The following is a 288358-nucleotide window of genomic DNA, read 5'->3' on the forward strand; positions in this document are numbered from 1 at the left end:
CAACAAAGTGAATGACAAAGTAGAGGTGCAGCAAAATGACTGTAGGAATTCCAAATTATCATGCTTTCTTTTGTTCAAACTAGTGTCTGTGCAATCACAGGGAAAAATTCATGAAGATCTATAGGTGTTTCCATCTGGCAAACATGGCTGGGTTCTTGACCACACCTGTAACAAGCCAGTGAGCTTACAGCAGCCTAGGGGACAGTCCACAGAATAATTCAGAATAATTCATCTGAAAATGAGCTGTTCTGGGACTTCCTCCAAGTTCTGCAATAGGAATGTTCATTTTTAGGTAAAAAGGGATCTTTCCACACAATGTCTTCCCTGAACAGGTGAGTTCCTCTTCCCTGGGAATGAGATGCTGTTGTTGCTCCATGGTAAATTGGTGTCACTCATTGCTCTGGCAGTGCTGCCAGCTGGACTAAAGGGGCTGCTGACCTGGGGAGTATCAGCCTCACCACCCACACCTGCAGTGACTCCAGAGAGACCAGATTGAAGGGCCTGGAGTACCCTGAGAAATCCCTGGGATCAGAGGGAGGGCAGTGCCAGAATGGAAGAGGGAATGGAGGTTGAAAGGGAGAGGAGAGAGAAGACAGGTCCAGAGCAAAGCAGGGGAACAAAGCCAAGCTAGAACAAGATGGGGACAAGCCAAGTGCAGCAAAAGCCAAGGAGCTCTGAGAAGCCATTGAGCTGCAGCCAGGACCAGCTGAAGCCCTCCAAAGGAGGCTTTGCTCCCAGAAAGCCTGAGTGCTCTGCCATGGATAGGGACTGCTGCCCCTTGCCACCCCCTGGGAGGGGAGCTGCAGGTGAGGCTGGCACTGACTGGCTTTGCCAAGCAGCCCAAAATGAGCAGTGCCAGTGCTCCCATGCTGTGTGAATGGACTTAGTGAGAAACACAGCACAGCTGCTCCCTGAGGGGATTTGGAAAAACAACAGCAGAATCCTCTCTCCCATTCACACTGGGCTTCTGTGCTGGCCTGTGTCCTGGTCACACACAGAAGGGCATGCTGTGCTTCTCAGTGCACAGGGATTGGTTTTCCCAGCTCTGGAAGGTTTTGGAAGGCACTCAGGGCCCTGTGGTGCTCCCCCAGCTGCTGTTACCATTCCTGCAGCTGCAGGGGCAGAGCAGGAGTTGTGTTTCCTCTCCCATCCACTTCCAGCAAAGTCACAGCTATTTATTTATGTCAGTACACCCACAGGCAGGAACTTGCTTCCAAATTCAGCTGAAGGGATTTTTACCTTCAGATGTCCCATCCCCTTCCCAAGCCAGGTCTCAATGCTGGAATCATTTGAGACAGCCCTAAAGGACAGCAGAACTCCAAGCACCTCCTCATCACAGTGCTCAGCCTATTTCAGACTTGTGAGTGGACACAGAATCTTACAATAAAGGGGGAGAGGTGAGGATGAAACAATCCCAGCTTTCAGGTACAAAGGTCTTTCTTCTTGCCTGAAACAGAAGGAGCAGTTTTCAAAGGCAGCTACCAGAGAAAACCAAAACATTTGGAGTAGAGGCCACCACGGGATGGACCAAATATGTGTGACCTAATCCCTGTGTTTCACTTGAAGCAAAATAAGGCACAGACTCATGAAGAAACTTCTTGGCACTGCACAGAGCTGTCCTTCAGTGTGATGCTGAGCAGTTGCTGGTGGCAGCATTTGGCACAGCTGGAACTGGCCAGGCTGCCTAATCATACCCTGAGTCTCCTTTTCACTCTGTCCATTTGACCTGCTAAAATAAAACTACTCAGAAATTCACTAGGGCAAGAACAGGGTGTTCAGGGAAGGAGGGGAAGAAACCAAACATTTTAATTAAAAGAAAATAGTACTCTTCTGCAGGACAGCAGATGGCTCAGCACTGAGATATAAACTGCTTTGGTCCAAGAACAGCAGATGTGTAACTCCTCATGACACACACCCCATTACAGCTGACAGAACTACGACATGCCTGAAGGTGGGCACAGCACAGACAACAAACAGAAAGGACTTCATCATCTTTAATACACAGGCAAAGCCTACAGAGACTACAGTGGCATGTCTCAATGTAACTGGGTAAGCTGCCACAGACATATGTTCATATTAAAGACAAAAAACAGCTGCACGTGTCTCTAGGGCACTGTCCTCCAAAATTATCGGGGGGGGGGGGTTACACTTGGCAAATTCTGATTTAAAAATCAAAGCAGGTACATTTCCCCCCCTCCCCACCCTAAAATCAAGTAACAGATTTACTGAATTGAGCCCTTACTGGCAGTCCAGCAGATGTGAAAAGAGGGTACTTTTAAAAAACGATACAGAACAGACAAATACATCAGACACAGGCCCCAGTTTCATCAGCACATTGGGGCATACATGCTTGCCACATGAACTCCATAAAGCTGTATTTTATACAGCTGCATTTTAAAAACTGCTGGACAGGTGAGTCTCCTCAGGGGTCTCCAGGGTTCAGTTCAGCAGATTGGCAGCTATGCAGTCACACAGATTTCTCTTTTCCACCTGAAGAAGCAGAGTTTCTGTCTATAAGAGGGAGGAACAACATCATCAAAAAACAAATGTCAGCATTGTAAAACTAATGAGGTCCCAAAGAAAAGTCCATTTTATTTTTATTCTACAATTTGGAACTAGCGGTATGAGGTGAATTTTGGGGTAAAAATCAGAATTGTTGTTTACTGCTCTACAAAATGATTTTGCTTTTGTGGGATTAATTGGCACACCAACATAGCACTATTTCCTGTGACATGGAGGAAGTTATTTTTCTTTCTTACAATCTTATTTCAACAGCACAAACTGGAGCATAAGCTAAGAAGTTCATTAGAGGCTTAAGCCCCCTCCCCACCCCTCCCAAATCATGTCAGAAACTTTATTTTACTTAAAAACAGACTCTGAACTTTAAATTAAATTGGGACCCACTCTCAGTGAAGAAATTAATTTCTCTAATTTCTCCTGTTTCTCTTTGACTTTCTCCTAATAATACAAAAATTCAGTAGTTACTGATAATAAAACAGACAAGAGGTTTTGAGCTGGCACAGAGCAATCACAATTCAAATACAAGATGAGATTCCTGACTTCTTTAAGGAAAGGGGTCCCAAACTGGTGAAATTGGAAGTCTCTGGGTTGAACAGAGGTTCATCAATATCAGGAGATCTCTGTTGCCCACAGATCCCTGGTTCTGAAGCAATGAGGGTGGATTGGGAACTTCTGAGAGCTGGAGCTGGGCATGGTCTGAAAGGCTGCACCCTCTCAGCCCTCCTGTGTGAGAAAGGGCTGGGGACCAGGGAGGGGACAGCAGGGAAAGGAAATCTGGGAATCCTTCCTCACATACTTGGGTCTTCCTGGCTGTCTGGAGCACTTGCTGCTTCAGTAGAAGCATGATGCAGCAGAGCTGTTTGACATCAACATCATATCTTCACCTCAGTTTGTCTACCATGAGCTGAAGCTGTAGCTAAAAATCAGCCTGATCCAAGAGAAAACTCCCCCCTCACTGCCATGGGACACAGTAGCTGTGGAAGTCCACTCACCAAATTAATCCCTGCTGGTGCCACAGCTACTGTAGCTAGGCACAGGAAAAAAGGCATTATGAGGCCCACCAGCTCTAAATGCCAACCACACCCATCCTTAACCTGCCTGACTTGCAATTCCTGGAAAAGATGGAGTTGCCATGGGATTCAAGGCTGTGTTTTAAAAGCTGTGCTATCCATTGACCCACATCAGCTAAAGGCACTTAGAGCAGAGCTGGGCTGAAGCATCCTGCTCTGCACTTGCCTTCTTAGTGCAGGAAAAGCCATCTGCTGCTCAGGCTGGTTTTTTTCCCAGATGATAAATCTCAGGGAAAAACCACAACCCTGTGGTTTCATATTAAATCAGGTATCACTTTTAGTTCTTTCAGCTGCCCTGCAAAACTGAAAAGATCTGATCAGACTTTGCCAATCATTGAAAAGACCTTCAATCACCACCTTCTCACCACCTCACTGACACCATTTGCCATGGTTTGAGGTTAAGGGAGGTTGACAGCATGCCAACATCTCTGGAGCTGAGTCCCAAGGCTCCTTACCATCTTATATATCTTTAATAACATTTTCAAGCCTTTCTTTTTATTTTCAGGGGCACATCCAGCTTACTGTGCTTTAAACATTCCAAACAACCACAGACAGTTTAGAAAGCAATAAAGAGCAGGGCTTGTGGTGGGAGCAGCTCCCTCCCAGCAGCACAAGACTCCTCTCCCCAGCCCATGACCACGTGTGGCACTTGGGCTGAGTGGTGAACCACAGAAATTCCCAGAAAACACTGCCCACAGTTAATTCTCACTGCCAAAACAACTACTCCAGCCTGCTCTGAGGGACCAGCAGCAACAAAAAAGAGCGGGCAGAGAGGGGTAAACAGATCTGATGTGTAGAAATCAGCCAGCCTGACAATTAGTGAGGGACCATCACACCAGGGTAGGTTACAAAAACCTATTGGGATTGGAAAAGGAAGGAGATCCAGTCTGTGGCCTTCATAAAAGGGTCTGTGACTTATTCCAGAGTCAGTTTGCTTTGAGACACCATGTAAATCAACCCAGGGCCAAATGAAGTGTGAAAGCTCTTGAGCAATATCCTTGTGCAATAAAATGATACACAGACTTCCCCTGTACAGAACTACAGGGTAAGATGTGCAGGAGGAATTAAATGAGAATTTCCTCTCTAAGCTGTTGGGAATCCCTCCCCCTCCAACACAGTTAGAGCTGCTTAGTCATCATCTAACAATCTTGCCTGCAAACAAAGGAGAGTTTTTCAAGGAAATTAATGTCTCCAGTGGGAATATTAACAAAGGGAATTGTATTTTCAGGGACAGGAATATTTACCCCACAAAGCAGCTAAACAGACTAAAATAGTCAAATGTGAAATATATGTGGCTGAGAGCAGTGGTCCCAAAGCCCTCAGTTTGCATTAAATAGTGCCACAGCTGAATAATAAAAGTAAGAATTAAAATACCCTAGAAGACAGTTCCAAGAAATCCTCAACTGTTAAATATTTCCATGTCTTTTGAGGATGTAGGCAGAATTCCTAGCTTAATGACTGGAATAAGCCTGTTCCAGTCATGGGAAACTGAAGGATTTCAATATGAATTTAATTATTTAGATTTTAAAGTGATAAGGAAGTGATAGGTTTGTTTTCATGGGAATATATCACATTTTCAGGCTTGCTGTCAAATCTACAAGTGTGAAAGCCAATAATAGGACATTCATCTCAACTGACTTTTTTCCTATCCTCATGTTATCTCTTTGGCTGTCTTTAATTTTTATTTTTTAAAAACTATTAAAACACAGGGGGTTCTTGATGCTACTTCTACTTTGGATGTCTGTGTTTGATAAAGCTTTTCTCTTGGTCTGCAAGCTGAAGGTTTCATAAAGGTCACTGCCAGACACCCAGAGAAAATCTTAAGAGACTTTGCATCAAGATGAAAAAATTCTGATGAAAAGTTCAAAGGTTTGTAGTAGGAAGAGGTGTGCTAAAACCACTTTACAGCACAATCTGAACATCTTGTTTGGGCTGCATAAAGTGCTCAGCAGATTCATTAGCAAGATTTGTTCATGAAGCCCAGAATATATTTGACCTGTAATTATTGAACAGATTTTGTTTAGCTGTAAATGTGCTACATACCAATCTGGTTCTGCTGGAATGTTTATTTTTTTTCTAGCATGTCACAATTCAAGGCATCTTGGTTCATGCACTTGCATTTTCACCTAAACATCAAGGACCCTGCTTGAAGCAACCTCAAACCATTCCTCAAAGACAACAGCTCACAGGCTTTGACCTGTGAACAGCCTTGACCATAAATCAGAAAAGCAGAAAAGTTTCAGTGCCTTCTGCTGAGCAATGTGTGCAGGAGTGTGTCTATAGCACTCCAGCTAAAGGGTACCCAGGAGTGGGGACAAAGCCACCCTCCTGGGACACACAGCAGCTGGGACACAGATTGCAGGTTGCTGCAGCAAGAGACAGATCCACATCCCCCACAGAAGGGAGGTGCCAGCCCTGGCACATTCTGCACACTCACTGCAAGCCAAACAAGTTTCATTCCCTGTGCTGTTCTACTTTGTGGCATTTTTCACCATTATGAAATTAGAGAAATGGAAAAACTCTCTATGGATGTTTCCTCCCTTAGCTTCTCCCCAGGGATAAAAGCATATGCAGGGGAGTATTTTATTTTAGTAAGCTTTTTGTTTGAGCTGAAAGAGTACATAATTTATATATATTACCCAAAAGGAAAGGCTCTTTCCTTTTGGGTAATATATAGAAATTATACTCCCACCTTACTCCCCCTGACATAAAAACAAAGGTGTGTGCTCAGTATTTGGAGAGAGAAAATCAGCACTAATGGCTCTAATTTGGCAAGAGAAGGACAGTCAGTTCACACTTCCCTACACTTCCTATTGTCCCTGATACCCCAAAGCAGAAGAATTCCACAGATTACTGCACAGAGAGGTGAAATGTAATTAACCAGCCTCACCTTAGAGCACAGGACAGCACAGTTCACCGAGTGTGCAAAATCCATCCACCTTACCTACTTTTATCCACAAAACTTTCTTTTACATTGGGGAAAAAAAAAAAAGACATTTAATGTTTCCTTACCCTTGTGTCTAGATTATATGCTGTCTTCTTTAAATCCTGCAGAGCTCTCTGCATGAACTCAAAGGCATGGCAATCAACACAGGGGCGGCCTAGCAGAGATTCAGGAGAGAATCATGACTGTATGGCATGAAGAATTAACTAGAAGGACTAAACTGTGATTTTGAGTATCAGAAAGTGCTACAGAAAAGAGTCCACAGAGTGAGTACTGATGTTGATACTCCTAAACAACCCAGGTAATTTTAATTGGCTCACTGCGATGGCCCACCCAGTCTCTCAATTATACAAGTATTACTTCAAATTTACATTAATATTTTTCTTCCCACTACACTGCTGTTCCACTTTTCCTTCCACAGCTCATTGTATGGAAACATTAAACTCTTAACTTGAGTCTTTCATTTTGTTCCACTAACCCTGGGTACATTTTCAACATTATCTTCAGATTTTTCAGAAATTATGTCTGAAAACATGAACCTTCTCCCTAGAAAAATCTCATCTCCTGATCTAACAAATGTGAGCTCTAAATAGAAGACTAACAAAATAAAACTGACTACAATATCATAAAGACAGACCACTTCAGCCTCTAACTTTGAATCTGACACAGCTTTGCCCAACCAAATGCCCTGTTATCAGCAGGCAGTGCTGGTAAGCAGAACTGCTGCAATCTGGATTTATTGGAGTGTTTAAGAGAATGTTCCCAGATTGAGACATTCAGACTGAAGGGCACAAGGCTTGCTTTGGCTTGTTCACCACATAACACAGATCTGTGCCCTAACAGACAACAGTACTGAGACAGCAAAGACAGACAGACAAACACCTTGAGCTCATCAGGCTCAGCTGCTCTCATTGGCCTCTCTGTGCCTGTGCCTGGCTGACAACCTCACCAGAAATCCTGAGCCCAGCTTTAGTTTGCTCTTTGGGGTCTGGTGTGAATGAAAGGATGAAATCCAGGCTAATTTGGGAAATGCTGCTGTGCCTGTGTCCTGTCTGTAAGCCCGTTTTGGAAACACGTGATGTTGGACTGTACATGCCTCTGACATGTTGGACAATGAGCTCCCAGCTCACATCTGAGTGCTGACCAGCAGCCAGGAATTCTGCCTGCTGGAGAAAGGGAGCCTGCCAAAGTCTTTAACTGGTGAAGAAATAATAATACTAATTATATATATATATATAAACCCTCCACATTAAATAGTGTTAAAGACCTGCTCCATCATTGTTGTACCATCACCCAACTTCAGTGCTACTGTATTTACACTGGACAAAAGGAGAGGACAGCAGTTTTTCACATCAACAACTTGATGCAAGGACCTGTCATTATGCTTATAAAATAAAATAAACTCAAAACAGATCAGCAAAGGAGAATTAGGTGGTTGAAAGCCCCAAGTGACAAAATGGTTTCTTGGCATCTTCATTGTGAATTTTTTAAATAAAAATCATGACTTTAAAACAGCAAACATTCTCAAGAACAAAATATAATGAACAGACAATGTCAGATGAAAAAGACCAAGTCTCGGTAACGTCTCTGAAAAGCAAACATGGTGATTGCTGGCATAGAAAGGGCTAACACAATGGACCAAAGAAAAGATGCAGAACAGTGGCAGATTTCAGCAAAAAGCAAGAGACAAAGATAAGAGAGTGAGGAGCTTTGGATGCAGGAGCAAAACAGCACTGGTAGATTATCAGGCTGTGGTTTTAAAACAATGTAGGCAAGACATATCCAAAATAGTTTGAATTATTTGGGCAAACTTCAGAGTGCTGCAACATGAGAACTGCAGCAGGGGCTGTAGGAGAGGACTGCAGGGTGGTACTTACTTTCAGCTGGGATGGCTGTTCCTGCTTCCTGGTCAGCTCTGACAGGCTCTGAGACAAGTAGTGCAACCAAAAATACCAGAGGAACTGTAAGGATGGCTCTCCTCAGAAGGCAGGGTGCCAGCATCTTGGGAATGGATGCTTCTCTGCTTGTCAAGAGACATAAACAAGTTAGTGAGGAACACTACAGACACACAAGGGTTCTGTCACAAAGTTAATGTCCCTGATGATGGCTAAAGATTTGTCAGTCTTCCTCTGAAGAGACAAAATATCAGAAGATGTAGAGCATGGAGAGAAGTTCTCTGTACCTTTCCAGAGTGTACATAAAACTCAACTGTGAGAGAACATTCCTACACAAGATAAGAAGTCCTTGGTGTGTTCTTGGTTTCATTTGAAGGCCAGGATGCTTCGCCTGGTCTGTGACTTTTTCCTAACTACACGGACATGAATCTGGGGAGCTGGTTCACTGCTACACTTTGAGATCAAAACTTCAGGATTACAGAGCTGGCTGAAACATAACCTGGAAACAAGGTCTTTGGCCTCTGGCTTCCTTTACTGCATCATCTTTTCACAAGTAAAATAACTAAAGGTAACCATTAGCATTACACAGCATGCTAATTATAAAAACTCCTTTATGAATCTATTTGAAGAAAAAGACTTTTGTTAAACCTCCACAAATTCATAAGTAGAATTTCTAATGGTAAATGCATCAAAACTTGTTGACCTTCTGTTTCCCCTCCTAATCTGGGCTTCAGGCCACTATTTGCAGCCATCCATTTGTTCCTGCCAGGCCACACCTTGCCCAGACCTGGGTACAACCTGGTCCAGCAGCAGTTTTCTTTCACACAGAGGGAAGTTTTTTATAAGTTTCAAATTAAGTGTTTTCTTGACCCAACAGGTAAACTGTTCAGAGCAAAAGGGACTGGCTCAAGTTGCAATTGCTTGTTAGAGATCCCAATCCAAGCCTCAAGGACTCTGGCACACTGCTAGGGAGCTCCTTAGCTCAGCCAAGTTTACCTTTCATTCCTGTACATCAAAATGGAAGAAAGATAGACTAAAATAAGGCTAAGTTATGGCAATACAATAAAACCCACATTAAAAAATCTGTTCAGCTAACTGTGGGAAAGCAGGACAACATTCTGCCTCTTTCTGTTGGTGCTTTTTGAGCAAAAGATGTTGCATAAGAGCATTAGATCTGCATGTACTGAATGCAAGAGCACAGCACTCCCCAGAACAGATTGTATTTCACATTTAGAAAGGCAGTAGAGGGAGGCAGGAAAGGGAAGGGTTTTCCCCATTTTGCCACAAACACAGAACAGAACAAGACTGCTCTTCAATATGTGCAATCCACCTTTTCAGACACAGCTAAAGTGGAGCTGCAAACTCTGCACAAACACTTGCAGCATGTGCAAACCAGCAATTCAGCCAGGGCAGGAGCAGCATTATACACATCCCCTGCCTGTGCACCTCAACCCAAACACAAGAGCAGGGAATGGTTCAGAACCATACCTGTACAAGTAGAGTCACAGATATACTTGAGCCCATGGCAACACAAAGACAGGGTAATATAATTTCTATACCCTCATATTGGGTTTCGTGTCCCACCCACTATTTGGATCTGATGTGATCCTTTTTTTTTTTAATCTCTACAATCCCTAAAATAAAGGGATTAAATCACTACAAGTGGTTTGGGTTTTCTGTTTTAATCAATGGTGATCCGCATCAAAACAAGTACAATCAAAAATAGCAGTCTTTGCAATAGGATGCAGCAGAGTGTCTCCAAGTAATAGTAAATTAGGACAACATCAGCCTCTTTTGGAAGCACCTGATGAAGCAGCCTCCTGGTCAGCAGGAGCAGAGGCTATTCTCAGAGCTGACTATGAGTACTATGAAGGTTCAACAAAACAAAACAGACACACTGTTAAACTTTTTTTGGGGTACCTTACCCATCACCCAGCCCAGAGTCAGCTCAGCTTTGTACGTGAGCCCCACTGCAGGACAACTGCTCCTCTAGGGCAGCAATCATCTTAAATCACACCTGACTCCTGCCTCTTAGTTATTGCATGGGAATTTGCAAGGAATAATCATGACAGGCTTACAAGGGTGGTCTCTCCCTGCAGTGCAGCTGGGAACAGAGACACATCTGTGCATGGACTTCTATGAAAGAGAAAATTCACCCCCTTTAACAAAGGAAAAAATATCAGTACCTGATCTTTCTCTTGTCTTTGTGATGGTTTCTTTGAAATGGCCGCTGCAAACTGCTAAGAGAACAAGTGCAGCATTTCTGAGCATGTGCACTGTCTCTTTTTAACCTTCCCTGAAAGAGGTTATTACTATGGGGAGATTTCTGCCATGGCAACAATGCAGAGCACTGCAGCACGCAGCGCAGATTTAAAGAGGCACAGGCTGTGTAGCCCAGGTCTGGGGAAGGATGATTCTGCTCTGACATGCAAGATCCAGCAGTGACTCACCTGCCCTGGGTAAGGTTTTTAAAGCCAGGCCATTTGATTAATCTCTCTTGAAGTCTGCTGAGTGGTTTTCCTGAAGTCTGAGCAGCTGCATGGGGCACCTGGTTCAAGCAACTTGCTCCCCCAGAGCTTGAAAATCACCACAACAAACTACAGCTGCTTTTTGGGAGATGAGGACAGAGCAGGGATTGCACTGAGGAATTAGGCCAGTGCACTGCCTGCCATTTGAATGGTTCTGACTTACAGGGGGCATTGGCACTCGTGCCCTGCTTTCCCAGGTGTTCCTGTGATTCCAGTCCCAGGGCTGCCAGGAGCAGCTGCAACCACCAAAACTCTGAGAGGGAGTTTGAGCCCAAACTCAGAACCCCTTTTTTCCAGCCTGCACTTCCATCCCCCTTTCAGTGCCCTGTGAGCTGCACTCCAGGACAACACTGACTGCACTTGTCCTGCATGCAATGACACTGTGGAATGAAGATGATAAAAGGGATTTTGTCAAATCAAAGCTAAGTTCAGGGGTTACATCACCCCCCAAAAACCACATTTCCCATCACAAATTAGACACCAGCAGTGCTTGTTTCAAAGAGAATGAGCCCAGCTGAGGGCCCGCACAGCACTGAGGAGCATGCACAGACCTTCAAAGGGACTGTGCACTGTGTTTGCTTTGCCTGGTTCAGAGGAGACTCAACCTTCAATAATTTCATGGTGAAAACTGGGGGCATTCTGTGCCCAGGAAGGTCAGGCACACAATCTTTTTTTCAGGAGCAGAAACTCATTCCCAGAATTATGACTGAATTGCTGGCTAACGTTTTTCTTTTCCACTTGCTCTGTATAACCTGTCTCTCCTGTATAGCCCAAGAGGAAAGGTTTGCTCCCATTAATTCTGGTAAGTAAGTAAGGAGCTAAAATCTCAGCTTGTTCAGTGTGTAACTATGCTGCTGTATGAAGTTACAACATCCATGAGCAGAGTCAAGAGGGGATTAATTGTAGTACTGCCATCCTTACACGTCACAAAAGCACAAATCAGGGGAAAATAATTTTTAGAGACTGTTCTTTTGGGAAAACAAGATTTAGCATTGCAGAGATAACCTTTTGGTCTGATTTAGTATCTGCCTGTACATAAATTACAAATGCAAACCTTTATTCATGATCACTCTCTGCCCTCTAATCTCATACCTTGGCCTGTCTTCCTGATAAATAGCATAGATATTCATATAGACACACACCCACCACCTGCCCCCATCTCTCTATATGCCTTTTCTTAGTCTAATCATTCCCAGTAAATCTGTTCTCCTCAATCCTGTGCTTTCTCTATCACAACAGTAACACAAAGCAGCCAGTCCTGGTACCTTGGGTGTTATCACTGATTCACTCTTCTAGACCCATGCAATGGGCTTCCAATTCTACTAAATAAACTTTTAAAAATCTGCTTCTGCCATTCAGATGCTAAATTGCTTGCTCTTAGCATCCCATATTCCAAATATTCCAATGTCTCTTTTGTAGCCTTGTCTTAGATCTATTTATCCCTCAAGGAACAACTTCCATTTCAGTGTTTTAAAAACATTTCCTCTTTATTCACTTCTCTCCACTCTGCATTCTGTTAAGTTTTTCTCTTCACTGAAGCTAAAATTTTCTCAGAATATCAGTTCACCAAGGAGGAGATCTTCTATATAGGAGGTAGACATTCCATTTCAGCACATTTTTCATAGAATGTCCTGAGTTGAAAGGGACCCACAATGATCATCAAAGTCAAACTCCTGGCCCTGCACAGCCCCATCCCCAGGAGTCACCCCCTGTGCCCCAGAGCATTGTCCAGACACCCCCTGAGCTCTGCCAGGCTGGTGCTGTGACCACTGCCCTGGGGAGCCTGCTCAGTGCCCAGCCACCCTCTGGGGGCAGAACCTTTTCCTGATATCCCACACAAACCTCCCCTGACACAGCTTCAGGCCATTCCCTGGCTCCTGTCCCTGTCACCAGAGAGCAGAGATCAGTGTCTGTCCCTCCTGGTCCCCTCACGAGGAATTTGTAACTGCACTGAGGTCTCCTCTCTGTCCCCTCCAGGCTGAACAGACCAAGTGCCCTCAGCTGCTCCCTGTATGGCCCCTCCAGGCCCTTCACCATCCTCATGGCCTCCTTTGGGCACTCTCTCATAGTTTAATGTCTTTCTTATCTTGTGGCACCTAAAGCTGCCCCCAGCACTCGAGGTGAGGCCGCCCCAGAGCAGAGCAGGACAAGCCCTCCCTTGCCTGGCTGGAGATGCTGGGCCTGATGCCCTCAGGATATGTTTGGCTCTCCTGGCTGCCAGAACACATGGAAAAATTTTGAATTTTTGAAGTTTTGAAATTTTTATTTGGAAAATGTTTTTAAAAAATAATATTTTGACAATTTTCAAATTTTTAGAATTTCTGGCTTTCAGATTCAGAATTATTTGTTCTTTAAAAAGCTTAACACAATAAAAATACATTGCATAGTCTGTTCATGGAATTGCAGAGTAGGAACAGCTCTCATGTTAAAGTTATTGAGGCACAACCCCAACAGAACATTATAACCCCAACAAAACCTTTCCTTCTCTCATGTCCCTGATGCACAAAGCACAGGTCACAGAGGTGCTTGCCCAAGGACACCTGAGAACTGGAAGTACAGAGCAGGACTGGAACCATACAGCACCTGCACTGCACCCTCAGTGCTGATTTCACTGTGGCCAAAGCTGCAGTGGTGCTCATGAGGCACCATGGGCTGAGTGTGAAAAGTGACATTTGTGTGAAAGCTGGAACAACTTGACTCCCCAGCTGCCCTTGGGGAGCATTCATGAGGAAAGCAGAGAGAATTTATAGCTTCTTTTCTATAATGAAGTCTAACACAATGGATTTTTTTTCAAAATCCCCACCAGCTAGGAAACATCAAAGCACTGTTACTGAGATTTCATTTTTTCATCTTGATAGCACATGTCTTGATACTATAAATATTTCTGTGGGATTGGAAGAAAAGCTGGAGCCTTTACCTCTAAGCCTCTTCACTGCTTGGTCTCTCCTTGGCTCTTAAATCTAATATCCTGTCACTACAGAAGACTTTCTCCCTCACTAAAGAAAACAGATTCTGTCATTTCTCCTGGAGACACTTTTATGTTTTCTCATAGCCTGCCCCCTAAATCATGGCCAAAATCTCCCCACAAGGTACCATCCTGTCTTCTATCAACCACACTTTTATGCTTTACCTCTGCCACGAATCCCAGGAAGGAGAGCCTGGGGATGAATCTGGCTGGGGCTGTGGATGCCATGCAAACGTGTTTGTCACACCAGTATGTCCCTGCCCCACACCTCTGGCTGTCACCCCTGCCACCCCTGCCACCCTGGGCTGTGATATCCGCAGGGCAGGGGCTGTGTTTGCTCTTGTTGGGGCAGCACCACAAGGCTGGAGTGTTGATAGAGGGCTCCAGGCACATGTGATATAAAATAAAGTCAAACTACCTAAAGCTGGTCTCATTCTCCCACACTCTGATGTATGAGCTATTCACAGATTCTTTTCCTTCCAATGTCAAGCTCTTGGGATGTGTCAGAGTGACCAAGTTAAGAAGTGAAGCCTGCCTTTGTTCCCTGAACAGGCCTCACCTATCCTGGTAGCAGCAAATAATTGTAATTGTTCCTCCTTCCATTTTCCCCACCAGTAATTTTAGGAACAATTTCCTTGTCAATAAATCCAAATCCCACAGTCCCTATCTGTCAGAGTATGGATTGCCTGGAGTCATTCTAGGATCCAAAAATCTTGAGTTCCAGCACAACCCTAAGGCTGGGCTCACATCCAAGTCTGACTTTTCCACACAGATCTTAGGGAGACTTGCACTGTCAGAACTACTTACTGCTTTGTGGATGAGATGCTAAACTGGGCCTTATCTTCCTGCATCTCTCTGGGAGCTGAGAAGCATCTAAGAATCCCATGGCAATATTCAGGAAGGGTTATCATTAACTGAGACATCCTTGGCTTGCACTCTCCCTGTGCACCCTGCTGCATACACAGCTCTGGGGAATAAAGCTGTGCTGGAGCTATTTCAGGGTACATAAAAGTTGCAGCTTTAACTTGTTTGCAAATTCCACGGGGATGTCTTGAGTACTCTGCAGCAATTAAATATGCAGGCACTTGAATGGGCTTTGGACTAGAGGGGAACAAACCTCTTAATTCTCAAACTTCCCAGTCTGGAGCCAGACCTCAGAGTCCAGGGGCCTCTTCTAGCACTGGAGAGATCTCTCAGCTGACAAACAGGGCACTGTTAGCCAGTTCCCTTGCAAAGGCTGCTTGGAGAAATAGCAATTGAGGAAACTAAAGAAAGAGAGATTGCTAAAATTGGAAGTTTATTGATGATGTTTTTTCCTTCTAAAAGGTGTTCATTATCCAAAGTCTGCACTGGGGCTCTCAAACTACAGAAATCAGAAGACCCACATTCATTCTCTGCTTTATGAATCAGCTCCTTTGCAGCCAGGAGACTAATTCAGGATGATTTTTATGACATCAATACTTGGATCTCATTGAGAATCAATAATTCTGACATTATAATCTCTACGATTTAATAGCTTAAAAATGGATGTACATTCACATATTTGTGTTTGAAAACTGCATCTCTAACTTGAATTCCTATTTACAAGGTATTTGCAAGCTGATGGATGTAGCTTCTCCTTTATGCATTTTTTTTCTCCTTTCTAGAATGACAGTGCTAGAAATTGCAAGAGCTGAATAGTGCAGTACTATACTATCCTGATGTTGCACTAGCTGTGACTGCACAGTTTTCAGCTAAAAGCTTACTCATGTCTGCCTTTAAAATACCTTGTAAATTAATTCCTTATTTGTAATCCTGGGATGTTTTCAGACTGAGGCCAAAGGCAAATAAGCAATAAAATTTCATAAGTATCACTAAAGTGGCCATAGCCTTGGCTGAAATCCAGGAAAACAGACCAGAACCACCACTGTTAAAAGCATGGCTAGTTGGAGTCTAAATAACTGAGTCAAGAACCAGTGATCAGAGCTGGGACAGATTGCCATCCTTAGGAGGTCCAGAACTTGATCGAGGCAGGGATCAAGTTCTAACACACACCCAATAACAGATTAGAATCCCCAAATCCTCAAACTCATCTGGCTGTCATTCTGGAGGGACACACAGTGACCACCAGGGCAGGATGGGTTACTTGTTCCTTGGAGAACTCAGTTTCTGTCCTGGTTTAGGGCAATTTTGGGAGAAATTTTAACTGATGGCAAAAAAATATGTAGGTTTACAACCCTCAAAACAACAGATTATGTTGAGATTATAAATAATCCTATGTCAATTTTGTTTACTAAGCTACAGTTTGTAGTAGCAGCTACTGCCAACCTGTGTAAGTACTCCCAGGGCTGTCCAAATGTCCTGCAGGGCACATCCCACCCAGCAGCTGATGCCCTCCTGTGCTCTGATGTGCAGTCTCAGTTTCTTAGCAATGTGTCCTTTCATTCCTATCACCCAGGGAAGTATCTCAGCCTTCTCAGGCTCTTGGTTTTCTTAATATTGGGTTTCACTGCAGGTGTTGTAGCCCACATAAGTGTATGCAGACAGAGTGGCACTCAAATATCTCATGCCCCAGCAGTATCAAACTCATCTTACAGAACACAATCCTGCAGCTCTGAGATTATGCAGAATGTACTTTAAGAGAGCTGAGGACAAATCAATCTTGTTCAGGACATTTGTCTGCACGAGTAGCTTCAGAAGAAATATGGTGAATGCAGAGTCTGACCAGAATTAGAAAATGCTGCAAAATCTTCCTCTCAATAAAAGCCTTTCAATACTTGGCAACCTCCTGGGAGGTTGAAATGCCGAAATTTTCCACTGAAATGTTTCTTTTCCTCTTGAATTTCTCGTCTTTGCATCTGCCCACTTAAAAAGCAACAAAAGTTCCCACCATGGGGGAAAAAAAAAGTATGTCTTAAGGAGTTGAGGATGCAGAAGGAAAACAAACAAATATGCCATGGTGAGAGGTGTATTAAAAACTCTAAAACAGATGGCATTTCAGTACTTGGAGCGAGTTTACAAGAAAGAGGGGGACAAAATTTTTAGCAGGGCCTGTTATAATAGGACAAGGGGTAATGGTTTAAAATTAAAAAGTGTAGATTTCACATAGATATAAGGAAGAAAAATTCTATGTGGATGGTGAAACACTGGAAAAAGTTATCCAGGGAGGTGGTAGATGCCTCATCCCTGGAAACATTCAAGGTCAGGTTGGACAGAGCTCTGAGCAGACTGATCTAGTGGAAATGTCCCTGCTCATTGCAGGGGTTTGCCCTTTAAAGGTACCTTTCAACCCCTTGATTCTGTGATTCCATGAACTACAAAGTCTTGATCACTTTGTCAGGTCCCATTACCATGATTTCTGTGGATTACTGGTTTTAGAAATTTAGACCTTGGCAAATCAAGAGAAAGGTGATTTTCACTGTTGTGGGGGAACCAGGGCTGTCAGGACGCTGTGAGCAGCTCTGTCTGATAGGTGAATCTGCTGCCAAAGCAGCCAAACACCTCTTCCAAAATTCAGCACTGCCTGCGTGGGAGCTGGACAGGAGCTTATACAATTTTAATAGTTTGAAACAGTGCTTATGCTTAAAATCAGGAATGGGTGATTTACAGTGCAGCCAAATTTCAAGGTGAGAAGGAAGAGAACTCACAGAAGACATTTTACCAGGTGCTCAGAGATGTGCACAGGACAGTGTGGCAGGTGAGAGAAAAGAAAAGCAGTGTCTTTTCTTTTCTTACCTGTCACCGTCATATTTTCTGAAAAATCCCTTTGCCAGGATTTCTTCTCCTGGGAAGCTGAGAAGCCTCAGAGAAAAATGAAAACAATAATTATCTGATTAGCTTCTCCTGTGTTTTGCTGCTTTGCAATGTGGTTTGGACATTGTTTACCAACTGTTCATTGTTTCATTTGTTAGATGTGAATTGTTTTGGCTTAATGACCAACCATAGTCCAGCTGTGTCAGGACTCTGGAGAGAGTCATGTGTTTTCATTGGTATCTTGTTAAACCTTCTGTAAGTATCCTTTCTCTATTCTTTAGTATAGTTTTAGTATAGTATTCTTTAATATAGTATAAAAATATAATATAAAATAATAAATTAGCCTTCTAAGAACATGGAGTCATATTCTCAATTCCTCCTCTGTCCAGGGGATCCCGAAAATACCACACTTACCCTCTGCTCCTTTCATATACTGCTCTTGTCTCTTAGATAACTTCTGCATCTCTGCTTTTAGTTCTTTGTCCTCATTTGACACCTTTTGTCTCTCAGCCTCTGTTATTCTCCAATGCTCAGCTGCAGTGTTTGAACACTGACCCGTGTTTGGGCACTCAGCTCTCTGAGTGCATTTTAGCAACCCTCCAAAGAAATAGTTGTTTCTGCACATCATCCCTGCCTTATCCCTCTGCAAAAATGCTACTGTTCTGTTGGAAGGTGGCTGGAAGAGCACATTGGCTCCTCATCCCCTTAAGTCTGGCACAGGGGACCACAGAGTGTGTTGCAAAGGGCACTGGAGTGTCACTGAATGACCCCTCCCCTGTCCCAGCTGCACCATCAGCTCGGCTGCCTCGCTGCTCCTAACACAGCTACAGCCAAACAGACTGCAAACACACCCAGGTGAATGTACAACAAAGGCAGACTCCTGCTCTTAAAAGTCACACAACCACCCTGAGAAATCCAAACACACCTGGGAACTTCTCAAAACACTGAGCTGGTGAGTGGCACAGGTCCTCTGAGGTCAGTCAGTAATTCAGTTTGGGTGCTGGCCTGTGCTGAGTCATTGTAGATCAGCTACTTAGGTACAGCAAGACACAAACATGCATTTTTTAAAAGAAGAATGTTATAGGCAGGGGAGGGCTGAAAGAAAAAGCTGCCCAATCCATCTCCCAAAAAATAACAGCTGGCTCCAAGGTGAACAGAAGGCTGTAGAAGTGCTGGAAAGGCCCTCTCTAGAGGTTCTCCATCTTTTTCACACTGAATCCCATCTTGCCTTTTCTAGAACTTTCCATTTAATTTTAGGGACATGGGAAAGACAAGGCAGTAACCATCTGGCTATTTCTCTTCATTTCTTCTGGGTGGGGAGTCTGCAATGGGGAAGACCATCCTGTCCCCAGGAATGTGAGCAGTCCACAGTACCCTCCCACATTATTTTAGGTGCTGTTTGAATTTGTGATAATGCACAAGCTACTTCTCATGTCCACATCCCTAAAATGGAAAGAGCAAGGGAGAGCTCTTGGTTGCATAAATAATTTTCTCTTGCCAAGGAATATTTTCTGGGCCAGCATCTGCATTTTTATCCCCGAGAGCAGCATCCTATCCTCAGAAAACAGGTATCTTTATTTCCCACTATGTTCTGGAAATTGCATCAGGAGGAAGAAAAAGGAGATTATGTGAGAGTAAAATTTCAAAGCATAAATTCCTGCAATGTCTGTGCTAACAGTGCCCTTGTGATAGGCTGATGTTGCTAACAGGGGTAGCTGCCTCTCCAGAGTTACTGACCCTGAATCAGTGTGGGGCAATGGGTTCACATCCAGCGAATGGGGCTGTCACATGAGGAGATTTTTTTAACAAGCAATTAGAAATAAATTGTTTCTCAAGATTAAAAAAGAAAAAAAAATCTCACGGATTTGTATAATCTTTACAATATAGTTGAGGAAAAGAAAGGATTTCTGGTAATGTTAGATGAACTATCTTTTTGACAAGAGGTACCAAGGCTTTCTAGAGCGTTTCAAGAAGCTTGCACTAGGCAGACAAATGTGGCTGCAGCATCCTGGGCTGTTAAAGCTGAGTTACAACTTTTATTGTGATCCTCACTTAACCTCTCCAATTGCTATTTTTTTCATACACTGTCCTGGAACAGAAATTAATTCAGAGAAAGCTCTTGAAACAGAATTTATGTACTGGTGTGAGAACAAAACAAGCCTACCATTCCCTGTTGGTTCCAGTGGGTTTTTTGAGCCTGAAATGCTCCCACTTGGCTCAGCTGCTTTTGTATTTAAACTTGAATGGTTTTGAGTCAAAACCAAAGAACATCTGTTTGGCAGTTTTAAAGCTAGAAGTATTTAACATTTTTCCCTTGATGTGCACAATTTGATTCACTGCCCTGTTGCACTGATGCTACTGGAGGGGCTTTATGCGTGGTTTAGAAGACAGATTGGTGGTGTGGGACACCCGTGGCAGCCAAGAGAGCTGCTGGGCTGCAGCAGGGCCAGGAGCCACAGCCCCTTACAGAGGCATTTGTGAGGCTGTCAGCTCCTGGCTTAAACTGAATTCTAAGCTCAGCAAGAGCTGCTGCTTTCCAGAGAGGCAAAGAACCTCCCATCAGCCAACCAGCTGTGGGACCTTGCTTCCTTGGGAGGCAGGATTGCCTGGTTCCAGACAGGTTTCCTTGCTGAGGAGAGAACAATTATTCAGTTCCAGACCAGCAGTACAGCCTTCCTTATCCTGAACCTCAGGAGTGCTTCTCCTCATTATTTTCCTCATTCCCCTCACTTAGACCTGTATCTTGGTGTGGAAAGACAGGTGTCTGCTAAGGAAGGCAGGAGCCTCCCCTGAAATGGAAAATGTAAACCCCCCCCTTCCAAATTGTTATAAATTTTAAATTAAGGGGCTCTCAGGCAAAAATATGGGAGCAGGAATAACAGTTCTTTATTAGGGAAGAAAATAAAAAGATAAAATAAACAATACAGTAAACCAAAACAACCCTGACAGAGTCAGAACACAACCTGACACCCTGTGGGTCAGGGTGTTGGTAGCAGTCCAATTGGAAATGTGGCTGCAGCCCTCCTGCAGTGCCAGGTGTGGTTCTGTTGGACCAGGGATCCTGTAGAAGGGTGTAGTCTTCCTCTGAAGAGTCAGTGGAAGAGGCAGCTGCTGTTCCTCAGGGGAATCCATTGGAGAAACCATGCTGGTGTTCCAGAACTCAAGATTATATCCAGGTAGGAATGCTTGGCTCCTCCCTCTGGGCTCACATCTCCCAATGGAATGCTGTAGTTCTTATCAGTCATGCAGTGACATTCAATAGCTGTTATCAGCAGAGGTCTCCCCTGAGAGAGAATTGGTTGTGGAAGAGGTAAGGAAAACTGCCACTGAACAGAAGACAACTGCCATACAGATGGCAAATAGAATACATCTTGCCTTGCAATCTGGGACAACCTGCCAAGCTGCTTTGCTGCTCCAGGTCTCCTAAAAAGAAAAAAAAAGAAAAAAAAAGAAAAAAAAAGAAAAAAAAAAGAAAAAAAAAAGAAAAAAAAAAAAAGAAAAAAAAAAGAAAAAAAAGAAAGCATGTGCATATTCTGGAATTTTAAAATTCTGAGAGAGAAGAAAATATTTGCTGTTTTGCTATCAATTATTTTGGTATCAATTAGTTGGATTGTTTGTACTTAGTCAACTATTTTATTTATTAGAGAAAATGTCAGATGTATGTTTTTTAAAGGCTTTAATTAAGCACAGTCAGGAGTCATTAGATTATTCAAAAAGCCTGCTGCTTCTCATTAACTAATAGCAACTACCAAAACAAGTGGATTTTTATAGACCAGGTCTAGATATAAGTGAAAAAGTACATAGGAGAGCAGAGGGACATACTGTACTTAGACATCCCATCTTCATGCTATAGAATGCCCTAATTGGCAATTAATTTCTTCCAAGATGGAGTTGAAAATTGCCACCTTCCAAACTGAAATTACCAGAGGATTAAACTGTCACCTTTTCCATAAGAATGGCCTTTGAAGATTGATTATGGCATGAGTCACCTTTTATCTTGAGATCAGCTATTTAAATTTGATGCAGGCTGCACCTTTTTTGTTAGCATTTTCTATCTAGGTGAAAAAGAGGCTGGGTATTGTGGTATGAGATGTTTCTCAACCCATGAATTATGGCTCTTCTAACCAGTGTTAAATTGCAAATGTCATTTGAGAAGAAGAGAAGGGTATAAAGGTAGCAGAAATGGTAACTTTCCAGAATAAAGAAAATACCATTTTAAGACCCCATTTTCTGAGACAGACAAATGTTAAAAAATACCTTTATTGCACCAGCAAAAATTAAAGCCATAAGAAAATGTTTGGACACTGTTCATGTCACACCATACTATGTTGACATTTCCATTTGACATGCAGACTTTTCAGTTTTGATCATAGCTGGGAACTACAGATGTTTTTAAAATACAGGATAGAGGAAAATAGATTCCCATTCAAAATAGAACCTGTGCTGAATGTCTCTTCCAGGTCTAAAAAGGACTGAGATTTAGAGTCATACAGACAATTTTCCAGCTGTGCTAACAAAGAAGGAGAGAGAGAACACAAGGAGGTGCTCTCTGTTCTTTATCTTTCAAGCAGGTTTTGAAACCTCCAAACAGAAATAATTCCTCTGTTTCTAGAGACCAGCTGTTCAACAAGAGGTGGGAAATGAAGGGAGCGCCGGACAAGCAGCTTTGAAATCTGCTCATATTGGCATGGATGAATTTTATTAACATATCACCTGGCTGATAGCATATAAAATATAAGACAATTCACAGAGGATTTTCCCACCTGTGCATTTCTAAGTACATACAAGAATATTAATGATACTATCCTGTCTCTCTGATAGACATAAAACCAAGTGTGACTGGTGGGAGGCATCCTTCATCTGAATAACAGACTTGCAGTGCTGGGCCTCACCACAGAATCACAGAATGGGTTGGGCTGGGCTGGAAGGGACCTTAGAGATTATTTTTTTCCAACCTCCCTGCATGTGTGCCATTTTTATTGGTTATCATCTCTTTCCAGAGCCAATGCTGACATTATGGAAAGGTGGCTGAACTGAGGATTAAATAGGAATTAAATAGGAAGATAAGTTTAAATAGGTTAAATAGGAAGGTAAGTTCCAGGCACTGTCCAACCAGGAGCAGCCGTCACACAGCAGCCAACAACAAGAATTACTGCACATCAAACCACCCACCCAGTGCTGTGCTGTTGAGGAGCACCTGGATACAACAACCACACCAAAATCCACCAGCCTCCCCCAAAGGCATCTCTACTTATGACAGAGCCAGACTACTGCCTGGAAATCCTCCTCCATATGTGCTTTTACGTGGCCTCATTGCTAAGTTTGTTTTAGTACTTTGCATTCATGTGCTGGGCTAACACCACATAAAATTTCATATAAGCATTGTTATTCCTCCTCTACTCTTAGGAGGGAGAATGTGACATTTGGAGAGCTTTCTTAGTTAAATGGATGATGTTTCTGTGTCAGAGACATCAGGCCAAAACCATCTTCCATTTGGAGGAGTGACCCTTAACTTCTGCAAGAGTTGTGTCCTCAGCCTGTGAGCTACTCCCCAAAATGCATCTTCACTGGCAGTTTTGACTGAGACAAAGGAGCCCTTGTTCTCAGCCACCTAAGCAACCACCTGTGCATCTGCATCTTGCTTGTCAGCACCAGCTTCCACATCATTCTCCTCAAACCTACATCCAGCTCTGATCTCCAGTTGTAGGGGGATAGAATATAAGAAAATAAAGATAGTCTAGAAAGTAATCTTACCCTTAAGGAGTTGCAGCTGGGCCAATTATCAAAGATTAGGAGCAGGCCTGACTTTAACAGGCCACAGCTGAAAGCAATGAGAAGAACAGTGCTATAAAAGAGTGGGTTGGGTGGTTGAGAAAGGAACTGGAGTCAGTTAGCTACTTTATGAAGAAGAGTTAGTGCTCTGAGGAGCTACCCAGGAGAAACACCAAGAAGGTATGAAACTTTTGCAATAAGCAGACAACAGTATGGAACCCCTGCAATAAGATGATGACATCTAGTCATGGACAGGAGGAACAATGCCATGTGGGATTGCTGCTTACCACAAGCCACACTTGCCAGCTGCAGCAACCTGATGAGCTAAATGTGTCATATAACTTCAGAAAAGCTCTGGCCTCAGATTGAATGGCTGCTGAGGCTTGTACTCATGGGATTTTCTTTTATAGGCATCTAGAGAGGTGGAGATTGAAAGTGACCCTTAGGTTTTCTGAAATTACCAGAAATTTTCTTATCCTTCCTGCACACCTGTTCTTCAGCTGGGGCTAACAGAAGTTCTAAATCCTCTCAAGCTGAAGGGCTTTGTTTACCCTCGTGGTAAAAAGCTCCCCAGTGCCTCAGGCACTCTTAACTCCACCCAACACCCCAGAGAGTGTCACTTACAGTGCTCAGGCCACAGAGCAGCAGGGAAATAATGACTGAGACCTGGAGTCTGAGCATGGGAAACCAGTGCAGAGAGCAGGAATGAGTCTGACATGCACGTGGATGTTTGAGTTGTTGGGGCACACATGGCAGTGCTCTGTAGCAGCTGTGTTTCCTGAGGACCTGGGGCATTGTGCCAAGTACACAGCACCCCTGTAGATCTGAGAGCAGCTTGTGTTTCAGAATGCTTTCCTCCACCTCTAGATCACTTTACCAGCCAAATGGGAAATGGGTGTCTCTGGGCATCTTTCCAGAACCCTCTGAACTGATACTTTCATGCTGCAAAACTCAACGGGTACATTTGTGTACTTTTCACCTTGGCATTTGCACCACATGAAGTATTTGCCTCACCTCTGGATGCCCACTGGCCCTCTGTGTACTGACCAAAGCAGGAAGTACCTAAGTAGGAACAAAACTGAGTTAAAATCTGACACAGCAATAGTATCTGGCAGATATCAACATGATCTGCCTCAGGCTTTTTAACAATCATTAACGTTAACAAAAGTGTTAAGCTCTATAGGTAGATGTCCCTTCTGAAGTTACACCACTGAGCTGAAATTTAACCCTTTTTCTCATTTCCAAAAGTCAATCAGGCTGTCATTGAAACAATGGGATAAAATCACCAGACCTTGATCTATTCCTGCTTCTACTTAAAGGTGATAAAGAGTTGATTTTTACATAAGATCTTATCATTGTTCCTGAGTCAGCATGATTGTTCTGGACTTCCTGGCATTCTGACAAACTGAGCAAGTAAGGTTATTCAGGAGCTTAGAGCTGGTATGGATGGAGGGAAAGGAGACAATATGCTGCCACCTTTTGGTTACAGAAATGAGAACAGGTATGATCTGGGCACATCTCTCAAGTGGAAATTAAGACATCTCTGCTTATCTTCTGTAATAAAACAGCCTGAAAGGCCAGATGCTGCAAGATGCATCCCTTCATGTTCTAAACTGCTGCTATAAGCTTAGCTCACCTATTTCACATTTTTTCAGTCTTGCTTGAATTAATTAATAATTATCAAGTAATAATTAATAATTTATCTAATTTAAAACACAAAGGCTTGAGTTCTCTCACCTAAAACTAACTCTTTGCATCACCAAGCTGATTTGAGGAACATAGCTGCAAGGAATAGAAGGTACAAGACCTCATGAATTAGTAGCTCGTAAAAGAAAGAGACTGCATGTCATGACTTCTGACACTTTCATTACTGGGTTTGTCATCAGTACTTTACAAATTCAGCCTTAACTGTTTGAATGAGATTTTCTGTGCTGGCTGACTGCTGAGGACCTGAAGGGTATTTTGTTTGCTTGTTTATTAAAAGATTGGTTCAGCTGTTTATAAGAATAAAAGATTACAGATTTGCCATCTTAATAAAAGGAATACAAGGCTGCTCTGTTAAAATGTTTGTGCACCTCCTAGTTTGATGCAGAGCCCAAAACTGTAACAGGGAAACTCTGTATCAGGGAAACTCTGTACAGGAAACTCTGTATCTCACTGCTCCTATGAGTCACTGTACAAATTTGGGCCAAGTGATGAGCCTGTGACAGCCTCAGTTTAAAAATGTTCTGTAAAAACTTATGGGAGCTTGTGAGTTCAGGCCCATGAATGTTCTGTGACTTTCTGCTCCCGTGAGCCAGGGGCTCTTTACATTTACTGCACATATAGAGGCACTGAGCATGCTGCACCCTCATGCACAAAAATCCATCAAACTCTGGACACTTCCTCTTTCTCAATGCTGGCAGTGAGTGCTCAATCTCTTCTCCTACATAAGGGTAATGCGAAGGGGGATCCTGTCTGCCTGCACTGCAGAAGGAACAGGAATTCTCTCTCCACTACCAAAGCTGTGTTGGTAGGTCTGCAATGCCCACCTGGGGCAGCTGCAGCCACTCAAGCAGAGCAGGGCTGAGCAGCAGAGCCAAACCTGGCCCTGCTGCCACCTCAGGCCGTTGTTACACTTCACACACGGCTGCTCATGCAAGATGTCCCTGTCCCAGCAGAGCTGTAACACACTAATGGTGCCACCCTACCCTGTCTGCTGCACCCCCCGCTGTTCTCCTGCACCTGGAGGAGTTCCAGGCTCTCCGGCCATCTGGAAGAGACTCATTACGTGACTACTGTCCTCTCTGGCCACTAATGAGCTCCTGTCATTAATGACTGCCTTGCAATCAAATACAACAGAAAGCAAAATCAAAGTTCTGAATGCAACACAACCCAGAGGACTACAGACATGAGAAAACCACTAGGAATTGTCTTGTTTATGCACTCATCACCCACAGACAGTCCCAGCAAAGGCACTCAGCAGCTTCCAGACACTCACATATAGAGACCAAGAAGCTGAAGGAGACCCACAAGAAGGCTGTTGATAGGAATTTAAAGGCAAAACAATCCCTCCCCTATGTGTTATCACTCCTTCAAGGGGTTTAGCTCCATCACCTGTCAGGAAAAGGATGAGAACTGATTTTATCTTGTTCTTTTGAAAGGAGGGAAGTGGTGCAATGAATAACAGTGCTTCATCTCAGGGTGAGGGGCATCCTGTTATCTTTCACAGGTCAGGATCACATTAACCATCTGGACCAGTGGTGGGAAACAGCAAGACATCCTTCCAGAGCTAAATGAGGCCTCCTTTTCCTACCAGCAAATTCCCCTATGCCTCTTGGCAACCAGAATTCCTCCTCTCCATCTCAGCACTTGTCTTCCACACACCTCATGAGCCGTTTTTAACCCATCTTTCAAATGAAGGGGTTTTTATACATTTAACCTACACATGCACAGACACACACTGAAACCACATCAGGGTAGAGGCAGAGGAATACCAGGACCATTGGGCCTGCTAGAAATATTTGCAGGAATGGTCTTTTTTTAATCTTTTTTTCTTTTTTTCTTTTTCCTCCCTCTACCACTTTTCCATCATGCTTAGGGAAGCATATCTAGCTTGTTGGCATTGAGCTGTATATAGCAGCTCAGTAACAGAATGGACCATGGTATGGAGATGAGTCAGGATTGTGTGATGAATCAGATCTTGTCCACAGAATCCTGGCTCGTTTGTTGCAGACAGCGAACACTATGATTGCAGGAGGAAAAAAAAAGTGGTTCCAGGCTAAGGCATTTGTATGCAGCTCAGAAGGACTGGGTTCTATTTTTATCCTTCTCACAGACTACTGAATTAGCCACTTAAAAACCCATTTTTCATGGCTGGCCATGAACTGGGTACAGGGTTTTGCTGAAAGCCTAAATTCTAATCTTGTGCTTTTATGGCTAAAAATGTAGCTGCAATGTAATGTAATTAGCTAGAATGCTATTTTCTCCTTAATTTATGAGGATGTTATCAAAATACATTGAATTCTGATTGTGAAGCTCTCAGCTCCTACCCTGTTGTATATCACTGAAAAATGCATAACAAAACTGGTAACTCTGCCTTCACAGCAGAATTTTACAGTAAGTAGTAAGGCATGGAGTCCCATAACAAGCATCAAAAAGAGAACAAAATATTGAAGAATGACTCATTAAGTGACTACTGTCCTCTCTGGCCACTAATGAGCTCCAGTCATTAATGACTGCCTTGCAATCAAATACAACAGAAGACAAATCAAAGTTCTGAAAACAACATAAATCCTGGCAGTTTTTAACTGCAGAATGTTTGACTTTGCAGCCTTAAAAGCTTTTATATTATTTTTGTCACCCTATAACACAGCTCAGTGCCAGTGAGTCTGTTTGTGAGATTGCTCCCTGTTCAGTGCCTCCCTACTATGCCTGACCTCCTAATGATGGTCTCCTAAGTAGGATCTGAAGATACTTTAGGAAATAATATGAAAAATTTATATCATTACTTTTCCCAAAACATTTACTGACTTTTTTTATTATTAAGGATTTTATTTTTTCTCATTTTCTCTTTCTTCTTTAGCTCTTCTCACTCCTCCATCAGCTGGAAAAGCTAAGTCCATGATGTTGCCTTTGAAAAGGGCATTAAGAGCTAGATTAAAAACTCTTCTGTGTAAGTGTCAATTCAATCCACTCCAGAACATTTCCCTGCAAGCTACTTTCACATCACCTAGCACTAAAAAATGGATTAACAGACTAAGCTGGATTTGAACACCCTCCTCATTAACACAACTGTAAACTGGGAAGAGTGAAGCATTATTTTTGTCTCCAGCTTTCTCCTCCTTAGTTTACCCAGTTTATCTCTCTATTTCAGAAGAGTTAAATTCCAGAGGGTGATGAGGCACTGGGAGAGGTTTTCCAGGGAATTTGGGGATGTCCTGTCCCTGGCAGTGTTGAAGGCCAGGCTGGATGGGGCTCTGAGCACCCTGGTCTGGTGGAAGGCTGCCCATGGCAGTGGGCTGGAACAAGATGATCTGGAATGTCCCTTCCTACCCAAACCGTTCTATCATTCTGTGATTCTTCAGTAAAAACCACCAATAAGATGCTGGAGAACTGAATTAAAGACCTGCCTCATCTAGTTTTCTTACCTGGCCCTAAGCATAGAATTTCATCTGCCCTAGTCCTTTGCTGCCTCTTTGTTAAGCAGGGTAACACATGCACAAATCTCACAAAATGGTGAGAATCCTTTTTAGCAGGGATAGAGTCAATACAATCCACTGGCAAGCAGAACTACACCTAAGGATACCAACAGGACATGCAAACCAAATTTATGCATCTGAAGCTCCCTGTAAATGTGTTCATCAGGATATCACCTCAGTTACTAGAATACAACAAAAGTCTTGCTGAAATCATAATAATAACTTTTTTAAAAAGAAAGAAAATTCTCAGCACATCATACTAATATGATTTATTAATTTACTGGTTCTATAATGGATATGCAATATCAGTTTGCTCCGAGAGTAGCAATGTCTCAATAATTCATGAACAATCACATACAAATATTCTAAGGCTGCCTGCAAAAGCTGAAACTTTGTAATTTATTATTTCAGTTCTGGAGGAAATCCAGCTGAGAAAATCTGTGTTGGAAAAGAGAGTTTGGAAGGAGAGGTAATATGTTTTATTAGATGAAATCAGACCAAATACTAGGAGTGTAAGCCTGCAAGATTGTTTATTTTTCCAATTATATCTGATAAAATATAATTATGTTTTGCTATAAGCCTAATCTTTCCTACAGATTACAGAAGTATTGCTTTAAAAGTAAAGCATTTGCAAGAAACACTTATACAATAAAGCCAATAAAGCTTAAGATAACTTATAAGTGAAAGATCAAAAGATTTATAATAATTTACATTGTTCTCTACCTAGCTCTGAAGTTGTGGAGTACGCTAGTAATCTTTCCCTGCTTATTTGGATTTTTCTCATAGCAATGAAAAGAGCAAAAATAAAACACTTTTAAGTGTTATTTCAAAAACAAAAATAGGTGGAGAGAATTTGCTGGCATAAAAATCTTGAAAAGCTTTCAGTTAATTTTATCTTTAAGGGACTATAGTTCAAGGTCATAGTATCCCTTAAATGATGACAGATGTTTTGATTTCAGACAGATTCCTCAGATACGTTTATCTTGCCATGGTATTTGGACATGTCTGCATTTTTTTCCCTACTGTAATCTGTGTTTTTCAAAAAAAGGCTCCACTTCTAGCAGAATCTGAACTAACACCAGAGATCTTAACTGTCAGACACTAACTGGTATTTATGGTTTATTCAGACAAGCTGGAGAGCTGGGTGAATTTTTATAATTTTTTGACTGATGATTTGCATCAAATCTTTTGTGTGTGTGTGAGAAGAGAGAATTCTTTGACTTTATGTATGGAACTCAAACGAATACTGCCCTAAGGAGTCTCTCTTTAAATTATAAGAGTAAGAAATATATATCAGCAGTAACTCTGGAAAGCTCACTGGGTCAGGAGCTACCACTAAAAGCAGGAAATTTTGTCTGTGAGAGTTATCAGCTTCTAAATTTGAGTACTTCTGTCTTGCTAGAAGTTGCTATCTAGTTGCTACCACTGTTGGCCAGGATTCAGAGCAGGCAGAGATGGGCTGTGAAATCCAAATTCTCCACTGACTCATGGAGTTTCAGGCCCAGATACCTACATCTCCCAAATCACACCTGGAACATCCAGCTGTATCACACATGGAGTATCTCAAACAGCGGAAAAGGGCACATGGAACACAATGCTGTCTGGTTAAGACTTAGATACTGTAATTCTTATTGAATTTAAAGATATTTTAGTATGTCCTTTCTGTGCTCCCTGGGCTTTTAAACTCTCTTCAAGTGCTCAGTGTGGGATCTATGACTAATAAAACAAACAAAATCAAAACCAAAACAACAACAAAAAAAGCCCACCACAAACAAAAAAACCCAAACCAAACACAAAACCCAACCAACCAAATGACAACAAAAACTAACAAACAAAAAAACCTCAGTTATCTTCTACTTTAATTTATAGAATGATACAAAAAATGGTCTTTTTTGAGAAAGCAAGAGCTGGCAGCCAGTCTGTCAGATGGTTTGAAAACTGGCTGGATGGCCAGGCCAGGCTCAAGGAATGGCTGACATACAGCAAGTGAAGAACAGTGTGTGTCAGATGATGACACAGAGTGCACCCTGAGCAATTTTATGGGTGCCAAATTAAGGAGTGCTGACATTAGGACTGGCAGAGCTTAATCCAGAGAGATCTTGATAGGTTTGTGGACTAGGCCAAGAGACACCTCAGGCTTGATGGAAAACCCCAGACATGAGGACAGGGAGGTGGGAAACCGGCTGAGCATCAGCCCAGCAGAAGGACCAAGGAATCAGGCTAATGTTGGGCTGAGCACAAGCCCATTTAGGCCAACAGTGCATTCTTGCTGCAAATAATGCAAACTGCACCCTGGACTCCATCAAGAGGTGTGCCAAGGAAAGTATTAAATATCATTAAAGCAGAGAAATGAGGAGCAAAACAATTGTTACAGAGGCTGAAAAAATCTGCTTTAATTCAAAGTTCATCCACTTTGCAAAGAAAGAAGAGAAGAAGCTGTTCATAAAAATGGGTGTAGTCTAGCTGGGAAATTAGAAGGTAGGCAATCCTTGCCAGAGCAGTGAGTTTCTGGAATACTCTTCTGCCTTCAGCACAGGATAAAACAGTCAAGCCAGTTGCAACATGGAGTTTAATAGCTTATAAAAAGACTGATGTAATAACATGGCACATGACAGCAAGTGGTCATGTGTATGTATTGTACTTGAACATCTGTACAACTGTTAACTCGAGTAAAAGAAAAGGGGGAAATATAGTAGAGGAAATGTATTTGAATATGTGTATAGAGGCTTTGCCCCAGAGGTCCCGGTTGCCCTTGATGGGCTGCAGCTGTGATGTCCTTAATTGGGCTGCAGCTGTGACCAATGAAGATGACCGGGATAAAAGGGGGTGGGTTAGCCAGTCAGGGAGAGCCTTGGAGGAATCCTGACCTGAGAGAGGACAGCATGCAGAAGAAGGAGTCAGTGAAGATCTGCAGCCATGAGAACATGCCAAAGAGGTATGGACTTTAGAAGTCTAATAATACCATTATAAGACTCTAGAGAAATAGAATAACAACAGTCATGTAGGATATCTCATCCAGTCCTACATTCCTGAATTCCACATGCATGAAGAGTGATAAAAAATGAACTAAGATGAAGAATAGTTTTTGAAACATAACAAAGAGGGAGAGAAAAAAGGAAAGAAACTTATAGGTGTTGGCAACGAAGTCCTGGGGGTTATGAAGAGGGAAGCATTCTTCCTTCAAAACTTCATGACTTCCCTGTGGAAGATCACAGCATTGTCTCAACGTGCCCTGATGTCACAACCTTAATACCCCTCATTTCACAGCACAATTTCATTGTGACAGCTGCTGAAAGCATTATGCCTCCAGCAAAATAACAATGGGATGTTTTATACACTGTATGCCATGAGATGTCAAGTAACAGATGATCCAGTGCAAGGCCTTTCTACCACTTAGCCATATCATCATAAGCAGAGACAATTTGAAGCACAGTGCATAGGCAAATATATGACTTTAAAACAACAAATTTATTTGTGTGCAGCACTTTGTGTTTTAGGTCCTAGGGGTTTTTCAAAACCTCTAATGTTCTTTAATTTCCCATGTTGTTAGGTTTGATTAATAGTATTTGGACTGCTCATAGTGATGGTGTTCTTATTTATTAGAAGTAATTGAGACGTTAATTGAGCCCTGCATTCATAGCTTCATGTTTTAAATAACAATTTTAATTCTTCCTTTTGTTACATGAATCTATTAAAAATCTTACTAAAACCAAGAGTAAAAGAAAGACAGTGGAAGAGGTGGCAAAGGCAATCAAACAGATCTGTTTCCAAACAAATGGATGTTCCCTCAAGGATGGGAGCTCTCAGGTAGGTGTGCTGCTCTACAGAGATGTCAATGAAATTGTTTCATCACTGCTGACCTTTAGTGTTCAGGCCCCATTAGCCACACATCAGAGCCCAGACTGGGAGTGTATCAAGTTAAACTGCTCTAGAGCAAGATAGAAGGGAAATTACTGTCCTGAGTTCAACCTCTTCCTCTTCATGGGCCTTTTTCATCATTAGTCTTAAGTCACTACATCACTTTGAAGTTTATTTGAGAGGGAAAATAATCACAACATCACGTGACTGGAGTTGCAAGATGGTATGACAGCAACGTAAGCATAATCCTGGACACAGGCAGCTGGATGGAGCACCATTGAAACAAATACTGCCCATCATGCCAGGCCAATTCACAGGAGAAGACGTACCAGGACATTTTTCATAGCTTTTATCTTTATTTATCTTTATTTCTGCCAGAGGATTTGCCTGCCAGGGAAGGGAGCTGGCTGTGTCACAGCTGACACAGGAGGTTCCCACAAGGAAGCTTTGCTTTAGACTTGAGGAAGTCAGATAATCTGGTTTTATTTGAGTAAATTCTCACCCCATGTGTCCTCTCAGATCACATTGCTACAGCTGTCTTAAAATGGGTCAAATAAAACTCCCACACAAAATGATGCACCCACACAATTGCATTAACCCATAATAAGCAGCATTTCACAAACTGAATTACCATAAAAATGTATAATGTATTTACAGGTCTTCAAACTGACATTGAATACCATTTTATAAAATCAACTACTGCTTAATAACAATTAACTGTGTACCTTAGACCCACTGAGAACCCTCTGTAGTCAGTTACTATAAAGGATATTAGACTTGTACTACTACCAGTTACTCCATTAGTGCCCCTGACAGCTCTAAATGCTTAACCCCACAGTAACCTTACATGTCAGCCTGATATCAAAGGATAAAATTTATCTTCTTGTTCTGCTTTGAAAACCTAGGAAACTGTGCTTTAAAAGCCTATGGAAAAGATGTGGTATTTAGAACTCAAGATACAAAAGTTCACAGAAAAGCTGTTATTCAGTCCTGATGGCAATGCTGGGGGAGGAGGAGGACAAATTACATGATAATACACAATCTACTGCTCTGTCTGCTTCCTGGGCTGGCCCCTGTGAGCACGGCATGACTCACAGCCCAAAGCCCTGCTGGCTCAGACACTGCCATACCTGCCATTGGTGCCAGTGGGAGCTCAGTGCCACTGCTCATGCCAGCGCTGTGTGTACTGCACATGCCTCAGCATTGCCTTAAGAACAGCAAAGCAGCTTCTTGTTCACTGAGAGATCAGTGCCAACACCCAGCTGAAACCTCTGCCTAGCACTGTACCAGATGCTGTGCTGCTTCCCTTGAACCAGGATAGCTCCAGGCTCTGCCCCTGAACATCCTGCTGGGTACAAACAGCTATCCTGGATCTGACAGGTAACACAGCACCCTGCTCTGGGTAGTGCAGGACTAGAGAGATAGATAATATTTCAACAGGTAACAAGCTAAATCTGCAGGTTGGGAAAGGTTGGTTTTGGTGTGAGACAAAGTTGCACCTTTCTTAAAACAATTATAAGGCAGATTCAAATAAATGAACCCTTGCCTATGTCTGGCTCTTATTTGAATACTGTCATGACCAGGTGAGTGAATCCAGGGTGTCCCCCTGGTCAATTCTGTAGTATGCTCCAACTCTTCCCAACAATTACATATTCAACCTTTGAAATAAGGACCTGTACTTACAGGAAAAAAAACATCTGCAGACAGTTATCTGTGCAATACAACATCTTGAGGGATATAAAGTATTCCAGAGAAATCAAGTGCACCCTTTCCAGCTCCAGAAATCCCTGAGGAATGAGCCTTTTTATATTTGCCATATCACTCTGAAAATTACTACCCAAGCTAAACAAAATTTAGGTTTAAAAAATAATAATAATAAAGCACTTTATTCCAACAGAAATTTAAGGTACAAGTAGCTGGCAGGACAAAAGCTCTTACAACAGGCTGGCACTTTGTCTTAATCTCCAGAGTGTCTGATGCCTCTTCAGTTAAGAGCCAGAGGGACAAATCTGCAGGTGACAGGGCTGGAGCCAAACGGACTGTGCAAATCCTTACATGCCAGATACACATCACAGAATAGGCTCCCTTCTCAAGCCACACTTCAGATAACAGCACAGAAGTGATCACAGCAGCTCAGACTAGATGGCCATGCAGCTCAGTGCCTTAACACTGACAGTGTTCAAATATAGATACCTCAAGGAAAGCACAGGAACAGAGGGTGTGTAATAACCTTCCTTAGCTTCCATCAGCCTGCAGTTTGGCTCTCCTGAGAAAGGCAGCACCAAATCCCACAATAACTTTAGGGAAACGGCAATCCCTTCAAAGGACAGCCAGGCCAGCCACCTGAACTGGTGGAGTTTGTCCCATCTCACAGAACCAGGTTAACCCTCTTACAGCCACTGCTTGAAGACAACCAGCTGTGCAAACAGGTTCTGATTTACCTCCCCCAACACAACTTTAAAAGGAGTTGGTTACTTTTCTGCACAATTAGAACATGAGAACATCACTAGTTTTCCTTGCCTAATTAGATTTTTTTACACTATCTCATGGATTTTACCCGATAGATAAGGATGTACCAAAGACTTACCAATACTGGTGTCTACCTTTAACAGCTGGATGTAATTAATGGAGGGCAAAGGTTGCTAGTGATAATTACATGTTGATTATATGATGAAACTAATGCAATTCCTTTACAGCTACATTTAAGCCTTTTGCTTTAATTAATTTGCTATTCTGTTTCAAATTTAATAATTTACCTCAGTGTCTTAGTTGCTTTTTTTTTTCTGCACAAACAGATAAATAGTTAATTGTGGATAAGTAATTCCCCCCCAGCTACATGCTGAACTCACATACTGAGAGAGAAATTTTGGAAATTTATGTGCTACACAAACTGCCTCAACTTTGATTTTGCTGTTATAAAATATCAGCTCACTGCATACAAAAGAGCTATCATAAATCAGATTTGAGTATAAATTGGTGGTACCAATTTGGTAGCAATGGTACCAAAAAAAAAAAAATCATGATAAGATATGGGAAAAAATTCACAATGTATTAATATATAAATTAGCACACAGAAACTCTTTGTCTCTAAATACTTCCACACTGACAGAAGTCATAGCACCCAAGAGCTGCAAACACTCAGCATTTTGGATATCAGTAACATGAACAAAATAAAAGACTCCATGATGCCATATTTGGATTTAATAGTAAGAAAAACATTTTCACTGAAAGGGTAGTTAAGCATTGGAACAGGCTGCCCAGGGAAGCAGTGAAATCACCATTCCAGGAAGTGCTCAAAAGACTGGAAATGTGGCTGGCATTTGGTGACATGGTTTAGTGGTGGCCTGGACAGTGCTGGGTTGATGTTTGGTGATCTTTAAGATCTTTTCCGTCCTGAAGGACTCTGTGATTCTATATTGAGGAAATCCAGAGCACCTCGGCAACAATTGCTCTGCTCTCCGAGAGAAATCAGCTTGTATACAACGTCTTTGGAAGGTGCAATGTTGTTAAAAAAACGTTTTCATCCAAAAACGCAGGAGAAAGAGATCAGCAGAATCTGCTCTCCTACAACTCCTGTAACTTCAATTTCCACCAGAGACGCGCTAAAATGAACCGTCTATGCTGCGCTTGAAAGCCCCTTGAATCTTCCGGGATTTAGGCAACTGATTCATTTTTTCACATTTAAATAACCGCGAGCCGAATCGCATGGGAACACGAATGTTTGCGGGTCTCTGCGCGCCCTCCCCCTGTGCCACGGCCCCGAGGTCACCTCCGCCATGGCTGAGGCACCCAGAGCGCCAACCTCCGAGCAAAGCCATGGAGAAGACACTGCGCCCCTGGCAGAGGCAGCACCACGGCCGGGGCTCTCCGCCTCGGCCCAGCTGCTCGGATTAAAGCGTTTTAAGGGGGCATTAGCGCCAGGAAGAGGCGCTGGGTGGGAACACGGGCCGGGCGTGGAGGGAGCGGGCTGCCCGCCCGCCTGAGGGGGCTTGGGGCTGTGAGGGAAGGAGATGAGGTGCTCTGGAAAGCGCCGCGCCGGGAGGCGCCGGGGCCAGCCCACCTCGGGCAGGAAGCTCTGCCTCCAGCCCCGCCGCGCCTCGGCGGCGCGCTCGCGGCTCTCCGCCCATTTCTGCCCAGGAGGAGTCAGGGCGGACTGTGAGGGACAATGAGCTGGGGCTGACAGAGGAGCTTCTCTACAGTGAAGCGGCGCCATCTTGCAGTACGGACGAAAAGCTGTGGTGGGCGCCATTTTGCACTTGGCTGAGAGATGAGAAGAGCCTCATTGCATTTCCCCTCCTGGGCGCCGCCATTTTAGGTTACGGCATAGCCTCCGCCTTCCCAAGAGCAATCTCATTGGGCGCCGCCATTTTGGCTTACGAACAAGACAGCGACCCGCAGGGGTCCTCACCCCCTCCCTTCCTCCCTTTAGGTGCCTTCATAAAATGCCCGTCGAGAATCCCCTCTTTTTTCGCCCCGCTCCCAAGATGGCGTCGATGCGGGAGAGCGACACCGGCCTGTGGCTGCACAACAAACTGGGCTCCACGGACGAGCTGTGGGCGCCGCCGAGCATCGCCTCGCTGCTCACGGCCTCGGTCATCGACAACATCCGACTCTGTTTCCACGGCCTTTCCTCGGCCGTCAAGCTCAAACTGCTCCTGGGGATGCTGCACCTGCCCCGCCGGGCGGTGGATGAGGTGAGAGCCGGGTGGGAGTCGCAGCGAAGCGGGGAGTGTGTGTTTGTGTGTGTGTGTGTGTGAGGGGGAGAGGTCGGAGATGGCGTGAGGGGAGAAAGGGGGGCAGTGCCAGCACCACCTACCCCGCCCGCCCTTTTTCTTCCACACGGGGGCTGCGGGGAGGGGGGACCGACCCCGGGCTGCCCGCGGGGCGAAGCCGAGCGGCCGCAGCCCCTCAGGGCAGGGGCGTGTGGTAGGGCTGGTCCCCACAGCCTTCCCCGCCTCTCCCTCGCAGCCTTCCTTGGACAGGCAGCAGTAAGTGAAGAAGGTCTCCCGACTCGGTCCTCGGTGCGAGGAAAAGCGCCGAGATTCCCCGCGATAAGGGAGTGAGTGGAGTGGGAGCTTTGCTGCTGCTCCTCCTCTTCCTGCTCTTCGGGGATTCCCTGCTTGGCACTAGGCTTTTGGAAGCCGTTTGGACACGAAACCCATTGTGTGGCCTACAGGGACTCATTTTAGGGCTGTCTTTTGGGTGTCTTTTACGGAAGAGGGCTTTTCTGAGGCAGTGGTTGTGCCACGGCTAGGGAGAGGCAGGATCGTTCAGGAGCGGTCCGTGTGTGCGTTCAGCTTCCTCCACTCCTGCCTTAGTACTGGCGGCTGTGGAGGTGTCACAAGTCGAGCATCTCGGCTTTAGGGAGGACAGCAGCAAGTGCTGAAACTTTGGCAGTGGAAGATCTGGGGTCTGCACTGAGCAGTGCTTTTCCCCACCCTCCTGCAGTCAGGTCTTGATTGGGGAAGATTGCCATGGTTTTTGTTTGCCTCTCTTTACCTTTCTGGAGCAGCTGGTGCTTTCCTCTGTTGTCCTACCTCAGCTAATAAACTGGCTGGCTCGAGTCTGAGCTGGCTCTGCAGGCCTTTTCACTTGGCCCTGGACCGTGCCTCATCTGCACCCAGCTTACTCTTGCCAGTAGGCAGCTAGAGATGTTTGGGGCAATAGCTGGAGAATGTCTGGAAATGTTAGGTTTCTTCAGCCAGACTGAAGGAATTCCTCTCCTGCTTCATCACGTAAAGTAGTATTTCCTGGTAACAATCATGGAAGTGGTGTGGAGTTAGTTTTCACCTTCCTGTGTAGAGTATCCTCAGCTGTGCTTTCACCAGTCTTTCTTGGCTAAGACAACTGCTTCTTAAGCTAAATATACATATATACCAGGCAGGGTGTGGTATGTAACTGGGATTGTTGTATGCTCAGCTTTTGTGCAGTTCTAGGCTGAAAATGGGCAAGCATCACCTTTAAGAAATAATTGAGTGTAAGTCTTGCCATATGCCATTTAATGTTTGTCTTGCCATATATATCTGTATGATTCTTCACTGTGTTACACTGGTGTCACTTTAAAAAAAAATTCTAGTTCAGCGTGTTTATGCTGATTTTTAAAACATGATATTCCTGTTTAGTGCCTGTCCAGTGAACAAGCTGTCATCCTTGTGTGTGATAAATGGCGTTGTGTTCTGGACAAACAAAATAATCCAGGCCAGAAAGGGGGATGGGAGCTCGTGTGAACTTGTGAGTTTGCAAAATTCTTGTGACCTTAGTGTGAAAATCCAAGTAGCCTGGCAGAAATTAGTATTGCAGTGTTTAGAAAAATCAGTGGTGTTTTTAGATTGAAAAGAGCCTCAAAGAGCTTTAGGACCTTCATAAATGGCACTCATGGCAACTCTTGGAGGGAGCAGCATTCAAACAAACTGAAATAATTTGCTGAAATGCTTCAAGTATGTTCACTGGGTGAACGTTTTAAACCAAACCCGAGGAAGAGCTGCCAGCAGCTTTCTGGATCTGTGCTTGTGTTAGCTGTGGAAGATAAAGTGTAGAGAAAAGTGTAGAGAAAAGCCAGTCAGTGTGCCTTTTACTGTGTAAAAGTGGTCAGTTGTGTTCCAAATGTAAAGCTCTTGTTCCTGCTCTAACAAAATACTGTGGGATTTTTCAGTTTGGCAGAGTTCATGAATTCAATCATAAGCTTAATCTTTTGTTGTAAACTGATGATTGAGATCTCTTGATTGAGATCTACCCTTAGCATCTTTAATTGTTTCAGGAACATGTGATTTTTTCCTTTAGCTGGTAGAAGGGCCTTAAAAAAAGCTGAAAAATAGAAAAAACCCTGAGGCAAAACCCCTTAACATTGCTGCTAGGCCTACTATTATTATTATTACAGGCTTCTTTTTATAGATGGCAAAAATAGCTGATGTAACCAAACTGCTGACAGAAAGGGTTGTTGTCATATCAGATGCTCATCATTTGTGGTTAGTTTGCTAAGATAGTTTTGTTTGTGCAGATTTGTCACCTAACTTAGTATCAAAAATTTCAATGTTTTAATTGGCATGGAATACCTTGCACACAATATCCAGAAAATAGATAAATAAGTCTGTGTCCAGAAGGGCTGTGCTGTGCACATCTCTGCAGCAGCCCTTGCACACAATATCCAGAAAAGAGAGAAATATGTCCAGAGTGGCTGTGCTGTGCACATCCCTGCAGCAGCCTTTGCACACAATATCCAGAAAAGAGAGAAATATGTCTGTGTCCAGAGTGGCTGTGCTGTGCACATATCTGCAGCAGCCTTTGCACACAATATCCAGAAAAGAGAGAAATGTGTCCAGAGTGGCTGTGCTGTGCACATCCCTGCAGCAGCCCTTGCACACAATATCCAGAAAAGAGAGAAATATGTCTGTGTCCAGAGTGGCTGTGCTGTGCACATCCCTGCAGCAGCCTTTGCACACAATATCCAGAAAAGAGAGAAATGTGTCCAGAGTGGCTGTGCTGTGCACATCCCTGCAGCAGCCCTTTGCACACAATATCCAGAAAAGAGAGAAATATGTCTGTGTCCAGAGTGGCTGTGCTGTGCACATCCCTGCAGCAGCCCTTGCACACAATATCCAGAAAAGAGAGAAATATGTCTGTGTCCAGAGTGGCTGTGCTGTGCACATCCCTGCAGCAGCCTTTGCTTGTGTGCTGGGGAGTGCTGGAAGCGGTTCCTGCCAGGACAGGGTAGCTGCAGCTGCCTGGAAGTGAATTTCTCACTTGGAAGTCACCCCCATGTGGGAAAGTGATTATACTGAGCTATGAGGGTGCTGAATGGTTCTCTTTGGAAAGTCCTGTGTCTTTCCTGTGCCATGTGCCAGTCTGTATCGATCCTGTGCGAGAAGCACCGAGCTGGCATTTGGAAGCTTAATTGTATTGGAAAATGCATTGCATCAGCTTTGTACAGCTTTGGGAATCTCAATAGCAGCTACAGGATGTGTTACATGTTAAAATATATTCCCCTCTCAAGATAACAGATTCAAGGGAGTTATTTTCTCTTCAAAATAATTTTTTTCTGTTTCTGTATAGTAGCATTTTCATGAAAGCTTAGAATAACACAGAAACCATTTGGGAGCAGACATTTGAGTAAAAAGCAATGTGGGATTCAAGGAAACTGGTGGTATTTGGTTTAGAAGGGATTTAATTGCTCCTGGTCCTTTCTAAATCTCTGTGAAAGCTTCAGTCTAGACAAGTGAATCTTCAGTGAGCCCTCTTGAAAGCTCAGTCCTTCACTTAAGTGATTTTATCCTCATATGTAATATCTTTCAATTTTCATAATGTTTTCATTCAACACTCCAGATACTGTATAGATATAAGTGACTTAGTCCTCATAATACTCTTGTGGGACAGGTAATAAAACTAATTTTTTATCATGCTGTGAACCTCATTACTGCATGTTTGTTCCTGCTGACTAATAAGAATAATTGGCTTTCATTTTCATTTTAAATTGTGTCTTGTAGGCAGTTATCAAAAATTCCTTTCCCACTGTAATTCTCTGGGAAGAACTTGAAAACTCTTGAATCTTATGGCTTTTCATCTGTTAATTTTTTTTCTAGATAATTGCACTTATTCGAAATGATGCCAGAAGCTCAGCGTAGTGCTGACCAGAGTTTCAGTTGTGAATTTGGCAGAACTGTTATATTTGTTTATTTTGCATATTATATTCTTGTTAACATGATTCACAATGGCAAGTGCAAGCTTTCTTTTTATGCCAGTATTTATTTTATTTGTTCAGGGTTAGACTGTGATGTTACACCAAGTCTGGAACAAGGACTGTGCTTCTGTGCTCTCTGAATTGTCTTGAGAGGAGGAGCCCTGTCCCAGCAGGAACCTGCCTGTTTATTACAGTAGAAATCAAAACTGTTCCTGGTACTAGCTTATGTGCACCAGGAGCCACCTCTGCAGGGAAGTGGGGATTGTGGAGTGTGGGTGCAAAGGAGTGAGAGGGGACATGACACTTGCATTTCCCTCTGTATTGAGAGCACACAGGCTGCTGTGCACCTTTCTGGCCTGCACTTAGAGTTCATAATTATTCTGTGATGTAAATTGGGATATTTTAATCCAGTAGTTCTCTTGGCCACTTCAGCTTTTTTTCATGATTAAAATGCAAACCACATCCAATAGTGGTATTGACCCATCCTGGGTCTTTATTGTGTAAATATTAATACTGTGTTTTCAATCCAATGCTTTTAGTTTAATGAAAATATTCTATAATGATAATGCAGCTACCTATTAAATACCATCTTTTCTATAGCCTCAGAAAGAGGAAAGCTTCATTTGGTTTATTAGCCAACTGTTGATACAGTTGTCTGAAAGTGTTGTTATACACATTAATTTAGGCAGAATACAAAGCAAATAAATGTGAAATATTTGCAAGTAGTCATCTTGGAGCTGTCATGTTGTGTGTTACAAGTAACACTTCCTCTTAAATACCTTCCCACAGTCCTGTTTGTCCTTCCTGCACAGCCATTATTAATCTGCCTGTGTTCCCAGACACTTCCCAACCTGCCTGATCCCTGCTTGCTAGATGTTTCTAGCTGTGGCCTGTGCTTTTTCTTGTGTGCTAGGAAGCTGATAAAAATACTTAAGATCCTTAAGTTTTAGACGAGAAAGACACTGGAACATGTTACATCAGATCTTGACATTCATGCTTAACAAGATGCTGATGGGAGTCTTAATGACCCAAGTGTTGCAATCATGGACAATTAAGAATGTGCCCTATAAAGTAATAGGAAAACTGCATGTAGTATTCCCTGATGAGTTGCATTTCATGCATTCTCAAACTACAAATGAAATGTTTCTTTTCAGCTGCCAGTTGAACAGTGAAGTGGGGACATGTATTTAAATTGCCATTTGAAGGCAAACCTGAGTCAAAACTCAAATCCAGGCTTGTTAAATGCAAAGCCATATTCAGGCAAGGTCTCTGGTTAGCTCACAGCACTTGTTAGTGTGCTTTGCTTCCCTGTGTGTGATAGTGACTTATTTCACCATGTTCTTTCTGTCATGAGGCTTTGTGATAATGTTATTTGCCCCATGCTAGGCAAAAAAAATGTTTCTGGGCTCCTTTCTTGAAGGAACCAAAAGCTTGTTAAGCAGTGGGTTTTGGCATAAATAGGCTGCCTGAACTTCAACCCTGAGAGCAGAGGGGATGTAACATGCCCAGACCAGAGTTCTACAAGAACATTCATAGTGTGGGCATGTAGCTCTGTGAATTTTGGTACAAATAGGAGTTTTGTGAAGCAGATATGAAGGGTAAATTGTGAGGATGCAAGAGACATTTTTCCTCTGACTTTGCTTTTATGAAGGAAATGATATTCTGTACACTTACCTGCATTAGTGGTGTCCACGGAAAAGCTTGTGAAAGCTATGAATTCATCAGCTTCTGGGATGTTTTAGGTGTTTTTTGTAAATCAGTACCTTGATTCCTTTAGGACAGATAAAAGAACAAAAGACCTTGCTCTGATAGTGTTCACAGTCATTCTCATCCACTGTAGAAGTGACTTTTGTTAAGGAGTGTAGGGTTAGAAAAGAGAGCTGGACAAGTGTGTGGAGGTTCTGGTGGGGTTATGCTCACTGAGGAATAAATGAGCAATGGAGAAGCAGCAAAGACTGGAACCTCAGAAATGGATTCTTTCCACTGGAGAAGCGTTGGTTAAATTTGACAGCACATTAAACAGTGTGTGCTCCTGGTTATGGGCTCAGTTTAATCCAAAGCAAATCAATGGCACTGCTAAGATGGGAACTGGCCCATGTACTGCATTCTTCCTGCTCCTCTCTTTGTGGTTCTGGTGTTTGTGTGGCTGCAGTCAGTCACTCTGAGGAGCTGGTCAGCTTTAAGCTACAGAGGTGCTCATTTTGGGTCAGATGGGGTGATTGTTTCACAAGCACACAATGTGTGAGCCCTAAAACATGCAGGGGGTAAAGGACAAACTGGCTCTGGAGTGGACTTGTAAACCCTTCCAAAGTGAGAGGGCAATAACATTGTGCAGATGAAAGGACTTGAGAAATGTCAATGTTTTTTTGCCTCTGAGCTTTAAAAGTGGATGGGAGAGGAATGGGGAGCAGAAATTTAACTTGATTTCTCTTATTTAGAGTTGTATGCATAGAGTAAGTTCATTTTATTAAGCCTTTTCATATAAGAGTGCTTTAAATAAAGGGAAAGAAACAACATGAAGGTGAAGATGAGTCTCTTGCTTGTCTTCCTGTGTTCAGATACATGATGACTGTAACTAAGCTTTATGTGCCACAGTGGGTGGTGAAAAATCAGAATTGCTATATTTCCTTATACTTGCTTGTACATTCTTCAGTGTTAATACAATGCAGATAGAGTAAACTACTTTATATGATTTTACTGTTGTGTTTTGTGGCTTGTTAGACACACAGAATATCTCAAACATCTTAGTTCACTGAAGCTTGTGCTGTCATGCTTACATGAAAATTTACTTAGGAAAAAAGAAAGTTCAGTGTTTGGGAGTTTATACTTGCTTGTGAATGAAGTAAACCCCTGACTGTAGTCACCTTGATTTTCATGTCATAGTGCCAACAGATATGTTGGTCAGTAATTAAAAAAATTCTGTTACAATGAAACTTGAAATTTACTTCATTTATTTATTTGCATTTTTCAAAATAGAAAAATAACTTTTTTCTGACTATGAAACTTTGGGTAGATGGAAAATCTTGTTGCTCATGGCATGTTAAGAGGGCTGTATTTACTTCCCATAATACATAATTTTTGTCAAACACTACAGTATTGATTAGGTTATTTTGGCTTCAGCTTAAGTAATATTTTGAAGACAATTATGATGCAGATACAATCTGTCTGTGTAATTATACTGTAGGCTGGCAAGGGGCACATCTTCATTTAGATGCCTGTTCTAAATAACTTGTATTGTATTTGCATATTCCCATCACTGAATAGAAGGTGTGGGTCACAGGGAGTATGAATGTAAAAGAGAAGGAGACAGTAATGTAAAAATTTGGCTGCTGGTTTAAAAATGCCCAGTGCTAAACAAAGCTTTGAGCTGCCAAAAGCTGAAAACAAACTTGGGTTAGATTGGCTGAAAGCAGTTTAAAAAAATTACCTTGGTTCATTCTTTGCTTGGTTCTAGAGTTAATGTATAACTGTGTGGAAACAGTCTCCCTCTTCCCTCCCCCAGTAGTAAAACGTTGTGCATGTTTGTATCTTTTTTAAATAAATCCAACTATAATCTGTTTAAAACTGTTTCCAATTGGTTGATTTTCTTTTTCTTTTTTTGTTAGATGAAAGGGGCACTGACTGAAATTATCCAGCTCGCTACCTTGGATTCAGACCCCTGGGTCTTAATGGTAGCTGATATTTTAAAATCCTTTCCAGATACTGGCTCCCTTAACCTTGATCTTGAAGAACAGAATCCCAATGTTCAAGATATTTTAGGAGAGCTTAGAGAGAAAGGTAAGTCTTTTATGTTGGTGAAAATTGCAGGAATGTGATGCCTTTTTTTAGGAATAACCTGTCATTTCACAGACAGCCTTGCTGTCTTAAAGTAGAGATACAAGAACAAGCACTGTCTTGTCTCTGGACTACCACAGTTCATGACCTGGAATGTTACTGGCCTGGGAGCTGTGGTATTTGAGGAATGGTAGCTTCTTAAGTTATCTTTTCACATATCATCAGAATTTAATGTCAGTTATTGCCCAGAGTGTGAAGGGCAGCACAAAAGTTGTGTGGATTCATTAGTACCACAGGCTGTGCTGCAGCTTAGTCAGTAAAGATATTTTCTGTTGCTCTGAGTCACATTTGTGGTACCCAAGACAGCAGCAAGTCTCTGTCTTGTGTGGAAGCTCCACACTGTCCTGGGCAGGGGCTGCCTCTGTGGAAGTGTCTGGCCAGCAGGGGATCGGTGCTGGAGGGAGGCTGATCTCAGGAAGAGCTGTGCTGCTGATGGCCAAGCAGCTGCAGACTGCCCAGCAGCTGAAAATATTCACAGTTGCTGCTTCAAAGGGCAGCAAAACTACTGATGGATGCAAAACTACTCCTACTCCAGTGGGTTTATTTTAGCACATGGTCTAGAAAAAGCCCTTGGGCATCCACGGACAGACACAATCTCAGGGCTGGAGATTGCAGCAAAACAATAATTAAATGACTTGGAGGTGGAAACACTGTTTTCTTTCTATAAACAAATGATCATTTGTCTATCCACACTTGTGATTTGGATTTTCATTCAGTAGTTTGGTTTTCATGTGTAATTTTTAAGGAATCTGAGAATTCAATCTTTTTTATCTGTTTTTTGACAATAGCAGCATATTTAAGATACCTATAATTTGCCTAGGTATAATTAAAATGGAAGCTTTTATTAAGTTAATGGGAAAAACATACTAATAACTGGTTATATATTGTGTAATAATTGGAGTTAAATTACTCTTGGTGTTTATACAAGTAATCTAAAATTTAATACCACCTGTACAGTCTAGTTGTAAAATGTTTTGTCATTAGCTGTCAAAGAGGTGCTAATACCCCTGTGTACTGTGTTAACTCTTTATGCAGTAAGTGAATGTGAAACTTCAGCTATGTTGCCGTTGGAATGCCAATACTTAAACAAAAATGCCTTGACAACACTAGCTGGGCCACTTACTCCCCCAGTGAAACATTTCCAGCTGAAAAGGAAACCTAAAAGTGCCACTCTCAGAGCTGAACTCTTGCAGAAGTGTAAGTAGTATTAAGATTGTGTACAAATTAAATGGTGAAAGGCCAATTAATATTCAGTATATTCTGTCTTATTCTCCAGAATTGTGATACACATTAAAATGTTCTATTACAAGAGCTTTTCTGGATGATGATGATGGACTGATGTGTGGAAGAGCAGGTGCAAGTCATTCCAGCCAGGATTGCATTAAAATGCTAATATTGATTTAAATGCTGTTCATATTTCAGGGCATACAATGAGCTGTAGCTTCATAAAGCACAGATAGATCCTCTCCTGGTATATGTAAAAGTCTGACTGAGGACACCTTTGGTTAAAGCTCCTGAAGCAAAAGTTAAATGAGGACAGTTTTATTTTGCCATGTGCTTTTGGAGCAGAGAGCAAGGGCTGCTGATTAATGCTTTATTTCACTCAGTGTGGCTGTATAGGGTGTAAAAACCAAGAGAGTTTTCTCTTAACAAAGGCAGCATATGTGTACATGTATGTATTGGTAGCTGGTTGAACTAAGTGGTCTTAAAATAGTTTACTGCAGCTGCTGTTCTGTTGCAGCAGCTTGCTGCTTTCTTGCATGTAACTTGAGTTGGTCTAGTTAAATACAAAATCTGTAACTTTTCATAATGTGTCATATAACTTTTAAAAATTATTTAAATTTCTACTGAGTAAATTGTCTTTTCTGGTAATTTCTTTTAGCTTAGGCCACCTTGTCCATTGCATAGTCATACTGATTTTGCATTTTCTCCAAATACTGTGTTTACTTCACATAAATGACCTGGGTTTTAATTAAAATGCAATTCTTTCTTTGTTGATATTCCTATATCTCTTTATCTATTAGTTAATAACATTTTATGTAAGAAGCATTGTGTTAGGTATTTTCAGCACAGGTTCTGTAATAACTAAAGCCATTTTTCCTTTTAGCAACAGAAACCGCACAGCAGCTCAAGAAGACTGCAGGAGTGCCTTTCCATGCCAAAGGCAGGGGACTGGTCAAGAAGATAGATACAACAAGTATGGCTCACTTTCATCAGTTCTCAGAATGAAAACCTGATAAAGTAGCCTTGATGAAGAATAAAATTGCCATCTGTTTTTTACAAAAGCTTAAATTTTTTTGAGGCAAAGGATTTCTCCCTTTCTGCCTCCCTCTCTCCTCATACTTAAATATTTCTGACATATCTTGTCAGAAAGAACAACAGTGAGTGGGGTTTTTCAAATGGCAAGTATATCTGCCATGCTTCTAAAGTGTATGCAGCTAGATCATGTCTATAGACTTTGATAGGAATTTAATTTGCATCACTCCAGGAATAACTCCTGACTAAGCCATGTTGCTCCAAAAGGGAGCAGAGTGGATCACAGTAGTCTGCTGTGCTCTTTGAAATGCTGTGAAGTAGATTGAAACTATCTTGTATTTGTATAATTCTGTCTGGAGAAAGAAGAAAGGACAGTGTTCTCTGAAGCCAAGGCTGAGCAGTGAATTCTACATGGCAAACCTGTAGAATGATCCTTCAGCTTTGTATTAATGCATTTCTGCTGTTTGCTAAATTTCTTGAACTGCTTGAATTTTTCAAATAAGGTGTGAGAAGAGGATTTTAAATTAGTTACATACTCTTAAATCACTGCACAGATATAACATTCCTGGCCACCAGTGATGCTGAGGCGGGAACCTTTGAGAGATTTCTTGGTGTTGTGGCTGGAAGTACTACGAAATACTATGAAGTACTTTGTGTCAATGCTATTTAAGATGTGGCTTTGAAGGCTGAAGTTCGGCCTTGTGTTCATGCAGGAAATGCAAAAGGTCTAGTTGTAATTTCAGCTAAAATTTTTCCATTATAGAAAAGGGCTCTTAGTTCTTGGCTGAATTATTAAAGCCAGTTCTTAGAACCTGGCCTTTAGAGCCAGTTGGCCTCTAGAAACAGGAGTTGGGGACCTGCTAAGGTTTGCTCTGCTGAAAGGTACTCACATGGGTCAGAGAGCATTGTCCTATGGTTGAAACATTTTCAGTACAACATTTAGAAGATACAGAGTCTCTAAGCTCAAACTGAAGTTCTCTGTTTATCATCAGGGCATGATGAGATTGTCAGGAAGCTCAAAGACCTGATAGATCTGTATATGTATCCCTTATCTTTTAATAGTTAAAAGATTGCTGTGTTTGGTGCTAGCATTAAGTGTGAGGTAGAGGGGCAGCATCATAGAGCTGGGAGGAAACAGATGCTTACAGGTGTAGCTGATGCTACTGAGTGTGGAGACAGCAGGTCTTCTGTTTGCACTCTAGACCCAGACTGGTCCTCCTCCTTGTGCAAACAGCAGCTCTAGATTTTCACACCCCTGTGTGAGGCAGTAACTTACCTTTGCAATATATCACAAGCCCGTAGCCCTGCAGAAGCTTGGCTAAGATTTTTGGTTAAATACAGTTTTATCAAGTAATTTGATTGTGGAAATCAAAGAGCAACTTTGGCATTCAAAAGATTTATGTCCTATACTGTTTTACATGTTCAGAGTTTATTTTTTACAAGTAAGGAAAGCATCTGTGTGTATAGGAAAAGTAGGCTTTGTTAGCAGTGCACCTGTTGGATTACTTCATGTAGAATGGGGTTGCAAGCATTGATCAGAGATTGGCCCTTACTCCCTTTTTGAAAAGTAAAACCTAATCTGACCTTTGAGGGACATGTAGTGCTATAGCCTATTCCACATTATAATATTAGTGTTTATTATAGACATTTTAATTTAAAGGGCAGCTAATGTGTGCATTAAGAAGGGGAGGAGCTGAAGAACTCATTAAAGCATTTCTCATAACCAGTTAAACACTTATTTCAGTTGTTGCTTTCTTTGCTCTTCCTTAAGCACCACTCAAAGGAATACCAAAACAAGCTCCATTCAGGAGTACTTCAGCTCCCAGTGTTTTTAGTCCTTCTGGAAACAGAACTCCTATTCCTCCTTCAAGGACACCTTTGCGCAAAGAAAGAGGAGTGAAGGTAGGTGCACTCCTTGTTTGTCTGCTCAGGTCTCTTCTCTCACCTAAAGTGAATTTCTGCTGCTGCTCTGAATCAATATATTCAAGGAAAAAAAACCTGAGGATGATATTTAGAGATAAACTACATGCATTTAACAATGATTATTAAGTTCTTTGTGGTCTTTCTTTTTAGCTTCTAGATATCTCTGAGCTGGATATGGTAGGTGCTGGCCGTGAAGCAAAGAGGAGAAGAAAGACATTAGGTTGGTACAGCATTCTACTTACAAAGGCTGTCAGTACACCTGCAAATAGGATCAAGATTTGTAGTACCATTTTGTTCTTAATTTGCTAAAGCTTAGCCTGAGCTAAACTTGAAAAATTAGGGGATGTGATACCAACCAACCCAAATAGTTTTTAAAGGAGGATTTTCACTTGTTTCAGTCCTCCTACTCGTATGGCCTTGGCCTAGGTAATATAACTCAATCATGTGAAAGGATTGAGCTAATCAGTTTTGCTGTGGGCAGCCCACAGGTGTGTGAGTGGCTTCAGTAGTGGCATTTTTCTGAGTTGTTTTCATCTGCTCACTTCTACTGTCTCTATGGGCATGTGAATTAGGTGAAAGTAATGTTGAAAAAAATTTATAGCACTTTCCAAAATTTTGACTGAGAGCTCTTAGCAAGTGAATAATATCTGATACACTGCTTTTAAGGCAAGCAACAGGGTTGTGCCCTACTTAACCATATCAAGAATATACACTATGCAGCATATTTTTCCTAAAACAATTTTTGGTGTTTGTTACAAAAAAAGAATACCACCTCAGAACAAAACAATAATTGCAACTAAAATGTTGCTTAGGCTTTCCTGCTTTCTAGTATCAGATTACTCAGTTACTGTATCCTGTACATTGTTGTTCAGTTCATTATTGGTTCATTATAAAACTGTGTTTGGAGATTACTGTATCTATTTCAGTGTATACCTCTTCAAGCATGTTTTAGCATACTTTGAGAAATTGATTTTTATATCTTTGTTTAAAAAGTATATTCTGAATATTTCTGAAAAAAATGTTTGGACTCACTTGTATTTTTATGCAATAGATACAGAAGTTGTGGAAAAGCAAGCCAAAGAAGAAACAGTAGTAGAAAATGCTACCCCAGATTATGCTGCTGGCCTTGTATCTACACAGGTAAAACCAAGCAAAATCTATCAAACAAAAACCAACTAGTCAGAAAAAAAAAAAAAGAAAAATACTCTTGACATGTGCTATTCTAAATCACTTAAACACTGTTATGGTATTTTACTCACTTGTTGAAATGTGTATCTTTTTGTAAAAATTTCCACGTAATTTTTTTTCAAAATTCCATTATATTTTCACCAAAGAGAAAGCAAACCTGTCGCTAGAAGGCTTTCAGTCAGGGAGAGGAAGAACCTATCATGTGTAGGCCTTTTTCCTCCTATTTCAGATACAGCATATTAGAAACTACAGTGTAGCTTTGTGTCCTCAGTCAGGATGTAGGTTCTACTAGAATGTTATGTCCTGTCCTTGCTTTTGAGTGAGAAACTGTCTGCTGGGCATGTGTGACAAGCCAAGGCCAGCATACAGGCAGATTGTGGAAGACCAGAGTAAGGAGTGAAGGTCATTGCCTCTCTTTCTGCAGAGTGCTAAGAGAATCTTTGTCTTAGCAAGTTCCACATTTTACAGAATGTCCATGTTTTATATAGTAGGGCTACCTTAAACGATTCGTCTATTAGACTTATTCCCCCCAAAACTCCTTTCCTCTCTCACCCCTTATGTTCAAAGGCTGGATCAGGCAGTGAAATCATCAACCATGCTGCTGTTTTTATGCTGTGTATGCAGTGTCATGTATAATTAAGTACAAAATGAGGCTTTTTCTGTAGCCTCATCATCCTAGATGGCATTAGTCATGTTGGTGTTGGTTGCCTGTTTCAGTGGGAATGGTGTTTTTGCCTGTGTTGTTACTGCTGCTTTCTGCTTGCCTGTGTCCCAGAGGCCTTTGTGTTCTCCTGGGTGATAGCCTAGGAGGCCTTATGGCCATGGATGAACATGGTTCTGCTTGCTAGTGGTGAGGAGCATGTTTCCTCTGGCAGATCAGTAGTCCTAGAGTGCAATTCTTCATAGAGTGTCATCTGCACAAATTTCTGATGTTTGAAGTAGAAAGTCAGTGTTGAACAGGTTGTTAGGTAGGACTCCTAAAGGAGGAGTCTGCAGTTAAGTTCCCAAAAGGAATATCTTAGTAAAACAAATGTTGAAGTTGTATTTAAAATGCAGAAACAGCCCATGAATACTTGCAGTGTGGCTTTAATATTTTCTTTTCTGTTCTGTAGAAACTTGGCTCGTTGAACAATGAGCCTGCACTACCTTCTACAAGTTATTTACCTGCTACCCCCAGTGTGGTGCCGTCTTCTTCCTATATCCCAAGCTCTGAAACACAGCCAGGTAACAGACACTTCTTTCCTCTTGGGACCTGATGCCTACAACTCTGTACAGTTTTACTGTCTGCCTGCTCTTTTATTTACAAACCTACTGTCCCTCAACTTGAGTGAAACTCCACCTTAGCAATATAAAATCCATTGCAAGACTCCAGCCTTTGAGTCTGGTGAAACCAGACATATCATTTAACCTAAGTAAAGAAAATAATTGTTGGCTCTAAATTTTTAGAGAGACTGCTAGCTAAGTCAAGTAAGTGAAACAATTTCCTGATTTTTTTTTTTCTTACACAGTAATAGAAAATCCAGCTTTTGCTATCCCCAAAGAGTAATCAATATAAGTCTGAAGTATATATTCCATGCACACACGTGCTAGCACATACAAAACAGTTGCTTTCAGAAGTCAGTTTTATTTCTAGAGCCAAGTGCATATTAGCTTTCACACAGTTTGGGATTAAGCCATCCATTTTTCTTCTACCTTTGTATAACAAAGATAATAGCTGACCTTCTGCATATTTTAAAAAGTGCTGTTATTTTCAATTCTAGAAAATTGCCAATAGTAAAAAATAGTTTGTACAAGTCTTTTTTTCCTACAGTTTTATTTTAACCAGCTTGATTTTATTTTTCCTTCCCTGCTGTGTGTGAAGTCTTTAAAAGAATGTATCAGTTTATGCTAACAGATGTGCATGGCTGGGATTCATTACCAGCTCTGTCCATTAACAGAGAAGCAACATTTCAGTTTAATATATTATTTTTACTTGTGAGCTGTGGCATTTTGGGCACTATAGAAAACAACATAGATGCAAGACCCAGTCATTTCATTTGGGCTCAGAACAGTTCAGAATCTCTCTGAAGGTCTATGCACATCTTTCTCTGGCAGAAAATTGGCATTTCCAGAAGGAATGCAGCCAAAAACACAGCAGTGTGTCAGCAGCTGTAGTACTATTTTCCAGAGTGTTGGCATTGTGTTCAGCAGCAGGAAAAGTCTAGTTTAAAATTCTCTATTCTGTACTCTTTTCTTAGGGACTAGGAACATAAAACTGTTTGCTTGATATAAGATGCACACAGAAGATCCCCAGATTTGGCCTCATATAATCTGAGGTTGCATAATTAAGACATTACTTTGTGAAAGTCAGTTATTTTGACAAGAGACAAAGCCAGTAATGAAACTTGTAAAAGAATAAGGAATAACTCATACTGCAAATGTTTATCCTCTCAATTGTTCCACATCTACTGAAAAATACCAGTATTGCTAAAACCATTGCTGTGTCTGTGCCAAGGTGGAGAACCATAGATGTTTCATTTCCTAAAATCTGCTGTAAGGGGCATCAATGTATCTCTGATCTGTATCTGCCTGTAGTCTTCTGTGAACACAGGGTAAACAGGTCAGCTTAAAGCTCATGAGGTTTGTGAAGGGTGCTCCAGCCTGCGTCCAAGAGCTGCAAAAGAATGTAGATAGTGTCCACTGGGTAATTACCACTGGCTGGACAGATGGTAACTTGTGTGGTCAAGCTGCTGTGATTTCATGAGCTGCCTCCAACTGCAGCCAGATTTGGAATAGTGTAACTTCCTTATTGCAGGTGAATGGGTTGGCTTTGAGAAAGAACAGTTAAGCCTTGTGAGGCTTTAACTTCTAGGAGTTTAGTGTTTAAATAATGAGTTACTTGTAAAGACTGTGTTTAATTATGACATCTGTTAAAGTGTATTTGTATTTTCAGTATCTTAATGGCACTTCCTTTGCAAGCTGCTGCTACATTAGGTAAAAACTGATGAAATAATTTTTGACTTGCTCTATGTAATAGTACAGCAACAATCCTGGTAGGATCAGAGTACAGTTGTTAGAGCTATAAAAACTGAAAAGCAAGTATTGCAGTTTCAGTTTAATAAATTGGATATTGATTAAACATCAAATTTGATGCTAAATATAGCATATCCATATGGAACAGCTAGTTACTCTGTTGTCTAAATATTTCTAAAGATAATTGAGTGGAAAGAGCATTAGCTCTTAGCTTTTTCATATGGATATTAGATGGCATATTGAATCGTGGTGCTAAAATAGAATCATCAGAGATTTTAGCTTTCTTTAAAGGCCACTGGTGATGCTAATCCCTATTTGTGGATAATAATGTTTTAACTATCCTGACTGGTTTTTGCAGCTGGCTCTGCACGAGAGGCCTTGCAGACCAACAGACAGACTGAAGAGCCTGCAGCTCCAAATGCTACTACAACTCTTCCTGCACAGTTCAAACAAAGAACACCCATGTACAACAGCAACTCTAATCCCCCTGCAGCTACACCTACCTCACCCCTAACACCCACCACACCTCCTGCCATCTCCCCTGCGGCACAGGCACCACAAGTGGCCCCCCAAACTCAGCAACAGCCACCACCGAAGAAAAGCCTCTCTCTCACTGTAAGTAAAAACAGATTATTTTTGACTGATGGTTTTGATGTGGATTGGATCTTGTTTAGATGTTGGCATTTCTTGGCCTTTGGATTATAGAGTGGTTGAGGCTGCTTTTTTTATAACCAAAGATTACAAAAATACTTTGTGGTTTAGCATGCTGTCTTAATGTTATTCACAACATTTTTAGTTGTGCAGTGTTAATGTTGCAGTATGCTGTTTGTTATGTAAAATAATGTATTGCTCATTATAAAGAATTTTGGGAAAAAGGTATATTTCCAGCAGAAATTGCCCAGCCAATTGCACATAATAGAAATTGCTTAAAATTGTCCTGACATAGCTGTAGTAGGAGAAAATACAAAAATAGATTATTTTAAGGTAAAATATTTTATTTCTGATCCACCTCATCCCACCATTATACATTTTTCAAAGCCTGAGAGTGGGGATATATCCCAAAGCTTCTTATTCCTGGTGCATATATAGCTGGTTTGATATGTGCATAAGACTTTGCTAAGCACATCTGTAAGCCTGGCTTGCAAGATCTGAACTTTAGCAAGCCAGGTGACTTCTTCTTTTCAGTACCTCTACTACATTTATTAAAGGAAAAGAAATCCTCTGAAATTATTGTAAGCCTGGGTTTGTTGGATTGTAGAGAAAGCATTGGATTATTTTCTTTTTTCCCTAATGTTATAAAGGACACAAAATGGATAACATTAATATTAAGCCTCTCACATGTTTCTGTAACTCTTTGAAGGTGGGTGCTTTTTTCAATGTCCAGAGTTCAATGGAACTGCTGTGCATGTTAGGTATAAGGATTGCAGAGGGGAAACCTTGAGGTTAGGATGCCTTTTTTGTTAACTTTCTGTAGGTCCTACAAACCTTTGCCTTGTTCTTTTATGCTCATCTGTGGGTATTAAAGTAGTCCCTGTTGGCAGAGTTTTTCTCTGCTGAATTGACATTTATTGTGTCTATTACAGAGGGAGCAAATGTATGCTGCACAGGAAATGTTCAAGACTGCAAACAAAGTTACAAGGCCAGAAAAGGCTCTTATACTTGGATTCATGGCAGGATCCAGAGGCATGTATTGATATTAATTTAGCTTGCTTCTGAATACACAAATCTGAAATACTGCCCAGCATTTCTAAATGTGCATATGAGTGTGCTTTGCTTTAGCTTTGTCTGTATGTGTTGGACTCTTTGCTTTACACTGGACTCTACATACTTTGATGAATTATAGTTCTAACTACCTGGAAATGGGTCTTCAGGGTCCATTTCCACTAAGTCAACTGGTCTGTCAGAAAAGCTGCTGACCATGATATAACTGAACTTGCTGTAGAATCAGGGCTTGGGGTTGAAGAGAAGCAAGGCAGCTGGTAAGCTGTGAACAAAGTGGTTGGGTGCTACTGCTCTGCCTAGAGGACCAATGAATGTAAATTCTTTTCTGGCCAGCTGATGTACCAGTCGGGTAGTACAGAACCTCTTTGCTAATTCCTTGCTTTAGAAACTGGCAACTGTTATCTCAGAGACTTTAGATAACAACTGGTGCTGTGAATCACAGGGAGATAAGCTGTCTCATAGCTGGATCCTGTTATGTATTGGCCTTGATAGACCAAAGCTGTTTTACCTAGAAGATTATTGGATGTAAGATGAGAAGGGGCTTAAGAGTCCTTAAGTGAACTCTATCATCTGCACTAGCTCTGGTTTCTAATTTGGTATTTGTGGGCTCTTACCAACAGAGTCCTGCAGCCTAAGTGTGGCTCGTGCGTTTGGAGTAATGCATGACCAGAGCAGAGTTACTGTGGTGATCCCTGAGCTTTAAGTTTGGTCATCTTGCATTAATGATGGTGTTTTCAATGCTACTTCAAATTGCACTAGGAGGCTGTACTTTAATATCTACACAGACAGCCTTTTCTAATGCAAGGTAAAATATTATTTTGGAAGTGTGTGTGATATAGATTCACATATACATATATAGTAAAGTAAATATTAACATGAATTCCTTTAGTAATAATGCCAGCACCTTCTGAAGGTTGGATAAATAACTGCCAACTGATATTCTTGAGCATCGTTCCAGTACCTTGGAGTGTAACATTTAAAACTTTTACTGGCACGGACCTGAGTCTGGGACAAATGGTTTCAGTGAAGCTTTTTGGGGTTCCTTAACAGCTAAAAATTCTTGAGGCATTTAACTACAAAATGTCTCCCAAGTAAAGTAACTCTGGTAGTTTTTTTACCAACTCCATTTAAGTTATAATCGTCTCTTCTGACTCTTGAGGTAGAGAGAAATGACACTGGCAGGCTTTACTCCCTCTTTTATTTGTTCTTCCAATTATGTTAGCCTTGAGCTTTGTCTTTTGGGGTCAGCTTTTGTTATTTTTAAAATTTGGTCTCAGGAGTATGGGGGGAGGAAAACCTTTATCTGGTTTGCTCAGCTTTGGGTTTGAGAGTTGTTTGTGTTTTGTGGGGGGTTTTTTTAAGCAAAAGTACCCCCTATCTTGTCTGATATACTGCTGTATATCTTAATATACTGTTGAAATGTATAACGTGTTTCTCTCCTTGTTTCTGCAGAGAATCCTTGCCAAGAGCAAGGTGACATCATCCAAATTAAACTTAGTGAACATACAGAAGATTTACCAAAGGCAGATGGCACGGGCAGCACCACTATGTTGGTTGACACAGTCTTTGAAATGAACTATGCTACTGGTGAATGGACCAGATTCAAGAAGTACAAACCTATAACTAATGTTTCCTAAGAGATGCAGCAGCAGCAGACTGGACCAAATCAAGTTTAGAGTCAACCAGCTCATAGAGTATGTCAACTGTACAAAATGGCATTCATGTGTACATTTCTTATTACCCTCCAGAGTAGAAGCTGTGCTCTTCAACCAAACTGAGCTCAGTGAACAGACGTGTTTGATGGTGTCAAACTCACTTAATTTCTTTTTTTATTAATCTTGGGAGAGGGAAAAATGATCTTAGGGGAGGGAGGGGGACATTGTTGCTGTGTTTTTGTTCAGGATGCTGAAAAAGGAGATCACAGCTGAAAGGATACAGATGGGAGCAGTTTACTGCTAAGTACCAGAAGAGAAGACTACTGCGCAGTCACTCACGGTTTACTGTTAACTGAGGGCACAGATCTTTATTATAAAAACATTTTCTTTGGCAACATGAGTTCTGTCGTAAGAATGGATGTATGAAGCACCACAGGTCGGTACTTGACAATTTTGTATTTGAGCTGCAGTATAACTATTGCAGATGGTAGATGTCAGTGTCTGAAGGTACCCACTGTATGTTTAGCTTATTTATGCTTGGGTCATAGGATGAGATTGAGCAGCTTTGTTTTAGCAGTGGGAACAAAATGACATGGATCTCCTTATGCATCTGAAGGAGGTTGCTTTATTGTAGAAATCACATTTTTTTAAACCTTTAATCTCAACCTGACATAACTGACACCAACCTGAGACCTAACAGAACTTAACAGAAAGAAGGCACCCATTGGCTGGCTCAGCTGCCGTGCTGCTATCCACAGGTCCTGTCATCCAATCAGCTTCCTGCTCTAACGCTGTCCATGCCTTCCTCCAGCCAATCACAATCTCACTCCCAGCTGTCACTCAACTGACTCTCTCCTCACTCCTGACTGCCTCTCACCCCTCCAGCCTGCAGCTGTGCCTTTCCCGTGGGGCCTTCTGGAGAGCATAAGCCTTAACCACTTTAATAATTATTACCCCATATCCTACATCTCCCCCCCCCCCTTTTTTATTAAGCAGTAAAAACCTTCTAGGGTTTAAAAACCTAAGCAATTCCTAAGACATTAGTAACAATGACAACAATAATAACTATTACAACTTTTCAAAAACTGTAACATAGGCTTCTCTGGTGTGAGTAGTAAGCCTTAACAGGAACATAATTCAATTTTGAATGAAATTAACAAGGTGAAGCTTACAACTGCCTATATGCTTTGCTATCACCCAGGATCTCCCAAGAGCCTTCTTTTCACAATGAGGACTTGGAAGGCCTCTTCTGGATGAGGCTTCCATGTTTACCTCAAAGGAAAGTGGTCTAGCTTTTGCAAGCTAGTGAGTCCTTTTTTTGTACAGAAACACTTGGGTTTGATAGCAAACATCTGGGTTTGATAGCATACTTTTCCTTGTCCAGTCAAGGCCATAGCTTGGCCAGAGCTAAGACCTAGACTGGGAAGGCTTTCCTATCATATCCTTAAAAGAAATCTTCAGTAATAACTCACAGCTGGCTTTGTCATAAATGACTTGTAAATAACTATAACTATGTACATATATATACAACTACTTTAAAAGTACCATTTACCTTTTTGTCACAAACAAACCAATTCAAAACTATCAAAGGAAACATCTCTTTGTCTCAGCCAAACCTGCAGCCTCCAGGCAGGTTTGCTCCTCTGAGGAGGCAAGGTAGAGGTACAAGGTCCTGGTGGCTTGCAGCAACAACACTGGGGCTCGCTGTAAGGGTGGCATGGCAGTGCCTGTGCCAGGGGAGCCACCTGCTCACTGCTGGCAGCCCCGTGCCCCAGAACAGTGTGCTCTGCACCCCCTGGTTGCCTCTGCTGCTGCTGGCCCTGTGGCCTGACTGCCACTTCTGGGTGGATGTATGAGACAAGTGTTCTGGTGACAGCCATTGGGCTGGCTGTGCTGTTGTCACTGGGCCATGCTTCATGTGTGACATTGCCATACTTGATGGGCTGGCAGTCCCTGATGTGCCTGTGGCTGGCCATAGGCCACCTGCAGCAAGCTGAGTGCTGTCAGTGTGGCCACCAGGCCCACCCTGGCCCCCACCCAGCCAGGACCCCCTGGATGTGTGTCCAAAACCTGGAAGTGCGTGGCTCAAGCCACTGCCAGAGAGTTAGTATTATGAGCAGTAATTCCCACATTTTGGCATGCTCTAACCATATCTGCTATATCACAAGTACATAGGTTATGAACAGTGAGCAGTGCTTTTCTCCAGTCTTTGTTTGCATTTGTAAATGCAAGCTGCTGCAACAGAATAAGGCCAGAGTTATTCTGTATTCTGGCCTCATCATCGTTGGCTTGCCAGGAGAGCGTGGCATGCAGTCTGTCCAGGAACTGCACAAACAACTCTGCTGGACCTTGTAAAATCTCAGCAAAAGACATATTAGAGTCGATACCCGTCCCTGGGAGTCGCTGCAGGGCCTGCAGGGCTAGGTGAGTGATATCACATACATCACACAGGTAGGCTGCCTGTGCTGCAGGGACTGCAAAGGGACCCTCTGGGGTCAGCGGGACAATGGCCGCTGGTGCATTTCTGTCCTGCAGCGCTTCCCCCTGGGCTGTACACAGCTCAGTAATCAGTTAGCCAGGCTGCTAACTGTATCACTGTTAGAATCATCTTCCTTGTGCTTTTCCAGTCAGGGTGTGAGGATGTGTGCAGTACCGATAGACTCGAGGTAGATAGGGCGCGATGGGAGAATATGCCACTTTCTTTTACTAGCGCCCTCAGTTCTTTATTTTACAGTCTAGCTCTTGGTACTGTGGGCATTGGTTTGGTGCATGTATTACTGGGCAGGCTGAAATGACCACCAAGTCGCCCTCCTTCATGGTGGTCTCCCAGCATTGCTGCCAACGCTGGACTACTGCACCGCCATGTTGGCCAGGAAGTGAGTTGCCACCTGCTCACAATGCGGGAGTTCTGCGCCAAAGGGGCCAGCACGCAGGGCATTTTATTGGGGTGAGACAGCTCTGTGGGGCTTGGGTTAGTCTTGGGATAAGGGAATTCAGCAGGGTTTGGGTCCATCTTGGGGTCGTATATGGGTTTGGGGGAATTAACTTCCAAAGCCATTGTAGTGGCTGACAATTGTGTGACTGCCTTTAATGGCTGCCATGGTTGCCCCCCATGTAGCAAGGTGCCTGCAAGCTTTGGCATCGCCATCTCTGGTGATATCAAAAAGTCTCTGCCTATTGCTTGCAGGTTTCTGATCAAAGGGACCCACTAAAGGTAAAATCTTTAACTTGATTAGACACCCAGTCCAGCAGGGTGCTTAGTTTCACATCAGCCATATTAATAGATTGCTGATGTAGGAGCTGCCTGACCTGGCCCAAGCTCCTGCTTTGTTCCAGGGATATTCCACCTCCCATACTTTCTCCCACTAGTCCCCTCACCCTCCCAGTGAGAGGTGCACACACTTTAAATTCCCGAGTTCCTTCCCAGACTCTTCCTGGATCCTGCCTGGCTGGTTCCTTGACCTAGTGGGAGCTGCTACCAGAGCCCACTGCACACCCTGAGCCCCCTTTATAGGTGTCTGTTCGGGTCAGCCAGCAGTAGGGAACAAAGTGACACAGGCCCCCTTATGCATCCAAAGGAGATTGTTTTATTGTGGAAATCGGCCCTTTTTTATACCTCTAATCTCTACCAAACAGAAACCTGACTAAACTGCAACCAGACTGACGCCTAACAGAACTTAACAGAAAGAAGGCACCCATTGGCTGGCTCAGCTGCTGTGCTGCTGTCCACGTGTCCTATCATCCAATCAGCTTCCTGCTCTTACGCTGTTCACCGTTCCTCCAGCCAATCACAATCTCACTGCATGTTCCTCCAGCCAATCACAATCTCACTCCCAGCTGTCACTCAGTGACTCCTCACTCCTGACTGCCCCCTCCAGCCTGCAGCTGTGCCTTTCCCATGGGGCCTCTTGGGAGCATAAGCCTTAACCACTTTAAAAACCCCATATCCTACATCTTGTTAACTCTCTATATTGTCAATGTACACGCCCAGCATGAGTTAATCTTTATTTGGCATTATTTGAGATAGACAAAAACTGAGTATCTTAACTTTCTGAAGAAAAAACCCAGTAAAATGGTAAAAGTAACTGTGGCTTGTGCTGCCTGGAAGTGATAGTTTCTTGCCATAGGAGTCTTGGGGTAGAAGTTGATCCATGGCTCTTGCATAGCAAGCCCTTAGCATAGCTTACCTGAGGAAGGGAAACAACTACGTCTCAAAACCAACTGGAGCTTTATTTCAAAATGGCCCTAGAAATGGTTGAGACACATCTGAGTAGAAGTAGTTTTGTTGTCTTGAGGCACTATTAATGTTTGGTTGAGTAGTCAAAAGCTGCTTGATTGCCAAACCCTGACCCAAAAAGTTTTTAACGATTGTAGCTGTGGTTCTCACCAGTGTAGTTTTATCAGTATAATTGCTAATGTGACCACAATTATACTGGCATATAAATGTGCCTTGTACTTGTCCCCTGCTAGTAGAAGCACATTTTTATCTTTATAACTGTGTTATACCACTGGTGTAATCTGGCTTTAATGCTGCAAGCAAAGCTGGCATTTACTGAGAGGATTTATGTGCATTAGTCAGGATTCCTTCTTGGGACACAGCTTCACCATTTGAAGGAGGTTTCTGGTTTCTGCCACTACTTGTGTGTGGAGCAGTGCTTGGCTGGGAATGCTGCTTAGGAGGAAGAAATACAAAGATGAGTAGCAGAGTGGTGATGTGTTGAGGAGGTACCTTGGGCTGACTTAAAGATTCATGTTGAAGTGGAGCTTTAGGACTAAATGAGGCTTTTTTTTTTTGTTTCTTTTTTCTGAAAAAAAAGCAGACCAAATCCCATAGTACACTTGTATACTAATAAAAACATTTAGATGTTTGATTAGAATTTTTTTTTATTGGGGAATTTTTATTGCATTTTAATCTTTGTTTCTCAATCAAACTACCCACCAGAACAGGGCAAGTATAAATAATATTTTTTAAAAAATGCCCTGTATTCTACAGTATTTTAAGATGTGACCAAAAGTGTAGATTTCTTAACTTTATTTAAGCAAATACACAGAATGTTCTAGCTCCTGTAACAGGCAGGGTGTTTGATGGTAGCTGCTGCTGTTACAGTGTTGTGCATGATTTAGTGTGAAAGTTACTCATATAACTGTCACATGGGGCTGTCCTCCCCAGAATTGCCCATTTCAGAAACAATGTAGATTGCAATTTTGATTCCAACTTCTCTTTTTAAACAGCTTGACAAGTGAGGGTGAGTAGTGAGTTTTAGTTTTTAGGAGTTTAGTAGAATGTATTATGGTTGTAACTTATTTGGTTTTAGAGTGTTACACAGTGAGGGCTAATGATAGGATATGAAAGTATTCATCTTTTAGAAGAAAGGTTTAAAGAAAAGTGACATTCCTTTTGTTGTCTGCATTCAGATTTTGAAGTTTTTTCCTTGTGATGACCAGTTTTCTGTACATGTGTATGATACTTCTGTCTTAACTGTTCCTGCTTGCTAGATGAGCTGCAAGTATCAGATACAGTTGTTAAGAATGAGCATTTAGAAAATTGGCTGGATTGAGGGACATGTACTGTCATTGTAAACTGTTGATGCAGGAGCTGTGCAGTTCAGTCGTGGTCAGGAGCTGCTGTGTGGTGGCTCTTTTGGCTCGCTTGAGATTAATGGTGGTCCCTCACTACACTTTCTGGGGCCACAGAAGCCTGCATTTCAGAGCTGTGCTTTGGGAGGAGACAGCTGTCCCTCTGCTCTTCAAGAAGCCCTTCTAGAATGCAGTGGAGTCTTTTGAGTGCAGTAGTATGTAGGAAGCTTAACCATGCTGCTGTTTGTAATTGCTGCATAATGCAGTTGGTCTCCAGGCCTGTTTGTCTAAAGTCAGTCATAGGCAATAAATGGAAATTTTAAGTAGAACTATAGTATATTTTTAATTCCATAAACTCATTATGATGAGACAATTTAACACTGCAAAATTAATTTTTTAAGTCACTCTATGACCCTCAATACCAGAGGACTACTTCAACTTGATCAGTGAATCTATAAAGTGTTTAAATGCCTAAAGAAGGGGAAGTTTCTGCAACATTGTTAAAGTGATACAGTGAGAAGTAAAACTACATGGAGTTCTTTGGTTCAGTGAATTAAATCATCAAATCTGTGTTCTGGAAGTAGGAATAATGGCAGACAAATCAGAAAGGGAAACTTCAATATTGAAATTCCAATGTATTTAGATTGTTACATCCAGAACAAAATCTGGCCTTGGAACTTGATGTTTTTTGTCTTGAATAGTCAGTCACTTGGATGGGAAGCTATTCAGTGAGACTCAGTGTGTGCTGTCAGGTTAAACAAAAGCATTTCTTTACTCTAGAATGACTTGCAGATTTACTGAGTTGACCAGAGAAGTAATTCAGAATTTTCTTAAAGCTTTGCTTTTCTCCTTTCCTCATGCCTTTATCCAAGCATTAAGTTTTAGGAAATAGCAACCCCAAACTTAAGAACTTTGGGCTTGAGCTGCACCTCATCAAGGGGGATGTCCCAATCTCTCTTGCCCTTGCTTGTAGAGAAGCTCCTGTCTATGCAAGCCTGGACATGATATGAATTAGGTTCTTTGATTTGAGTATGAAATACTGCAGAAAGAAGCAGTGAAAGTGGTTTTTGATTTCCCTGTCCTTTCCAGACTTTGTTTTCAGGGGAGAAAGAGCACATTCATCTTACCCAGGGTTCTTCAATAACTTGTCCTATGGTGAAGTACTAGGTTTCTGAAGGCTCCATTTTCTTTCATGTGTGCTGTGAGGACCAGAAAGAGTGAAATGAGTATTACAAAGAAAGGGAGCCCAAGAAGGATGCTGAGATCACAGATTCCATCTTTCTGTTCATTCTTTTGCTACTCTAATGCTTTGTAGTTATCTCCATACAAACCAGTCTAGGCTTAGTACAGTTAACACTCTAGTATTGGGCTGGTATTTTGTGGGTTAATTTGATTTTCAGTGCTGGCTTTGCCATTTAATCTTTCAGTTCAATGCCATAGGATCCTGGATACACTGGGGAGGAGCCTTTGGTAGTTGCTTGATATCTCCATGTGGAATTGATCACTTCTCTCACTAAGTTGTGTCAAAGTGCAGACCACTTGTCTAGATAAAAGAATCTTGAGACTTTGGCATCATGCAGTTTAAGAGTGAATCACATTTTCATAGTAAGTCTGACTGGAAAAAAAAAAAAAGACTAAAAAATGTTAAGCCAGAGCCCTCTGGGAATCTGGTGCCTTTAACAAAAACTGTCATTTTGTAAAATGTCACATCTATAGCATAGCCCGTATGTTTTCTATTGGTTTTTGTTTGGTTTTTTTTGTACAGATGTAAATTCAAAATATGCTGTCTTTGGGTACGTATTTTCAGTGTAATACAGTATGTATAATAAAAAATTTAGATTTTCTAAGGAAGTGGACTGATGCTCTTCTTAGTAACCAAGTTGTTCATTGTACCAACAGTGGTACCACCAGCCTGAGACCAAAGAGCCAAATTGCCTGATATTGTGTATCTTTCAGATTAGTGCCATTGTTTCTGTAGGTGCATTTCAGAGTTAGCAGTTCAAAGCTGGCAAGTGCTGGTTTTGCTGGTTTAGGATATTTGTGAGTAGATTTACTGCAATACCTGCTCTTGGCTCTGTGTGTGGGTTCACTGAAAGCTGGTGAGCCCTGGGTGCTGTGTCTGTGGTATGTGGGTGTGCCTGTGCTGAGATCTGATGGTGTGAGGAACAGCTGCCATGCCCAGGTTCTGGGGATGGGGTGTGGAAGTGTGAAATAAACCTTGCTCTTCAACACTGCCTTTGTCTGAACTGGGGCAATGGTGGCTTCTCTCAGTTTGACTGCTGCAGAAGGTGAGTGTGTTTTGGGGTTGTTGGTTTTTAGTGTGGGGTTTGCTGTGGATGTTTAGAGACTGTTTTCATGCTCATGTACTGTTCCTAGGGTCTGGTTCTGTGATAAGTACCAAGGTTTGTCTTACAGTGTTATGTGTGGCTGGCCTTATCCCAGTTTCCCTATGTGCAGCTGTATGAAATGGCTCTGTTCCACTTGCCTGTGCTGGGGCAGTGCCAGACATAGTCAGAAGTTTTTCTTTTCTGTGTCAAGTCGACCTTATCAAATAGCCAGGAAGGGAATTCTGTTCCAGGTCAGCTGCTCTGGTGGAATGCTTGGGACAAAAGCTTTAGGAGAGGCTGAGATGCACACTCCATTTGTTATTTCATAGGGGAATTGCTCTCTGAGGTTTCCTGGTGCCCTGACCTGATACAGTCCACATGAACAGGGGTGTGCCACTTCACCTGCCTGCTGAGCCTGGCCTGGGCAGAACCAGACCCAGCTGGTTTTAGCAATCTCTGTGCCACTGGACACTTGGGAGAGGTTTAGCTGGTACAAGGCTGTAGGGGATTTAATGTTTAGGATGTTGCTCTCATGCTAACCCTTAGGACTGATGATGGACCAAACACTGACCTCTTCCAGAGCTGGACAAACCTGTGCCAGATGCTGTCCTGTGTTCTGAGTGCCTTTAGACAGAGCTTGGACATCTGGGACCCCACTCCTCTCCCTGCCACACAGGTGTGCGTACAGGCTCTCCTGAGAGCAGGAAAGGGAAAATAAAATGAGGCAAAAAGCAAAATCTGACTGTTCTAAAGTAAATGAGGTGACTGTTTACAGAACCTGCTGTATTTCAAGACACTTGCATTTATCATCCCTGGAATTGCTCAAGGTCAGGTGGGATGGGGCTTGGAGCAACCTGGTCTAATGGAAGGTGTCCCTGCCCATGGCGGGGGGTTGGAACTGAATGATCATTAAGGTCCCTTCCAACTGAAAACATTCTGGGATTCTGCAACCTTTTCCTGAGGAACTGGGGGAAATTCCATTATTTGGCTTTCAGAATGTGGTTCCTGTGTATTTGGTTTTATAATATACTTACTCCTTCCTGGTAGGAATTTAATGAAAGCAGAAAGCAACTGGTTTCTCTGAATGGTTGATTGAACCTCTCACTAGTATGTAAGCTTGGCTCTAGTGCCTGCCCCATCATTTGGTGTCACTGAAGTCCATAGTCTCTCTCCTTTTCCATTTTCATCTTTCAATTTTTTTTTTTTTAATTGGCTGTTTCCTGACATAGGAGAGTTGGCAAGACAAGGTGGTCTTGTGCTAAACTTTTGTGACTGTGTGCACTGATCCAGAGCTGTTGGCCAGGGGGACCCAAGCTGTGCCTCAATGGAAGGTGTTTCCTCCTTCCCTCCCCCAGATGCTGCAGGCATCAGCACAGGCAACACCCCCTGGTTCTGCCTAAAGCACCAGCTGGGTTTGACCTGTGTCCTAAAACTGACTGACACCCCAGACACACTGGTCCATTTATGACCACTGTTTTAACTGATGGGGGGACTAAATAAGAATTTAATGTTCTGTGCTGCTTGTGAGAATATAAACTTCTAGCCTCTGTATATGATTGTGGCTGGCTAAACCATCAGATCCCTGCTGCAGTACAGCAACTTTCCTTTGGCTAGCTCCACTCTTTCTTTATTATTCCTTCTAAACCCAGGCACAGAAGAAACACATTTTTTAAGAAAAGGAGAGGTGTGAGGTTTTGTTTCAGAGTGACTGTAATAACTTTTAACTTTTATTTTTTACTTCAATTCCTCCAGCTCCCTTTTGCTGTCGTTATTCCACCTCCCCAACAGCCACGGCTGCCGGAGGTTCCTGCGGGCGCGGTTTGGGAAGAGCCGCTCCCAAAGGCTGAATTTGGGTCGGGCGGTTTTGGTGTCGCCTGCCGGCGCTGTGGTGCCATCGCGTGGCCGCTCGCTCACGGAGAGATTTCGCCGTCCAGAGCACAAAAACCCTGTGTGCTCCTCGGGGAACAGTGGTGCTGCTTTTTATTTTGTTTTTGGGGGGTTTTCTGGGTTTTTTTTTGTTTTGTTTTGTTTTTTTCTGGGTTTTTTGGTTTGGTTTGGTTTTTTGTTTGTTTGGGTTTTTTGTGCTTTTTGATTGGTTTTGGTTTTGGGGTTTGTTTTTTTGTTGTTGTTTTGGGGTTTTTGGGGGGTTGTTTTTATTTTTTGGGTTTTTTTTCTCACCTCTGTAGGAGTGTCTTGGCCCCCTCTTGAGCACAAAGCTGTGGACTGCTTGTTAGACCTGCATCCCTAAAGCCTGGACACCTGTTTTATGGGAGTCAGTGGATATACCTTGGAATAACCTTGCACCTAAAAGAGGGGTCTGGGTTCACTGTTGCTTCCCAGCACAGCCCATGGAGTGGTGCATCCCAGGGGGGTCAGGAGTGCTTCTGCTTTTTTTGTCTGTGAAGGAGCAAGTGATACCTGCAGCTGGTACCTCTTCTACACACAGCCAGGTTTGGGTAGGAATCACAACCTATATTGCTTGAAGAAAAGTGTTTTCCAAGAAAAAGCCCCTGTCAGAATCCAGCTTGCAGTTTGCCTGAATTTGTTGCTCTTTCCCAGCAACCGCAGCCCAGTTTCAGCCCACCCCCAGTTTCTAGCCCAGCAACCCTGCCAAAGGACCACAGTCCTGTGCAATAGCTGCACACAGCACACCAAGCACCCCCATTTTCCCTGGAGTCATGGGAACAGGACAGCTTTGCTGCACCTTGCCTGCCTTGGAGCACAACAGTCATTTACCACTCCAACAGGTGTCTGCTAGGCCTAGGACACCAACAGTGCAGTGGAGTGGTGGATAACCATGGGAAGAGTCTAAGAATTCAAGGATAAAATTATCTGAGTCCAGAGGAGGGCCAGTAAGGTCCTCAGAGGCCTGGAGCACCTCTGCTATGAGGACAGGCTGAGGGAATTGGGGTTGTTTAGCCTGGAGAAGGGAAGGCTCCAGGGAGACTTTACAGCCCCTTCTGCTGCCTCAAGGGGCTATAAAAGAACTGGAGAGGGACACAAGGACATGTGGTGATAGGATAAGGGGGAATGACTTTGAACTGAAAAGGTACAGGATTATAACAGTTATTAGGGGAAAAAAATCTTAACTGTGAGGATGGTGAGGCACTGGAAGTGGTTGCCCAGAGAAGCTGTGGCTGCACCATCCCTGGAGGTGTTCAAGGTCAGGTTGGATCAGTCTTGAAGCAGCCTGGTCTAGTATAAGGTGTCCCTATCCTGGAAGGGGGGTTGAAAGAAGATGATATTTAGCAGTACCTTTCAAGCCAAACCACTCTGCTCCTCTGCTTGTAGTCAATACCTTCCTGACCTTAAGGAGTCACCTGGTGACCTGCCATTTTCAGGCTGATGGATGTGACAGTCTGCTGTCAGCTCACACATTCCTCTCCTCTGCACTGTCCCCACTGCAGGTGGGACCTCACCTGGGCATTTTCAGCCCCACAGCACTTAGTGACATCCCACTGACAAAAGCTGGGGCAGTGGCAGGTCACAGGTGACACTGAGGAGGGCTGGTGTTTGAGAGTCTTCCTGCTTGGTGTTTCTTATTCAGCAGGCAGCTCTGCTTGTAAACAATCACTGGGAGATCTGACACCCAGGGGACTGGCAGGAAGGTAATGCAGAGCCCTGTGGTGCTCCTTGGGCTTCTAAAGCCTGGGAAGCTCAGAAATCCAATCTGCCCTCAGCAGATGAAACCTCTGATGGCAAATCCTTTGCTTGCTCAGAGGGATGGATCAGGACAGCCGTGGACAAGAGCTGTCCTTTCCAGGCTGGGCAAGGCCAGGGAGCTGGACAAACTGTGGAGTGTTTGCACAGGATGCTGTGTTCTTGGGGAAGCATCATTGCTCCTGTCTCTGCCCTGTAAGCTCTGAGGGTGGAGGGCACTGTCTGGTTTGTCCAAGGTCAGCCAGCCATGGAAGAGCAACAGAACTGACAAGATCAGGGCCCTGTGCCAGCCTAGGACATTGTTTTTGATAAACCATGACACTGCTTTTTATTCTCTGTGAACCAACAAGCAAAAGCATTTAATCTCAATGGAGACAGGCCCAGGCAGGTCAGGAGTTTATGAATTTGTCTGTTTGTACTTTTCTGCCTTGAAGTGGCATAAGATTTTCTCCATCAGAAGTGTCTTTCCAGCTTGCCCAGTTGCTAAAACAGTTGAGAGGAAAGCAGCATGTCTCATCTCTCACCTGGCTCTGGTAGCTCACCCAGAAAGGGGGCTCTGAGGGCACAGGAAGGGTTTTAATGCACAATTTCCTTTTCTCTTCCATGTGTTAGGCTGAAACTGACAGTGAAATTGCTGCCACATCCAGTTCTGAACTGCTTTTCCAGTGTGCACATGGGTGTTGTAGCTGCTCAGCAAATGTGTGACTTGGCTCTGGGACTGGGGAGTGTGGGAAAGTTCCCTACTCACTAACCAGGGGGTGCAGCTTGTGGGATGGGGGGACTGGTCTGCTGCCAGCTTCCCTAGCAGGACAAACCCCACTGGGTGATTGCTGGCAGTGTTTCACCAGTGCCCAGAGCTGCTCCATCCCCAGATGCTGCTCCTGCAGGAGTTGTCTCTCACTGCAGAGCCTCAGCCCACCGAGAGGGGATGGCCCTGCACAGCTCTGGTGGAACAGGTTCTTTACACAGACTGAGATCAAACATGCTGTGCAAAGGTTGTACAGCCTGCAAAGCCAAGCAGAGCAATGTCACACTGAGAGCTCTCCTGCCTGCAGGGAAGGGGCAGCACTCAGCCCAGCCCTGCCTTGTCCAGGGCCACTGGGCAGTGGCTCTGAGGGGCTGCCAGGGTCAGTCCTTGAGCCTGATGCCTTGCTTGGGATCACTTGGGCAGTCATCAGATCAGGTTAAGGTTTTGTCTGACAGTGTTGGGAGCCAGCTGGTCACAGCCTGACCTGCACCCACCCAAAGTGGTGACACAGACTGGAGGAGGCTGCCCTGTCTCTGTGCAGCTGCCATCAAGCAGGATGGTCAGGCAGATGTCACTGCCAGAGACAGGAGGACAAGAAAGTGTCCCTGGCCCCAGACTGACCCCACCTGGGGCACTGTGAGGAAAGCCTGAGGGTTTGTGTTAGAGCAGGCTAGTCTTGGCTCATCACGTTGGGCCCTGTTGAGGATCCTGGAGCCCAAGGGACACAGAGCAGTGCATGATAGTGCCTGTTCTCACTGAATGTGCAGCTGTGGGCTGCTTGTGGAGCATCCACAATCCTGTATGAACACCCTCTGTTCCCTCAATTTGGGCAAAGAGGTGACAGTGAGGTGTGGCATTCACCTGAATGCTAAAGGAAATCCTCTCAAAGTGGGGGCTTGGCAATGCTGATTGCTCAACAGTGGGGGCAGAGGGAAAGGGGGGATCTTTCAAAGCAGGGCTGCAAGGTAAGGAAATCATGGGGACATCTGTGTCCTCAGGTGGCCCAGCAGGCAGTAAAGACAGAAAGAAAATGGGGTGGGGCCCCATTAAACTTAATGCTCTCACCTCAAAATCATCATCCTCAGGATTGATTGCTTGATCCTGATAAGAGCTTGATGCATCCAGCTGGACACCGTGGGGGCAATGGGGAGGGAGAAGGAGGGAGATGCTAGCTGTGAAAGCTCTGTGCTCACCAGAGGCTGAATTCTGGTTACAGCATGGTTGGCCCCAGTTAAAGTGGGAACTCCTCTGGGGTTGTTTTTCTTGTTTCTCTTCTCTCAGGAAATCCCGTGGGTCTAAAAAAATGAAATCCTCTCACTTGACGAGGTCACGGGGGGCTGGCCCGCAGCCAGGCTGGGTTCCCATGCTGCTCTGCCCCTTCCTGCCCACCCGTTCCTCCAGAGCGCTCCTCGCAGGGATTGCTGCAGCTCTGGGAGGCAGAGCTGCTCCTCTGGGTGCTCTGCTCCGAGGAGGCCGTGTCCTCTCAGACCTGCTGCGGCCTCCAAATATAAACCCGCCTTTGTTGGGGAGAGGTTGACTTGGCTGAGCCACATGATCAGTCAGGTGACAAAATTGGGCACCAAAGCGGAGCAGAATGAGCAGCTGGGTGAGGGCAGGAGCTGCTGATCTCGCCTCTTGACAGGCTGTGTTACTCCTCAGGGAAAAATGAGTGCCTGGCTCTGTCCTCTGCTGTGCAGCTTGACCATGGTGTGCTTAGCAGGTAAGGCCTCCCAACACAGGGTTTATCTTCTCTGAGCACAGAGGGGGTGAAGCCATAGTGGGACTGAGGGAGCCCTGGGGTGAGGCTGGGGGAAGGAGGGAGCAGGGAAGTGTTGAAACACAGGCAGTGGTGGAAGCGGGATGCTTGCGGTAAATACAAAAATTTGCTTTTACAGGGAGAAAAGAAGAAAAAAAAAAAAGAAATAGAGCTGTATTGCTCTGCCTAATGAGGATTTGCAGAGGCTTTATCTTAAACCCCAAAGAGCAGGATGTCTGTTGGTAGGTTGGGAAAGATCAGCTCTCTATCCTTCCCTGACTTCCCCAAGGCTCCTGTTTGTACCAAGGCGTCACATGCAAAATAACACATCCTTCATGTTCCCCTGGAGAGACTTTGGGTGATTCACAGTGCTCCTTAAAACAAAACAAAGCAAAACCAAAAAAGGCTCTAGAAAGCAAAATTGCTGTTCCATGGGATAGAACAGTGTAAGTGCAGGAGAGAAAATGCTTTGTCTGATGAAGCTGAGGTTGTTTGAGTACTGGTTTTCCCACTTGTGACTGATTATAACTGGTAAGATACACAAACACTTTACTAGTGCTCAAAACTATTTTTTCCAGCCTTCTGACATCTTTTTTTTTTTCTCCAAAAGTTGTTTAAATTATTAAGAAATACTGGCTACCAAATGTCATTGATGGCTACTGACATTTTGCAAACAACTTTACTACTTTTGGTAACGTGTTGTGGAAAACTACTTTCCATTTTTAAAAATTCCTCTGAAGAGCACCACCATTTGACATTAAATCCAACCAACCAATGAAACATTCAGCTAAAAAACCCCAACAACAACAAAATTCATCCAGCTATGGGCAGTCCAAATTGTTGAAACCTGTGCAGTGTCTCTGGCTGGCAGGGTTGAGCTGTTGGGGTCAGGAGGGAGCTGTGGGAGATCAGACTTTGATCTCAGAGGTCCTTCTGAAAGGTTTTCCCTGGGAGTTTGGCATTGCCCTTACCTTACTGCTAGTGTTTATGTTAGGGTCAGTTGAATGGATCTCAGGACTGACTCAGTTTGTTGCCAGAGGTGAGGAAAAAGCGAGCAGACTGGCTTCAACCCCTGGGGAGGGGAGTCAGATGAGGGCAATTGTGCATCTTGGTCCTGGGTGGAGGCTTGGCCACAGCAGCAGTGTCCTGGGTGGGCACTGTGGGGCTGCTCTCCCTGCCTTGGACCAATGCTGGCACCTCTGTCCCTTGGATTTGAGCCTGGGGCAAACCAGGGTGTTACAAAATGATCACTGGCAGATTTGGTGTCTCTGTTTCAGGCCACAGCAAGAAAATGAGATATAGTTCAGTTGATGCTGAACATCATTGGCACAGTGCTATAATGCCAAGGTTGTGGGCTCGATCCACATATGGGAGCTGGAGTCCACAATCCTCTGGGTCCCTTCCAGCTCAGGCTGTTCTGTAAATTCTTTAAAACTTGAGCAGTGGCCCAGATGGCTGGGTGCTCATCTGCTTTACTCAGTAGCTACACCAAGATGGATTTTGGCACAAAGCAGGCAGTCAACAACAGGAGGGAGCACTCCCAGCAAACTGTCTCCATGTGATCACAACCTTATAAAGCCTCTTTTATCCACTGTCCTGATCCTGGTGCAGAATTTTAACTGGAGCTGCCCTCAGCTTGGTCTGCGTGTTGGTGTTTGTACCATGGTAGTGCTGAGCACTGGTACCCACAGTGCCTGGCCTTGCATGGTGGGTACAAAATTGAGAGATAAATTCAAGGCTGGGGGTGAATCAGGGCTGGGGGAGAGCCTGCAGGGATGTGGGTCTGACACCTGACAGCTTGTGCTGTCACCCCTCTTGTCACCCTGCCCGTGTCCTTCCTCACCCACATCCCACTCGCGGGTGTCAGCTGCACTCTTTGGCCTCCTGCAAAACCATAAGCCACTTTCTTAGGAGTCCTTGTGTCTTCCTGGCACTGTGCATGGATTGGCAAGGGGGTTTAGCAGGTGTGTGCTGCTGGAGAGAGCATTTACACCCCACAGTAGCAGCTCCAGTTGCTTACTGGTGCTGTGTAGGGTTGGGTGTTTTCAGAAGTTGCAGTAAATATTGAGGAAATCCCTGCCCTGAGTTCCTGAACCCAGCTGGTGGCACAGCTGCTGGGGCAGGAGCTGCCTGTTTTGGTTTTGCTTTTCTTCCTTTGCTTAGTACCACACTGCTAAATTAGCAATAACCTGCTGCTTTCCATGCTCAGTTTCCTCAGTTTCCTCAGTTAGAAACTGGAGGACATTCCCCACGCTGTGCCAGGGGATGTCTTCCATCAGCAGATGATGTTCCAGTCCACCCTGTATCACAGCAAAGCAACCTGAGCTGCAGCAACACCTCCTTTCTCTACAGATTTCATTAATCCTCACTCTGATGAGGGATTTCAGAATTAAAGCAGGTCTTGGCCCTCAGGCTCCCTTCTGGTTACTGGAAGTACCCCCAGAACAGCTTAAAAGAGCCCTGAGCCCATGTCTTTCCTTGCTTGATCTGTTTGAGGGAGATGGGATAAAGCAGCCAGCTACTTGACAAGCATCTTAAATCAGATTGTCATGAGATCTCAGTAAACAGTCTCAAGGAGCTAACAAAGCCGGCTGCTTCAGGCAATTCTCACACCCATGAGTCAGACCTCCCAGACATTGGCATTTACTTATTTGTGGCCTCATGGACCCACTAATTTATGTCCTTGGTAAGTCTCTCATGTGCCAGGCATGCTCAGATGCTGCCTCACATCCTTGCTCTGTAGTGGAGCACAGCAGAGGGGAGTTTCTGGACATCAAACAAGGACACATGGTTTAAGCAGTTGATGAAGACCTAAATGAGAAGCCGATATTAAAGGGATTCAACCACTAATTATGTTTTTTCTTCTCTTAGGTATTGCTTTAGGCCAGACAACCAGCACTGGGGCTCCCATTGGATCCACCCCAGCACCTCCCAGTACAACCAGCACTGGGGTTCCAGTTCCATCCACCCCAGCACCTCCCAGTACAACCAGCACTGGGGTTCCCACTGCATCCACCCCAGCACCTCCCAGTGCAGCCCCTGCTCCATCCTCTGCTCCCTCAGCTGCTGCTGCAACACTCTCAGCTGGACTGACAGCAACCACTGGAGCTGCATCCACAGCAGCTCCATCTGCTGATCCAAGCACAAAAACCCCTGCCCAGACTCTGCCCTCCACCACAGGGACTGTCCCCCCCTCCCAGACTTCAGCACTGACAGCCACATCCAGCAGTGCCCCAGGGTCCCCTCCAGGGGTGACCCCATCCCCTGGGCTGCTGCCCTCAGCTGTGCCCCCCAGCACCCCCCAGGCCCCCAACTGCAGCAGAGAGAATGTGACAGCCTGTGTCCCCTGCCCCCCAGGGACAGTCCCCAGCCAAGGTAAGGGTCCCTGCCCCGGCTGCTGCGTTGGAGGAACAGGGATTTCTCAGGGCTCTTGTTCTTGTGCTGGGAGCTTGCACAGGCAGCAGGAGAGGGATTGAATTCATTTCACCCTCCTGAAATCAGAGGCTTGGTCTTTCCTGGCCTTGTGCTGTGTTCTGGTCTTTCTGAGGCTTCCCCGTGGGGTGACAGAGTGGTCAGAACTGTGGCACAAAGTGTAACACCAGTCCAGTTTGATTTATTGGCAGAACATCATTCTGGGCTCCAGGGCCAAATACAAGGCCAATTTCCAGCTGCCTCAAATGTTTGAAAGAGAATCTCTGCTATAGAGACAGCCTTTTTCCATGGCCTTGAGAAAATACTTGATCAAGCTCTGTTGTGCTCAGCAGTGCATCGTAGAACCTTTCCCAGAAGTTATTTGTTGTAACATGGTCGGGTTCTGATTTCAAAAACCACCACCCCACAGAAAAAAATTCTGTTTTTTCCCACAGAAAAAAATTCTCAAAAAAAGAAAATAATTCTCCAAAATACAAGACATGTATATATATTTTTTTTTAATTTTCGCTTATTCCTTGCACTGCAGGGCACCTTTTAAAAGCAGCTCTGATGCTTTAGGATGAATCTGCAGAGGACAGGAGTTATCTCCCACCTCCCTTTTATGCAGGATCTTCTTAGTCAGGGCCTTCTCCTCTTGCCTGTGTTGGTGGTGCAGCTGCAGTAAATCCACCCAATTCCTCTGAGTGGCTGAGATTGGTTTTGTGGAGTAGAGAGGGGTAGAACTTGCCTGCTGGGAATGCCATGGTACCTGTGCTCAAAGAAAAAGGCTTAAGGCAGATCCTTGACTCTGGGGCTTTACAAACCAGTTCTGCTTCCTATGAGCTTAAATTATCAGTGATCTGAATAAGTGTATTGGGGTTGGTTTTTTTTTTTTTGTTTTGTTTCTTTTGGTTTTTTGGGTCTTTTTTGGCTTTTTTGGGGAGTGGGTTGTTTTGGGTTTTTTTTGTTCTTGTTGTTCTTTTTTGGTTTTTTGGTTTTTGTTTTTTTTCTTTTTTGTCTTTTTTTTGTGTGTGTTGGAGGGAAAACAAGGAAATTTTTCCTGGCCCCCCTCAAATTAAAGAAGGAAAAAGCAGTCAGCTTAATTACTGGAGATCCACACTGATAGCCTTGACCCCTTAGATCATCTTGTGGCTGTCCTGCAGCTTGCTAACAGTGGACAGCAGCATAATTAGCATGAACACTGCAGTTTCTACCCTCTGTGAGTGCCTTGCCGGGGGAACTGCATCCCAAGGCTCCTGCCTTTGTGGCAGTGGCCTGTCCTGGCAGACACAGGGGTTTCAGTCAAGTCCTGCAATCCTGATCCTGGCTTTCTGTCCCAATTTAGGCGCCCTGAGCTGCTCGTGCTGCCTGGGGGGAGCGTGCGCTGCCCCCGGTGCCTGCAGCCCGTGCCCCCCGGGGCAGCACCAGCCCCAGCGTGGGCAGCTCTCCTGCCTGCCCTGCCCTCGGGGCTCCTACACCAGGTGAGTGACTGGGCCCCGACTCTGGGCGCTGGATCATCAACCACACAACTCTTCCCAGGTGGAAAAGTCTCTTCCTTTGGGCTGGATCAGCGGCCGGGGGCTGTGTGCAAATCACAATCGGGACGGGGCTGCTGTGGAACCTGCCTTGAGCTGTTTGATTATCCAGCATCACTCTCATTACATGGCTTGTGACAATGGGAAGATGCCATCAGCTCACATCTCAGGCAGCAGACCAAGAACTTAATGTTACAACTCACTTTATAAGTTTTTTGACCAATCTCACAAAGCAAAAGCACATTGACAGTAGTTCTATCCAACCACTATAAGCACAGGTACCTTTGGTTAAAACAATGCTTGCTTATTTCAAATATGATACCTACTTGTAAGCTTTAAAACACAATGCACAAAGCTCCATTATAAAGCTTCAAACTTCCTAATATCTTGCTAGATAAACTTTTCTTTAGCTTAGGGAGTTATTCTAGACAAGTATTAATACACAGATCATTGTTCTATTTGTCCTTGCTTTTCTACTTTTTCAATAATTTTTCTGCTGACCAATCTCATGGCTGCTGCTTAGCTCTAGTCACAGTTCTGCTGTGTCTGAGGCCTGCCTTTCACAGCTTTCCCAAATCCCTCTGACTTTGTGGATTCCCACAGGCTGTAGGAAATGTGCTGCCAGGGCTGTTTCTCAGAGGCTGAATTCTCCTCATCAGGAAACCTTGGTGTGGATCTGCTTGTGCTGAGGCTGCCCCTCTGGGGGCTTCCCTTTTTTACCCTCTCATGCCTTTTGTCTGCCCTGAGGGAACATGTTGTTTGGTGGTGGGGAGACACTTGGCAGGGAGGTGTGGGCTCATCTCCTCAGCTTTTCTCTGAGGTATGTCTGACCAGCAGGCTCCATCTCCCTGCTTTGCCCAATTCCTTTCTCAACCCCTGTTTTCTTGCCCCCAAGGCATCTCATTACATTTGAGTTGCTGGCATTTAAAGCAGTACCCTCAGCTGACAGAGTGTGGAAAAGCTGACAGGACAGGAGCCCAGTCTTGCGATTCCATCGGGCTGCCTGATCCAGGGATCTCTACAAGTGTGCCCTGGCTGTGGGCACATGGGCATGTGCTGCTCTCCACTCCTATTGGATTTTCTCTTGCTGTCTCCATGTCTGCAAGCAGTCAGCTGTGTCCTTTGTGGGTTGGCAAGGACAGGAGGGGTGGCAAGAGCCCCCTAGGGCTGTGTCCATTGCAGAGCTGCTCCATTTGGACCAGTCCTGGGCTGTGGGAAGGGTGACCTGACTGTGCAGCTTGTTTGCAGCAGCCCCTGAGCTTGAGGTGCCAGCAGGATCTTCCTCTGTGCTCCCCTCTGTGCTCTGCCCTTGCAGTTTGTGCTGTGAGGACCTGCCTTAAAAATGTACCCCCAAATTGCTTTAAAAACCAGCCAGGAGCAGAGTCCAGGGCACTCAGAGCTGCTGCTCTTGGGACATGGGAGAGGGGCCAGAGAGGGCCAGGCAGCCCTGCTGGGCTGGGTGTGCCAGAGCAGGGACCAAAATGGGGGATCTGGAGGGACTGGGGGGTGCAGGGGGTGCATGGCCATCTCCTGGTGCCTGCCTGGGCCTCGGGGCTTCGAGGGGACCATTTAACATTTCTGTGCTGTTGGGAGAATTTGGCCTCCCTGCAGCTTTGAGAGGCTCTGGCTGGCCCAGGCCCTGTGTTGGTTTGTTTTCAGCAAAGCATTTGCGATGCTTCCAGTTGGCTTGGGGGGTCTTGGCTTGTTTGGTTTTTTTTGGTTTTTGGGTTTTTTTTGGTTGGTTGGTTTTGGTGTTTTTTTTTGTGGTTTTTGGTTGTTTGGTTGGTTTTTTTCTGCAAATCTCATGCAGCCCTGCAGTTTCTGAAGGAATTAAAGAGCATGTCCTTGTTTTCCTCTAAAGCATCTCTGAGTATGTTATCAAATTCCTTTGATAAGGAATTGAGGGGGATTTGGCTCTGGTAGTGATGGATGTAAAAGCTTCCTCTTTCCCTGCCTTTGCCTCACTCATTTCCTCTCCTCCTCCTGACACATTCCCTCCCTTTTCCCACAGTCCCTGCTGTTTAAGGTCAGGGCTCTCTCAGGTCACTGCCTGTGGTTTAGGTCCTTTTTTCAGCTCCTGATTCCCAGCAATGAGGGAGGAGCAGCTCCTTTTGAAATCCCTGATGGATGCTGAACAGCAAGCACCTTCCCTATTCCATTTTCAAGAGTGGATTTAAGAGTCTGACTCAAGCCAAGGGTTTTAAGTCTGACCACAGCATATTTTTCAAGACCTTCAATTCAGATGGTCCCTTTCCATATTGCCCACAGGCACAGGGCATCTCTAATTTAATAATACAGAAAAATTCAGGTTTTTAGTGGACCTTTAACATTCAGGTGAGTTCAAACCAATGTTTTTCTGCCTGGACTCCTTTTTCATAATTGCTGTATTTCTAGACTAGTCAGTGTCATGTTCTGCTCTGTCTTCTCCAAGTGGATGGAGGCTTGGGTGATTGAAAATTGTGTTCCTCTCTGCTCTCTTCCCTCCCAGCATCCCAAGGAGCTCTGTGTGCCTTCCCTGCCCACCAGGACATTTTGCTAATGAGTCTGGGGCTGCAGCCTGCAGAGCCTGTGAGCAAGGTAGGCTTTGGTCTGTGTTCAACCCAAATGCATTTTCATCACATGATGCTTTTTCCCAGGGGCAGATGCAATTACCAGGTAACTTAAAAGCACTGAAGGGTAAACAGGCTAAAAATAGCCCAGCAGATCTCTTCCCTATTCTGTTGTTACTAAAATGAAAAGAGCAGATCTCAGTCATGCTTGTTTTTGCAACAAGTTAATGGTAACTCTGCAATGAAAAAAGTTTTATGAAATTCAATTTTAGCACAAGGGGGGAGCATTGTTAGGAATTATATTCTCTATTTCTGATAAAAGAAATATTCTCTATTTCTGATAGCAAAACTGAGTCTAAAACCATCTTTGTTTTCATTTAGGCAATGTTCTGCAGTCTGAATATTAAGTGTAATACTCTCCTTATCTTCCACACATTAAAACTGGGGTTTTAAAGAGGGGGTGCTTTGCACCTGGCCAATGCCACTGCAGCCTGGTGCAGTGTTTGCAGAGGGGGTAACAGCATGTGCAGAACAGCACCTGCTTATGCAAAACCCCAATTAGCACATGCAGTGCAGCAGCTCCTCTGCACCCAAAATGGGTCCTGCTTGAACATGCACAACTGTTCCTTGGAAATCCACCCTCTGAGCTGCTGGGCTGTGCCCAAACCTTGGCTGTCACTTGCTCACTTTGGGAGGAACAAAACCTGGCTGGTGACAGCAATGGGTCTGTCCCTCCCTTTGCTCAGCAGATTTAAACACTGTGTTAGACTGCAGGGGGGTCTGTGGGGCTGGCCCCTAAATCCTGCAAGTGTAAATGTAAAAAGTTCCTTTTTCCCTGCAGGGAGAGGGGAGGTAGGTTTGGTTTCATCCTGCTGTGCCACAGCTTCTGCTGCTTGGTGCAAATCCAGGTTTGAGGCAGATCTTAACCCACACCACGTCCAGCTCCCCTCTGAACCTTGACTCTGTCCCATTTGGGCAGTGACCATGCTGTGCATCATCAGGCACCTCCAAACCCACCTGAATTCCCAAGTGCTGCTCTCTCAGCTTTCCTGTTGGTGTGGTGGGATTCACAAGTTGGGTCCTGCTGGTCCCTGGGCACGTTGGGGCACTTCACTCCTTTTTGTGCTTTGGGGAGGGTCTGTACCTGTCCTGCTGCCCATACTGGTCCTCGTGGGGCAGGGAGGGAAGCTCTGCACCAGCAGAGCCATCCTGGCTGGTGGGTCTTGTGTCCTTCCTTTTGCAGGGAAGAAGATCCATCCCAGACTTCCTGGGCTGGGGCAGGCCTGGAAGTGCTGGGGTGACCAGAGAGGCTCCCCTGGCCAGAGACCTGCTCCAGCTGAATAACTTGGGGATTGGCACTGGAATCACCTGGTCCAGCTCCATTACAGTTCAGGCTGTGGTGCTGGGGAGGGTGACAGGTTTCTCTGTCTCCTTGGTGTGGTTTTGAGTGATGTGAGATCCACCAGGGGAATCTGCCAGAGCCCTCCATGCATCCTCAACGTGGCAGGGGGCAGCAGGGAACTTCCATTGCTCTCTCAGAGCTTTGGACAAATATAACCCCAAATGTCCTGAAATGCCACCTGAAGCCTCTTGTGGGGAGTTGTTTGCTTGTTTGTAAAATGGACATCAGCACAGTGACAACGAGGTGGGGCACAGAGGCAGCATCCTGAAGCCTTACCCTTCTCTTTTCCAGGCTATTTTAGCTCCAAGCAAAATGCAGCTTTTTGTCTGCCTTGCCAGCCAGGATCATTTTGCAAGTAAGGAGCTCCTGGGGCGCAGGGGCTCACAGGGACAGGGAGGGGGGTTCTTTCAGCCCCCACTGAGCTGGAACCAGGAATGTAGTGCCCAAAGACAAGTCACCTGCCATTTCAGCTGTAGGATGGAGCTTCCAGCATCCTGGCCAAGTGTCCCTGACCATGCATGGGGGTCGGAGTGAGATCATCCTTAAGTGTTGTCATTATAGTGCAAGAGTTCTATTGTCATACACTGCAAAGGTTCCATATTGCCAGAGTTTTGTACCTCCTTGATGTTTCTTGTAGGCAGCTTCTCCAGGCACTGACACTTGCTTGTCCTTGCAGCAGCCAACAAACTCCAGTCCCCACCAACCCACTCTTTTATAACACTCTTCTTACTGGCTACAGCTGTGGCCTGTTAACATCAGGCCTGCTCCTAATACTAAATAATTAACCCAGCTGCAACTCCTTAGGGGGTAAGATTGCATTCTATGTTCTATCCCCCTACAGTTGAGGTCCCTTCCAACCAGACCATTCTGTGGTTCTGTGTGACAAACTGCACTGCAGACAGACAGACAGAGACAGATAGACAGACACCCACAACACAGCAAAGGTTCCTGGAGCCTCCAGGCTGTCAGAGCAGGCTTTGGTGGGCTGGGCAGTGCTGATCCCACAGCGTGTCCTGCTCCTCTCCCTGCAGCACCAGCGGCTGCTCCGGCTGCCGGCCCTGCCCCGGGGGACAGGAGGCGCCTCGGGAGGCAGCAGAGACGTGTGAGACCTGCCCGGCAGGTAAGGGGGAGGCTGTGCCCTCTGGGAACACAGCTCCAGCTCCAGGCTCATTCCAGACCCATCTCAGCTGACCCTGCAGGTGCCCTGCGGGCAGAGCTGGGCCCTGGCATGAAGGATGTGCCAGGGGGTTTGTCTGGGTGCTGGTGGAGGCTGTGCTGTGCCAGGCTGGTTCAGGAATGCCTTGGGGCTGAGCTGGTCCCTGGCACTCCAGGGAGCCCAAATCCACAGCTGGTACCAGCTCCAGCAAAGGGCATCTCTGCCCGTGGTGGTGGCCTTGCTGAGGAAAGCCCAGCCTTGCTGTCAGAGATGGATTTTCTGCAGGGGCAGCCTGGGGCGAAGGGACACGGGGAGGGGATGTGAGGGAATGGCCAAGCTCCCTCCTGTGCTGTTTGAAACACCCCAGGCTGCCTCATCTGGGCTGGCAGGGCTGGGCAGGGCACTCAGCCGCCCCCATGGCAGGGACCAGCCTCCCTGGACACAGCCCCGGGCGTGTCTCACAGCCCAGCTGCATTTTAAACATTGCAGGAAAGCATTTTACCACTGTGAGACTTGGAACTTCTGTGACCTGTCTCTCCCACAAAGCTTGGGAAACTGAGCTGTGCTTTGAAGTCTGCTCAGCAAGTTTCAAACAGCTGGAAAAGGTGTTTGAATCCAGAATTGGAGAGGATGGAACAGTGCTGACCTCCAGCTCCCATCTTCCCCTACATTAAAGCCAGAACTCACTGCTAAACCCTTCTCCCACGTACTCCTGCTCACACTGCTCTGTTTGCCAAGGTCTGACCCCAAATATTCTTTAGTCCCTCTGCCCCTGTTTGTTCTGCTCTGATTTTTTGCCACCAAACCAGGACCAAAGTCCAGGCTCAGCTTTTGTTATGCACATGAGCACTTAATGCTCCTTCTCCCCGTGGCTTTGAAAGCTGATTCATCCATATGCAATTGCAAAGGTCCTGGGGGTTAGTCTCAAATCTTAATATTGTGCTTATTTGCTGTTCAGGCACATTCAAAGGTGCCAGTGACAACAGATGCAAGGCCTGCAGGACAGGAGAGTACCAACTGCAGCGGGGCAAGGAGAGCTGTGAGCTGTGCCCAGAAAATCACTACTGCCCTGTGAGTCCCCTGTGAGCAGCTGGGACAGCCTGTGCTGGCCAGAGCTGTCCCACACAAGCTAAATACCCTTCAATTAACACTGCCTTTTTTCTTGTAATCTGAGCTTCCTTTCTCTTAAACATAGACAGGGCTCTGAGGCAGGGAGATGATTAAAATGACTCCAGGAGTGTGCCTGGAGCTGCCTGCTCTGACTGGGGTATGAGGGGATGCTGTGTGCATTAACGAGGGGTTTGAGGCACAGACTTGATGTGTAACAACACCTTCTGCTCCTCCCCACACTCCAACACTGCTGGGGCAGACAGGGCTGGATTTAATGATGGCAGGGTCATTCCTTCATTTATCTTTTTCCCCCCTCTAATGCTAAAATGTCACCTCCCTTTGCCCCGGCTCACCTTCTGCAGTTTGCTGGTGCTGATTTACTTCTTCTCTTGGGCAGAGCCCAGATGTGAAGCCAGTGAAGTGCCCCCCTGATGCCTTCTGCCCCCAGGGCAGCGTGGAGCCCACCTACTGCATGGAGCTGTTCCTGTACAAGGCAGGGGACTCCTGCCAGCTGACCCCTGCCACGGTCATTGTCCTGGCCACCTTCTCAGCAGGTCAGTCTGGGTCCCCTCTGCAGCTGTGTTAAACCAGGCACTCTCTGCGTGGTGTGTTCTGTGTTTCTGGACAGCAGGATTTTAATGAAAGTCCTTCTGGCTGCTCAGTGCCAGTGCTGCCCTGAGGTGCACAAGTGCCAGTCGTGTCCCTGGCTCTGAAGGAAGGTGGCACAAGTGCCAGTGCTGCCCCTGGCTCTGAAGGAAGGTGGCACATGTGCCAGTCCAGTCCCTGGCTCTGAAGGAAGGTGGCACAGTGCTGAATGCTTGTTGTTTGTCCCTGGGAAGCAGGGATGTGTGTGGACCCTCAAACAGGTATTCCTTGGCTGCACCAAAGTAAGAAAAAGGACAAATTCCTTTTGGTGTGTTTCCTGAAAGCATTCCTGCCTTAAGTCATGCCACAGCATTCAGCAGAATGGGGAGCTGCTGGCTCATACAGTGCTGTTGCACTGATGCCAAATGTTCCTTGTATCCAAGAGTCAGGAGCTGCTGAGTGTGGGGAGCATCCCTCCAGATGCCACCTGCTGTGAATCAGCTCACTGGGGCAAGCTAATGAGTGGGTGAGCTTTTCAAATGGGAATCTGCACCATGAATAATCATTCCAAAACAATGAATATGCATTTTTAGTCTTAGGAAAAGGAAAAATAGAGTTATCTCGTTTTTAATCAAAGTTGAGGGGAAGTTTAATCAGAGAGTTATGATGAAAATGAGCAGCTATTAGTGCTGTGGATTGCAAGAAGGGCAGATGAGGAAGCTGGGAGGAGGAATCTGTCTCCTGTGCCCAGAGAGATGAAGAGAAATCCCAAAGTCCCACTTACACTACCAGAGATGAGAATCTTGTGTCAAGAGAGCCAAGTCATAGAGATGAGTAAGGCATCAGAGGATAAAGAATATCCAACAAGCCTCACATTCACAGTTTCTGTGTTTCAAGTGTATTTTATGTGCTTCCTGAAGACCCATGAAGACTTTCATGTGCTTCCTGAAGACTCCACTTGGCTGGCTGTTGTTAAAAGGAGAGAGGAGAGGTTAAATGCATGTGCTACAAGACACACTGCGAAGCTGCTTCTCCAACAAGATGTGTGTTCCCATCACATTTGTCTCTTGGCAGTGAGGAGGGGACAAGGACAGCAGGGTCTGCAGGAGCTCCAGCAGCACCCTCTGAGTGCTGTGCCCATGGGGCTGGAGTGCCTGGGGGGAGCAGATGAGGGCTGTTCTCACAAGCTGTGGCTTGGAGCCATGAGAAAGGTCCTCCACTGACCCCTCTCCACTCATGCCAGGCTGTTGTCCAAAAATCTGCCAAAGCAGATGCCATCTGAAGCGAGTGGTAATTTGAAAAAGTAGATTGAACTGGAGGATATGAAAGGACTGCCCAGAGAGGGACAATGGCCCATTAAGCAGCATTTGTGATAAACAAGTCTGAGGGTCAGGGAGCAGCATTCCTGCCTCTCCCAGAGCTTGCAGCAGAGAGGGGGAAGGAAGGAGCCCACGCAGGAACCCGCGAGTTTTTCACGGCTGGTCTCACAGATCAAGTGTTTACCATGAGGCTGTCTGCTCACACAACTGAAATTTGGGTGTATTTGTCTGGCCATATTGCATCACACAGACAGATTTGTGCTCTTCTGTTCAGATCAGTTTTCTCGGATGATGCTTCTGCCAGAAACAAACGAACAGAATGTTGCACCACTTGAGATTTGCCAATTACTTCCATGTCTATGCCCAATCCAAAAGTAATTTTTTCTGACAGCCCTGATCTCAGTCTAGACTCAGAGTTAATCTAGGTTAGTTACTTCTTGTGCTTCAGTGTGAGTGCTGCACAGAGGAAATGAATTTCTCAACAAGATCCTTTTGGTGGGGTCTGCAGTGAATAAGATGCCAAGTGGAAAACAGTTCCAGCGAGAAAATGAGAGTAGGAAATCAAGTTACTGAATTATTTCATAAAACTTGTCATTATTCCTTGCAGAGCTAAGCTGAACTGCTGAAGCTGAGTGTTATCAGTGCTAGTGGAACCTTTTTTCCCCCCTCTTTTTGGAGAGGGACAGAGTATGTAGGAAGAAAAAACTCCTTATTTTACCAGAAGAGAATACCTGAGCTGAGAACCCTTGGAGCAAACATCACCTGACACTTTACCTTCCCATCTGTGAACAACTACCATTCCTTCCTTTCTTTCCAGGTGGAATCCTCGTTGTGTTTCTGATAATCCTGAGGAGGCAATGGGAGCAGGGCAGGAGCTCCCTGAAGTCGCCGCTGCTGCCGCGGGGCTCGGGGCCCGGCTCCTACGGGGGCACGGAGCACACGGAGCACACGGAGCCCATCTATGCTGGCTGGTAGCTCTGCCAGGGCCAGAAGCCTCTGCTTCCCCTGGGGCAGCAGGGATCTGCCTCTGGGCAAGGTGTTCAACCACGAGCAACCTACTTCTGTACAGCTTAAGTCAGTGCTGGGGAATAAAACTCAGTTTTTGAGTGGTGGCTCCTTGTGCAAACCAACTCAGCTCCCTGCTCTGCTGCACTGGGCTGGTGGGAAAAGTCTTGCCTTTCCAATTCCCAGCTTCCTTCACAAATACTTTCCTTCATAAATACTTTTCTCTTTTCATCAGGGGGAAAAAGCCCCAAAAAGCAATCAATCCTATCTGTTTCTCCATTTTTTAATAGTCAGCTCAACAGAGTGCTGCTCTATTGAGCTGACTATTAACTGCTCCAGTTATTGAGGTCCCTTTGATACAACACTCGTTTCCACCAAGCACAAACTAACATGAGCACACCTCCTTTTGATAATATGCAATTTTTTATTTTGTTCCCCATTCTCTAAAATGGGGAACAAAATATAAATTTTAGTATAAGCACAAGTCAAGGGAAGGGATCCTAAAGCTCTCCCCTTCCTTTAAGCTGTGTACAAACGTGCAACTAAAGAAATGGTTGATTCCTGGACAAAAGTCCCTTTTGTTTCCTGCTGCCAGGTGGCCTCAGGGTGGAGCTACAAAGGAGCAGCATGGTGCAGGCACAGAGAATGCCCTGCCCCTTTCTGCATGCTGAGGAGAGGGGCTGTAGGGGACCCCTGCCCAAATGCCTGGGCAAAGTTCTGTCCCTGGTCCTGGCACTGCATCCCTCACCCAGGAGAGCAGCAGAGTGGTTTGTACCTGTTTGCTGTGGCACCCCAAGCCCTCCTCTGTGCACCCAGCCCCGTGTAACCATCTGGTTAAACTAATGTGATCTGTATTTGCCAGAGATGATTCCTGTGTGTGGCTGGTTGACTCTTGTTGTTTGCTCTGTGTCCCCTGTTATGTTTTTCTCTTAGCCAGCATCCCAGGCAGTCAGAAATGCCCAGAAAAAATTCAACATCACCTGTACTGGAGCCAGTGTCAGCTGCTCCATGAAACCAGTACCTGTGGCCTCTTAACCTTCCCACCTTGTTTTCCTTTTCCTGCTGCAGTGACATTGCCACTGTGTGAGCCCAGCCCAGCCACCTGTGACCCTCTGTGCCAGTGCTGTGCTTCAGCAGCTCTCCATGGCCAGTAAAAACAGTATCTCTGTCTAAAGATCCACGATTTTAAATAGCTCTGCACAGAGGTGGTGGCAGGTGTTACTTCTCTCTGAATCTTAAGAGCAGCAGAGATGGCTGAAGGAACCCAGCTGTGGGGGGTTGAGTGGTTCCTGCTCTCAGCTGCTCATTCTCCTCTCCCCAGGGAAGGTGTTAAAAGTGTTTAAAAGAATTTATAAAATATATCAGTTCTCTGATCTCCATCAGGTGAGGAACTGGGTGCAAAGTGGGACATCAGCCATTGTGGGTGCCCAGAGGAGCTGTGGCTGCTCATCCCTGGCAGTTTTCAAGGCCAGGTTGGATGGGGCCTGGAGCAGCCTGGTCCAGGGGAAGGGGGTTGGAAGTGGAAGGTCTTTAAGGTCCCTTCCACCCCACACCATTCTGTGATTCTGCTCTGATTCAGCAGCAAGAGGGATGGTTCCTACAGCCCTCCCCAGTGCCCAGCAGAGCTCCATGCAGCCTCTCCCACTGCTGATTTAGGAGAGACATGAAGCTTCCTTCTCCCTGGCCAAGGCTGTGCTTTCCCCCAGAGCAGCACAGGGACACAATCCTGATGCACAGCACCAGGTGACCTCAGCAGAAGCATCAGCCACCAGCACCAAAGCAGATCTCTGAGATGCTTTTTTTAAAAATTGTAGCTGCTGTCACACGTGGGAGACCCCACAGGTGAAGCCAAACCAGACCCAAAAAAACCTGTCTGAAAAAGCCAAAGAGTCAAACTCAGACCTGAGCAAGCAGGACCGGCATTTGTGACAGCAAAAGGACCCAGAGGGAGCAGAGCTGGCTGGGCTGGGTAGCCCCAGCTCAGTGGCACAAAAGCCTGTAAAATTATCAGCAACAGAGAGCAGCACTGGAAAAACTGGACTGGAAGAAATGTCAGCAGTCCTGTGACAAGCAAGAATGTGAAAACAGCCACAGCACAATCATTATCACCTCTGTGGAAGCATAAAACAGCATTTCCAGGGCATCTCTTAGGAAGGCCTGAAGTGCAAGTTTTCCCTATGAGAGAACAAAGCCCTGTTCCCTCACTGCCAAACCATGCTTGCTCAGTTTGTAGCAATTCCACTTTTCTCTTTCAAGAAAAAAAAAAGGTGCCAAAGTAAGCACATAGAGCTGTTTTACAAAAGAGACTTAGCAACTTCTTAAATAACTAGGAATAAAATTCAACATTTAATAAGACATTGAAGTTTCTCAAGCAGTCAGACATGGAATAATGAGACTCAACAATGTGGAAAAATCCCATTAATACGTCTTTCAAGATATTTTGCTTTTCCAAGTAATTCAAATAAAAAACCTCCTAAAACCTGACCATGAACACAAAGCTATTGAACAAAACAGACATTTACTCTGATTACTTTTCCTAGGTTGTATGAAAATACATCTAACATACTCAACTGAAAATTGTTTCCATGCTTGCTCATGTGATAAAAGAACAACAAATTCTGAAATTGGCTGTCATGTATCAGCTTTTGCTAAAAAAGGAAAGACATTTTGCTACTTTGATGGGCAAGACACAAAGAACATCATTTAAGGCCACATAATATGCCAAAGTTAATGTTGTTTAGATTAATTTATAGCAGAAAATCCTTCAAGTTGCTGAATGCTAAAAAGTACTGAGTTGCATCATGAGAAAGCTCAAGTCTTAAGGATTGTTTTACCTTGGATTTGAACAGTGGGAGAAGGAAAACAATGTCACAACTTTTCTTCTGTCTTCTTTCTTAAACATAACTTCAGCCTGTTTTCCCAGGCTGCAGAGCAAAGGTACAGAAGCGTTTATTACACTGCACCTAAACCCCACCTGTCCTGGTACAGAAACCAAAACTCTCCCAGATCACACCTGAGTGCCTGAGCTGAGCTCAGGGGGTCACATGGCCAGTGGGTATCAAGGAGAGAGAATCTAATCCACATTCCTGCCCAGGAAGGAATTCCCAGAGCGCCCTCCAGGTCTGCAGCCCCAGCGATGCAGAGCGCCCAGGGCCCAGAGCAGAGCGGGGAGAGGTAGAAGAAGCAGAAGGACAAACAGCCCCTGGCTCAGATCTGTTTGTGGAACAGTCCCTCTGTCCCCACAGACAGACAGACAGACAGAAGGGGTGTCTGTCCTGCATCCTGCTCTGCTGGATGTGCTGGGGAGCCCCCTGAGAGCCCAGGGCTGCTGGCACTGCAGGCTGTGCCTCCTGGGACCTGGGGCATCACAGTTCCACAGTGACAGAGCTGTTACACATGGAGAGGAAAAAGCAACAAAACAACTAAAAAAAAAATTAACAAATTATGAAAGCAATGGAATGTAAAGGAAAAATTTTATAATAACTTATTTAAAGGTATTCTTACAAAGCCTTCCTTACATGGTATAGTATTCAAAGAGTTGTCCCAATGACATCAAATTCCTTCATTTTGTTTTAAAGCAATGAGGAAAATATTTCTGCTTTACTACCTGACCTCATTTTCCTTCCCTTGAAACCCAATATTAAGGAAACATCCATAATAACTTTTTTTTTTGGTTTTAATTTTATGCACAGGACTGTTCTTCAGCCGCATGGCAGAGAAAAAGTTTCCCTCAAAATCAATTAAAGAATCTTGAATTTTAACTTGAGTGCAAGGCTTGGCATACCATTTCAAAATATGCAAACATGTAACACTTCCCCTGATTTTGAACTCTGCTATTTCTTCAAAATTATTAAAAAAAAATTAACCTTCCAACAGTGTTTATAAAAACTGATTCAAAAAACAAAGCATTTTGGTCACAAAACAGAAACCAAAGTGTTCAGCATAGGGCAATGCAACATTTATAACCTCTTTCAATTAGTATCTTCTAATAAAACCAGACTTTTTACATGTTGGGAATAAATGGGGGTTTTGGCAATTCCAAGAACTAAATCAAATCCTGAAGAAATACCTTGGGAAAAAACCATACACTTCCATGATACAGCAAGGCTTCATTTTCAAAAGGGCTACACAGAGTTCCTGCACTATGAAGGGCAAACTAAGCTACAACATACACAAATGGCTCAGTGGACATGGAGGTGCTTATGGAGGGTGGGTCACAATGGCAAAAATCAAAATGTGCTTGGGATGCTGCCTGATCACACAGCAAGGATGGGCACTGGGAGGAAAACTGGCACAGATGTTTCTCTTTACTGTTTTTTCCTAGTTCCAGTATTATTTCTGTCAATAGTAAGTGTTGTATGTTCACCTCACTGTGAGTCACCCATGCTAATGGGGGTGAGGAATTCAAAACAGCTTTGCTGACACAACCCCGTGGTGACAGGTTAGTCAAGAGCAGAGCTCCTAGAAATGGAACAAAAAATTTCAGTCTGTCAAATAGCCAGTTTATGCAAAGGAACAGAGTAAGGCTAAATTTCACATCAAAATTCTTACATGCTGCTTCAAAAATCTATTTAACTTTTACTTGTTTTGAATTAATTTTTACACTTTAGTCAAGTTTCGCTTTCTGTTTCATTCATCGGGGTAGTTTTGCTCCTTTTTGGGCATTTCTTGCATTATCACAAAGTTGAAATGCTTGGACTCCAAGCATTCCAAAGAAAAGTTTGCCTCTGCATTTAACCTGCCATTGAGAAAAAAACCCCAAACAAGCAATTTTTTCCAAGTAATAGCTTTTGAAAGGTTTCTTTTTATTAAGACACAAAAATCCTAAAGTATTGGGCCTAGATTGCAAGACAATATCCAATTAAGTCCTGGGCCTAGATTGCAAGACAATATCCATTTAAGTCCAGACCTGCACAGCTCTGCAAGATCAAGTAACTTCATCTTTTGCTGGGATGAAATACAGGAAAAAACAGTATAGAAAAAAACCTCTCACAAAGTCAGATTCCTCCTCTCTGGTACAGGGCGTGCCTTTCCCACCACGCACCACATTTCTTGGTGGAGGGATATTTATGGTCATGATTGCTAAGAATAATTTTCGAAGAGCACAAACCAATTGCTGTAGTGTGGCTGTAGTGAGGGACACACCTGGCATTCAAGCACCTGCTCAGAAACACACAAGGCAAGCAAATCTCATTGGGACCACAGACCAAGCCATTTCTTACTCAAAAGGACTTGAGAACTAACAACTTCTTTCAAGGATATACTATTTTAAACATCTGTTGGTTGACAAATACTATCTCAAAAAAACTATGTTTACGCCTACCTGGTTTGATTTTAACCTACCTCCAACCTGCAAAGTATTTTGGAGGGAACATTTTACATTCGTAACAATTCAAGTGTAACTGTAATGCTGAGTAATAAGTTTGGTTTGTCCTGAAGTTTGCTGAACTATGCAGTTCGTTATCAGTGCAGAAGCAGCAGAAGACTGCTGTGGTTGGCTCAGTGGATTTATAAAAAAACAAAACAAAACAATCCCCACCCACCCCCATTGTAACCTTTACAGAATATACGTAAAATTGTGTCCTTCCCTGGTCATATTCACAACTTATCTACAAGATAGTGTTAGCAGTAGAAACTGCAGTCCATGACTATTTGCATTCAGCTCTCATCCATCTGTTCCTCTTTCTCCTGGGCTTGAACTTGTTCAGTTTTTTGCGGGGTTTCTCAGTCTTCTGAGTTTCCACAGAATCCACCCCAAGAACGTGTTCAGAGCAGCATAACTGTCCATTCAAGGTGGAATTTAGCACTGTCCTGTCTTGGTGCTCCTTGCAGAAAGAGTTTGGGCAGAAGTGGCAGAAAGAAACAGAAGGTTTGCCACAAACATCACAGTGGTGCCAAGGACACTCCCACTTCCCTGCAATCAAAACCAAAGAGCCCATTAGTGGGGAGTAAAACACAGCATCATCTCCTCAAGGGGTTTTGTGTTGGAGCAGCTGAACAAGGCACAGCTTTCCTGACAAAGCAAATGACAGCAGCTACCAGGGCTGATCTCAACACCCAGAATGCCACATCATACTTCTAAAGCTCAGCTGGCAGCTGCAAGGAGCAGCCTTGACACACTCTCATTCAAACACAGCAGTCAGCTCCAGCTAGAAGAAATGACTCAGGCTTCACTCAATAGCATTTTACAGAACTCAAAGGCTGGCAGAGCATCCAAACATCCAGTCTTACTACAGTCCTCTGTCTGTTGCCAGTCCTGCTCAGGAATGACTGGCGTGCTTCACTTACAGCTGCTCTTTTGCCCCAGCATACCTTACCAGTCCTTGTTTTACTTGTTTCTGGGATAACAGGCTTTGCCTGCTTCCCTTCCTCATATCTCACCTGCCATGGCTGACTGGAACCAGGTACCTCCTGTGATATCTGGAACTGCAGCCTGATGTCTGCTGCTCTTAATTTCCCTACTTGCCTTCTTTCAGAAGCTGCTGTTGCTCTTCTGGCTTGAACTCAAAGGGCTTCATGCATTTCTGAGATATAATCAACTGTCCTGTGGCAGGGCCATGGTGCTCCTACCAGGTGATGTGCTCAATTACCTACATCTGTAAAAGAAATGCCTCATTTGCCAGAGAGGCAGGAGGAGGCCACCATTTTGTCTTCAAATCCAAGAGGAGCTGCTCCACATGATGCACAAGTGAAATTCCTGCCATACAAACCCACTGTTTTCAGGACGACAGCCCTGACAAGGTTTCAGTGCAATAACAGAGCTACCTGCACAAGTTATTTATACCAGGGTAAGACTCACCAAAAGGACGTTTCACCAAACCAAGGCAGGAGAGATGATAAGCTTTAGTACAAGATTTCCTGTCACACAGCACCAGCTGGCCTCCATCACCACAACGGAAACAATCATCTTCAGATTCTTTCTTCCCTTCATTTTTCGTTCTGCGTCTCCGTGTTCTCTTTTTGGTCTTTTTGCCTTTTTCTTCTGAGGCATTAGTGGAAGAATTCTAAAAGAGTAAGATATAAATCTGTAAATGCCAGTTTTGCAAAGGAAAAACGTTACACAACCCTGCCAAGCTCTGGGCACACCTGGCAGACTGTGCACACAGCCAAGAACCTGACTTGGGGCAGACCTGCCCAGTGCTTCACTCTACTGATCTGTGCTGACAAAAAACCTACACTGATCCTTGAGAAAAGTCATCCTGAAACCAGATCTTCTCCCTACAGGACCCTCCTACTGCAAAAAACCCTTCCTTTTCTTGTCACTGACAAAAGGTCTTCCAATTTCCAGTCTAATCTACTTGTGGCTAATTTACCCTCATTATGTACTTGCACCACCAATTGCTTCAATATCCATTTTTCTCTTCCAGTTGTGAATACTCATGCTGGAATTACTAAAACCTGCCCCCATTTTTCTTTAAGGAACAGACAGCAGAACTTCAGGAAATGTAGTTAATGACAGAAAGAATATACCAAACCTTATCCCTATTTCAATCTGACTTCAATTCTGTGCTGCATGCACAGAAGCAGCTTTCAAGTGCTGCTTGCACTTTAACTCTCCTTCACCAAATCATATAAAATGTTGGATGATTTTTCAACATCTCTACCATCATTCCCTCCCTCTCACCCCAGTAATCACTATCTACTTTCTTTTAAATTAGCCCATTCTATCTACCAATGAAGACAGACCCATAAAACTAAACTGTAACATTGAATTTCTTCATGGTTGTCTGTGTAAATGTTCACAGGCTTATATGAAAACTCATTTAAGTCCATCTCTTAATAAAAAGCAGCTGTGTGGGTTCTGAAGATTCCCAGTCCACCCTCTGAAGTGGCTGGTCCTGAGCAGTGTGAAGGACCAGAGGAAAGTGCAGCTTTTCAACATCCACAGGTGGTACTTGTGCCCTCCCCCACACTCCTATGCCAGCCCTTCAGGAAGCTCCATCAACTTCTGCTGGATTACAGGTTTCAAACTAACCTGGACAGGATTCATACAGATCATTTCTTGATATACTTTGGTAATTTTTTTTCCACATTCAAAACTCACATTTTTTATTGTTCAGTTCAAATGAATTTTTTAAATTGAATCTTAGCCAAATAATCATACTGTAAGGTTTAAATGAGGAAATATAAACTAGAATGTCAGAATAATCTCACTGGCCACAGTTAGGCACATTCTTAGTCAGTCTGAAGCTTCTACAACCCTTCCCCTGACAAGACTGTCAAAATCTCTTGATGTATTACTTGATATATTACTTGCCTTTGGTCTGTCCCCAAGAAATCCACTGCAGTTTGGGGCACCACATTTGCAGACTGTTTTTTCATTGCCCAGACAGTCAAGGTTGTAATTAAAAGTCAGCTCCGTCCCTGAGTGTAAAAAGGACAAGGTAACAAATTTTATCAAAATTATTGCAAACAAATACAGCTGCTGCTATCTGTCTGCTGGTCTGGACTTGTTTGCTGATATATTATCATAGGATGTTCCCTCTCTTTACTGCTTATAAGCACTGACAATGATTAACTAGATGCCCATATATCATGATATCTTATGCAATTACATTTTAAAATAAATTTGTTTGACTACACAAAACTGTGTTTGTGTTTGGCCTTCACACATATTATATCCATCCATCTATCTAGCTAGATATAGCTATAGATAGATAGGTATGTGTGTAAACAAACCAGAAAACAGATATTTCTGAACAGCCTCCTACATCCACTCCTTAAGTTTATTATGTTCTTGTTATGTATTTGAGAGCTCCAAAACACAAAGTTGCTAAGGATACAAGGAACAAAAAGCAGCCATGGGACTCACAGTTAAAAAACACTAAAAATCAAAAAGATTTTTAGTGATCACAAAGATCACAAAGCATCTCCTCTTGTGTGCTGAGTCCTCTACAAAAATATTTGCACTAGATCAGTTAAACCACGACTGTCCCACCAACAAATGCACAAAAGGTTTAAGTGAGAGGATGAAAGCAAAGGCAGCTGAGCTGAGGTACCTGCAGGAATGTCACACACAGCAAAGAGCCCCACACGAGTGTCCCCATTCACTGTCCACTTCAGGGTCTCACAGTTTGGTTGGCAGCTGTGGTTCATGAACCGGGAATAGTTTCCTTTGGGGCCAGCATCAATAATTCGGTCCTGGAGAACAAACCAGCAACAAACTGAAGGGTTTTCCTCTCCCCCTCACAAAAAACCATAAAAATCATCCACAACTGATTTCAACAGCTGCATTCAGAGCTGACATGGTGTTGCTACCCAGAGCACACAGGCCAGCTGCTGGTACATGTTGTATTGATAACTGTAGTGTCCCACATGGTCTGGAATGGGACACTCCCAAAGCAATACTCATGTTCTAGCTCACATTTTCCCAGCACCCATCACAGCCACAGGGCAGGATAAGTGTTCTTGTGAGCATTACGGTGGGCATGTCAAGGAACCCTCTTCCCCAGGAAGCTTCAAAACTCAGACTCAGTCCTTTTACTTGGCATTCATGGAGCTGTGAGGCATTTGCAAGTATGGTACTTTATGGCATTTACAAAATACATGACTACTTCCAGAGATTACCAGTTTCTCACAAGATTTCTTTCCCCAAATCAGCCTAGTTTAAATGCAAACAAGCTCTTGGTAAGCTAAAAACATCCCATTCCTACAAACAATTGCTCTTAAATTTCCATCTCCACAAAATATACGAGACATTAACAAAATAAAATAAAGCTTGAAATTGTCAGAACTGTTTCTTTGCAGAGCTGCTTTAGAAGGCTTTGCTTACTTATGAAGTATTATTATAGTTTCCTTCTAGCTGATTTTTATAATGCACATTATAATGTCATGCCCCTGTGCACACACTTCACTGCATGGACAGCTCAGCCTCATAATGGCACTGGCAGTTCAGGCAAGACAGACCCACAATGAGCATTTGTTAATGACAGCAAGAGTCAAACACATGTTCAGTTCAGATGTTTAACACACTGATGTTGTATTGTCAATCTAGCAGCGGAGTGAGAAACTTTAAGTGTTCAGAGAAATGTGGTTTCACCATGCTGTGGTGGTAACTCCTGTGCAGAGCTCCTCAGTTACAGGATTCATGGAAACAGTAGCTGTGGAAATACAGAGCAAGAGCCTTGGGAAAAAGAATGGTGGCTGGGACTGAAAAAATTGCAGGACTGGCAGCCAGCTCTTGTTTTTCTCCTAACTAGCTGTCTGGGGACTGAAGCAATATAATATAGATAATCTATAACTCCTGCTGTCCAGGTTCTTCACTTTCTCCTTCTCCCAAGGAAGAAAATACTCAGAGGTGTGCACAGAGGCACAGGTGCTGAATTATTCTGCTGTGTTAATTAATCTGCTGCAATAATTTGCTGTGAATCAATTTGTGGAGGGTTGGCTGGCTACTAACAGAGAGTGCTTTCAGAAAAGAGTTTCTACAAAGGCACAAGCCTGGTTTTGCCATAAACAATGCAAGGGACAGATGGCTACAAAAAAGATTAAATGCCCTATATAGGACACAGCCTCACAATTTTATTCCACATTCTCTCAAGTGAGAATTTTATTGTCTGTTGTTGAAATTTTAGTAAAAGGATTGCAATTCCTTCCACTGGATCACTACTATTTCCCCAAACTTCATTTTAAGGCTGGGCAGGTAAGTACTTTGTACTTACAGGTACATGTAAGTACTGTACTTCATTTCAAGCAACAAAGCACAACCTATAGACCTTAATATGTAATTTATCACATAACACAGAACTAAGAAGATTCATTATGTACATATAGAATGGAGAGAGCAGGCACAGAAGATGCAATGCTCTGAGTATGTGAAAGTGCAGAACATCAAAGGTAGCAGAGTGCCCTGCCAAGGTGATCAAAGTAAGGCTGTAAGTAAATAATGGCAAAAACCATCAAATACCCTACCTTATCAATAGTAAGCATATAGAAGTGGGTGATGTCATTTTCATGTGCATATTTGATTCTTGCCATACACTCCTCTTCATCAATCAGCTCTCCCACATACTCATTGACAAACTCCCCCTGAAAGACACCAAGGATCACTAGTGAAGTATATCCCAAACCCACCAACAGCACGGCAGCTCAGCCACCCTGCAGGGTAAGAACAATTCCTACCTTTTTGATGTCCCTCTTGGCCACCAGTCCCCAGCCTTTGCCATCAGTTTTGATGATCTTTGTCTCGGGGTACTGGCGCTTGGTGAAGCACTGGTTCTGGCAGCGCTCGCCCGCCGGGCACACCTGGGGGTGGCACTCGTACATCAGCATCCGGTTCAGGCACTCCGAGTCAAAGCCACACGGGTTCTCGTCTGTGGGCTTGCAGTTGCACTTGGGAATCTCAGATATGTCAGCAGTGTAGATCTGCACTTTACCACAAGGTTTGTTCACCTGGAAAATACATTAAAATAGAGGAAATATGACTTTAGAACAGTTAGTTTTATTGCAGGAGTGGTTGCTAATTTGGTTTTTCACCACTCCAACGAAAGCAAAATTTCACCATCTCACGACTGTAAGAGGACAGTTACCACCATTACAACCTGACCTTGTCTCACTGCTCAGCTCAAACCTTTGAGTACCCATTTCCTCAAACTTTACCTTAATATGTTTGTATGGTGGAGGTTTACGTTCACTCTCCTGGGTTTCTTTGGCTTCTCGCTGTAGTTTTATTTCTCGAAATCGAGTTTCAGCTTCTTGCAAAGCTGAAAAAGATTGCAGCATCAACAGAAATGCCAGAAAGAGGATTACTATCCCCCAAAGTCACTTGCTCATTCCCACCTGTGTTAAAACAAAGCACTGTCTACTTCTTAGTCCCATCATTTGCCTTTCTTGCAAACAATGCTTCTGGAGTGTTACTGTTCTTAACAGATGTATTAATTCTACTCTTTCAGCCTCCCAGTCTGAAAGAGTCTACACTCTTACTCTTTTTTTTAGCTTTCCAGAAAGTAAAAATCATCAGATAAAATTTCAGTTAGATGCCAGTCTTTTACAAGACATTAAAATTATGTTTTCATGCAAAGACAGTGACTGTTGCCCAGGACAGCACAAATTTCTTTAATTAAACATTGTAAAACAAAATTTCAAAACCAAGGCTATGTGTGAAGAAAGCAAAGCATGCGTATGCCAGGATTATTTTTGTTTACTTTTAGCTGTGTACCATTTTTGAAGACTTTTCCAATTCCTTTGATCCCTTGGTATCTACTCCCTCTGTCTCCCTCCATGTAAGGGAACACCCGTGCTTGGTGCGTCCAATAGTAATCCTTAGAACCAAAGAAAAACACAGGAAATTCTCCGATTTCATGCTTCATTTTCTGGATATTTGGGGGAACGTTTTTCGGATGGCAAACTTCTGCAGGCCACCATCTAGCACAGAAGTACAAATAAAAAAATACAGCATTTTAGTCAAGCTCTTTCTGCAAGAGACAGTTTAACAAAATCACCCGAAACAGCAGTAACTGATTATTATTTCCAAGATCCAAGAGGATTTAAAATTCTTTTTTCCCCCTCTCTTAGTAGGGAGTGAGAGAAGACTAGAAAAGGAAAGCCTGACACTGAGATCTGTGGGACTTCACCTGCCTGCAAGGTAAGCATACACACAGGACTCCCTGTGTGAGTAGCAAAACCATCATCTTTACAAGACCTGCAATTTCTGTAATTGTCAAAGATCAAGAGAAGGTTGATAACACCTATTAATGTTTCAAGGCTAACCCCCAGCCACCTCCGTCTCACTCAGATCTCATATCCAAGTGTGGAACGCCAACAACCCGAGTGACTGATGTCCCAGCCCGTGAGGGTGTAATTTAGCCAATTTCCAGTTACCCAATTTATTGGCAGAGATTTCTGACACAAACAGGGGTTGAAGGCTCCTACACTGGAGGCAGAAGTCAGAAGACTTGAGGAGTTCTGTATGGGTAATGCCTTGGCCAGGAGCAACAGCAAAGCTGCAACTCTTTGAACCTGAAGCTTGCAAGGAGGTGAGGTCCCTAGTTCAGAGAGGAGTCAGAAATCAGTGTGCAGCAAGGCTGGCCTACAGGAGCAACCAGTTGTATGATCCTTAGTTAAACATGCCAGTACTGTAAAACAACAAATTCCTTCATCAGACCTGTAATTTCCCAGTTTAACCCAAATAATATCCTGGAAATGGAGCTTCTTGCCCGCCCTGCAGTCATTGCAGTACCAGCTCCCATCTGGCATTTCGATGTTTAAGCAGTCAGGATGAAAGGCTGCTGGGCAGGACTCACAGCACAGCAAACTGCCACCTGCACAGACACAGAAAAACGCAAAAAGGTTGGAAAACATCAAGATCAAAGCGTAAGTTTTGCTTTCCAGACAGCTTAGAAATGACACACATGTGGTAGGCTCAATTAGAAAATAAATGGTTAAAACATGCTGACCCTCATAACAAATACACACCTCACTTAGCTGGGTACAGCAGCCAAAAGATCCTGACTAATCTGAATGCCTGGCAGATTCAGGTTAGTAACACATGCAAAATAACAAGCAAGCTGGTGATAAAAATGCCAGAAATATGCACAAATTATAATTACCTTGCTGTACTTTAATGACTACAATATGTTTAATGTAATTTTAATATATATTAACATTTCTAGTAAGAAAAATTGTAACCACAACATACTTCTCTTATGATTTTGGGTTTTTTTTCCACCCTTGGGGGGCAGAAGGAACAAGGTTGTTAGTTTGTTCCACGAATTATCAAATGGAAAGTCAGCTGCAGCTTAGAAGCTGCTATGCTGCATGTTAATTTGTTAACAAATCAGGTAAAGTTTCACTGCTACAAGTTTAATCAGCACTATGCATTTTGTGGTTGTCAATAAGGAACAGATTTATTGTACAAGATAAAACAAAACACCCTTAATTAGTGGCAACAACTAATACTGATTCAATTTGCAGTCTGCTGCTAAACTAAAAGCAACTCTTAAAATATTTATGGTGTAATATTACATATTAGCAATAAAGAAACACAAAAAGCTTTAGTACATTGAACACAGGGGAAAGAACAGAAAAATACTCATTAAGTGTCTCTTGTAAAGAATTAACCGGACTTCTGGTTGTTGGATAAAGCCCAAGTAAAAACATTCTTTAATAAATTATTTCTGAAAAAAAAAAGGATATTTAAAACCCTGAAGCAGCCAACTTCACATTATAGCATAAGCTAAGAAAGCCTAACTAAATATGCCACATTTCTAACGATTTGCTATGAACAGATTAGAACAACAACACTTGAGCTGAAGAAGAAAACGCTTTGACTCCACACTTCAGAAGGAGCTCCCTCCCCAGCTGTTTACCTTTGGAGCACACAAAGCACCAGCTGACATTGACATGGGCGTGGTGGCTTTTCCCCTTCATGGCAGTGAAGTGGTTGGTGCAGACGATGCTGTTGGAGGCGATGACGGCGCATCCCGCCGCGATGCAAACGTCCCCGGCGTGGTACGCGACCGGGCAGCGCACGCAGCGCATCATCTTCCCTGCAAAGCACCAACTCACAGGTCACCCTGGGCACAGCTGGACACGTGTGGCAAAGCACAGCACTGCTGAGGTGCTCTGGGACAAAACTGACTCGTTATTTCAGCAAAAAAGAGGTGCTGAGACACCCCACACACACACAAAATCCCAGCCATTGTGTTTACAACACTTGTGTATTTGCAACGATACTGAATTTATAAAGGTTTTTTACTCCCAATTTAAAGCTTTAATTATGCATATCAGCATAAACCAGCTCTTCCTGAGTCATGTAATTTTGTCTGCAAATGTTGCCCAAAGCTAAAAACCTGCACAGAATCAAAATGTCTCCATGTTCATCGAGCCCTGCTGCAGTGTTTGTACATTCTCAGGTCCTGCCCTCACTGCTTTGCCTCTCTCCTCATCATTATACACTCTAGATTTCATTCTCTCTTGAGAAGAAAACATGGTTGACTATGGTTAACTGAAAGCTAGTTAAAAAAAGAGCAAGGTAAATACTAAAGCTGACTAAAACTTACTCTATTACAACTTTTTAAAAAATTCTGAATGAACTGACAGTCCATTTATGCCTAACAAAACTGCAGCTAGCAGCTCTCAAATGAACACATTCTTTACCTTAACATGCCATAAATAAAATGAATTCATCAGCCATAAAAACATAAAATGAAACTACCTTTTGAAATTCGTGGATGTGAGGGGTTACTAACATGACAACTGAGGCAGCTGTGGAGAGGACACCGAAAGCCCCTGTTCTCGAAGACAGTGAGATGGAATTTTTTCACACAAGCTTCGTGGTAGAATTTGCCACAGTGAGACACAACACAGCGTTTCACATCTGCCTTTCTCTCCTTACACACGAAACAGGTGTGCACACCTAGTGGCAAAATGATAAACAAAATGTAATATCCAAACACATAAATGCATGAGAGAGGTGTTTAAAATTCATGTTATGTATGAGGGAACTGCTTTTGTGGTATGAGGAGGTTTTTTTCAACAAATCAATTGCATTACTTGATGCAGCAATCTATTTACTTTAGCTCTTCAGTATTAAATACTGATCTGCTCAGATACAAATAAAATAAAGCAAACCCATCTGCAGTTGAGGCATACACAACACTCAAAGCCTCACCAATCTGATTTTATGTTCTTATTTATAAGCCTCAGAATGCCAGGACAAGTAGGAATTTTTAGTTTTCAATTTTTTTTTAAACCAATGGAATAGGACGATGGTCTTGTCTGTGGTCTTCTGAAATTTGAAGCAGGACCACAAACCAAAGACAACCATCCTCTAATCTTTTTTCTGGACTAGCTGGAACAGTTTTATTTTGAAGCAGTAGTTCTAACAAGGTTTACTGCACGTACTGAAACGAGCTTATGAGCAAGAACACAAATCTTATGTAAAGTTTTGAGATTAAGAACTTCCAAGCAGTTATTACAGGATTAAAAGCAAATGAAATTAATAGCAATAAGGTAGTCTTTTAACAGGAAAAGCAAGACTGATGCAGACACACAAAGGACTGAAAAAGAACTTAAAACGTTTCGTTCACTGCTCTTTTTTCTACAATTTCTTAAGTCATTGTGACAGACTTTAAACCTCATCACTAACTGTACTCAGAAAGCAAATAATCTGCAGTTATTAAGGCAATGGAATTCTGATTAAATTAGCCACGTTGCAAGAGAGTTCTCACTGAAAACAGGGTGAACTTTGTAAAACATGGCACACTTAGTGGCACTCTATAAACTCCCACCCTGTCACATCCCAAAGGATAAGTAAAGGTTCTCTGAGGATACTCTGTCCAGGAGGATATCCTAGACCAATATATGGGAAAACTATAACTTTTTTTTTTTTATTAATAGAAAGGGACAAACTTGCCTGATGTACATTCACTACAAATGAATTTTCCTGCTGGTCTTCCAGAGAGCCCAAGGCAGCTTACATGAAAAGCTCGATAGCAAAGTCCTTCACACAGCAGGAGATCACCTGTTTTTTCACACAGCTTTTACAACACAAAGGCATTGAATGTTAAAGAAAAGTTCATATCTGGAAAAAAACTCTTTTCTTTATTCCTTTTCATATACTGCTCCTCAAAATATCTTTCCCCATTGTTGAAATCAAATTTAACAAGTGAAAGGTAATTTTACAAGCATCGTCACATGCCCTGGCTTCAAGTTGAAACAGGTAACAGAATCATTAAACCACCAGAAATATCCCTCTCAGACCATGGTTCAGGAGTAAATACAACCTGACAGAAAAAAAGGAATAGAAAAAAAAAAAGCTGTAAGAAATATTCCCTGAGCAGACTGATGCATCTGAGTAGGGTTAAAAAGCATCTTTCCTTTCCTTTTCCTTGGTAAAAGGGCATCAGTCCAGTTGGCACAATGATACCTCTATGTCTGAGTGGATAGCAGTGACACATGCATAACTAAAAATGAACCCAACAACAGTGCTGGCGGAATTTAGGATTAGCCAACATTTATAGACAGATACAACCTTATTCCCACTATGTACAAAAAATGAAAATGTAGCTGCTTGCACAGCCTCACAGAAATAAATTTGATCTGGATGGTAGCCTAAGAGCCCTTCTAGAGCAGTGTGAGGAAAGGCTTCTGCTTTCAGTGGCTTCCTGCCTGCACAGCACAGCACAGCAGGGCAGTGCTGCCATCTCTGCTGCAGGCAGAGCACAAACCCCACTGGGCTGGGCTTCCTCCTCTGTGCTAACAGAGAAACCAGCAGCTCTTCTGCATCATCTGACCAGTCACCTGGCAACACTCATGTGCTTCTTCTGAGCTACAAATTATGCTTATCTTACAGACCTGGAAACTCAAGCAGAAAGGCCAAGTCATTTACTGGAGGTCAAGAAAAAATAATTAGGTATTAAGAATCCCATTTACTGCCATGGCAACCTCATCACTAACAGACATCTCAGACACACATGATAAACCCGTTTCAGGTCTAATATTGTCATTTTTGTATTTAAAAAGACCTTTTCTAGGAAAGCTCAGGAAACACAGCCCAGCTAAGGTCTCTCACCTGACACACATATTCTTTTTTTGTTCCCACTCCTCGCTCAGATTTTTTGGATGATATAGACACTTCAGTCTGAGTCTCATCAGCACTCTCATAGGGGGACTCTGAGCGCTCATCTCCTTGGCCATCAGAGATCTGAAGATTAAACACAGGAGTTAGAGAAAGCAGGCACACATGGGCAGCTTAGCACAGCATCAGAACTGATGGAAGCACACACACTGCAACCCAGACTAGCAGGTTTAGGCACGCTCTTCTGGTTTTGTTTCCCCCACCTTCAAAAAAACCACCTTGATTAAAACCAGAATATGCATTTGTGGAAGTCTCATCAAAAGGATTATACAACAATTCCCCTCACCAGCAGCCAAAACAGAACACCAAAACTTTGCAATATGGCATTTTATTTATACTCAGTTCTAGAATACAGTTAGCAAGAAGTGCCTAGCCATAACACAGGGATATCTTCAAATCCCTTGAATAAAGTGAGCATGTGATTTATGAGAGAGCAACAGTCAATTTTTAAAAAGAAACTTGGTAATCTGCAAGCTGCAAAGTCTCTGACCCAAATATTCTCCAAGGAAGTGTGAACAGCATATAGAAGAGAGGAAGAAAAGAACAAGCATCTCTCAATATGTTTAAGGAACATTACAGTCACCAATAAACTCAAAATACTACAGAAGATACCACTGTTATGGATAATCTCATGTAACAGATCTAGATGTAATAAATATGGGGTGTTTTTAAAAATAGTTGGAATTCACTTTAAAAAACCCATCCCAAGTAACATATTTAAAATAGAATACATGGTAATTTTCAGTTCAATAGAATTTAAGGAGGTTAACAGACAACCAAGTCATTTGTCTCATCTCACATTACACCAGAAGATGCAGAATTTCATGCTGTTGCCCCCAGATGATCCTCAGTGATTTGTGCCTCACTAAGTACATTCTCCAGGAGAGGATCACAATTTGGAACTGCAAAAGGAAGCTTTAATTTCTCTTTCAGCTCATTCTAATGGTTATTCACACATACCATCAAAAGCACTGCCTCCTGTCCCTTCTGGGCTAACTGCAGCTCACAGCTCATGATGCCTTCTCCAGGCATTTCAGCTACATTAAAAGTCCCTTGGAAGCAGACATTTTCCTCCTGTGGAAGCATGCTGCAATTAAGCCTGTTTCAATCCTTTTTGTTCCACCCTCTAATCTTCTCCCTAGGGGACTTTTTCCAGCATCTAGAGCATTTTAGTGGGGTTTCTCTAAACTTTTTCTGTGCTTTAAAAAAGTTGTTGAAAAATCAAGCATGAGAACTGGAGGCAATAACCCATTACAAGTCTTGTAAGTACCATGTCCAAAGCAAGCCAACATGATACCACTCTTCACTTCTGTTCTGCTGTGCAAGAATCTCCCCAAGTCTCTTCAATACAGCCCTGAAAGTCACTCTAAATTGCTGTGCTGTGCTGTTTAAGAGATCATTTTTGTCAATAGCCATTTGTCAGGACACACACACCCCACTTTATATGAAGAATTTACTCTCTGTTTTCAGACACAAAATCTCAATTTATCTACAGTAAACCACCTTTTTCTAAAAAGGGCCCAGCTACATGCTGGAGGCAACCTCCTTGTCAACCAATCCATGTACTGTGCAAATTTATCAGAGATGATTACTTTGAAATCAGAACGAAAAATGTAAGACCAAACCAGGCCTAGATTTAGCTTTTATAAAATCCCTTTAGAAACACTGGTTTTGAGTGATTAATTCTCACTGCTCCTGCCAGCTAACTTGCATTCCTCCATTTAACATTTGCTTTTCTTGATCATGTCCTAAAAATATTTTATAAATTGCATCAGACTGACAGTTGTTGGTTGGTTGGTTGGTTGGTGGGGTTTTTTTCCCCCACATTACTTGCAAGGGTATAAATTCATTTCCTCTGTGCAAATTCATACTTCCACTTCACCTAGGAAAATTTCTACAACTGGAGTGATTTGGAGATTCTGCCCAACCATTTCATAAGTGGTTAAATGAAACTGCAGGTAAAATCATTGCTTTGTTCAGGCACCTGGAAATCTCTGTCTCCTGGAAGGAGCTGTGAAATAGTGACCTGCAAAATTCTTGCTGGGAAGGGGCAGATAAAGGAAGGCAGCGTGGGAGCACAGCAAAACCACAAACCAAATTTCCCCTATGGTTTAAGTAAACTTACACACATGCTCATTTCTGGTTAAACTATTCCCACAGAAACATTAATTAGTGGCACACTGCTCTAACATTTTTAGTAGCTCATTATGTTCTTGTTTGAACTAGCCAGAATTAGTCATGGTTAGAAAAGAAAAAAAGGAAAAATAAGCTGGAAGGTCTTAGATCTGCATTTCTTTTCCACTTAAAAACAAAACAGAACAAATCAAAGCAAAACAAGCAGTCTTGCTGTAACCTGACACTGGGCTTCCCACCTTTTCCCTAAAAATTACCTAAACCCAGAGAAAACCCTTTTGTGCAGCACCCCTTGAGTTAACACAGTCTTCCCAGCAGCAACAGCCACAGAGCCTGGCCCTCGAGGAAGGTGCTCCTCTTTTCCCAGCTCACTGCTTTGAAAAACAGAGCAGAGAAACACAACAAACCCAGTGATAAATTTATTCAGTTAAGAGAAGGAGTCAAAGCAATGTTTCTGAAGATTTTCCTTGGCTTATACACTCTGTTCAACCAAAGGATGCAGATCTCTGTATGGAAAGGGAGCCCTATTGGCAGAAGGCAGTTTTTCAGAATCCCCCTAGGTATGGGTGACAAAATCCCAGCCATTTGTGAACCTCAGGCTGACATCAATTTTCCTACAGAACAGAGATTTTGCCGCCTCAGAGTGAATGCATCAGCCCTTTATTTAAATTAAATGCTACTGAGCCAAGAAAAGGAGCACTGCTGGCAAGAATCAAACCCAACATCACAAATGCAACCACAAAAGCCAAATTCTATCAGCTCATTTCAAGAGAAAACTTGGCAATTTACATCCACCTACAGTTTATTGCCAGGTTTCAAGCACAAATACCAACACATGGAGCATGAACAAAATACCCTCAGTTCATCAACTGAATGGCAGCCAGGCTGAGAGTATCTTTCAAAATCTCTCCTTTACAGCTGTCAGGAGTCTCACACACTTTACAAATCAAATGCTCTATTAAGCACCAGTTTTGTATTACACAGACAAGACCAGATACCTGCTCATGGCTGTCTCAACTCCTGTGAGTCACTCCATGCACAAGCAGCTCAGTGAATACACCCCTGTAAATCATCTTTACTTAGTGACTGTTCACCCTTTAACATCCTCTCCAAGAGCCATAACCCAGGCACAGCTCAGTGATACACCCCTAGCCTGGTGCAGGCTGCAGGATGCATTTCTTCATCCTTGCCACCATCAGCAGAGCATTAACATCCTCTCCAAGAGCCATAATCCACACACAGCTCACACACAGCTCACTAGCAGATTTCGCAGCTCAGGGCCCTAATGAAGGGGAAGGGTAGCAGATTTCCTGTCATAAGAAAGGAATGCATTTCTTTAAGATAATTTAATTGGACCCTTATTTGTATCTTGCAGAAGGTGACACACTGTCTACCAGACATCTTGGAGGAAAGCTCCCTCTATGAAGAGAATTGGAATCCAACACCTCAGCTCCTGCAGTTATCCCAGAATAGCCAATGGAAATGTCAGGGAAGCAAAAGAGCATCTGTTCCTTGAGGCCTGTGGAAAGAGGCTGAGCCAAGCCTTCATCCAGTGTTTCTCAGAAATGACTTAGAACCTAAGACAGGAACAGCATGAGGTGGTTGAGAAACTACACTTGTACCCCCAGCAAGCTGCAGCAGCCCTAACAGGTTCTGATTCATCTGGGGGACACTGAGTTTTGCAATTAAAATATGTGTAGATTGAAACAGTTACTAAGCAAAGATGATTTACAAGAAGATTGCTAGAAATCAGCTCATGCTGACGTGACACAGCCACCTCTGCAATGAAACAAAACACTTCTGGGGAAGATTTTAACAGTTCACTTAGCAGAGCCCAAAACACAGCCTTCAGTACAAATCTGGACAGGTTTAGGGGGCTTCTTACTTTACTTGTTAAGTTACAAATATACATCTTTCCCTTGTAAGCATACCAAAGCTTGTCTTGTCCTTATTTTTGTAATATAATCCTCCTAGCAAAGAAAATGGTACATAATTAACTCTTCTGAAATTCAGGCTGGGGTTCAAAGTAATCAACCTTTAGATTAATGGCAAAACATGTTAATTGGCAATTTGTAGCTATTTTATTCCGCTTTACGTTTGGAGTAATTTCTTATTTCTCATAAAGGCAAAGGACTGTTTTAAAGAGCATAAATTTAGGGGGAAAAAAGCCAAGGCTATTCACTTCAGACTTTTAGCAAGTGCCAAGTTTCTGCACTGAAATTGTGCCTGACCTCTGCCACCATCTCCTCTTCAGCAGTTTCTGCTGCTGTGCCAAGGACCACCCTTCTCTGCTGAAGGGAGGATCAGTGCAGGCACTGTCAGCCCTCACACACTGCACATCAGTCAGGCTTTCCTTCCCACTCCCTTCAACCACTGAACATCAACGTTATTTCGTGAGGATTTGCCTGCAGAGGTTTTCACACTTCACTGCCTGAACACTGAGCACGAGTGGTATTTCAGAAATCAAATGCAGCTCCTTCTACTGGAAACTCTGCACCTGCATACACAAGTGAGAAAAAGGGAGGAAAACAGCCTAAAAACCAGTTCATGCTCTTCATGTGGGGCAGGCCAGAACTGACTTCAGGGGTTAGTTAGGTTCCAAATACCATTACTACTCACAGAAATGACCAATTTCCCATTAGGGGAAGGCAATCCTTCCTTTCCCATGTGTCTCAGTCATTATTCACTACTTACACACATAAAACTCAAAAGGGAACATGTAGGGACACATTACTGCATTTTTCCAAGTTCCCCATAGCTTTATTATTGAAAAAAAATTAACTACTGAGTCAAACTAGGACAAAGTTTTGGCATCTCTGTAAATTCTTTGTGTTTAGCATTGTATTTTTACCCCTCAAAAGAAAGAAATTGTAGCAATGGGTCATTAAACAATTGGGTTTACTCATCTCAAGATATTTTGAGCATACATTTTATACTACTGCTGTATTTTTGGAACAGTTACTCAGGCCCACAACAGAACAGGGATCAGCATATAAAGACTTCAAATCCCCCAAAGTATATTTAATTTTCTTTTGAACTATATGCTAAAATTCCCTGTTCACAATAACCAAAAGAAGTGCCTAAGGGATTCTTTCAGACAAACATCAACCTATTTTTAGAAAGACTATGTAACAATGCTTGTAAAAGCCATCTTCAGCATGAATTCATAACTGAATGAACATGCTTTGCACACTGCAATATCTGATGTACAAAGCCAGATTACATCAGCAAGCATTGCTGAACACTGGGTAACTGTTTAATTGCTCAGTATAAGGGTGATATTTACTTTTTCTTCCTGCCTCCTGGACTACTTTTGCCTGTTATGTGCAAAAGGGACCTACATGTGCATACAGATGCAAGGTCTGTGGGTAGAATAATGGAGTTTCCTTGGCATGATTATATTGAGTAAATAAGTGTTTGGTTTTCACAGAGGTTGCCAAGCAGGCTTAGAGGAGGAAATGTGTGCAACTCCACACAATAGTTACAATAAGAAAACACACTAGAACATTGAGAGGAATTAAACTGAGTCAGCTATGTGCATTTTCTGAGTTTATATGTTTATATTCTTAATTTTGTCTTTTGTCTGAAGCACTCTAAAATGATTAAAAGGGGGGCAGGCAGGAAGTCAATTTGACAGAAGACTCTATACACAGATTTTGTGTACAAAACCACTCCTCAATGTTTTCCTCCTCCAGCTGTAACACGAGTCCTGCAGCTGCAAGACTGAGCCCGAGTGAACTGCACAGCTCACTGCACCACCAATTAAAGGTGAATGGACAAGCACTAACACAGGGAAACATTTCTCACAGTACATCTAAATACTGAATCCAGGTCTACTACAATTTTTAAAGCATTTTTTACAACCAGGTACCTGATTCCAGGCTCAGCCACACACCTTGGCAGAAATGCAAGGCAATTCTTCATTCCCTCTGGCTTTTTACAAGGAAGAGTTAAATGCTAGCTGGTATGTACACTCAGCTTGCATATTTCTAGAACCACGTGGGTGAACTTTGCAAATGGTATTGTTCCTTTCACATCTGGGTGGCTGAAATGTCACTTATTAAAAAAAAAAAAGGTAGTGACATATTCTCAGCTGGCATCCAATCATATTGATACATGATTTAAGCTGTGAAAGGATAGACTGGAATTTAAAAATTCAAATCATGCTGTGGTTCAAAGAAGCAGATGAAGTCAAATACTGATGTAGACATTTGCTCCACCCACTTGATTTTTTTTTTCCCCTCCACTTAAAATCGTCTCGTTCCTTTCAGACAGCTCCAAAATCAGAGTAAATAGCAGAGCCAGCAAAATCACTGCTCTGTAATTTCAAAGAAAAAAAGGTTCAGAAATTTTAGGTCTGAAAATAAAGTGTCTGTACTCATGCAATCCAGAGCCTGGGAATTTAGGAAGTTATGACATTAAGAACAAAAAATTGCAAATATTCTGCTTGATCAGCTGGTGACCTGGCTTATACTAAATGTGCCTTTTGTTTTAGATTTAGGATTAAGTCTTCATTTTCAACAGCTGATCTAAGAAAGGATCTAAGCTGGCTCAGTGTTACCCTAGGAGGTGGGGAGGGGGTCATGGTGTGTCTTTTTTCCTTCCCTTGAAGTACTTCCTGGCTAAAGGCTGTCCTGAAGACAGGCAGCATCAATATTTGCTAAGGCAAAAACTTCTGTCTCACGGAGCAGAATCAAGTCCCAAGTACTATTCACTGTGTGTTGGCAATTGCAGACTGAACATCAACACTTCTGTGCTCATCAGCTCCCCTGGGACTTCCCCTCTCCTAGATCCAATCCAGACAAGGTTTTCCTGCCATGCTTGAAGGATCAAAACAAATTTGGAAATTTAGATTGAAGAAGTTGTTAACATTTGAGCATCTATGGTGCCTACACTGAAACAGGCTCCAACAGTTGCTACTCCACCAGTCACACACCTCTTTAGACTTTTCCAGCTACCAAAGCACGATTTTTGTCAAAAAAAATGTCTTCTTCAAAAAAACCACTTGATCAATTCACTCTGTCTCATAAAAGCCCTTCTTGTATTACTCACATATGTTTGTGTAACAGCGTTCTCAAGCCTTAAGAATACAAGCTTTGGTCTTAGTCATTCAAGACAATGATGTTCTTCTGTCACGTTCTGTTCAAGCAGTAACAGAAACAACTAGAGGACAAATCTGCTGAGATCCAAAGAAGGCAACCCCTCCCACTTCCCACTGGTTTACTTGAGCATCACTTGATTTATAATCCAGGCTGTAGGACATCAAAAGGAAACACACCCCACTATGTACACTTATCTTAGTGCTAGGGGTATATAAAATGAAAGCACAGCATGGCAGGAAATGATTTCCTCCTGCTTGCTTGGCAGGCAAGTCTCCTCCAGGGCAGGAGCAGCAGGACCCATAAAAGAACCACCCACAAAGAGTGACCTGCACCTTTTACAGGGATGTCCTAAACAACATCCTCTCTCCGGTCATCTGCCATTATATATATTATGATCATATGATATTACCATATCATATACAAAAGATACACAGCATCTTTTCACAGGCAATTAAAGAGGCACATCTTCATGAGCTCTGAATGCTGTTGCCCACTAAGTTTCACTTTCCTTCACACTCAGGACTCAGCTACAATCTCAGACTTCCTGACAAGACTTCAGAGTCAGTGATTTCTACACCACAGTCCCCCAGGAGGAAGTGGGCTGGGCTGGCTAAGAGCTCTCTCTATAAAGCTTGGAGGATGCATGTTCTGATAAATAAACTCTTCCATCTTTCCAACAGATAAAACCCAACTGCATATTTTTTTCTTATTAACAAAAGCTGAGCAGCTAGAAGGTTGGGTTTGTTTGTTTTTTTTTTACTCTAAGAACAACTTATGTAAGAGTAAGTCAATAAGCAACATGCAAACAGGTCAGGCTGTATTCAAAAGACAATCTATCGTGCACCCACACAGAGACAGAAAAACTGACAGAGCCAATTGAGTTACAGTTAACATTTCCTTTATTTCATATAAGAATTCCTGAACTGAATGAAGAGTGATATTTTGGCCCATACTGCTAGACTAGATAAATTCTTTAAGTATGCGGTGCCACAGTGTACACAGTACTAGAATAGCAAAAAAAAGACAGCCTGGGACAAGTTTCATTTTTATTATTAGCAGGAGTTAGACGTTTCAGATAAGGATATTATGCATTTCTGAATTTGCCTGGAAAGTTAATTAAAACTATGAGAACATTTTAAAACAGTATAAAATTGCCTACAGATACTCATGATACTTTGGTAGGGGATGCAGAATAAAAACCTACATCATGTAAACATTCAGTTAACAGATTCTCTGCACTCTGAAGCCTAAGTAACACACAAGAGGAGAATAAGTACACAAGAAACTGAATTTTCTACACAGAATGTGCTGTCAAAGAACAAAAGTGAAGCTTTGAAATTTTTTCCATGTGAAAATAGAACCAGTGTAACAAAACTGTATGGTCTGGTGGGTGATGCAGGTCATGTAAAATGTTAGAGCCTTTAGCAGAGATTTAGCAAGGAACAAGTCCAACTACTTGCAGTGTTCCATAAAAATGTACCCCTGACTGCTTACTGGGAAAAAAAAATCATAGGCATACAGAAACAAACACAGGAAACAACTGTCTGCTAAGTCACAGGATGTAAGGTGGCACTATACATTAAGTTATCCTTAAGCAATGTTTAGAAGAGAGAATTATATTTGCAGGAAGCTTGAATGAAATGCTAGAAGCACAGTGATTTTGTTTAACAACCTGCAAGGTCAACAGCAATTGCTTTTTCTTTAGATCAGTAGTTTCTTTAAAATAACATGAATTCCCTTCTTCCTTCCTGTTCTTAGGATCAAAAAGTCAGTTATTTTCACCTTCAGTAAGTTTTTAGTTGCATATTCTAGGACAACTAGACTCCAGGGATGATAAATGGAGCTGATGTACTTTTTGAGTTGCAAGCTGTGCATGTCTCATGACTGCCTCCTCAAGCAAACACCTTACCTTTTAAGAGCTGTACATGTTTTCTCCTTTGTGTTTACATGCTAATGCCCATTAAAAATGCAGATAAATGAAATCTGTCTCAAATCAATAATGGGAAAAAAAATCCACTGTTTAATATGAAGAAAAAGAGCATTAAGGCTTGCATTATTACAATTTGCATTGTTAGGCCTTGGAAACACAAGAATTTGTAGCTATAACCAGGAACTGAGCTTTTTTTTGACACTGGTTGTCACAGAAGGAAGAAAGAATTCCTCTAAGGAAGATTTGATGAAATGAAAATAAAAGCACCTCTTCAAATCTTTCCCAGGCTTCTTTAAGCTGCCATCTGCTGGCCAGCTCAGACTTGAGGGTGTGATGAAGGACAGGCTGGCTAACTCAGAGAGTATCACATGTGCTTTATTTTGTCCTCTCTTAGGAAAAGATTACAGTTTCTTTGACAAAGTTTGTAAGTAGTACCTATGGTCTGCACCATACTTGGACACTTATCTGCTGTTAACAAATTCATCCAGTTTAATGAAGCCAGACAATAATCACAAAAATTGATTGAAAAGCTAAAGCAGATATGTTTCATGCAAACACACCAAGTGTGCCAATAATCCAGCAGTAATGGTAATGTAAAGTCTTTTTTATTTATTAAAAAAATACTGATTACACTCTTACTGGCACCTACTACATTATTGGGGGGTGGAGGGCCAAGGTAAAAAAAGAAATTAAAATACACCATCTGCATCTCTTCTCACAAATATGTGCTTTTGGATGCTTACACCAAGTCTTACATAGGCAGTAAAAAACTACTCCAAGCTTTTGCAGACTCCAGTGTTGAGTATCTTTTTCACATCTGGCCCTACCAGTTACTCATTAAGAATAATATTTCAACAAAATCATATTTCACATAAGTGACTTGAGTCAAGTGCCTAGAAGTAAAATTATTTTGTTTCAAAATTAAATGCATGTATGAAATTCATTTATTCCTGTATAAACACTTCACTGCTTCTGTCCACCCCTCTTACAACAACTTCAAAGCCCAATTTTTTGAAGGGAGTGAACCTTTAATCTCTAATAAGTCACATCTATAAATCTGTTTGAACAAGTCCACACTCCCACTCTTATCTCCCTCCCAAAGTAATTTATCAACTGAAAATTTGGCCTTGCTTGATTTTATAGTATTTCAAATAAACCCCATTTAAAAAATATCCCCTAATAACAACAAAAGGCATTTAAAATATTTTTTAAAATGTCAAATAAGATGCATCTTTCAAACAAGAAAGAACTGAGCACATCTTTCCTAGAACCTGGTTGAAAAGGACAAACATTTAAGGGGTGTGTAGCTAACAACAGTTCTTGACAAATAACAGTCACATCCAGGTTCCATTCTGGAACAAGCTGTTCACAAAGAGTGGGAGAAAAAGAAAGGAGAAGGAAAAAAAAAGACCAGAATCCTCCTATATACACCTTGTGGAGATGTATGTGCTTGTAGAATACACAGAATTTTTCCTATACTTGTTAAGAGAACATCTCAACGAACACTTAGAACTTTTATAGTGAACACAGAAATGTGAAAGTTAATCATTAAATCTATTTGAAGTTGAGAAGAATGACATCCTACTCAATTAGCTGTGCAAGGCTTTCACCATTACCTGACTGTGTTTATTTTTAAAAAACTTTCCCTTAATACTGGGAAAGTTTCTCTCCACATGAATGCTCTCAGGACACACACATATTTAGCTGTTTAGACAAGTGCTAAATAAAAATACAAAAGGGGGAAAAGTTTTTAAGAGCCACCCATACAATCCAGAATTTCTGTCTTTCCTTGTTTTGTAGAGCAGGTCAATATTAATTTCTGAAACACATGCCTGACATTTTTGTTTTATTTAACAGCAAAAAATATATCTAATATAGGAAACAAACTGGGCCCAATCCTTAGTTGGTCCAAGTTCAGGTCAGTGTAGCTTTAACCAGTCCAAGGATTTAGTCCATTAATCTACTTCCCCCTGCACCCAGTCCCCCAAAATTATTTAACAAGGTGTGTTTTCAGTTATGCTGTTTGGGACTTTTCTTTTGATATTTTAACCCTTTAAAAACAATTAATTCACTTTCTAATTGTGTACCTGTGTTCTGTGAGCAGTGTATGAAGGTAATTTTTCTCAGATCTTTTACTGTTTAGGAGTAGCTGAGTAAATTAGTGCTAAGTTTTAGAATTTCCATCTCAGCCATATGTAAGATATAACCACATCCTTTCTTACATATGAACCATTATGTTACAACCCAAAATCCTACAAAAAATGTCTTTTGTTAAGAAAGACTTCTGGATAATTCATTTTATAATCATAATCTTGAGAAAGAGAAGAATCTTTCTTCTGAGTCCACAATATTTAGAGATGCATATTTTGAGCCAAACCCCCCCCAGATATTTTTCCTTAAACTAGTCTGGTTGAATAGAGAGCCCCAAATAGACCATTACACAGCAAGTCCCACCAGCAAAGCCAATCCAGCAGAAGCTGGTAAGCCAAAAGATGGGAGTCTCTCAACTGAGAAAACAAAATAAGTATTACTTGACTTGGCTCCTGCTATGCACATTATTTCCTGTGGGACCCCCTTTGCTTGTTTTATTGGGGTACAGGAGGGAGCATTTATTGAGGTTTTTATAGTTAAAATGGTTTTCCAGTTACAGTTAAGATATACAGCCATTAACATGCAATCTTTTTTCCCCTACCCAAAGGTAAACTGTTTACTGAACATTGCCTAGATATTTTAACTGCATTCATTACAGCACCTCATGCATTTGTTAGGGGAGATGAAAGTCTCTAGGAGAGCTGGAAGCCCTATTCCCTTGTTAGCAGGCAAGTAGTTTCTCTACAGTTTTTGTAACACAGACTGGGTGAAGCTGTTTGTCTATGGATATTTTACTAAATCCTACCAACTACAGATCCAAACCCACCTGAAAAACAGCATGCATACTTCACCCTCATGCTGCCACTCTTTGGCTGATTGGTTGTAACAGTGTAGATGACTTGGGGAATGGTTTAATGGATTGTATGAATACACTTCTGGTACATACATGTCATTTATTGTATGTCAACTGAGAAGAATTACAGTTCCAAATATGCAGAGCTAAGACTATGATTAGCAAGTATCAAAAAGATACATCCTTCACTGCCTGTTTAACTCTACTGGGGTTGGAGCTATTTGCATCACAGAGAAATAGCAGTAAAACAGCCTGAAAACTAATTTGAGTTAAAAGAGGCTCTGCTCAGAAGACTGTCCAGTTCTAGATCAAACAGAGGATTAGGAAATTTGCTTCGATATAAAAGCTATGGCAACATGACAATATTGAGTTACATAATGTAACTAATGTAGTACACTTACATAAAAATCTGTAGAAGAAAATACAGAACACACTGGCATTTTACTTTGCCTCTAAGAGAAGGTTACAATTCTAAAACGTGTTGGTAAATACATTAAAAACCACAATAATATCTCGACGTCCCCAAAGCAGACGTTGGTGTTACAATAAATGATTTGCAATGCACACGGTAACAGATTCACAGAGGCCAAAACTGGAACTTGTCTAGAGCACCAACGTTAGAGAATTCGCCTTTGAGTTTTGCTTTTTTTTTTTTTTTTTTAAACAAGATTCACACCTGATAATTTCTGTCATTAAATGGCTGTGTGCAAACACCACTTTTTTTTTACCTCATTCTCAGTTAAGGAAGCTGAAGGAGATGAACTCTTGCTAAAAGCAAGAGTTGAAGATTCTGCTGCTGAAGCCCGATTTCGCTTCTTCAGAGGTTTACATGCATCAGACAGATTTTTCGTTGCTGTAAAATAATTTTGGTTTACAAAGTGAAGTTTGGAACTTTAAAATGTTATCTCCCTGAAGCCATTTAAAATATTCCTTCAGATACAGGAAGGAATTATTTAGGTAAGTCTTCTGGGCACCTACATAGGACTGAGTGAACATGAAGCTTCTGAAGCCATGTATTTTGGCTTGATTTTAAAAATAAAGGTCTCCATTAATCAAATATGTGCTATATGTTTTCCCAAATTTTTATAGTCTCATTTCTATTAAAATCAAAGTATCTTGTGATTTAAGACCTCTTTAAAGCAGAGGTAGCAGTTATATGAAAAGGCCTACACGAGCTCATCACAATCTGAGTACCACTAACACTTTGTTAAGAGAAAATTTATATACAGGAGCCAAGTACCACACATTAGCTATGGCACATCACCACTTCTACACCGTGCAGGACTTGCTGAAGCTCTCTTGTCTTTGGCAAATCACTGTAACACCTGCAGAGACATGCTCTGGTAGCAGTTACCTTCAACTTGAGCATCATTAACAAGCCTGACTTTGGTGTTTCCATCCAAGGTTCTACAGAATTCCCTCTCATGCTCCACACTGCCTCCCATCAAGCACCATGCCAAAGGACTAAAACCCAAAGCACCTGATGACACTGATGGCCACTGCACTTGTTTTACTGGGCCAGTGCAGGGGGCAAAGGGGAGCAGCAGGGTTTGTCCACCTGCTCACCAAGACCTGGGGCACCAGCTTTAATCTGGTGCCATCCCACAGGGAACTTGTGAACTGCTGCTCTCAGGCAGCAATGCACAATTTCAGTCCAGGATCCAGCTGCAGGAGGGCAGTGAAGGAACAGGGCTCCCCCCCAGCTGTGGCACAACTGCAACTGCTCGCTGAGTCAGCAGAATTTAGCTGCTGGCATTTTAAAAGTATTTAATTGAAAAAGTTACATTAAAACTTATTCTGACCACATTACCTGACTGGTTCTTTTGTGAAGAGGAGGTTTCTGTGACCTTAGAAGAGTTTGTTTTTGCTGTTTTGTCATTGCTTGTCTCCCTCTGTCACAAAAAAAAATATGAAAAAATAAAAAAACTCCTAATTTATGAGTGGTTGGATACAACTGGCAATTAGTTCTGGATTTATGTTATTAAAAAGAAAGTGTCTTTACAAATATCTGAATGGTACTGTAGTTAAACTAGCCCCACTTAAATGAATTTTAAAACTCATTTACAGCACAGGGTACAAACCCATAAACAAATGAGAAATATTAAAGAACACAGTACTTCAGCATCCCACTTATCCATCCCAAATTCAGCATATCAAAAGGGGGAGTGCTAAACACAAAACTTGTAAATTATCTTTACTATTCTTTGTACAAACTGGTCAAATTAAGACCTTTACTTATTAAAGGTAAATTGCAGAATTAGTATAGAAATTTGAGAGTAAACCCTGTGCAGAAATCTAAGTCTCAGAGAGGCTTGTTTCCAACTCCACAACTTATAGCAGTGCCATTTTAAAAATTACTATGGTTAAGATTGTTTCAGCATTTCCAAAATAAAACCACTATTTTCAAGGGAGAATGAACAGCACCTAAATTTGCTCCAGATTGAGAATTCATGATTCAAAGTTTAGGCCAAAAACAGGGGAAGTTTTTGTCAAATCTTTGTCAAAATGAAGACATTGCTCCTTACACATGCCACTATTTTTCTTCCAATTTATGTTACAAATTCATTCAAATCACTAAAACTGTAGCCTATGATACTTAACCCTGTCATGCCCACCTGATTAATAAGCACAACTCTATTGAACAGAAAGCTTTGCACACATTTCCAATAAATTTACATGCTTTTTCACAGTCTTCCTCTGACAATCAGTTTTACCAAAGAAAGATGTGCAGCTGAACACCTCAAAGGCCAGGGAAATTATTTCCTTTGTAAAAATAAACACAAATGGCTACAGATGTGCCATGCTGTGCTTTTACTGAGCTCTGAGCTGCCCTACCACCAATGCCAGCAGAGGCTCCCAGGATGGGTTTGCTAAGATTATTGTTACACTTCTGGGCAAAAATGAAAGAAAAGAGGGTGTCAAGAAATGGTGCCAGACTCTTTTCTGTGGTGCCCAGTGACAAGACAAGGAGTAATGGCCATAAACTAAACCACACAAAGTTCCACCTCAGCATGAGGGAGATTTCTTTACTTTGGGGTGGCAGAGCATTGGAACAGTTGCCCACAGAGGTCGTGGAGTCTCCATCTCTGGAGACATTCCAAACCCACCTGGACACATTCCTGTGTAACCTGCTCTAGATGACCCTGTCTTGGCAGGGGAATTGGACTGGATGATTTCCAGAGGCCCCTTCCAATCCTAAGGATTCTGTGATTCTGTGAAAATGTACAGGATAGTTCATTCTTAAATTTAAAGCACACTTTACAGAACCCCCATTTTGTTAATGTGCATTTTATATACATCATATCAAAGCAACAATGAACAAATTAGTTTTTCAAAACCTCCATATGGGCACTTATGGCTTGTTTACTTTATGTGAAAACATTCTGATTTTGTAAATAAGAATTAAGGACAAAGGGAGAGTACAACCCACAACTCTGTGCAAGTAAAATGTCATGAAATCAAAGCTCCTCCTATCCAAAATGATTGTACCTAAAGCCTGCAGGTAAACTGGGAATAGCAGAAAGAAGGTGCATGGTTAGTGTTAGCTTTTCTGAATCATTACACAGATATTTTCCCTGTCATTCCCTGAATGTTCTACTGAGCAGCAGCATATACAGCTGGAATTGTGAAGGCAGGAAAAAGACTAAGAGAGAATTCCTAAAACAAATTGTAAACCAGATCTGACTTTTCTGTGGAGCACAACCCTAAATATGCATTTAGAGTTTCCAAACCACCTAATATTTACACACATCAAACCCCTTGTAAGCAGTTCTGATAAACTGACCAGAGAGAGAACAACATTTTTAAAATGCACATTATATAGTCAGTGCTATTCATAGCCATTAGTGCTATGACTATTATGGGAATCATTGATCTCATTTAGTGATTTATTTTCCTGCTGGTATATTCACATGTGTGTCACAGCACCAAAGATACCAGAACCTCTCATGCATGAACTATACTGCAGCCACCTTTCATCCTACTTCTGAGAATGTAGGCTGATTGTAGGGTACAAATGCTGGTGGGACAGAAAAGTACCTTTAGAACAGTAAAATCAAGGACTTTATAGGAGGAATTAATTATAATAAGTGAACTTCATTATTCCATGCATCTAGTGTATTATAGTATATTCAAATAAATTAGACAAGTTTAAAAAGATATGAAAAACTGCTCCTAGAAAGTCACATGAATAGCAAAGACTAACCCATTCCAGCAAGAAGTGCAAAAACCAGTTTTGGCCCTTCTTTCTCCAGAGGTAACAACATTAAGAATTATCTCTGTCCCTTGCTAATCAGCTCATTAAGCCTATCTGAAATTCTTTTTTTTTTTATATTAAACTCTAAGACAAAAAGTTGTCTTAATAGCTACAATATCAACAGCAGTAGCAAAATAACCAGCCCACCAAACAAACTGACACCTACAAATAAGACCTCCACAACTCATTAAAAAATAAATATACTACCCTTCCTTCTAATAGGTTGTTTCATTTGATTGCTGTACACCACTGAAGTTCTGAGCTGAGGTCTATGGTACTCACACTACAGTATGATACTGCAATAAAACACCTGAGCACATGTGTGAGCTAAGCTTTCCACACAAGTCAAACCCATGAAATTCACTGCTCTACATGCATCACTAAATAAACCTGAGGCTCCACAAGGTTTGTGCTGTGTCTGCATGCACAGTGACCTATGTAAGGAAAATTCTCATTCTCACAAGCAAGCTAGCCAGAAAAGGAGCCTGAAATTTGTGTGAGAAATATACTTTACTGCAGAAATATAAATTTACTGCAGTCTCCTAGCCCAAGAGAAGGGCAGCAGGCCACTCTAAAGTGTCCTATAGCCTTCCTGTTTGTGAAAAGTAGTTTTTCTGTTTTGCTTTACTTGCTTTCCTCTCTTCTGACTTTTGTCTAAAGTAACTATTGGCTAAAGATATTTCTTTCACATTCTGTTAAAGCTAACTCCAAATCAGGAGGAAAGAAAAAGAACTAGAGAGCGTAAGACCACAGAGAGGCCATGCCTCCCTCTGCCCATTCCTTTGGGAAACAGTTTAAGTAATAAGTGCAACTTGTCATACCTCCATCCTCAGAACCAAAGGGAAAAATCCCCCAGTGGTAAGCTCACATGGATCTCTGAATATTGACAACAGTTTGGTATGATATATGGACATTTCTTTTTTAATCCTGAAAATGGAAATGCTGACAAACTTAACTACAGCAATGTGACTGGTGCTGCTATAAATCAACCCCAACAAACCAAGGACATAATTACCTTCCGATTATTCTGTTTATCCATCCTGAGTCTTTTCCTAGGTGCTTCCTGAACTTCAAAATCTTCTGTAGGCTCCTTTGTCCTCTTTTTTTGGTTTCTTTTATTTCCATGTAAATTACCTTGGAATGGGGGATGGGGGAAACTCACATGAAAAATAATCTAAAACCCACTTTGAAATTATTTGAACTGATCTAGTTATTTAAGGTACTTTTCTTTCAGTCATTATTTTTAAAACATGGTTAAACATTAACACAGTTTGATGACCTCTTAATGCTTAAGGTCTGGTTTCTGGTGCTAAAAACTAAGTCTAGAAAAAAAAATCTAAATCAACTGCTTCATACTCAAATTATTTTACAAAGATGAGTCTACCTATACAAGCACTAGTTTAAGATCTGAATGTTACTGCCCAACATTTATTTCATATCATCAGACTGTATGTCATTTAGCTGTACAGCTTTTCACTCTCCTGCCACTTTGTAAATGTGTCTTACTACTAAAATTACTTTCTAAGTCTCCTCTTTAAGCCTACTTTAACTGGTGACATCTATTAAGGGACCTCTGAAAAAGATAAGATATCACCAACTGTACAGGTTCATTCTCTTTCTGGTATGGCAATTCCAGACTCTAACAACCTGACTGTATTTTACACGAGACCATAAAATCCCTTCCTTTATGAACCTGAATCCTATGAACAGAACCACATTGGCCATTTCAGACCACAAAGTTATTTATGTATTTAGATGGTTGTTCACTGTAAAGTTCAAGCAGCTGCTAAATACCAAAGGTCAGTGAGTAATCTACATACCCCTGCCACAGGTTCCACTATTGTCTGCACCTCAAAAAGATAGATGAGGGTTTGGGAAGTGGTCTGTTTCATCAAGATGAAATGACAACATAATTAGACTCTCCAGTGCTCTCTAGTTTATGAAGCTACAGAGCATTATTAGTATGAAAATTGCAAGCTCCAGGGGCACAAATATGTTAACTGAAAATTGCCCTACAGCTACAAGCATTCTATTCCAGTGGGAACAAATGTCTGTAAATATTAAAAATATAGCAACTTGAAAATATGGATCATTAGCAAATAGTGTTCTTATCGAAACAATCTAGGACATATTCTATGATCCAACTGAATCCACAAAGCAGACTGAAATGGCTCCAGGAGAACCTGCTACTTACAAAAAGCCAGCAAAAGAAATCCCACAACATTCTTCCAAGTTTAAGGTAAGAGGATTTGAGATGGGGAACAAGTGAACTGACATATTTTCATCTGTAGGTAACTATAAATGTACACAATATATGTACTAGAACCACCTGGTACAGGTACAATTTCAATTACATTTCTTGCAATATGACACTGAGGAATGTGAACAAAATTCAGCACTACAGTGTTAAGATATTTAATTTGGGATCCATTAAAGTTCTAACGTCAAGGAAGACAACATCTGAGATAAAATAAAGAGATTATGATACGTGGGCGATTACATAAAAAAATACACTCAACAGCTACTTATAATGATGAGCTATTTGCACAGAACACAAATTTCAATTACTTCTGGATCTTGATCTCCTTTTAGGTGAGTCTTGAAACACTTTACGTTTGGCCTCTCCAATATTCTTCAAAGATGAACCTTGAGAGATACAGAACGTGTTTTTTTTTTAAACTGATATCCAAATATTTAACACTTAAAATTTTAAGTTAAAAACTTTTCAATTTTCCACAAAATGATGTTATTTCACACACACACACACACACAGAGTTAACAGAACTGACTGCCATTTTTATACAAATTTTTCCAAGTCTCACAAACTTTCAAACACTCCCTCTCATTCTTGTCATTGCCCAAAGCAGCACCTGTTGGCTTCTAATACTTCCATATAAGTCTTCTTACAGTGCTGTAAAGCTATTTCATTTCAAAAATTATAGCTACTTAAATTTGATAAAGTTCATGCAAATGGCAAACTATCTTCTTCCTCCTCCTTTCTCAAATAAGCAACTCCAAACCCCCTCAAATATTTTGGAAAACAATCGAGACTGTTCATCAAAAACAAACACCAGAAAAAAGCAACAAAAATACAAGGAGAAAAAAAATAAAGTATTTGCAAACTTGCACAAAGTCCTAAAAACTTTGAGTAGCACAATAAAATGCCAAATAGTTGAAGGGTACAGAATAAAGTCTGGAATAGTTCTTCCTGAGTTTATGATGATGTGAAGTAATACACTTTAGGCATATATGAAGAAAAGGTGTAGCACTGATTAATTTTTTTAAACTGTTTCTAACTGTTCTATAAAAACAACATCTCAAATTTTACTAGCAGTTAACACTTCATCTTCCCTTCCCACCATCCACTTGTAACAAGCAGTGGATGCAATGGCAGCTGCTTATGGGCAGAAGAAGAATGAGAAATCAGCAATGTCTAAACAGCAGAAGGTTTACATATAACAACTTTTCAGAACAATGAGCAAGAAATGTAGACTTCATGGGTTGCGTTTATTGTAACCATTGGCATTCCTTTGCTATTGGCACAAACACCAAGAATTAAAACTGGAAAACAGTGAAAGCTGTTTTCCCTACAGGGTCTCAAATATGTGCTTAGTTTAATGCCACTATGTATATCAAATTTAGTTAGAGTACACTAGCACAGTTTTACGTTTACCAGAGTCTTCTTCAGATTTGGGAGAGGTCACTATGGCAAACTTTGTGTTATAGCGAGCTTTCTGTTTTTCACTAAGCATGTTCCACTGCGATTCGAGCAGCTCTTCAATCTCCTCACTTGAAGCATCTGGATGTTCAGCAACCACCTATACATGCAGAAATAGGGTTGAATTAAAAAAAAGTGACCATTGGAAAGAATGGTGTACACACTTCCATCACTTTGGAAAACTGGATACAAACAATATCTAATATTTCTGCTGTAGACAGAACTAGAATAAAGCCTACTGTATCCAGTTTTGCTTTAAATAATCACTTCTCTGTCTGTCTTTAAAAAAAAAATCAACTAGCTTATTCAGAAATATTAAGACTAATTTTGGAAGTATCTATTTGCCTTTTGCCATTCAAAAACTGGAGTAAGTGGAGTAAGTATAAATCTTGTCCTGTGGTCATTAAAAAAAAAGGGTATTGTTTCTCAATGAAGTTTAAAGATAGATCCATAAATGACAGGCAAGCAATACTGGAATATACATTTGCCTAGAAAGAAATCCATCAATTCAGAGCAAAACTCATTAATCATAGAACTCAGTAGACCTAAGTCAGCAGAGAGATTTACATAAGTTAGCATCTGATGCAAGATTTCCCTGTATTGATTCATCATTTTTGTATTATGCATATGAACACTAGGAATGCACAAGCTGTGCATCTTTTTTAATGTTATAAGCAGGACACATAATATCCATCAACATGGAGTTTAATAGAGTTTCTAGAAGTATACTCAACAAAAAAACAAAACAAAACACCAATACTAAAAAAAAGGAAAAAAATCCTTCCAAACTCCTTCAGTATACCCCTACATCTACTTAAGGAAAATCAGATTTGATTAATCATACAAATAAAAAAACTCTATGCTTGTGCAGAAATGAAACAGTAAGTTTAAAAACAATCCTTCTCACCTCATTACCCAGCATTCCCCAAAATCCCATCTGAGTGATGCAACTGATACCCCAAAAACACAGAGCAAATTAAAACTAAGTCAAGAAAGCCAATTGTTCAAAGAGTAACACCGTTCAACAGAACAGAAATACAATTTTTCTGATAAGGTGAAATTATTTAACCTAATTTCTTATAATTTAGGGTCCTAAAACTGCATTTCCTGTTACCAAACAGGATGCAAGTGTGACTGTTGCTTTTCCAAGTGTTAAAATAGTTGCAGTACCTTCCTTCTATTGATCAGGGTCTAGTATGGAAACCCATGCATTAATTTTTCTCCTAGTAGAGTACTAAGAATTGTCCTGTTTCTATCTGGCATAATCCATCTGCATAAGACTTGAGGAGTACAGCTACCTTTGAAAGCCTCTACTCAATTTTGATTAAAATCCAACAACTTGATTCACAATATTGAAAGGGAGGAACATAAACCCACAAGATACCCCCTTCCACAAATCTCACTTCTTCAGAACACGAAATTAGCATCAATTTTGACTGTTGTCACAAATGTACAGGTCATTGTGCTCAATGAGGACACAGAGAAAAAATAACTAGATTTATTTAGAGAAATGAGATACACATTAACATTACCTCCAGTCTCAACAAAATAAGAATAGAAGTAACTTTCAGCTGACGAGCAGCACTGTGAAATGACAAGGAAAAGACACTCAAAATTCTTAATGGTGAAGGGACCCTTGCAAATAAGGCCTCCAAGGAAAATGCTCAGTAGTCTTCTCCAAAATCTCCATATTAGTGAAATTATTCCTTAATTTTCCTCACAGGAGACTCAAGGCCCAAATCAATTAATGTAAACAGTGTAGCTCTCTGCCTCTCACTTGAATGATACCTTTATCTTCAGTCAGACACTTCCTTCCAAAGCTTACTAGTCTTGCATTTTTCACAGGGGAAGCACACAATACAATAGTACAAAATACATCTCTACTCCTTTGGTAACAGCACAAAATACTTAATGCACCACTAAAACCACAAAAGTGCTCCAAGCTTTCAGCACCTCCCTCAGGGATGTGGGAAGTGTGTTTCTTAAGTCATTACAAACATTCTCCAGCAGTTAAATAATAATAATAAAATCAAACCCATATATGAATCTCACTACCACACAAAGCCAAGCTAGACTCCAAGAAAGACACAGCAGAAATGCCTCTACTTTTAAGAGAGCTTGGTATTACTAGAGGCCCCACAAGAGGAGTCTTCAGCCATCCCTTTCACTTCCATCCCTTCCCAAGACTGGGGACAGAGAGCCTCTTCTGGGTCTGTAATGTTCCTTTTTTCTCAGTTTCTACATGCAAATACTAAGAAAGTCATGCACTAAACTCTCCAATGCCACCAGTACAAGCAGCTCAAAACCAGGTTTGTTTTTTAGCCAACATTATCACTCTTTCTACTGCATCAGAACATCTACAACACAACACAATAAACTCTTGGTGAAAGTCACGCAAGTTGAACCAGATAAGCCTAACAGAAGGGGACACTCCAAATCTTAGGTTAGAATCTCCACCTTCCACCAATGGCATGAACCTGCCAGTTTAAAAGCAACATGAAAGGCAAAAACGCATAAATATCTAAGTTGGTGTTTCCTCACTTTGCCAGTCAAATTCCAATCATGACAGAGGGAAGACAGGTTCTGATGATCAGTCAGAGGTATCTGCAGCTTTCACAACCTAGTTCTGTTCTACCCACAGAAGTGTTTCTGTACCTGTTAGAATGCATCACACATTTAGGCAGATTTGGGTTTTCATGTCAGATCTTATTAAAAGGTATTCTAGGCAGAAATGGTAGGATGTCCTCTCTCTAAAAATACGTAATATTTTTAAACTTATTTCCTTCTACTTAAGCTTTGTGCAACATTAGCCACTATCATCAGTGAGAATTTCAAGTTTAAGAAGTATTTCAATTTCTTGAAATGACACTGAAGAAAAAGTGTTTCCTCAATTTCATATTTTCTAATAGTCTTCATATTTTCCATCTATTAATTTGAGAATTACAGTATAACCACAGTAGGGAACAAAGCCTGATAACTGACACAGAAAATAGAAATACCAGAGACTCAGCACATCTCTTCTCTGCAAAGGTGTGTTTGGCTAGGAGTCCATAAAGCCAGCCATCATAATCTCATTTCTTCCAGAGAAGCAATTGTGTGTCCCTCAATACTGCCAAAGAATTCTTGCTACGTACATTGAAGGCCAAGGTAATTCCCTCTTGCAATGTCACTTACAGAAGAACTGTGAATAGAACTCATGTGTCTCCAACATGAGACAGATGATTTACCCACACAGCTTTTCAAAAATAATGTGTCAAAATCTGTATTTAATGGTCTGGCTACAAAACCCTTTCCTTTCTAGAGCCAGCAAACTGCAATGCCAATGCTTTTCTCAACTCAACCAAAGCCACTAAAAGTAACACTGCTCATTTTCATTCTCAATATCACCTTAAGTAATATTTCATTCTCAATATCACCTTAAGATCCCAAGTTGAACCACAATTAACTGACTTCCATCCAACAGAATCTGCTTTCCAATATTTCTTTATAAAGTTTGCATCTATTAATTCTTTTCTAATACAAGTATGCTAATGAAGTCAACCATTCAGTAGCTAAAGAGTATGACAAAGTCAGCACTAACTTCCTGATCCTTCTGTGAACAGTATGTAATAGTACAAGAAAAAATAAGATATCACTCTAGCTTCAGATCATGGAACAGTACTGTAAATGGTTGTAAGGAAGAAAAATGCCAAGTCCTGATTTTAAAGTAATGAGCTACACCAGCAGTAGTGCTTTTTACACATTTAAGTCTTCCTTAAAAAAGTTGATAATAAGATATTATTTTATTTATTCCACCTTGTATTGGAGTGTAAGTGCCTCAAGAGGACCTAGTTTCTGTCCCAGAGGATTGCACACACTGACAGTGATTTTTACAAGCTTTGGTAAGCAGCTTCTTTTGAAGCTCAGCAAAAAATTCTCTGGAGAAGTAAATTAAGTTTTGAGGTGTTCAAAGATAAGGGAACACACAGAATCAACTGAGCCATGTCCTCAGTAAGAATGTAAAAGCTATCTAAAAGCAGATTGCCATGAACAGCATAATCTTAGTTGTATTTGCCTGAGCATCTATGTATGCATATGTGTTGTATTGTACATACATTAAAGACAAAATATGGCTGATGCAAAGGACTATTGGTTTATGTGGGAAGATACTAACACAACTTTTGCTTGAAATACAAAAGCAGTTATCACCATCTTGTTTACACTGCTCACTTACATTCCCTTCTTTCTCTATTTCTGTCTAGAATAAGATTTGATGCAGGCATACCTTGTCAAATCCAGAGTATTACGGATTGTGCAGTTATAACTAATTTTTTTTTACTAAAGGAAAGTAGTTTCTTCAAGTACAGAAATGAGAAGAGGCAATCAACAATAATAACAGCTAAAAGAGACTAACCTCATCTCTGTACTTCTGACAAAAGACCAAAAACTGAGATACTGCATCGCCCTTTCTGCTTCGTGGAGTAGATGCTGGAGTTTTCTTTCTATTGAGAGGGGAGCCAATCCCTCTTTTGGATTCTGCCTGTTCAGATGACTTTTGAGGAGTAGTATTCTTATCCTCCAACTGACTGCTCTCTTGCACATCATCAGCAGCAGAGAGTTTTGATGTCCTTCTCCTCCTTTTGCTAGGAATGCCAGACTCCTTCATTGATTTCAGGTTTGGAGTGGTTTCTTCATGTGAGTAGGATGACTCATCCATCTCCTCCAAGGGTTCCACAGCAATGCCAACCTCCTTTGCCACTCGAGGGTTGAGGTGGGGTCTGTCCCTGACATAGATGAAGGTGTACTTGGCCTTGCGCTCCTCCACTGTCATGGCCACAGCCTCACTGGCCTGCTGCACACCCATCTCCCACTGCGGCCGCAGCTTCCCCGACACCGGCTTCAGCATCTGCAACAGGAGACAGCCCTGTGAGCAATCTGCCCACCTGTGACTGCAAAGTGCTGACATGAACATCCAACAACCCCAAGAGACTAACTGTCATGCAGGGCTGTAATTCAGAGCTCAAATGGAGCTGTATTGGACACTACTGATACCACAGATGAATCCATGACAAAGCAGAAGAGTACTGATGTTTACTGAGTAACAAACAGTGGTAAATCACCCCATCCTTTGCATCTATAAATGAAATGTAAGACTCCTGTAAAACAAGCTGTCTTTAAGCTTTTTATAATACCTATTTATATCTGTACATCTCTGTAATGTTAAAATAAAAAGCGCCAAATCTTGCCTGATTTGGTAACCTCTTACCTTTATTTTCTCTGCTTTAGTGAGGGCTTGTCTTGCACTCTCTTGGCATAATTGTTCAAATTGGTCTTTTTCTTTGAAGGGCACCAGGCTCTTCTCAAATATCCAGGCTCGCTCTGGGGCATCTCCAAAAAACTGAACGTGATATTGACGAAAACTCTTCTTCTGTCCTGAAAATTTTAAAAAAACCCCACATGTATTTAGGATCTAGACTCTGGTAAGCCCCTGCAGACTTTAAGTCTGTAAGCTGCTACAGTTGCCATAACAAAAGCACAATAAAACTGGATAACCTTTCAAAAACACACTTAAATCAGCCTGAAAGTCTCTGAAAGATAATGTTATGAAGTCTGACCCAAAAGCTCAATTATTTGAGCTGGAAATTTTAATTTCCAGCAAGAACATGCTTGGCTAAATTAACTCGAGGTTACAATCACCTGTCAGTTTTCCATGTATATTAACTTTACATGTAGGTCTGGGTGTTTCTGAAAATGAATTTAGCATTCAATTCTCAAGGAACACTGAGAAAGTTCCACAGCTTGGAGAGCTTGTGCACTCAGCCTCCTCTCTACATCTCCTAAACTTTATCTTTTGATATTCTTTAACAGAGACACATACTTCATCTGGTTATAACCCCTGCAAGCAAAACTTCATATTAATCAAGATTTTTCAGGAATCAAAGAAATCATTAAAGGATGCATTCAGACTTTGGTACTGGGTTTTCCTGGATCTGTTTCTATAGCTTCTGATAAAGATGCACCACAAAGATTCTGGATAATGAACATAAACCCTGCTCCTTTCAAGGAACAGAGCAATTGTTAGGAACAATTACACAGCTCTACTACTCTCAAAATCCATCTCTTTATGTCATAATAGACCTAATAATCCAAAGACTAAAAATGACAGGGACTGCCTGATCCAAACTCTGAAAGACTGCAACAAGGAAAATTTGTCTAAGGAGTCAATAAAACCATTCCAACAACTGTATTATGAATGCTTGAAAAGGTTCTCAATAAGCCATTTAGTTTACTACCAAATTTGAATCTAGCTATAATTCTAGAGATATTAATTCCATTTGTTCTTAAAAACTCCTTTGAATGAGATCAGACCATTTCTCTGGACAATCCAGCCCAATGCTTCACTGCTTTCAGCCCTTCCAACTATTTCTTAATATGTAGTCTAAATATTTATTGCTACTAAAGCCTCAAAAGTTTCAGGTATCAGAACAGAGAACAAAGGTGCAAATGAGATTAAGAAATTGTACAGACTCATACCTAAAAATTTCATTAACACTTGGTAGTTCCTGTATTTAAAATCAACTAATATTGTATGTAGATATCAGTACTGACTCTAGGAATCAGAGAAAATTTAGCTGCCTGAATTAGGGATTTCTTTTAGTAAATCACAATCATCAGGAATATTTAATTCCCACCAGCTTTAATAAAATTTTTAGCCTGTATCAATTTACCAAGCATCTCCACAGAAACAATGAAAGCACTCTTAGGTTTGGGGTTTTTTTCTTTTTTTAAGAAGATCCACACAGTTTGACAGCTCACAATTTTGGTATCTTTCAGAGAACGCTTGAGTTCAAAGACACACTGCTATATGCTCAAGAATAGCATTTACATGATTTTAACATCCCTGCTGACAACAAGCTGCTGATCAACTGCATAGATGAAGAACAGAATTTTTCCAAAGCAATCATTTTGTTTACCTGAAGCAATCTGAATGACATACCTTTTAGTTTAGTGTAGGCATGGAGAACAGGATCAGCAGAAACCATACATGGCCACCATGGGAAACCAGACACTTTTGACCACACTAGATCTCCTATATTATACTTCAACAGATGGACTTTTTCCTCTTTGATGGTACTCTGAGTTTGATCTCTCTTAGCAGGAGCCTTAAAAAGAAAAAAAGAAAAGCCAAACCGATCATCTTTTTTTCAGATATGCGTCAGTGGTAACAGAAGGAGGAAAATAAGAAATAGCTCATAAGAGTAAAGTGCTATCATGTTTGCTAGTAAACAATAATTGGATTTCATGTGTAATGAAACTTAACTTTAAGTCATAGCTTTTGTTCTCTAACAGTGAAAAAAATCCACACTCCAATTAGAGTTTTGTTTTTAATTAGAAATATTGGCAAGTAAGCTGTGGTTTGCCTTTATCTTTTCAAGTAACTTCTGAGAGACCATCAGGAAGGCTTAATTTGATTTCAAATACATTACCTGAGCACTGGATGTAGATGTGGAAGAGTCAACCTCCCTCTGTATCGAATATTATTAATCAAGTTAAGTGCTATACACACAAATGTACTATTAGATTAAAAAAAAAAAACCTCAAAAAACCAAAACCAAACAAAACTCTCAGACTAGAACAGAGTGAAATATTGTCTTTATGTCTGAACAGAAACTACAGAAATAACCAGGTTTAAAACCCCAAGCCCTCCATCTTTCAGCTCTTTTTTCACATACTGAGAACTTGTAACATGAACCATTCCCCACATAACTTTTGTGAGATTTTTTTTCTGTTCCAGTTCTAACAGTAAAAGTTTGTGAGTGCTCCATTGATGCTGTAAAGCTATTTTAGCTGTTGGAAAACAATTACAGAACTATTTCCACTTCAAGGGGTAGAAATTAGCTACAAGGGTGTTTCATGTTGCCCTATGACAGACACATTTTTACTACATAATAAAGTTCAGCAACACAGACATTATTCACCAACTAAAACCATTTCACAGAGTTAGCTGCATTTTGTCTCTTTGGATTCATTTGTAATATTTGATATAAATAGAGTGCACCTTTATCTAGGTAAGCATTAACTCTGGAAAAAAGCACAGAATGTATCTCATTACACACCTATCACATATTTTATAAAATCATGTATTTTGAATCTCCTTTTTAATTTTCTAGTAGTAAATTTATATGCAACATTTATCATTCATCTTGTATAATACCAGCTCATCATTCAGAAGGCAGTTAAAATTAATTAGAAGAGGCAAGAGGAAAGAAAGAAGACAGATAAGAGAGCAGAAATCTAGAATTTATAAACAAGTACTAGGAGCATTATGCTGAATCAGAGTAGGTCACTTTACCTTGTACATATTTTCAAATCCAGCAAATACTCCCATAAATAATTACACATTATATCTCAAACACAAACAACTAAAATCTCTGATGTGCTGCAACTGCACAGACATTTATTTGCAACTCAAACATAGAGAGGTACATCCAGTCAAACCCCCTAAAACTCAATGTACTTAGAAATCCATTTCTCAAAGCTTTTAAAACTCTGCTTGGTAAACATACATGAAGCCATGTCCTCTGATTGCTAGGGACAATTGCTCATCCAGTGATTCAGCTTTTCTGATGAATTCAGACTTGGTTCATGTGACTCCAGCTGGAGCTACAATCCTATGTCTCAAGGTTTTTGGCTCTCTGAGGATTCTCTCAGACTGTCAGAAAACCCCTCCTGTGAGCTTGCCTCAAGTCCAGCACTCTCAACAGATCTAAAAGGTTCCAAGCAGATGTGAAAAATCAAATGCTCTTTCTAGCAGTTAAACATGATGTGAAAAGTTATGCTTAAAAGCCAAAAATTAAGAAGCCCATATGTCAGGGGCTGGTCTGGAAAAACATTAATCTTAAAACAACAAACCAACTTCAGCATTTCAGCTGAAGAGGTAGGATGGGATTTTTTTTCAATGAATCAACTTTTCAGAAATGTGAAAGTTACTCAGGAGTCTGAAACTCATTTTTAATTTATGACTCCCTGTATTCTTCAGAAAGTGCAACTAAGCTACAAAGATTTATGACTCTAGTCTGAGAGGGAGCTGGCTGGAATAATGAAAAGGCTCTAGCAGTGCTTCTAACTGCAGCATAATATAAAAGGGGTGGCAGTACAGGGGAGAATATCACATTCCAATGTGTCTACAAGCACTTCACAAAATTTTAGAAATGCCCAGAATTCTTTCATTATACTGGATCATGATAAAAAATTTTAAAATGACAGGCTCTGACAAAACCTGCAAGGTTTATCTGTGGTGGGCTTGATGTACTTACGTTTTTTTCTGTTGATAAAACATTCATACTGTTAAGAATTGCAAAATACACCCAGCATTCAATATCCACGGAGCTCTCATATAGGATTTTTAAGAAGTCTATAGAAAAAAATCACCACTTGCTCACTTCCATCTTACTTTACCACACCATTCTGGTTTAGTTTGATTTTCTCATTCTGGGAATTGCTCTGATGTATTCTATAGGTATCCCAACAGTAACCAATGAGGTGCAATTCCTGGCATGTACTTTGGACATGCAGCTGTAGGACACCAACAGTTTATTCAATACTCTCTCTCAGAAACATTTTTGCAAACCAAATGCAGTCACATGTATAGATTTTACAGTCATACGTACAGATTTTACTTCAGTATCCAGGTAGGGTTATTTTATTTATTAATGCAAGGGGGAAATAAATAATTTCCAAACAAATTTGCCACTCAGTCCCCTCCAGGTATCTCTCTTCTCATACACTGAGGACTGAAGCTCCTTTATAAGACACTTGTATTCTCTGCATTTTTAAAGAATAGGAGATCACTGTCAAGTTACAAAGTGGTATAGAAGAAAAGTAATTGGCTTGCAGTTTCTTTTTCCTCCCAAAGGAAACAGAAATTGTTGTTTAGGGAAGCCTGAACTCATAACAATATGTGTTCAGACAGCACAGGGCATCTGAGTGCACCCATGAAGATGAAGAGGCAGGACTAGAATAGAAGCACAGTCCTGTGGGCTGTGTGAGTGCAGGGAAGAAGAATGCAGGGAACATCTCCTCCAGCCAGGCCTGACCAATTCTTCCTCTGATGATATTGAAGCAAACAAATTAAGATGGGAAACTTCTGGTTCAGAACACAACTGTAAAGAAAAGGAAGATCACACAAAATCAAACTAGTTTAAAATGCCTTCTCCTCAAATTTTGGCTCCTTTGTGTCTTTTTCATAACTTCTTTGTTCTTGAAATTGTTCTCATTTGTAATTAGATCTCCTGCCCATCAATGTCAGCAGCCTCCCTGTGCTGCAGAGGAGCACAGAACACTCTCTGGTTCTGTCACTGCTAACTAAGTCTAGAGTGCCTGGCATATGCCCCATCCCATGACCTTTAACTGCAGTTTTGCCAGAATTAAAACCATTTAATTGCAGAACTTCCTTCACCTCTCCATCCTTAATTATAGGCAAGCTTTACAGCCTGAGGAACTCCCACCTCAGTCACCCTAGCCCCAAACTTTAAACCAGTTACACTAAACATCAGAAGGAAACAGCTTGGGATCTCAGAGTACTTTTCTACTTTAAGGAATCTGAGGATTTTGTTCCCCTTTCAAACAGGAGACTGCAGAGAATTTGCAAAGATGGGCAGTGCTGAGGTGGAGGTGATGACTCCCACACAGACTAATCCTAACACTGGATACACAAACCATTCCACAGGCTTTGCACTATTCAGGATGGCAGACACAGAAATTCCTGACTTTCTGGAGTAATGAAACAATTGCTTGGAAAGGCAGCTAGACGGATTTCAAGTTTATTTTGTCCAGGAGGATGTGGAATGTGAAAACTGAGGAAGTCCTTTACAGCAACTGAGTTTTCCTTTGAGAAATTATGACTAGAGGAGAAGCAGCATCCTCAAAAACTCATCTGGGCCATCAGCTGCAATAGGCTGAGAAGGACTGAAAAATAAAAGAAAAAATTAACATGCCTTTCCTCTTTCCTTAACATATGACAGATTTGTTTGTCATTCCCTCAGCACTTTCACAGGCAATGAGTGACAGGCAGATTGACAAGAATTCACAACACTGCTGTCAGCATTCTACCAGCCCAGAGAAGTGGCTTGGCCACAGAAAACACCAGTATTTAATTAACTTTGGCTACATTTGCTCAAAAAAAATCCAATCAACTTCCATTTAGTTTTAATCTGTCTGAATATGATGAGACAAGAACACACCATGAATAATAGGTCATTTCAAAGCTTAAAAGTCTCTCTAAATGACCAAAACCAAACTCATTTAAGGACAGCATCTTTACTGCATTGAGAGCTTTAGGTTTGTTTGTAGACTCTGCTATGAAAACACCATGATGAGTGTTTAGTAAACAAGGGAGAAAGGTAGAGTTTTAAAAAACACTTAGAAGGCTTATTAGGTGGTGTCAGATTGAGATTACTTTATCTCTTTTAAAACTACACAGTGATGTTTTGTGTGTATTTCAGCTATTTTGTGTGTATATGCTCATGTGCACACATATGCAAGCAATTATAACCCTTCAAAATTATTGCAAATTACCTTGAGCATCAAAGAACTAGTACCTCACTATATAAACTTGAAAAGCTATAGAAATCATAAAAAAAAATTCCTCTGCTAATTGTCACAAAGGGATTATGCAAACAACAATGCTGAGAACTGGTGAAGTTCTCAAGTCTCCACAACACCATAAGAATTTAATATTGGACAAAAAAAGTATGAACCATCAAGACAAGTGAAGACAGTAAACGCTTTTTTCTGTATAATGTAACTAGGAAGTACATATTGAACAGCTTAAGCTGCAGATATCTGGTATTTCCGTTTTCATTTTCAATTCAGTTTCACTCTGTACCAAAGAACTTCCACTTTCACTATAGCAGAGGGCCCTGCTGCAAACACAGACTGCTGGAGGTCCAGCTGCAGGCCAGGAGTAAAACAAAGCTCCTCACATTACAAAGAAACTAAACCAAAATAACCAAGGCCCCTAAAGAGAATATATACAAGTAAAATGCATTCTGAATTGAAGTTAGAACGCACAAACTTAGTCAAAGCTATTTCTTTCCTATGGAAAAAGTAAGATTTACTATGGAAAAAAGCTAAGACTGGTTGCTGAACAAACACACATTGTTTTTGTCTTCCTGCTATCTCCTTGTGCTGTGCTTTGTCAGCTAAAACTCCTACTGTCTCTCATGATCCTGTGTAATGAAAATAAAAGTGAAAATGTTTTGTTTTGTCTTCCCTGTCTACCAACACAGATAGAGAACTAAGGAAATGGTAGTACAGAAAAACTTCATTCCTTTCAGAGGTTCAGGAGAGGTGGTTGGTGTGTCTAGAGAAGAAGACAGCAACAGAACAGAAAATATTATTTTTGTAATATTTTACTGCTTGAATTTCCCAACGACTAAGGACATTAAAACCTAAAAAAACAACAAACCAAAGTAACAGGACAACAATCCCATGCCTTCCTTCCTCAAAAAAACCACCATAACAATTATGTTCTCATTTTGTGAAAATGTCAGGAATTTCATATGCCAAAAGACAAATCCACATTCAGTCTTCAGCCCAAGGCACCCAGGGACACAGGTACTGTCCCAAGAGTGACGTTCTGTATCCCACAGAGAAATGGCTGCTTCTCACTGTGTGACTGGGGACAAAAATCTCATTAAATCCAATCACTTCAAACCCCAAAACTACAACTACAGCTGATCAAAAGCAGTGCAAACTCCTCTGTATGGACTATTGCTTCAAATAAAAAAATGTGGCAAATTAAGTCTCATACTATGTGCTCATTCTATGTGATTCTGCCTATAAAAATACAGTATCCTCACAACCCTAACTGCCTAAGTTGTTTTAAATTTTTAAGATGATAATGCCCACATTATAGTGAATCTGTTTATCCCCAAAGGGCCTGAGAGGCCCTATGCTTATTCAAGTATCTCCCACATTCTAGGATGTAGGGGAGTATATTCAGATAGTATGACAAGTGACTGAATATATTAAGAATAAAACTAAAGCTTCTTCACTTGTTATATTCTGTTCACTAGGTAATGGAAGAATGCTGTGCAATTACATACTTGCAAACCACTGCCTACAGAGAGAATGTTTCAGGCAGAAGAGTAAAGAGTAAACCAGAACTTCACAAGATTACAGAAAAATATGGAATTATTACTACAAAATGGAGAAGGATGAGGAAGCAAAGAAAGAATCAATGAACTGGCAAAGTTTTATGTTCCATCTTCAGTAAAACAGAAGAGGACACTACAACAGAGCATTCAAAGGACTCCCAAAAGGCCATTGCATCCATATCTGCACAATTCAATCTGCAACAACCTCATAAAATGTACAGTGAGGAAAGACTGCTGAGGGGGAAGAGGACATGAAATGTCTACATCAGAACAGAAAAGCAAACAAACTCTATTCTGAATTGGCTTATTAAGTTTCTTAGATTTGTAATTGTTTCATATCAAACTAGAGATTTAACTAAAATCTTCCAAATTCAACTTTGAGAGCAATTATATTAAATGTATTTCATCAAGTTACCTTTCTTCTTCTATTACTAACCACTTACTGAAGTTCTTCTATCACTAAAAGGAGGTCAAATCTGACAGTGTGAAAAATTATGTTTGCAGAAGACAGTGTATTCTTATCTTCCTGCCACAACCCAGATTATTTTTTTTTCCCTCAACATGCTTAGATGATGAAGCTATAAAAGAATGTCAAAAAATGCTGAAGAAAATCACTGCAGACCTGAAAATTCTTCTTTGCTGGCTGAGGCTGTTTGAACCACATATTAAGTTTTATCACAATGGGTTTGTTTCTTCCATTTCTTCCCACAAAGTCATCTAAAGCAGTTAGTGAACAGCAGGCTGAGTATCACCATGCAGGACCCTTCTCTCCAGGAGGCAAAGTAAACAAAAGACAATAAAATTCATTCAAGTTTAGACAGGGATGTATGGGTTTTTTTCAGAATGTAGGTTGTGGATTTTAAAACAAGACAGAAGTTCAAATTTGTCTTTCAAATCAAGCAGTAAACTCCTGGTTCCATTTCAATTTTTTTTTTTTTCTGGCTTTGGTTCCCTCATTAGCAAGTCTCTAGCAGATGAGAAAACTCCATTTAAAAGCAAATCTGTCTACTCAAATCAGTCTTCCTTTACCCAAACACTATATAAGCAAGTATTTCAGACATAAACTTTAAATGATATTTTAGTAACTAGGACACAACTCTTCTTTCAGAGTAAAGAGCTGAAGAGAAACAGACTCAATCACTCACAGATTCAGTAAAACGTGATATCTGGAGCACTTCCCAATCCTAGGTCTTTCTTAAAAATATGGAGATTAGTTTCTTTCAGCTGTTTTACTGAATTTCTGCATTTTCATTTAGATGACCTCCTAAATTTTAAGTTACTGGCTTATTAATGAAAGGTTCCATGTTTCAGAAATTTAAACTAGATAATGTTTGATCATAATGAATACTCCCACCTTTTATACTGAGTATTAGGAAAAGATTTCTGCCTATATCCTGTGTATCTAACCTTCACCCACCCTCAACGGTTTAAACTTTTGATGTGGTATCTGGGTATAAAAGACAGTGTGGATACAAGATGCTACAGAAATCTGTAAAAACATAACTGCAGAGCCATGAGGAACTCTGGCATGGGAAATTATTATTTCTGAACAATTTCCATATGAAGTTCACACAGGATAACAGAGTGAAAGCTAAATCATCTCAGCATACCTACAGATTTTCAGAATGCCATATCCATATGTAGCTTGTTATCTGCATGTTCAAGATGCAAGAATGTTATCTACATTCTTCAAGATCAGAATCTGTAACAGGACCTCATCTTTAGCACTCTTCCACACCCTTACAGAGTTTTCCCAAGACACTTTCTGAACAGGTATCCTCCTCCTGGCAGCTCACAGACATGCAGGACAGCATGGGTACATGGTCTGAATCCTAATATTGCCAGAAAACTGAAAAACCCAAGTCCAGACAGCACTGCCAAAAGACCACTAGATTTACAGGACACTTTTCTGGGGAAGGCAGAGACTTATCTCTACCTTTTTTGTTTTAATAACAAGAACACTTCTGAAGGCAGCTGACTAAGCTTAAACAGAACAAATAATTATTGGGCAGAAAAGGGCTCTGTTAGTTAGCTAATATTTTGACATAGTCCAAGTACTACTTTGCTTTAGAGATCAGCCCTTTAAAATGAACTGCCATAAATAAAAGCAGGCATAAGAACTTTCACAGGTTCTCCTGTTACATTCACCTAGCAGGGCCTCCTCCTCTACAGATGGAATGCCAAATCAGTGGTTAATAAGCCTAAGACAGGTGGGGGAAGACAACCAAGAAAATCCTGAACAGACAGACATGACCTTAACTTGGCAATGCTGAAGCTTATTTCTGAAACATCCCTTATTTCCAACAATAAAAATGTACAGAAACCTGGGAAACCCCAAATCTTTGCAGTGCAAAATCATGATGCACATGACCAAAGTGCTGTCAATTCCACCAGAACTAAGATCCCAAATTGTTTCACTTCATCACAAGCATCCACAACATACACTCAAGTTGACATATATTTACCAAAAAACAAAACAGCAAAAAATAAATAAAATCAAGCTTTTTTAGCATTAGTTGCTGCTATGAGGTCACAAATTCCCTTCCTCACACAAGCACAGCAGGGCTTGTTTAACAAAGATATACAAAAGACTCAGTTTTCCCTCTTCCAGTGAGCTTTCAAAATAGTAATTTTTAAAAACAGTCCTTCTGAGAAGGGAATTAATTTCTGATTATTGACAACATACAGTTTTAGCTACTACTATTTTATGATGCATGGGAGCACAACTCCTGTAGGTACTTTAGGTATTCACAAAAAGCAAAAATATAAGCTAGCCCAGTTGGATCTCTTTATTTATAATTGAAAGATGATGAAAGATGTTAATAGGCAAACATAAAATTAGTGTCTGTGGACAAAGACCTCTTTTGGAGAGCCTAAAGTTCATCTGCCCTACATAAAATCCACTCTAAAACAAGGAAACTTGTAAAAGAGGTTGAACCCACTGCTCCAAGACAGATCAAAATATTTTGCTTTTGCTACTTTGCCTAAGGGTTACTACAAAATAGCTTTCTTTCTTGACAGAAGGGGGCTATAAGGGCCAGAAATTACATCTGGTACAGATCACTAATGTTTCCCAAATATCTGCCTGTAAATCCATCCAAGTAACACAACCCTAAACTGCAGATCTAACTCCTTGCTACATGTGAGACTTAGACATGCATTATTTTGGTTAAGCAGAACACGGAGCAGAGCAAGAGAAAGGCTAAAAAAACCCAAACAAACAGCGAAACAAGCAGCAAATTCCTTGCCAAACCAACCTATAGTGGCCAATACAGGAGGAGGAAAAGGAAAAGCTGAGATTTTAAATCATTTAAATCATGACATTACCTGTGCAACAACTGACAATAAATCTGGTCAGCTTATAAAACCAGAAACTGCCATTAATCTCTCAACACCATCTGCTGCTGACATGTAAAGGGAAGTTAGTTGTTCCAAAGATGGCTTGCTCACCACTTTACTTCATCTGTCATGTCCACCATAATGCCCAAAACACCAAAATAAAAAAGCTCTGGAATGCACAAACCAATGATAAATATGAAAAAATGCAAGAGATGCTGACATTCTTTGAATTTGACTTAGTTACATCTGGTCAGTTCTTTTCTACAGAAACCTGGCCCAGTGTTCAGAAGCAGTCAGGAATCAATAATATGCTAAGTACTATTTATAATGAAAAATAATGAAATTGAGAACAATATAGAAAACCATTAACATGCCACTGTATGCATTCACAAGACATTTATATTGTCAATGTCCTCTATTGTTCTGGTTCCTTATTCTAAAATAAAACACAAGACAGCAGAACCCAAAGGGCAGCACTGTGCAGAAACAGGGTAACATGAAGTAGCATTCTGGAATTGCTTCTAAAATATATGGAACAACACACCAGTACTGGACAAGCTGAAATTCAAAATAAAGCAAGTTTGTGAGAAATCTACACAATGACCAGTGTAAAGAGAAGTCCATGATCCCTATTTCTATTTTTATGGCAGCATCTAGCAAAACAAGTAGGCAGCAAATTGAAAAGGTGAAAGTGCTGCTTTATTGCCCTTCATGCACTGGATGCAAAACAGTAGAGTTACTTCAGTACAGGATGCAAAAAGCTCACACTGGCCCAAAAAGAACCCAAGGGCTCCTTCCATGAATTCAGCCATCTACAGCCATTAAATACAAAGTCACCAGCTCCAGAAAGCTCTGAGTCACAAACTGCTGGAGGCTGAATAGATCCAAAAGGAGCATCACTCTATGATTTGCAATCTCTGTATTTCCCATTATGCCTCCTCCACTGAACCCTACCCCGAGCTGGGGTGCTGAATTAAATGGCTCCTTGATCCAACTTGGTAGTGCTATTCTTAGACAGTATTTTTGTCAACACTTCAGGATATTACTTCATACTTGATTTGGATTCGCCCACCAATGTGTTTATGAAGAAAGAGGACAAAAAATGTATTTAGGGACCACTTCTTGGGACAACAGTTTTACGTAAAAAATGCACTTAAATCAGCCACTTTTACATACAAGAACAGGAAGTCTGGTATGGAAAGCCTGAACAAACACTCAGGTTTTCTGCAATTAATTTTGTAGCTACTCTGAGAATACTCCCAGCTTCTAATCTCCCCTCAAACCAGTACAATGCTGTATGCTTTTTAGTGCTTCTTAAAAGAACAAGTGGTTCTTTAAGATACTTTCCCAATGAGGCATTAAGAAAATCAATTTAAAGTACTGAAGTAACAATTACTGCTGCACATCATGAGCTGCTTAGCACTAACAAGTTCTCAAGGCTTAGCTAAATTTAATCCTTTACTAAGGGCTAATGCAAAACAGTATTTCAGAAACTCTTCCAAAAAGGGTAAGAAGTTATTTCTCTTGTTTCTGAAGGGATCACCCAGAAGAGATTTTTAGGATTAGTGGATTAGTCCTTCTCCTTTGGGATCCTGGTGACATCAGCCAGACAGCCTGTGTAATCACTTGCCTGAAGACAGGATCTGATACCTCAAGACACTCTATTAAAAAGGAAAACATAACTGAGTTCATTTTATCCTACAACTACAGATCCTGACTCCTGTGGTAGCTAAGCTGCAGATTTTGTGACAAGTACAGTAACTGTACTTTACCAGGAATTCCTAATAACGGATGATAAGAAATATTCAAGTCCTTTCCCTGAAAACACATACTTATTTTAATAGTTTTTCTTTTTATTTTTTGAAATTAAGACAAAATGAGCAATCTTGGGGTCTCTCTGTACCATCTGCAATGGGATAATAAAACATTCCATGAACTCCATTCTCCAATATTACAAAGTGAACTTGTTGCTTTGTACTGGCCTCTACCTGATCAGATGCAAACATCAGAGAAATATCATCACCTTCAGTGGTCCCCAGCCTCCTGTATTTAGTTACCACAGACACTATTAGAAGATCATCCTCAGACTGTTTCAGTTCTACCCTTCCTGGGTTTTTTAATCTTTGCCAGTATGTAGATATTGGATATAATTGAGCTAGCCAGAAAGTTTTTCTCTGTGAAGGTGAAATGGCAACATAAACATATGACAAGGACTAGTGGAATTCCTCCAGCAATTTGCAATTGCCCCCCCATGTAGCTACTGCAAGGTCATTAAAGGCCACGTCCTGCAGAGAGTAAAAACCTGCCAAGTTTCTGGTATAATACTAGAAGAGAACCACAAGAAAAGTGGATAGGAAGCTATGTGGAAGGTATAGTTTTTGGATCACGTACATGTATCACACAGCTGGAAACCTTAAACTAGCAAGTAGAGCAGATGTGGACTTCCAGGTTTGTTCTGGACAGAGTGCTGCTGCTTTTGTGAGCTACTGCACCCATGCTGGGAAGCCAGGCCAGGAAGCCCAGCCAAAAGGGCAAACTGCCACTTGTAAGCCCATCCCAGCTTCTGCAGAACAAGCTCAGATGTGCCAGGGTCACAGACTGGGCTGCTCCCACAGCCAGAGAGCACAGACCTACCCTGGGACCCCCAGCATGAGAGCTGCACATGTATGTACTCTCTGATTCCTGTACAGAAACCCTGCATTGCTCTAGGGATCATACTGGGATTACTTCACATCAATATACGAAATAAACCTCTGCTGTTCTCCTCCAAACAGGACTGCTTCACTTCTAACACAAGCAATGAGTAAGAAAATCTCACTCCTCAGTGGCAGTGAAAACAGTGACTTGAAAGCAGTCAGGACAAATCCCAGTCCCAGGATGGCACATGAGCAGCTCCAGGAGCCCACGATTCTGGCACTGATTCAAACCTCTAACATGTGATACCCACCACCCATAACCCAGAACATCCAGGGGTGCACTGCCTTGGCTTTAAAAGTTGTGAAACCAAGCCTTATCATGAGAGGCCTGGATTTTAAAGTGAATTCCTTAAGTGGAGAGAAGGGTGAGAAGAGGGAGGGGAGGAGGAAAGAGGCAGAGGTTGTCCCACTTCATCTCCTTTACCCTGGGAAAATGAAAGCAGTACAGCTGTTTCTCAGAAACCTGGAAAAGCTGGTGGTTATCAACAGAAATCTAACTCACATTACAGAGTGGACAGATCACATTTACTCCCAGCTGAAAACTAACTCACCGACAATGTTTTAAATAGCCTTCATTTCTGTTAACAAAAGATGCCCAAACAACAAGAACACCCAACAGCAGAGCACTGGAACATTTGTTACATGATATGCCTCTCACCTCAGTGCAATAGTAATCTGCTGTGTCCATCAGACAGAGATCTAATTACCTACACAAAAGGCAGCATTTGAAACATGGTGATTTTTGTTAAATCAAAGGAGTAAGAGGCTGGACAACAAGAAATTGAGAGAGAAACCAGATGAAAAATAAAACCAGACAAACAGGTTCTGCATTAACTTGTGACCTACACTAAACAGGTACCTGAGTGCAAAATTAATCAGCTTTTACTCTAAGAATATTTACCTGATTTCCACTTTGCAGCCACAATCAGCTACATAAAACCACAGTATGATGCACTAACATTAAGGCTGTGGATGCTGGCCATGGAGTTTCAGCTAGAGACTGAAACCAAAGAACACTGATACTAAGACATTACAGTTATCATCACAGAAAACACATGTATGTCACAAGCCTGACAAGTGCACATGGACAAACACTTGAAACATCTCCTTTACCTGTTCCCTCATATTTGTTTTTCCTTATTTCAAACCTGCACAGTTGCAAACCCTCCCTGTGACAGAAAGAAAAGCCCCAGGTTTTTTACAAACAGGGAGTTATAAAATAACATCTTGCAACCTTTAAATGCTTCTCCTTTTGACCTTTGTGCTTTAAAGTGCACCATGCTAGGAAAAAAAGAATGTGACCCTATGTTTCAAACTCTCTGAAAAGAGCAGGGTTGCAATTTTGCAAGGGCTGAGATGGAGCAGGTGGCTGCCTGGATTGGGTGGTTTGGTAGCTCAGGGGTTTGGCACAGGAGCAAATAACCCTATCACTCAGCAGCCACTGAGCCCCAACCACTCTGGGAAACAGTGCTGATGTGGTTTTCTCCTGATCATTTCTGCCCAAAAGACAACTCAAAGAAGCCAGACAAATCTTTCTTTTCATTTAATATGAACTGTGCACCAGGAAAATTTAAAGGCCACTCTCAATGGACAAAAAGTGTTAAGGGCTTCAGAACAAACTGCACAGGTGGACATATTAAATATCACCTTCTCTTTCTGACAAAAACCAAAATAACAAAACCACACAAATATGCTTCAGTTGCCAATGCTATTTAACATGCCACCTTCCAATTTATCCTTATTAACAATGAGCTGGACAAAGAATTACTCGAAATATCAACTCTGCCCATACCTTTTATCCCTGAGTAATGATTCAGAAAAGTCTGAACCAGTTAAGTGTTAAAACATTCTCCTTACCTAAATTAAAGACAACAAACTCTTGAACAACATTCCTGAAAACATGAGTATTGATAATTTTAGGATAAATTACACATTCAAACCATAAACAAACGATAAATATTTCTGATACCTAGAAACACATTTACACAGTTCTGTGAACTCATTTATTACTTAGTTTTATTGAAAAGAACTGCAAATAAAATCAGCAATACAGTAACTCTGCTTCTTCTCTGTATGTGTGACCTTGGAAGAAAGTAACAATCAACAGGGCTGTGTTAATGGCAGGACTGGATGGTCTTAGAGGTATTTTTCAGCCCATGAGTCCATGATTAACTGCAGCTGACAGAAAACCATAACATACGTTCTGTGTTTAAGGTGTGCAAAACCAGGACCTTTCAACAATCCAAAGCATTCATTAACATTCACCATTGTTATACAACACCATTCTGAATTATTCACTGAGAAACTTAATATACATAGAAGTATCCCTGCTATGTAGGGTTTTTCCTCTGAGATAAAGTTATTGCAAACCACATTCCTTTAAATGGAGTCTAGCAATAAAAGCTAAATAAAGGGGGAAAAGGGTTCCCAGCAGCATTCTTATTTACAATCTGGTAAGGCAAATTAAAAAAAGTTTAAACATTACTGCCAATGCTTAAAAGAAGTAAAAAAACCAAAGAGCTTGACCACAAAATTAATGTCACCAAATACAAGATCTAGATATTTTCAATTAAAATAAGTCACTGGGTTATAGCAAGCAAAACCAGCTCTTTTCAGATCACAAACAGGCATAGGGACTATATTCCAGTTGCCAAAATCTGATGGCAGAGGCCAGCTGATCAGCCAGCTGACTGCTGAGTACATTTTTCTTTTAATTCAGAACCAGAAATAGAGAAAAGTGAAGGTTTCTTTTCTGAAACATCTGCTTATTAAGAAGCCAGAATATCTCATTCTCCAGGAGCTAAAGATCATCTCTACCTCAGTTTCCTTGCTCAGGTGCACATGGTGACTAAGTCTTGGCTACAAGTCTAGAGGAAGTTTCTGCTTCATACATCACATACTTCCACATGCCCTGATTTGCTCTGGAGACTTTACTGATATGGAAACTGAATTTATGGAGTATTCCTATCCTGGGGAAGAAACAGGTACCAGAACTAGACTGCATCTATTCTTTTTTTGCAACAAAGAGAGGCACAGAAAATTACTCCCCCCATTTGTGAGGGGCACCTACTAAATGCCTGAAGATGAGCATACAAACACTGAAACTCCTGTATGATTAACAAATCTCACAAAACACAGAAAACACTAAAAAAAAAAAATACTACCTTCTTTTCAGTGGTGCTGGAAGTCTTTGATACTAACGCTGTTTCAACAAGACCCTGCTCAAGTAAGGAGTCATATTTTATGCTTCTTTTTCTGCTTCTCCTCTCCTTGTTTGCTGGCTTTTGTTCGTTTTCCTCCGACTGAGACACATCTGCACCATTGTCTCCACAAATGGAGGACTCAAAAAGGGGCTTCCCATTCATGTAGGTTTTAGTGATTTTCAGCTTTATTTCTGGAGACCCATTCTTGATAGGAGTAGTGTTGGGGGGTGTTCCAACTCCCTTGATTTCCTGAGGTTCAAAGCGCAGCTTGGCATCCTGGGCCCCGGACTCGCCATTAAACACCCGAGAGGTCAGATCTTTCAATTTATCAGCTGGAATAAATGGAAGAGTCTCATGGCCATTATATTTTTGCATGACACCTTCCTGTAGAGTGGCAGAAAGTTGTGCTTTGCCCAAGTAGACAGAACATTCACGATTCACTTCACAATTCTGAGGTTTCCCATTGGTATTTCCAAGGATTTCTGGTACCTGCTTCATTTTGATGCAGTTAATTTTTTGAGTTAACAGTTGAGAACTTCTTTTGATGCTAAAGTCCATTCAGCCCAGATGTTTCCAGTCTTACACTGCTATAATAAGACAAAAAGACAAAAATATTTTTAACAAGAAATGTCAAAAGCTAATAAGTATTCAGATAGACATCAGCACTAATATAAAACTCAACATACTTCATTAGAGTTTTACTAACAAAAGCTTTGTTTACAGTCTTCAGAGGCAAAATGCCTCAGTATCTGTTAATATGCATTACAAAAGAATTCCAAGAAAAACAGATCTATGAATCATCAATTTTATTAAATCGAAAGTGGAAAGCAAAACCACAGCTTTCATTTTAACCATTTGTTAACCATCTACAGCATGAGTGTTGCTTACAATAGCTACACAAAGGTACTCCACTATATAAAACAAGTAAGGGATTAGACCTAAGATAATATCATTATTAACAACATAAACCAGATGAGTTTATCTCCAAGAGGTTGTGCCAGCATAAAAACCACCCAGGCTGTGTTCCTGTAGAACCTACACTATGGACAGCAGCATCACAAGCTTCCCTTCCTCACTCTCTGAACTTCAACCATCCATCAAAACACACCCCTGCAGAAACACCACAGCTCAGACAGTCTCCAGACATTTCTCAAGGTATTCTGGCTGTAAGAATGAATAAAGAGTGAGCATTTTGGGCCAGAAACACCAGCCCACTGGGAAACAGCTAATCCTTCAGGCCAGTGACCATACTGGACACAATTTAAATGATCAAAGCAACTCGTGGAATTTTAGATTTTTCATGGCAACAATATCATCTACTATCATCCACTTTTCATACAGAAATTTACAAACATGCAACAAGCTAAAACTGCACTATTTTCTGCCTTAAACAAGTTCTCCAAGGGTTCTAAAAGCTAACCCTGCCTATTTCAACATTACACCACTGTAGCAAACAAATCAGTCTGGCAGAATGACTCCTTTGTGCTCCTAAAGATGATGGTTTCAATTTTTAAAATTCACATGCATAGATTCTTCATATTACTGAGTCCAGTATATACACAATATAGAAAAATACACCATCATAAATATTATGAAAGCTCAGCACAATAATCATCATATCCATGCTCAAGGTAACCAATTTCATATATGAGTAAGTCCAAGGACTGTCACACCGAATCAAAATTTCATCAAATCTTGTCTCACGTGCTTACAAAAAAGTGCAGCAAAACCCATGATGAATAACTATTGAATTGTCAGTTGCTATGGGAGAAATCACTTCTGAATCTCACCTTGTTTATTAATGCACACAGTTATAATGCTTACAACTGGCATATTCCTCCAACTTGCATTTTTGATAGCTCTACATCAGGAGTAGCAACGTAAAGATGTTCATAACTGAGCATTGCTGCAGCCTGCCAAAGCTTCTTAAGGATGTCAAGCTTGAATTCAAAGCAGCTGACGAACATGAAACCTTTTCATTTACAAAGATGCAGGAAAAAAAATTAAAAATCATAACTCAGTCTCTCCTTAGCAAGTAGTCCCATCTCCCTAACATGCTGCTCTAAAATATCTACAAGATAAAAGGGTGTCTTTCCACACAAGCTATATAGACTCATTTGAGAGATGAAAACCCTTCTCCCTCCAGGCACAAACAGCAGCCTAAAAATCTGGCATTAAACAAGGCAAGGGCAGTGTACCTGAACTCCAAGTGAATCTGCAAGAGAAAAAATTCTAATTTTTCTTTAGCCAGATGAAATCAGAATTACCAATAAAATCTCTGATAAAATGAGTAGAAAGCAGCCAACTATATTAATTCTTCTTAAGAGGAATCAGAGATAAAAGGAAACTCAAAACTCAATCAGAAGAGAATAAATTACTAAACCTAAAGGGAACTCATGTCCTTTCACAGTATATTCTCTGAAAACATGGACATGAGACAAACTCTCAACCCAATTAATAACACGACAGTGTTTCAAGCTGTGAATCAGCAGATTTAACTGAAATCACATTTCTCTTAAGAAACAACTAGTGACAAATTCTATAAATCTCTGGGCAAAGGCAAACCTTCTGGGAAGAACATCACACAGTTACAGAGAGCAAAATTCCTTAGAAAAACCGCCAAAACCAAGAACAAAACAAGCAAACCAGCGGTCTGTTGTTAAATCCGTACTTCCTCCGCAGGGATCCCTAACGGAGCAAAGCCGAGAGGGGATTTGGGCATCCAAGTTCCGAATTCCCTGCGGCCGCTGCGCCCTCCAGTGGGCGCCGGGCTCGGCGCGGCTCTTCCCGGCCCAGGAGCAGATTTAGGATGGATCCATAAACTGCTGACCAGGCCATGGATGGATTTCTGCATCGGGCCAGCTGTACCTCCTAATCCACACTGTGCTGCTGAATTATAAATCTTACTCTCATCACATACGTCTTGAAGCTACAAAGCCATCAAGCTTGAGGCACACCTCCAAAAAAGCAGTAAATAATCCAGTGAGACTGTGTTAGTGGTGCACTGCATCTCAGGACACTGATGAATTAGAATGGGTATCTTAAGAATATCAAAACATCAAAATTGCCATAGTCACAGAATAACTTAGGCTGGAAGGGATTTCCTTGGATCATCTATTCCGACCCCTTGCTTAAGCCAGATCAAACTTCTCAAGGCCTGGTCTGAACAATGACCCGCAGATAATCAACTTAAAAACTATGGCTTAAAAAATCAAATTATTGTCTTTCTAGCTAATAAATTTAACAGTTTGCACTCCATATTACAAAAACAAAGCAAACCGACCAACAAAAAAAACCAAACCAACCAAAAACAACAACAACAAAAAACAGAATAAGAAACCAAAACAAAAAGACCAATAAATGAAAGAGCCTGAACTTTAGGCAGTTACCTTGATTTGCTCAATCCATCTGAAGATACACAGATCTCAAGAACTTCAGTGAGTGAAGGTTCAGTTAATGACTCTCACTAATACAGGTCACTAAAAACAGCTGAAAGCACTGAAAAAGGCTCCTCAGATCACTGGAGCCAAGAGACAACAAACCAGGTGTAATACTGGTAAAAGGAGGAAGTTAATGTACCCACAACAATCGAAAATGGGAAAATGAAGACAAAGGCAGTAATTTGAAACTGTAAGATATCAGAATCAGGAGATACAGATTATAAAACATGGGAGATAGACCATGTTCGTACAAAGATTTAATGGAACCAAATGAGTAGAGGCTTAAAGTAAGAGGCAGAATAATGGGCTAAGATAACAGATGTGAGTACCTAACAGAAAATATAATCCCATGGGGAGATGAGACATGTAGACAGCAATTTGCAGGTTAGTCACCATCTCTAGGACAACCAGGGGGATGGAAATCAGTGATACACATCTCACTCCTTGCAAAAAATAAGCTACATTTTCGGGTCTGGATAAAAGAAAGAAAATCTACACATGGGAAAAACAAAGAGTTTCAGGAAAGAAGATAAAAATTTAAGCCAGTTATATTTTGCATCACCTTTACTATACAAAACTTCATGGTTTCTTCACTATAAGAAAAAGAAGGACCAGGCCCTTTGCGAGAGGAGGGGACAGAGCAGGAAAGAAGGAGCAAGGAGAAAATAACCACCAACCAAGCAGTGCTGCTGTGAGTCTGGAATTAATGCAAGGAGATCTAGAACGGCAAGACATGAAGGAATTAAATAAGATAGATCACAGACAAGATCTGGTTGATTCAAGTTGTAAGAGTAAGGTCCTGAAGCAGCTGAGCATACAATTAGATTTGGAGGTAGAATCAAGTGCACTCATGCTGGACCACAGTATCACACAGGAGCAAAAGCAATCCCTTATCTTTTTCTAGATGACTCTGTATCTATTGAAAAGGAAAGTGGGGGAGGGCAGGGAAAGGAAGGGGACAAAAGCATCACACACTAGTAGCAGCTAATGAGCTTAAGCCAGTATCGTCCCATACTGAATGTCTGGTGACCCAACAAGTACAATTTTCACTAACAAAGGGGAAAAAAAACATTATAACCAGGAGTCTGCTGAATAAACATGATATTTTGGCTTGTGAACAAATAGCTTTCAGTATGGAAGATTTCTTATCAGATCAAGGTCTCTAGAATTTTTAATCAGACAATGACAACTGGACAATCCTTGCAATGGCTTTGTAAACATTTTCATACTTAAAAACCAGGTTCTATATAAGGCAAACTATCTTGCAGACATTTTAAATCATGCATTAATTACTTGAAAGTTCATCATCTGACAGGAGTCATGAGTCAAATGCAGTTAGCGTGCATGTCAGATTCCTCCTTCACTGGCCAAGCCACTATCATTTATGTGATATTTATTAGCCATTTCTTCCACATCTGCTGTAATTTCAGAGATGCTTTTCTGGTGTGTCAGAAAGAATGGAGTACTCCATTCCTTTCACTTCTGCCAGAGGGAGGGACCTGAGTAAGTAACCACCAACAAGCATCTCTATTAAATATAGCTTTTATTTCGTCTAAGGGTTTTCTTACTCTGGTGAATTACTTGGGCCTGGCACAGGAAGGTGGGGGAAAGAAGGGGAGGATGACAAATTTCAATACAAATTCACAGTAAGAGAACTTTTTCACAAAAGCTATTTTTATTACCTACAAATCAGGCTTTCAGCTGGCACTAAAAAGCTAATAGATGGCTAATGCTTTTTTGTGTTAATATTGCTTTCTGGTAAGTGTTCTCAATTGTCTCATCAATTTTAAGACAAAAGGTTATTCCTATTTTCAGATCAGAATGAGAGAAAATACTTAACAAGATTAAGAAGGTTACAACACTTTTTTTTGCTAATACATTTAAATCTTGAGTATGCTTACTCATATTATCTTGTATAAAACCCCTAAAATATCAAATAGGGTATTAATAATATCAAATAGATGAGTATTTACTATTGCGTAGTACACTGTAATTGTTCTTCACTGCATTAAAACAATGAAAATTGTTCTTCACTGCATTAAAACAATGAAAAATTACTACAGGATCTAAACATAATTTTATTTTAGAAGAAAACACAACTAAAAATTGCATTGCAAGATTGGCCAAAAGTTATCACAAACCAGTTCTAGCCAGAAAATTCAAAAACAGCATCTCTCATGAAACCTTTACTGTAGTAGCTGAGATAGAATTGAAAATAAATATACCAAATCTTTCTAAAATTTATGAATCTTAGGAAATTTTTTAAAAAGCATCCCTCCAAAGGAGACGATTTTTAATGCAAAAGCACCTGAAGACTTCATTAATCTTGCAGAAGATATAACAAGATAAAGCACATTTTGAAAATTCTGTGAAGAAAGTTAGTGTACTTACAGTTGCACTTACTACCCAATATTACTTGCCACCAAATATTTTTCTTGAGAAAAAAAAAGTATCCATCTTTTAAAATTTGTTTTGGATTTGCTTTTTTTTTTTTCCCTGATGGATAAAATTTCTGAACTTCAATGTCCCAGCCTACTTTCATGAACCAAAACAAGTATTTACTGCCTTCCTACCAAGACAATACCAACTTGTACATTTAACAACTGTAGAATGGAAAGCAATTCTTCCCTTCAAATGCCACTTGCTACTGCAGAAAGCAAGCTTACAAAATGGATGGACTTGCTTTCTTATTCTTCCTTGGGAAAAGCTTTTGCAACCAACCCTTTCATGTGGACAAGGCTGGAAGAGTCTGTACGAGGATTCCTCTCCATTAGTTCCTTTTCTTAAAATCACAGAAATATTTTTTCCACTCCTGCAGAAATTTAATGTTGCCAGTTCCACTCATGCTGCTGGAGATGGGTGAAGCAATGAGATATATTTGAGTAAAATCAAATTCTTCTAAGGTGTTGTAATTCTGTCTGAAGAGAGACTACACATACCACTGTGGTGGGACCACAGATCACACAGAAAAGAATGGCTTCTCCTCTGCACATAAGCAGGGAGGAACACTGGTGCCTAAAATGGTAGGAACTACTGAATATAACACCAGTATTTATTAAATACAAAAAGGCAGCCCCCAAACCTGAGACTTTCCAAAGGGAATGGCCCCTCTCTAGCAAAACAGGACTCAACAATTCAGTACTTGCTCAGTTTAGGTCTTTGCTCACCAATGAAATGATGTCTCTCCCTGTCTTTCAGCTCAGAGTTGTGCACCTGGCATCTGCATAGCTTGGGAACAAAGAACCAAACACAATCACACACAGTCTCAAATAGCACAGCACTTCAGTGCAGAGCTCATTATTTATACTGCTTTTTCACCTGGTCTAACACTACTTTAATTTCCCATACTTTTTAAATCCCACTGTCTTTTTTAGTCAGCATCCCACCCCTACTCCTTGCACCACGCTTTCCGGATCTGGATCCTCTGGCTTACATAATATTCACTGCAGCAGATAAACACACTATAATCTGTTTCCTCTTCACTGTGGCCACTGATTCTGCTCTTATTCCCCTATGTAGTTGTGATAGCATAGCAATTGCCTGAAGCTTCACCAAGAGAATCATGAAAGTTTCTGATTGTTCGAATTCTGAGGGAATTCAAGGAAGGGAAGATCAAAACTGGGATGACACCACAAAATGTTATAGGCAATGAATCAAACTGCAGTGTTAACAAGATGCTATCTGCTACATCTCTACAGAAATCAGTGTTCCTCAGATCTGACCAGACAGCAGCTAACTAATCCAGAGGCTACAGTCATTTTGCCTAGACCCTGACAAGTCTGCTATCTTTGTCTACCACAGCATTAAAACTGTTCATCCAAGTGGGTGCATTTAAATGCCAGAAGCACACTTGGTGCCTTGGAATCATTCTAGGAAGTGGCAGTGACACTGGAGACATGTGAGACTTTGCCAACACTATGAAGGCCCAGCTGTACGTACACAGAGAGGGCAAAATAATCCTGGAGCAGCATTTGGCCACATCTTCTGCTGTTTACAGAAGCAGCAACACATTGCACTCATAGTGTACCTCTCTGTTGTAGGCAGGTAATGTGTACAAAGAGCTGATTTCTTTCACCCAGTACTTTCAGCTTCACATCTCATAGCATTAGCTAAAGATCTGGAGGGTAAAGGTCCCAGGTGATTAATCCTGACTCCACAGCACCACAGAATTTAACTTACAGATATGCACCATTCACTAAAACCTGCACATGTCCACATCTGAATGGAACTGACTATAATGTGATCCTGGCCATACTGTGCTAATTCTGATCTCCTTCACACAGACCATAACCGTTTACATGCAACTACATTAATAATTCTATCAATGTATTTCCTTGAGGCAAAACACACACACAGAGGGAACTGGCAGATGTATGCCAGGAACACTCAAGCAAGGCCTGAGACTTCAGACATTAGACACTCTTCAAACAAACCCAAATACTTGCTATGAAGTGGCCTTTCTGGTTTGGACATTATTTGAAGTATTTCCCTGTGCTGGAGATTTACCATGCTCCTGCCAAAATGCATTACCATCATTCTCAGAGCTCTTAATTCCTTTTTTATTTCTTTTACTACATCTATATCAAAAATCTCTCAGAAAGTGATTATTGTAACTGTTAGAGGTAAAAGGTCTGGAATTTGAGTTTCTGTAGATATAGTGTACCTTATCCATTCCACTTGAAGACAGAAAGATAAAACACTTCCCTGTCTAACAAACCAATTCCTTCCTGTCCACTTTCCAAAACTTCTGTGTAGAGAGGTTTGCAGTGAGTATCTCCTGCAATTTTTTGCTGTCCTTTCAGCACAGTACTAGCTTTGTGCATTACTTCACTGTCTTATCAAATTTAGTTCTTTGGACAAATTGTGTTCTACGTACTTCTCATGGGAAAATCTAGTTCTGACTGTAGAAATAAGTAGTGTTAAGCAATTGTAGCTGCTCTCCTTATTTGCAGAGTTTCTGAAGGCTCAGCTCTCACTACCATTTTGAGCCAGGCTTTCACCTGATGAATAGATATTGCACATGTACTTTCAGCTACACATTTTATGACTGGAACTTGTTTTTTGCACTACTGCCGAATTTCAGTCACATTCCATATTTAATCCCAGCATTTGTTTCTAGTTTGTTCAGGAGTGCTACTAGAAACCAGCTTCTGAGTCTGCATTTTGCACTCACAGAAAAATCACATTAATTTCATTCTGAAGCATTTGATTGAAAGTTGTTGGCAAGCACTCCATATAGGGAAATGATCCATATTCACATCTTTCACCCTATACTGTTCTACAAGGTTCATACTTTGGCTTAAATCCCTCTGCTTTATTATCAGACTAGAATCTAGGCATTCTTTACTACAGAGATAACTCCCCAGTTTAGATGTTTCAGAGTGCCAGTGCAGTCAGGATCTTTGCTCCAATGGAATCCCACCAGGGCTGGCAAGTTCCATAATTAATTTATCTCATATGCGATCTTGGGAACCTCGGCTCCAGATACTAACCCATGCCACAGCATGAACATTTACACTTCTGCTTATTAGAATGAATAAATATGTGGAATGGTTCCCAAGAAGGCTGCTTTAGTACATATTCTTTCTAATGCTTCTTTTATTCTTTAATCAGTAGCTTTTCAAAATATTTCAAATTCCATTTAAATCACATTTCTAACGAGATATTCCCTAACCTCGGCCTTTTCTCAAAGATATTTTTGTCACAGAACATCTCATCTTCTGCTCCTTTTGTATCTCTTGTTTACTATGGCAGAACTCAAGAGAACAGAGCTCACTCCTGTTATGTTCTTTGACTCTGGCAAAGAAAACATGGAATTCTGATTTAGCCCTCAAGGCCAAATATGCCTGAAGATGATTTGTACACCCTCAGCTGGTTGGAGCACAGTGTGAATAACCCCAACATCGTGGGTTCAGTCCCTGTACAGTCCACTCACTTCAGCACTGGGCTCAATGGTCCTTGGGGGTCCCTTCCAACTCAGAACACTCTAGGATTCTGTATAAAACACATTTTTAATGTGTATTTTAGCATGGATGTGAGATGCTAATATTTTAGTATTTTGTGTAAGGCACAAGCCAGAGAGATGTCACAAAGACAGTTAAATGGTGATCTCTGTCAGCCAACAGAACAAGACATCCTTGTGCTTCTCCAAAGAGACACAGAAAACCAACAGTATCCTCCACAGACAGCAGAGGAAAAATGGCAAAGCTTCTATGAAAATCAAGTTCAATAGCACATCATGCTGCAATTTTCCAGTCATTTGCCACCTATGTATCCTTATCCCAAATAGCTCCAATTTGTGCTGGGGAGCTGAATACCAAAGTTCAAAAGAAGATCAAATTGCTATCTTGCACCAAGATGAAAATAGGGCAAGCTAAAAGGATGGGAACAAAACTAGAAACAGAGCCATCACCTGTTGAGCAATCCTTGCAATTTAAAACACGCTTTAAGTCTCTTATATATTTTACTGGTTTCACAATAAGTCATATATGAGATCCTGCACCAGTGGTGCCCCAGGGCAAAGTCATTTTGCCCAACATATGAAAACTGTGAAGTACATTAGGTTAGTACTTCACCCTTCCATACTCACTAAGTGCAATCTGATTGCTGTGAAACATTCAAATACATTTTCAAACACCTACTTTCCACACAGCACATCATGGTACCATAAGAACAACTTCCATGCAATGGTATTATTCCTTAACATTAACAAGGATAGTACAAATCCTGCTTTTGGTTCAAGCATGATTCACAGGTATTTGTTCATTGCACACAACACGCAGTTTAAAAAATTGAGTTTATGTTATAATCTACTGTATCCTTTGGACAGAAGTTGCTTATTGAATGTGCCACAGAGTCAATAGATTATCTGGTGCTAAAGTTTAGAGTTGTTTGTTAGGAAGGTTAATGCATAGTCCATCATGCACTACTTATCATCACAAGGTATTAATATATATTAGTATATATTCCTGTTCACCATGAACTTTGAGTATTTTTGTAGCTTGCTATTCAACCAAAAGGGCACCAGAGAGGAATATGGCCGACATTTTCCTTCTACAGATTTCAAAAACTTCTCTTCCTGCTGATGCTAGAAAATATAAATTAACTATTAGAGATGTTGACAAACTTGATAAAAGAATTAAATATAACACCTGATGTATCATTTTAGTAATTTATGTCAGTGACAGGAAAAAGGCAAATACATTTATACAGCTACCTCCAATGACCGTAGGTCATAAAGAAGCTAATTTGAAGGTGCAATGAAGGCAGAAAATTTAGGTACTTTCTCTCTTTTCCTTCAAAAACGTTTTCAGAATCAAAACCTTCCAAGTGACCATTAGCTGTATAAAATAGCTGACTGACCCATTCAAACAACTACGTGAATTTACAACCAGCAGGGTGATCCTGGCACATCAACAAGGCTGTCCTTACCAGCCCCCTTTCTCCCAAGTTCTCTGCAATTATGCACCAAAGGAAATTTGGACTCAGATGTTAAGCTCTGATGAGAAATTATTTTCTCTCCACCACCTGAGCACTAATCCTGGTGCCATGCTCCATCTCTGGTTCTCATTTACCACCAAGATTCTAGTACATCCTTGGTGAAGACATTTCTCAAAGCTGCAGCCTAAGTGGAAAGTGATGCTCCCTAGAAAAATGGGACTTACTGATCCACTCGAGATGGGGCTCTGAGCAACCCTGCCCTCGTGAAAGGTGGCTCTGCCCATGGCAGGGGGATGGAACTAGACGATCTTCAAGGTTCTTTCCCACCCAAACCGTTCTCTAAGATCTCCATTCTTCCTTCATCCCAAGGCTGGATTTGATATTTACACCAAATCTATCACATCTACTCAACCAGAAGGCCATTTCAATTCTCTTTGCAGGAAAGTAATGAAAGAGCTCAAACAGTATAGCCACAAACACAGGACTGAAACATGTAGTCATCATCTATGGCATTATTATTAGTCCCACCCAAGCAGTTCTCACTCATGCCTGATTACTGACTGTTAGGGAATCTGTTGTTTTCAGCAATATCACTTAATGGATGCTTCTCACTGTGCAGCACACTGCTCTTGATGAGAGGCTTCATTTTTTTCCCCAGAAAAGGCCTGGCCCTTTACCTAGCTCTATACAGGAGATGTGTGCAACTTTCATGCATTAAACCATCTTCTATGCTCAAAACCTAAGAAATGTCGTGTGGTTATATAAGCAGGAATGAGCAGCAGTGACCAAATCACTGCAAGAATTCTCTTTGTATCTTCTACTCATCACACACCAGATCCTTGACACGGGAATCTGAGCAGAGCAGGTGAACATTTATGCACATGGAGCCCCAGTGCAGTCAAAGGCTTTGATGGACCACAAGGAACGCTCACATTTATCAGGCTGCAGAAACAAGACCTCCATGGGGAAATGTACTGACACTGGTGGAACAAAAAGCAGGCTCAGTGCAACAGTGAGAGGTGAAAGGGCCACAAACAACAGGACACTGAAAAACAATCTCCTCTTGCCATTCCTTTGCTACTTTATTAGTGCAGTGTTTTGGACACAAACTCACGTATATGTGTACATTCACCACACAAATACTAGAAAGCCACCCATCAACAGTCATTTTTTGCTTCCAGTCTAAACCCAAGCAGGGCTGGTTCTGCTGTAATATCCAGTCTATGGCATGCAGGCAGTAATTTACATGCAATAATTTCACCTGCAAAACTACCACTGGCTTCAGAAAAGGCACGTAGCCCTATAGACAGATTTTTTTTTTTATTCTTACCAGCCATTTGTTGGATTCATATTGAAGTAAAAAGAAATAAATTTTATTTTTATTTTCCATCTTCTAAAGTACTTTAAATCTAGACGTTTAAAGTATAATGACATAGTTTATTCTGACATTTTTAAATAATATTTGATAAAGTAGTAGGTTTTACTGTACTTTTAATACCTGGATTTTTCCAGGCGTGTATGAGGGTGGATAGTCCTATAACCTTCACACTGTCTCCAGTGATATTTAGAGCATTTATATTCACATACTGAAAAAACCTGTCAGAATTTCTGATGGTTGCATACTAGACAAAAATCCCTGTATGATTTAATATGTGGGATATAGTTACTGAAGCAACCAAAAATTGCATATACTTTAAGTACTGAGACCTGAGTAGCCCTGCAAAACAGTGATTTAATTCCATTATTTCATCCAACAGTCAAATAATCCACAGTCAAATTCAGCACACTGTGAAACTGAGGAGTTTATTAACATTGATATGCTGCATTTCCCAAGCGAAATTCCCACAGCAAACAAGCAAATAATAGCTTCAGCAGTAAGTTTGCAGATGTTCTACTAACATATGAACATTTCAGTGAAGAACTAATTTATTCTTGCAGCTGAAGCCACACTTTCCATGTGTAAGGAATGTTAGTAACCTTACATATATATATGTCCACTTAATTCACTAGCAAGGGCTCTTAGCAAAATCTATTACAAACTTCACATCCACCCCAGTATTTACCTTCCTTGGATGTATGCAAAGGCTAAAAGCCAAACATATCTTCCTTTTTATTTTTTTTAAAGCAGACCTATTTAGCTTACTCAGTGTGTGGTGCACTAGCTCCTAAATTTAACAATCATTATAAACCAATTTTAATGTAAATGCCAATAAGAAAATATTCATGCACACGAAATACTTGGGCAATGACTGATACCAGCCTCTTGCTTGCCTTATGTCTGTTAGCAAGAAGCCCATTTTCTCTGAAATGTGTATAAATATGGTGTTTACCATCTCTGTACTTCTAGTAGTGTTTACTCCTCCTTTCAGCCGACATATTAAAAAAAAAAAACAAAACCAAAAAGCAAGTATAAATACGTTCAAGAAGTATGGCAAATTCCCTTCTCCACCCCCAGAGCGGTAAAGCCACAGCAGATGAGCTGTAACTATGGCCTTGGGAATACAAGTTCCCCAGGCTCTTTTACCACACAAATATCAATTCAAGTTACAAGAGCCCTGTCCTCTTATACTTAATGAATATCGAGCCAACGAGCCCGCACGCCTTCGCAGGAATGTTTTCTTTCCATTTTCCTAACAAGGCTCTCCTTCCATACCGGTCCAGGATGGACTGCAGAAGGGTGTAAGTAGAAGGATCATCACACCAGTGTTTAGTGGAGGAATAAATCAAACATGGCTTCCCCCTCCATACATTTCCAGAGTTACATTCACTCCTGCTGCCGTACAATCTCAGTCCTACCCGGCGGGAAGGGGCAGGAGCAGCCTCCACCTCCCCACACCCTCACCGCCACGGGGGGGACATTTGCAGCCTCGCTACCCCTTAAGGGGGCGGTTTGAAGCCTGGGGAGGGTTATTTCCCCCCTTCCCATCGGTCCTGTCCCCCCGCTCCGGTTTTCTTTCTGATTTGCACTGATTGATCCCCCGTTCCCCGGGGAGGGAGGTGGGACGGGTGGGCACCTCTCCTTTACCCCTTTATGCTGCCCCCGACCTCCCGCAGCGCCGAGGAGGAGGAGGAGGCGGTCGGGGGGAAAGGATGAAGCTGCAACAGCCGGGACTCCGGCTCGGCATCGCTCCTTTCCGCTCCTCCGCCACCCAAGAGTCAGGCCCAGCCAGCGGCACAAATCCTGCGGCAGCCTCCGGGGGGGGACGAGGGGCAGACGGGGGGACCCGCGGCCCCGCAGCGAGAGCCAGGTAGCGGGGGGAGGACGGGGGGGGCGAACAAAAAAGCCCTCCTCCGGGGAACGGGGAAACGGGAGCTGCGGGCTGCCGGGCAGATGGAGACGGTAAGGACGGTAAGTTTGAGGGTAGCGGAGCCTCGGGAGGGGGAGTTCCCGGGAGAACCGCCGGGGCGGGAGGGGGGGCGCGGATGCCCCGCCACGGAACCCCCCGTCCCCTACGCCGCCTCCGCTGCATTTTTACCGGGAAGGGCTCGCGGTCCCGGCCCGGGAGAGGGGCGCCCGGTGCCCGCGGCGAGGCGCGCGGCCGGGCGGCAGCATCCCCGCGGGCGGGCGAGCCTCGCCGCCGCCGCTCCCGCCGCTCCCGCCTCCCGCCCGGGGCCTGCGGGAACGTGCCCCGGGTGCCTCCTCCCTTCCCTCGGAGAAGAGCCAGCCGCGCTGCCGGCCTACCGACCTGTGCCCTAGCGCATCCTTCTCCCCGGGGAGCCGGGCGAGGCGGCGGCGGTATCTCGGTGCCGGGGAGCGGCGGGAGCCGAGGCGACACAGCGGCGGCGGCGGCTCCGGCGGGTCCTGCGCGGCGGCCCCGCCCCCTCCTCCGGCCAGAACCAGCGCGAAAAATCGGCGGCGCTGATTGGCCGCCGCCGCCGCGCGGCCCCCGGAGCGGCCGTTTCAAATCCCCCCGCGCGGAGCCGCCCGCACGCGCGGCCGCCGGGAGCGGCGCCCGCCGGGAGCGGGGCCGGGAGCGGGGCCGGGAGCGGGGCCGGGAGCGGGGCCGGGAGCGGGGCCGGGAGCGGGGCCGGGAGCGGGGCCGGGAGCGGGGCCGGGAGCGGGGCCGTCCGGCAGAAAGGGGAGGCTGGGCCGGTTGCCAGGGGAGGGAAGGCCACGGGGCGAGGTGGGGCCAGGCCCGCTCGGGGTAGCCTGGCTCGCCGCGCCCAGGTGGGCGAGAGCGCGTCCAGAGCCCGCCCACCGCGGTGGGAAACGCTTTTTTAAAAGCATCTTTTTGTTATTATTATTTATCTTCCCTGGGGTCCGGGGATATGGCCGTGAGTCGTCCCCAGGTGCACAAGAATGGGTTAAACCCACCATCAACCCACACCCCCCCTTCCCGAAAGTGGAGGTGAAAAACGTTTAATTCTGAATATCTTTATATTATTATTTCTCTCCTCCTGGCCGGCTGAAAAGTGCACTCCTCACCGCCGGCCTCAGCCACCGTACACGTGCGCTTTCTAAAAATCCTGATTTAAGCCAAATGTTTTGACTTTCCGTACAACTGCACACAATTTGGAGACTGTCGAATGGTTGTAAGAGCCGAAGTGTGCCTGGCTGCGAATTATCCGGGCTGTCTCTTCTGGAAGTATGGCCTGGGTTACTTTTTTTTTTTTTTTTTTTTTTTTAAGCTTGCATCAAAATAAGTACATGTGCTTGTAATTTGCCAATTGAAAACACAGGCTTTTTTTCTTTTTCTTTCTTTTTTTTTTGAGGTCAAATCGTTAAACAGCCGTCATGTTACAATAGGAACAAACATTCTCATGAACCGTCGCACCAGATAATGTAAAGCAGGTAATGGCCAGGTTTTTTCAAGCTTTCAGTGGTTTAATAAAAGATTTATGGAGCACTGAGAAGCTGTGTTTGTGTACAAGGCAGAGAATGGAGTTCCTCGGTGCTATGGATACTGTATTAACCTGGTAGCTAACGACCTGTCGCAACTCCTGCCAAAGGTAAACAGATGATAATTGAGGGAGGGGAACACACCAGCATCATACTTCATGGATAATGGTGAAATTAGGCCATCTGTTACAGAAAGGCTCAGACTGTTTTTTTTTTTACGTCATCCTTAGTTTACTTTCATATGTTAAAGTTTGTTGATGTTTTTAGGCGAGCGTTTAATGGTGGCTGCATGGCAGTTAGCAGTTGAACAGTGCAAATTCAGTGCTAAGTACTTAGTAATGAAAATCTTAATCATTAGCTGATTAAAACTTTAAGCTGAAGGTGGCTGGAGGAGATCTGTCTGCAGTGATAAAGGTACCTTAACTTGTTTTACAGCCTTTCTGTGAAAAACAAAATACACTATCTTTAAGGTGTTAGACAAACAAGATTTAGTTTCCGAATGTCAGTGTTTACAGCACTAAAGAGAAAGTGCCATTACATTTTAAAATAGCTAATTTGGATTAAGAGTCGTGACAGTTTTATCTAGCTTCCTTTCTAAAGTTCAGTTAAATGCAGTCAGAGAAAAACTAAAGATCCTTTCTAATTAAAAATAGAGACACCAGTATCAATACAAATAAATAGAAGTGCAAGTATGTGAATCCTGTTGTTTATGTAAGGGAGTATACAGGCTTGCTCTTCTTCAGAGTTGAACAATAAATCTAACATACTAAAAGCACAAAGCATGCCATGTATTCAGGGGTGTTTTCTGTTCCCCCCTCAAAACCCCTCCAACTTCCGTAAAATACATTATTATCAATAATTTGTGTGATACAAATACTTTATCTACATTCTCTTGGGAATAAACTTCTTGTACAGGCCCGATGATATAAATTCATCTTTATGTATGACTTACAAAAAAGAAACAAATTTTCATTTTGTACTTATCACTAATGCATAATATTCTACAGATAACACAGTTCCTATGTTTGCCTTCTGTGTCAGTTCTTTAAGGTGTAAGTGGAAGGATTTTGTTATCATGGTCAAGGTGACAAATCTTCCTTAGTGCTTACAATTCCTGTAGATCACTGGCCTTGTCTGTGAGACCAAGATTTGCAACCCTGTAATTACCTCCTGATAAACCCACCATGCAGATTTCCAGGAAAGCTTATGCTGGGAGTTAACACCTTTAACTGGCATACTATCAGTTTATATTGTAGATAGACACTGGTGTAAACTTGTCCAATGTCTTGACCCTTTAAATAAAAACTGTGCTTGCAGGTTTTTTAATTTTCAAAACACTTGGCAGTTTCCTTGAGCTCTTATTGTGGTAATAAAGATACCTCATTTTTCCACTGCAGTACACAAAGAGGCTGGTCCTTTGCAAGGGGATATAGTTATATGACACTTCTGAAAATTGAGTTCAAAAAAGCTTTAACTTCTCAAGGTATAAATGCATATGCAGTGCAGAATAAGCTTGTGCTGACAAATTACAGGCATGCTGCATTACACTTGGGCTATAGCTTTGAAGGAGTTGAAGGAAACATCCTCTAATCAGTTTCTAGTAGTCACAATTTCCCAGGCTCTTGGGAGATTTTGTTCTTTCATTATATTTCCTTGTGATTTTAAATTAGAAAATATCTTTTAGCAGTTTTGGTTTCAATGGTCTAGCCAAAAATTATCAAAAATGCACAACTAGAGCAAATAAAAGTATTCATTTATAAGTGACTCCCATTTCATTTGGTGTCTAAAATTTTATTGCTTTTTACTTTCAACTTTTATTGATATATTGTGTTAAACAGTATCATAGTTAATATCCCTCTTTCAACTCAAAGGCATTTAAATAAATGTAGCGGTAGCATGCTGTCCTAGAAATATTTAAATATTTTGGAGATTATCAATTAGTTACTAGGCCAAAAGATAATTTGCAATTGAAGCAATTCAAGCACTTTTTCAAGATCACTTATTCAGCAGTAACTGAATTGAGTGTCCCTGGCTTTAGGCATGTTCACAGGAGTTCTGAAGGTGAAGGAAGTTTTGTTTTGTTGCCACAGCAGAGACAGTGAATGCTGGACAAGCCAAGGCCTTGAGCTTGCTGGAGTTGCACTGTGTGAGACAGAGGCCAGGAACAGGCAGTGTGTGTGGCATTACTCAGTGCAGCAGTGCAGAGCTGCCTTTTTGGAGAGCTGGGTCAGTGCTGTTGACAAGGGGATGGGGCACATTTTGGGGTATTTGTTGCCATTAGACACAATGGGGACCAGCAGTCTCTGTGCTGAAGCTTTGCCATTGCCCTGGCAAAGGCAAATAGTAAAGACAGTGCAGCTCATGAGCACATTTAATCTCACAGATCTCCATGGCAGGAGCCTTCTGTCTATGTTCCTCTCCTATATGGATGCTAAGGATTGATTGCTTTCTAAAATCCTTTCTTGTACTCATTTTTATTTTTGTTTTAGGATTGTATATAACAACCTGTCTAGTGTGTATTTTCCTGCATGCAGATTATCTTGGTGGCAATGTGTAACTCAAAGCAGTGCTAAAGTTACATGAGTGTAGTCCATGTGTTAATCAGATATTCCCAAATTAGCAGAGCAGCACAGCACGTTTGCAGTGTTTATTGTACTAAAGTGTTCAGTAAGTACTGTAATAGGCCGTATAGAATCTACAGATGTGTTTTTTTCTTGTTTCACAGACTTTTCCATGTATTAGGGGTGAACACTGAAGACATTAACAGTTCAAACCATGAATACACTGGTGAAGTTAATGCTGCCGTTGTCCTGTTTTGATGTAGCACTGATGCAGATACCTGCTCAGTGTTATCCCTACCATCACCATGACACTTTCATGCTGGCAACTGGCAGCCCATCACCTTTGGCCAGCAGTCCATGTTTTTATTTGGATTAACAGAGAGTAATTGTTGTTTTCAACCTGTCTGAACCTATCCTTAGCTATGTTAAGTATAGCTAGACATGGGCACTGATCTTCAGCATGTCAGTCTGTATCATCACAACTGTTAAGAAAAATCTTTATCAGCATGAATGTGTTTATGTCTTTGACCATGCAGTGTGTTGCATGCTGTTTCATATGGACAAGCTGCTGATCTAGAATTAAGAAACAGGGAAATATGAAATTTAAAATCAGTGTTTTGAAATATTTTATATAAATTGTAGCACATTCATCATGAAATGATAGTAGTAAATGTGTTCTAGAGAACTTGGACGTATATTTGCTAATTAATTTGAATGAAAATTCATTGAAAATGGTTACTTGAAAAATTTGATGTGTATTACAATCACTTTTAAATTATCTTAAAAATGAGAAGGTACAGGCTTTTCAGACTTTGTGTAACCCCATATAAAAATGGAGTAATGGTATTTTTAATAGAAAATTGATTCCTTGAGAAAAATAAAATCATCTACTTTGAGAATTTGAAAGAGAATTAGTCTCTGTCTAAATGAGGGACATCTTAAGTGCAGCTACAGTTTATGGCTTAAATACTGATCAGAGTAAAATATTATTACCTCATGAAAACACAATTAAATGTAAATCTTCTTCATACTATGAGTTTCAGCAGCCTGTTTACCAGATACAATTTCAGATAGGAGAAGAATGGAGTAAATATCCCTTTTGTTGCAAATACTTATTTGTGTTTGCATCATTTGTCTTGAGCAGAAGGAAGGGAAGTGTAATTGAGGGAGCAAAAGGAAGAGGAAAGTTGAACACATGAGGGAGTGAGATACATCTTCAGGGCAAGACAGAGGCCACGAGAAAGGAAAATTGAGGAGCATGTCCCTGCTGTTTTCCAGTGTTGGGATGATAAAAACCAGCTGTATACCAGTTCTCAGCAGCTAACATGCTTCAGCTTGGTATAAGTAACTTCAGTGAATCAATAAATTTATCTATAGAAGTTATATGTCTCTAATTATCTTCCCCATCATCATGACTTAATTTAAACATTGCTGACATTCAGAATAAAATAAATCTAATCTATGTAGAAACACACAGCTTGAGGATTCAGAACATATTAACTCTGCTATCTATTGATAGCATAGTATTACTGTATTTTTAAACATAAACTTAATCTCACTTAGAAGTATAAATTTCAAAATAGATTTATAATCAGAATTAATGCTTAGCAAAACAGAGCAAAAATACAGTTTTTTGCAATATGTTTGGCATGTGTTTCTAGATCTTACAGAGTTAAGCTTTAGCCTTAACAAGCCAAGTCTTAGCTTTTGAGGAGCTGTAATGTAGGTTTGAATGTTAAATTCTTCTGCATTTCAAATTGCTGACTTATGTTTAATCTTCATGTAAGTATTGGTCAGCGATAATCACAATGTGGTAAGTTATATAGCAACGGAAACCTTGAAGAGTGGGGTTTTTTCATTTTGGCAGAGAAGTGACTTGATATTTCCACTCTCTCCTGGGGCTGAAGAATAAAGTTTGTTAAGGGTTGAATAGGCCAGATAGATAATGCTACTACTGTTTTCAGCAGATGCTAATGCAGTGTTTTATTTTGCATATGTATTAATCTTTGCTGCCTCAGTACAGGGTGGTGAGGGTAACTATGTCGGTCCTAAAGGGTAATTTCATTCTTTTTTAAGGCATGCCATTATTCTGTTAACAGTAATTGCTCTTTTTTTGAATGATTAATTTGATCACATGAACTGTTTCTAATTACGTTGGTGACTGGCAATTTCCTGTACTGCGAAATTGTAGCTGTGATCATATCCTATTTACTCTGTGTATATGCCTTGGGAAAAATGCTCACTGACAGGCATTTTCAGAAATTGCCACTAATTTCAAGAACTGTTTGGAGACTTTATATAAGATGCTTGGCACTTGTTTTACATTGGTGTTGAGTATGTGCAAATGTACTTGACAAATGAGGGCCGGAAACAACTGGATGTGAGGCCAGGATGAGCAGGTTTGCAAATGCAGGCCTATCTGCTAAATTATCACCTGTGCTGTCACTGCTGTGAGAACTGAAAGGAGTGGGATGTGTTTCTTGCACATTTTACAATGTTCTTACACTCCAGCTGGATGTGCTCACTGCTGTAAGCTCTGTTTGCTCGCTTCAGTTACTGTTAATGAGCCAGAGTGCGCAGTGCCAGCATTGAGAGGCTCCTGCCTGGTGAGCCAGCCCTGGCAGGGAACAGGGGCTGCTGGGCTGCCTGCAGGAGTCACACTGCATGCAGTGACTGCAGGAGTCACACTGCAAGTCACACTGCATGCAGTGACAGCAGCTGGGCCCTGCACACAGCACTGCCTGCAGGAGTCACACTGCAAGTCACACTGCATGCAGTGACAGCAGCTGGGCCCTGCACACAGCACTGCCTGCAGGAGTCACACTGCATGCAGTGACAGCAGCTGGGCCCTGCACACAGCACTGCCTGCAGGAGTCACACTGCATGCAGTGACAGCAGCAGCTCAGCCCTGCACACAGCACTGCCTGCAGGAGTCACACTGCATGCAGTGACAGCAGCTGCTCAGCCCTGCACACAGCACTGCCTGCAGGAGTCACACTGCGTCCAGTGACAGCAGCTGGGCCCTGCACACAGCACTGCCTGCAGGAGTCACACTGCATGCAGTGACAGCAGCAGCTGGGCCCTGCACACAGCACTGCCTGCAGGAGTCACACTGCATGCAGTGACAGCAGCTGGGCCCTGCACACAGCACTGCCTGCAGGAGTCACACTGCATGCAGTGACAGCAGCTCAGCCCTGCACACAGCACTGCCTGCAGGAGTCACACTGCATGCAGTGACAGCAGCTGCTCAGCCCTGCACACAGCACTGCCTGCAGGAGTCACACTGCATGCAGTGACAGCAGCTGGGCCCTGCACACAGCACTGCCTGCAGGAGTCACACTGCATGCAGTGACAGCAGCTGGGCCCTGCACACAGCACTGCCTGCAGGAGTCACACTGTGTCCAGTGACAGCAGCAGCTCAGCCCTGCACACAGCACTGATCCCATTGAGGCACTTCTGGCTCCGGTGCCAAATCTGCATCCAGTTTACAAATAGCAGAAAAACATCAGGCTGTCTCAGCTGCATTTACAGCAGCTGAATTAAACTATGATTCAAATGGAGAATGTACCCAGCAGAGGAGGAAGTTGCTGGGCTTGGCCAGGGTGTAGGACACTGCCTGCATGAAGATTTACCCACTCTCTGTTGTCTCACACTGAAGCTGGGCACGGTTGTGGTACCACTGTGCTAAGAATAGCATCATTCCCATGGACACAAACCACTGGGAGTTGAACACTCCCCCTTGTGCAATTGCTACAGCAACTGGGCATGTAGTGCTTGCTGAAGGGCTGATGTTATGTGCATCTGCTGGGTCTGAGCTGGTTCTTCAAAGCTGTTTGCACTGGTTCCACAGGATGTGATAGGCACTTAAATGGCATTCAGAATCAAGGGGTCTGTGATTCAAAGCCCCAACTTCTGTCTCACCCCAAAAGTACCCCCAGAAAAGGTACTTTTGCCTCTTAGTAAAAGTATACCACTGATAACATCACCAAGAACAGCAGTACCAGGATCCTGAATGTCAGATTACCATTCTCTATGGTAATCTGACATTCAAAGCCTTCAAAGGAATGCATTCAAGGCCTTCAAAGGGCAACCAAGTGCTTTGCCATAACATACCATCTTAAATGTATGATCTACATGTGTTTCTTACTGCACCTACACTTGTAGAACTGTTACATTTGACTTGTATTGGAATGACTCTGGCAAATAGCTGTACTTATCAATAAGTAGTCTGCAGCTAATCATGTATGCTCTAATACAGCTGCAATGCCCAGTGCCTGTGGGGACTCTGGTCCAGTGCACTGTAGATCTGCAGGAACAAAGAGCTGCAAGTCTTTTTTATGAGCTCCCTGATGTGCCTGTACCCTGTCCTGAAGGATTTTCACAGGCAGGCAGCCTGTAGGCCTGATATGGATATGTCCCTCAGAGTAAATTAAAGAATTTCATCAGATGTTCACTGGTCATTAGAGTGGGACCTGTGATCCCTGCCCAGTACACACAGGCTGCCTCTCCAACTGCACATTGCCCTTCCTGATTTCCTTTGCCACCTCTAAGGCTGGGGCATGGATCTGTTTGTGAATCAGCTCAGGCATTCCTGCAGTTCTCAGCCAGGTGTGCAAAGGAAAACCAGCTCCCTTCATGAATGGATCAGGAGTTCTGCTGTAGTGTTTTGAGCCAGAGAGCTTCTGGTGCCCAGCTACCCTCCATTGTGTGCCTTCATCTGCCTGGTGCCATCCTAATAAATGATGAGGTGTGTGCTCAGAATTTACCACTGTGCTGTCTGCATGAACAGCAAACAGAAATCTGAAGGATGCTTTGGAGACGCTTTTTACAACGCAATATAAACATAGTGAGTGGGCCTCTTGAGAAGTCTGTGGATATGCCCACACTTGGATAGTTGCTGGGCCTAGCTGATTCAGGAAAGAACATAAAGAAGTCATTGATTCAATGGGAAACATTTATCTATGAGTTGTGGCTGAACAGCTTAGGCTCAGAATGGAATTCCACTTTGATAATTGTCAATATTCATAAAAAAACCCACTTTGGCATCTGAGAATTACTTTCTAGGTTGGTTTTTCCGGTTATCATATTTGTTAATTTTCTTTCCATGGCATTGTAGGCAAATTAATTGTATGTTAAGTCTTGAATAATTTTAAAGATTATGACCCAACTATACTTGCCCTTTAAAAAGTCCAAAGGGCAGAGACTGACAAGCCTTACATGTTCATATGGAACCAGCAGAGGAGGCCTCAGCATGTGGGTATCCTGTAAGCAATATTGAAATATAAATGTTAAATAATGATACCTTCTGAAGGTAAGAGCTGTAGTTTTTGCAAACCTTTTGCATACTCATGTGTGTATGGCAGGCAGACAAGCCCTCTGGAGTTTGAAAGATGACCCCCTTTTGAACTATAAGCATCCCACCTCAGTATGATTCCTAGGGAGAAAATCTTGTTGCAAGCACTCTGGATTTATGTAGGCCCTGTGGAGTTCACTGGTGGGTTTATTTGGCAGGTGGGCCTTATTAACCTGCCAGCAAGGGACTGTTTGACCTGCTAAGGTTTGTAGAGCTTGTAAATAAAGATTCTGTCAGGGAAGAGAGATTCTCTTGTGCTTCAGACTATTTATATCTCTTCTAACTGTGGCTGTTAAAGCTTATAAAGAAACAGAAGGTCTGGGATGTGAGACAGAAAACCCTGAGGGAGTTTTACGTGTTGTATTTGGATTGCTGTGTTAATATCCTAAAATAAACACAGCATGCCAGAAAATGGGGAATATTTTTATTGTAATTATTACTAACTCAAAGACATAATTTATTAGTTATTGAATGGAGCATGGCTGAGCTTGGCTGTAGGGGACAATAAAATAACCTCTTAATTTAACACTAGCAGCTATTGGCAATCAATGGGAACCAGACATTTAATCAGCTTCATTTCCCTCTTTTTTGCTACATTTTTTTGCATTGTTTTCAAGTTTAATGATTCCTAGTATTTACATTTTTTACAGCTCAAGTTAGTAATGAATACAATAAGTTTACAATAAATTGTAATCATAATAAAACTATGATAGACTCTCCATTAATAGAATAATTTTAATTGGACAGAAATATTATATTGAAAGGTGTGTTGTATTACAGATTGAAAAAAAATCCCTTTAAGAAGTCTTTTTGTCTGTCTAGTGCAGGTCTGATTATAAGGTCCTTTCTAACTTTGCAATATGTAATTTTTAATAGTTGTACCTTATTCAGTGAAAGGACTATGTTATTTTATTTATATTCCTTAAAATGTAAGAAAATGTTTTTCTTTTCCTCAAAAGCTACCAGTTTGGACTAGCTGAATAATCTCTGGGAAAGGTTTCCTTCTGTTTCAGCAGACCTACTCAGACATCCAAGTGCTACTGCAGATCAAATGACAGCGAGTTCAGCGTCTGCCAGAGTTGAGCTTTTGAGTCTGTATTCCTTGTTCATTCACTCAAAAGGCAACTTTGGAATATTTCTGCCTTCTGTCCCGAATGGACTCAACAAATGGTTTTTGACCTTAGTCAGGTTGGATTGATCTGGTACTTAGGCATTTTGTTTTAAAATATTTTATATTAACAGCCACCAGTTTATAGAGAATCTGATGAATTTACATTTGCAAACATACTGTCTGCAGAAGTATTTCACTCCAGAGCTGCTGCAGTGGCTCAGGAGAGCTCACTAGTGAGGAAGGACAAGGAGGGTATTACTGTTGATGCACACTGGGTGGAGAATGGCTTCCAAATTTTTCTAGTCACCAAAACTTTAAAAGTGGAAACTGCTTGGGAGAAACATGAAGACAGGCCCTTTCTTTTGTTCCACCTCCTTTCCAGTGGGCATCTACTTTGTGAGCTGGATGCCCTGGCTCCCAGCCCTGCTGTGATGTGGGACTGGCAAAGTGCTGTGCACCTGTTCCAGGGGGATTAGCCACTGGTGACAGCCCATACCCAGAATTTCCTCTACAGATGGCATTATCCTTCAACAAGTGAGTCAGAACCATTTGACTTGGAGCTTTTTATAGCTGTTGTTGAGGGTAATGATAATCACCCTAATAAAGTAGTTCTTAACCTCTCATACTGAATAGTTTGCCATTGGTTGAAGAAGATACCAAGCTGCCCTTCACTCCCATCCCTATCAGCTTTACCAGCACTGGCAAAACACTGTTAAGCTTTTACAATCATCTGTTGTTACAGTGGGAAGTGAGTGTTGTCTGGTGGATGAGATACCAGGCTGAGGGTAGAATTGACTCCACTAATTAATTCACCATTGGGAAATCTAAGACTATATTACTTCCTTTGGTATTTTGATTTTCCTAATGATAAATACATTCATTTGAGAATTCAATAAACAGCTCATGCTGAAAATCAAGTATGCCAGGATTGGTTTGCAGAACTGGGCTTTATGTTAAATTTTCTAGTCCAAAGAATCAAATATTATCTGTATTGTATTCCTACATGTTGACATGCTAATTGATTACAGAAATAATATTCATGTTTTTTTTTTTCTCTTTTGTCTGCCACTTACAAGGCTTTATGTCATTCTAGTAGAACAGAGTTTTTGATATAATACTTTATTGTCTTACTTTGAAAATTGTCCATATATAGTTCAGGGAATAAATGTCCTAAATATTATTTCACCCAAGCCTCTCTTTTTTCTTTTTATTATTTTCTCTTCTCTTTTTTATCTCCTCCCTTTCCCTTTTTTTCCCCTTTTTTCTCCCTTCCTTTCTGCAAGTACATAAAAAGAATCAAGCACTTCCTGCTATCCCTAAGCACAAATTTAGTTCCTGGTATAGCGACTCTAACGTATTCAGGAAGGAAGAAATAATCTTTCTGAGGCTGTAGTGCTTTCACAGTGGCTGCAGTAGCTGTAGCTCAGATTGTAGCTCCATACTGGAGGAGTTGTGTAATGTTTGATCTTCGGTAGTAATAAGGAACAGGCCCATTCACAGGTGAGAATAATATGCATTGTGCAGTACAGTGAAGCAGACAAATGTTCCTGCACAGAGGAGACTACCATCTGGTAGAATAAAGTCATTCATACTAGCCACAAAATTCACTGAATAACAGTAATTTTTTTCTAAAATAAACCCCTCCATTTCCTGGCTAGGACAAAGTAAGACTGATTAGGTACCACTTGTAAAAGGTGAATTTTATGAAAGAAGAGAATGTAAGTGGTCTAGAGGAGAAGGATTTGCAGGAGAAGCATGATAAGATAAAGATATGTGTAAAATAGGACTGGGAAATGGCTAAGTGGGAACTGTGAGCTGAGTGTGTGGGAGGAAAGGAGGCAAGCATTCATTTCACCAAACATTAAGAACAGAAAAAAGGCATGGGTGGAGGGCAGATTTCTTTTTGTTAGTCTACTTTAAATTGACCTGTTGATTTCACTTCCTGCAGGGCATTAAGACTGTGTTCAGTGGGCTTTAAATGTACATTTATTAACCAGCTTGTGGTGAATAGTTTCTATCTGCTCTTTCTTCTAACTACTCACTTTACCTCACCAAAAAATTCCAAGTGACAACCAGCCTGATTCACCTTTCAATTTAAGAAGATTCTATTTGATTTAGATTCAGCTGCTTTGCTTTAAGGATTATCAGCTGTTAATTTTAAGCAGCACACTGTAGGACTGCTCTAGCTTTCACCTGTGAGCAGTCAGGTCCAGCATGCCCTCACACCCTTACAAGCCTTCTGCTGGTTCCCGTGGCAGCAGATGTGAGGACAGAACAGCACGGAGTGGGTTACACTGTCAGTATGGAAGGGAAACAGCTGCCTGGTAAAGCAGCTTTTTGTGGAGTATATCAAGTTCTGGCCCTGTTTTGCCATAAATTAGCTGGTTTAATAAACATTCCTTGCAGCCTTTAGTAAACAGACTGTTTCATGCTTGAACTTACTAACATGCTCTTATCTTTGCTATAAAATGTATATAATCATGAGAGATTTCCGAGTGACAGAGTGGATTTGTGAAAACATCCGCATAATGTTTTTCCACTTGCTTTCAGCTCCGTTCATGGATTTGCTGGCTGAAACAATGTTTGGAGTAAAGTCACATGATCAATCTGCATTTTCTTGCAGTCTTCCTGAGCTTTTGCACCATTCTTTTTCATGCCAGGTATTCTGTTATCTATAGATCCAGGCTCCTTCTTTTAAGGGTAATAAATCAAAATTATACAGTGTTTACGATTTCAGTCGGAGAGATTATGTCAGAATTAGAACATTCCTGAGTGAAGGTCATATAAATCAATCCTTCAGTTATTCCATTTTCAGTTTCATTGTAATGAACAGTCCCCTGCTTGCAGTGAGAAGGCTTATGGTGCTAGAATACTGATAAGATGGTACTGCATTGAGAGTACATTTTCGACTATTGGATGAAATCTGCAATGCGATACATGACATATATGCAAGGGTCTGAGTTGAAAAGCCTTGAAATTGTCAAATTATAGCAGTCTAGGGATGAGACTGGTTTGCAAAATCATTCCATCCTCTTTATAGCAGAAAAAAATTTAATGTGCAAAGTAATAACAGAGGATTTGTAGTAGAAATGTAAAAGCATAACACACCACTCTTTCAAGCTATCATGTTAAACAGGTTAATGGTATATTGTTGTGCATGCTTAACACAGGGGTGTGATTTTTACCTGGGTGGTAATGCACAATAACTAACATCACTTTTCCTACTTAAAATACTTGACAAGTGATGTTGCTTGTAATAACATAATGTAGCTAAGTAGCCATTTTAATTGCTTGCAAAATTGTAGTACTGAGAAGGAACTTGGCGTTGGGATCAGACTAATGAGATTTGGTGTATGCTGCCAATTACTCAGGTTATTGTCTAAATTCCTTGATCAAACATACACCCTATATGTACTTCCTAAAGTATATATTGAACAGGACAGTATAAAGCAAATACTACTCTTTGAACACACTCCCACTCACTTTACCCTGGGGAAATTGCTGAAACATGCATATCTCTATTTATTTACTACACACAGCCCTCCACTGACATGCCAGTATTCCAGGGCCTGTAAGTTCCAGTCTATTTGCTCCTTTCCCTTTGACTAGCTCTGCACTCCCACCAGCTTCCCCCTGGGTCAGACATATTTGGTTACCACTCAGCCCTGATTTCCATGTGGCTTCCTCCAGTTCCTGTGCACCCCTGCCCTGTGCAGAAGCACAGCTGGAGGCCACAAGGAGGAGGAGCTCTCCAGGGTTCTGCTCAACCTGAGGTGCAAGGATCTGGGGAGAAGTTCCTCAAACCAGGCCTTCAATCCAGCAGCTTGAGTCAGCTTGTAGAAATCTCCAATAGTATCACACTGGTAAAGGTTCTACATTGTAAGGTTAAAAATGGAAAAGGGAATTCTGACAACTCCTTATTTACCTGCCTGCATTGAGATGTTCTGGGTAGTGCCCTGAGTGTGGAGATTGCAGTCCTCCTCCACTTGGTGTATCTGAAGGGATGGTAGACCAATGGAGGTGGGAATGATGGCTGTGGAGGAGGTGACAGACTTCCAGAAGCACTCATGAAACTGTCAACTCACCAGAAGGGGGCCTGCAGCTGATGGATTCAATTTCTGAGGATCCACTCAGGATCATCCATCATGCTGGGAATTGCAGGTAGCCCTGAAGCAAAGTGAAACATAGTTTTTAACCAAAATTTTTAACAGGAATTTTTAAGGAGGTGCCTTCAACATTATCTTTCTGGTTTTACTGGAAATCTAACAGCATCACCTTTTGATTGGCAGCTTCAGCAGGGACATTTGAAAGAGTTGGCCTCTCTGTGCTACCTGATGGATTGACCTGGACTTGGGCTACACAGGAAAAATATCTGCACAGTTTTTACCTTGCACTGAGCTTGCTGCTCCTGATGGTAGGAACTGAGGGATGATAAGCTTATGACAAAGCCCAAGGACCACAAAGGCCAGTGATGATAACCATGTGAAAAACAGAGGAGTGAGAAGGAATAGGCAAGAGATAAAGGGGCACAATAAGAAGGGCACTGGGATATTATTCAGCTCTTCAGGAAACAATCACAGATGTTAAGCAGCTCGTTAGGAAGGAATAAATCTCTCCATTGTACCAGACTTGATCAAAACCAGCCTGAATATGAGTGTGGCTATGTGAGCATGGCCTGTGTGTGCCTCTGCAGTGCAGAGGCTTGGAGGCAGGTTTGCCACCAGCACACATGAGCTGGGACACAGCGATGCACAAGTAACCTTGGTGACAGAGGCACGACTGAAACAGCGAATTCACAGCTCCCAGCTCTGTGCTCAGACCCCCAGACTCTGTTCTCTGTGTGTTTATCAGCAGCAAGGAAATACAAGTCACTGCTGCAGGCAGCACTGCTCTATGCTCACCCTATTCCTCATACTTCTTCCTTAAACACTCATTTCTGACTATGACCAGAGATTGGATAAAGGGACTCACAGGCCTTTGGTTTAGCCCAGGGTAGTCATTCTAGTTTCCATGATGCCAAATGAAGCCTTCATCCAACCTAAATAAAGAACAGGATGTGGCACTGTTAGTTTCTTTGATTACAGTGTCTTAATAAATTCTAGAACAAATGTACTCAATTTGAATGCAAAAGAACATTCTCTTACTGTCAGCCCTACAAGCTGATCTTGAAAGCTGATAGTCACTGAATTCTTTTTGTCCTGTACATCAATGCAAGGAAAGCTGTGAAGACAAAACCTGTACATTTCTTCTGCAGTACCTCTTCCCAGCCTCCACATCCTGCCTCAGCACTGTCTGCAATTCTTACCTTCAGCAGGTTTATGAAATGTCTCAGCTGAATAAAATTATATTGTAACTGATAGAGGTGCAGGATTGGAATTCATTTCATCTTTATTACAGTGAAATGAAATTAGTTGTATTGACAACTCAGTTATGAAGGGACCAAAAGCTACAATATTTTTTGTACTCATGTTAGTAAAATAACTTGATAATCCTGATGTGCTGTATAGAACAATTATTTTTGTATGATGCTGTTTCACAAAATAATGTAAATATATGGATTGCATAGGTGTTTCTAGGCACAGAATTTGCTCACAATAAATAATATGTGATCTTACTTTGCTTCAGTAAAATTCCAGTTTATCTTCATTTTATTCATTCACTTTGTGATACCTAAGTTTGCCATACTAAAGACTCTTGGGGTTCTAATTAGTGATTTTTGTGGAGCACCGTTTACCACAGTGATTTGAGAAAAGGTCAGTGCTTCTAGGAACCTGGAAAATACTTGGATTGGAGCACATTGTCTTTCATATTGGTTTATTTAGATAATTCAAACTTTTAAACAGAAAGGTAACATATAATGATTAATATGATGCCTCCTATCACTGGAGGAATATATTATCAAAGCCTGTCCTAAAAATTTCTTTCAACCAGATCTGTCATTTTTCATTTGGACAATATTGACTTGTTCATCTTTTTGTTTGAAATGTGCTTTACCACACACACACACACAAGAAACCCCAGAGTAGTCAGAGAAAGGAGATACCTTTGAGAATCATCCCTAATATATTTCCATTAATCTAAATGCAGTAACAGCCATAGTATCCAGCCTATATGCTCTGCAAGGAGAGAAATACAGTTCCATACACAAAAGGCATAGTCTGGTTAAATCAATTTCTATAGCATCTTGTCTCCACATATTTCAGAGCACTATCCTTCTCAATTAATGTCAGCTCTGCTCTGAGAATACTCTTTGGTAGTTAACTGTTGCTGTTAGAGAGCTAACTTCAGATTGAACACAGCTGGCTTATGTATTTTGCTGTTAATAGTTGTGATAATGGAAAAACAAATTCAGGGGGAAGAAACTACTAAGCAGAATGCAGAAGATTTTCAACCCAAATAAATCAACTTTAAGGGTAAGGAAACCCAAATGTAAATTTCCTTTGACTGACTCCTGATAAAAAAAAAATAAATTACAAACTTAGGGTAGGTCTTATGGTTTTCTTTTTCCTAGATTTCTAAGCCTTTGGCATATTGGGGGTTGCTCACATGCTTCTGTGCAAACACCACCAATCTCTAGAATATTTCATTTTAAGTTCATTTTTTGGCGCTTCTTTACTTTCATTTCCACTTACATCAAAGTCAAACAGAAACCCCTCAAACAGCCCAACTCCTCACAGAGCACAAGAATGGAGAAGGAGCAGATACAAAGTTCAGGGAGGGCATGAAGAAAACACGTAATGCATGTGTGAGGAAGATCACAGATGAAAGAAGAAGAAAGCCAGCTGAAGAAAGGAGATGAAGGAAGGCAAGTGCAAGGTAGATTTTTAACACACCTCAGTCTTGCTGTGGCTTTTATGGGTAATTAATTACCCACTAGAGGGAGATCGACTGTAACTTGTTGCCAGGGTGATTATGGCAGAAGGTGGACTTGGTAAAGTGCAAAGGGGAAACCCTGTGGTAAGAAGGCAAGGGAAGCTACATGTTCCTTTCCTTGGTAGAGTTTCATTCTGTGTAAGTTACCAAGCAGACTGAGATCTCTTCCCTTCCTGACCTGGCTTTCATTATGTTTCTACACAAAAAAATCCCCACCTTTATTAACCTGTTTGTTCTGTTGGTGAGAGGAACATGTGGAGTTTAAGGGTGGCAGAAAGTGTGCAGTGCTTGTTAGGACTACACTGCCATAGGCCCCCAGCATGGGGGGAGCCATGCACGACTCAGTCAAGGGCTTGAGACCCCCTGACAGGGACCCTTTGGTCCACCTCAAACACCTCCATGGTTCCAGGTGAGGACTTGTCTCTCACAGCTTTATTAGCTGCCCATGGGTAATCAGTTATGGTCTCTTACTCTCACCTCTATTTGTGCAGAACAGAGGAAGCTTTTAACATTCAAAGCAGGCTTAGGCATGTCCTTTCCTCAAGGGAAGCCAAGAAAGGAAGTAGTAATGGATGCTTAGAATTGGAAACAGATTATAGGAAAAGCAGCTCCTACCCATTTGTGTCATTCATGCTTCTAAAAATCAGCAGTTTAGGGATTTCCTAATTTCCAAAGAGGACACTGCAGCTAGACAAGCATGTGTCAGTGACTTCATTAAGCCTAGATCCCTTGAGTGTATCTATTTTCTTGTTGAGCCTATTTATTTATATTTTGAGAACATCCTGTGGCAATGAGTTTATATGAAAATATATTTCCTTCTGTTCTTTTTTAAACCCTGCTCCCAGATAAACTGGTTTAATTAATATGGCATTATGAACAGCAATAATAACCATTTTTTATTAATTTTCCTCCCACCTTCATAATTTTCCAGACCTCTGTATGTCCCCTTCCTGTTGCAGTACAGAATTCTAACCCCACTCTGGCTCCACTGATACTAGGATTTTTGAATAATATGGAGGCTTTTCAGAGTCAAGCTATTGGAAATGCAAGTGGTCTTAACTCTAACCTTGCCTTTCTGCATAAGAACTGTTGGAAACAGAAGAACATACTATGAACTTGGAAAAGATGCATAATTATTTCCACACAGGAAGTTTGCAGTTGATAGTTTGGTGTCACAGATAGAAATGAGTAGTCTAACATGCCATGAACTAAGTAAGAGCCAAACCAATTATCTAATGCCTGTGAACCCTCAGGGTCAAATACAGGCTCTGCTACCATGTGCAATGCCAGAAAAGTTTGCTGACAAACACCAGCCATCAAAAACACTTCTTCCTCACAAACTCCATGTCATAGTTTCCAAAGTGGCCTGTGGTTACATCCTGCTTACCTTCAACTTCCCTCAAAAATACTACAGGAGGTTCTGAGGACTACTGGTTCAACAACCCTGGTTTAATAATTATTAAAAACATGGCATGACTTTATTTATCAGTGGCCTGATATGATCCTTAAACAAATCAGGTTAAGGTAAATGTAAAGCAATGAATTTGCAAAATCCAAATATAAGCAACACATTCGCATTGCTTATCCAAAGCAATCCACAGAAAAGAAATAGGGAATACAGGACATTTGCAGACCTAGCAGACCAGCTGGCTGTGCTCTGTAAGAAAACTAGGCACAGGTGCTGGGATTGTGCCCAGGGCCCTGATTCCCAGCTGGCACGCTGAAAGAGGCTTCAGGGAGAGTTAGATGTCTGCTCCTTGCGAGGAGAGGCCTCGCAGAGGGGAGAAGGTTGTTCCCTTGGCACAACAGGGAAGCTCTGCTGGCTAAGCCAGCTTTTTGTTGATATCTGTTGGGCATATTTCCTTTTTCAGCTGTTGAATGAGTGATTAGAAAAGAAAATGATTGATATGTGTCATACAGGAATGAGTGTGAGGCTTGCCACCCTGACTGATGAGCAGGCTGGATGGCTCACTTTTACCTCCTGCACAGATAAGTCCCAATGAGCTCCTCTTGCTCTATCCAGCTGATGAACTCCTAGATATCTGCAGACCCCAGATAAGCCTTCAGTTTGTACACAAAATTCCCTCCTGAAATTGCTTTCAGAGGAGAGTGCCTGCTTTGGGGGTTTTTACTTCCCCTGGATACTGATCAAATCCAATGGCAAAGCTCTTTTACGTCAACTTGGTATTTTCTTACATACACAACTTGCTAGCCACGCTTTGTACACACATGCAACAGGATTAAAGCATATAATGTGTTACTGAGAAAATACCTAATTGCTTGAAGGTAACAGGATGTTTGGGGGTGAATGCCTCCCAAGTCTGTCTCTAGGGGATACTATAATAATAATAAAGTGAATAGAGGCCTAAGACAGGCAGGAGTGAGGTTGCTGATTACATGGGAAAGCCCAGACAAAGCGTCTTCTGTTTCTGGTGCCTGAAATTCAGCCACACAAGAAAAAGGCAGGATACTGGCAAAGCACCACTGGGATGTACTTGTGCTGATGGCTCTTTGTTGTTTTTCTATAGCTTCACATCACATTTTAACAGGTATTTCCCCTCAAGATTCTCATATAGCTACAAATCAAGTCTTGTCAACAGAGCTGCCACTTCACTTGACTTGGAGGTTACCATTCTTTCTGTCTCACAAAAACAAAGACTAAAATGTTAATTTTTATCTCTGTCCAAGCCTTTTATGATGCTATCTGGCAAGAAACAGGATTTGATGTTACAAGTACATAACTGCACTGATCCTTTACCACGCTGCGTGAATGTCTCTGATAGCAAAGGGACATGGCATGCATTTGCATGTGTAGAATTGGGGCCCAACAGCTTAGGTCCTGCTGAGGTCAAGGCACAGAGATCCAGACAAACACTGATTTGGAAAATTTACAGTAGAGAGCATGGTTGTAGAAAGGGAAAGTACACTGACCATTCCAAAGGAACCAACTCCTTTTTTAAATCTCTTAATCTGCTTTTCATTATCTCTGTGGGGAGGCCTCTTGAGAAAAGCAGCTCTTTGACTTGAATAAAGGAGGGGCTGTGGGCTTGCATGCTGGAATGGGGAGGTCATTGTACAGCAGTGTGGAAGATAGGAGAGTCAGTCAGGTCAAGGAGAACAGGATGGAAAAGTGTGAGATCTGTGTTACAGGCTTGGTCTGCATTATGAAAGGTAGAAGGTTTAAAGCTGAAAGGCAAATAAGAGAGTGAATTCAAAGGTTGGAAAGACACATTCTGGTAGGGTTATTCAGGCTGACTGTAAGGGAAAATATGAGCCAGGACTGATAAGATCATCATCAAAACCAGCAAGAAAGAGGTAACGACAGCAGAGGCCCGAGGGGGCTAAATTCTACACAGGAATTTTAAGCATCAGGCTTCAGCAAATGAACATATCCATCTTCAATATTTTTCATTTGCTCTTTTAACAGAAATGCTTAGCTCTGCTCACCTCCTCTGAGGCAGAGAAAGCACGAATATGCCTGGGGGACAATGGGACAATGTTGCATTTTGCCTGCACCAGGTCATATACAGCTGTGTGCATGTGCTGGCTGTAACCTGCTCCCCTCCAAACCAGTACTTACCATAAGGAGCCTCAGCCTTGCAAAATTGCTGCCATTAAAATGGCCCTTGGAAATAGCACTTTTTCTCCTTTTTAGAATACAAAGGTAAAAATGCTCCTAAAATGGTATTTCTTTAATGGACACAAACTGAAGGATATCTGTTTTGGAGGGACCTCCTGTCTTTCCAGTACTCCTATAACACTGCTTGACTTTACCAAGAATTTTGTGATATACAAGGAGTGCAGGAACAGGTCTACAAAATCTGGGATGGGGTGGAGGACAGCCTCCCCAGTCACATGCATTTCTTGTTTTGCTTCTTGATGGGTGCATAAAAGCAGTGGTGGCAGATTTAGGGCTTTTATTGACAATAATACAACATTTGGTGTTTTCTTAAAGACCTAACTCTGAGAGGCAGATAATAACATAAGATTGTTGGCTTTCTGCATTTCTGATTACAGACAGGAACTTGCAAACCCTACAGCCTAAAAAATCTTGGAGATCAAGAATAACTCTAAATGCATAGTTTTAATTCCTGTAATTCATAAAATCAAGCTGATTCAGTTGGAGGCACAACAGGTTACTTAAATACAGCACTGATGATTTTGCAACAAAATCTGTCTTTCTCTTATCAGCTGGAGCTAACAGGTGTGTTTGTAACACTAGAGACTCCTTTTTCCTCTCCCTCTGTATTTCTCATTTCTCTAAATCAATTTGCTTTTTATGGCTACATTCACGTTTTTTTTTAGTTGTGCACGTAGCCTGAACACTGCCTGCTCTCCCTCTGCTTGACCCTGCCTTGGCCAGAACCTTGTGGCTTTCTCCCCATGTGTTCTCCAGTGCCCCAGTCTCTCTTTGTGCAGCTTCTCCTGTTTCACATAAGCTCCATCTGCTGGGAAAAGGGAGAACCTCAGTGGTTTTCATTCTGAACTGCAAATGCTTTTCCCTCAATTTGTAAAGATTTTCAAAATTACCTGTTTCTGCTCCCCCAGCTGTGCTCTTGGCCCACCTGCACGCCAAATTTAACTAATGACAACCTAATATGTTATTTGTATGGCATTTTGTGTTGCTGATTTGGGTCATGCCTAAGCAATCTTTTAAAATACCACTTTTTGACTTGAATTTGAGCAGGTTGTTAATTATCCTTGAAGGGGAATGACTGAAGCACATAATTTCCATCCAGGTACTCTCTGTGTGGTTCTTTAGGGCAGTGTTTGAAAAGGCACCCAGGGCAGCCTGTTTCTGTGCTAATGTGTAGCCAGGGCTGCTTTGTTTTGGCACATTTACAGACAGAAGTGAACTTGTGACCTGGACGTACATACAGCAAATCTGTAATCCAGCCACCACTTGAACTTTTACCTTTGGGTGTAACATTGACAGAGCAACAGGCTTCAGTATCCCATGAATCTCTCCTAAAAATCCCTGACCATGAATGGAAGTATTTTCTTTAAAAAACTACTAATAATCTGTTGCCTTTCTCCCTGGAGTAGAAACTTAATGCAACTTGCTACACAGTAATGCCTTTTTCCCCCCCTTTCTTCACATTTACACTGAACACTGGTGAATAAAGATGAGGTTAATCCTGTATTGTTAAACCTATTCAGGGAGACAACCTGGGGGTTGCCATGGAAACAGATTCTACAGCCTAAAAGCATAATTCTACTCTGAAGGACTGTCTATAGACCTGTACTGCACGTAGCTTACTGAGCCACACTGTGTACACAAACACCATGTTGCAGCAGCGAAATGGCAAAGGTGCCTCCCAGCTCATCAGATGTTAATTACGCCCCCGCCTCCTCCCACTTACAGCCGGAGCACCAAACACTGCCCCCCTCCCGCTCCTGAATCCCATCTTGCAGCCCTTCCTGCCAGCTCCGTTTGTCCTCGGGGCGTACTGGGGAACCCAGCCCGTGGCTGTGTCCCGGGCAGGAGTGTCACAGATTCCGTACTGTCACACAGCCACTGTCACAGGCTACAGGGCACCTCAAGCTGGGCGTGGGGGGAGCTGCTACCAATCCTCAAAAACATCAACAGGATCTAGGAGAGCTTCCTGGGCCCTGTCTTCAGGGAAGGGGTGACCAACTTACAGTTCTCCTCCTTGTTCATATAAACACTTGCCCCCCAATTTCTAGATAGATTTCTAAACTGCCTCAATAAAAATTACAGATTCATCTGCTCTTTGTCATGTCTGCGCAGGCACTGCAGAGCCCTAGGGTTGTTCTGTGCTTTTATAGATCTTATGCATCATACCTCTCTCAGACAAGTGAAACAGTCCTGCCTCTGTGATATCACTGAGCTCTGCTCATACAGGAATAAAATACACATTTCAGTACCCACACAGCCTATAAAAACCATCAAAATTTCCTTATATTTGGAGGTTGTTTTGAATTGGCTTAGACAACTCCTACCTTGCTTTTGCTTCTATTTAATATCCAGGCAAAAAAAAAATATTTAACATGAAATAGTAATCTTTGTTTTGTTCAAATATTACATTTATTTTAATGATTCTCAGATCCCTATTATATCCATTTAGAAAGAAGGCTTTGTATTTCTTCCTTTTAGACTCTCTCATCCTATTCCTGCTGGAAAACAGATTTTTCAGCAAGATGGCTGACGACTTTTCCAACAGCATCGTTGCTTTAAGAACCAGGTCTAAAATGGCTGTGTAGCTGTTGATTTTTTTTATTTTTTTTTTTACAGAACTCCAAAACGCTAGTAACTATGTGGTATTGTGTTTTATTCTGGGGAATAAGTGTTTTCTCTGTGAGCTCCTGTAGAAGGTGTTTTTCTTTAAAACAAAAACTGACTCCTGTGGAAGGCCCATGTGCCACCTACAGTCACTCAGTTTTCCTGTGGGAGCAATTTGTACAAATACTTGAAAATTTTTAATTTTCAGTATTTTCTTAAGCATTACTTCACAATGCTTGGTAAATGAACACAAATCAATTAGTATTTTTAAACTGTATCTATTTGGGAAATTTTCACAGAATGTATAATCAATCCTTTTCATATACAGTAGCAAACCCTGTAACTTCCAGGTACAAACAAATCTGGAACAAAAGACTGTACAAAAACATAACGAATTCAGCTCTGAAAAGACCCATGCATCTACATTGTCTGCTACCCTGAATACTAATGAATTTAATGAAACTATTGAAAGGCTGGTTACTTGTCTGCATAAATGTATTGAGACCTCTGTAATCATCTGTTTGCTGTCTGAAACCTCTTGTCAATAGTTTAATGACTTCACAGCATATTATTCTTCTTGTATAGGCTTCATATAATGTTTCTACATAATTAAGCAGCTTTGTTAGAGGAACTGCCATTAGTTGTCCCATTTCATTTGGTTTTGTTATCAGCCAACCAGAAAGAAAAAAAGAATAACAAGAGAAAGATACAAACGCAGTCTAGTGAGAGATGTGGAGATTGGGAAGATGTTGTTCATTTGGTTTTTTTTATGCCATTAACCTAAAGCACTATTGTCAAGTTGCACGTTTTAAATAATTTTAACCATTTAAATGCAGTACATATTTAAATACTTGTAAAACAAACACAGCTGGCTAAAAATCTTGCAGTACATTTGGGAGCCTAACATTTTAAAAGCAGCTCTAATAAGTATATAAATAGTAATACCCATTAATTTGTTAATTATCACTAAATGTAAATAACACTAGGATTTCTACAGGCTTAGTGAGAAAAGTGTTGTGATTTTTTTACATTCAGACAATTGCATAGTCCATCTTCACAAATACTTTTGAATTTTAAATATAAGTAATATAAATTTCATCTAAATTTTTTTGTACTTCGGAGAAACCCTGAGCATCTTCTTTAAAAACATAAAAGAACTCCAAAAAATTACCAACTAATTTCGTGCATTTGTCTAGTCCTAAGCATGAACAGATAAAGTGCAAACTCACTTGCTTTTTATTGCTATGAGACACTGTTTTCAGTCATGTTTTGGGTCAAATCTGAACTCTAATGTTACCCCTTATGTATAAGGTCAAGTAACATATATTTTCTTTGAGGTTGAGGCAGGTGTAGAGGTGACCAAGTGCCTGGTGTTGTGAGTTACCTGTGAGGTAGAAGAGGTCTGGTCCCACAGCTCCCTTGTCCCCCTGGAGCCCTGTCCTTGGGGCAGCCATCTTGTTGGCAGGGCTGGCAGCCATCTTGTCCACAGACAGTCCCAGCAGCTTTTCCCCCATTTTTTTTCTGGAACAAGGAAGGCATTAACACCCAAACCTCAAGTACACAGTTTCTAAAATGTCACTGTTCTCGGATTAAATTTTAATTTCTGCAGTTATTCACTGCATCTACCAACACAGTTAAAAACAAAGAAAGTACCAGATAATACTGCATTAACTGAGTTCTGAAATATTTGATAAGAGATCCTACTGCTGGCCAGGACTCGACTAGCATGTGAAGAATATCATACTGCTTGTAGTCCAACTATTAACCAGCACTAGTGTGGCACATCTGACAACTGACCGATTTATGTGCTATTTCCTATTAAAAACCATCGCAGCTCCACCAGAAAGCCATTTTTTCTGCCACACCCCGAGATCCACAAGCAACACACGTGTGTGCAGGAGAATGCTGCCGCCAGCCTTGGCGTGCGGGCACGCGGCCGCACCCAGCGCGGGATCACAGGGCCGAGGGGGCTGGGAGGGACCTCTGGGCATCACCCGATCCAACCTCTGCCCAAGAGGAGAGCACCGGGCGCTGCTGGAGCGCTGTACTTTTCGCCGGGGTTATGTATGGCCACAGCGCTCTGGGCGGCTTCGTGAGGCACCGGTGCACGCCCTTCACAGCAGGCACGGCCTGCGGCCTTCCCAGCTTGGCGGGACCATGGCCTGCGAGCGAGCTGCGCTCAGAAAAAGAAACCCCAGCACAGGGACATCCACCCCCGGTGGCCATCGCAGCTCCCCTCGGGCGGCTGTGGGGAAGAGCCGCAGCCGCGCCCGCCCCTCGGTGACGCCATCCCCGCCGCCCGGCGCCACCGCCGCTCTCACCGTGCGCTCCGGACTACGGCTCCCGACGTGCCCGGCGCCGCGGGGCGGTGCCGGGCGAACGCGGCTCCCGGGCGCTGCTGGGCGTGTGGGGATCGCCGCGGCCCGGGCGGCGGGACAGGAGCGGGGCCGGAGCCGCCCGCCCGCCCTCCGAGCGCCGCTATGGCGTCCATGCTGCTGCAGAGCTGCGGGCGGCGTGCCTGCCGCCTGCCCCGAGCGCTGCGCCGCCCGCCGCGGCCCGGTGAGGCTCCCCGCGGGCCGCCCGCCGGCTCCGGCCCGCCGGGCCTGGCCGGGAGGGTAACGGGGCGGGGGGGAGAGCGGCCGGAGACGTCTGGGGGGCTCCGGGCGTGGGCGGAGAGGCCGCTGCGGGAGGGAAGGGCCGCGGCCGGGTCCCCGCCGCTCTGTCCGCCGGGGCTGGCGCTGCTCCCGGCCCGGCCCACGCTCGGCGGCTGCTGCGGATTCCTCGCATGTGCTTCCGCGGCAGCGTGGTTGGATGGGATGAGTTACCCTAAGGGCAGTGGGACACGCGTGTCTCCGAAATGCCGGCTGGCTGGGGAAGGGAAAAACACACGTGCTTTTTGTTAAAGTGCAGGAACGCGTTAGTTACTACGTCTCGGTCCTGCCTGCCTTGCTCTCGGCGCGGCTTGGGTGTGAAGTGGGACTGTCACTAGTCATGTGCTTCTTCTCTCTATGAAAGCACAAGGGGGTGTTTTCTTAGTCTGTGTTAGGGACGAAATATGAATTTGCCTTTTTCCAAATGGCTTTGGAAGCTTAGGAAAATAAAACGGAAGCGCATTGTGTGATACTGATTAATAATGAAGATAATTTGGCAGTTTAAATATCTCTGGTTGGTGAAGCTTTGTGGCAACAAAATTAAATAACTGATAACTTGTGAGGTACTCAGGGCCTGTGGCTGCTCTTTACATCCTGAGCTGGAATGGCAGGGGGTGAGCGAGGACTTGACTGTCACTGACACAGGGAGGGCCCTGAGTTAGAATGGCAGGGGGTGAGTGAGGACTTGCCTGTCCCTGACACAGGGGCCTGAGCTGGAATGGCAGGGGGTGAGTGAGGACTTGCCTGTCCCTGACACAGGGGCCTGAGCTGGAATGGCAGCGGGTGAGTGAGGACTTGCCTGTCCCTGACACAGGGAGGGCCCTGAGCTGGAATGGCAGGGGTGAGTGAGGACTTGCCTGTCCCTGACACAGGGAGGGCCCTGAGCTGGAATGGCAGGGGGTGAGTGAGGACTTGCCTGTCCCTGACACAGGGAGGGCCCTGAGCTGGAATGGCAGGGGGTGAGTGAGGACTTGCCTGTCCCTGACACAGGGAGGGCCCTGAGCTGGAATGGCAGGGGTGAGTGAGGAATTGCCTGTCCCTGACACAGGGAGGGCCCTGAGCTGGAATGGCAGGGGTGAGTGAGGACTTGCCTGTCCCTGACACAGCGAGGGCCCTGAGCTGGAATGGCAGGGGTGAGCGGGGACTTGCCTGTCACTGAGCCCCGACTTGTCATGGGAGTGCTATCACTGAGAGCAGAGCAGCTGCACGCTCACATCCAGGCAGACCTGATGAGCTATAGGGATGCTTGTGCATTGCAAAGAACAGCTGTCCTCTTGGTTACCAATAGTCACTCAAGTGTGGTATCTTCCTCTGACTGATAGGTTTTGTGAGCTACTGTTGTAGAGTCATTTATTTAGGTTAAGCCTGGACAGTATCCTGAACAAAAACCTGGGGTGTCCTAACCACCCAGTTTATTTAAAATGGGGAAAAAGCACATCCATGTACCTTCAAATTAGATGGGTGCTTTGATTATTCTTGTGGCATAGCATAAAAAGTACTGCTAATGATCACTGCAATTTTGGTTGTTATAAATCTTAGACAACCTAAGCTGAAATGCTGTGATAGAATCAAATAATTAGTTTGCTGTGGTGCACTGTGGTAATGATACAATTAATACTTTTATTTGGGGTGTTAATCTATTATTAACACATTCTTGTATGTTGTATTTTTTTCTGTATTGTTTTGCTTTACTTAGCTCATCTTCTTTGCTTTACGTGTAAGTAGTCTAAGATTAAGTTAAAGCTAAGTGCTTCTAAGAATCCTAAACGTTATTCCTGTGAAGATCAGACTGTTAAGTACTGCAAGCTTACACTTCTCTAGGGACTTAGTTCATGATAGCATTTTATTTTTAAGAATTCTAAGCATAGTAACAGTATGGCTATTCTACATTAAAAACTTTGGGTTTCATGCTTCATTAAATTTAATGTATGAAGTTTCCCGTGACTACTTTTCCATGAGGAACATGTTAACATACAGCTTCTCTGGCACTACTGCCCTTCTTTCTTACTAAGCCAGTGCAGGTTTCTTAAATGAGCAGTGTTGAGCAATGTTCACCTTGTTCAGATGCTTTTGGATGTCTGTATTATCCCAGAAGCAAGGATTGTGGACTTTGCCCCTTTTTGAAGGAAGTATATCTTTTATTTCAGGGCTGGTTTACCTGTAGGTGTATGGTTATAAGAGACACTGCAGAACCTAAAGAGCTCTGGTCAGAACTGGCAAAGTTGGAATTAACATTTTTTGTTAGCCTGTTCACTCTCTGAATGTGCTGTACAACAAGAAGCTCAGCATGTTTTCTTACGGTAACCTTGGAATTTTGTTCTTTGACCCCTTCCTTAACATTTAATAGGCCTGGTTGGAAAGAAGGTAAGTGAGATGAAAGTGTCTTGCCTGCTATGGAGTTTTATCTGAGAAACTCCAAGCCAGTTGAGATCCAGATCATCCCTCCTGTTCTAGGGGCACTGTCCATAGCAGGCAATGTCCTCTCGTAGCAGGACCCTTCCTTTAGGCACATAAGGCTTTGTGGGTTTCCTGGCACTCGGCTGAGACAGATTACTGTGCTGTGACTTATCCCTCCAGACACTGAGCACTTCTCTGCTTTGCTCAGCTGCTCCTTGAGGTCAGGGATGTCCTCTGGCTTGGCCTCTTGGGTTGTTATTTAGCTACTGTTCTTTCTGTAAATATTGGAGAGTATCACAATGCCTTCACAGATGCTCAGGGCTTGCTTTTTGAGCCAGAAATAGACAGTTTTTCCCTGGCTCAAAGTGCCATGACACTGTGTGTTTACCCACTTGACATGGGTAAATCCTTTGACTTAGTAATGCCACAGCTTTTGTTGTAATTTCTTCAGAGCCCACTTAGCATGGGACATCCCTTGATTATCAAGATTTTCCTCAGATAAGTTCACTTATCTTCTATACCTTCTGATTGTCCCGTTTGATTTTGGCAGCATCTCTTTTCCCTAATAATTAGGGTGTTTTGTTGGGGAGGGCTTTTGGCCATCAGCACTGGGAGCTGTGTTTTCTCATAGGTGTCATGTAGGTGATACATGTGTCTCATAGGTGATACAGATGTCAACTTTAGGTTCTGTCATAGGCCTCTTCTTGGCTTTGGTGGTGGGAAAGGGTACTATGGACCTCTCAAATAACTTTTATATCCTGCTGGCTCTTAGGATTGACCAGAAATGGTAGGTTCCAGATGGGAGAAGCCAACCACAGTATGCCTACTCTGTCTAGCCTTCCAGTTTTACTTTGGTTACAGTGAATTCTGGAAAGATTGACTAAAAACAGTCAACAAATTTGAAGCCTTGCTTGCGTGATTTTTTTTTTTTATGATCTGTCCAGAAGTCTTTTTGCTCTTGGCAGTAACTACCCATTGAGTTACTGTAGCAAGATGTTAATACAAGATTTATTTTTTTAAGTTGCCTTAGGAAGATGAATTCCTTTCTAGTGAAATCAGGGATGACTTTCAGTGACTGTAGACTGGTAGCATTTTATGTGGTTTATGCTTCTTCTGTGGTTGGAAGACTTTCAGACATGGTCCTTTACTGAAGCACGTGACTTAGATGATTCATGATTTGAGGATCTTCTCAATTTATTTCCAGAATGGATGCTGCTTGTCTGTGTACCTGGATAGAGCGTGCTCATACATAGGTGTCAGCCCTTCTTTTGGACTTCATTAGTTGCTATTAGGACTGATCCTGAGGTAGTGTTTCAAATAAAATTCATGTTGAGGGATACAATATTTTCTGGAAAGTTAACTTCTCACATGCTTTGGGTCAGGCTCTCACCCCTCCCTTCAAGACAATTTGTATCCTTTGCAGAGAGATCATGGGGCAGAGCTATTTTTACCAGGTGCTAATCAAAATGGGCAGCAATGTATTGAAATGGTGTCGTGGTTCTGGTTCCTCCTCTCTAGTGAAGTCTCTTTAGGTTCCTGCTTGTGTTTTATTTGTTTTGCTTAAAACCAAAAAGCCTTTTTAATCCTAAACACTTGGCAGGGGCTCCATTTGGATCATCTGATACTATGTTGTCATAGAGCTGTTAAAAAATTACATTTGCTTTCAGTGAATTTCCTCTGCAATACAGTTTCTTGCCTGAGGGACTTGGAAACCTGTCTTCAGTCAGTTGAACAAGAGGAAACCAACCTCAGACATCCACAGAATTCAACTCTGAATGTTAAGCAACACCTTTTTTGTGCTTTCAAACGCAGTCATTTCTATGTAAAGATTAATCTTTTCACTCATATTTGTGTGCAGTTCACTACGTGGATAAATGTCTTCCTGAATTTCAGAATAGGTGCTAATTATTGGTATTTTTCTAGGTAACTTGGGAGATCGGGCATGTCTTAGCTGCACATCCCTGAGGCTGGCAAACAAAATGTGAGTAAATATGAACATTTTTCTGAACTATCAGTTAGTATACTGTCATAGAATGTAGGTTTAAATCTAGACAAAGTGCTGAAATGTTAGCTCCAGCTTGTGTTCATGACAGATTAAAGGAAGTCTAAGTATTACTTGCTTCACCTGGTTGGTTGTGTGTGGGAGAAAGAAAGTGAAATCTTCCCCCTTTTGCCCACTTCCTCCCTTTTTGTTTCACTTTTGATGTGAAAGCAGTAGAATATTAGTGTCTATCTTGGCTGATTGCAGGTGTCCTAATGGGATCTGATGAGCTTCTTGCATACTTTCTCCATGGAGTTCCACAGAGTAAACATTCAGTTGCAGCTAGTTGAAAATCACAGTTGAGAGATAAGAGTGCAGAGCATCTGAGTGGGATCTCTGTTAAACCAAAGAAAGGAGTTTATTGTATGTTGCAGCCTTGGGTGATGGTGTCCTCTTCTGAAAACAAATCCAGCTGTTGTGTGCCCTTATGGAGCTGAAGGAGTTGAACGTTGGCAGAATCCATTCTCTGTTCCTGACTTGGCTCACAAGGCATACTTGTAGATAAGAATTTCCAAACGCCTTTCCTTGGAATGTTAAAATACTGGTTCTGTTCTGTGTTTATAAGCTAACTGCTCAGGATACAGGGTCTATTCTTTGATTTCCTGAGTTTTCATTTTAACTTAAGGACGTGTCCCTAGACAAAACCCTCTAATACAAAACAAACCAATTCTTTTTTAGACATGTTAGTTTCATATCACTTGCTGTAGAATTAATGATGATTAATTTTTTTAAATACATAAAACCTTTTCAAATACCTATTTTTATTGTGTTAGTGTATAAGACCTCTCTTGGGAAGCTGGAAAATTATGGTTTTAAACCTGTTAGGCTAGAGCACCTCTCCTATGAAGACTGAAAAAATTGGGGTTCTTCATCATGGAGAAGAGAAGGCTCCAGAGAAGCCTTACAGCACCTTCCAGTACCTAAAGGGGTTACAGGGGAGCTGGAGAGGGACTTTTGTCAATGGAATGGAGTGACAAGGTGAGGGGGAATAGCTTTAAAATTAAAGAAACTAGGTTTAGATTAGATATAAGGAAGAAATTCTTTGATCTGTGCTGGTGAGGCACTGAAACAGGTTGCCCAGGGAATTTGTGGATGCTCCATCCCTGGTTCAAGACCAGGCTGGATGGGGCTCTGAGCAACCTGGTATAGTGGAAGGAGTCCCTGCCTGTGGCAGAACAGTGTGATCCTTAGGTCCCTTCCAACCCAAACCATTCTATGGTTCTGTAATGAAATGAGCAGCAGAATATTGGGACAGAAAATCTAATTCTATTGAGAAGGTTTGGGGTGGGGTTTTTTGTTTGTTTTGGTTTGGGGTTTTTTTGTTGTGGGTTTGTTTTGGTTTTTTTCCCCAATCAAAGCTGCTATTAATATAATGTTGTCACTTATAATATAACAAACTAATGCCCACACCCCATGTGACACAGATCTGAATGCAGGGGACTCTAGTGATAAGTACTGAGGACAGGTGGGATAGGAATTGTGTGTCTGACATCCTTCTTGTGAAAGTGTGTTCAGAGAAGCACATTTCTTGCAATATTTTTATTCCCTGCAGACTCAGAACCAGTTCTGCTGTCAGAACTTTCTTCCTCTCTGCATGCAGAAGAGTGTCAATATATGTAGGTGGAACTTGGCTTGTAGGCCTGGAGCTCTGCTTTTGGGAAATGCCTTGGAGTCAGGGTGGATTGATTTATGCAGGTGTTTTAATCTGGTTTTGAATATGTAGCTTATTATCCTAAAGTAATTAAACTGTAATTCTTATTCATTAATATCTGTGCAAATGTGAGCCAAGAGACTGTTTTGTGTAACTGTATATGTTCCAGCAGTTGTCTGACCACTAAATGGTCAGATGCTAAAACTTCAGTTTAAACTAGAAAATAGTGTGTCTTTAAAAAGTAATAATTTAGTGGGTTTTTTTTTGTACGAAGCTCTATTTGAATAACATTGTGTAGACAGAACCATTAAAGTAAATTAAAGCTCTCTTGAGCGTGTAATAATTAAATTCAAAAAGTGTTTCTGTCTGAAAATTGAGTGAGTGAGGCACTTTTAAGTGTATAATAAACATTTTCTTCCTTAGAATGTTACTAAGACTTGTAAAGCCACTTTCACCTATTTTCTGTTCATTGACTGAAGACAAAAGCACATTCTGATTTTGTTTGCATGGTTTTTGTTTTTCACTGGCTCCATGAAGAAAACACCTCAGTCAGTTCTGTCCTGTAGATGTCTTACTGCTGGTATTTCAGTTTGAGGGACACTAATGGAACTCATTTATATGAAATATTTTATCTACTATTTTATTTTTGTCCCATCTTATTAAAAGCATGTACAATCCTACTTACATATAATGAGTGGTTCTTCTGTGTATGTAAGGAGTGTTAGTGGTGTTTGAGCAGTGCTTCCCTGCTAACTGCAGTTTACATTCAATTAAAGAAAAGAACAAAGTTCTGAACAAGGTAGAAGAGGGTTGTTTCTCTCTGTCCCAGCTCAGTCCTCTGATGGAAGTTTTTGCAAAAGGTTGTGCTGAATAAGGAAAACTGGATGCATGGAGATAGTAAGAGAGGAACTTCAATGAAATCAGATTCCTCTGGTACTTATTCTCTGACTCAGCACCTATCCCAAATATACAACTTAATTTTTTTTTTTGAGTGTTTTGCCCAAACAGGAGAAGTAATAGAAGGGACTTCATGTTACTTATGAATTTACATTTAGTTTTATGAAATTACAATTAGTTTTCAAGTTTAGCTTTCTAAATGGAAAGCATATGTGGTGGCTGCTCTTTATTTAATTGGAGTTAAATAAACTACCTTTTCAAAGTCGTATAATGGAAAATTTCCTGCAGGTAAATTTTTTTTGTCATGAAGTAAAGCCAAGCGTTCTTTTCATGTATAGACATTGGTTTTAATAATCAAAAATTCTTTTTCCCTTAAATATGCAGTAGATATTTCTCAAATTTTGTGTTTTATAAATACATAAATATATATATCTATGCAAAATTTATCTAGAAATAGCTGGTGATCTGTTGCTAATTTTTGAATGCTTTTTTTCTTTTGAAGGACTGTACACTTTAAATATTGCACTAGTGTCCCTCCTGTTTACGCCTACTCCAAAAAAGCTCACTATTGTTGTTGGACTAAAGGATCTGAGCAAATACACTTCACTCTCACGAGCTCTTCTGGCTCATGGACGCCACTAGCAACCCTGGGTGTTTTAGGTCCCCAGTACCTTCCAGTTAGGTGGTGGCATTCTTCACGTCCCCTTCAAGATGACTCCATAGTTGAAAAGTCACTCAAGTCCTTAAAGGACAAAAACAAGAAGCTGGAAGAAGGAGGTCCTGTATATAGTCCAACAGAAGTGGAAGTTGTAAAGAAATCTCTTGGGCAGAGGATTGTGGATGAACTGAAGCACTATTACCATGGGTTTCGGTTGCTGTGGATTGACACCAAAATAGCTGCGAGGATGCTCTGGAGAATCCTGCACGGGAACACTTTGTCTCGTCGGGAGCGGAGACAGGTACTGAGTAAAGGCCACTTTCCTCTGGCTGTCCTCAGTGATTGCTCTGTTTATTAGAACTGAGTTACTGCTTTTTGTTGTCTTCTGTTCCTAGAATTAAAATTCCTTGCTGTGTTTCCTTCCTCTTCACTATGTGGATGCTGAAATTTTTGGGTATTACCCCAAAACTTTTTTCCTATGTTCCCCATTGTTGAAGATAAATTTGTTATTTTCTTGTTGGAATGGCAGAGAATTCTTCTGTTTTGTCACATGGGCAGCAATTGGGGTTTGTTCTCAAGTTCCCAGCCATGTGCCATATACAGTAATTTTCTCTGCTTTTTCACTCCAGCTGGAAAAATAGTGGGAAACATTGCTAGTAAACACTGCTAGTAAATACTGCTAGTAAAGGTTATATCTGTGCCAGTTCACTTCCCATTTGTTGCTTAATGGGGTTCTTTTGAATGGGATAAAAGCTGCAGGCTGAAATGCATGATTGATGATGTACTATCTTACTTATAAATGTATCTGAAATAATTTTAGCCCAGATATATTTCCTTTATTTATGGCATGTTGCTTACATTTATGAAACTAAAAATGCAACTGATAATTTTAAAGAAAACAGAAATGAAATCTGGAGTGCAAAATGTGATTGCTTTCAAATTTGGATAATATATATGTATTTCAGTAGTAATTTCAGGTTTTGGATGAAATAGATGTATTTAATTAGAATGGAAAGTTATATGGGTATTTAAAAACATTGGATGTGGGTTCATATATGAAAAGACTGCAAAATATTAAGCTGGTATCCTTATTTTTTTTTTCTGGTAAAGAATACATTGATATTCAACTTCAGTTCATTGGCAAAATATCAAATGTGCTGATTTGACAGTTCTCATTTTACTGTTTTTAAGGACAAGCTGTTTAAGCAGTTTATAGAGATTAAAAATTCAAGTCTGTCTTCCTCCCTTTATTAAAAAAAAGGCATTTCAGCTGTTGCTGGAAAGATGTTTTAGAAGAGCTGGAGAGCAGAAGGTGTGTGTGCTCTGGGGCAAAGTGCTCAGTGCTGCCTGCGGGCAGTGTGGCTCTCTGCAGTTTGTACACCTGCACACACAATGTGCTGAGTTCACTTCTCTGCCCTCAAAACTTCTAGTAAATGATCAAAAATACAAGTATCTACTCATTGTTTTTATCATTTCCTGATAAAAGTTGGTCCCATTTCAACAACTTGGTGTGTAATTAAAACCCATCACCCATGACATCTTATATGCAGTACGAAAATTCTTCCTAAATTCACAAGGTTAGACAAGTAGCAAAAATTGTTACAGGCAGGTGTAGCAGTTTCTGTCTCTGGGTGGGTGTGGTTTCCTATCAGACTCCTCTGCCCCATGGTCTCAGCATCTTCAGGCTCCTTCAGTTCTGCCATCTTCCTTGGCTGCTACAAGAGAGTGCTTGGCAGCTGATCCAGCTGAGATGGGCCTCAGCAATAAATAAAACAGTCTCTGCTGACGTGAGAGGGGATTATGGAGTACCAGAAAGAGTAACTGAGGATAGGGGAAGGTGAGGACTGCAGGACTGGTTTAGTGAGAGCTTTGGGGAACTTGAAAAGCCAAGCGAGACAAATTAATTCATGGTTTAAAACAGAATGGGAAATTCTCCAGGGGGAAGATTGGAACCATTGATTTTCCTGCCTCTTTCGTGTTTACTGAGCCATACTTCTGAGAAATTATATGAACAGCAGTAATATTCCATCAATTGATGAATTTATTAATTTGATTACCTTTTGATTTTGTTATCTAGTGATGATCGAGCTGTTTTGCTCATGTTTAAGTAGTGGTCTGGCATTTGGCCTTCCTAGATTTTCTTTTTGTGCAAATGTTCATTTTCAGTACTAATTCTCTTTTTAAATGAAATGGCCATTTATTTGTTTGCAGATATAAAGTAGTGTTTACATTGGTGTAGCCTGTCTCTTATCTAATGATGTATGTATGTGTTTATATGCATGCAATTCCAGTGTAGGAGATGTAGAGAAAATAGCTTTAATAACTACAGTAATTAGTTTCTCAATCTAAGTTTTTTGTTTTCTGTATTTGGAGGAAGAGGACATTGTGTCTCTGGAGTTGAGGGCATGGTAGGTTCAGAACCCAGGGTCGCTGAAAAGCAAACCAGGCTGCAGCTGAAAAAACCCTTTTGGGTTTTTTTAAACCTTAGTTCAAGTTTGTTTCAACACAGCTCATTTTTTTTATCAGTTCAACCTTAAATTGTAGTATACTGACTGATTTAAAGAAGTCTTAACATTTTGGTGCTGGATTACCTCCTGAACTTTAAAAAATATAAAATAAAAATTGATGTATATACTGCTTTAAAAGTATTAAGCTGCACATGAGCTGACAGTCCTAGAGAAATCTTATCTTCATGCAGACTGACAAATGAGTTATTTCTGCCTGCCCTTTCCTTCCTCTTTGGAGGCAATAATGGAAAGATATCCAAGTAATCTAACCACATGAACAAGCAGTTGCAGCACGGCTAATGCAAAGGGACCTATTGCTTATGTAAACTACAAGTCAGTTCCAAAATTCTGCTCCTTCAATTTCTGTCAGTGTTTGGATTCAGCAGGGTCACAGATCTACACTTAGGAGAGAAGGCAGGAAGAAGTAAAGCATGGTACTGATGTAAAAAAACCCAACTGCTCTGGTGCTGGCTCCTGCAGCGGGGTGGTTCAGGGTGTGGCAGTGAGGTGGCAAACACGAGGGAGTTTGTGGCAAGGCTGCCAGCTTCACAAACTCTTCTCTGCAGAGGAGGGAACAGTGGAATACCCAGCTGTAGCAGCAGGTACAGGGAGTCACAAGGTTCTGGTGTTGTGCTGCCAAATGCTGTGTGTGTAATCGTACACCATTGTATTAGGTTCCTGCAGAAAGCTGTTTTCCTTGAGTTAGCCGAGGGTGCGGTGCCATGATTTGTGAAAGCTGATCCAGGACAGTGCTGCTGTGAAAAGCTTGGTGCTTAAATCAAGTTTTCCCGCCCCACCCCCGCTTGGTTTGTACTGATCCTTTTTCCCCGGTCCGTGTGAGTATTTATGGGTCAGTTTTAGCTGGATCAGTGCTGTGACTGCCAGTGCACCTTCATGGCTCCTTATACCTCATTTCAGGTTAGCATTAAGTTGCCTTAATCCAGTGGTAAAACTGCTCCCTTGGGTATGGATTTTGTAGAAATACTTGCACGCACTATCTGAGAATAGTGACTGGGGAAAAATAGGAACTCTGTACTCTGTAGAAACTTTTGAGGGCTTTTTTTTTAGGGAAAATCTACTTTTCTTCTGAGTTTTAAAATTTTCTTCCAAACTTTCTTACTTTTTTTTTTTTTGTTTTTTAACTCCATGGTAGTCATTTGCCTTCCATTGTTGGAATGAATGGAAAAATCCTTGAGCCTCAAAACAATGGACCAAAGCATCCCTTCTGGGAAACTGAATTTTTTTTATGTACAAAGAAAAATGCCAGACTTTGAATCTGTAGAGCATGTGCCTTCCTTCCACATATAGTAGTGCTTAAGATTTTGGCTGGTTTTATGGTAAGAAAACTCTGAATGAAGTTTTACAGGTTTTGTATTCTAGCAAATCAGTCCTGAGGACATGGGATCTGTGCTGGTTGTTGCTGCTGTTCCCCTTGATTGCCATGAACTGTGGCAAGGGGCTGGACTGGGCAGCATGGGTTTACTGTTGTAATTGCATTTATGCTGCCAGTTTTTGTCACTCAGAGCTGCGGTTATCAAGTCTTGATGTGGAATGACAGTGCTGTGGCAGTGGAGTACCAGAGTGTAGCTCTGATTTAGGAGCTGATGGGATTCCCAACAACCAGTTTTTTCCTTTGTAAAAGGAGGTAGAGTCAAGGAAGATCTTTATTCCCCAATATAAGCTGAGTTGTGAAGCTTTCAACAATTACTGAAAGATTTAATAATAGACTGTACAGCCTAATATATATATTTGTGAGTGTGCAGAAATCACAAGGACAGTATTTATTTCATGCAGTTCAAGATTCATGAACGCTACCTGCTTCAGAGGATCACTGCTCTGGAAATGCAGTGGTTTAAAAAAAAAATCTACCAAGCTGGGCTCATTACCCTGGATTTAAATGTACATTACAATTGTTATAAGGCAGAGGGGGAGGGATCTTTCATTTTATTCTTGATTACTTATTCCATAGTAGCTCATGCATGTAAGAAGTGGTGGAGCACAAATAAAGATGCATAAAAGAAGTTAAGCAGCTTTAATGACAACAAATGACCACCTCCTGTTTTCAGGTGCTTTTAAGAGGTTTAAATGAGATACTTGTTCAATAATCCTATTGAGACACAGTAAGGCTTTTGAAATACTTTCTATAGTGTTGAAAACTGGTGAAACTCCAGCACTCTCTAGTATGTAGCAACTTGAAAAAAAACACTAACTTTGTCACATCCTTTTATTGTGTAATTTTAAAATTTCTTCATAGCAAATATATATGTGAGCCTAAGTGACAATTAGATATTCAAATCAAGCATTTTTAAAATAAGTATTTAAATATTAGCTTATCAATATTTTTTTTTCTCTTCCAGTTTCTTCGAATATGTGCTGATCTTTTTCGCCTGGTCCCTTTCTTAGTTTTTCTTGTTGTCCCATTTATGGAATTTTTACTTCCAGTAGCTCTTAAGTTGTTCCCTAATATGCTTCCCTCTACATTTGAGACAAAGTCTAAAAAGGTAAGCAGGTCTGAATTTATAATCCAGTGATATTTTTTTAAAAATTAGGAATGTCTTGGTAAAAAAATTAGAAAAAGTCTAAAAATGTTGCGGTTTTTTTTCAATATTGGGGTAATGCTTTTATCTTCCTTATTTTGAAGATCTTGCTTTTGAACATATAATAATGAACCAGTGCCATCCTGGTTTTGATATGTGCAGGTGCTAAGCTGTCAGGGTTGAAAGCCTGTCTTGTCTTTTCTGCTATCCTCATTTCCATTTTCTGTGACTCCTACAAAGGAGAACTAAAGCTATTTTGTTTTTCTGGTTGTATTGAAGTAGACATTGTAACATTTGTAGTCTTAAACCTCGATACAAAGTTTTTCATATGTATACTTAAAATTTAAAATAGTTTGTTACGCTATTTTTAGTTTAAACTTTATTTCTACCGCTTATGTTTTCTCAGAATTGTTAGAGCTTTGTAAAAACCCACCAAAAGAGCCCCACAAGTTTTCACTTTCAGAGCACACAGTGAGCACTTCAGTGTGATTTGGGGTTCTTTGGGAAGAGTGAAAGCCCCTTTGGAATGTGTGTTTTATAGCAGAAGGCCAGAATTACTCCACATAACTTGTCTGGGGACAGAAGTGATGTTTAGTCCGTGTGTTTCTGGCAGGAACTTTTAACAATAAATATTTTTTTAACAGGAGGAAAGATTGAAGAAAGAATTGAGAGTAAAGCTTGAATTGGCTAAATTCCTTCAAGACACCATTGAGGAGATGGCCTTAAAAAATAAAGCAGCCAAGGGAAATGTTACAAAAGATTTTTCAACATTCTTTCAAAAGGTAAAAAATTTGGAAAATATGTTCTCTCCTCCTACAAAAACCTACCTTTGGGTTTTTTTGGTCTATGGTAATCATCACATGCCTTTATTTTTTTCAACTTGAAGAAACAGAATGTAGTAGTTTTTTAGGATAAATTTCTAGAAGCACTATGTTTCTGCTCATTTGTTTCTTGTTCACTTATTTTTTAATAAGTTAACTCTAACATGAAACATGGTGTGCTCAGTGGTTACTCATGTAGGTTTTGACCTCTTTTTTTTCAGCACAGAGTATGAAAACTGACTTCTTTCCTAATTAACTGATTGAAACTTAATGGGGGGAAAACTAATTTTTTTTGATCAAATTTAATTCTGCTTGTAAAAACAAGTTTTTAAGTGCACAGTTGCTATACTGACTAGAATGTGGTATAATCTGAAGTTTAGCTAGAATGTAGTTGTTGTACAAAATTCCTATTTAAGTTCAGTTGCTGACAGACTTAAATGTCAGACATCTGCCTCCTACATTAATGGCCTTTAGGTTTCACCAAACTGTAGGTGAGAATAAGGTACTCCCTGGAGGTATGAAAAATGCATTCTTTAGTCTTCTCAGGACAGTCCTAAGCTCTGATTTCTCGTAATTGTGGGGCTGTTGAATAAGAGGTGGAGCCAACAGCATCACCAAGTGTTTTGTTGAAAGAAAGGTAGTGGTCCCCTCCTTTGGAGAGGATGTGTATTTGCACAGAAAAAGGCACATAAGCCCAGGGGTTTCAGACATGAACTTTACAACCTCTTCCAAATAGATTAAGATTTTCCTACATGTCAGGGCTAAGAATGAAGTGTGGGGTGATAAGATGATGTTGATAGTGCCACGTAGATCACCTCACATAATCATAGTGGTAAATTTTGCCAGTCAGTAACTTCTTGCAAAGTCCCTGTTTTGCAAAGTAGTTCCCTACTTTGAAGTCTCTCTGCAGTCATCTGTTTCTGTTCTTTTGAATCTGCAGAACATTGTAAGTGGTTAGTTACAGCAGTTAGTGGCTGAGGCACTGCCCCTGCAGGCTCTGGGAACTTGCCCACTCATGCTTCATGTTCAGAAAATTTAATTTTCTTCTGGAAGAACTGCTACTGAGAATTTACATTTGGCCGTTAATTTTCATGGAAATAAATGATGTTTCACTCCACATTTGCTGGAGGAAGTCCCAAGTTCCTCTGATGACTAAAAAAGAAGTTTCAAGCTCTGCATTTCATATGTGTGGGTGTGCTTTTTACAGCTTTATATTTCTCATTTGTGCCACAGAGACAAACTTCATTGATCTCATTTCGCTGTACCGGATAATAAATGTCAGACAAGAAGGAGCTTTAATGCTTCCCACCTTTTTGCTTCTCTTTAACAGTGGCTTCTGTGGTGAAGTATTTGATACTGCAAGAGCCATTGATTGCAGGCTTAATGTGTCTGCTGCATAATTCCAGAATTTGTCTCTGTTGCTTTGTAGCTAGTGATGTACTAGAAAGCTTCAGTTTGTACTTTCAAGAAACACATGCTTGGCTCTTTCAAAATTCATCTTTAAACAAGGGAGAAAAATACTTCCTGTGTTTTTGAAGTGCCATTTTTGGCTCCTGTGGTGAAGGCACTGGCAAAGTGGAACAACAAGGCCTTTGACCTTTCTTTCTTCAAGATGGTTTCTTTGCTACAAAAGTATCCTGGAGGTTAATGGGCTCAAGGCCATCTCATCTCCTGATTTTTACCTTTTTCTGTACTCAGTAGCTGTTCACTAAAATATTTGAGTTTGCAGGTAAAACAGGTAGGCATGATAGGTCAGGCAGTACAGGTAATGTCAGGTTTTCGAACTGTACTTGATGTCACCTAGTTTTATGTTTTCTTTACAAGAGTTAAAAATGTAGAAGTATTGGGAAAAGGGGTTTTTTATATCTGTGATTAGACTGAAGATGTTAAGACTGGGAATACATAATTGTAAGTTCTGTAGATTTTTGATGTAGTGATGTCACTAATAAGCTTTTGGTGGCATACTTAAAATAGAAAAATGAACATCTATATAGGTGATAATGCTTTACTGTGACCAGATGGGACTTGAGAATTTTTCTCCTACTTCTTTGAACTGTTATTTCAGCTTCCAGTAATTGGGTTTAATGATTGGGAATTCACTGGTAACACATCACTTAAGAGCTTAACTTTGCATTTATACAAACAGTTACATAGAACAGTGCCATCACAAAGATGCAGAGTTCTTTCCCAAATAGTGCTTTCAACTTTGGAATAACTTCAAGTACAAAAACATTTGCACTGAGGTGCTGCAGAACATCTAGGAATTGAAAGCCAGAGTAGTGTAACAAAGGAAGAGAAGTAGGTAGTTCAGGGTCTGAATCTGTGTTTCATGGGAACACCAGTGTTGCAAAATTTTTGCCATCCTTACTTTATCTTCCCATCTTTATCTTATGTGTTTCTGTATTTAGTAAATATGGTACCAGAACAAATATCTGCCAGTCTAACTCCTGCAGCAACTATTTATTAACTCAAAGGTGTGTGTATATATATATTTTTTTTTTTCTTGAGGTATCTCATGGCAGTGCAAGTCAGCTAGACCTGCTCCTTAGTGTACAGGTGCATCTAATTTTTGTTTTGTTAGTTTTATCCTAAGTACATTATTCAGTGTTGTTGGAAACTGTCAGCACTATCAATTCTTTTGCCTAAGTAAGTAGTTGTTTGGTTTTTTTTAAAATGTCTTTCATTCTGTCCTTATGTGCTATTTCTTATCCCAAAACTGTTGCAAAGTGCTTGACAAACGAGGAGAGTGTTTTTATTCAAAATAATGCCCAACTATAACATCTGCTTTGAAAAGCCTTGTGTGTGTTTGATTTTTTCTCACAGATCAGGGAAACTGGTGAAAGACCCAGTAATGAGGAGATCTTGAGGTTCTCTAAACTGTTTGAAGATGAGTTGACACTGGACAATCTGACCAGGCCTCAGCTGGTGGCACTTTGTAAGTTGTTGGAACTTCAGTCAATTGGGACAAATAACTTCCTCCGCTTCCAGCTGACAATGAGGTTGAGGAGCATAAAAGCAGATGACAAGGTGAGTCATTCTGAATAGGCACTGGGTAATAATTTTGACACATAACAGTAATGAGTGTGTATGGATATATGTATGTCCATTTTTCTAGGCATTTTCCCTTTTTTGTTTTAATTGTCTTTTCTGAGAACTTTGAACAAAAAGGCTTGAAGAGCTTAAAATCAGAAGCGTCCTTATTTGTCAAGAAAAAATGATCTTTTTTTAATCTATCACTAATTGAAATTAAAATAATTTTATCACAAAATAAAACATTTCTATGAAACTATAATTTGTAAGGGAGCTGGTAGAAGTATGAGCTTGGGGTTGGCTGGCCATGATGGAGCAGTGGGAGCAGCTGGGGCTGTTTTATGTTAGCACAGCACCTCTAGTGGCTGTTGTAACACGTGGCTCTGCAGTGCTGGTGGTGCCTCTGTTTTGAGCTCTAACACGGTCAGATTTCCTTTCCATTGTGCAGATGATTGCTGAAGAGGGGGTTGATAGCCTGACTGTTAAAGAACTGCAGGCAGCTTGTCGTGCCCGAGGGATGAGAGCTCTTGGTGTGACAGAGGAGCGTCTCAAGGAACAGCTGAAACAGGTATGGTTTTGCAAGACTCAATACACAGACCTAGTTCCAACTGTTAGCTCTGATGCTCTGGATTTTGTCCTGATTCTGAGAAGTCATTTTGATTCTGTTTTCATTAAAGGCTTGGTTAAAACAGTCTTTCTTCTTAATAGGCTTTTTTGTCCCATGTACTTTGTAAGTACGTAGTAGCTGTGGGTTACTGCCTTTTGACCATGATGTTTTGATGATGCAGACAGATACTTTAAATTTAACATACCTGAAATATATTTGCAATTTTGAAAGTTTGTCTTGTCAGTTATTATCTTGCTCAAAGGAAGTTTTCACCTAGTAGATCAGTAGTCTCTTGGTGTTGCCTGGTTTAGAGGAAGGTCTGTTGGAACATGTCTAGAGGAGGCTACTAAGTTGATTACAGGGGCCTGGAGCACCTCTGTTATGAAGATGGGCTGAGGGAGTTGGGGTTGTTCACCCTGGAGAAGAGAAAGCTCCAGGGACACCTTATAGCACCTTCACTTCCTAAAGGGGGCTTAGAGCAAAGCTGGAGAGGGACTTTTCACAAGGACAGTAGTGATAGGACAAGGGGGAATGGCCTTAAACAGAAGGAAAGCAGGTTTAGATTAGATATTAGGAAGAAATTCTTTTCTATAAGGGTGGTGAGACACTGGCACAGGTTACCCAGAGATGTGGACTCCCCATCCCTGGAGGTGTTGAAGGCCAGGTTGAATGGAGCTCTGAGGAACAGTTTAGTGGAAGGTGCCCCTGCCCATGGTAGAGAGTTGGAACTAGATGAATGATCTTTAGCCCAACTGAAATGGTTGTGTGATTTTAAGATGCATGTGAAACAAACCATTTGTTCAAATATTCATTCACTATTTCTTGAAATACTTCTTCAAACAAAATACATCTTCCTATATTTCATTGCAATTGCTGTAGTTCTTAGCTGATTGTAGTCAGTAGTTCCTATATTAGGATATTGACTGATAAGTAGTGGTAAAGAAAATGTATTTACTTTTGCTTGACTTTATTTGTAAAAAAGAATAAAACATCCTGAAATTAAAGACTTGTTTTTTGTATTGCACTTACAGTGGTTAGATCTGCACCTGAACCAGGAAATTCCTACTTCGTTGCTTATTTTATCCAGAGCCATGTATCTTCCAGATACCCTTTCTCCAGCTGATCAGCTCAAAACAACCCTTCAGACACTACCAGACAGTGCTGTAAGTATTGATGGACATAGTGTGTAAAGGTGTCATGACTGAAAATCCACCCAGACAAGCAGATGTTCTTCTCAGTTCCTTGCTTTTCCTTGAAAAACTAAATCATAGCTAGGTTTGTGTGACCTTCAAAGGCAGAAGTTGTGTTCTATGTGGAGAGATATGAGGATAAAGCAAACACAGGGCAATATTGGATTACATGACAGCAGGCAGTAAGGGCATAAGAAGATTTAGAATACACCTTTCACATATGAAAAAACAATGAATGCTTCAGGCCATAGAAAGACACTAATACTTAAAAATACATGATGTTATGCAGAGAGAGAAATTATCAGAGTAGATTGTTGGTAGTCTTGAGAGAAAGAGAATGAAGAACATGTATGATTTCAGGGTGGAAAGTTCACCAAAGTTCACCAAAAGTTTCCACCAAAACCGAAAAGTTTCTCAAGACAGAGAGTCATCTTTTTCTGAGAAATGCAAAAATAGGGTAACATCTGGGGGCTTTGACTTTATTCATTAGCATACCTGTACTACCTATCTCAATCAGGATATCTAAACCTGCATTATGCAGCCATACCTGTATGTATGTACACACTTCTATTAGCTACTTTGTTATTTTTAGGCCAAAGAGGCTCAAGTGAAAGTGGCAGAAGTTGAAGGTGAAAAAATAGATAACAAAGTACGACTGGAAGCAACACTTCAGGAAGAAGAAGCCATCAGAAAAGAAAATGAAGAAAAGAAAATGTCTGAAGCTGCAGAGAAAGCCAAAGAAACCCTTGAGGCTGCAGCCATGGTAAGTTCTGCTCACAACTACTGAGGAGTAAATGTCAAGTGATGTGAACATTAGCATGTTATGAATTACTGCCTCTGCTCTGAGTATTGTCTGCAAGAAACTGGACTTAAAATCCACATATGGAAGGTGTGAGAGAATATTTAAACTGATTGCAACACAATAGTTTACTATAAAATATTGGCTCTGTCTTAATTATCTTTGATTTCTCTTCCTTCTTAATTAAAGGAGTAAGAGAAGACTTCTTTTTCTGTAGTAAAGATAGTGGATTTGTTTTTTGTTTTTTAAATTTTCTGCACCCCACATTTTAAATGTTCCTGTCTTTGGCTCTATTTGTCATTAACCTGATAATGTTGCTGTATAGTATTTGACTATAAAAGCTGCTGGCCTGCTTCATTAGTGAATTAAGCCTCAGGAGCTCACAGAAGTAGTTCTTGAAATACAAGCGGGTATGTTAATGTGAAACCACTTAAAATGTTGCAGTTTTTTAACCTCTTCTCATAAAAATGTGTGTTTCTACTTTGGCAACTATTTCTATTTTTACAAGTCATTCTTTACTGAAGCTAATACAGCTAATATTTTGGTTTTTTTAAGTGCAACCTAATGAGGTGTTTTAAATTTAGAAAGCGGCGGAACCAGCAGCAGATCTTGAAGCAACTGCTCTGCAAGCTAAAAAAAGCCAGGTGGTGATGGATACTGAACCAGAACTGGCACGGGCAGGTGCAGCAGTGCACTCAGAGGCACTGATAGATACAGCACCAGTGCTGGAAGGCATTAAGGTAATCTGGAGAACCACACATTTTCATACTTTTAAATGTAAAGATTCAGAGCATTCATGTGAGGACTGTGATAAATTGCTTGTCTGCCCTTCACTTTTGACCCTCTTTCCACATTCTGTCAGTTAAAAGCAACTACTCAGTGGATTGAAAATTCACCAATGCAGAAGCTGAAGTCAGAGCAAAACATGTCAGAGCCTCTCCTTTATCTCTCTGCATTATTGAAATGAATATACCTGTTTGAGGGGGGGCATTTGCACTATCTGTAGATGGAATGGGCCTGTGCATATTTTATTATGCACTTTTCAAGAGACAGGTGTACTTACTATGGATGTTCATCCTCATTCTCACAAAGGTTATTGAAGATAGTTTTCTACAGTTGAACTGTAGAAAAGTTTTCTCAGCTGTAGAAAACTTTCTCAGCTTTCCAAACTTTACTCTTTTTTTTTTGGTGTAATTTATCTTTTCCCATATATGGTGAATTGTTTCTCAGTTGTTTCAATTGCTTAGCCCAAGAATGAAGTTAAACATTCTTAAATGAGATGATCAGGAATGGACTTTCAGAAACTCACATAATCAATCACATTAGCTGAACTTAATACTGGTGCACTTCAAAAAACTGTACCATAGCAAATTAACTAACTGCCTTACCATTTAAAATCTTGTATTAGCCTCAAAATGTGATAGTAGTGATTCCAAACATGTAAAAAAAATCTTGTGTTTTCTCTTTTCTGCTAGAAAATTTTGCAGGAAGATCACAAATGTACCTTTCACTAATTTGTGTATGTTTTCTGTTACAGGGTGAGGAAATCACCAAGGAGGAGATTGATGTGCTGAGTGATGCTTGCACCAAGCTACAGGAACAGAAAAAATCACTAACAAAGGAAAAGGAGGAGCTTGAGGAATTGAAGGATGATATCCAGGAATATAATGAGGTGAAGAATAGGGCATGGAAGTTCTTTTTCTGTTCATGTTTAGTTTTAGCAGAAGTGATCCACAAATTTAAAGATTATCTTTCTTGGTTGTCTGTTAGTCTGAAGTTGGAAACTGAGTGAATGAACTTTGTATGTGACAATGCAGAGCCTCATTTGTGTAACATGTTGAAATTGTTACCACTAGAGTAGTTCCCAGCAGATGAGATTCCTGCTCCTGCTCTTGTTCCCATGGGGACTGGGGCAGCAGGAGCTGCCTGACTGCTGCATGCTGCAGTTCTTTCTTAGTAAGTGTAGATGTCAGTATTACAGAAATTTCCAAGATAAGTAAAATTAACCTTATCCAGTCTTATGAAAAGTGTGGAAAATAACATTTAAGAGGTACATAAAAAAGGCAGCAGTATTAAAATTTATTGTTCTAATTCTATTTGGCTTTGTATGTCTCTAGATTTGTATTTCATCTACAAATGGCTCCTGTCTTGAAATGCTGGTTGAAGTCAGTAGTATCTGCTGTTGCAACTTCACATTGGCAAAAGCTTTTCTCTGTCTTGACCATTTCTTCTAGGACTTGCAAGAGATAAAGGAGCTTTCTAAAACTGGTGAGGAAGAGGCAGTGGAAGAGTCAAAGGCAAGCAAGCGACTGACAAAGAGAGTGAACCGAATGATTGGTCAGATAGACAAAATTATTGTAGAATTAGAAACAAGTCAAAAGACAGCAGATGCAAAGCTGGATGGTGAGGATACTCCTGCTGGGTAAGTGACCTGGGAGCACTGGGTGTGTCTCTGGCTATTCACCTTCACTCTTGCTTTTGTCTGATGTGTGGTTAGAAAAGAATTGGTGAATAACTTGTTTAGAATATTGAGATAATTGATTTTTTAAAAATAAAATCTACAAAATTGTGCTGCAGATTTTCTCTCTTCTAAGGCTGAATATGGTTGAACTGATGAAGGAAAAAAGGATGTATAATTCCCCAGATCCTGAGGGTGTTCTGAAAGTCAGAGTGTTGATTAGAATCTTACCATTTTGCCCATGCCTCTGGTACAAAATGGATTACAGATGAAATCATCCCCTTAGTCATGCTCCTCACACAGTAATTTTGCCCTGTGTCATTGACTGAAAAGGTGCACAACAGTGTGTGAGCATATTTGTTGTTATTTAGTAACAAAGGTGTTAGTGAGGAAAAAAAAAAAATGCAAGGGTCTATGGTGTCTTGAGACAAGTGGGGAAATGCATCTAATGGAAGTGAGGGGATCATTTTACACACTCCCTTTCCAGGAGATTGACTTCATTTCAATTTTTAATACACAGATTTTCAATGAAAGATCTTTCCTGGTAGTTTCATTACAAAATTCATTTATCAACACTTATCCAGGTCTTAATATTATTGGAAATAATCAGGCAATCCTATGTTAATGGTCATACACTGCTTGTTACACACTCTGAAATACTTGGAAACTGTGATACAAACTCTCATGGCTTGTAATCATGAATGCTGTATTAATCTGGTTTATGCTTGCACCATTTTGTGTGATTCAATAAGAGAGCATGGCATCTCCCAAAGAGCATAACTAAACAGAAATAGGGATTCTGCTTTTGTTGCTTCTGAGCTCTGTGTTTTCCAGTCCCCAGGGCAAACGGTCATTTGTTGCAGATTTTGTGTAATAAGGCAGCCATATGAATGCTGCTATAGAGAAGTCATTGATCAAAACCATCTGAATTTGTAAACTAACAATACAATGCAGAATCTGCTTGTACTGAATGTAATTATACTTTGTAATGGCTGGTTTTCTGGATAATTTTGTAGGTGATTGTGGCTGATTGAAAATTACTAGTTTAAATATTGCTTAGTTGTCAAAGGCTTGTCTTTTAACCTTCAGGATGGTGCAGTCCTTATCAAGCCATGTCCAGGACATTTAGCAGCAGCATGAGAAATGCTCCTTGCATAAAAGTCTCTCTGTGTCCAGAAGAGCTGGGACTACACTGATAAGGCCCTTCTGTTTCGTATTTATTGGCTTCACTGTCTCCTGCATTTCAGCTGGATCTGTGCTGGAAGATGTTTCTTCAAACTAGCAAAATACACACAAAGATCATGAGATCAGTGAGCTGAGAGTAACATCTGAAACCTGCTGGTCCTTCCTTCCCCAGAGTCTGGTCCTTGACAGGAGCAAGTGAAGCTGATTTAACAAAACAGCTCAATTGCTCAAGTGATTAGTTCTCAGCTTTTGTTTTCCTGTGACTCATTGATTTTCTGTCAGCCACCCCTCTATGTAAAGGGATGCCAGAAACATGGCACTATATCTTTGGTAAATGGGGAGTGAAGGGACAAAGGGCATTAGATACACAGTCTGGGAAGCACAGAAAACTTTATTTCAAATGCTTCTGGGTACTTATATTTGTTCAGTAAACATGTGGAAACTAAAAACATGAGATGTGATGGTAAGATAAAAATCTGCTTTCTGATCAGTAACTCCTTTTTGTTTTTTTTGCATTCTGTTTAGGATTATAAATAATTAATTAATAATTTTACAAGCATCCTGCAGTGTAGTAGCTTCCAGTACTGCTTTTTGTCAACCTTATTCCTCTGGAGTAACTGCTTGTCATGTAAAGTTTGTGCTTTCTCTTCAGGAAGAATCTCATCAGCATTACTGAGCTAATTAATGCAATGAAACAAATTCAGAAGATTCCAGAGGAGAAGCTAACAAGGATTGCAGAGGCACTAGATGAAAACAAGGATGGCCAAATTGATATAGATAATGTTGTTAAGGTAAGTTTGTGGACTTCTTAAAGAAAGTAAGACTAACCATCCTTCAAACATTGCGCCTGTTTGGGCATAAATTCATAGTGCAGTCTTTTGCAAGGGTCTTTACTTGGTGCCAGTGAGGTTTTTGGCATGTATTGTAAATAGATCTTATATAACAGCATCTTTTGGTGGGGGTTGGAATCCATGTCCATTACCACATAACCTTTAAAGCTGTAGGTTTTTTGTTTGTCAAGTTCAAAATATGGTAATTTTGTTATTACTTACAAATGGGAGGGAGTAGAACTACCACTGTTAGGGAAAGTCTTGACATAACATCCATTGATGTATTTCATATCAATACAAAATAGTGGCTTTGCTTGCCTATTTGTATACTTTAGATATTTCATTGAGATCTGTATTTCCTGTGCTTGAAAGACAGCAAGTTGTGTTTGTTGCCTGATTTGTCCTGTTCTCTCATTTTGCTGAACATTCGCAGGTTTTCTCACCCTTTCACCTTCATTTTCTTGTTTCTTTTTCACTTGGTAAATTTAGATTTGTCCTGAAGCTTACTTCCCTCAAGTCATTCTGCAACTGGATACAGAAATAGCATTTAAACTATGGCCAGCTAGAAAATATAGTATCAGCCTTTTGAAACACATTTTTCCTCTCTACTGCCCCAGTGGTGATTATCTTCCCTGTCTCTAAACAGCCGTTGCACATTTAGCAACACAGATAAAATGTACTTGTAAATTCTACATATGTTGCACAATAAGTCTAGGAACTTGAGGAGATATGCCAAGAATACATTTGTCCAAAAAACTATTTCAAGGAATTTAGAATAATTTACTAGATTATTCTTTTCGTTTGCTTTCTGAAACGCCCCCCCTCTACTTTTAAGTTTTTCTAAATTTGTGCCTGTCTGATAGAGTAGGTATTCTTAAATAAAATTAAGCCTATGAATTACTGTCTTAAATACTTTTTCAACAGGTACTGAATCTCAGCTTTCCATTGAAACAGACAAAATATGTTTTACTAATGCTTTAAAATGTCTTTGTGTACTGCACACACAAAGGTCAAAACTTCTAAGTCTTTTAGTTTACAATTTAGCTTTTTTTTAGTACTCTGGATGTGTTTGAGGTACCTGGTTGTGGTTTGAATTTGTCTTCCATGTACGAAAGAAAATGCTGTTTTTCTTGAACACAAGAACTGAATACTTTTGTTGTCTTAACAAAATTAATTGTAGGAAAACGCCTCCATCATGTAAAACCTAAATGTGCTCTCAATTTCATTTTATGTTCGTGTAGGTTGTAGAATTGATTGACAAAGAAGATATTGATATTGGCACCAGCCAGGTTGCTGAGATTATGTCACTGCTTCAAAAAGAAGAAAAACTGGAGGAAAAAGAGAAAGCAAAGGAAAAGCATGATAAGGAAGCTGCAGAAGCAAAGAATTAAGCTTCAGAATCTGAAGCTAATCACAGTTGTAACCAAAATCTTGTATATCTTTCTGTGTCTAATGGCTACATATTACTTGAGCTTTGTGATTATGGGAAGTGTTTTGAGCTGATTATGGTAATAAATCGTAGATAAGTTTTCTGACATATGGAATGAAATTTCCATTCATCAAAGAAGTGATTTAGTGTCATTCCATACTGATGAAAACAGAATAGGCTTCTGTAGCAGTGCTCCTGCCCACAAAAACATGTATTTGCACTCATTGTTGTGGTACAGTGATCCATTAAACCTGGAAGTTTGCTGTATAAATTCAGTGTATCTATCATGGAGAAATGTTTCCCGTTTGTTTTCTTCCATCATTACATGGGGCCCAACCTTGCTCTGCTTCTACCTTTTAACTTTTTCAAAATTTAATACAATCTTTCTGTTCCATCACAATATTACACATTTTCTAATCTGCTAGTGAAGATTCTGTGGCTTCAGTAGTAGCTCTGTAGGTTTAGGGGTTTTTAAGCTAAATATCACTAAGCTGTTGCCTCACTGACAGAGAATGTGGCATTCTGATCACTTTTATGAATTCATGGTTATTATTATTTTCTGTTGAAGGGAAAAATTAGATTTATTTTTCCCTAGAGTGGAAACTTGGCATGAAGTTTGCTACTTATGGGTGCCTTAAATTTCATAGGACTAGAGAGTAGAGTATGTTGCTTCTACTCAAAATTCCATGAATTATTAAAGCATTGGAATCACAGGAGCCTTTAAAATAGTTTCAGAACACAATCTGTCACATGGTAAAGTGAGTTAAAGTGTTTGTCTGAATAGCAGGATGAAAATAATCAAAAGGAGAAAATGTCAGTTATGATCTTTTTGCATATATTTTAAAAAATGTAGCTATCTTTGTGTGCTTGTTTTTCATCTGATAATTATTTACACCATGACTAGTTTTCTTACCTCTCAATTTTCATCTCAGGTATAAAGTCATTAACAAAGTATAGTCAGAGTACATAAATATGTTCATCTCATGGCTTTGCTTACCGTGCAGTCAACAAGTCATTTGTGGTATTGCCAGGTCTTTGATTACATCCTTGGTTTATAGTCACTGTCTTTAAATGTGTGGCTACATACTGGCTGTAGGTCAAGGTTTTCTCATTAATATTTCTTCTTAGCAGTAAATTTTAAAGTTTTAAAACTAAAATACTAACTCTGGGATGTTCCATAATTCATGGTAGCCTAAATTTTACACTTTTCTTAAAATCTGTTATGAAATACAGTACTGTGGCTTGAACCAGCAGGGTTGTGGTTTGGGGTTTTTATTCTGTTTTTATTTTGCACCCAGTATTATAAAATGTACAACCATTCTTGATTTTGTGTACATTATAGAGAGCACATCTGACAATGGCACTGTACATGATGATATTGAGGTGGGCAGTTAGTACTTAATGCTTTTAGTCATAGTAGCATATTTTTGTAGAAAATACCAACTCCCAAGCATATTTCAGCATAATTCCATGTGCAGTATTTATCTAGATTGGCTAAATTATTTGTACAAACTTATTTGAAGTTAGTGGAACAAAAGAAGTTTTGACAGTCTCATGGCTTGCATGATATGGACCATTGTATTTAGTTGTTTTCAAAGCAATATGTACAGTGAGATGTACAGTTCTAGAAAAAGTCAGTGTCTAGTTCAACTATTGAGTTCATATTCTGTACAGTTTGCAAAGAAAGCTGCTTACAGCAAGATCCTCCTGAGAATTACTGTAATTGTATCTGAAGTGTGAAATTGCTGTGATGAAGCTGAAATTTCAAATCAGTACAATCTTTATGGTTCATCTATCCCAAAACAAGGGGGCTGTTCTCTTCCTCATAAATCAAGATTACCTTGGAGATTTCAGCAAGGAAGTCACTTTGTAGATTTTTGAAGATCCAACTTCACTATGTGCTTTTTTTTTTTTAGCCAATGCTTGTGTTAGATGAAAATTCAACAATAAAACTGATTTCACAAAAATACAATCTAGAAACTAATTTTCCATTTTATAATTTACAGCTAGAATTTATGGGCTTTGAAGTACGCTCAGTTTTTACAGTGGCATATTTTCAATTTTAAAACAATGTATAAGAATAATACTTGACATTCCTGAAACGTGGTAAAGATACTCTAAAATTGCCTGCTACCTTTCATGGAATATCAAAAACCTAAGAATTGTATTCACTTGAATGCATGCAGATTTAAACCAGGGAAGTAGCAGAAAAAGCTGTTTTCAAATATTTATTGATTAAAGTTTTACAGAGCTTTAACTGTCCTGAAAGTAAATTGACTGATTGCAGTATTTGGGAGTTTAAAACACTGTGCTGCAGTTCTGTGTCTACTGTTCACTTAAATTTTCTGTGGATTAAATAAGAAGGGAGCCAAAAATAGCTGATTTTTTTTGTTTTATGAAGAATATTCTGATTAATTTGAATGCATTCGGACTTGCATGAAATTGGGCATATTGTGAAATCTTTACAGATTACATAAAATTCCTTTTAATGCCAGTCAGGAATGGCAGCTTTCTGCTGTGACCTGAAGCGATGACAGGATGTGCACACCAACCACAGGAAGGGCTTTCATGGGGAATGCCTTCCTTCTGTTGAAAGCAGGCAAACCCATGATACCTGGACTTGAACAACACATGTTCTGCAAGCTTTAAAAGATTAGGGAAGCCCTTGGTGATCCACTTTTACCCAACTTTGAACCTCCCAAGCAGCTCTGGACTGGTGATACAGGCAACTGCAGCAGAGTTGAGTAGCTCCAGCTAATGTGCTTGGTTGCCTTTGGTGTTGACCAAAAAACCAGAAGCTGCAGCACATTCAGAGAAAGGATGAGTGTACAAGTGTACATTAACTGGTCAGAACTTATTCCTGAGTGAATATTTAATCAGGAGATGTAAATATTTCTTTAAATAATTTAAAGGATATGTGAGATTTCGATGACTTTGTGACTTACACAGGCAAAGCCTCTGAGCTCAGACTTAGGTGATTGTAAGACCATTGATGAGGTTGTTGCAGATTCAAATAAATTTTGACTATAAACTATTCAGGGGGAAAATGTAAAACACACAAAAAACCTTTTTTAAAAATCCATTTAGGAACAGGGAAGAGAAGTAGAGTAGGATGTGATTTCTTTCCCCCCTTCAAAACAAGTGTGTTATAGGAGCTATTTTATTGAGCAACTTGTTTCTTTTTCATCTTAGCCCAAAAGATGGTTTTCAGAGAGATTTTCATCACTGACTACATACTGTGAGAGTCAATCTCCCTGCAGGTTAAGTGCCAGAAGGCTGGTTCAGTCAGCTTGTCAGCAGGACTGCATGCAGGTAGAGAATATCTCTTGCCAGGATTGTACCTTACACTAACATAGGCTTTGTCCAGGGGGAAAAGGTTGCATCTTTTATACAACTCCAAAATACTTCTTGTAACTTTATATCTGCATACCTTGCTAATAATTTTAACTTTAGCTACTTCAGCATGTATTTAAATACTTTTAAATTGTTAATATCAAATAATGGGGTGTACTTAATTAAAAGAATAATCCCATATTCTGTTCTTCATATGTATTCCAAATTTTGCTTTTCAGTTGATGAATTTCAGCCTGTGTTATAAATTTAAGTTGAAAATAATTTGTCTGTGCTCTGAGCATACTGGTCCTGTGTTTGCCATAACTCAGTATAAATTTTTTATTTTAATTGGAGCTTGTGTCCTTTGTTTAGTTACAATAAAAGTATCATTTTGAAACCTAATCTCTCCATTATTTTTCTGTTGGTTTTGCTTGTTTAGTGTTAATTTATTGCTCTTCAGATGAGATGCCAGCACAGGGCTGGATGCTGATGAGCTGTGTCTATGAAAGTAATCTCCTGTCTGCTTTAAAACAGGATTTGGGAACATGCAAATGCTGAATCTGCTCTCTAGTGTCAAGTGTTTCAACAGGTGGCTGAAGACAACCCTCTGCCTTGACATGCTTTCAAAATAATAACAAATAAGCAAGGTTGTATTGCAAATTCTTCCTCCTTCTGCTTAAAGCCAAATACCAAATAGAAAGCTTTAAAAGTGGCAGAACTTGTTCCTTTTAAGCTTTTGCTTTAAGAATTTCCTTTAATGACCCTTTAATTGGGGTGAATAGGTGTGGTGTGAGTGGTCAAACTGACTAGCAGAGGAATTGGGGTTTGAATTTGTGAAACAGTTGTGGACATTGGCAAGTGTCCTTGATAATATTTACTGAACTCCCAAGAAAGAGGTTGACTTCTGGATCCACTGTTCTCTTTGCTGAGATAAATTGGTTATTACACTCTTTAATGAATCTTTATGACACTTGATAACAATGGTGTTAAAATCTAAGGGGGAAAGCTTGTAGATTGAGATAAGGCAGTTTACTAAGGCAACAGCAGAAGTTTGTGCACGCACAAGCAAAGAGGAAAAAATAAGATTTATTCTCTACTCCCCATCATCAAGTGATATTCAGCCACTTCCTGGAAAGCAGGGCTTCAGCAGGGGAGGAAGTTGCTCTGGAAGGCAAACATTGTAAATAACAAATGTCCTTCCTCCCTCCTCCCTTCCTTGGCTTTATGTCTGAGCTGACATCACAGAGTCTAGAATATACCTTTGGTAAATTAAGTTGTGCTCCCTCCCAGCACCTTGCCCACTCCCAGCCCATGGATGGGGGGAATGTTGAGACAGCGCTGGTGCTGTGCCAGTCCTGCTCAGCAGCAGCCAAAAAATGGGGCTGTTATCAACACCTTTCCAGCTCCCAGGGCAAGGGCTGCTGAGGGGAAATGAACTCCAGCTCAGCCAGACTCAGTGCAATTACAGACATGGATTTGTGCATTGTCTGCAAATATGCATGGAGGGAATGGCAACTGCCTGCTCTAATAGCAGATAATGAACATATTGCTGTGACTTCACTGGATGGAATCTTCTTTTGCATCAGGCTGGTGTTGCAGGCAGGCAGAAAACTGGTTGGGAAAACCTCTGAATTCATGACATTGTGGTCTGAAAAGGATTAATGGGGGAGTTTTATTGCAAACTATTTTGGTGAAATGTCACTTAGAGGGTGAACACATCTGCATAGTGGTGGTGAGAGATTGATGGCCTTGTGGTTGTTTCATCGACCTGAGGCTTGAGAAATCTGTGTTCAGTTAATGCCCAGTCTATCAATAATCCATCTCTTGGCTCTTGTGCCACTGTAACATAAAACCTCCTTGACAGTGACTGGGCAGACAACAAGTTCTCCAGAGCAGAGTCTGTCCAAGGACCTAGTACAGCATTTTGTAGCAATAAGCTTTTAAAATACCAAATGCAGACAGTGACAGATCATACCAAGGAGTTTCTCTGGCTAAGGATTCTCACTTTTCTCACCGCTTACATATATTTGGTATTTTCTTGAATTATTTCTCAATGCTGATGTGAGCAGGAGGATGTCTGTAGTATGTTTCTAGTTCCCCATACCCTGGGTTCACTTCCACTTTTGTGTATTATTGGATATAAATCTTTCTCAGTAGTTAAATATCCTTCACAGGTCAAAATTATTTGGGGGCTCATTAGCATGTACAATTTTACCCTTTCCAAACCTTCTGTGGTTTGCAAACATCAGTTTCTCCCATCTAAGTGGTGTAAAGGATTTCTGCTATGCTAGAGATGGATCTAATGCAGATTTGCTGCTTTCCATCTAGTATTTCTCTCTATGTATATTGGCAGAGCAGCCCCTTCATGAGCAGCCTGATTTATGGCTCAGGGAGTGCTGCAGCCAGCAATTTGAGATGTCAGCTCTCCCGTGCATGTTGGATTCTCCATCCCTCTTTTTGTCTTAGCTCCAGCCCAAAAGCCATCCAAGCTTTTTCATAGTATTTTCTAACTGCATTTTCAGGTCCTTGATTAAACAGGATTTTCATACTCTGTTGCAAGGAGAGCTTCAGCAAGGAGCTGAGGGGAAATGGGAGATGAGCAACAAAAAAATAATTACAAGAAAAAAAAAGAGAGAGTAGTCTTAATAATCTTACTAAAGATGGGAAGTAACAACCTGTTGTGAAGAAAACCAGGGATCTTAGCTGCCTACTCAAGACTTGTAAAGTGTTTTTTTCCACAGATGTAATCCAGAAGTAGTGAGCAAATCAGCAGGTATTTCTCCTCCATCCTTCCCATCCCCCAACTTTTCCTTTTCTCTATCCTTTAATATGCAGGACCAATTAGAAAAGGTACATGGAGTCCCTGTTGCAAGTCAGTTCCTCAGAACCTGGCTTTGCCCTGGTGGAAGTGGAGTTGAAATATTAATGTTTTCAATGAACGCCTCCTCACTGGATGGTGTTCAGTGCTTGGTCTGTGCAAACTCCAGTAATCAGCAGCCTTCATCAAGCTCTGCTCTCACCTTCCTCAGTCATAACTGCCCCAGCTCCTGTGTGGGCCCTGTGCAGTCTCTGCTCCTAAGAGCAGGATGCTTTTACCCCTCCCTTCCAATCCTGCATGCTCTAATCATCAGGAGATGTATAAGCCACAACACTTCAGTGGAAAATATGATCCTAGGATGAGTCTTCAAGATCAAGAGTGACACTGAGAGGAAGCCATGCACATGACTATTTTTAGACCTACCTTCTGCAACCATTAAATTCTGTGATGAAACCAACACTGCTGTCCCTAAGTGACTCAGTGTAATTTAACTTGAATTTTACCTAAGCCACTTGGATCTTCTTCCCAGAAAATGCTTTGTACTCTGAAAATGAGACCCTTTTGGCTATCTAGGTTTTGGACTTTCAAATTCAAGAATTGACTGGTGTCAACCCAAAAGCCCTTTTCAAGTAATGACAGGGGAGAAAACACTAACAGAAATCCACTTATTTGTACATTTTCCATGCCTTTTGGTACATAATTTGTAGGTTTGTGCTCAAGAGAAACCTGGTGTGGAAAACAGCTCCCCTAGCCAGGCTCAAGGAAGATTTGTAACAGTGAATGGAAATATGCAGGGAGAGCTGATTGTAGCATTTTTGTTGCTCATTCTTCTGTGTCATTTTCCTTGGAGTGGGTGGGAGGTTATAAAATTAATTTGTTCTAATTTTTTGGATATAAACACACCTTCAATCAAGAGAAATACAGTATAAATATAGGATATAGAGAAATAGAAAAGCATTGATGTACTTATATGTGTACCATCAGGCGTGATATTCTCCCTGAAGTTGTTGCTGGAACCTGGATGCTTGAGAAAGCGAGGGAAAAGCTTGGGAACCTCATTTCAGCTTTGAATACGCGATGGCCGGTGGCGGGTGAAGCAGACACGACCCCTGAGTTTTTCAGGAGAGCAGAGGGAGAATAAATTCGCGTGTCCCAGCCCCGGGAGCAGCCAGCAGCATCCCGCCGGGCTCCGGCTGCGCTCCGGCACCGCCAGGCCGCGCCGCTGGGGGGCGCCCGCCGCCCGCTCGCCGGAGCGTCCCCGCCCGGATCCCGCCCGTCTGATCCCGCCCGGATCCCGCCCGTCTGATCCCGTCCGATCCCGCCCGTCTGATCCCGTCCGATCCCGCCCGGATCCCGCCCGTCTGATCCCGCCCGATCCCGCCCGTCTGATCCCGCCCGGATCCCGCCCGTCTGATCCCGTCCGATCCCGCCCGGATCCCGCCCGTCTGATCCCGCCCTTCTGATCCCGTCTGATCCCGCCCGGATCCCGCCCGTCTGATCCCGTCTGATCCCGCCCGGATCCCGCCCGTCTGATCCTGCCCGGACCCTGCCCTGATCCCGTCTGATCCCACCCGTCTGATCCCGCTCAAATCCCGTCCGTCGAATCCCGTCCGAATGCCGCCCGGATCCCGCATCTCCTTCGTCCCCAGGAGCCTGCGTGACGCTCACGGCCTCTGCTTCACACACTCTCGGCATGGTTCGTCTGGAAGGGACCCTGTGAGGTTGGACCTCGTTCCGACCTCCCCGCATGGGCGGGATCACCATCACTACATCAGGCTGCCCCGTCCAGCCTGGCCCTGAACGCTTCCAGGGATGGGGCATGCTGGAAAATTCCCGTTCCAGTGCCTTACTACGCTCCTGGTATCACAGAATCAGAGTCATTTATGTAGGAGACGACTTACAGGATCATCAAGTCCAACTTTTAACCAGCCATCACCTTCTCAACGAGACCATAGCATGGAGTGCTAAAGCCTACTTTATGTCAAATCAAAATCTACTCTAATTGAAAATGATTGCACCTTCTCTCATCACTGCAGGCCCTGTGAAAATTCTGTGCCAATCTTTCTTATAAGCTCCATTTGGGTACTGAAAGGTGCTCCAAGGTCTCCCTGGAGCCATCTCTTTTCCAGGCTGAACACTCCTAACTCTCTGGTCTGTCTCCACAGCAGAGGTGCTCGAGCCCTTGGAGCATCTCTGTGGCCTCCTGTGGACCCACTCCAACAGGTCCATGTCTCTCCTGCGGCAAGGACCGCGGGGCTGGGCACAGCCCTGCAGATGGGGGCTCATGAGAGAGGAGTGGAGGGGCAGAACCACCTCCCCTGCTCTGCTGGCTGCACCACTTCTGATGCAGCCCAGCACATGATTTGCTCTCTGGTCTGTAAATGCAGAGTCTTGTTTCTCAAATCTTTCATTCCTCCCCCTGAGGATTCTGTTTTCTCAAGGGGATGTGTGGTTGTTTCTGCCTCAATGCTTGGTGCCCCCACAATCCCTCTTCCCACGTTTCATGTCTCTGTCAACAAGCTAACCTTTTCTTGTGAACCAGAATAAATCTTTGCTATCTGGTCAAATGAGCTGGTATAATCAGACACTGGACTTCCCAGAATTAATCCCTCTTTAAAACACAGCATCAGTTCTAAATTCTCCAATCTCAGTTTAAAATCTGACAGTGAAAGGAAATCCACCACAAACCATTGGTGAGATCTTGTGCTTGTGTGTTGCTATTGCTATCATTCTGTGGTTCGTGGAGGTTTTCTTGTAGAGGGGAAAAAGTCTTTAAAAATAGAAAAATAAATTAACTCCCCACCCTTAGAAAATTAAGTAACAAAAAGCCAAACTCTGTCTAGTGAATTTGTCTAAGACTGGTTTCTTATTCAATATTTCTATATTGGCTTCAGCTGGCTGGTGGAAAAGCCCCTGACAATGTTTTCTTTGTGGGGCTGCTATGGGCTGCATTACCAGAGCTGCTCAGCTCTTTCAAAACCTTCCTGACTCTGTCATCAGTGACCTGTGTCCTGCCCTCCCCAGAGCCCTTCCCTCTGTGCTGGTGGTGTGTAGCATTTGCTTATTAACTCTTCAGTCCTGAGAGCAAGGAGCCCAGTCATACCTGGGGGGGTTATCTGCCCTGACTGCAGAGCAGTCAATGTGACTCCACATTGAGAGGTGACATCTAGACCCCCAGGAAGAGATCCATCCCATTTGTGATGGATTAAAGTGTTCATCTGGATTTGCATCTCCCCACAGAGCCACTCTAAATGCAGCAGTGCTGCTGAGCACTCTGTGCAAAGGCAGATTCAACTCTTCTCTTAACAAATAAAATACTCAGTGCTATAAACACTTAGTTACCAAAAACTGAGCATCCACACTCATTTCTTTGCTTTGAGGCACTTTTAGGAAAATATTAGGTCAGGTTAGAGTAGGTTACACAGATGTGATTCAGGGGCTTGGATGCAATGCTTCAAGTGACTTGAGTATGTTATAAAAATCCATAGCTTGGTGAAGAGGTGTGAATCAGAGTCAGAATAATTCAGGATGGAAGAGATCCCTGGGGTCACCTAACTTCCTGCTCAGAGCAGGACTAAATTTAGGTCGGTTTCTCCTGCCTTGTCCAGTCACGTTTTGCTTGTCTCTGGGGATGACAATGACACAGATTCCTGGACCCTGTGTCTGACCACCTTCAGGGTGATAATTTTTTCCTGAAATCTGGTGGGTGTGTTCTATGTTGCACCTCATGTCTGCTGCTTCTTGTCCTATTTCTATGCAACCCAAGGAAGAGTTTGGCTCCATCTTCTCCACAACTTCTCATTGCAGATTGCAGCAGGATCCCACTGAAGCTTTCCCTTCCCTTCTCAGGCTGTCCCCCTGAATCCTTCCCCTCTCCAGGCTGGCAGGCCCCTGTGGCTCTGCCTCTGTCCATATGCTCTGTGCTCCAGCCTCCAGCCATCCTGGTGGCCTCTGCTGGGTCCATCCTGGTGTGTTCCCATCTTCTCCTGCTGAGGAGCCCAGGACTGGACCCCACGCTCAAGGTGTGCCTTGCCAGTGCTGAGCAGAGGGAAAGGACCTTCCTTGGCCTTCTTGCTGCCAGAGCTCATGGCACCTCCACCAGGGCCTTTTCTGCAGAGATTCTGCCTGGCTGCTCAATGACCATCATGTACTGGTACGTGGGGTTATTCCTCCCATCTGATGGGCTTTGCATTCACCTTTCTGGCACTTCATGATGTTCCCATTAGCTGGTTCTCCAGCCTGTTGAGCTCCTCTACACACAGCTCTCCCTCTCCTCCCACACAAGGACCCTCTGATCACAGTGCTGAACACTCCACTGAACAGGGAGGGTTGAAAGGAAACAAGGAGGTCACACAGTTAATGCACAAAGTGGAATAACTGAGTCTTACTTGCCAAATCCAAGAGGTTATTTGGGGTAAACCCCATTTAATGACAGGCATGACAATTTACAAAATTATTATTAAGTGCATAAACTACCATGTGGTGTTACAAAAGGCCTGACAAAAATATTAATAAACTGTTGGTTCAAATGTGAAAGTGCTAAACTCATTGACTATGATGTGCTCTAAAAATAGAGACTTGAGCCTCTGCATCAAAAAAATAATGCTTCCCTTAGGAAGACTTAACCAGGTCCAAGCAAAAAGCTTTCTGACTGAAGTCCAAAAACTTTTTTCTGGAAGTCCTGTATTAACTTTCTTTTCATTACTTTTTTTCCCCCCCATTTCTATTAAGCAGTGGTGTGTGTTCAGTTGCTATGATGATAACAGCAATGACATTCCTATCACCATGAAATGTTTTAAGTTTAAAAGTTTATGTGATTTTTGTACATACTGATCTTACAAGTTACAAATGACCTGTTCCCTATTTATGCTACATGGAATGAAACTTTAAAAAAGGACTTGTTCTCCAACTCACTCTCCACTTTTGTTTTCTGTCCTACTTGTTTTCTAGATGTGTACTATAACAAGATTTTTCTGTTTATTTTACAGAGCTGGTAACTTCAGTTTAGAAAATGCTGTGAAGGAGAGTTGGAACTTGCCAGACCATTGTCCAAAGTCAGTGGGTTCCAGGGTTTTTGTTTGATCTATAGATATTTACACTGTTTGCTCTTGTATGGCTTACCTGCCCTGCAGAAGAGATTTAAATGCTGCCTCAATAGTTCAGAGCAGCAGTTTGTTAAAAAGGGCTCACACCCACAGGGACTGTTGGGTTGTTTGCTTCCCAGTGATACCTAAAGGTTATAAAAAAATTACTAAACCCTTGAACTAAGTCCAGTACAAGCCCGGATCCTGGTGAGGATTTCTTTGGGATGAGAATCACAAGGCAATTGGGTGACTCCAGATCACAGTGAGAGCAGTGGGTTAAAAAGTATTTTCAGACTGTAATGAAACAGAATATAAAACATAATGATATCAACAAAAAATACAGTGATATCTTCCATATTGAGCTCCACACTCCCTGGCTCCCAGCCCCGGAAGGCTCAGTTTATGCAATGATTTTGCCTATAGCTGCTGTCGAGCTACCAAGTCTTTACATCATGCTGCAACCTCCTGGGCATCAGTGTGAGCTGAAAAGTGCTTAGCTGAAAGTTAACTATTGAAATAACCCCCCAGGCAGTGGTGGAGTCTCCCTGCCTTGCTGTCTCCCACTTGAGGTCCAGCTGTCATTCCTTGCATGGGGTGCACATCTCCCTGGGGAGGAAATGCTGCTGGTCAGGAGTTAACCACAAACCTGCCATCAGCAAGATGTGAGCAAGAAGGTATGATCCAGCACACAAATTCCTAGAGGAGGCAGCAGCTGGTGAGGCTGCAGAGTGATGGGGAAACATCTGGAAGCTGTGGGAGAGTCTAATCCAAGTGGGACGACGTGACGCCGTTTGTCTGCCCCAAAAGAGCCTTTGGGGCCACATCCTGGGAAAGCTGGATATGAGATAAGGGGGGTGGCTACACTGGGTGTTGATGAGGTCTGAAGTACAGTGTGTTGAAGCCAGGTTTGGGCATTGGTCCTCACTCCCAGACCCAGTGAACTGGAGTGTGTCTGGATTAAAGAGGATCACCAGCGGCGGGTTGCTGTGAGGAAGAGTGAACAGCACTGAATGGCTTTAATCTGGAAAATACAGGACTGGAGGCAGGGAACACCCACATTTGGAAATGTTTGCTGCATGGGCCCGGTGCTCCATTCTCCTCAACAACTGCTGGGATGATTCAAGAGCAATCATCTTAATTTTCAGTGAAATTGCCAGAACAGTGGGGTTTCCATAGACTCTCACTGGCACAACTTGAGGCATTGCCATTTCTGGTGCTGGCTGGAGGCTGCTGGGCCTGTAGCTCACAGCTGTGACAGCTGCTGTAACTCAGCAGTTGATGTGTTAATTTAAACCAACACCACTCATGCTTTAGGTTATTGCACCAGAACTACACTACAGAAGATTTTGGGATGAAGCCAGGGGCCCTCTGTCATCCAGTGCCCTGCACAAAGCAGGTTCCAGCAAGACCAGGTTGCTCAAGGCTTCATCCAGCTGAATTCAAGGACTCAGCTCCAGGATGAAGATGCCACAAGCCCTCTGGACAACTCATTTAACCACCTTTATAGGGACTTTAAAGAAAAATTATATTTAATTGTAACTTCCCACATTGCAACTTGTGTCCATCTTCTCTCTCCTATCAATAGCAGTGGTCAATACTGTCAGCTGTTCCTTACTACATCCCACAATCAATAGCTTGTTTCCTGGTAACCAGCTACTGGACTCTGCTTCCATTTCATGCTGCAGAATTAGAGGACATTTGGTTTGAGCATCCAACCAGGACTTCTGCACCAGCTGAGCTGCAGAGATGCATCAAAGCCTCTCTCACAGCATGGCACAGCTGGCTGGAGCCCTGGGAGCAGCCACCTTTCCACAGGACAGCAGATTCATCCCTGCCTGTAGTTGATGTGCAGTGGCTTGAAGCACTCTGGGATACTTGGGGATGAAAAGCTCTATAAAGACTGGAGTTGTTTATTATGATGATTACTGAAATAAAACTTTAAAATGCCTTAATGTAAGGAGTTTGTTGGAAGGTTTACAGTTAGGGGTGTTTTATGAGGGGAGAAGTTATTTCCAAGAATCACATTAATGTAAGTCCCCCTTAGGATGATGCAAAAGGAGAGTTCCAGTATATTACAAAATCAGCATGGCTATAGCTTTCTAAGCTTTTAAGACCCCTTAGTATCAAGGGGAAAGGGGAAAAGAGAGTAAGACAGCCAGAACAGGAATCTGTTTCTATTGGGAAACTATTAGAAAGATGCAATGTGATGGCTGGGACCCAGACAGAATTTAAATGTCATCCCTTTCCTATAAATAATTAATAAGCATCATTGTGTTCTTAATGCAGAGCCCAGAGGAAAATAATCTCTCTTGATTGAACTGGGATGCAACATTTTGGACAGGAATTCAGAGGTCCCAGGTTCAGGGGTCCTGGTGTGTCCCAGCTGCTGGGTGCTCTCCACTTCCTCTTGAGCATCTCAGGAGCAAAGGGATGAGGATCCTGAGGATCCAGAGCACATCAGGGGCTGCAGCCTGTCATTTTGAGGGTTGTCCCAGAACCACTGCAACCCTCACCAGGAAAAATGGACATTTACTGTGAATAATATTTCATCTCTGGAGCCTGAATTTTACCACCTATATCCACAGTCACAGGGTTGTAAAGTCACTGCTGTGAAGCTTTGCCCTATTACAGTCTCACTGGTGGTAGAAAACATCTCAGTTTTTTTCTGCTAAACACTGAAATTGGAGACATGTCCCTTGTTTGCAATTTATGATGTGAACAGACAAGGCATGAGCAAGGATTTGAGTTCAAAATACAGAGGCTAAAGCAACTTGGTGAGTCAAAAGACATGCAAAGGGGTGAATGATATGTCCCACATGCCTGTCAGGTGTCTCATCTTTTAACAGGAACTGTCTTGCTCACTTCCTACCTCAGTGCCTTTGAATTGCTCTACATGCAGTACATTTCTATGGGAACTGCCTTATTTACACAGCCTGCCCTCTCTGTGTCTGAGCTAGAGAAGAAAACTGATGGAAGGAAAATGAAGTGGTTACTAATTAGCAAATGGTTCATTAACAGAAGACATCTGCTTCATATTAGGCAGGAAGAGATGAAGGATGAGTCTCACATTCCCAGTGACTGGCTGGTTATGGAGCTGGAATTAGGTCAAAATTAGGCCCTTTTTAAGGTAGCTTTTTTCCACCAGGGGCCATCCACCCTGCCCTGCATCCCAGCTCTGCCTCATCCAAATTTCTTACCTTGGTATTGAAGGGAATGGGTAGGAGGCTTCTGGATTTGGAAGGACAAACTGGAAATGCTCTACAGTGAATTCAAACCAGCTTAAGCTCAGTCTTTGAAGTAATGATGGGAGCAGTCTCCTGTAACAGGTAACCAAAACTCCTCCCAGGACACACAGCTCAGTGCAGGGAGGTGATGGAGCTGAGAATTTATTTATTAACAACTTATTGGAAGAACACCAATGGCTCATTGACCAAACCATTTTTAAAGCCCTTTGAGCAATCGCTTTCCTCACCCCCCTGGGTGCTTTGGGAAGTGCCTGTCACTGCATTGTGTGAATATTCAAATCAGGGACAGGAAAAGTTTCCAGCTCCTCCAGAGCAGCAGTGGTTTTCTCCTGAAAGGCAGGGAGGAGGAGGAGGAGGATGAAGCACTTCACATGGGATACTATAAAACTGAAATACCACCAAGTCCAAAGGTGAGATTGTTGTACATGGCCTGGAAAACAGTGGGCAGGACACGCCTGGGAAGTTCTTCTAGTTTTATTTTCTGCTGGAGAATTTGGAAACTGTGTGTGATGAACGCATACAAAACATATAAGAACATGTTAAAAAACCTTCCTTTCCCTTGAAAACCATGCAACTGGCCATAATCAAATCCTCTCCTATCAAAGCAGCAAAATTCCCTCGATTTTAGGAGCAGTGGAATGGGTCAGTAGATTTTGGCACCAACAAGAAGAGCAGCCTGATTGTGTCAACTACAAAACTCCTTGCTCCCACATGGATTTTCTGCCTATGGATCAAGAGTATTTGAATTTTGGGTCTTGTCTACCAAGCAAAATTGCCTAGAATATTCTATTTTGTCAGACTTGCTCTGGGGCTGCTGCTCCTCTGAACCCTACTGAGGGAGTGTATTCCAGAGCAATTATTTCACTCTGGAAGAGAGCAGTGATTATTCCACCCTAAAATGACTGTAACTGTGGAAGACAGGCAGCTGGGTGGCTGCAGTGATGTTAACACTGCTGCCTGCTGAATTGTTCCCCTCTGTTACACTTATGAACTCTTCTATCCTAGCATAGGTATGCAACCCTCCTCCCCTCCTCTTCCCTTCCCATGGAAAAGCTGACTTGTTTTATCATCATTTCTTAACTCCCTTGACCTCTGCTCAATTGGATGCAGCCTCCTTTTGTTTTAACTGCATCTGGGACTTTCTGCCAGTGCTCCTGGAGTCCCCTTTTCTTTTGCTGGATGTCTGATGAGGGTAGGAGGAGCTCTCAGCCCCTTGGTGCTGCAGGGAGGGCATTGCTGCCTGTCACTCCCCCATGTTTACAGTCCTCTCAGGCAGCTTCTGGTCGGCATGACAGTGTTTCCCTGCCCGAGCCAACTTGAATTAATTTGGAGCATAAGATTTCAGGAGACAGTATCAAGTCCTTCAGTGAAATCCAAATAGACTGCAGCTGCTCTGTGCTCTATTAACCCCATCATTTTGTAATTCTGTCCAAAAGAACCAGGGGGAAGGGCATAGAAAGCTGGAGTCAGGAAGGATTTTGATTCCACAAAATCAAAATGCAAGCTGGAGGGAGTGTAAGAAATATTTTCCTGGAGCAGGGCAGCAGGTCAGTGAGATGGATTTCTTTACCTCTGCATGCTCTTTTATCCATGATTATTGGTTGGTGTATTCTCCAGTGTGAAGCCTGTGTCCCTCATGGGCAGTTTTCTGAAGCATCTTGTGATTTTGGCTCTAAGGCTCTTAGCTCATACCAGTTTCCAGGGGGAATTCTGTGACTTAGAGATGGATTCTTCAAAGTAGTTACAAGAAAAAACTAATAATAATTTAATACATCCTCTCCTCCCATTCCTCATTAACAAAATCTTCTCAAGACCTAATACTGACAAAATCATTGGATGCTGCCTAGGACTTTAAAAGCTGTTTATCTCAATAGTGCTGTGGCACTCAAAACAAAGTGAGAATCTTGCTCAAGATACTCAATGTTTGGTTTTGTTGTTTTTTGTTGGTGGTTTTTTTTGTTTGTTTGTTTGTTTTAATTTTACATTATGTTGGCCTCTTAATGGATCCTGGCCCTGTTGTCTTCCAGGTGTTGAATGGTTTTTCTTCACTCAGTCATTGCCATGTTTCTCCTTCCCCTGTTTTATGTGGCTTTTATCCTTGCAATGATCATTGGTATTTGCTATTCACCACATTGAAGTGTGTCCTGGTCTTCAAGCGCTTGACAAGAAACCAAACCAGAAACAAACATCTTGGTGGTACAAAAAATAGCCAGCCATTGCCTTGGTGGGATAAGCGGAGAGGAGCTGAGCAAGCCCATTTGTGCATGTTCACTTTTTCCAGCAGAGAAGGGATTTCTCTTCCCTAACTACCAAGCTGTCTGGCAGTTGCCCCTTCCTGCTAAAATATCCCAGCCTTGTGCTTGTGTCCTCCCTGCTGGAGAAACCTGCAGCCCAGCGTGGGTGTTTCCATCGTGGCTTGGCAGCAAGGAGGACATGAGTGAAGCCAGAGCCTGCTCCAGATCCTGCAGGAAATGAGATGCTTCTGCTGAGTGGCACTGGGATGTGGTTACACACTGTGGCACCAGCCAAAAGGCTCCTGTGCTGACCTCGGGATTTTCTCCATGAAATTCATATTGCAGTATGGACAGAAAGAGATTAAAGATAAAACCTTGGTAGATTAGTTCTGGAAAGCAGATACATTCATTTCACTTTCCTTCCAAACACATCATCTCACCAAAATGTCACAAGGGAGCTGTCCTGGATTGCCAAACAAATTGTATTCTATTTGCCATCTGTATGGCAGTTGTCTTCTGTTCAGTGGGCAGTTTTCCTTATCTCTTCCACAACCACTCCTCCCTCTGGAGAGAGCTCTGCTGATAACAGCTATTGAATGTCACTGCATGACTGATAAGAACTACAGCATCCCACTGGGAGATGTGAGCCCAGAGGGAGGAGCCAAGCATTCCTACCTGGATATAATCTTGAGGTTCTGGAACATCAGCATGGTTTCTCCAATGGATTTCCCAGAGGAACAGAAGCTGCCTCTTCCACTGGATCTTCAGAGGAAGACTACACCCTTCTACAGGGTCCCTGCTCCAACAGAACTATACCTGTGTCCTGGTTTAAGGCAAATTTGATAGAGAATTTCCAAAGGAGGGCCCCTCCAGAAAGCAAACCCACATGGCCTCTCCCCTCACCTGGTTCGGGAAGGATTCCTCAGAGAGAAGCAGAAAGAACCTGTTTATTTAACAGGCACAGCACCCCCCAGCACACAAAATGAACAATACTGGGTGACAAAGCTCTTTCACTGCTCTGAAAAAGATGACAAATTCAGAAAGTCTCTCTGGGGGTGGTTGCTCTGTTGTCGGTCCCTCCGGCTCTGGGGCAGCTGCTGCCCAGAGCAGGCCCCGTAGGCCACGAGGTGCAAACTCTCGGTGTGTCCCAGGCCCCAGTCCGGAGCAGGTTCAAAATGGTCAGAAAAAGGAAAGGAGAAACAGTCCAGGAAGAAATTTGGACAGTTTAGCTAAACTAGCTAATGAGCAAAAGCAAAAGCAAGAAGAAGTGAAGCAAGCAAGAGCGAGAGAGAGCAAAGTGAAAAGCAAAAGCAGAAAAAGCAAAAGCTGCAGTCTCTGTGTCCCGCCAGGCTGATAAGAAAACCAAAACAAAATTTTCCCTCTTCAGAGCCAGTCTTAAAGGTACAGAACATAATATCAACATTAACAGAACACATGAATGGGCATACAAGCATCATAACATCACCCTAGGACAACCTGACAGTTCAGGAGGGCTGCAGCCACAATTCCAACTGGACTGTTATCAACACCCTGACCCACAGGGTGTCAGGTTGTGTTCTGACTCTGTCAGTGTTCTTTTGGTTTACTGCATTGTTTATTTTATCTTTTATTTTCTTCCCTAATAAAGAACTGTTATTCCTGCTCCCATATTTTTGCCTGAGAGCCCCTTAATTTAAAATTTATAGCAATTTGGAAGGAGGGGGTTTACATTTTCCATTTCAGGAAAATGAAATGGAATGGTGCCTTCCTTAGCAGACACCTGCCTTTCCAAACCAACACAGGAGCACTAAGGCATCTTTACCACTTACTGCTATGAGACACCCTCAACAGCCAAATCCCTCTCTGCTTTTCCTTCTCTCTTCCTCAAAACAAAAGAAAATAAAACAACAAAAATCAAATCAAACCCAACCAACCAATCAAAAAAACCAATCAAAAAAGCAGATTTTCTCTTTATTTCCCCCACAGCCTCTGTATTGTTTTAAGGTGGAAAAGCCCTTCTCTATGTTACTTTCCAAACAAGTAGTTTCTCTTAGGACATTTCCTTATTAATATCTGTAATGCATCTTAATACAGACTTCTTTGTCTCTTCAAAAAGTACAGCAGAAGCTCAAAAATAAGTTTTTGTCTGTATAAATGTTTCTGATATATTTGAAAGGTAAAGGATGAAATTGCTGTGTCAGAAGAGGAAGATCTGGGGTGCCTTTGAACTAACTCTCTGTGGGAACCTTGCTTCAACAAAGAACAGGGTGTCTGGCTCCCTCAGAGGTCTTGGGAACTCAAACTTATTTCTCTGTGTCTCATTTTTCCTGTCCTCAAAGCACAGGTTGTACCTCAAACCTAGCCCAAATCCAGATGTTCATCTGGTGCCAACCAAAGCAGCTCCTGCACAGCTGGCGATGGCCACAAACTCATCTGCTTGTATTGCTCATAGCTCTTGTCCTTCCCCATGCCACCTCTCTCCTGGTGATTTATTTGTCCCTTCATGCTGTCACATCTTGATTTATTTCACTGCTGCTGATGGCAGGGCCTTGCCTGGATTCTCTACTCCTGGTGCTCTCTACTCTGTGGCAAAGGTAATTACCAGTAGCAGAGAGCAAGAGGTTAATTCCAGGCTCCTTTCCTCTGCCTGGACCAGGCATAAATCCTCAGTAGAATCAACTGTGCAAGCAGCTGCTACTCAGTACAGAAAGAAATAGTTCCATTTTTAAAAAATCAAAATTTTTATGTAGTGCATAACTGGAGAGGTGATATTTAAGTGTATTTTTGTGGGGGTAGAATTAAACCTTCTATGTAGAGGTTTAAATACTGATTATCTCAGTCCATTTTCATTCAAAACTGAGCATGGTCTGAAGGGAGCAAATATTTCTAAAAGCATCTAAACAATAAATTATTTTCAGACTGATGGAGAAACATTAAATATGTTTTCCTCGTTCATTACTTTTGTTTTAATTAGCATTGTGTTTCTAGTAAGAAGTCTGAATATTTCCTGCTTTGGCACTCTGTTTCATTAAGCAAATTGCTTGCTATTAAATCAAACTTAGTTGGCTCCTTGTCTGATTTAAAGATTTTACCCATAGCCCATGAAACAAGCTGCTGGTGATACCATCAGCAGGGGGCAAAATCTGTGTGATGGAGGGAGGTTTCCCCTTATTCCCATTATAGTTTCAGTCCATCTGCAGCTGGCTGTGCACTCAGGCTCCCTGGTAGCACATCAAATGCTTTTTGAATGCTTCCAGGGACAGTGGCTCCAGCACTCCCTGGACAGCCTGTCCCAGTGTTTGACAAGGAAAGAAGAAATGTTCCTAATATCTGATCTAAATCTCTGGTACAATCTGAGGCCATTTTCTCTCATCCTGTCACTTATTACCTGAGGGAAGAGACCAACACCCATCTCACCACAGCCCCCTTTCAGGTCTGTCTTACCTGGAAGTCACCCCTTGCAGTTGCTCATCAATTAGTGAGATTTTTGCATAACTTGGTGCAGCTGGTTAGTTTTGAAACCTCACAAAGGGAGCCAGAACAAAGACTGCATAGTCCATAGCTTACATCTGATGGTCCAACACCAGGGTTATGGGGAAAGAGTGACCCCAAGGGTCTGATTCCTGCTGTGAAGCTGAAGAAAAACCCAGAGCAATAGCCACAGGTCTCAGGAAGTGTTCAGCAAAGCTGCAGCTCTCAGCAGCAGCAGAGAGGGTGGGGCTCTACCCAGCTGAAGTGTCTCATCCATCCAGCAAACCCCAGTGGGTTCACCTGGAGAAAGCTCTGCCCCAAACCCCAGAGCCCCAGGGGTGCAGTCAGGGCTGCTTCTGCAGAGCAGCCCTCACAGGGAAAGGCTCTAAAGCAGCTGCAAATGTGGATCAAAAGCATCTGGGAGGTTGCCTGAGTATTAGGCACCCAGCCAGGCACAGCATGGGCTGGCACTGCCAGGTTCTTGTGAGTGCAGGAGTTGGGACAGTGATGGGGAAGTGTAATGAGGAAGTTTTTGGTGGCAGAGCTGGGTAGTGGGTGAGGAGCAGCTGCTGGGGATGCAGAGGGAAACAAGGGACAGTGACTGGCTGAAGAGGTTCTGCAAAAGGCTCTGCTGTGAGGAACACATCTTTTATGAGTGGTTTCTTCAATGGTCTTGGTATGAAAAGCTCTAGGTCGTTGGTGGGAATTCCTCCTGTGCATTCCCTCCTGCCATGACTGCCTTTTGTTTGGGCTGTAGTTAGCAGAGAGCTGCCTCAGGCTGGGGTATTGCCAGAGCTGCAGGGGGATCAGAAGGGATCTGAACAAAGTGTGGGAGATATGTGCCCTCAGGAGAGGACAAGAAGCTGTTTCTTGAGCCACGGGAAGCACTGTCCCAGACAGGACATCTCAGAGATAACATGAAGATCTTTACCTCCCAATTTTAGCATTGGTGGGTTGTCTCAGTTGAACACATATGCCATTAATGAAGCCTTAACTTCATGTTTGTGCTTATTTGCCCTCTGGGCTGTAAGGAAAAATCAGTGAGATGTGCAGATAAAAGTTTTAGTGTCTTTGGCTGAAACTTCAAGTTTGGGATTAATGTAGGAGGTGGCAGGAGGGGCTCAGGTCAGGAAAGGAACAAGGCAAAGCCTGGTGGAGGAAAGGCACTTCTTCAGAAAGGAGCTGGGGTCTGAAGGCACACTAGGTAAAGGACCAGGAGAATTCCTAAAAGTGATTTCCCTAAACACTTTTATTCTATGCATGTCTGCCCAGGCAACTCAACTTGATCCTGAACAATTTTTCTGGTTTTAAAAACTGCAACGAATCACAAGCAATTGCACATATGCTTCTCTTGAAACACTCATGTAGCTGCATGTCTGATTATAATTACACTCCTGTGAAAATTTTTGGTGGACCCAAGGATTTAATCCCACAAGCCTCACTGATCACATTGCTGTACGTGAGAATTTATGCTTGCAGGATTAAACGCTGCCTTCAGCAATGAAGCAATTAATTGTTATAAGCAGAAAACATGCAGGGGTGGGGGAAGAAGGGACAGGCTAAAACACACTGTGGGTGATAGGAGATCTTTCACTGCTGTGGATACAGATCCCTGTCACTAGGGCTCATTGCTGGGCACTGCTGGCCCAGGCTCTGTGCTTACCAGGGAAGCGATGATTTACTCTGCTTGACCCAGAGAGGGAAATAAAACCTGATTTTAATTCCAGCTGCGTAAAGAGCATGTGGGTGTGCCAGCAGTGCTTTCCCTGGAGAGGTCCTACAATTCTCTGGTTTGCAAATGTCCTGATAGTCAGAGAGCTGCTGGGGCTGGGCATGGCTGCAGGCATGGGAGCAAACCACTGCCTCAGCCAGGGGGTGACCACCCACCTGAGCCTGCCCTGAGCCAGACCAGCTGGGCACACGGTGGAGTCAGTGAGGAAAAAGGGGAAGGGAGGTCTGACTTGGGTTGAGGACTGAACAAAGAAAATACAAGTTTGTTCAGACACTGGGCTCTGAGTACTGCTGCATGGGAGGTCTTTCTGCTGAGGCTGCACTGGAAAACCAGGGTGGTGTGTGAGTGCTTAGGGAAGGGATTGCACAGCCCAAAGAAGTGGCACAGTCTCCTCCTGCGACCTCCACCAGCTCAGCTGCAGAATTCAGCATGCCATCCTCTTATTTGGGGCTGTGTTCAAAGTCTTGCTCCTGTGGAAAAGATCTTCTTGTGGAAGAGAGAACCTATTTTCTTGGTTCTTCTCCTGAAAACCTTCAAGAGGCTTCACCCAGTGCCCAGGTAGACAACCACATAAAGATGAGGTTTTGCAGGAGAGGACACCTTCTCCTGTTACTCTGGTGTAAATGTGAGGTTCAGAAATAAAACATCCTGAAGCCACCTGGTTATTGAGGAGGGCACCTGCTGATGGTGAATCTCATCCTGGTTTAAATCAGGAAAAACCTGAGTTCACCTGTTGGTGGCATTATCCCCTCTTGCAAATTATCACTGTCCTATTGAAATCAGCTGAAGATCCAGATTGAACTCTTTATCCCTTCTCTCTTTGCTCCTCAACAGGAGCAACGTGAGGGAGTAAACTGAAGACAGTGAGACTAAACTAGGATTTCCAAGAGGCAAGAAAAACAGTTTGGAGGTGACACTCAGCCCTTCCTGCTGAGCAGAAGGAATCCTTTACCTTCAATGTGTTTCAGAGAATTGGCATTGGAAATTGCTGGAGCAGCATTACACAGCTGATGGTCCAAGGTCACAACCAAGTAAAGTTAGATTTTTCCACTCCCACTTCTTCTCAATATTTGGAGTAAGGGGAAACAATGAACTCCCACACACCTGGGCTTTTCTTCCCATCTGTATATACCTGTGTCTTCAGAAATGGTCTGTAGCCCCCCTAGAAGTGTCAGGATGGAGCTGGAGCAACCCCAGTTCCTGGGACATGAGTGTGGGAATCTCTGACACATTTTTTTTCTGAGCTATTTGTTACAGAATTTGTCTCATCTGTGTTCAGTTTCTCTGCCACAGCTGCCTTGGAGCTGAAGTGGGAAGTTCACCTGCAAGGGCAGCAGGAGGCAGCTGCTGTCCTGTGGTCTTGTGTGACTGCTGACCTGCATGGGCTGTCTCCCTGGAAAAGTTGGATGCCCACATTTGAATAAGTAGATCCCAGACATTCAGGGTGTTCTGCCAGAAGCCCCAATGGTTTGGCAGATTTTCCAAGCTCATGCCTCTTCTTGCTTTCATTGATGTCCGTCCTAATTATTTTATATATACCATTCCTTGCTGCATGAAAGAGTGTTCTGAGTGTGTGAGAAGGAGACTTTGTTGTCTCTTATTACTCATGTAATTAGGCAGTACTGGTAACCTTATGCAAAGGAATATGAAAATATTTGGGTTGCTCTTGGCCAAATGCCTTGCAAACTTCAGAATCCTCTGAATTTAGAAGAATTTCATGTTTTTCTGGGATTGCTGGAATCTCTTGAGGAGTTTAGCCAGTTAGGTACAGCAGCTCTCTTTAGGGCTTTCTGTCCCTTTGTCGTCATATATCAACCTCTTAAATCATGAATTAAGCCACTGCCATTAATAATGGCTGTGAAACATTCTCATAGTTAAAACATGGCCAGCCCACAAGCTTTAACAGTCAGCAGTGAAAATGCTTGTCACCAGCTCTGCGAACAGGGGAGCGTGTAAGTCTTAAACAGGAACGGCTCTATAGGACTGAGGAAACAAATGGAAGGCTTGCTGTTTTATTAGCTCAACAAACTGCATTTCACTCCTGTCTCTGTTTCCCTTCCTGCATAGCAATATATGCCCCGTTCCCAAAATGCTCCTGTAAACAATGGGGAGGGAAGCCTTTTGTGTGGCTTTTGCTAAGATTGCAAGTTGTGTGGGCAATGCAACTCGACAGAATTTCAATGAGATTTGCAAGCCTGTGTGCTTGTGCAAAGGGAAGTATTTCATAATGCCTATTCTCTCTTAATTGACTTATTTTTTTGCACACTGTAATTTATATGAAGGCAAAAAGGGGAAAGCTCTTTGGCAAAACAGTCAAGTCTGTCTTGAAGAAACCAAAGAAATTTTGTCTGGATGGACTTATCCAGTTTGTAATTAAAACTTTGATGAAAACATGACATTGTAAACTGCTCTGCATGGTGCTGCAGAAGTCTCTTTCTTTACATTAGGCAAAGTTCTGCCCTGAATTGTATATTATGCATTGTTTTGTGGACCCCTTGAATTATTTTTAGGTTTTTTTTTTTTTTTTAAATTTTGAATCTTAGTCTATACCCTTTGGCTCTACATGTTACTGAAGAAGTTCAAGTTCCTGTTGTCTGTCCTGTATCCTCATTCATTATTGATATCTTCACAAACATCACTTAATTATAACAGTGAAGAGAGGTTTAGGTACCTCTTACAGCATCCAAATTGATGTTCATAGTGAGCAGTTGAAACTGATACCTACTTTACATTATACAAAGAGTATGCTGGGCAAAGTGTGTGTGTGTGAAATAGTCTGAACTTAAGCAAAGTAGTAGGGCTACAGTAAATTTATTCTGGCTGCTCCAGCACACTGTGAATGCAGCTTTCCATCCCACTGGCTGCAGAAAGACACAGCCACATTCTCCCTGCACTGGATTCTACTGTGCTGTAATTGCTTGTGAAAAACAATGTTGTGCTACCACTGTAGCAGCAGAATCAAGTCAGAGAAACCTCTCTAGAAGACAGGTGAGGCTGAGGTGGTCCTTGGCAGTGGAGAATTTAGATATGTTGGAGTGGGTGGCCATGGTCAGAGCAGGCATGTGGATTTCAGAGGGCTGAGAGTGAACTGAGATTCCCAGCATGGTGGTGGTGACTCATGGAAAATCCCTTGGGAAGGAGAGCCTGTCTGTTGCCAGCAGAGTGGCTGTCCTGGATCTCGAGGGGCTTTGTTCTGACTTCATCTCCATCTATGTTCCTGATGTGCTGGCAGCGGAGGGGCAGCTCCTGTTCTGGGAGTGAGGGCTGTGCTTATTTGCATCCTTTTGAAACAGGCAACAAGCATTTCTAGTTCAGCAGTGAGGAACAGAGCCATGGAGCTTGAAATGTGGGATCTTTGGGGAGTTTCTTACAGAAGCCTGGTGTGGGAACTCACTTTTCTTGGGAAGATTCTTAGTAGTGATGGGAAAATGGGCTCTGGGAATCTGGACATTGAGACTGTTCTCTGTTCCCTGCCCTGTTGCAGAACAGCTCATGGTGCTTCATCCTCTCTCTGAAATCCCAGGCATGAAGGACCATTAGCCAAAATGTTTGTGGCACAACGTGGGACCCCTTCTCCCGCTGTACACAGAAGGAGGACTCAGAGAAGCTGCAGTGGGCAGAGAGGTGAGGGGCCCAGGAAACCCCAGAAGCAAAAACAGAGGCACCACTGCTGCCCTTGGCATCAGCAGGGCCTTTTGTTTTGGTCTTGGCAAATGTCAGTGGTGCCATTCTCCTGGATATGAGGGTGGGAAAGGGAGCTTTACAAAGTGGGATATGGGGTTGGGGTCCCTTGATCTCAGGACCAGAACCTCTGTGCCCCCTTATCCACACTACTGCAGTCACTGCTGCAGAGCACTGGGCAGAAATACTGCTTCCAGTCTTGTAATGTGCTGCCCAAGCAAATGTAAAATATTTAATCTGGCATTGCCAAAAGGGTGCTTTATGACTTCTGCCAAATTACATTATATAAACATAATTAAAGGGTTAGCTTTGTTTGAATCTGTCATTCTAAGCAATAAAGATGTCAGATAATTTATTGTTGCATTTTGATACTCATCCTATTAAGCTAATAACTGTTTTTGTGTGTGCATGTATGTATATGAGAGCAGTGTTCATGGAGTTTGTCTTTTTGAAAGGTGACTGAGTCTGAGGATGTTGCTGATGGGGTCCAGGAACATCCTCTGCTACAAAACCACCTTCCAGGGTTTGCTTTTGAGCCTGGATGCTTGCAGCTCCCAAAACTGCTTGGGAAGGCTGAGGGGAACAGGAATCTGTCTCCATGCATCAGTGGCAGCAAGAATCTGGTGAGGGGAGCAGGGAGATGCTGGCACCACTGCAGGGGCAGGGCTGGGATTGTGCTGGGTGAGCTGTAAGCGTTAGAGGTGGGATGTGAGTCCTGCAGCCAACAAGTGTCAAGCTGGGATAGGCAAGGATTCAACAACCTGAAACATTAAAAGCACAATATTTCACATGAAAAAAAAAGGTTTTTAATAAGTTCTTTCTCCTGCACTCTGGACTCTCCTTCATGCCCAAGAGGTTTCTTTTTGCCTAGCAGCAGGTGCTTCACTGAGTATTCAGCATTTTAGCCAAGTCCTTGTTTTAGGAGCAGAGGTGCAGCCACCTGGCTTATTGAAGATGGGGAGGGTTTGGGCACATGTCTGTGCTGTGGGTACCAGACAGGAGCAGGCCTGGCACAGTATAGGATGGAACAGAGCTGTGGCCAGAGCCCAGGATGTGTCCTTCCTTATCTGGGAGGGAGCTGGGATGGTTCTGGCTGATGGTGGCAGGAGCTCTGTACAATGGGGCTGACGTGCTGGGTACACACTCAGTTTCTGGAGCAAAACAACACTCTCCCTCCCCCTCTATTTTAAGACCTGTGTTACAACCACTAAATTGATAGAAAAACAAGACCAAATCCTGTTGAGTACTAGGACAAATATTTTTAAGGTTATTTTAAGATTTATAAAAATATTAAACAAGAGAGTAAAATACACTTTATTAAACTGTCCTATTTACAGTCATATACATGGACTCTGTTGTGATACAGAAAGTAAGATGCCTCTAAGACTTGTATTATCAGATTCTGAGAGAGTTTATAGATTAGTAGGTGCAATTATCTTCTTGAAATCTGCTGTTGAGATAGGCTTTCCTTACAATCAGCTTTCCTTGTGGCTGCTGCTGAGTGCACACACAGAGCTGTAACACGCTCTTTGTTAACCTCCAGAGCAGTGGGTTCACAGGGAGCTGAGTTTGTCAGTCATTCATCACTCCTATAGCATGAAGTGTCCTATTTAATACTGAGACATTGCTGCTGGATGCCTGAAGAGCCCAGGCATACGAGGGGATTAAAAAAATAGTTCAATTAAAGACCAGGGCAAAAATAGTTTCATGGGTTTTCTGTTTCAAATTAAACTCTTAAAAGCCTCTTTCCCAAATTTCTTCCATTCGAGTTTTGGATCCAGTCCTAAATGCTGGGTCTGAAACCCCAAATTACACCACAGTTTGTGCCCACGTCAGTGGAGGGCTGGATCCAAATAGCAGAAATAACCACACTGAAACCCAGGGAAGCTTTGGGTCCCCTGCCCAGGTTCAGCAGAGCCCCTTTGCCTTGTGGATCCTCTCTGCCATGCCAGACCCCCATCTGCTTCCCCACAGCCCATCCACACAGGGCCAGCCTGGGTAAATATAATCCATGGTGTAAATATAAAAGAATCTGTGTTAGCTGTGAGGACTGCTAGGGGTTAAGTCTTTTATAAGTTCAATTAGGAAATTAAACTCAGTGGGAGACATGCAATGCTTTCCAGTTGTTCTCCAAGTATCACAACAAACCTCCTCATTTTAGGCATGGTATCTAGGGGGGTATCTGGCTTTCTAATCTGGGGCTTGGTTTGGGCTCATCTCTACCCAAAATATTATTTTAACCACTCTTTGTATTTCATTTCCATACTTTTTCTTTGGTATGCTTTGAGAAAAGATTCTGCCAAAGACAGAAATGCTTTGAGCCTGAAAAACATTTTTTTTGCTGTGTATATGGAAGGCGGTGTTTTGCTTGGCTTAGCTTGTGAAATACATGGCACAACCTGCATGAAATATTTGAGGCTGAGGAGACATGAGCAATTCTTGAAGAAAAAAAAAAAAAAAGAAAAGAAAAAAGTGAATTTTCATTCAAGGGTCTCATTTGTTTATAGCCACACCCAGGCAGGAGGTGTAGGGCAGAGCAAGGAAGAAGTGTTGATTTATGAACTTGTAAAATTAAAATTATTATGATGTTAAAAAACCCCAAAACAACCCTCCAAAAAGCTCAGACTCATGACAAGGTTTCTATATATGTGAGAAAATATCAAATCATTAGTGTTTGATAAAAATCCATGAGACTCCAGAAGTACCAGGGGTTGAGAGGAAAGCCCTGCCTCACACGCCCAGACTGTGGGGAAAGGGCTGCCAAGTGCCCCTGTCCTCACTGGGGTGGGCTTTTCCTGCCAAGGGTGGCACTATGGGGTGAAAGACTAATGGGGAGTTATCAGAATTGTAGGACAATTTAGGGGACCTGCTGGAAGGGATCTCTGGAGTTTTCCAGCCTGACTTCCAGCTCCAAGCAGGGTCTCTACAGCAAGTCTCTACCTCCATGGGCTCTCTCTGCCCTAGAAGTGCCCATGTGCCTCCCAAAAAAGGTGTGGAGCAGAGATGCCAGGAACAACTGAATCTAGCTCAATCTGCTCTTTAGCAGAGCTCAAACCAGAGGAAAGCCCTGGTTTGCCCCATTTCAGGCTGGTGCTCCTTGGAGGTCACAGCATCAGGAAGGGCTTGTGGGCAAAGCAGAGCTGTGGCCACTCATGTGTCCCTGTGCCTGTTCCTTCATGGCCTGGTGCCCCAGGCTGCTTGACCATGTGTCTGGAATGTGTAAGCTGGATTTCTATCCATTGTCTCTGCCAGTGCTGAGATTTTGGCTACAGGAAGAGGCTGTGATGGTGAGAACTACTGCAGGTGATGTGTTGTCATGCTGCCTGCCAGCTGGGTCAGGTGAGGAAACTGGCCATTGTTTGTGGCCAAATATTCCCAGGGGCCAGTGATAACACACCAGAGCAAACCAAGGCAAAATTCCCACCTCTTGGATTTCCAAATCCCAGCCACAGCCCCATGGAGGTGTGAGATGTGGGCAGAGCACAGCAGAGGAGGAGCTGGGGTTGCTGCAACAGGCAGCAGATGTAGGATTTTAGCTGGGTCCTCAACATTGCTCCTGCTGCAGCTGGTGGGCACTTTGCACTCTTGTTTGCTTCTTGGTCATTGCTTAATGCCTTGCTGGCAGTCCTCCTGACATGCCTCCACCTGCAAGTGAGCAGCCTCTCCTGCGGCCCCTGGCAGAGCAGACTGTGCCCCAGTTTGGGAAGTTTCTCAGTGAGATGCTGGAGGGCATGGGAGAGAGAACCAGGACTTGGGGGACCAGCTGGTCCCTGGAACAACCTGCTCTCTCCATCCACACACCTTTCCACTTGTCAGGAGAGCTTTTATTTATCCAGAGCAGACAAAATTGTTAGGAAGGTAATAAAATAGGCTGAGGTTCTGTGGGCACCTTGTGGGATGCTGCTTGCTGGCTTTTAACAAGGAGTAAGTTTTTTCTTAAATTGGAAATTGTCCTTTGAAGGTGCCCTTGGATGCTGCACAGGGCATTTTCTTTAGCTCAGGGGAAGGTTTCTGGTTCTAATAGCTGTGGGACAGGTGGGATCAGCAAACTGATCCCACAAAACAAAGCTGATGTTTAGGGAAGTTTGCAAAGCCAGTGGTGGCATGGGACATCCCATTCCAGTGGCCCCCATGTCCACAGCACAGGCTCAGCAGCTCTGTCATGTTCTGTGTCTCTTCAATGCCTTTTAATTTTGCTGGTTGCTTGCAAGGGTTTGATAGACAGAAGTGGCATTTTGAAGGCAGATGAGAAGATTTATAGACTTATAAATGTAAAAAAAAACTGACACTGATGAAAGTTTCTTGACACCACCATTCCTACCAGTCATCCATGCTGAGGTTGGAGCTACAGCCTGTCCTTCACAGCATGCTGGTGTGTGGTCTTTAGCCTGTAATATTTTAATATTTCTGAAGACTTCCAAGACTGAATTTTCCTCTTCCAGTGTCCACAACCCCAGTGCAAAAAAAGGTTAGAAACTGCACTTCTAGCAGAGAGTGTTGGGGTCCAGATGATGTCCACAGTTGTTCCTATGTCTTCTCAAACACATCTTTTCCTGTCACTGGAGAGTGACAGGATTGGTAGAGGCAGAGATGTTGCGCTGGGATGAGTGAGAGCAAAACCACCAAGAGGAGCTTGCAGGACAGGCTGATAGAGTCTGTTTGTGCTGGTTCCTCCCAGCTAAGCAACTCCTCCAATCTGACTATCAGCCCTTCAACTATCCAGCCCAATCTCTGTAGCTCATCTCCAGGTTGAGCTTTTATCCTAACTAACAGGAGAAAGAATTCCTTTTGAATGGAAGAGACATTCTCCTTGTTAGACTCTGAAAGTGAAGCATGTGCACATGGCCCTGGTGCTTTTGCAGGACTTTAGGACTTGCAGGACTCATTAAAACTCTTTAATTTGGCTGTATCAATGTGTCTGGTGCCCGATGCATGGCAGGCAGGCATCAACACTCCAAAGCTTGAGCACCCTCCTGCAGGAAGGCCTGGGCTTCAGGAAGGGGAAGAAGGGAAGTAGGAACCTGAAAACCAGCCTCAGGGAGTGATAGTTTGACCTGCTTGATTAGGAGGATTTAAATAACCCATTAGGGAGCTGTGGAAACCCAGGGCACTGGGAATATTTCTCTGTCTGCTTTGGGGTGCCCTGACCCCCAGGGGAGCACTGACTTTGACACCCATCCATGGAGAAAGTTTCCTAGACTTCAAGATGGACTAGAATCCACAAAAGTGTGAAATAGATTATAGAGAGTAGTGTAGGTGTATCACTTGGTGAGAAATTGAGGTTTTGGGATTTTTAGTATGTTGTGGGTGGCAGCAAGATGGAGGGCACAGGGTGTTGTCCTGGGTTTCTTTTTCTTGCTTCTTCCTTCTTCTTCTTGGATTTGGGTGATATTTTGTAATTGGGCAGAAAGTCTGCATTGTGGGCTCTTTGGGATCAGTTACTGGGCTAAAAGGGAAAATAATCCAGGTGTCAGTTCTTAACTGGATAGTTTAGTCTTAAAAGCCCTTGTAACCAGAGATTGTTGGCCATTTTGTGCCTTCTAATGAAAAGCTGCAGAACTCACAGTAATGAGACTGTTTTACTGATAAGAAATAATTAACACCTGAGTCTGAACATGAAATACTGTCTCAAGTGCCTTCGATCCAGACCCAGAGAAACCAATGACTGGTACCTCAGCAACTGAGACCCCAACAGGGAGCAGGCAGGAGAAATTTGTTGGTCTTATGAAGTGAGCAGCCACTGTTTTTAGAACCATATGCAGGAGCTGCCAGGCCCAGCAGAGGATGGGCCCAAGGGATGTTTTTTGCTTAGGAGAGGGAAAATGCTGTGCAGCTGATCTCAGTGAGCTGAGCCATGAGGGTAGGGCACTACACCATGGCAGTAGAATGGTCAAACATCCCCAAGGATGTGCTTGTAGGTGGTGTTTCCATCTGGTGCTGGGGAGAGAAGGAACAAGCCCTGTGCCCTGAGGGCTGGGACTGTGGGATGTGGCTGTCAGGGGCACTGAAACACCCAGCAGAGGTCAAATTATAGCAGAGGAAGAACCCTAAGAGATGTGAGAAAGGGAATTTAATAACTCCTGGTCCTGGACAGAGTGGTCAGTCCCCCTGACTCTGAGTAAACATTCTGTTGCCCAGCAACTATGAAGTTGCCAAGTAAACATTCCCAGAGGATGGAGTAGGCACAGGGCCTCTCTCCAGGGCTGGAGTAGCCACAGGGCTGCAGAGGTCAAGGAAGGTCTCAGGAAAGCAGAGGCAAGAGGCTCCCAGGCTCATCCTTGCCTGGTGCCTCCACACTGAGCCCTCAGGGGTGAGGGACAGCCCCTGAGCTGAGCTGAGCTGGCAGAGAAGCAGTGCTGGCACCACCTGGGCTCTCTGATTCCTGCTGGGGCTGGAGCAATGGAGACCTGGAGCAAAGAGGAGATGTCAGCCCTTTTCCTCAGGATGTGTAAGGTGAAACTCCCAGCCTTCCTCAGGTGAGGGGGTTCTTCCACCAGCCTGCATCCTCTTCTGCTGCCTTCTCCATGCCTCTGTCCCTCACCATGGGAACCCCCCACGCCTTATGTCCATCATGTCTGCCTCCTCTTGCACTCCCTTCCCCAGATCTGTTCCTCCCTGTAACACCTCCTTGCTCTGCCAGGGGATGCCTGCTGGGGTGGGGAGGGGATGCCATGCTGCAGATGGGATCTGAGATGGTGCTGGGGGGCTGTGCCCCATCACCCTACCTGGGACACAGTCCAACATCCAGAGCAATCCAACACCCTGCCAAGGAACTCAACTCAGTGTGTAACCCCGAGGAAAACAACTCCTGCAGGGAACTCAGAGTGACAGAGGAGGACTCCCAGTCTTCACTTATGCAGCTCTTTAAGAAAAAGAAAGAAGTCCAAGAGATGGAAAAGGTCATGGCCGAAAAAGAAGAGGTGAGAAAGATGGGTAGGTACTGGCTCATGGCTGGGATGGTTTGTGGGTTTTTGGAGGGTTTTTGGGAGGCAGGTGACAGATTTTGGGTGCAGGCAGCCATGTCACCCTCACTGTGGTGCTGCCAGGCCTTCAGGGAGAGGATGAAAGTCATTGCTGACCGGTGGAGGGACCTGCACACCAGGAGGGCCCAGCTGAAAGCCCACGTGGAGAGATCTGGAAGTGCTGTGCAGGTAACACCAGATCCTTGTGCTGCACCACAACTCCTCCCCTCCCCTGGGGAAAGGGGTCTTGGGCCTGAACTCCTGTGGAGACTGGAGCTGTGAGGAACAGGACTGGCAGGGCACAAGGGTTTGTACCACAGGTCTGATAGGTCTTGGGTGGAAAAGAGTTTGTCCTGTACCAGTGAGATCTCCTGCCAGACCCAAATGTTCCCCAGAAAGGGTGTTAGCCTTGCCCCCACTGCTGACATCCAGATATCTCCAGGGTGAGATATCTCCTGATATCTCCAGGGTGCAGATCCAAGCAGGTCTGAAATTCAGCCTGCCATCCTGGGTACCGGTCTCCAGGACGAAAGGGTCAATGCAAGAGGGATGGCCCTGTGAAACAGGGAGAGGAAATGTTCACAGGGTGGTCCATGTTGGCCTCTCCTCTCTGAAGATATGTCCTACCGCTGCTGGTAAGTAATCCAGCTCCATCTTACCCTGCTTTCCTTTCCCACTCTCTGTGTGTGTGTGTGTGGGGCCGGGGGAAACCACCAGAAATGTGAAGAGTTACGAATCCAAGCTCTGAAGATAGACAGAAAACAGAGAGAGGAGAACATAAAAATGGATGGTGAGCTTGTGAGAGTCAAGATGGAACTCGAAACCCTCAGAAAAAAACACCGTAAACTCTGCAAAAAAGTGCAGAACTACTCCATCTTCAAGAAATACCTGGAGGATGTGGTGGAGGTCTCACAGGTGAGTTTGGACATAAGTGAGAGAGATCACGGCCTTGGGGAGAGCCTTAGATAAATGATAAAACTAGAGAAGGTAGGGCAAGTCCAGGACATTGGACACTTGCTCAAACCAGAGACCTCAGATGGGATGGAAAAACCAACCTGCAAGCAAGGTGAGCCACAGGGAGCAGAGTTACAGTAGGAGAATCAGAACAGCAAGTGGAAGATTGAGAAAGCAAAGAAAAACCATGGGAAGGGGGGAAAGCTCAGGGCTGGGGGGAATGGGGACACCCTTGTGTCATTGTTTCAGGTCAGGTGAATCGTCAGGAGAAATGAAAAGCTGCCCAGAAAGTGTCCCCAGACAGTTGCCAAAAAGCTGTGCTCTCTCTTGAGGACATCAGGACATCGCTTGTACTCCAACCACCCCAGCTGAGGCCTCCCAAGTCATGGGGATGGGGCTCTGGACACTGCAGTTGTTCTTTGTGCTTTATCAGAGCACTGCTCACCTGGGAAAAGGTGCAGCACATCCCCTTGCTATGGCACTGAGAGCTGTGGTGTGGCACAGTGGGAGGCCACCACACCTGGAATGCAGCAATGCCCAACAAACCAGCTGGGAAGGACAGAATCCCAGAACAGTTAGGGCTGGGGAGGGTGGGGAGATCTTTCAGGAGGGAGAGGCATTGGCCCAGGTAAGGGCAGGGTGCCCAATGACATGAGAGCTGCAAGCTGAGAGAGTCACTAACACCAGGAACCCTGTGCTGCAGTTTGAGGACATCTCAGAAGTCATTTCACAGTACATGCTGCTGGTGAGGACACGGAAGGACCTTCTGCAGTCACAGCAGGGGCACAAGCAGCTGACTGAGCAAGACAAGGTGTTCCTGGAGCAGTACAAAGCACAGAAAGAAGCTGAGATGCTTCAGTACCAAAATGAGCTGGGGCAGCTCAAACTGCGTATTTATCAGGCTCAAAGTGACATCCCCCTCTGGGTAAGGAATTGTGGGGTGGGCAGGGGAAGATCTCCAAGCCGGGTTCTGTCAAGACTGGCTAATGGCTTGTCCTTCAGCCACAGGGTCACAGCAGAGTCCAGTAACATCTCTGGTGTCACAGACATATTTTATGACAAATCCTTTCATTTGGATTTTTTCTCCTGAGAAGCTTCAGCTTCTCCATGTTTTGCTGCTTTGGAATGTGATTTGGAGAATTGTTTACCCAGCATGTGAAATTGTTTTTACTTGATGACCAGTGACAGCCACCGGTGCCGAGGCTGTGAGCAGTCACAAGATTTTATTATCATTCTTTTCTATTCCTTTCTAACCTTCTGATGAAATCCTCGCTCTATTCTTTTAGTATAGTTTTAATATATCATATTCTTTTCATATAATATATATCATAAAATAATAAATCAGCCTTCTGAAACATGGAGTCAAGATTCTCATCTCTTCCCTCGCCCTGGGACCCCTGTGAACGTCACCACATTTGGTGACCCCGAGTGAGGAACACTGCCACACTCTGGGATTGGAAGAGATTCCTAATTTCATCTCCCTCCATGGGGTTGGAGAAGGAAAAATGGCAGACCAGTCTGGACCATGGAACTGAGGGTCTCCAAGCCAGGGTCTCTGGTGCTGAAGCATCACCTTTGCCAGGGCATGTCCCCATGCTGCCTGTGCCCTCTCCTTCCAGGAGGCTCACTGGGCTGACATCCAGGACAGGACCTCCAAGAAAACTGGGAAGCTGTGGACTATCAAGCTGGCCATCCACAACCTTTTCCAGTCCACCAACCTGCGGCTGCAAGCACAGTGGAGTGTGTTGGAGTGCACCAGCTGCAGACAGCTCAGCATGGTAAAGCCAAGCCAGAAGGAGGAGCAGTAAGGAGTCTCCATTGCCCCAAGGGAGGGGAGAGCCCACAGACCCCATAGACACCTTCCTTTTCCTGAGAGAGGGGCTCTCTCTCAGGCATGGGGCAGGAGCAGGGCACACCAGGCAAACCTGACTCTTCTGAGGACGTAGGCAGGGTCCTTGCCTGGCAGAAGGAGTGGGAATCAGGCAGGCTGAGGCAGAGGATGCAGATCAAGCCATGGCCAGGATTGGGTTTATTCACCCTTGCCCTGAATTCAGGCTCACCCACAAAAGTCCATTCTGGTGGTGCAGATCCAGAAAGGCAAATGCCTTTTTTGCTGCTCTGTTTGACAGGTGACATTTGCCATCTGAAAGAGCCAACAGGCACTTCTGTGACTCCTGTTCCCATCCCTGCCCTGAGCTCTGCCATCTCTCTTTTCCACCCTAGATACAGCAGTTTATCCAAGACCTTAAAGACATCCAGCTCTATGCAGGAGATGCAGAAGCAACCAGAGGGTTGCTACACCTTTGAAGACAAAAGGACGTGGCAGCATGACCTGTCCTGCCAGTGAAAGTTCACTGGGTTGGGAAGGGAAAGAGAAGGGCAAGAGAACCTACAGATACCCTAGACTAAAAAAAAATAATAAAGGTGCCTCTTCATTTCCTGGGAGGACATATTAGAGCAACTTCATCCCACAGCTTCACCCCAGACACCACTGGGGGCCCTTCCTTAGAATTCTGGCTGCATGACACAGTGTTCCTGCAAAGCTGGCAAAATTGTGAGAGCAGGCTGGGACAGGAGTATGGTTTCAAACAGGGATCAGCACTAATGTTCACATTTGGACATCCCACTCAACCTAAGCTCTTAGATATTTGAGAGACATGTCACAACGAGGTGGGGAGACTGTTCTTCAGGAGAGCTTCAGAGAGTTCCCACCACCACACCCAGCACTTCCATGGATGTGGATTTCTCTGCACAGCCTTGTGTTATGGACTAAAGCTCACCTTCTCCCCAAAATCTTAGGGAAAGTGTGGAGAATGGACATAGGTGACAGATGAACCAGCCAAAGCTGAGCATTTAGCTGCTCATCACATGTGCCACCAAGATGAAAGCAAAACAAGAGGACTAACAGTGGCTCTGGGGACACACGGGGGTGGTCAGTCAGGCTCCACAGTCTTTTAGGGACAACCTTTTTATGCTCCAAGGCCTCAATTAAATGAGCTTACAGATTTTGAAGCAAGAGGCCATTGATCACATGCTCTTGCTCCCTGCTCTTCTGTCCTGAGCTGGGAGAAGAAGAGGAAATAAAACTCTCTGAGACAGCAGAAAGGATGCACAGAGCAATGCAGAAATGCTGTGCGTGGTGCTCAGCTGTCCGCAGGCTTTGGGTGGGATTTGGGAAGAGTAGGGCTGGAAATGGAGCATGGGAATGAGCTTGTCCCAAAACACCCACCACTCATTCAGAGGGATGTATCTATCTTCCTCATCCTCACCGTAGTGACTTGTTCAGAGGGATGTTTCCATCTTCCTCATCCTCACCGTGGTGCAGTGTCCGTGCAATTGCTGGTTTTTTTAGGCCATGGCCTAGAGATAATTTGGAAGAATTAAAAATTGGTGTTAAAAAAGCAGTTCCAGCTCTTCAGCACAGTGAGCATGTGAGCGAGCATGAATCCCAAACTAGCTCTTTTTAGCCAGGCAGGTTCTGCCATCCACTTGGTTTGATCTTCCAAAAAAACAGGGTGTGACCTTTGATATTTCCACATTGTATGGCAAGAAATAACGTGTCTGTAACAGTTTTAATCCTGGGTATTACCTCTCCTCCAAACTTCAGAGATGTACTGATATACACACCCTGCCTTCCCGCATGTGGGTGGGTAATTAGGAAGAAAAAATCCTCTTTGTGTGTTGGTACATGTCCTTCTAAGCAATCCCAATTTCCATAGGGATCACATGTGGCTGAAATGCAGCTGTTGCTGGTATCCTGTGTGCTTTGCAGTGCATTGTGCTCATAAATAAAAAGTGGGACCACTTTCAGTACCTAATCTTTTACACAAGAGAACTAACTGAGGGCTTCAGAGCCCTGTGCCAACACAGGAGTTAATAAAGTGTTTGAATATTCTTACAGGAAATTTCAGAATGGTATAAATTGAATATATTAGATTGAATGGTCATGTGGATTATTACCTTTGATTTTTAAAAAATGTATTTTCATGATAAAGGTTAAAGCCAACAAATTTAAGCCTTTAATTAACATCCTCTTAGTAGGGAATATGACCATTATGGAAATGTTTCCATTTTATAACTATGCCTTTAAAATGAGGATACAGAAATGTAGAACTAACCCCCCAAAAAATAATGTTTCTTTCACTATCCTCACCTGAGCCTGGTCCAGTTGCCTGCATCTCCCCACATCACACTGCCATGAGCTAGGAAATAAAGCTGAAATCTACGGCTGTTATAGAGAATCTTGTTTCTTTGTTTTAGTTTGGTGGTTTGGGATTTCTTTTTTTTTTTCTTTTTTTTTTTCTTTTTTTTTTTTTGTTTGGGTTTTTTAATGTATTCATGTATACCTCTTTTTAAATTAAAAAATTGAAGGAAAGAAAAGCCTTACACTTTGTTTCAGGTGAATACCAACTATTAACTGAGACAAGGCAGTGCAAGGCCTTTGTTTCTTCTTTAAATTCTAGTATAACTGAGTTTTTTGACATTAATTGGGCTACGAAGAGTGCTGGACACAGGCTGGAACTGAAATCTGTGTGCATAACAGGAATTCGTGCAGTGGTTAAGGAGTATCAGGGAAAAAATATTCTTGGAGTTATACTGAAATAATTCCAATGTATCTTCACTGGAATTAATGAGTTTATTTTGGATTCATTCTCTTGTAAGTAGGAGGTTGGCAGCAGCAGGGATAAGAAAGTGGCTTTCTCTGAAATAGGACAGAGAAAGAAAAGAATGCAATCTAGGAAATGACACAACATTGGTCTCTTAAGAAAAACCTCTTTCTATAACTTTTTTGCCTTATTGTATATTTTGCAGAAGAAAAAGCAGTAAAAGTTAAATGGAATGGTAGATGTGTGTGAGGGAGACAGGATGACTCCTGTTTAGAATTTGGTTTAAAATTTGAGAATATCCATGTGATTATTCCTCAAGAGGGCAGATCTTTCTCACGGAGGCAGGGAGCCATGGGATCCACTCTCCTTCCTCGTGCTGAGTGGCACTGGGCTGTGTACAAATTAAAGACCAACAGACCATGCTGTCCCCAGGCTGGCCTTGGGGTCATTCTTTCATCTCAAGCCCTGGTGTGCAGCAAATCCTCCACTGTTACAGGGAATTGCAGTGAGTGCAAGTGCAGCCCAGTCACTGCATGTGAGTAAATCAGGACAGGTTCCCAGGATTACAGTGATTATGTGATGTTTATCTCATGTTACATCCTGGGCTTCAAGGCAGGTCCCAGTGCCCTGCTACACCTGTACCTGTCCCAAAGGTCTGGGATTCCTGGGGGCCATGAGGCATTTGGGGTGAAATCTCTTTTTGTGCCCTCCAACACCTGCAGCTATGGGACTAAATGTGGAACACGGCGTCTGGGCTTGTCCTCTGCCAGGCTCTCACCTTCCACAGTTCCTGTAAAACAGTTCCTAGTTTTAAGTCCACAAATACAATGTACAATTTGATTCTTCCCCTTTACTCCTCTCAGCTGAGTTCCCATCTGGATCTCAGTGGGATCCAGCTCTGGCATCCCCCAATATAAGAAGGACAGGGATCTGTTGGAGCAATTTCTAAAAGAGATCACAAAGATGCTCCGAGGACTGGAACACCTCTGCTATGGAGACAGGCTGAGAGAGCTGGAGTCGCTCAGCCTGGAGAAGGCTCTGGGGAGATGTTACAGCACCTTCCAGTACCTAAAGGTCTCCATGAGAGCTGGAGAGGGGCTTTCGACAAGGCCATGGCATGATAGGACAAAGGAGAATGGCTTTAAACTGACAGAGAGCAGGTTTAGATTAGATTTTAAGAAGAAATTCTTTACTGTGAGGGTGGTGAGGCACTGGAATGGATTGCCTGGAGAAGCTGTGGATGCCCCATCCCTGAGAGTGTTCAAGGCCAGGCTGGATGGAGCCTTGAGCAACCTGGTATAGTGGAAGGTGTCCCTGCCCATAGCTGGGGATTGGAATTAAATTATCTTTAACCCAAACTATTCTATGATTGTATGAAATTCAGCCCACTGTGGGCACAGCACATGCTCAATGGTGATGGGAATTGCAGTGTTCTTGGGCTTGGCTGTGAAGTATTTAAAAGATCAGGGTGTAATATAGAGTACAGTGCTGTAATTTTTGTTCAAGTGGCTTTAAAGGAAAAATAGGAAGCACCCAATCAGATATCACCACTGAACTGGTCAGGCACTGGAACTAGATGGTTGGTGTAGGTCCCTTCCAACTGAAATAGTCTATATTATTCAAAATATTTAGGGTTTGATATTTTGTTTTTGAGTCCCAGGCACACAGAGATACACGTGTGATTACAGCACTGTGAAAAAAAACAAGTCAATTTTAAGTCTTTCCTTGCTTTTAAGATGTGTGCAGTTCCAAATGCTGCCATTATTGTGGCATTATCACAGCTGAAGGTCATTTGGTGGTCCTGGGTAGGTCCTTGGAAAGTGGGTAAATAAAACAACTCAACACTCATGTGGCACTGAGTACTGGGTGGAGAAACTCATTTGAAGGTCTCTGATGGCTATCTGAGAGACACGCTTTGGATGAGCAATAGCTGGCTGTCAGTTTGGCAACACAGCTACTCAGGGGCAACCAGCAGCAAGAGAAATTGGTTGATGAGCCAGTTTGCACCAAGAGCTCCTTGTGAAGGGCAGAAAAAGGCTGTGCCTCAGCTGAAGGGAAGGGGGAGCAGCTGGAAGCAATACTCAGCATAGAGACCGCATGAGGTGTTGGCTGGAGCCATGCTGAGCGCATGTGGGCTGGATTTTGTGAATGTGGGGTTGCAAACTGATGGGGCCAGGCACCTGCTGAGAAGCTGCACATAAGGGGTAACTCCCTTGTGCTCAAAAGGTAGGGAAAAAGAGGGGGAAACAAGTTAAATTGCTTGCAAAAAATCAACTCAGTGTTTATGTAACAGCCAATGGTTATTTTAAAGCCAGAGAGGGATGCCTGTACAGCAGAGAGTTGATGATGAGATAGAGTTAAATCTAAATATGTGTAAAGTCCTGCAGAGGAAAGGATAATCTTTCAAAGTGAGCATGTACAGCTGCTCACACTTGTTCACTAAGCCTTCCAAAATGTGTCCTGTGGGAATTCCCACACAACACCAAGTAAATTGCAGATTCAGGAGGAAGCCACGCTGCTGAATAACAGATGTTCAAGTCACCACTCACTCTCTGCCCCCTTGGATGGTGAGGCACTGCAGTCTTGGTCCACACCTGCCCTTCTCTCCCCACTCCCAGTCCTCTCACTCCTGCCTTGCTCGATGCAGATGCTTTGATTCATTTCTCATTAATTCAAATGTGTGCACATAAAGTGCACAGTGAGGAAAGGAGGAGATTAGAAACACCTGGTGGGAGCTTCTGGGGAGAATTGCCTTAAAGACGATGAACCCAGAGCATTTTGGCCTCTGCTGGGTGCCAGGTGATGGGCAAAAGGCTGAGGGTGGGGCTGGGGCTGTGCATCCCTGTTTCACCCTCCACCTGGGGCAATCTTAGAGCTCTGGGGCTGTGCATCCCTGTTACAGCCTCCACCTGGAGCAATCAGAGCTCTGGGGCTGTGCATCCCTGTACAGCCTCCACCTGGGGCATATCTTAGAGCTCTGGGGCTGTGCATCCCTGTTTCACCCTCCACCTGGACCACTCTCAGAGGTGTGAAGTGCTCCTGCTGCTGCCAGTGAAGGGTGGGACAGGAGGCCTCTGGTGGACAAGGAAAGAGGAGCCCAGAAGGTGTGCATGGGGAAATTCCCTCAGGGAAGGGTGATGAGGGTAAGCCTTTAGGAGTGCACCAGTGGGGTTGTGATAAACCAGAATTTGTTTTTCTCCGTGGACATGGTACCTTGGGTAGATTTAATCAGCTCTCTTTTTCCCTCATTGCAGTTTATGTCCCAAGATCTGTTTGTTAAAATGTTAATATAAAGTAGACAGCTGATCCATAACATGTTGTATGTTCATGATGGTGCAGTTTTCCTCTCTGTATGCAGCCCCTCACACCATGCCTCGATGTGCCTAAACATCTGTTCAAGGCTCATGAATACAGGGAAAGACAACTTTTATGCAATGTCAGTCTGGTGGCTCTTATCTTCCAAATCATGTTACAGGAAGAGGAGTTGAGCACACAGGATTTCAAAATTGAAATTTTGAAAAAACCAAAATTCACAGCATCACTTCTGCATGATATCTAAACATGAGGGACCACAGGAACCTCTTGTCCTGGGAAAAGACTGATAAGAGACCAGAGTCTGGCATTCTGCTAGGCCTAAGGGAATAGGAGCTGTGAATTAACATAACAAAGATGAAGTTGTATAATAATTTTCATTCTAACTTGGGTAGCAATTTGTTACAATTTTCAGCTTTCGGGATGAAATTTTCTGGGCTTGTTTTCAAACTGGGAAAAAACCCACACAAATGTGTGTAAACTTGTTTAAGCTAAATATTATTAAATAATCTCTGCATCAAATGAGAGATAGGAAACTTTTCTCCCATTATTACTTCCTGTCATTTCTTCAATTAAGGTTGATAGAGCAGCCACAGCTGATTTTACACACTGGAGTGTGGGCCAGTTCATATCCATAGCATGAGCTATTGCTGTTCTTTTTGGCCTTGTGAGTTTTTGAAGGTTTTATCTTATTATTTTGTTTTCAGGTCTGCAAAGCTAGCAAGCTCCATGAGCCAAAAATCTGATTTGAGAATTGCATCAATTGCTTGGAATTTTTCAAATTGATGTAATTTATATTAGAAAGACTAACTCTAGGAAATTCTCACCCAATTTCCTTGTGCCTCCTCCTCCTTTGGATGCATCTCAGACAGGACCTGGTCTGTGGTTCCTCAGAGAGGGCTGAGACCCTGTGGCACCGGTAAAGCTCATTTCTGTCAGCACAACCCAAAAATTTGCTTTGTAACTACCAGCCAGTAAGGAAGAAGAGACAAAGAACTGAATTTGATTTCTGGAGTTGGAGATGATCTTTAAAGGCCCCTTCCAAACCAAACAATTTCTATGACCTATTCTGTGGCTGGTGAATTTGGTTCACATGGTGTAAAAAGTTGTATAATAGCCTGTGTCCCTGGGTGCATCAGAGCTGGCATTAACTCACCTCCTGCTCTGGGGCTCAGCAAGGCACTGGTGTGTGTGGGTGGGTGTGTGTGTGTGTGTGAGAGAGAGAGCATTAAAATAAAATTGTCATTCTGCTCTAATAAAACAGATTTATGTCTGCACAAGGTATATTTTCTTGTAGGGGGATACAGTAGGGGTAAATAAATGAAGGTGATATCAAATGTAACCTTACCCCCCTAAAGAGTTGCAGCTGAGCCAATTATTAAGGATTAGGAGCAGGCCTGATGTTAACAGGCTGCAGCTGTAGCCAATAAGAAGAGTGTTATAAAAGAGTGGATTGGTTGGTTGGGGGGAACTTATTAAATATTAAGCTGGAGTTAGTTGGCTGCTGCAAGGACGAGTCAGTGCCTGGAGGAGCTGCCTACAAGAAACATCAAGGAGGTACAAAACTCTGGCAATATGGAACCCTTGTAATGTAAAGACAACAGAACTCTTGCACTATAATGACAACTTTTTCTAATCTATCAAATCCAGTCAGAATTAATTTCATGGGCTTATTGTGTTCTTAGTGTCATAGTTTAAAACCAAATAAAAGATGCTCAAATGGCAATCGTAAAAACAGCAAAAGTGGCCTTGAAAACCAGCCCCCTGTTGCTTATACTGAATTTATACACAGATCTTGACATTTGAGCTGGTGGAATTTTCCAGTGATACATAAAATTAGACCTTCATTTTTGTTTTTATTTTCTATCTGCCATTCATTTTGTTTGCCTTGGTTAAGTTTCTAATTTTCCTTTTATGCAGTCCCTGCACACTGGTTAAACATACTTGGTGGGAGCATTCTTGCTTGGTTTGTAGGAAGATGCTTTGCTGAGGGAGGGGCTCCTACTTGGATCCCAGATTGCAAATAGTTACAACTGGAAACTTGGGATGTATTTTCCCTCTTGAAGTCAGGTCCACTAGCAAATATCACAGTCTAATTATCATACCAGAGAGAGCCAGGGTAGTAGGATGACTGCTCTATTTAATGGGTGAAAATGCAGGGCTGTAAACTGTATTCTGTTCTCTGCCAATGACAGTTTCAGGCATTTCAACACCTCAGGTGACCCCCCTGTGCCCACTGGAGTGACAGTGATTTTCCTCTCTGTGCTGTCACATACCTCAGTTCAGCTTCCAAATCTTAGACAGACAACTCAAAGAGTTGCTTCAGCACGGATCATGCTCCTAAACCACTATTTTGATCTTCAGAGCTTCTTTTGTTGTTGCCAAAGGTACATTTTTCATAAGCAGAAATTTTTTATCAGCTTGAATTTTTTTGCTGTTTTCTCAAGAAATGGATTCTTAACTCCAATGTTATTAGCAAAGCTACTGACACTGCAGGTACTCTGCTCTGGGCTTAGAAAATCTGTTGGCTGAAGGAAATGAGCTTTAAGGCATAAAATGCTTGCTTTGGTTCTAATCTCAAGTTCAAAGCCCAGAATTATTTCAGGAGTTCATTTGATTGATCTTTATAGATTAGGTAAAACTGATCTTGGTTCTAATTCATATTTACCCTGTGGTAACTGGATATCCAGGATATTCCCAAGGGCTTGCACAATCCAGTGTCTTTCCATTTAATTTGAGAATGCTTTTCTGGCTTGTGGTGTCCTCAGAAATTTGTCCTCTTTCCACTCTGAAAGTTGATGTTTGTGTAGTTTAAGTTTTTATATCAGTTGTACTGTCCATTCCTAAAAATAGCACAAAAAGGTGTTTAATTGAAAACTACAATGTCATTCTTTGAGGTTACAACTGCTCTAATGCTTTAGAGGACATGAACTGTTTTCATGACCCATTAAAACAAAAAAGCATTTTCCCCATTAAAGCAGGCAAACCAAGGCAAATTCAGGGGGAAAGGAAGATTTTTCCCTGAAAACCAGCCCTGGAGAGAGGTGAGCTGCAGTTTCATTCTCAGCCCGGTTAATCCACCTCTCTGCTTCACCAAGTGTCCCCTGCTAGGGAAGCTGGGCTGTGTGGGGCAGCAGGGCCCTTGCCTGGGTTCCAATCCCAGCTGCAAGACCGATATTTTCTGCAGAACACAGGTTTTAAATAATAAATTGGCAGACTCTGGGCAGGGAGTGTGCACAGTCTGTGGAAATGAGCTCTTGGCAGTACTAACAGGTCTGCACCCTCTGTGTGCCATGGGGGACTTGCTTTTCACAGCTGTCCCACCTTTCCCCTACCAGCCATGGAAGTTATTTGGGGCAAATAAATAGCTGGAAGCAAGAATTGGAAGGTAGGGGTTGTGGTCAACTGATGGAGAGATGCAAGTTTGCATTGTGAAACACATCAAAAGTCACTTCCTTGCAGCAGAAGTACTGAAAAGTGCCTGACATGAGTATTCCCAAGGGATCTGTCCCAGAGAGTCCCAGGTTTCCTGGTTTCCAGGTTCTGTTTCAGCCACTCTCCCCAGCTGGCACCTTGTGCCCCCAGCCTGGGCACAGCATGGAGATGTGGCAGCAGGAAGCAGATGCTTTTCCAGTCAGCCCTTGGAGCTGTTTGTAGAAGAATGGTGTTGTATTTAGGTGCATTAGAGTGCTAAGGAGGTCACCTTGCCGTGACAGGGGAGTGACTGTCACATCCATGTGGTATCACACTTGTCCAGCACAAAGAAGATTTTAGTATTTGCTTGATGCTAGGGCATTGCCCTTATAAACCTGAAACCTGTATTGGCGCTGCTGAAGGGACGGAGGAGTGATCTCAATCCTTAGGCTTTAAATCATGTCTTTAGTAGGGAATGTCCATAAAATATAATGAACATAGAGTCACAAGATTGGTCCAGCACAGGACATTAGGCCTGTGGAAGAGAAAAACATCTCTCCATAGGATGGCCTTTCAAGCCACTAAAATACAATTTATTGTCCAAAAAGCCCCTGTATGTCTGGAAGTTCCCAGGGGAGGTAAGAGTGGGATACCAACAGCTGTGTGGGTCCTTTACCATGTCACCCCAGAGGGGCAAAGTGTGGCCCAGACTGCACTACAGCACCAAAACCCCATTAAGATGGTTAGGGAATGAATGAACCAGTCAGCCAGGTCTCTACACGTGTAAAGGGGTGCAGCAACTCTTGAACAAGTGACTAAAGCCACAGGAATGAAAAAGCTGAATATGATGACGTGAGAAGCTCTGGGTAATGCAGGTCATGTAAAGTGCTCTCAGTGACTGCTTTAACCAGGGAAGAGTTGCAAGTGAGGAAAGGCTTTGCTCCATGGTTTCATCAGTTGGGAAAACAAATAGAGGTGAGGGAAGGGAATGAGGTGGTGACTAAATGCAGAAAATGTGAGTAGGATGAGTAGCATGGCCTCGTATAGCCCACACCTCAGGGTGCTGGCCAAGTGCCTTGGGGAGGGGCTGAGGGGACTCAGGAGGATGAAGAAAAGGGAACATCATGACCATGAGAGAGCTTTGGTTTTCCTCTCAGTGCAGGCAAAGAGAGGTAGGGAAAAACTCAGTAAAATGAAACAGTGGGGAATTCAAAACCCATGGGAAGGTGGATGCTTTCATGCAGCATGAGCCTGGTCCTGCTCAGCCTGGGTCACAAATACATCCCCCTGCCCTCAGCCTGGCCCAACAAGTGTGGGATAAAGCAAATCAGGGGCTGTGCTGAGCACACTGTTTGCTCATATTTTGTATTCCTTAATCCACCCATTCATTCATGAGCTGCCTTAAGGTGTTGCTAGAGTTAAATCCTGAGAAGGGTACACAAACAAACCCAGCCTGCAGAACCCTTCCTCGAAGGGCTGTGCAGCAAGCAAGCCCCAGGGAAAGCAGAGAGGAATGCAGCAATCAGAGCATAACTCACTCTGTTAGTAATTTTTTTGACTCTATCTCATGGAGAGTTTATTTTGGCAACTGTGGAGCATTTAAAAAACCCCAAGTATTCCAGTTGTGAGTGTTGTATATCTTTCCTGATCTGGAGGGGACTGCCTGGATGGGATAGGGCAGGGAGCTGGCAATGGATGGAGTCCATGGATGGAAGGAAAAGCCTTTCCTGACAAAACCATGGTAAAACTTCCTAGCTTGACAGCAGACAGAAAATTGTAATTTCTAGTGGAATTAGTCCTGGAGGAAGATTTGTAGAGTTTGGCAGTGGATGTGGAGCCACGCTGAGTTCCAGAAAGGACAGAATTGTTTCTGCAGTCAGAGCACGTCAGAGATATCACTGCAAGACCCTGCAGGGAGACAAGGCACAGATGTGGTTTTCTGAGACACAGCAAGGAAAGGCATTTGTGGGCTGGGTGATAGTTGACAACAAATACCTACTCACCTACCTAAGGTGGGAAAACCTGCAGAACCTGCAGCTCCCACCATACTTACATTCTCATGGGGGACAAACATCAAACTCAGAAAGAAACACAGCATCAAAACAATCCACCTCTTGCCACTCTTTATTGATGTGCAAAGAATGGGCATCTCACAAAGGCCTTTTGATGAACTAATCCAAACTAACAGTCACTTACAGCATGTTCTTGCAAAAGCTTGTGGGAGTACTGTAGAAACAGCATTATCTCCTTTTCTCTATTCATGTCCCTTTATGTGACAAAGGAGTTGAGAGTGTGTTTGGACACACAGGAACAAGGATGATGTAGCAGGAGGCATCTGACAGCCCTGTAGGTGTATCCCCAGTGCATCTGTGTCCCTTGAGCAGGCAGGACAGGCTAGACCATCCTTTGGCACAGGGAACAAATTATGAGCAAAGCCCAGATTGTTTCTTCATCTGGGTTTGCACTTCTATACAGCAGCTACAAGCTGAATGTCTGCAAACTTGTGTCCTGTCCTCTGTCACAGCAGAGTAACTTATATTTTCTAGTCATCTGAGTGGCAGGTGCTGTTGAGATCCTTGAGACTGATTAACCTTGATGGAGGAATAAAGGGTGGTGGATTGGGTAGCACCCTGTGGACAGGCTGCCTATGCTGTGAGTGGTTACATGTGAAGGGATAGAATGTAAGAAAATGGTGCAGAAGGTAATCTCACCTCTGAGGAGTTGCAGCTGTACCAATCACAAAGGTTAGGAACAAGCCTGCCCTTAACAGGCCACAGCTGTGTCCAATAAGAAGACGAGTGCTACAGAAGAGTGGAGTTTGTTGGTTGTGCTGGGAAGAGAGCTGGAGTTTGTTGGCTGTACTGTGGAGGAGGAGTCAGTGCTGCGAGGAGCTGTCCATGAGAAATCACCCAGAAGGTATGGGACTTTTGAAATAAGACGACAACAGTTACACACTGGAATCTTTGCTCCCCAAAACTTGTCTTGAACCTGTGAGCTGGAGTCTGTGCAATTAAGACTGAGCTTGGGCTTGTGTGGGCCTCAGCCCGCAGAATACCCAGCTGAAAGATAGATGTAGGACATGACTGAAGGTACAGTGAAGCTAATGAAAATATAGATACACTGATACTTAGTGTCCTCAGAAGACACTCATGGGGTTGGTTCCTCAAAGGAAAAGTTGATTTAAACAAGTGTCTCTTCATTCCCTTGCATCCTCTATTCTGTGTCCCAGGCCAAAAGCTGAACTTCATCAAGCCTATCCCAGAAAGAGGCATTAATTGCCTTAAGCTTTGGTCAGTATGTGGAGCAGTTCTCCTGGACATCTTGTTGGTTGAAATGTCTCAAGTTGTCTTGCTCACCTTCCCCCCCAGCCCTTCAAACACCCAGTCTTGTAAGACACACCAACTCCAAACAAGAATCAATACTCTGCAGGCCAAATCCTTTCAGCCAAACCTGAATAGCTGTTTAGTTACAGTCCTCTCTATAACTGGAGTATTTTCATCTACAGATGATGAGAAAATTTATCTGCTTAGAGAAGATTTTGGCTCATCCCATAAGTAATTTTAATTCTCGTGACTGTGGGCTAAACTTTTGTTTTAGCAGCTGCAGTGTCCAGCCTTGTTAATTTATTTCTTTGTGAGCCCTGAAGAGCTTGGATTAAGCTCCAAGAAGTGGACCACAGCAAACATGAGAGAAGAGCAAATCTCATTTTCCCTGTCCTTCTGAGCCTGGGGGCTGTGTCAGGGTTTGCTGGTGCAGAAACACCTCCTGCCCCTGCACAGGTGCTCAAGCAATTAACCTTTCTACATCCTGTGCACACGGTATATGAGGATGGAGGGAGATCTCAAACAGGATCAGTTCTGCAGAGTTCTTATTGATTTTGGAGGGTCTTGGTAGGCTGAATACAGTAGCTGAATACATTTTTCTCTTATAGCCTATTTCTCTGCTGTATACAGGCACACAGCAGAGAAATTGGCTCTAAGAGAAAAATGGATGTTGCTTTGATCCCCAATTGCAGCTCCTGTTTGTGTTACTGGGAGGGCTGAAGGTTGCTGGTGATGTCTCTCCCGATGGCTGTGTGCATTGTTGCTCTCTGGCACTGACACCAGCAGCAGAACATTCCAGTTTGACTGGTGAACCTACCCAATCTCCTGCTTACAAAACAGCTCTGGAAGCTGTTGTGCCCTGGGAACAGCTGTGTGCTTGGTTTTTTGGGGGTCCCTTGAATAAAGGACTGCAAATGCTGGCATTGAGAAGAAAGTCATAGTGCTACTTGGCATGTTTTTTGGTTCTAGGATTTTTTTTCCAGCAGCCTCTCCTTCTAATTTCTCTCTTTGGTGACAGTGTTATTTGTGTAGGAATGATAATTTTGCCTTTTCTTGGCAATATTATCAAAATACCAATGTCATTAGCAAAACCTTTGGTTGAGAGTCACAAGGAGCATTGGACATTACTGCTCCTGTGAATAGCAAATGGTTAAATCCATTTAATTTGCTTGTATGTTTTCTTTCAGAATAACTGCAAGCTTATACTGCACAGACTACTTCAATTGCACACACAAGCTATAAGAATGCCTCTGATAAGCCTTATCTTGGACAGTGTTTTTGCAAAGAAAGCCACTTCAAATGAATTATTGCAAGCTTCCTCCTTCCCGAGTAAATTACTTCATTCATTGTAAATTATGTCCCTGCAAATTTTGAATTATTTGTGTTCTTCTGAAGAGGTTTTTCCTCTGTACGCATTTTTTGTATTTCCTGTTATTCTGTGTCCAGAGGAGTCCTTCTTGGTGACTGGGTTCACTCTGAACAAATCCATGGCCTGTGCTGAAAACTAATCATAGTAAATGCTGGGATTGTTTCAGCTGTGTTTTGTGTATTTGTCATGGGTATGTTTATCCAAAACTTGGCTGAACATTAAAACAGATGAAATGGGAATGGTCTGCCTTCCTGTGACTGCATCCATTCCATGGATATTTCCATGTCATGTAGATTTGACTCTGGTTGTGTTTTTTATTGAAGTAAGTATCAATGAATGTACTATTTTTAGAAGAATTTGACAAAATAATAGATCATTGCATACACCCCCATATGAAATAAAACCTGTGTTGTAAACAACACCTGTGATTACCAGAAACAAAAACATTTTACAAATGTAATTGATTTGCTGCTATTTAATGCTGTTATAATAATATATGTTTGTATTACTGATTTTTTTTTGCTGATTATTGAGAACACCACAATAATTTGGCTTTGTGCAGTACAAGGAAACAGTGAAACGGAAAACTGCAATTCCTAAAAGCTGTCATGAAAATACTTCCAGTAGTGGGTGGCCAAATAAAAAGATATTTAGTAAACTTGAAAACAGGCATACAAGAACATGCCTGGATGGATGGATGTAAACAGATGTGAAATCTCTTGCTCTGCAAGCCAACTGGGCACAAGCCAGCTTCATCAAGAAGCCATGAAGCCATGTTCATGCAGTGCTGGGCTAAAATATTCCACCCTGCCTGTTAGGAGGCAGTTTCAGCTCCCTTCCATAGCCAGAGAGCTCATGCAAGCTCGCTGTGATGCTGAAGCCAGCTCAGTTGAGCTGGGTTGGAAGGCAGACAGAGGAGCCCGTGTGTGTCTGCTCCCATCTGTGCAGACATGCCCCAAACCAGGCTCGGGTGAAATTTGGAGTCTTAATTAAAAACTGTGTTAATAATTCAATAGGCCAAAACTTTGCCTGCTGTTGGCATGGATCTGTATTGGACAAGAAGAATGTTTTTCCACTTCCCAAGCAGACAAAATATTGGAGCTTGTATCTTTGAAGTTGGAGGTGACAAAAATGACTTGGATTATTTCTGCTCGAGATTCTTTTGTGTTTCCACCTCAGGTTGGGTACTCACGTGGTTCCCATCCCCACAGTCCATGGACACCTTGTGTTCTTTGATCTACAACTCTAACACCTCTGTGAGAAGGGAATGTGCTGGTTTTTCCCGTTGGGCAGATGGGGAACAGAATCCTAGAGACAAAAGGCAGATTTCCCCAAGGGTACATGCTGCCTCATGCACTGGCATCCTGGACCAGCTCCTCCAAGGAGTCATGAAGTGTCTCAAGACTCCTTCAGAACTTCCCTTTGGGCCTTTTTCATACAGAAAATGTGGTGCCTCTGCTTTTCTAAACTCTAAACAGGTTCGTGCACTGACCTGGCAGTGTGAGGTCAGCACGGGCAGGTCCCACTGCTCCATGGCCGCTGGTGTCCGTGAATGGTCAATACAGTGTCTTGGCCCTGACCATTCCACAGCTCTAGTGTGAGCAAATGCCTCCACACAGATTTGCTCTGCATTTACTCACTCTCACCAAGAGGGTGTCCTGGCACCACAAGCACAGAGCTGTTTCAAAACTCATCCTCTTGGCTTGAGGAGAACATTCATTGGTCCAGCCTCTCCTCAGTGCCTAGGCCTGGGGGACAGCCCCTTGTCCTGTTTTATTTGGACCTTTAGGCATCAGATCACTTCACTTGCAAAATGCTCCCATGGACTTCCCAGGGAAATGAGGAGGCTGCTTGACCTCACGCTTGGGTGGGACAGGATGTGAGGAGGAACAGGGCACAGAGGGAAAACATCTGAATTATGAGCCCCTTTGGGGGAGAGTGACTTCATGCTGATGACCTACAAGTAGCAAAACAGGCCAAATTACTGCAATAAACTACTAATTGAGAGGAGATTGCTATAATGTTACTAAAATATTGCTGTGCTGTTTTTCCTCCACTGTTCTCAGGGAAGATGAGCTATCAGGCCATGCATTCTAGAGAGGATTATGCCTTTATTCAGGTAAAGCCTTTGGACTGGCACAGCTTTTGTGGCAGTATGCAGTAGGAAGAGCTGGGATGGGATGTGGAATAGGAGGGACTCGGACATCTGAGGACTGTGGAGTTGGCAAACAGGGCATGGGCACTCATCTCAGGCAGCACGAACTCTCAGTCTCCTGCCTTGCAGGTGCAGGGGGCAGATGTGTTTGTAGGGCACCTCTTAATTCCCAAGGTAGGCAGATGTGCTTTGAAGCATCTGAGGTTTCTGAGCTGTTCTCATGGCTCCTCCGCTTGCCTAAGGACAGGGAACGGGGCTGGGCTTCAAACGATGAGTTGAATCCTGCCCTCTTTGAAGTCCCTGGCAGAAATTCCCAGCACCAGCTCTGAGGTCTGTGTGGCTGAAGGGGCTACAACACAGCAAAATGCCTTGTCTGGCCAGTTTAACTGGAGAGCCTGGGACTACTTGGTCTGGGGGGCAAGATAGGGCACACCAGCTGGGTTGGTCAGGCTGGGGTGCAACAAGCTTCATGGATCCATGCCCAGAGGACGTCTTGAAGCACCCTGTTAGAATTTAATACAACTCATCCCTATCTTCTTTCTCTCCTGAGAGCCCACACTTTGCTGCTGTGACCAGCACCTGAGTCCTGGCATGTATGGAAATCGTTTAACAGGCTTCAGGCAGGGTTTGCAGTGTTGAAAATTAGAAAAATAAAGAGTCTCATAGAAACAGAGCCAATTGGATCTGGAAGCCATGGAAAAGAGAGGAAAAAAAATTATCAGCCTCTTGGCACGGGGATGTTTGTGTGTGTTTGCTTGGCTGTGCTTCTGATAGATGCCTTGAGCTTCTGTACACAGTGCCTGGCACAGCTGGGGTGGGGAGGTGCAATAGGCAGAGGAACACATGTGACAAGACTGCTGCTGGTTGATCTTGACTTTTTGGATAGGTAAAGTGACCCTGCACACTCCACCCACTTCTGTAAGCTTGTCCTGTGCTTAGTTTGCAGTGGTCTGCAAAGCTCTATATAGTAACATATGGTAATAGACCAGTGGGCTGCAGCCAGGCAGGAGAAGGGACTGTGGAGCATCAATGGATGTATTACACTGGCCCAAATGTCTGAAAATAATTGGAAAAATTGACTTTACAGTGTAGTCACAGGGTAACACCAATAAAGCACTCCAGGTGTTGTGTTTGCCCCCTGCTCTTTAATATGAAAAACACCAAGAAGGTCCAGAGTCTGCTTTCATTTGCCAGGGCTGCACTGGCACAAGCTGCCTTGGGTCCCTGCTGCCCAGCATTGCTCCAGCAGCAGCAGCTGTGTGCAGTGCTGCTCCCAAGGAGAGTCTGTGCTTCATCAGCTGCATGGATGGTCCCAGCTGGCTGGAAAGGCAAAACCATGGCTCCACAATGTGTCCAATTCTTTTTAATTTGTTTTTCATTATGCGAAATTTCAGGCATATGTCTAATGCCATCTTACATTCAGACCCATATAGTAGATGTTTGCGGGACTGCAAAATCTGTGAGACTGGGTTTTGCCCTCTGCCTGACTGCTGTTGTTGTTCCTCTCTGTAATCTATTCCTCCCCCTGCCAAGACAGATTTGCTGCTGCTATCGAAGTCCTGCAGCTGACATATTTCTAATCATCCCTTCATTGCAGTCTATCTTCTGTAAACAATTAGTGAACCCCTTCTGGGGTTTGGAGTCATTGTTCTGACTTCCTAATTATTTATCTTTTTTTGGCTCTTTTATTTCTTGGCAAGAACGATTTAGTGGCCAAGAGACATTAATACACTTGCTCTCCAAGTTCCTGTGCTTTGGTTAATCACTCCAGCTGAAACCTGTTGATACTGGATGATTTCTGGAACTTTACTATGTGAGTCTTTACAGCACATTTAACAAAGGAGCAATAAATGAGCTCGGTGGCAGGCATATTTCTGTGATGGAAATTGCTTTTCCCTTTGGGATGGGATCCAAAGACCACTGAAGTGAGTGAGATTCTTTCCAGCAGCTCAGTGGGTTTGCTCTGGTTCCTGATGGAGGGATGCCACCCAGTCACTGATGGCTGAGACACCTTTGCTCTCCTTGCACCCTTGGTCACATGTTGGTCCCTGGCAAGAACTCTGGTGAAGAGCCTGAGTTACTGATCCTGGATCTCTTGGGGATGTAGGGGAACTCAACTGATGTGAGCTGTGCTCAGTAAATTTGCTTAAAGAACTTCTCCCTCAAGGGACCTCACTATTTACATTGTTGTTCTAGACTGAGTTGAACAAAGCAAAATTATTTTTAATGTATTTTTCCTCCCAATGCAGCTGTGATTATCAATTATTACTTGCACAAAACCAGAGCACAGCCATTAGCTAGGTTTGCTGCATGAGATTACCTAAGGAATCCCCAAATCACCTTTGGTTGATCTCAGGTACATCAGCCATAACAAACTGACTCAGACTGGCCTGTTTTTACTGTTCATTCTGGCCTTCTGCTTTTATCTCCTCAGGTTGTGCCATCCTTGTACCTACATGCTGAAAGATTTCTTTGTTAAAGTGTGAAAACTAATTACTCATCTGACTTGGAAAGGTTCCGCTGTCCTGTCCTGTCCTGGCAGGCTGCCCCTCCCAGCTAGTCCAGAGCACCATCTTCTGAACTCTGAGGAAAAGGGATTCCTCCCACCATTTTCCAGACATTTCAGTGTCAGCATTACATAATTCATGTATTGTTCAAGCCATGTTAACATTATTGTTTTTCTTGATTACTCCTTATTAAAGTGCTGTGTCAGCATATTAGTTTGTTTTCTTTCCCATTAGCTTCCAAGAGCTTGGCTCAATCCTTTACATATGTTAATGCTCTCCTCTGACCAGTTACAGGTCAGTGTGTGAATAATCTTTAGGCAGGAAAACCAAACATGCACTCACTGCACTGGGAATCATACAGGATCATATTAATGAATTTCATGAGGGGAAGGGTAGAGGAAACACTGAGATTTGGTGCCCAGATTGCTCACTTCCAACCAAAACCATTTGATTCATCTTTTTTTTCAGCACCAGAGAATGTTCCTTGTACTCTGGTGGCCAGGAGTCCCTCTTCCTTCAGTAAGAAGAGACACAGCCCTCTGGAGGGACATTTGCACCTTCAGTGGTTGTACTTGTCTTCTGGGTATACCCATCTCTGGCCACTGACCACAGGGGAAGCTCAGTGGAGCCCTAGTCACACTCACCCCCTCAGAGAAGCCTCTGCCATTGCCTTTGGAAATTACTTCTGCAAGGACTAGAGGTGTCTGTTATGTCTGGAGGCTCAAAGATTGGACTTGGTCTGTGATGCACAAGAAGAGTTAATCATTTCTGTCCACTGAAGAGCTGGAGAAAGCAGTAGTGCAGTGCTTCCCTCACTCCTCCCCATGCCCAGTTCTATAAATTATCCATGTGGGACATGGGAGACTCCTATGAGTGATTTTCCTCTGCTTGATGGGACTTGAACTTGCTTTTCCCAAAAAAATGTCCAAACAAAGCTCTCAAAGCCTCTCCCAGATTGAAACTTTCAAAGATGTTCCCATTTGTATAAAATAATTAAATTGCCAGTGGAACAGTCCAGGTTTCTCCCCTTCCCAGCTGAAAGCCCTAATAACAGGGTGTAGTGATTCAGGAAACCTGCCCACACAACCTGTGGCTTTTGTTTGAAGGTCTGAGATCTCAGAGCCTCCCTGTGCCAAGAACCCTTTCCTGGTTGGGTTACCAACCCCCACTAGGCTCTGTCCATCAGACAGGGTCTGTTAAGCACAGTGGTTCTCCCTTTCAACCAAAGCATCATGGACAGCAGTTTGGGACCTCCAGAGAGGTGCTTTGCTCGAGGAGGTCACCTTGCCTGTGGGCACAGCAGGCAGCTCTCCTTAGCAAAAGGCACCTGTTTAAAGGGAAAGCTTGAAAAAAGGTGCTGGTCTGCAGGGAAAGCTTTTCCCCAGATCAGGCTCAGAGGAAACTGCCTGGCTCCACAGTTTCATGAGGACAAAAGGATCCCACTAGGAGGGTCAACTTTGTGTGCTCCAGCTCAGTTTTGATTTTCAAGCTTGCATCCAGCGAGGCCCTGAGTTTTCCAGACCCTCTGTGCCATAGGTGTGCTGCTGAGGACAGCTTGGTGGGCCATGAAGACTTAGACCCATTCTGTAGCAAGCATAATATTTCACTCCAAATTTTATTTTCCTATTAGAAGTGATATAAATAAACAGTAAAAATTTTTTTTGTGCAGTCAGTAAGAAGCCCTGCATTTCATCGGCATTTGAACAGGGATTCATTAATGTTCTAGTTCTATTTTAACATATTTTTCTAAGCATTAAAAAAATCCATTCACTTTGCAGTAAAATATTTTATTTTCTGGTTGGGGGGTTTCTATTTTAAACACACACATTGTATGTGAGTTTATATATTTTTATATACATATATATATGCATATACATAAAATATATGTGTATGTGTGTGTGTATTTTATATAATATAGGCCTGTGTGTGTCTATATTATATTTGGCCTGTATCCACTCTGGCCTGACTGCCCTGAGCTTAGAAACTAAACAGTTGCAGGCTTGGCTGGTGCTGGGCTCAGGGACCACCTGGGAACCTGGGTGCTGCAGGGACTGGCCGAGGAGTCGTGGTTAAACACGTGGTGAATTTCAGACCACAAAAATTGCATGAGTGGAAAGACTTCATTTGGCACCATTTTTGCTGTTGAGCTGATGGATGGGAGATTAAAAAAAAAAAAAAAGAAATATATATATTAAAAAAATCCCTCCTCCTCATGGGTGGGTGTGGTGGCTTAGATGTCTGAACAGCAGAGCCTCCCTACCCTCCGGAGCTTACACTCTGAGGCCTTGAACCTGAAAAAATAAAAACAAATATGCTTAACAGTATGCATGTGAAACTTGAATAACTGTTCACAGGTCTGGAGCCCGGGGGGAAGCTCTGAGAACTGTTCAGGGATCCAGAGCAAGGCTGGCCCTGAGCATCAAAGGAGGCTCCAGTGAGGAGTGGGTGTCCCATGCATTTTGCCTTTCTGGCTTGAGTGTGGTGAGGATGCAACTGGTGCTGGCACTGGGGGGGAAAGATGAGGCCTTAGAGCTCCTCTTCTTTTAAGGACTGCATCTGTTTTTTACTTTTTTATATTTATTTCATATATTTACATATGAGTGTGCCTGAAGACCAGTTGTATGTGTTTCCTGCCATCTTGTCCCTTTGCAGGCACCAGTGTAGGAGCACCCAGGAGGGGTGAGAACATGATCCCAGGGGGTTTGGCAGGAATTTGATGGGAGCATTTTACTTTGGTTTTTATCATTCCTGGAACTGCTTTTCCATTCCCTAAAGATAGGAGTGTGCCTGCACTCAAAGGAGCCCAGGGGACACCAGCCCATGGCTGTGGTACAGCCTTGTCCTGGCCAGCCTTTGGGATGCTGCTCATCCCCCTGGGGTCACCTCTGGGGTCAGTGGGGATGCTTTCCTCAGCCGGGATGCATCTGCTGTGCCTTGGTGAAACCTTTCAAACACACAACCTGCTGCCAGTGCTCTGACAAGGACGATTTCCTAGCAGATAGATCTCCTCACAGATAGTTATTTATAGCTCTATACATCGCCCTGGTGCTGTGTCTGGCGGGTTTCACCCCCAGCGCATCACCCATAAAGGCCCCCGGACAAAAGCACGGATATGAATAAGGGCCAAGGATCATTACCTTGGGCAACAAAAGCTGTCCTGGAGAACAAAAATAGCACAGAAAGAGCCCACAAAAGGCAGAAAATCCTTCCTTCCTGCCAGCTCCTCTGCGGGCCTTGCCTGCAGCGGTACCCGGGGCTGTGAGCCCCAACAAAGAGCGCTCACTCGCACAGGCCCGGCCCCGGCTCCCTCCGTGCCCTGCCCTGAATGCCGCCCCTTTGTGAGGGGACACAATGGCCGAGAACCCCACGGTGACACTGAATGGGCTACAATGCCAACATCTGTGAGACAGCTCCTTTGCCGGGCCATGGAGAAGGGGCAATAAATCGCTGATAGGCCTGCTCAGAGAGCAGTCACCCATGGCAGGGCCGGGGCACGCGGGGACGGAGGCGCCCATTGAGCGCGGCCGCGTGTGTCCCCAGCCCGCTGCCCGCGCCTGGAAACGGGGGTCAAACGCTGCAGCCCCCCTGTGACAAGGGGCTGCCAAAAGTCAACAGAGAATTAGGGACAGGCAGCAGCCACCGAGCCATTTAACTCATCTTCTTGGGGCCGTCTGCTCTTTGTTCGGCTTAATGTGGATTGACCCAGCGATTGTTGGACTGTCTGATTCTTCAAGCTGGAGGCTGGATGCCTGTTTTTTGGTTTCTGGTGGGTTTTATTGTGTTTTTTTATTTTAGTGAAATGACTTTCTCCAGCTGCCTCGTCTGCTCTAAAGGGATGAAGTAGACTGCGGGGGTGATAGGAAGTATTGACAGCTGGAAGTTTGAGGAATGTGGGTTGAAATAAAATTGAATAGAGTTAGGTCTGGACAGTGCAGATATCTGACCTCCCCTGTGCTTGCTCATTAGGGTATGAAGCAACAGGAAAAGGATATTTTCTATCTTAAAAAGTGCTACATGTGATCTTAAAATTGCTTTTCCTCCTAATGCAGCCTACTTCTCTGTCTAATGCAGGTTGTGTGGTATCACCCTGTGACTCCTGTGACCAGGCCATTCCACCTGGCTGAGATACATCAAGTCTTCAATAAGAATGTAGAATTTCAACTATGGGCTAAGATAGTATTTTCTTTTCCTGCCAGATGTCCAGCCATTTATTATCAAAGATGAGTTGCCTACTAAAAATAAACCCTGCCATTTACATTTCCCAGTTTCCTGAAGATCTTGTAAAGAATACAGAAGCACTGATTAACTATCCTGCTGCTAATTAATTATCAGACTTTTAGGAGGCTATCGATATCCATACAGCAGCATGATCCCATGCATTTTTAAACATTCTTTCTGCTATATTATACATCATCCTCTTGGGACTACTCCCCATCTGACTTGGGAAGCATTACAACTTTCAGCTCTTGTTTTTTGCAAGGACTAACCTTGCTTTTAATGGTTGAACCTGTATGAACTTGTGGGAGAGCTAAAACAAGTTTCCCTTCTGAATTCGAACGTCAGTATTTAGTGATGTGCAAAATTGTTTTTGGCAAAGTTCCTCTCCAGTCAACACACTATCTCAAGTTAATTATTATAATTTGACCTAAAACTGTTACATGTGCTGGAGACTCTCTGAGACTGAAGGGAAATCCTTTGAGTTCTTAATCCCTTAGCATGCCATCTAAAACTAACTAAAAGCTGATGAATTGATCTGCCTTTTGATCTTTTCTCTCTGAGACTATAATAAAACTGCTGATCCATGATATCCTCAATTTTTCAGCAAAAACACTGCATATTTGTTTATTTGTTGTTATATGGATCTTTAATTCAGCTTGGTCTCCCTAAATCTTGTATCGCCTAGGAAAGATGCAAAAAGAATTGCAGAGGATCCAAAAATAAAAATCCCTTCTAAAAAGTCATTCATTGATGGAGTTACAGTCAGTAGGACCAGGAGGGCCAATTAGATCATCCAGTCTCATCCCCTATAAAATACAGAGGTCACAGAACTTCATCCTTTTACTTTTGTATTAAGCTCAATACTTTGTGTTCCACTGAATTGTGTCTTTCAGAGAAGTATGCAGTTTTAATGTGAACATGGAAAGAGAAAGATAATCCTTCTGGGTAAAAGGCTGAGCATGCACAGAAAGTGGGGATGAAAGAAAAAATAACCCCTCCATTCCCCTCTATTAATACAACAATTTATTTAATATATGTTTGTCTTCTTTCATCCAGTGTCCATAAAACCTTCTGAAATGTGACTTCTTTAATTTCCTTTGACAAATTATTCCATTATTAAGGAAACTGTGAAAACACAGCTGACATTCACACGAAATGAGTTATATTTAATTCTGTTTCCTTAAAATGGCCATACTGGTTGTTATTACTCTCATTTTATTGCATGAGTACTTATATCTGCCAGTCAGGAACAGTGGTCCCCTGTACCATAGAGGAATTATGGAATTATTGTCCCCCACAGGAGCTGCAGCCCCCCTGCACAGCAAAGGATAAAGATGATCCTTGCTTTAAACAACTCATGCTGCATCATTTTTCTCATTCAGCTCCTTTGAGTTTCCTTTGCCTTGTCAGCAATGACACCCTCAATCTTCTGCTTTCTTTCCACCACGTAGACACTGGAAAGGACTGAGCCACACAAAGGCCACAGTATCTGAAGATCTTGTTCAGTTTTACTCTGGGAGATACAATTTGCTCAGTTATGCCCTTTGAGGCTCATCCTGCACCTGGGATATCTTGGTGTGATAACAGCGTTTGCCTCTTTTCATGTCCCAGAGTGGTGGGCAAGCTGTGTTGCCTTGACACAGAGCCACAGAGATGACACCCTGGCTTTGCCTTGCCCTCTCCACATATTTAATTCTGTCCCTACATGGCTCAGAAGAGCTTGTCCCAGGGGAGGGAACACCTCTTATCTGCTTGAGTCACTGCACTTCTGGAGGACCAATGTGACCTCCTGTGAGAGATTGGTGTTTGGGCTGAGTAACTTAACCTCCCCCCATGGATTGTGGTGTGAAGCTCACCCTTTGTATGGTGTATTTAAGTGAAAAACTTGAAAACAGGGGCTCTCTTCTGCTGAGAATATATCCAGTGTGCTTGGGGCTGCCTGGACACACTGAGCTAATGCAGGAGCTCAGGGTGTCTCATTGTGCTGGGGATGGAGGTGGTTGTGGGTCTTTTGTCAGCATGAATGCATTGACAGGTTGGTACCTGTGCTCAGACTCAATCTCCCACTTCTGTAGGGTCCTGCATTTTGGCCTGGATCCATGGCTGAGCTGGCTCTGCTGTGTTCATTCAGCTGGGCTCAAAGATGGCATGATCCTCCTGTACCATTCCTCCAAAACTCCTGACAACTTTTCCTACGTGGAGAAAAAGCAAATTTGGCTCAGGGGTAACCACAGATTTTTTCTCCTCTCCTTCACAGCAACACCAATGGCCTGTCCAGAGCTCTCAGGGGAGAGATCCCATTGCCAGCTGTGGGCTGTGGGCAGAGGAAAGCCAGCATGTCCAGCCTGGCCCTGCTCTGCTGGTCCCCATGGCCACCCTGCTGTGCCTCTACAGTGACACTGCTGCCATTGCAGCTCTTTGAACTGGCCCTCCACAGTCCCAGGAAGGAGGGTGTTCTTTGAAAGTGGTTTCCTTTGCTTCTGAAAACTACTATTTACTCCTAAAAGTAGTGGAAATCAGATCTGTTGAGAAGGGTTAAGTACTCAGTACACTCACTGTCTGTTCTTTAAAACTGTTCCCTGCATTACCTTTACAAAATATTCCAGGGGATTTTGATGTGATTTTCTGAGTCATGCCTTTAAAACCACCACAGTAAAGAGCTGAGGACATCTTGTATTTCCTAAAGGGCTGATTTAAAAAACTATTTTGATTTTCCTTTTCTTCAGGGCTGAGTGCTGCAGTCAGGAGGCTGCAGGCAGCTCTTCCTTTCCTGCTCTCACTTTGATGGTCACTGGGAACTTCTTGGCTGCAAAGATGTCCTGACTCCTGTGCTGGAGGTTTCTCCTTTAGGCTTTTCCTCAGGATAGTGGTTGAGGCAGGCTCATGGAAGCAACGTCTTTGAGTTCCCTCACCCTGAGGAAGCAGCCAAATCCCAGTTTTTTATTTCTTGGCATGTTGCCATGGCTGCCATGGTGTTGAGAGCTTCCCTTGGGATGTGTTTTTGGTGAAGGTGCCAGTGGCTGCTGTGCATCATGTTAGCACAACACATTCAATTGGCCCTGACATTTCATGCTGTTAGAATTCCCTGCACAAGGAACTCGTGGATCCCAAATGGATTTGTGCAGGAAATTGTTTTTTCCTGTTTTATCCAAGGAGGAGGTGGCTCTGGGCATGCACAGTAACAGAACTTTGATCACCCTCTTAAATATGATGAAAACATAATTGATTTCAGCAAATGTTTTTTTCATCAAATAGGAAATTAAAAACAAGTTGTACCTTCAGAGTCACCCTGTTGTTAATCCAATATTGTGGCAACACAATTACAGCTGCCCCAGCGTGGGGTCGGCACAGCAGGATCGGATACTCGGATACTCGTGGCACTGGGGATGGAGAGGAGGGTTAGGAAACCTGGCAGTGCTGTGCAGCAAAGCAGGGAAGGCTGCAATGCTTTTGCTTGGGAAACTGTGAGATAATGTGCAGACCTGGAGGGACAAGCTGAACTGAAAGCTGCCATGACAGCAATTAGTGCTGTGCTAGGAATCAGAGGACAATCGGGACTAATATTCTCATAGTTCTGCTCAGTCTGTGCTCGAGTTAAATTTTTTCTTCCTGTCTCCATGGGTTGGGATATGGCTCTAGAAATCTGTCCTGGATACTGGGGCATTGACTTTAGCCATTTATTACTTGTAATTCCATTCAGACTTCAAGAATATGTTTAATAATCCCCTTCTTGATGTGTTGCACTGGATTTGTTGTGATGGGAGTAGAACCATGGGAAAGAGAACAGAAATCAGAGCAGCCCAACTCACATTGTCTTTGCTGCTGTTAGATGTCTCTGTACCTTGGGTTTTAATCCATATTTTTTGCCAAAGAGAGAGATAGCTCAAAATATACAAAATCTGGATGCAAGCAGCAGGTTGAGAGCTGGCTTGGGTATTTGGGCAAGTCTGCACAGAGGGAGTGTGGATCCAAGGTAGGAGACCTCTTTCCTTGGAACTCTGTCATGAAAATAAATACATTTGAGTTCCTCAGGGATCAGATTAACTGATCCCTTGTTCCATATTAAGTAGAATTTGTACATTTCCCCTGCCTTTTTATTGTGTCTCCTCGGGGCTGTGTCAGCAGCTGCTTGGGTAAGTTCCAAGTGAGTGGGGCTCTGCACAGAGAAAATCCAGCCAGGCTAACCCTTTGCTTGAAGTTCTCCTGTTGAAATTGATGGAGGACATGAAGATGCCTGGGCTGGGTTTTGCTGTGGCTGTGTAGGATGCAAAATGCCAGCTTGGATGCCAAAAGAGCTATAGCAGTAAGATCTGGCAGAGACCAGTTTGAGCTCCTGAGGGGTGATCCCTTTCCTCTCTGGCTCCTGTAGTGGTCCCAGTGCTGCAGAGCCCAGTGGGACCCACAGTAGTATCATCCTCAGGAACCCTAATACAGAAAGATCTCCATGTGGTCTGCCTCAAACAGCATCCTCAGACTTTGCCTGGGGAAGGTGTAAAAATCTTGGCAGTTGTGAACTCCTAAATCCCTCGGTTTTAAAAATGCTCCCATTAGAGGATAGCTGTTTTCTGTCTCCTACCCAAAGTACTGCAGCACTCAGCTGCCTCCAGAGATATTTCACCTCCCTCCCCTTGCTAGTTCAGCCATTCTTCTCCTCCAGGGCTTGTCCAGACTTGGCACAAAGGTGCTAACATGCTTGTACTGACACATTTCCAAATGAAAGATGACATATTTTCAACTGAGCAGCTTTATCTTTTCCTGCTAACACCTGCTAAAAAGCAGCTCCTTCTGTCCACACTGGGATTTGAAAACCTGCTTGTTCAAATATTTTAGCTGACACATTTCAGAAATGCTCTTTTTGCTGCCATCAGATTAGGCAGTGCACTGTGGGCTGTGCTCTGTCCCCACCTGGGAATGAGGCTCACAACAAAACCTGATGAGTAGCGCAGGATCAGGTTCGAAAAGAGTGAAGAGCCCTGTTCGCTTCCACTTAGCATCCAGGCTGGGGTGGGAGAGGAAAGCTTCACAAGCTGCAAACACTGACCTCCTGCAATTTAACACTCTTTCAGCTGAGCTTCCAAATGAAAACAATTTGTCCTGACCTCTATCTTCCTCTTCTACTCCTTTCAGATGATGTCTTCAGCTTTGACTCATTTCTCCTTGCCCATCTAAGAGTATCTAAACTTAATCAGAAAGACGATGATTTCTTTATTTTCAAAGAAACTGGCATCAGGTATCTCTGGCGAGGCACACTGCCTCCCAGGCCAATTGGAGTGAGCTCCTTCCTTGCTTTGTGAGTCAGGTCAGGTCAGGATTACCTGAGGTCTCATCCCAAAATTCCTCCAACCTCATCCACACATGGAACTGCTCGTGTAAGTAAGGGAAGAGCTGTGGGAGTGATGACTGCAGGGCCAGGCTCAGGAGTTCCAGGCCTTTTGGGTAAGGAATCATGCTTCACTCTTTTCTTCACCACTCACACAGGAGCCAGCCAGCAGAATGGCTCTGCTAACAAAAGGGATGAGTTAAGGCTCAGTCATGATGCCCTGCCTGGGCTGAATTCCCCTGACTGAGCTCACTGACAGCACCTCAGGTAATCATGTTTTATACAGCAGGTCCTTCTTGGGAATAAGGAACTGCCCAATGTGCAGGAGATTGGCAGAGTCTTGCCATTAGTTCAGGAAATGAACAACAAGGCCTTCCACTGCTCCTCATTGCATTGCTATCCACAATGCATAAGGAATGTAAAATATCCTGGATCCTGGGTCCAAAAATTTAGGCAGGGCTATGTCAAGATTTATTTCAGGGAAAAATCTGGTAGAACCTTGTGCAGTCTCTCAGATTTAGCAGCACCACCTCTTGCCTTTTCCCCATCCATGCCATGCCCCAGCCCACATCTCCCCAGGCCCTGCTTTGCCAGCCTGGAGCTCCACACACCTTCCTTGGTGGGAGCTCTGCTGAAGATGGGAGCCTGTGCTGGGAGGGGAACACAGCCAAGGGGAAGTCAGAGAGCCACAGAACCTTAGAATGGCTTGGGCTGGAAGGGACTTAAAGCTTGTCTTGTTCTAACCCACCTGCATAGGCAGGGAGACTTTCACCAGACCAGGCTGCTCAGAGCCCCATCCAATCTGACCTTGGACAATTCCAGGAATGGGGGTTTCACAGGTCTCAGGGATGGTGATGGATAGATGGGTGGTGGGGCCAGCTGGGGTTAGTTGTCTCTTATCACTGCCAAAAGACAAGAAACATGGTGAACATTCCTTCCCAAAGGCTGTGCTTTGTATCTATGTGTTCAGTGGTGGAATAATAAACATTCACTGTGTATAATCTAGAAAAAAGACTTTGCTTCCCAATATATTTCCTTGAAGATATTAGTGTTCAATAGTATTAACAGGGAAAGGAGTGAGGGAAAAAAATCCTCTCTAATTACAACTGCAGTGAGAATCGACTGGCATTGGCTGGGTTCATTGTTTTTCTAACATTGTCCACTACAGCTACTGATATAAGCAGATAGCTCTTGTTTGTTTCAGCTTTCATTGCTTCAAATATAGTTTTCATTTTGCATAGGAACAGGATAGAGCTGTTTTAGAGTGGTGTTCTAAAATGGAATTTTTAAACATTACTGGGTTTGGGTCAAGAAGTTCATTAAAAGAAATCTACGCCATTACATTCCTCTAAGATATAGATTCCTCCAGCTTCCAGAGAATACAAATCCCCCAAATACATTGTCAAACCCAAATGTCTTTGCAAGATGGCTGTGCTATGATGTGGTGACACATTTTGAGAAACTGAAGATTTTCAGTGTGTTTCCCTTGCTGCCTTGAAGTCCTCTGCATACAACATTTGAAATCTCACATCACAAACCTTTATTTCTAACAAATTTATCCATGGCTCAGCAATCCCAGTAAAGATCCTTGGGTACATACCCTCACTAATTGCCTCATTTAAAAACTGAGCTTCTCCTCCTAAATATATATATGTAAGTCTGTAAATCCACTTTAGCCTTTAAAAGCAGATCTATTCACAGAACAGATGCATTTTTCAAACAGATTAATCTTAGGGGGACAGTTGTGCTCAAGCCAATGGAGCTAAGCCAGTCTGCCCCCACAGGCCCCTGTTTTAAAATGAAGTGATGAAAATGGGTGACACAAATGATAATTGCCTGATGATTTTCATTGCCCTGAGCCCACTGGTTGCTCTGTGTGTTTTGTGATCAAAGTGAGGCGTGGATGGGAATCTCTGCTGCTCCTCTCGTGCGTTCCTCCATCTCGCGGTCCCTGGGCTCGTTGGTTTGCTGCAGAGGCATCTTTCACTATTCACACGTCATTTCAGCTCTGGATGTAACTACCAGGTTTTATTTGATGTGAGAAGGAGCAGCAAGCACGGTGCTTGGAAGCAAAAGGCACTGTTTGTTTTGTGATGCTCACAGGGATTCCTGTTTTGCAGCTATGATGTGCATATTTCACAGCCGTGCAGACAGCTCCTGTCAATTACTGTGAGTTATGGCTCCAGAAGCCTTCATTCACCATAAACCTGCACTGCATTAACTCCTCAGTTCCAACCCCTGCCAGTGGCAAACTCATTGCAATGCAGATAGAAATCACTTTGAAACTTATGACTGGAAAGACTTTTCTCTTATGGGATTGCTGTTTCTGGTGCTGGGGGATGCTTTCTGATGTCTCTTGGGGTCACTTTGCATATCAGATTCAGGCTGCAAGCTCCTCCTGAAGCGTGTGGCTTCTTGCCTCCCATTCTGTTCCCAGCTATAGAGGGAAAATCCCTGCCCCTGGCATGGCAATAGTGGCACAGGCTGGTAAACCTGGCCTGTCTCTCCATGTGTAGGGAGAAGAGCTGAAGGGAGAGGAAAGCCCCTCCCAGAACAGCCCAGGATCCCCTCACAGGAGAATCCAAGAGCTCATTTAGGACAAATCCCCAGCTTACTCTTCTTACTCCCACCTCTGCCCCAGGCTGTGTGGTTTCCTGGCCCTTCCTGAGCTCTGGGGCTTGCCAGAGCCCAGTAGGCTTTTTGAGAGGTAGATCAGTCTTCTGCTAGTCATTGAATAGGATCATGGAATAGTCTGTGTGTGGCTTGGAGGTGGGAGATGGGATAAGGGATTTTGTGAAGCCCCAGGGTTTCAGAGATCATGAATTAAACTGGCTTTGTCTTCTGGCATTGAAGGCTGGAAGCTCTGGTCTCTTGAGAACTCTGAAGACCTCTTGGTAATTTTTGATACCTGTCAGGGGGTAAAAGATTTGCAGGTGTAAACAAGAGTAAATCTTAGAGAGCAAAGGGAGATAATTGCCTCTGGGCTGTATCCCTGCAGTAACTCACCAGCTCGTGTCTTTTAATAGCAAGGAATGCAGGGTTTGCTTATGTTTACAAGCAGAAAGAGTGGAGAGAACTCTTTCTTTTTTGGGTCCACAGACTGGATGCCATGTGTAGGTATTTAGGCAGTGTGCTCAGGCACTCAGCTGTGGAAGACAAATGGATTTCAGGTGGGAGTTCTGAAGTGGAGCTCAGCTGAGCTGCCATCTCCACTCTGCTGCAGGCCCTTTTAGAGTCTTTAGTCCTTTATTAAATCTTACCTGTGTTTCAATTACCACCTCTGAACTAAGGCAAGGGAAAGCACTGATCCAGGCATGTCTTTGCAGTGCACAGATCTTCTGCTTAGGGGGTCCATGAAAGCACCTGGGCTGGCAGGTAAAGCAAAAGCTGAAATGCTGGTTAGAAATTTCTCCTGACTGTGAGGAAAAGGTAACTTCTGCCACATGGGCTTTTCTGGATGTTGGCCCAGGTTCTTTGCATCACCATCTCTCTGGCTTTTCTCAATCCTGGGCAAATCTTTCTGGATCTGATCTTTTGACTCCTATGTTTGCTTTTGTTGTAGAGTTTTCCTAGGCAGCTGAGTAAGAGTCAGTCAGCCAGCCAGGGGAGCCACACCAGCTACTCCATACCACTGTGTCAGTGCAGAGCAAACCAGAAAAACTGGATAAGCTGCTAAGGGAGAGAGCTTCCATGGGCTGGGGAATCCTCTGTGGGTCAGAGTCAGCACAGAACAATTCCCTCTGCTAGCACTGGATTACAGATGGGTAAAGAGCCAGTAGTGCCTATCCCAGTGTGTGACAGGTGAACTTGTGTAGGTGGAGTTCAGGTGATGGCAGGAACCTTCAGGGACCTTTGATGGTGGCCTGTGTATGGTCTGAGTTAGCCTTGCCATTGTCTGTAGCTCATCAAGTGAAGCCCAGATGGGTTTGATGCTCACAGTCTGATGCTGCTGTGCTGACTGACCTCTGCTGAAGAATCATTTCTTTGCTGCAGTAGAGCACTCTTGTAGCTCTGACATCTCCCAGGTGGGTTATGGAGCGGGTGTGTGTGATTACCCCTAACAGGTGCTCTTCACTGGGTGTGTATAGGGAATAAGGAGCAGCTGGAGGAAATATCTTACAGACACAGCAAGCTTTGTTAGCTCCTTGTGACCAAACAACTTTCCTGAGTGTGCAGTATATTCAATTTGCACCTCATATATTACCTGCTTGCACAGGAAGAGTGCCTGCAACCACTGGAGAGGGAGCCTGTGCTTCTCAAGCGAGTAACATGAAACAGCATTTGCAACTGAAACCTTTACAGCATCAGCTTTGGGAAGGCAGTTTGATGGGCACTGGGGTGCACACAGTTGCCCCCAGGTGTGGGGAAGTGCACAGGGAGGAGAGTTATGGCTGTGGCACAGGGACAGCCTACTCTGGTGTCCAATAAGTCCTTTGTAGGGAGTGTATTGCTAATTTATCTGGAAAACAGGTTCCAGAAATTCCCAGGACAGACTGGAGATCCCAGCAATGCCTAATTCTGTGGAATTTTCCTGGGACTGTGCAGAACTGTTGATGCTGGTGCCATTGCATAGAGCTGCCCCTACTGAGGTGGGTGTTGACCCAGCCCACACATTTAAAACCTCAGAGAGATTTTCATTTACTCAGTGGCCATCAAAACTGGTTCCTTTGCTATGGCTTGTCTGTTGTGGGAGAATGGAAAGGATATTATCTGACATGCCTTTGCTAGCACCATGTTGCCCAGCTGTCCTTGCTGCTGCCAAAGGCAAAGTAAAATTGAATATTGTGGTGGTGTTGATCTAATCATGCTAACGAATATATTTGCTATGATGAACTTTTCCAAGAACTTTTCCACTGTAGACATAATCTGTAGTTCCAGACAAGTTAAAGAGTACATAAATGATTCATCTCTTGCTGGTGTCTGTGCTCATTTTGGTTGTAACTACAGCTGCTTTTACAGAGATGTTTGTTAGAGAGGAGAGCACTGGCCCATTTACCTGAACAGAATTGTTCATGGGAAGGGTGGGGGAACTTGGAGAAAAACTTACTGCTCCCTCAATTTCTCTTCCAACTTCAGGGCAGGTGGGATACAAGCATTAGGAATATGGTGAAAGTCATTGTAGGCACAAAGTAAGGAGCTGAGAATGTGCTCTTGCCCTTTCGTTGCTGCTTTTTGCTGGCCTGACCCTGTGCAATGCACACACACTTCTAAGGAATTTGGTAAATCTTTGGTAAATCTTCTATCTTGAGCCAGGAAAGTGGATTTTGAAAATTGTTTCACCAAACTCTGAGACCAAGACTTGCACAAGGGCCACTAATTTATCTGGAGTATGGGGGCAGTTGTCACTTGGTCAGCCCAGGTCATGGCTGAAATATTAACATTCCCCAGGATGGGGAAGTTGTGGCTGCCCCATCCCTGGAAGTGCTCATGGTCAGGTTGGATGGGGCTGTGGGCAACCCAGCCTCGTGAATGACATCCCTGGGGTGGCAGAGGGGTTTGGAATTAGGTGGTCTTTGAGGTCTCTTCCAACCCAGACTATTCTGGGATTCTGTGATTGCCACTCTGGGACTAGGGAGGCCAGAAGGGTCCATGTGTAACTGCCCATTTAATCTTACAGAGATATTAAGAATTTCGTTAATCATGACAGAGATGGAACTTGAACTGGATTCAAGCAACTCAGTAACAGTTTTGTTCACTTTTAACTTTTCTCCTGCAAGCCAAAGTCAGCACATCCCTTCCTGTGGGAGCCACTTCTGAGAGTCCTGGGGGGGTGTGGCTGATGAGATGCATGGCTCTGAGGGCGACTGCAGGGCTTCCCTGCACACTGAGCTCCTCCAGGGCAGTCCTTGTCATCACAAAGGGCTTTTCATGGCATAGGTCTGGGATCTGAGGGAGCAATTCCCTCACTCAGCTGCAGGCAGTGACCTGGAGCATTTTAGAAGATGATGAAACTGTGAGTGAGGCAGTCCAGCAAGATCTGAGGTACCGCCATCACTTATGCCTGGATGCACTAATTGGTAGGAGACTGGAGGCAAATTTAAATAAAAACACACTGCACAATTATGAGAGATTAAATGAAGCTGGATTTACGAAAGCTGAAGGAGTGAAGGGAAGAAGCACATGGCTGCAGTTTGAGTAGGTAGTACAGACATTCCCTGACCCCGGGCATCCCACCAGAGACAACTCTTGAGTAACAGCTGAAGAGGGCTCAAGAAATGACGCTTTTAGCTTTACTCTTGGGCCAGGTGGCTAACTCTGCAAAGGACTAAGTAAAAGGGTTGTAGAGATTTTAGTAGAGGGGTGTGGAGGTCGAGCTGAGTCCTGCAGAGCTTGTGTTCATTTCCTTTTTTTGGTGCTGTCTACAGCCTGGGTTTTGATCTCAGGCTGTGCCATAGCAGCCATTTAGAGGTCAGGGGTTGGGTGCCATGTGCTTGAACAACATAGTGCTTAAATAAAATAGTGAGACTGAACCCAGGAAGCCCAGGAAAGGCTTTTTGCCCATGTCTGCTCAGATTCTGTTGTTTGCAGCCCCATGAGAAGAACATACAATCTCCAATCTCATAATGAAGCTCTGAAGAACAACCAGCAAATCATAGAATCATTTAGGTTGAAAAAGACATATAAGGTCATCAAGTCCAGCAAGTCCAATTAATGCAGCCCTGCCTAGGCCACAGCTAAACCATGTCCCTAAGGGCCACATCTGCACATCTTTTAAATACCTCCAGGAATGGTGGCTGCACCACTTCACTGGGCAGCCTGTTCCTATGCAAGAGCACAGAGCCATTTAAGACAAGTTTAAGCAACAAAAGACATGGAGCATTAAAGTATTGCTGGCTGTCATATGGCTGAAGATTAAGTGTGAAGCACAGAAGTGACTGAAACAGCACCTCTCACAGAGGTTTTAGTGACCAGTCACCACCACAGATCTAAAACACTGCTCTACTTAAAGCAACATCACTGTCAGAGAGAAGGAAAGAGGGAGAAGGGCATTCAGAACTGAACCATTATCTAGTTTTGCAAAACTTACAGATATTTTCATGTCTGAAGATTGTCTTAAACAATATTTTTACATTATCTTAAATATGAGTGAAGAGCAGAGTTGGTAACTGTTACTTTTGCTTCCTTTCTTTGAGACCTTAGGTACTGGGATTCTGACACTACATGGTGATTGGGTGTTATGAAGAACAGCTGTCAACACCTCTTGGAAAGTACTCTCCAAGTGAAACAATGAAAATTAAAAAAAAAAAAAAGGTGTCCAACTGGTGGCTTAGACTGAAAAGTAATCAGAATTAAAAGTCCTGCTTCTTTGGGCTGGAATTGTGACTGTGTGGGTGTATTAGTATAGAACACTGCTATAAACCCTGCATTTGCCTGACACAGCAGTGTCTCCTGCCATGCCCATTGCAGCAGGACTCCTCATCTTCCATGGAAATTCAGTCTTTGGTGTCAGGGATGGAGTGTGCTGTCACCACCAGGGACTTAGGGAGAGTTGTCCTAGTTGGCCAGACAGCCCATTTCACAAAAGCCAAGGTGGAAGCCCAGCTAGAAACCATCCCCTGGGCTCACCCTGAGCATGGATCCCCATGGGGAAATACAGTTCCCAGGGTGCTCTACATCCACACTCAGGCCAGTACTGAGCTGGGTTAACTACAATAAATGCTCTTTGGAGCATATTATAGAGAGGGAATGGCAGGTATTTCACCTTAACTGGCTGAATTAAGCTCCTTTCCTTTTTGCAAGCAGTTTCCAAGTACAGCAGCGTTAGTTTGCTCCTCTTCATCCTGCAGTGAGAATAATTGGTGTGGAACGTGTTTTCCCTCCTGTTAAATACTTTTCCTTAGCATGTCAAGCGTGTACATTGCTGCTGGCAAAAAGCAACCAGGCTTGCAGAAAGAAAAATTTCTGAAGAATGTGTGGGGTGTTTGGGTGGAGCACAAATGAGCAGATGTTCCCACAGAAGAACAGGGTTTTATGGTGAATGAGCAGAGGTAAAGCCCTGGCTCTAGGGCAGCTGGATGTGTTAGATGTGCTCCAGTGTAAGAGCCACAGATGCAGCAGGGCTGCAGGAAAAATGACTGCTGGGATGTGACTGAACCCTTGAAATGCTGTGTCTGGCTGTTTCCTGCTGAGGGGGATTATTGGGATGGTTGGATGTGGGATTACTGGGATCATCTGTGTCCAGCTCACAGCCACCCTCAATTGACACTGTTTGGCTTTCTGAAGCAAACTAATGTGAAGTTTCATGTCAGGCAGAAGAATGCCTGTAAGAAGCCTCAAACCTGAGCATCTGAAGATGGGCCATCTAAATCCACATTATTTGGAAAAAGTAAAATGCCATTTCTTTGTCTTGTAATTATTTTTGTAACTGAGTGGTCAAAAATTACAAAATATCTCTTTTACCTCACTCAAGCGAGGTTGAGAAGCCCAGAGTCTAATCCTCCACTCCATCCAGTGTGGTCTCCATGCCCCAGGTCCACGGGGTACTGCTGCAATGTGATCAGATAGTGAACAAAGCTATTGCTTTAATTTGCAACATATTGAATCTCACAGCCCCTCTGAAAATATGTGCCTTAGCTTCAGTGTCTGTAAACTATGGTAATTAGCTGTAGAAACTCATCTTTCAAGTCTGACATCTTTGGCACCATCCTAAAAGATTACTCAGAGAAAGGAAAACCCCCTCCAGTGCCCCCACTTGTGACTGGACCCTGCCTACATTTGTGTTCCTGGGAGATGTGTTGCCAACTCACTCCATTCCTTGAGCTTGCATTGCCCTGCTAAATACTTTATTAAATTTGCCAAAGTCTTTCTTTTTCAGCACCTGTAAGATGTGAAAATAGAGAACTTAATGATTAACCTAAATGTTTCTCTGATAATAATTTATTTTCTGCTGAAATTGCCACTCTCTGCACATTAGATGCCCCACCCAAAATCTGCAGCATTGGTGCCTGAATTTCAAGGTGTACCTAAGATGGATGTTGTGAGCTGTGCATCTGGGGTGTTACTGAGAGCTTGGTGATATCTGATTTCCTCTGTCTTATTTATATCTTGCTCGTGCATGCATTCTGTGCAGAAATCTGGCAAATGTTTAGCTGGACTAAATTGAGATGTTGCACCTCATCTGGTATTTGATGTGAACCATTCACACCTTTGAGGCTGGAATTAAGCGTCAGGTTTCAGTCACTGTAATTAGCAGTTGCTTGAAATGCTAGTTAAATCCATTTTCTGAGCCAAACCTATCACTCAGATACTGAGGAAAGAAAAACACAGATCAGATCAGAATTAGATTTGATCATTCGGAATTATATGCAAAATAAGCTGGAAACTTTGAAGGGCAAGGAGATGTGGAAGCTCATCTCTTTGTAGCCACAGATTCCCATTTCTCAGGGGGATAAGAAAGCTGTGTCATAAGCCATGGGATGACTTTGCTGGCCCTTATGTAGCTGAATCCTGAGGAAGATGTGGACTTTGCAGGGGAGTAACTGCAGGAACATTTTCAGATGCTTTTAGGAAGGGGCTGTTGCCTTGATGTGAGTCAGCTGTGAGGAGTAGCCCAGATCAGAATCACAAAACAGCCAATTCCTGAGTGATCAATGAGGTCTCAAATTAAAGTGTTGCCTTTTTAATTTTTTTCCCCTGTTTGCAGGATAATCACTGGTTGACTTGTCACTGAACAACCCCAGCTAGAGCACATTTCACATGTCTTGGCTATTGCATGGAGTCACAGTGAGATGCAGAACCTCCCTGGAGGTGTTTAAAAGGCATGTGGCACTTGGAGCATGGTCTAGTGGTGGGCACAGTGATCCTGGGCTGACTGATGGACCCGGTGATCCTAAAGCTCCTTTCCATTCTCAGTGACTCTGTGATGACCAACACTTAATACCAGGAGGCAACATTGCACCTGAGCATTCATCCCTAACACTGCATTGCTTGACTGCCTCATTTCTCAACTTTAATGTTGCATAAACAACTGTTTTTCTGCCTTGTCCTACATGCTCACACAAGCACAGAGGCCTTGCTTCTCCAGTCCCTCCCACACAAGTAAACCTCTCTTGGCTTTGCTGGAAATTTTGCCTAACACCTGAAAGGATGGTGTTCTACAGGGTTCCTTGAGGCTGACTGTAATAATGAGGATGTGTCTCCCTTTTGGAAAGCTGCCCACTCTCCTTGGGCTCATTTAGTTCATACATTCTTCTCTGTTCATGAAATCCATGAGGCTCACTGATCTGGGCAAGGCAAATATGAGTTGTACTCCTGACATGAGGATTGTGATGCATTCAGAAAAATTAACTAGCTCTTGATCAGCCAACCAAAATTATTTTGGATTCTGTAACCTCAGAGCAACCCCTTTTGCCAGAAATTTCTTGCCCTTTCTCTACCTTGTAAAAATTTCTTAAATTCTACTTTTGAATACAAGACTTGGAAAAGTATGCCAAGAGCACTCTGTAATGTAATGAACACTGCACTTACCTTTCTGTTTTGTGAATATCCAGCAACAGCCTTGCTTTTGCAAACTCAATTCCTGAAAATGTCATTAAAATCATTCCCAAAGAGTGAAAACTGATAGTGGGGCTTTGCATGAAGTGAACTTGGTATCTGAAGGCTCTCACTGGCTCAGGTGTTTTAAATCCTGTTGATTTTTTTAAAAGAGAAAAAGAAATCATCATCACAAATAAATAATAATTTGAAATAAAGACAAAGTATGCATGTACCTCCTTTGCTCTGAGACCCTTTTGATGAAAAAATCTCATCACAAGTAATTAACAGTTAGGGGGCACAGGTGGAAGGAAGGAAGGAAGTGCACCCAGAATGTTTCAGCCCATCTGAGACTTTCTCCAGCTTAAGGCAGAGTTAGTCTTAGTGGTAAAGATCAATAAAACTGATAAGCAATATGAAAAGCATCCATTTTCCCAGAATTTTAACCTAACAACAGAACTGTTCCTAGGCTGAAATTGTACCTAGCAGGCATACAGATATCACTATATATTAATTACAGTGTATTTGTTAATAGCAGGAAAAAAACACTTGCAGAGAAAAGGGGAGTGATGCCCACCTGGCAGAGCTCCAGGTGTACCCTCCTGCCCTCTGCACAGACATTGAGCTGGGCAGAAACACCAATTTTCTGCCAATATTAGGCTGCAGGAGATCCAGCTCCACTCATCCATCGTGAACCTCTTTGCTCAGCCTGTGCCAGGAGAGATGGGAGCTCCTTTGCCTTCCCCCCTTGCAGCCTGGAGCCAGCAGCTCTGTCTGGATCTCAGTGTTGTTTTAGCATCAGCCTCAAAAGGTGTGTTGCATTTATTTGCTTTCTTTCTTTTCTTTCTTCTTTTCTTTCTTTTCTTTCTTTTCTTTCTTTCCTTTCTTTCCTTTCTTTCCTTTCTCCTTTAAAATTTTTAATCTAATAGTCACTGTGCTGTCCTGGAGCCAGATATGGTGGTTTCAGACCTTGGTAGTTGATTTGCCAGATGAAGTCCCTGGTCATCAGGGTTATATTGCACTTTTCCTCTCTCTTGAGCTCTTTGAAAGATGATAAAACTTGCAAAAGCATTACCTAATTTTCATGTGTTTTTGTCATATGAATATTTCCTTGGGTAGTTTGTGAAGGGCTTTTGGCAGATGATTTTTATCATTTGGGTGTTTATACACCTCAGGCTGAGGCAGTAAGGGTTGTTCTGAGTGGAATGACTTTTTTGAAGAGGGAGACTCTGCATGGTCTCATCAAGATGGTGCAGGTGTTCTCCCAGAGTTTGACCATAAATGCCTTTGGGAGGTACTTGCAGAGGTTTTGCATGTGTAAACCATAAACCTCCAACAGAAGCATTCCAGAGGAATGTATGTGCTGACAAGGGCATTTCCACAAAAGCATTTTACAATGCCAGATCAAAAAGGCCTAAAATTTACCTCCTGCATCCCTTGTGTAGGTTAGAGTTGGCTGCACGGTTTCTGTCCAAGAAAGAATATCACCAGATATTTGCAATGTGTGTGTAATAAGAGCTCTGAGATGGCTTTCAGACTACCACAGCTTTGAAATTCTCACATGCAGGCTGTAAATGAGTGGCTCTTTCTGACTGCAGCACATTCCCAGTGTGTGAACTCAGAACTGGAAAGGTATTGCATCTTTCTTAGGAAACCATCTGACAGCTTGGAACTTTCCCTCCTTTTACAAAGATGACTCAGCGTCCCCTGTGCCCATCTTTGTTCTTCTCCTTTGGTTTCCATGTTGCCTTTACCAGCAGAACATCTCCGTGCCTTTATGCTGGCATGCCCAGCACTGCCTGCTCAGCAGTTTCCTGAGGGTTTAAAGTCCATGGTCCTGTAGTTACCACCTGCTGGATTTCCTTGGCTGGGCCAGGAGGTGTGTGGTGGAGGCCAGGCTGCTGCTAAGACAAGAAACTGCCCTCATATGGGAGAAGACATCCCTGGAAGATGGTATTAGGCAAAACCCTAGGACTGGCACTGGACATCCTCTGAAGCCACTGGCCAAACTCAATCAATTAGACACATCCAAGAGCTGATCCTGTCCCTCTGCTCAGCCCACATGGAGGTGCATGAAGGCATGAATGAAATTAATGAATGAAAATACGGTGGGCATCATCCATGTAAAGTCCTTCCCACGTGGGAGATGTGTGTCTGTCACTCCAGGACAGGGAGGGAGGTGGTTGATCTGGAGCCCTGTAATGTCCAGTGAGCATCTGTCAATGCTCTTTAACTTTGTTCCTCCAGAACAGCCTCAGGCACCATCACCTCAGGGCCTGCCATTGCCAGTGGGACAGACATGGATGTGGGACAGACAAACGCTGCCGGGAGGCACAGGAGGAGGAAAACAAATCTCTGTCTCCTGCAATATGAAGAGGTTGCCTGTCAGCACTACTAAAGCAGGTTTGGTAGCAGGGTCTGCTTGAAAACTTCTGCAAAGGCAAGCTCATTTCTTGTTTGGGAGAAAATTGGCTTTTTCTGCCTCCTCTGTATTATTGGTGTGAAAGTGGAAAAAATGGCTGAAACCAATAAATGTGTTTTCTGCTTTGCTGAGCAGACTAGACAAGTGTCTGATGGAAGGTCAGCAGAAAGAGGAATTTCTTGACGAAGTTATTTTCTCTGTTGGGGGAAAAGATAACTGTGCTACCCAGGAAAGACAAGGAATGACTTTTCTTGTGTTGGGTTGGGCAGATTCACCAGGATCTCAGCTACCACATAGAGTATCATGCTGGCTCCTGGGAAAGCGGCAAACTGCTGGCTGGATCCTGGGTGTCCAGGCAGCTGTTCTGGCTGTGCAGGAATACATCAGGAGTGCATAACAGCCCTTCTTCAAGGAGCTCAGTGCTGTGTCTCTGCAGCACTAAGTTATTCTCCAAAGCTGCTTGAGGCAGCTTCACTGAGAACTTGTAAGAATTCATTTGGGTTTTTTCCCCAGTTCTACCAGTCTGGCAGAGCCCTCAGGGGATGTGCTGTGTTTTAGATTGCCTTTCTCAGCCTTGATTTTCTGCTGCCCATAGTTCTGCTCCTCTCCTATTAAGAGGTTTTGCTGGTATGAGTCAAAAGTTTCACCACTCCTACTTGTAACCTGCTCTTTAATACAGTCTGGAACACCTTGGAAGTCTCTCATTACACCAACATCCATGTTGCCTTTGGCTCAGGGTTGGCTGAACCCAGTGCCTACCTGGCATGCAAGGCAGTGGTAACACCTCCCACCCCATCTCAGTGAGCATGCAGGGGGTGCCCAGGCAGCCCCAGAGCTGAGTGTGCATGGCATTTAGCTAAATGCCAGCAACAAGGGCTAGGCAGGGTGTGTTATCTCTGTAGAGGATATTGTGCTGATTGTCCATCTTGTTCTGCCCAGTATCAGTTTGTGCTGCCTGGTTTTCTGGCCAAATGTGTAGGGAGTGCACCCAGGTGTCCTGGAGGTGGGGAGGTACCTTATGGTCTCCTGGTGCCACCTTTCCTCTTGCTTTTACTGTTTAAATTTTATGCCCAATGCCTATATGAATGTAGCACTGGGTTGGAAGATGCACTTGGCTTTGTCCCTTGTTTCTGCTCTCTTCTCCCAGCTGGGGTCCTTCCTTCTTGATGGAAATGCCAGTTTTTCCCGCACTGGTGAGGAACCTGGAGCAAACCATGTATGGTGAGTGTGATGCAGACTTTGGCCTTAAGCAAAATCATTCCTGTGCCAATCTCACTTGCATATTTGGGG

At 42.6% G+C, this 288358-nt stretch overlaps 6 protein-coding genes, 1 long non-coding RNA gene and 1 other non-coding gene across 12 annotated transcripts; 5 read left to right on the forward strand and 3 right to left on the reverse strand.

Moving 5' to 3' along the window:
* Positions 1-1976: 1976 nt before the first annotated feature.
* LOC118686191 (neuropeptide-like protein C4orf48 homolog) lies at positions 1977-10743 on the reverse strand. Its single transcript, XM_036382260.2, has 4 exons — positions 10616-10743; positions 8412-8554; positions 6603-6691; positions 1977-2511 (listed from the first exon to the last, which is right to left on the reverse strand). Exons 2-4 carry the CDS (start codon positions 8533-8535, stop codon positions 2440-2442), a joined length of 285 nt encoding a protein of 94 aa, XP_036238153.1. The 5' UTR covers positions 8536-8554; positions 10616-10743; the 3' UTR covers positions 1977-2439.
* A 26141-nt stretch (positions 10744-36884) lies between these two features.
* NELFA (negative elongation factor complex member A) lies at positions 36885-64156 on the forward strand. Its single transcript, XM_036382157.2, has 11 exons — positions 36885-37158; positions 44744-44915; positions 46008-46169; positions 47080-47169; positions 49000-49130; positions 49302-49371; positions 50203-50291; positions 51452-51563; positions 53710-53966; positions 54935-55034; positions 56526-64156. Exons 1-11 carry the CDS (start codon positions 36907-36909, stop codon positions 56708-56710), a joined length of 1620 nt encoding a protein of 539 aa, XP_036238050.1. The 5' UTR covers positions 36885-36906; the 3' UTR covers positions 56711-64156.
* A 6499-nt stretch (positions 64157-70655) lies between these two features.
* Positions 70656-84942, forward strand: LOC118686036 (multiple epidermal growth factor-like domains protein 9). Its single transcript, XM_036381959.1, has 9 exons — positions 70656-70760; positions 73668-74171; positions 75553-75646; positions 78231-78319; positions 79985-80048; positions 80725-80813; positions 81808-81920; positions 82357-82513; positions 84681-84942. The coding sequence occupies exons 1-9, from the start codon at positions 70706-70708 to the stop codon at positions 84836-84838; spliced, it is 1323 nt and encodes a 440-aa protein (XP_036237852.1). The 5' UTR covers positions 70656-70705; the 3' UTR covers positions 84839-84942.
* A 2249-nt stretch (positions 84943-87191) lies between these two features.
* Positions 87192-184236, reverse strand: NSD2 (nuclear receptor binding SET domain protein 2). 5 transcript variants are annotated; one of them, XM_054514641.1, is made up of 24 exons: positions 184152-184236; positions 144867-145492; positions 129505-129670; positions 127774-127940; positions 126922-127413; positions 122484-122628; positions 121379-121456; positions 119826-119944; positions 117663-117767; positions 116366-116447; positions 115284-115408; positions 102381-102512; positions 101223-101346; positions 100023-100223; positions 99175-99354; positions 97971-98127; positions 97026-97231; positions 96467-96570; positions 95990-96259; positions 95780-95896; positions 93868-94009; positions 93126-93232; positions 91668-91872; positions 87192-90782 (listed from the first exon to the last, which is right to left on the reverse strand). In XM_054514641.1, exons 2-24 carry the CDS (start codon positions 145461-145463, stop codon positions 90517-90519), a joined length of 4287 nt encoding a protein of 1428 aa, XP_054370616.1. In that variant the 5' UTR covers positions 145464-145492; positions 184152-184236; the 3' UTR covers positions 87192-90516. The 5 variants fall into 5 exon arrangements, with proteins under 5 accessions (XP_054370616.1, XP_036237957.1, XP_036237958.1 ...); XM_036382064.2 differs by lacking the exon at positions 184152-184236 and adding an exon at positions 159472-159572; XM_036382065.2 differs by lacking the exons at positions 117663-117767; positions 184152-184236 and adding an exon at positions 159472-159572.
* On the reverse strand, positions 94156-94286 carry LOC118686775 (small Cajal body-specific RNA 23). The gene has a single exon (XR_004980233.1). It is a non-coding gene; the product is annotated as a small Cajal body-specific RNA 23 (non-coding RNA).
* LOC118686093 (uncharacterized) lies at positions 159082-164085 on the forward strand. Its single transcript, XR_004980103.1, has 3 exons — positions 159082-159134; positions 160499-160577; positions 163351-164085. It is a non-coding gene; the product is annotated as an uncharacterized LOC118686093 (long non-coding RNA).
* Positions 184237-185160: 924 nt separating the features above from the next.
* On the forward strand, positions 185161-214190 carry LETM1 (leucine zipper and EF-hand containing transmembrane protein 1). Its single transcript, XM_036382088.2, has 14 exons — positions 185161-185326; positions 189739-189796; positions 192907-193363; positions 197927-198070; positions 198751-198888; positions 201751-201954; positions 202406-202525; positions 203596-203727; positions 204347-204517; positions 205138-205293; positions 206091-206225; positions 206788-206975; positions 208849-208987; positions 210268-214190. Exons 1-14 carry the CDS (start codon positions 185248-185250, stop codon positions 210415-210417), a joined length of 2271 nt encoding a protein of 756 aa, XP_036237981.1. The 5' UTR covers positions 185161-185247; the 3' UTR covers positions 210418-214190.
* A 28241-nt stretch (positions 214191-242431) lies between these two features.
* LOC118686035 (coiled-coil domain-containing protein 42-like) lies at positions 242432-246295 on the forward strand. The gene is made up of 7 exons (XM_036381958.2): positions 242432-242508; positions 242847-242952; positions 243079-243183; positions 243712-243909; positions 244652-244873; positions 245568-245752; positions 246172-246295. Exons 1-7 carry the CDS (start codon positions 242432-242434, stop codon positions 246293-246295), a joined length of 1017 nt encoding a protein of 338 aa, XP_036237851.2.
* Positions 246296-288358: the final 42063 nt, after the last annotated feature.

Source organism: Molothrus ater, chromosome 4 (genome assembly GCF_012460135.2).
Source record: "Molothrus ater isolate BHLD 08-10-18 breed brown headed cowbird chromosome 4, BPBGC_Mater_1.1, whole genome shotgun sequence".
NCBI lineage: Eukaryota > Metazoa > Chordata > Aves > Passeriformes > Icteridae > Molothrus > Molothrus ater.

Bases quoted from the DNA above. Each gene is read 5' to 3' on its own strand.
- LOC118686035 (XM_036381958.2), top strand. From the start codon at position 242,432: ATGGAGACCTGGAGCAAAGAGGAGATGTCAGCCCTTTTCCTCAGGATG. The intron at 244,874-245,567 runs GTAAGGAATTGT...CTCTCCTTCCAG, and splicing joins AAAGTGACATCCCCCTCTGG to GAGGCTCACTGGGCTGACAT. The intron at 245,753-246,171 runs GTAAGGAGTCTC...TTTCCACCCTAG, and splicing joins CCAAGCCAGAAGGAGGAGCA to ATACAGCAGTTTATCCAAGA.
- NSD2 (XM_054514641.1), bottom strand. From the start codon at position 145,463: ATGGACTTTAGCATCAAAAGAAGTTCTCAACTGTTAACTCAAAAAATT. The intron at 101,347-102,380 runs GTGAGAGACCTT...GTGTTGTAAAAG, and splicing joins AAAAAGAATATGTGTGTCAG to CTGTGTGAAAAAACAGGTGA. The intron at 91,873-93,125 runs GCAAGTAATATA...TTACTCTTTTAG, and splicing joins TTCTTGGGGACAGACCAAAG to AATTCTTCCACTAATGCCTC.
- LOC118686036 (XM_036381959.1), top strand. From the start codon at position 70,706: ATGAGTGCCTGGCTCTGTCCTCTGCTGTGCAGCTTGACCATGGTGTGC. The intron at 70,761-73,667 runs GTAAGGCCTCCC...TTCTTCTCTTAG, and splicing joins GACCATGGTGTGCTTAGCAG to GTATTGCTTTAGGCCAGACA. The intron at 80,049-80,724 runs GTAAGGAGCTCC...CTCTCCCTGCAG, and splicing joins CAGCCAGGATCATTTTGCAA to CACCAGCGGCTGCTCCGGCT.
- NELFA (XM_036382157.2), top strand. From the start codon at position 36,907: ATGCCCGTCGAGAATCCCCTCTTTTTTCGCCCCGCTCCCAAGATGGCG. The intron at 44,916-46,007 runs GTAAGTCTTTTA...CTCTTTATGCAG, and splicing joins AGGAGAGCTTAGAGAGAAAG to TAAGTGAATGTGAAACTTCA. The intron at 51,564-53,709 runs GTAACAGACACT...TGGTTTTTGCAG, and splicing joins AAGCTCTGAAACACAGCCAG to CTGGCTCTGCACGAGAGGCC.
- LETM1 (XM_036382088.2), top strand. From the start codon at position 185,248: ATGGCGTCCATGCTGCTGCAGAGCTGCGGGCGGCGTGCCTGCCGCCTG. The intron at 193,364-197,926 runs GTACTGAGTAAA...TTTCTCTTCCAG, and splicing joins CTCGTCGGGAGCGGAGACAG to TTTCTTCGAATATGTGCTGA. The intron at 208,988-210,267 runs GTAAGTTTGTGG...ATGTTCGTGTAG, and splicing joins ATATAGATAATGTTGTTAAG to GTTGTAGAATTGATTGACAA.
- LOC118686191 (XM_036382260.2), bottom strand. From the start codon at position 8,535: ATGCTGGCACCCTGCCTTCTGAGGAGAGCCATCCTTACAGTTCCTCTG. The intron at 6,692-8,411 runs GTAAGTACCACC...AATCTCTGCTAG, and splicing joins AACAGCCATCCCAGCTGAAA to GCCGCCCCTGTGTTGATTGC. The intron at 2,512-6,602 runs GTAAGGAAACAT...TCCCTCTTATAG, and splicing joins CATATAATCTAGACACAAGG to ACAGAAACTCTGCTTCTTCA.